The sequence below is a fragment of the Pelodiscus sinensis genome, chromosome Z (genome assembly GCF_052426305.1).
Source record: "Pelodiscus sinensis isolate ZL-2025 chromosome Z, ASM5242630v1, whole genome shotgun sequence".
NCBI classification, from domain to species: Eukaryota; Metazoa; Chordata; order Testudines; family Trionychidae; genus Pelodiscus; species Pelodiscus sinensis.
In genome coordinates this window covers 8875043-9142061 of record NC_143085.1, presented here as the reverse complement: position 1 = coordinate 9142061, position 267019 = coordinate 8875043, and the positions used below count along the sequence as shown (strand labels likewise).

The following is a 267019-nucleotide window of genomic DNA, read 5'->3' as shown; positions in this document are numbered from 1 at the left end:
TCAGACTTTGATCCCCGAGCGAGAGAAATGGTGACGCAGTCCACTCTGCTCAGAGCTATTGCTTAAGGGGACAGGATGGCATTCGCTTGCACACCAGATGTGTTTTCACACTTAACTTTACTCTTCTCATCTGTAGAACTTTTTTTTTTCTTTAAGTGAAATCTCAGATTCTGAAGCATAAGACAACAGTGACAACGTACCAATTTACCACAAACTGACCTATTTCAACCCCAGGCTGGAAAATTCAGAGTGGAAAAGGCTTGCAGCCTTCTTTATGCTACTGATCCCTTTGCATCACTTTGTCACCATAAAGGGACCATTACAGCATTAGGCATTCTCCATGTAAATGTCTTTTGTGGGAAGATTACGTGTAAAGACATGAGACATGGCCAGTGTCTGGATGCTGTTCTATTGTACTCCTTACCCTCTGTGATCTCAAGGCCTCGGTATATGCACTTTAAAGCCACAGAATTTAGTGGGAAGAACCATGAGCTAAGGGCGGATTAAGCCATGTAAGCCACCTGTCCCAGTGGTTGCTATCCTCCTCTAAGACTTCATTCTATTGATTGGTTGGACTTTTGCCTAAGCGTACTCTGTTAGATTGTGATTCATTCAATGAGAGCCTTAAGCTCTGTGCCACTCGGATATATGAGAAATGTTTATCAACAATATCTAATCACATAAACCATGCAGGACTTAAATCAGCAATGAAAACTAATACTGCCACTAACTTTAGTGCCACAAAACCAGTAGTGTTCCCTATAAGCTGGTGACCACCCAGGAGAGATTCAAATGCCACCCTGCTGATTAGCAGAGTGACCGCAGCTGGCACTTTGTGTTTCTACTGGTGGTGCACATCCACACCTTCATTGGTGCACATAACAAGATTTATTCTACACATGGATGGAAAAAAAAAGAGAGAGGGAACACTGAGTAGGAGCACCATTATAACCTAACATTGATAAATTTCCCTTCACACATTCTAAAGTTTTCCAAGTCCTCCAGAGTATATTTTTTAAATCCCGAGTCACTTGGAGTACTCCTAGACAGCAGTGCTATTTCAGGATACTTCAGTATCCCTAAATAGCATTTTTCATGTCTTGACAGCGCATCCATTATTTCAAAATATCTTTCAAAATAATGGGCACACTATTCCAATGTCCCTGTAAACCTGGTTGCACAAGGATTAAGGAATGTTTCGGAATAGCGCTCTATTTTGAAATTAACTCAAAATAAGCTACACACTTGGCATAGCTCATATTGTGCAGCTTATTTTGAGCCACGGGTGCAGTGTAGACGCTCCCTTGAGGATTATACTGCAGCTTAACCTCCTTCCCATAACCCACAGGGAGATTTGGCTCCACTACAAACAAACGGCAAGAAATGGGAATGGGGGAGGCTGCCCAGTTTGACTCAATGCAAAAGGCATCTGTGGAAGAACTATTTATGTGGATAAAAGGACAGTGATGTGGCACCCAGATACCAGGAAAACCAGCAAATGAGCTGTGTTTCATGAGAAAAGGGGCCTGGAGTGGGACCCAGAAATGACTCAGTACAAATTCCAGCAGTAACATCAAATGCCAACTCTGCCCTGGTTTAAATCACCATTCTGTTGGATTAAATCCATACTGGTGTCAATGGTGTTATAGAGCCTTTGATTTAGTTCTATGGTGTCTCACTGCAGCAGTAAAATCAAAACACTGCTGTTTGATTTCACTTATGTCAGTACCTGACCGGGGGAGAGATGCCTTATTCCTCAAGGCATTTCCTTCAGTGTCTCATTAATGCACCCAGACAGTTAAAAAGTTCTCCCCTATCACACACCCGGTCATGCTGTTGCTTCTTTCTGTCCAGAAAATAAATCCAGTGCCAGATCATGGCTGCACCAGCAATGTCACCATTGCATGGCACTAGCCCAATGGCTCATCAAAAAATACACACAGTTAGCTGCCTTATGAATAATAGGGTTTTCGTAAAACACCTCAAGCGCCGGTGGCTTTTATTACAAAGACCTTAAGACAACACACATCTTTTCATTCTGCATTCTTTCCGCACCTACTTTACTTACAATAATAATGTCAGCTTGAGGTGTATTTTTGAGTGAGGCTGTTTTGCCTGTGATGCTGGGCAGATCAGGTGCGAAGGCCACCTCTGTGTCCACTGAACAGTGACAGACATGCAGCTTAGCTCTGTGTCATAAAGAAACACTTTCAGAAGGATAAGAATGTGATTAGACTCTGCAGGATGCTTGTGAACATCAGCCAGCATTAGTCTCCTCTATAACAACTGTACCCCATAATCTAAGGCAATAGTTGCGTGTTTGCTGAACTCGGATTTTGGCGCTGTCTACACAGCAGGAAGTCGAACTTCCCTTACTCCTGTGAAATGAGGGTTTCAGGAGTTGGAGTAATAAATCCTTCATCTTGACATTATTCCGAAATAAAGGCTTGCTGTGTAGACCTGTGAGTGGATTTGAACCTGGGACTCTGGAGCTTAGTTTAGAAGCCTCTGCCCTTTGAGCTAAAAGCCAGCTGGCTCTCAGCCCATGCTGTAGAAGTCTCTTGGTCTTATCTGTTGCTGTGGTCTAGGTGCCACTGCATGGGACAGTGAACCACACGAGGTGTGTGGGTTAGAACATAAGAACGGCTGTACTGGGTCAGACCAAAGGTCCATCTAGCCCAGTATCCTGTCTGCTTATAGTGGCCAGCACCAGGTGCCCCAGAGAGGGTGGACCGAAGACAATGATCAAGCCATTTGTCTCCTGCCATCCCTCTCCAGCCTCTGACAAACAAAGGCCAAGGACACAATTTTATCCCCTGGCTAATAGCCTTTTATGGACCTAACCTCCATGAAATTATCTAGCTTCTCTTTAAACTCTATTATAGTCCTAGCCTTCACAGCCTCCTCTGGCAAGGAGTTCTACAGATTACAGACAGGCACTTTGTTATTTTGAAATGATGTCAGTTATTCTGAAATAACGCTGCAGTGTAGATGTACCCTGACAGTGCTAAGTCTCAGCAGAAGGCATTAAATCTTGGATGCTGAAGAAGGCCCATCCACACTGGACAGACTAGAGGGAATAATGCAGAGACCAATACATGTTGTAGCTTATTTTTCAGCCCCTCCCCCATGAAGAAGAACCTTAGAAGTGAATTCCTCCTGTCAACAGAGTTTGCAGCTCAACAAGGGCGGGGGAAAGGAGGAGGGAATAAAAATCCTCAACAAAGAGGAACTGTCTCTTCATGCTGCTTGTACCCTGAGGGTACATCTAGACTACAGGCTTTTGTCAACAGAGGCTTTGTTTTGTTGTCAAAGAGCATCTAGACTACAGCCAGTTCTGTTGACAAAGCAAGCTGCTTTGTCAACATGAGAGTGTAGATGCAAAGGGCAGTGTAGATGCAATAATGCCTTCTGTTGACAGAACTCTGTCTACAAAAGGCATTATTCCTCGTAGAATGAAGTTCTTTCGACGTTATATCAACAGAACTCGGTGGTAGTGTAGACGCAGGTATAGTTTTGTTGACAAAAGTGGACTTTTGTCAACAAAACCCTGTAGTCTAGACCAGTGGTCCCCAATGTGGTGCCCGTGGGCACCATGGTGCCCACCGGGGCATTTATGTGCACCCGCCAAAACATGTGGGCTGACCCTGTCCCCGGTGCATGGCACATGCATGGTGCTGGCCCCGGGCATGTGGTGCATGTGCGGCTCCTTCCCCAGGCGCGTGGGTGGCCCCACCCCTGGAAGCGCGGTGTGTGAGCAGCCCCGCCTCCGGGTGCCCAGCAGCCATGAAAGGTTGGGGACCACTGGTCTAGACACACTCTGAGGGACAGGGCATACTAGGCTCCATAACCAAAGACCTGGGGATTACAGTGGATGAGAAGCTGTATGAGAGTCAGCAGTGTGCCCTGGTAGCCAAGAAAGTTGACAGCATATTTGGATGTATTAGTAGGAGCATTGCCAACAGATCTAGAGAAGTGATTATTCCTCTTTATTCAGCATTGGTGAGGCCGCAGTCAAGGTAGCTCTGTTCACAAGTTGACGGATTATCCATACCAATCTTGACAGGTCTATAGGGCTCAAAGGGTCATGTACTATCCTTTATATCAAAGGGAAAACACTTTCTATTTTCTTTAAAATACAGATGTTTCCCACTTTCTCCATGAAGGCCAACAACCCATCCTTCCTTTCACAGCCCTACTACACAGATTGGCTAGACACTTCTCAATCCTCTCTGGGTCAGTTTATGGCCTAAACATGAGATTTGATTTCTGAATCTTTACCTGCGCACCACCCCATTATTGATTTTATTGCAAAATTATCCACGTCCTTTTGAAACCAGAAACAAAATACAGGACTATGTAGCTCTTTAAAGTGCTTCATAGTCCTGTATTTTGTTTCAGCTACACCAGACTAACACAGCTACATTTCTATCACTTTTGAAACCCGGGTTGCTTATGATAGCAAGGAACCGTAAAGCAAACACCAGAAAGGTTAAATTAAGGGAGATAGGCATATATTAAAATCCCTCTCCAAAGGAATTTCCATTGCTGAAGTTTAACATCTTGACATTTTTCTGTGAAAAAAATATGTCGAAGAATCAGCATTTAGGGGTTGCTTGTCTGCTGGTGTTTAGAGACCACAGCAGTGTAAAACTATGCTGCTGTCTCACTTGATTAGCATGAGTAAGCAGATTCCACATCCTTTTTCAACTCTTTCAGGCAACCACGGACTTCAAGCTAAACTGTGTTTCTTCTCTTTGGTTGCTCTCTTATCTTATCTCTTTAACATGCTTGCTGCTCGTTGCCTTATGCCTTATCCTCAGCTGTACTTCCTAGCCAGCAGCTGTAAGTGTAAAAATTAGCTGAAGTTGAGCAGGAATCGTATCCTGTCTGCTGTTTCCTTAGTAAACAAAGAGTAAATAATAAGACATATTTGTAGTACAGTGGGACAGAGAAGCCAAGACCTTGAAATAAGCACTCTACAGATCTAGCAAGATTCTGAGCTTGTCAGGGAACTGAGTGATGAAAAGATGAACTGCATTTCCCTAGATGAGGAGCACAGTTTCCCAAAACAGATCCAGGTCCCTCCCAGAGTTACTGCAGCCAGAATTCTCAGGAGAAGTAGGAGTGTCATGTGCTTGATGGGGAATAACAAAGGGTATGTCTACACTACCCTCCTAGTTCAAACTAGCGGGGTAATGTAGGCATACCGCACTTGCAAATGAAGCCCGGGATTTGAATTTCCCGGGCTTCATTTGCATAAGCGGGGAGCCGCCATTTTTAAAACCCCGCTGGTTCGAACCCCGTGCAGCGCGGCTACACGGGGCTCGAACTAGGTAGTTCGGACTAGGCTTCCTATTCCGAACTACCGGTACACCTCATGGAACGAGGTAGGGTGGGAGTCGAATGGACATGAGCAACACATCTCGAAGAACAGTTACAGATAAGTAACCGTCCTTTTCTTCTTCAAGTGGTTGCTTATGTCCATTCGAAGTAGGTGACTACCAAGCTAACCCCACGTAGGAGGAGTTGGAGCAGTCATGCCACCAGAGTCATGAAGGAAGGTGAACAATAAACGGATTTATTTGAACAATCCAACGCTGATAAGGCACATATTAAGAACAAAGACAACCGGATGTATATATATTTACATATTCACATCACAGATTCGAGGACTGCAGAGCCCACCCTTGCATCCTCCCTGGCCTGCTGAGGTAGCGCATAGTGTGTTGCAAACGTGTGAAGGGAAGACCATGTGGCTGCCCTGCAAATTTCTGTGATTGGTACCTGGGCACCAAAGGCCACCGAGGACGCCTGCGCCCTGGTAGTGTGCACCTTCACCCTGGGTGGGGTTTTACCAGCCAGTTGATAACATTCTATGATGCATTGCACCACCCATCTTGATAGCCTTTGTGTCGAAATAGGCGACCCTTTCACCCTGTCCCCAAATGCAATAAACAATTGTGATTTATGGAACGGCTTGGTCCTATCAATGTAGAACGCCAGCGCCCGCTTGGCGTCCAGTGAGTGAAGCACCCGCTCCTTAGAGGAGGCGTGAGGTTTTGGGAAAAAAACGGGAGATAAATCTCCTGGGACAGGTGGAATGGTGATATCACCTTCAGGAGGAAGGCTGGATGAGGCCATAGCCTTACATTGTTATGAGAAAAAACAAGGTAGGGCGGGTCTACAGTTAGCGCCCTTAGTTCCGACACCCTTCGAGCCGATGTAATGGCCATGATGAAAGCAACCTTCAATGAAAGGTGCTGCAGGGAACACGTGGCCAGCGGTTCAAAGGGAGGTAGCATAAGCCTGTGGAGGACCACGTTAAGGTCCCAGGTGGGAAGCGGGGCCCTCACCGAGGGGTACAGCTTTTCCAGGCCAGTAAGAAACCTTTCAACCACTGGGTTAGAAAAAAGGGAGACTCCTGCCATACCAATGTGGAAGGCAGAGAGAGATGCCACATGAACTTTGATAGAAGAAAAAGATAGGCCACTAGACCGAAGCTGGAAAAGGTAGTCAAGAATAGTTGGAATAGGAGCCGAGGACGGGTGTACTCCTCTCCGGGACGCCCAAGACGAGAAGCGCCGCCACTTGGCAGCGTACGACCGTCTAGTAGAGGTTTCCTGCTACTGAGGAGAACCATCTGAACCTCTTGGGAACATTCCCTTTCTGGTTGGTTCAACCACGGATAAACCATGCCGTTAGGTGGAGAGACCAGAGATCCAGGTGAACCATGATCCCCTTTCCCCAGGGTTGAGTTAGCATATCCCGGACTAGAGGGAGTGCTATTGGGTCCTGGATAAGCATGTCCACCAGGATGGGGAACCAGAACTGTCTGGGCCACCTGGGGGCTATGAGGATGATCGAGGACCGAAAGGTCCTCGTCCTGGTCAATACCCTGGAAATTAGGGGAAACGGGGGAAAAGCATAGAGAATGCCCTCTGGCCACACGGTCGTCAGGGCATCCCTCAGGGAATATTTCTCCAGCCCCAGCAGGGAACAGTAGTTCCTGCACTTGGCATTGCGTGCCGAGGCGAACAGGTCTAGGCAGGGATAACCCCACCTGCGGAAAACCTGGTGGAGAGCAGAGTTCTTGAGGGTCCACTCGTGCGCTTCAAAGGATCTGCTCAGCGTGTCTGCTAGCAGGTTTTTGCACCCCGGGAGGTACTCCGCTTGAGGTGTGATACCGTGCGTGATGCACAAATGCCAAAGTTGCAGGGCCTCTTTGCAGAGGGAAGGTGATCGTGCCCCACCCTGCTTGTTGAGATAAAAGACCACCGCTGTGTTGTCCATACGAACCAGGATCGAGCGGTGGGCGAGCCTTGGCAGGAAGGCTTCGCAGGCTCGCCTCACCGCCCGCAATTCCCGGACGTTTATGTGTAGGGCTCGCTCACAGGGGGACCAGAGGCCTTGAGTCCTGTGCTGCTCCAGGTGTGCTCCCTAGCCCAGGTCGAATGCATTGGTGACCAGCGTCAGGGAGGGGGGAGGGGCATTGAAAGGAACCCCACTGTGTACCACGGATTCCTGGGTCCACCATAGGAGGGAGTCCAGAATTTCTTTGGGCACCGTAATTATCGAGTCCCAAAGACCCCTGGACTGGCTGAAGGCCTTCGCCAACCACGTCTGCATGGGTCTCATCCGCAATCTGGCATGGCGGACCGTGTACGTACACGCCGCCATATGGCCCAGGAGCCTGGAGCAGACCCGAGGGGTCGTGATAGGGACCGAGTTAACCCCGAGATCAGCTCCACTATGGAGAGGAACCTGCTCTTGGGCAGGAACGCCCTTGCCACCCTCGAATCGAGGAGGGCCCCCACAAATTCTATCTGTTGGGAGGGAGTCAGGGATGACTTCTCAACATTTATCATGAGTCCCAACCTTAGGAAAAAGGCTCTTGTGAGTGCCACGTGAGCTTCTACCTGCTCGTACGCGCGACCTCAGATCAGCCAGTCATCGAGGTACGGAAACACGTGCACCCCTTGTTTGCAGAGATATGCAGCAACCACCGCCATGCATTTTGTGAATACCCTTGGTGCCATACATAATCCAAAAGGGAGCACCTTAAACTGAAAATGGTATTGGCCCACCATAAACCTGAGGAACCTCCTGTGGCTTGGTCTGATCGCCACGTGAAAGTACGCGTCCTTGAGGTCGAGAGTCGTGTACCAGTCTCCTAATTGTAGCACTGGGATGACCGAGGAACAAAGTCACCATTCAGAACCTGTGTTTTATGACCGCCTTGTTTAAATCTCGGAGGTCCAAGATGGGGTGGACCCCTCCCTTCAGCCTGGGGACAACAAAATAACGGGAGTAAAAACCCCTTCATCGCAGATGCGGAGGAACCTTCTCTATTGCTCCTTTTTCGAGGAGCGCAGACACCTCCTGACACAGGATGTGTTCGTGAGGGGTGTCCCTTACTAAGGACGGAGAAGAGGGTTTTGAGGGCAGTGGGCCTAGGAATGGGATAGTATAGCCTCCATTTACTATGTTCAGAACCCAGGCATCTGATGTTATTATGGCCCATGCATGGGCAAAAAGGGCATGGGCAAAAATGGGGGGCCAGGGCGGGAGATTGGTACGGGACTCTCAAACAGGGCGTCAAAATTGGGGCTTGCCCTGATGTCCCCGCTGGTATCGGTCCTGGGGCGACGACGTTGACCCCTAGCCCCCTGAGGGTGTGCAGCCGCCCCAGAACCTCCACTGAAATTCAAATCCCGGGCTTCATTAGCAAGTTCGGTATGCATACATTACCCCGCTATTTCGAACTCGCGGGGTAGTGTAGACATACCCAAATATACTAGATCAGATTTTTGGTCAAATAGCTAATCTGACCATTCAAAGTCCATCCCCTCTCTCTTCCATTCTGACACAACAGAAACAATTCTTAGAGTTGAGTGCAGATAAGATTTCAGCAGGAATGGGAAACAGAATTAGAGCAAGTAGCAGCTGGGATTTGTAGAAAATACTGCAATTCTGCATGTTCTGATTGGGCCTCAGTGTCATGACAAAGGAACAATACACATAAATACCTCTCCTGCAGTGCTGGAAGCGAAGACAAAAAATATCACACCGTATGGAAGACGCATGTCATGCGCAGGTCTGCAGTGTTAGAGCACTTGGCTTTAAAGGAAAATCCATACAGCTAACAGTGCCTTCTGGCACTGTGGGACCCAGTTGTGCTGGAAGATGGCAAGTGATATGTAGATCAATTGATAAATTCATCTCACAGGCTCTACAGAGAACCCTATTCAAATCATGACAATGATGGACTCTCAAGAATCAGAGAACCCTCTATCTTCTCCCCACTTCCCTGCTTCCCTGCATTAACATGCAAAAGTCACTGTTCTTACGTCTGTCCATCTCCCAGACAAATCTGGAATAAAAGCTCCTTTTTTGGATGCTATGCACTGTCCAGATCCCCGTCCTGAATGCAGCACTGTCTGTTCAGCATTAACACATACACCTACAAGGTTGCTAGGAAGAGAGGTCGATGAGTTGTTTGTAAAGCCAGTGTAATCAATGCCAGGGTGTATAGGGATACGTCTACACTTCCCTCTCATGTGTAAGAAAATATGCAAATGAGGCAAAGCAGTGCATATCACCGTACCTCATTTGTATACTTAATGAGCCACCATTTTTGCATAAGGGGCTTTTGCGCAAGAGCCGTTCTGCTTTTTTTCAGGAAGAATGGCTCTTGCGCGAAAGGGGGTTTTTGCGTAAAAAGGAGCCATGTAGACTGCTCCTTTTTGAGCAAAAATTGCAGCTCATTAAGTATGCAAATGAGGCATGGCGATATTCATCACTGTCTCATTTGCATATTTTCTAGTGCAAGAGAAGGCAGTGTAGATGTAGCCTTGGGGTATAGTGTACGTGGCAGAGAAGGTAATTCCACCAACTGGTTCAAAGCAGAAAAAAGTTACAAAGCACCATAGGTATAGTTCTGTGAGATCCCATCAAGATGTAACCCACCTCGTACTATTGCTGTCACATTGTTGTTAAAGAAGGAAAATCATACTTTCTGGTGCACTTCTTGGAGTCTTCTGGCTCTTCTTCCTTCCCTGGTGTAGCAACTAATTCTAAAGATATGCCACTGACAGACCTTCACCCTTCTGGTTACCATGGGAAAGCACTCTCAAAATGAACAGTATTATAATGTGCCTAATGGAATCAAATTCTGGATCAATCTGACTGGTTTCAATTACAAGTTTGACACCTGTAATCAAGGTTTGAACAAAGTCCTGACCTGGATGGGCCACTGCATTCCACACCCTAATGACATAAAAAGCCAAGCACGGGGTACTTAGAGCCCACCTATTAGCCTCATTTAGCACATACACTGTAATTGACAATATTTTTAACCTATTTCCTCCCTTCTCTTTCCCTCCTCATCCCCTCCCTCTGCTATTTGTGTGTGCCCTGCACCCTTCACTCCAGTCATGTGAAGAAGCGGGTTGCGCCCACGAAAGCTCATGATACCATCTACATGTTTGTTAGTCTAAAACGTGCTGCAGAACTATTTTTTTTAAAGTTTTTTCCCCTTAGGAAGTTTGTCCCATAGTCAGAAGAGCAGATGGTCCCAGACTAAGACATGATTGCTGTTATCATCTGGGAGTTGCCCACACCATCTTAGAGGTGATACATTAGTAAAAAGTAGGATTTGTACTGGTGCAAGTTACCTTGCTTTCAAACACTTTATCCAAGCACAAAGTGTCTACATTGGACATTTGAATCCGTGAAAGCTGTATCAACACAAAACTTCATCACACAGATAAGCCTTAAGAGCTGGAAGAGGAAACTAGAGCACAAGAGGAAAGCATCCCCATGGCAGCTATTCATATCATAAGGCTAGGTGCCTCATTCTGGATGACTGGAAAATTACTGCCACTACTAAGTGAATTGCAGTAATGCAGTTCCAAAGTGACAAATGAAAATCAGTCTAACTCTGTTGGCAAGCAGTGAAATGAAGAAAAAAAAGGCATCAAGGCTACAGCTCCTCTGCCCTGAGATTATTTTCCCAACAAGTTTAATTGACATTTGTGAAGCAAATAATCCGTCTGCTTATCGATAGGCAAAGGCAGCAATAAGAAAAGTGGGTTCCCAGTGTGTGAATCATGAGTGGGGCTGAAGAATGAAATCACCTTAATTCTTGAAGCCAGCCTGTCTGGATGAGTAGCTGCCAGCATAGCCTTGATGGCCAAATTATAATGTAGGTAAGCCCTGCAATAGAACCCACCAGAGAGAGAGAAAGAGAGAGAAAATCGACTATCCAAAAAGGGTCAAAAGTCACATCTGCCATTAACCGATGACTCCTGGGTCATACAGTGCCCTGGGCAAGTGGGACTGAACAGGCTCCAAGTACTAAAACATATAAAAAGAGGAGTTCAAAACTATAGGGTTGTGTCTTTCAATTCTAGTCATCTTCCAGGAACATCAGTGTGCATCGACTCAACCCTACTCCTCACGTCTAGACCAGCTGGCCTGTGGACTAGCATGAGAGACTGAGACAATCCCATCTGTAGAATTGTGTGCATGAGTGTGTACATGTATGGTGGATAACTTTAGTAGCTAGGGAACAGTAAATGAATTCTAGATTCACAATAAACACGGCATATTGCCTTACCCTTCAACAAAATTCTGCTAGTTCTATTTCTTTAAGTGTAATCCTTGCATTTAATGCAAATGATTTTTAAAGATGAATTTTAGCACAGGTTAGCACTTTAAGGGCTACGTCAGAAAAGTATGCTTGCCAAATCAAAAGGGCAAATAGATCAAACTGGAGAAAATGAGTAAGGATGGCCTTAGACTTTTGGAGAGCCAGAAGCAATGAAGTCCAAAGCATGGCTTTCCCCTTCCTGCCTTTAGTGCTGGTCCAGAGGAGATCACCAGGCTTTTCATACAATTGTAGCAGGTTGGGTGGGGGAGAGAACTCAAAACACATCCACACAAAATTGTTGAGGATTCAACAGGGAATCTGGAAGCAAGAGATCCCTGTGTGGGTACTAGATTTTCTGGTACTTAAGATCATCCATGGATACTAGTAAGGTACTGTTTATTTAAGGACTAAGGGAAGGCTACGCAACATGGATCCCATGACCCGTTTGTTTGCGGCCCACAGTATGGTTTGGGTTTACGCGGGGCTCACCATGAAGCCTGCGGATAGGATCCTTTGAACATGGCCTCCACTGGGAACATGCTCCACAACAGAGAGTCAATATAATGGTCTTCTATTGACATGCGTTTTAGTAGCTAAATTCCTGGACTGTCAATGCTCATTAAAAGTGCTGTCATGTGGGTGGAAATTGGGTCAATATTGCATTGTATTAATATCAGCAGAACTGAGTTAAATGGGCCTGCATGTTGCGTAGTCTTGCTTTAATCTTTGTATTAGTGTCAGTGTGAAAAGTTATTTGCATATATTTGCATGTATATGCAACTACACTTAAGCTGCAGCCCTCAGCATGTGCTATAAGTATCTCTGTGGCCCCCAGCACTTCGAAAGTTGAGTAGCCCTGGACTAAGGCATGTGCTTTAGGTAACATTAAAATAGAACTCCTGTCCGCCTTCTAGAAATACCCATTTCCTAATGAGATGTATAAAAAAAATGTAGAAAGCATTCATGTGGATTCTTCTGATTTCCAAAAGACCCCTGGGCAACTCTTATCAAGGGCATTCTTTATTCATAATAAAGTTCCTAACAACCCTTTGCTATTTGTTTTAAAATCCCACAAGTCTCTTAAGTTCATAATATAAGTATTCTGCTTTAGAATAACAACAAATAGCTATATTTTTAAATCAATAATTATTTTATTGAGATACTCTAAGTCAAAAGGGCCAATACATGTGGGGGGCAAAGGTATCTACACACTGAATAAAAAATTTTTTAGGAGAAAATACAAATTGGAAAAAAAACAGAGCACCTAGAGAACAACCTAAGTTATTAGGTATTGAACACTCTCTATCCCTTCTATGAGAGATATGTAATGTTGACAAGAATCAAGGCAATTACAGGCAAGTCTCAACATCCCCCATATCCACTTGCCATCAATCTCATGTACATGCAGTAAAAGTTACATAGCAATTTGAGTACTGGCATCCAGAACCAGGTGTCCAGGGCCCGGTCACAGCAGATAATCCATATACAAGAGTAAACCAGAGAACTCAGCACCAAGTGTTTTATAGTTTCTCAAGAAGAAATTGGAAAAAAAGACAAAAACACTTTATTTTCATACAGAGTTGGGTCTCTAAGTATCTTAGGAGTAAAGCGTAGAACCTTGTACAGTAGACTTTACACTTACCCAAAGTGTAATAGAAAAGGATGGAAACAGATGATCAGTTCCACCCTCTGCCTGGAACTCAGAGCCTCCATGACTTGAGCAGTCACATATTAAAGACAATGAATCTGATAATTGGACAGAATACCAATGGATTACCAAATATGCCAATGACCGAATCAGGTTTATCACTCACCGCCTGAAGATTATAATAAACTATGAACCTAATATACATTGCTTCCTATCCTTCTCTCTCATCATCTTCTCATTCCTTTCTGCTCCCCACATTTTATTGGATTATCTTCCATTGCCAAAAATCTTGGGAGGTGACTTTAATGCAATTAACACCTCACTGGTTCCTATTATCCTTCTGAAATATGGACAAGCACCTCCTTCTTATATCAACAAAATGGAGGATAAAAAGGAATAAGATAGTATTAGCTGAAACAGGAAGTGCTTTTATTTTTTAAAAAAAGGTAGAATATATATTTATCACAGAGAGCAGGAATTTGGTACTAGATTAGACAGGTACAGATACAAATTTTAGTTAGAAGAAAGGAGATGGAGCAAAGTTAGATGACAAAGAACCATGCCATCCAATTTCTCTGGAAGATGCACTTTATGTCCAGAAGCAAGCTATTTACAGGCATGAGAAAGAACCAGATTAGATATTATTTTGTCGGTATATACTGTTCGCTGAAGCTACTAAAAAAGAATGACTCAAAAGTTCCAGAACCAATGTCCTCCTGAAACCAAGAGTGCAGCCTAGAAAAAAAGAAGGTTTTTTTCATGCCAATGAAGGTTTGGGGCAGCTGATGCATGCATCCAAAGTAAACTGGAGTTATTCTTGCACAAGATCCTTTAAAAGTCAGATTAACTCCTTCATGCCCAATAAATGATATACCTAACAGGGCCTTGAAGAGTTTCTCTCACAAAACAAACCCGGAATAATTTTAATTTTGATAGGCTACTAAAATATTTGTTCCTCCTGCATCAACATCAGTATGTTAAAAGTGGATTTGTGAGTATTGTGCTCATTTGAGAAAGTTTTGATAATTTTGGAAGATCAATCTAAACACTTCTGAGGTGTGTATGTAAGCAGTGTTAATAAAACCAAGAAGCAACATTCATTTACTTCCACAATGAGATCTGACAGTAAGAAGTGCACACGTAATATTGCGATGGATACTATATGTCGAGTTTGAAGTGATAACTCACACATTTGGCTTCTGATGTAATTTACTCAGGATAAAATTATCTAAGAGAAGTGATTTGTCAAGTTAAGCAAGTCTGACCTTATATACATCTGTAATCCTGTCAACAGTCTTTTCCCCAAGGCCCTGGTCTTTAATTTTCCTGAAACATCATCTACTAATGATATACTTTGGGTGAAATACAGTTCTACTCTAAGAAGTCACTGTAAAAATGGCACTTGCCTTATCAGATCTGTTCCCCGTGTGTATACATAATCGGATCTGACCTCTTCAGTGATTAAAATAAGCTCACACTATTTTTTTACTACAGTTAGCTGTGCAGAATCATTGAAGATAAGAATGAGCAATTCATTCTTGGGCAACAGAATTGTTTACCAACTTCTAATCATTTACATTTCTTCAACCCTATGGAAAGGAGTGGGACTGCATGGGTGTCACTAAGGATGCAATTTCCTCCACAGAGCCTTTTTTACTGATGATATCTAAGTACCCAAACTTGACCTAGATCCCAAACTGGGTATCTAGGTCTGGCAAATCATAAACTTAATCTTACTCCTAAACTTGGTCCATATGACAGTGTAACCCATATACCTTCCGGGTGTAGTTCACTGTCCCATGTACTTAGACCACAGAGAGAAAGAGAAAGAGAAAGAAAGAGAGAAAGAGAAAGAGAAAGAGAGAGAGAGAGAGAGAGAGAGAGAGAAAATGAGTTTGCTCTACCCCCTTAGCTGACAGCCAGCTGGCTTTTAGTTCATGCACTAAGCTCCAGAGGTTCTAGGTTTAGTTCTGTCTCTCTACATTACAAAAAGAAAACTGAACATAAATATAGTCACACCGCTATTGTTACAAAATCATATGACAGAGCAGAACCACAATGTGGGCTAACCTTTCCTATATAAATGGTATTTCCTTTCTAACGTCCACATAAATCTTTCTGCTATTTTTAGTTCATATACATATTATTAGATCCTTGCACAGGTACAAAATTTGTATCCACATCTATAGCCACAAAAATGAGTTGCAGATATCTGCATCCACATCCACAGATGTGGATTCCTGTGGATATAAAGCGAATTTGCAAGGCTCTACCTATGACTTGCAAATAACTAACTGTGCATAACATTCTGCAGACCATGTGCCCACTGTATAGACAAGATCAACTTAGTCTATAATATAAACAGAAACTAACAGTGGAACAATTGTTTGAAAAGTAGCTATGCATAATTATATGTATATCCAACAGTTCACTGCAATGGCTCCATCTCACAAACTGATACAGTAAGTGTGACATGGGAGTAGGTCAAAGATTTGTGAAAAAGGTCAAGTTGCTATGATTTATCAGGTCCAAAATCCACTCTCTAAAAAAATATATAAGTGCCCAAATGAAAATTTACACCATAGGCTGTAGGGTCCATATAGTGTTACTGAATAAACAGCATATATTTAAAATGTATGTGTGTATATATATCTATATATCTATATATATAGATATATATATAGATATATTTACAGTTATAACTTGAGGTTTAATTTTGCTTTATTGTTACCTTTAAAAACAAAGGAAATCCAGGTCACATTGAAACATGATGCTGAAATAATCTCCTGTCTGACCAGAGCTTGTGTAGGAGTTTAATTACACATGTACCATTGATATTAAATAGCAGAATAATTTGCATCTATAAAGCACCTTTCAGCTGAAGATTTCAAAGCACTTTCCAAATACTCTCAAAACATTCTTGGGAGGTACAACAAGAAAACATCAGACCACACCCATTCTTCAGACAGCAAACCGAGGCAGAATGAAGTGACTTGTTCAAAGTCACACAGCAGGTAGTGGCAGAGCTGGGAACTTTGAAATACTCATTCCGATCATCTGTCTTTTTCTATAATATTTTACTTCCCTTGCAGAAGTCAGAATTTGGACAAATAGTTACTCCTTTTTCCCCTTCAAGAGACATTTTTCTTTTGATTAAAAGAAAGAAGGCATGAAAATATAAGAAAATAAGGTCTCCATCCACTGTTTGCCAAATACTGGTGGCTACCAGTTTTTATGGCACAACTGCAATCTGACTTCTGTCCGATAATTACATCTCGCATTTCAGCAGTTTGGTTATTCTTCTAGCAAACCAGAAATTTTAAGTTTCAACCAGAAAAGAGGAGACATGTAGAAAGTAAGAATGTTAAAGGTAAGGCTTATTGGATCTGGTTAACCGATGGGAGATGGGGCAGCTCTCAGCCTGTCGTAAGCAGAGAGCCTGTTGCAGGTGGGAGGGCACGCCAGAATGGCCAGAGTAGCCCCTGTCTGCAACGGGCCCTAACTTTAATTGGTTAACCAATTAAACAGGATATTACTTCCCTTGTAGAAAGATACATATATGACCATATCCCATATCATGAAGGAGATATAATAAAGAAAAAAAGTACATGTAGGAATCAGGGTCCCAACAAGATGTTTATTGGGAAGAGAAAATTGCCAGGATTTTATTTTCTATAAAGTGACTCAACTGTGAGTTTGTAACAGTTGAAAGTGTTACGTGTATGAGGGCCATTCAAATTACTGCGGAACTTGCCACCATATGGGGCCTCATGATTGTTGTTTGAGAAAATTTCAATGCCATTGTCAAGGCTGACAAGTGATTTCAGCATTGAAATGCTAGCAACACTGATTGTTTTCAGGGCAACGGGAAAATCAGAATCGAGGAAATAAACAATTGTGGGACTTCAGAAAGACCTTAAAACTACAACATACATACACAGGCTATATATATAAAAATATTGTACGTATGATCAACCTCCTTATCCATCACATGGGATTATTCCAGACTCTAGCTAGAGTCATAACATGCTCACATCCTAAATATGAAAAAAAATCCATAAACACAATGCAAGGGAACAATACACTTCATACTGTGATTGTCACTTCAAGATAATTAATGCCTTGTCTAGAATACTGATGCATCCCAAATTAATTGACTAGTGTAGGCAGATAGTAACTAAGTGGTTATTGAACCACTTGTGTATCTCACAAGTTACAAAGTGCAATGCAATTCCTGGTATCAGACTGAAGATCATTGTGAAAATTGGCTTCCATGATTCTGTCCACACAGAGGATACAGCAACAGCTCTGACAGACTTTTCTTCTGCCCTTATGACCAAGTTACACTCATTCTTTGACGGTACTGTAGATCTTTTGGACTGTGGCACAAGTAAATTCCAAATCCTCAGGAAACCTAATAGCTAATTCTGTATTTGCCAGGTAGTGTGTGCCTGTAAACTCTGAAAAGTAGCGGCCTATATCAGGGTGGGGGATTTCATGAGGCTCCAAGTTATATTCCAGGTTCTCTGCATGAAGAAGAAAAAACAGTTATCAGCACACTAATGCCCAGCAATGGAGAAACTATTTGTCTCTGCCCTCATCCAGTCAGTTTTCTGTTTCGGAGTTTCATCTGCTCTGCTTTCTGACTGGCTGTTATTGTGAAATCATTAATGAGTATCAGTTCACTGTGCTGAAGAGAAGGAATGGTTCATACTGAACAGAGAACAAACACATAGGGAGTTAAGTCCCAATCCTGCAGGCACTCTGTCTATGCAGAAGCTAAACAATTAGGCTTCAGCTCCCACAGTCAGGAAGCCAATTCCCAGAAGAGGTTCTTACAAACTGTCGAATTATTTGAAATGTGTAAAGGAAAAGCCAATTGTATAGAAAATGCATGAAGGAAGAATTGTGACTACCACCTTGAATGCTCCTAAGGATCGATTGGGATTTGAACTGTGCTTAGAACACAGAGATTACTATTTAAATTCCAAATTTTCTGGAGTTGTAATCCTATAAGAAATGAATGCTTATTCCTTACTACCACAGTATATTCATGTGCTTTCCCATTTTAAAAAAAATTAATCATTGCAAACGCAGATTAAAGTAAAATCAGAAGTAATGTGCTATAGTAAAAAAATGAATCAAATGACATACCACTCATTTGTTCTGTCAGAGGAAAAGCTCTCATTTGTGTAAAGCAGCATTGTTGTGCTATGTCTAATTAGTGACTTAAAAGCGTATCATCTCTCTGGAAGTCTTGAATAATGTAATGTACATTTAGCAGTAAATAGAACGAGTGGACAGAATTTATGCATGCCCCTGTTTGGCTCATCTGTAGCGGTTGGGATGGATGCAGAGACCACCATTTAAGAAAAATCCATCCATGCCTAGTTCTTAAATTAGCGAGAGTTAAACTGATCGTTCACAAGCAATATGGTGAAAACCACTTAGAAATACTGATAATGTGTTTAATCAAGTTAGTTGTGACCAAACCATATAATAAACTGCAACCATTAAATTTTAAAAACCAAAACATGTATTTTAAATTCTCTCCTTCAAGATCCCACACTCCCTTCCCAAAGCACAAAATCAAAACTTATGTAAAAAGCAAAAAGTGACTTGCACACAGTGTGGAAGGGACAGGAAGTGCGAATGGTCAAGGGTGATAGGTGATGGCAAGTAAGGACAAAGCAACTAAAGCATACAAGATGGTGCTCCAGAACAATTTCAATGTATTTTACAACTACAGATGTATTTGATCTTAATTTTTTTAACTCACTCTCATATATTTTACTGCAAACTATGTTAGACAGCACCCTCTAGTGAAATCTGAATCACAGTCAATTAAAATATTCATAAACAAAGAGTTTCAAAAATGTTTAATCAATCTTTACAACAACTAGTGATGAAGTATTGTTTCCATTTCATAGATGAGAGGAAGACAAGTGAAGAATTCTGCCCAAAATCAAAGGGGAAGTGAATGTTACAGGAAGGATTAGAATACAGAAGTTCCTAGTATCTAATATTCCTGTGTTCTGACAACCACAATTTCCTTTCTGATATAGCATAGTGCATTAAAAATGGCCCAAACGACTTCTATAAAAGGCACAGTGATCATAAAAATGAAACCTTCCATTACATGATTATTTTATTTTTGACTTTTGTCTAAATCTCCTTAGAAACCTGACAAAAACAATAAAGAAACCCCCCCCCCCCAAAGCCAAGAAATTCTTTCCTTGTTCTGAGGCTTCTTACAGAATTACATCAACTAAAACACCACCAAGTAATTTTCAGATGTAAGTGAAAGTTGAAACTATTCTCCCAAACACAGCAAAGCTTTCAGCTGTGTTTTCTTGTCATGTAAACTATTAAATGTCTTTTAAAATAAAATTAAAGGGTAGCAAAACTGAAGTAAACTTTTGAGTTCGTTCCTAGTAGTACTGATCTCATTGAGAAATTATGGGAGCGTTCAGAAGCAAGATAGGTCAAATTAAGATTTAAACCATCAGTTTCCTTCTTGCTTGCATCTGCATATTAATTTGTTTAAATAATAAGCACAAGTTTTAGTAGCCATAAAACTTTAGTATAAATATTAAGTGTTCACACAGTAACTATAACAGATCTGATATACCACACATACATAACAATGAAATGTGCACACATCACAATGACAGGCTGATTTATTTGCTCACCTTGAGCAGCATATATGCAGGATCCATCCTCCACCAGTACATTGTAAAAAGGTTGATCTGGGCCATGAGGTAGGCTGTGTACATTCATATTTCTAATCCATTCTTGTCCCATCATGCAGGTGGGATCCCAGCCATAGATGACACAGTTATAGCCATATCTAAATAAAAATATTTTAAAAAATCAAAAACTTTGAAAGGTGCACAGCTAGATACTCTTCTTGAGACAGCAGGATAGTCGCCAAAGGATATGGGAGCTTTGTGCTCACACTCATGAGCTCCTTGGAAAGATTCTGTATAAAGAACACTGCTGACTGAAACAGATTAAGAAATCTATTGTTCCACCTCCAAGCTGAAGACCAAGTCAATTCAGAGTAATTTTGAAAACCAAAAATTAATAAAGTTCTCATGGTGACAATCCTACACCAATCCACCTGAGGATTGGACTGCAAGTTGAAGACTTGTTCAAAGAAATCCTTCTATAATATACCCTCATATGGGAGGGAATTGGAATAGCCATTTGTACTTTAACTCTGTGTCAATAGAGCAATAATAAAGCTTCTCACATTTAACTGAACACAGAACAGCCATTTCCCCCCCATCTCTGCTGATAAATCAATAATCATCACTACGGTTCCTGCCTCACACCAATACCCATGTAAACCATTTTGAAGTTGCTGACACCTCTTTTCCTTTTCCTCAGTGGCTGATTAGTCCTAAACTAAACTCCACTGTAGTATTTGAATACCAAGAGCAGGACAGCACCTACTAACTCACAGCCCATACACCATAAACCTTACTTTGCAGCAAATGGTCACAGGAGATCAGACCACAACTTGTGAGCACAAGAACAAATTCCAATAGAAGTTTTTTATGAATAATTAGGCTGCAAGAATTTCTAAAAGATAAAATACAAGCTTGCTAGGGTACACCACTCCCAATGAACACCACTCCCAATCTCATCTTCTTTGGTAACAAATCCCAACAGGGGTAAGAAACAGACAGATGGGCCCTGAGGCAGCGGGTGGAACCCAAGTGGACTGCAGGCTGCTGCAGTCCACTGGGGTGAAGAAGGGCGACAAATGCAGCCCACCCAGTATTTGTGGTTGTCCATGCTTGATTTATGTACTTATGTAACAGCAAGGGAGTTGTTCTAACAGATTTTGGGAGAGAAAAATTGATTATTTAGTTGCTAATACACTGGTCAAATACTCACTAAAACCGCAGTCAAACCTATTACAATGCAAACTGACTTACATTTATCATTTACTTTAGAAGTCACTGTATTGGGAGGGACAGTTATTGTCCAATCCTGAGGAAAATTTCCAGAAACATAAAACCTATTTTTAGAGCATTATACGTGATTGTGTGGTATTCTTTCACAATTCAAAATGACTGCCCCCACCCTTAAATCTGCTTCTCATGATCTTATCAGGAACAGGAGGGGCCAGAAGGGCAGCTGAAGAAGCACATCACAAAAAAAGTAAAATCAGAAAAATGAAGTCTTCAGTGGATGAGGGAAGAGGAAAATATGTGAGAAAGAAGAAGTATAAGATTTTGCTGTTCCTTTGCACTGTCCTTTCAAGGAGGATAGAATAGCAAGAACAGAGAAAGCAATGACATACATTCATTGCTATTGTACTATTTCAAGAGCTTAGCCATAGAATCCCTATACTAACAACTAGGATTTATATGGCTCATATTCATGGTCCTCTGACTAAGCAAAGAACAATTTAGAATCCATGAAAGGACAGTGAAGTATACAGAAGTCAGGCTTCATATCTTTAAAAGGATGCATATATAACTACATATAGAGGCAGACACTTCTCTAACTCTTTCTTAATAAAAATGTAATGGTATTGATGTTCAATCTCAGTAAGAAGGAAACAGCTGAAGACATAATTCCATATATAATCAAGAGCACAGTGCTAGCATTTGGATACTGAAAGACTCAGAATTGATTACCTCTTGTGTTTCATGATCATCCCAATAGAAAAGCAGATATCTTTGTGCTTCTCATCAGTACGGTGCTTCACCTCGGGTCCCACTTCCTCCTTACGGCGTTCAATATGCTCTAGGGTATGCTGAACTAAATATCCTACTGCCCCATGCTGGGATGGATCCAACTCTTGAACATGCTGCAGGATATCCAGAACCTTCAGTGGTGAGAGAAAGACAACTAGGTTTATAAACAGGTTTCTTCAGTAGCTTAACCCTCCCCCCCAAATATCTACTTTTCCATAGTGCTTAAGTGCTCAACTCTAGAGATCCACTCTGCTTCAGATCAGGATTCCCAAAACCCTTTTTCTTAGGGTAAACCACATTTTGGTACAGATTTGAACCAGTTGGACCTATCCACCAGTGCACAGACCACCTTTCCTCTCATTCTTCATCTTGTAACATGCACGTGGCAACTACCACTATTACTTACCTGAAAAGTAGTATTAAGGAATATTTAACATAACAGCTGCCTTTTATTGCAGTCTAGCAAGTGAACATGAGGAACCAGCACCAAACAGCTAGTCAGTCCTTTCAAAATCAGTTTCTGCTCTAGACTGCAGCACCAAAGAACCCTTCAGAGGCATATATACCCTAAATGTCCAGTATTACAGTCATTAGCATTTCCAGGAGGACTGGAGATAGTGCCTTCAAACCCAACTAATGTTACTCCTAATTTCTCAGAAAGGTCAGTGTTGCAAAACATGAGGTTCTGGCCTGAAACAAGTACACAAACTATGACTCATAAGCCATGAAACTGTTGACAGCTAAAAGAAGGGTACAGATTTCAAACAAAGTTTCCGAGATGGTGAGAGCTTGTTGCTAGACTAACAGACCATCCTTGTGAGACTATTCTAGACACAGACATGTTATAAAAATGGGCTACTAAATGGGAACAGAATCTTCTTAAGTACTCTGATTTGTCTTAAAGGGTCAGTAGAAGGGGAAATGCATCCCATTCCTGTATCAAAACTTTCATCTGCCTCATATTTGCTAAAAAACAAAACTAAAGTACACACCCCAACAGCTGCTAAATGCCCCAATTATTCCCTGCCCAGCATCCTCATGATAGTTTCTGCAAGATGGTTATGAATTTTCATTACAAACACTTGCAGCACACACTGAACACTGAAAATCTGAGATAGGTGAAGTTAATATCAGAATAAACATTGTCCTGTTTGATGTATACTGGGACAGACAATGAACAAGGGTATAAAAATATTTAGACAAGTAACAAGCAAAGGGCTTAGAAGGTAGAACTGCATAGTTCAAGACCCTCTGTCATCTAGGTTGAGTCTAGACTGGCAAGATTTTGTGCAAATACTTTTAACAGAAAAGTTTTTCCGTTAAAAGTATTTGCGCAAGAGAGTGTCTACACTGGCACGGATGCTTTTACGCAAAAGCATCCTTGCCAGTGTAGACAGACGCCCTCTTGCGCAAGAAAACTCGAATGGCCATTTTAGCTATCGGGCTTTCTTGCGCAAGAAATTAACTTTGCTGTCTACACTCGCCCTCTTGTGCAAGAATGCTTGCGCAAGAGGGCTTATCTCTGAGAGGGAGTGTTGGAGTATTTGCGCAAGAACCACTGATTATGTACAGTACAAAGTCAGTGATCTTGCGCAAATACTCGTGGCCAGTGTAGACAGGCAGCAAGATTTTGCGCAAAAGCAGTTGCTTTTGCGCAAAATCTTGCCAGTCTAGACGTAGCTCTAATGTCAATTAAATGTGCTGCATGGGAAATAAGACCTATGCAGCACATTTAATTGACATTAGAGCTACGTCTAGACTGGCAAGATTTTGCGTAAAGCAATTGCTTTTGCGCAAAATCTTGCTGCCTGTCTACACTGGCCGCGAGTATTTGCGCAAGATCACTGACTTTGTACTGTACAAAATCAGTGGTTCTTGCGCAAATACTCCGACACTCCCATTCAGAGATAAGCCCTCTTGCGCAAGCATTCTTGCACAAGAGGGCGAGTGTAGACAGCAAAGTTAATTTCTTGCGCAAGAAAGCCCGATAGCTAAAATGGCCATTAGAGTTTTCTTGCGCAAGAGGGCATCTGTCTTCACTGGCAAGGATGCTTTTGCGCAAAAGCATCCGTGCCAGTGTAGACACTCTCTTGCGCAAATACTTTTAACGGAAAAACTTTTCTGTTAAAAGCATTTGCACAAAATCTTGCCAGTCTAGACGTAGCCCTAATGTCAATTAAATGTGCTGCATAGGCCATGAGGTCTTATTTCCCATTTAATGTCTCAAGAAGGAACATCAAATGCAAGAAATCTCTGGAAAAGCAAAGTCCTGGTACAGTGATCAAATCTCTCAGATATTTTGCTGTTTAAAAACAATCTGCTGAATTTTTGTTTTTAAACTATTTATTTTGGAAGGGGAAATACACAAAAATGAAGAAGTTAGTTAAACTGAAATTAAATGGTGCAATGCTAAAAGTGAATCCTTGTAAGCTGTGTGGAAACTTTTTAAAGACACCATAATACTGGCTAAAATTAAATGCATACCCTCCAAATAGGAAAAAAAAACCATATTAAGAGAACCAAAAGAATGTTATTGTGGCTAAACAAAAAAGTAAAAGAAGGAATGAGAGGCAAAAAGGAAACCTTTAAAAAGTGGAAGTTAAATCCTATTGAGGAAAATAGTAAAGAATACAAACTCTGACAAGTGAAGTATAAAAATATAATTAAGACGGCCAAAAAAGAATTTGAAGAATAGCCTCCCAAAGACTCAAAAAGCAATAGCAAAAAAAATTTAAGTAGACTGGAAGCAGGTATACTAAACCAGTGGGGCTACAGGAAGACTGAGATGCTAAAAGAGTATTCAAGCTCTCACTGTGGAGAAACTAAATGAATTCTTTGCATCGGTTGTCACTGTAGAGAAGGTGACGGAGATTCCTAACCTGAGCCATTCTTTCTAGGTGACAAATCTGAGGAAATGTCTCAGATTAAAAGTGTGAATGGTGCATTAATTTTGAAACGGTTGGCTTTTTAGTACCACTGACTATTTGGAAAAGCTAATCCACTCTCTGTTTAAAGATCTGTCCAAAGTATCTGCACTCAGTCTTCTTTTATTCCATATACATTCTAACAGTTTTCTCTGTATTCCTGCTAGCCTGGGATGATCATAGAATCATAGAATACTAGAACTGGAAGGGACCTTGAGAGATCAAGTCCAGTCCCCTGCCCTCATGGCAGGACCAAGAACAGTCTATATCATCCCTGATAGATGTTTACCTAATCTGCTCTTAAATATCTCCAATGAAGGAGATTCGACAACCTCCCTAGGCAATTTATTCCAGTGGTTAACCACCTTGACCATTAGGAAGTTTTTCCTAATGTCCAACCTAAACCTCCCTGGCTGCAGTTTAAGCCCATTGCTTCCTGTGCTATCCTCAGAGGCCAAGAACAACAATTTTTCTCCCTTTTCCCTATGATACCTTTTTAGATACCTGAAACCCACTATCATGTCCCCTCTCAGTCGTCTCCTTTCCAAACTAAACAAGCCCAATTCCTTCAGCCTTACCGCATAGCTCATGTTTTCTAGACCTTTAATCATTTTTGTTGCTCTTCTCTGGACCTCCTCTAATTTCTCCACGTCTTTCTTGAAATGTGGTGCCCCGATCTAGACACAATTGAGGCCTAATCAGTGCAGAGTAGAGCAGAAGAATGACTTCTCACTTCTTGCTCACAACACTCCTATTAATGCATCCCAGAATTATGTTTACTTTTTTTGCAATAGTGTCACACACTGTTGACTCATATTTAGCTTGTGATCCATTATGACCCCTAGATCCCTTTCTGCAGTACTCCTTCCTAGATTGTCACTTCCCTTTCTGTATGTGTGAACTGGATTGTTCCTTCCTAAGTGGAATACTTTGCATTTGTCCTTCTTAAACTTCATCTTATTACAGAAATATTTTAAAACAAGGCTACCCTTGGCAAAACATTCACTTTCAGTATGGCTATGCTTCTCAATCATGAATTGCTGATTTCCCTCAGCACCTGAATTCTTGCCTTCTCTCACCCTCTGACTGAAGTTCAAGTTTCACATTCAACTCTTACGACTCCTCTAGAATATTTGTGCCCAGGACTTAGATTAGTGTGAAACATTATATATTTAATCAAAAGCCTTCTATGCATCCAGTGATACTAAAAGAAAGGGATCTTTTCTTCACTTGACATTATGGACGAGTATAAGTGCCCTCTACATATTGTCTAATATTTATATATCCAAAATGAATCCAGTTTAGTGATCTAAATCATTTATACAAGGAACACAGTTAAGCAATAATAAAACATGAAATATGGTTAATTGCTTAATCAGGGCTATTAAGCTCTTAAAATTTCATGTTTATTTCTACAAATGTGATGTTCTCCATTGCTGTTGGTTGACTTTTTCCTCTATGCTGAATGGACATGCTTTAAAAATAAAAATTACACATTACAGAGACTAGTTAAAGTGCATTCTTAGCTGAAAAAAAAAAAACCCACTGAGCTCTCTGTCAGCTGTTCACACGTGCCTGTTACTGATCCCTGGTCCAGAAGGGTACAATATAGAGTGAGAAGGCTGAGGAAATACCGAATATTAAATTAGTGATATGGAGAATACAACTCAGATCATCATCTGTACTGAAGATCAACAAATTGCAAGATAGTAAAGAGGAAAAGGAAAATAAATCAACCATAAACCTTCAAAATTACTGGTCAGAGAAAGTAAATTGATGATCTAGGTAATTTGCCATAGATATCTCTCCGAATCATAAAACTTAACTGTCCAATGTTACAGTACATCTGTCATATCCACTTGAAGATTTCCAAGGAGAATCTTCATTAGCTTGTACCATTTTATTTGTGGGTGAATCTCTTAAATCTGATACTTAGTCCAGACAATAGAATCCTGGTGAATAATTTATTATATGAAAGCTAGACAATTATTCTAGCTACGCCACTCAAGCTTACTGAAACATGCCTTCAGAACTCTGGTCTACATTAGGGAGTTATTCTGAAATAAATATCCTTGTTTCGAAATAACTCATGCTTTCCATAAGTAATAATGCTTATTTTAAAACTGTTATTTCAAAACAGCAGTAATGTGAATGCTCCACTGCTATTTAGAAATAACTACTCCCAGAGCAATTCAAAGTAATTACTCCCCAGTGCTTCCTGGGGCTCTCAGTTGAGATAGCATGTCCATACTAAGGAAACCTGCCATAGACTAATTTCGAGGCTTCGCTGTAGTGTGAGCCTGCTATTCAAAATAATTATTTTGGGAGTTAGTTCAAAATAAGTTATTTTGAAATAATTTCCTAGTGTAGTGCCCCAAAAGAGGAATTTAGTTAAAAGGGCCTTAAATCAATTATTTTAATTCTTTGTACTTCTTTCATACATGTTTCTTAATCTGAACACACAGCTATTGGATTTTGATTTTTAAAGGATATTGCAAATAAAGGCATGCAATAGAGTTTTGGGTATCTGGTTTTGTTGTATTCCCTTTTACTTCTGGCAATGAATACCACATATGTAAGGATCTTCTGAATTTAGCCACTAACTTTCATCATGTTACCTTGACAATCACTGTGTTGGGTAAAATTATTGTGTTATGCAGAAGTTATTGACAATTTCTATGGAATATGCAGCCATGCATTAGTATCCATAATCAGCCAGGATTGGGGCCCACTATTCTAAGCATTGCAACTGTTCTTCCTGCCCCCAAAAACTAATAATATGGATTAGCAGAGCCCTAAACAGCAAATGGGTTTATCTCCAGTGGGGATGTGGGTAAAGTTAGAATGTTGAGTCACTGATGAGTAGAGATTTACATTGATGTTTATTTAAAAGGTAACCTCTTTCACTGATATGAATTAAATTTTGCTGTTATATGCAGCTGCAATGAGCAACACTCTTAATGTAATTAAATGGTTGCTCTAATTATTTGCTTTATTCTCAGACTGATAGAAGGCTTGAGTGACCCAGTCGATTTACATGTCCATGTCCTTTCTCCATCAGGTTATCTGGTCTCCTGCCAGATTTGGTCTCCAGCCTAGCATGACTGAAGCATCAGCCCCATTAACTGTAGGTCTAGGATTCCTTTTGCAGGTGGCAATGGCTCGAGCACCAAGACACAGTTTTAGTTCAGTTTGTAACAGGTAATCCCAAAGATTAAGGAAAAATATTGTTTGATAAAGTTAATCTAGTCAGAGCTCTTATATCCATGACCTATGCAGAAAACACATAAATACCTGTGCATCTAAAGCAGCTTAAATCTATCGAGAAACATTAGTTTCAAACATTAGAAGTACATTAGTAGATATATCAAGAGTATCTGGAATCCCAAGTTAAAAAGAAAACACAACTATGGGCAGGAAATCCTAACTTCTTAATCAGGTCAGAGGCTATCCCAAGGAATATAAAAAGGAAAATCTCTTCTATTTTTGGGAAATAGATTTGTGACGTGATAATTCTTTACATTGTTTATACATTGTTTTTGGCTGATTACTCACAAGTTACTATAGCCCAGAATCATTTTACTAGTTTATAGAGAACCCCTATGATAAAAGAGATGACCAAGTGTAAAGGTACCTTTTCTGGCCAGATTCCCAGATGAAAGTATAACCTAGCCTGGAGCATTAGATGCTGCACATTATCCGGATACATAGCCAGGTACAGATCCAAGGAGTCTCTCAAGAGCTGGTAGGACTGATCAGTGGTTTCCCTACCAGCAAAGAAGAAATTAAATTTTAAGGTTAAGTCTTCATTTCTTTTTCCTATTACTTCAGTGTCCTGGAGACACTGATCAATAAAAACATTAGAAAAGTACTGGTACCCTCATCCAGTTGGAGCAACTCCTGAAGCTTACTGTTGCTAAAAGCAGCCACTACTCTGCTAAAAGGGAATACACTAAAATTGCCCTTCCAAACTCTACTCCTTCCTTGTGGGAAAAAAAGTCACGATTTCAATATCTCCTTTCAGAGAATTTACTCTCCAAGTTGGCTAGCTTGTTTTCTCTCAAATTGCGATATGGTTCTCCTTGCTCATTCGTGCTAAGCTAGTCTTTTATGTTTGTGCTTTTTGGTCTTCTATAACCAACAGTGAAGACCTCTTAACAACAGAAAGAAAGGTGTTCACAAACAAACAAAATTACACGTCAATTATGACAGCCTTAGTGTAACCACACTAAGTTCATCATGTGTGATAAATTCACCAGATTATAATGAAAGATCCTTTTTCTCTACAGAATGTGAAAACTCTAATAGGTCCCAAAGGAAAATCAAATCACTTGATTTGCTTGTATAACTAAGTACCTTCTCTGATACAAGAATATTCCTGTGGAGTGAGTAAAGAGATGGGTACAACTACCAACTGAATAACTGTCAGGGCTTATATCTCAAAAAACCACTCACAACTGCCATAAAGAATATTACTAATCAAAGCAGCATTTTTCAGGTCCACATTTCCATAAAGATTTAAATCCTTCATGAGGTTTAAGTAAACCTTACCGTTTTCCAAGATTTAAGAGGTTTCCCACCATACGCTGCAAGACCTCCTTTGAAGTAACCACTCCATAAAATTCCTCCGTAACATGGTGGCCAATCAGGTATTCGCATTCTTTCACTGTTAGTTGCTTTCCCTTTCCAAAGGCATCTATATACATATAGTCAAAGATGTCTGTGCTTCTAAGAATACACCAAGAAAATAAATCTCAGTCTTAGGAATCTCATTTAAATGTGAATATTTATCTGTCCTGTCCTGATGTGTTTCACTTTTGTGTTTAAGTATAAGTAACTCAGCTCCTTTAGTGATGGGGTTTAGTTAGTTTCCTCCTAAACCTACTTACAAACACATGAAAAACCAACAGAAGAAAAATGCATTTTAACAACTGTGTTTCTTCTCCCCAGAGAAGCCTGCAAACTATTTCCAAGTTTGCTTTACCTGATGTAATGATATATTAGAAAGCCATGTTTGGCTAAAGAGAGATGGTGGCAGAACATAGCTCATGGCAATGTATGGTGTCTGGATGAGAGTCAAATACTCATCCGGGTATATGTAATCAAGTTCACTATACTGAATAAGAATACTAACATTACTCTTGAAATATGTACTTCTGGGAGTTTCACCACTGCCAATAGCCAATCATTAGGTCACTGGAAGAATCGCCAACTCTGATTTAGAGAAATGAGTACATGACACAGTAGTGGCAGTTTCCACCAGTTGTGCTGCAAAAAAGGATTAAATGAAATTCCTTTTTAAAAAAAAGCTATACAATTATCAAAAGCAGAAGTGCTACCCTAGAGTACTGTCACATTTATTCAGGAAGTCTGTTGCCATTTAGAACCCTCTGAGTGAATACACAGCAGGGTATTCATTCATTGGCTGTTGTACAGATTTAGCATAGATCTACACTGGACAAAATGATCCTGCATTTACAGGTTACCTTGGAAAACAACACTTCTTGTTTCAGCATTAAATTATCTGTTCAATGTCCACCAGAGAAAAAAATGCAATGCCTTCATCATGTGAAAAAATAATTAACTAGGAACTTTCAATTTGACCTATTTTAACATCTTGTCAAACATGACTGCTTTAATTGACCTCTCTGCCAATGGAGTTTCAGGCTAGGAAAATTGTCTCGTGGAGGTAAAATGGTTTACTGGTCTTCCCAAAAGCCAAATGGACTTTAACAGAAATCTTACCCTTCTATCCCTTGACACCATCGCAGCAGGAAGTGACTAGGAAAGTTGACTGGCTCGAGTCTGACTCCCAACTGCCTGGCAATTGTTAAATAGAGAACAGACAAGCTGATAGGAATTCCTGTCCTGCGGATTAAAACCTGAAAAATGAGACTAAATCAGAGGGAAGCTTAGCGATCATAGATCACGTAACACAGGAGGTTAAAAAATTCAATTTACAGAGTACTATGGTTCTCAGCTGCGATGCAATTTTACTCAAATTGCCTCAAAATCCACTGACTAGCAGCAAATGCACAGAGAGTTAACATACTGCACAATTTACAGCAAGCCACTCCTTTGTAACATACATGTGTACTGGTTTATTTTACTTACTCATCCATGCAAAAGTATAAGCAGAATTGTCTCTCAAACTTGTACCAGTAGTGGCTTTCTAGACTGGTTCAGTAAATACACACTTGCCTGATGAATGTATGAATTCAAAGAGTTGTAGTAATCCATCTCATTTCCTTTGTATTTTAATTGTTCATACAGGACACAATTCATAGCATCCAGTACCTGCCTTTGAAACTCCAACTCAGGAACCCTCAAGATCCCGCCTAAAATGAATACAGAGTAACAAGACTGAGAGAAAAAATATTATTTAAGTAATGATACACAGACAAGCTGCTCATTCCTTGAAAGAGAGCAGACTTCACAGAAAACTTCATAAGGTTCATGGGAGAGGCTTCTCTCTTTCAGATCGCAGAAGACATTATGATTCAATTGCTGCTCACTTTGTAATAGCTCCAAGGAGAAGAATACTTCAAAAGCCCCAGCTCTCCCTAGATCCATATTAGGGATATTTAAAAATTATGGAATAAGTTACACAAAATAAGCACTGTTTACACAACATCAATACTAGCATCACCACCTGGAAAGACCAATTAGACATTTCTCTACAGTACCTGCCTTTGGAGCCAAGCTTGGATGCCTAGGATTTTTGGTCCGCAGGACTTTGCGAACTTTGTCCGTGATATCATCAACCTGAGCCCGGACACTTGTTAGATAGATGTCTGATAGCGGGTTACAGTACTGGTCAATTAAAACAGCACCTGGAAAAAATAAGCTATTTAAAAAACAGGATATTGGACTTTCCTTCACTTTGTTTTATGTGCCTACTTTCCAGCTCTTCATTTAAAAGCACTTATTTTAGAAAAACATGGAGTCATTTTTAAAAAAAAATGTCATTGGTTCTGATAAAGTCAAACCCAAATGCATAATACATGGATACACTGACACAAATGTTGTGTATCTTGTGACTTAGACAATAATTTATGTCTTGCAACCACTTCTCAGACAGACCTTCTAATTCTGAATCTCAACTTTCACGTCTATCATATTTTTAGAATACATGACAAGACCCCAAATCTTGGGATAACACTGCATTTTCAAAGTCTAAACATAATCTCTTCATAGTTCTCTAGTTCATGCTTACATGCTCATGAGAATGAATGTAAGGAAAACAGGTGTCCGACAATACAACAAAGTTTTTTTCAAGAGCACTTCCATGCCCATTAGAACTTTACAAGAAGTTTTTTTTAGGATTTTATTTTAAATAAACTACATCTCATTTTTAAGAAACCTAGTGTAGTTTGAATGCCTTACATTATGCTGCTAACATGGCACTGAAGTAGGCTCTTTGAGACTATATAAAAAACTTCAGAGGGGTAGCTCAGTTAGTCTGTAACAGGAAAAACTAAAAAACAACAAATAGACTAGTAGCATCTTAAAGACTAACAAAACATATAGCTGGTATCATGAGCTTTCGTGGGCAAAGTGCACTTCACTTCTTCAGATGTATGGAGTATTAGAAGTCCGGATCCAACAATAAATAAGGGAAGGGGAGGTGGGAGAAGAGGGAAAAAAAAGAAAAGAGACAAAAGGGGGAAGGAAGGAGAGAGAGAAAAAAAAAAGTAGACAGACAGAGGGTTAAATAGTTATAAGAGGCTGATAAGAACAATTAGCACCTCCACTGTTTGTTTGGTAAATCAATAGGATGTGGAAGGCAGCCTATGAGACGATGTCCTTCTTCATACCATCTGCATAAGAATTAAACTTGTAAATGAAATTAAGTTCCAATCCTTCTCTGTGTTATTTGGCTTGTGGAACTGGCCTGAAACAAAATGGTGACTTGGAGTTCCATTAATGAGTGTCCAGGCAGATTAAAATGTTCTGCAACAGGTTTTTGTGTATTGCCTTATTACATATTATATGAGATTATATAAATACTGTCCACTGGGTCAATTACATAAGTGCATCTCTTAAATCTACACCACTGAGAAAACATTTTAAAGAAAATAAGATTACTTGCTAATTTAAAGAAAGGAGAGTAAATGCCTTTTGCAAAGTTACCCTGAGGAACAAAACTCAAACAATTAATAAATGAACAATTCCTGTATATAGGAAGAGGCTACAGAATAGGGTACAAAAATAAACCTTTCATAGTGTTTACACATTAATCCTCATTCTGTTGGGGTGCCCAAACTTTCAGCTGCTAAGGCCTAGGGATGTAAAATCCCATTTAAAAGATTAATCGGTTAAACAGCATATTTAACTGGTTAACCTAGATCCCGTGGTGAGGGGCTGCTCTAGGCATGCTGCTGTTTAACCAGTTACTGGGAAACTGGTTAACTCTAAGGCCACAGTCTTGCTCTTATGGTGCGCTGCAGTAAGTGAATGATAGAAAATATATATATTTTGTACATAATACTAAAGGTGTAAAAGACTATTCCTACTCTGAAGATCTTACATTTTATATAGACAAGACAGCAAAGAGCAAGAGAATGTTGGTAACTATGGGTAGTCCATTTATCTTAGCAGTGTGCATGGGGAGATAGATAGGAGCTCATGAAAAGCAAGAGGAGAGGAAAAGGTAGCGGTGTGGCAGGAAAATAGGGGGAAGGAGCAATGAAGCAGAAAGATGAAGTGAAGAAGAGTGTTCCCTGTAAGCTGAGTGATTTGGTGGCCACCTAGCTGAGGTGAGATGAGGAGAAGCATAGACCAGGGGATGAAGAGTCCTTCTTACAAGTTGTGTTTTGTCTTTGCTGCATCACGTCCTGGAGTGTGCTTATATATAGACATGTGTACATACTTGTTTTGATTAAGTTCCTTGCGAGAACTCATGTTCTACCACTGCAATTCCACAGAACAGTGAAAACTGTTTGCACCAGGAGCAATGTATCTTGAAAGGCAAGTGATTCACCACATCTAGCCAATGGGCTCTAGAAGGGCCACTCAACACTTGGCCCATTTGTTTGCAACCCATGGTGCAGTTTGGGTTTATGCAGGGCTCAACATGTGCCTGCAGGTGGGAGCCAAAACAAAAAAAGTAGTCAATATAATGGTCTTCTGCTGATATGTGTTTCAGTAGTTAAATTCCTGGACTGTCATTGCTCATTAAAAGTGCTATCACATGTGTGGAAATTGGGTAAATACTGCATTTTATTAATATCAGCAGAACTGTCTTAAATGGAGCCTGCATGTTGTGTAGTCTTGCCTTAATTTCTGTATTCATGCCCATCAGTGTGAAAGAAGCTATTTGCATTTATTTGCATGTACAACAGCACTTAAATTGCTGCCTTCGGCATGTGCTGTGAGTATCATTGTGGTCCCCGGGGCTTCCAAAGTTGAATAGCCTTGCTCTACAGGAAACAGTAGCAAGCATGTTATTGCAACCTGCATTGCTTTCCACAGCTCCCATTGGCCAGGAATGGTGAACAATGGGCTGCACATAATTATACTACCACTGGATTTAGCAGGCTGATCAAAATGTGTTGGTGGGAGAGAGATGACCCACTGGCTGTAGTCCAGGGACCTCTGTGCTAGCCAAATATGCATGGAATGAAAATTTTTATTCTAACCACAGTGGAGGACAAAGTGAAAACATCAGAAATAATTTTCTAGATAAAGTATCATTAAACATATAGGGTGTTTCTAGACTACAGGGTTTTGTCGACAAAAGTTCACTTTTGTCAACAAAACTATACCTGCATCTACATTACCGCCGAGTTCTGTCAACATAACGTCGACAGAACTCGACAGTTTTGTCAACAGCGGTAAACCTCATTCTACGAGGAATAACGCCTTTGTTGACAGAGTTCTGTCGACAGAAGGCGTTATTGCATCTACACTGTCATGTCGACAAAGCGGCTTGCTTTGTTGACAGAACTGGATGCAGTCTAGATGCTCTTTGTTGACAGAAATTTTGTCGACAGTATCTGTCAACAAAGCTTCTGTCGACAAAAGCCTGGAGTCTAGACGTACCCCTCAAGAAGCAAAACTAGTTGTAACTCATTAAAGCACATTTACTTTGGCCAACTGCAACAATACAGTTACCTCAGTTCCAATTATAAGAGCCCTTTTTACAGAAAAACGTTTAATTTAAGCATTTGTGTAAGTGCTCTTCAGAATAGACAGACAGATGAATTTTTAGGCCAAAGTGACTAATAAGAAAATTAACATCTCTATAGTCTAACAAATAGCCACGCTGGTGTAGAACTAAACACTCGGGTTGTTTACACTACAAGTTTTTGCAGCAGAGAGTATGCTAAAGATGGACTCATTAGCATGAGTCGTGATGTCATTAGCATATTTTCTGCTGATGCTTTTTGCGCAAGGGGTTTTTGTGCAAAAAGCAGTGTAGCCACAATATCCTTATGCCTATTTAAGAGCAGGTTAGAAAGAAACCTATCAGGGATGATCTAGACTGTTACTGGTCCTGCCATGGGGGCAGGCAACTGGACTCAAAGATCTCTCGAGGTCCCTTCCAGGTCTATGTTTTTTATTTTAAGTGCAGTCTTGACCACTTACCAAAATCTTGTATTGAAAATTATTGCCCATCTTGCACCAAGGCAATAAGGAGAGCATAGCACGGGGCAGTGCAAATCAGAGAGGCTTTGAAAGAAAATGTTATGAATGGCTAGTTTTCAGAGTCATGAACATTGCTTTCAATGAGGTGGCCCTGCATTCAGTGTGCTTGCCAGTAATCCCCCACCCTATTCCTGCAATACAAGCAATAAACAGATTGTTTAGAAATCATACATTTTTATTTAGAGACAACAGCAGGGACAGAAAGAGAGCCCATAGTGGGACCCAAAGGGGATGGGGAAATCAGAAATGCAAGGACAGCCTTTTGCCTTGAGACACCCTGGAAATTGAGTATGAGGCTGTCCATCGGTTCCCCCTCCCTGTCATCTGGCCCCTTGGGTTGTAGGCTACAGAACTAGGTGAGGAGGGAAAGTTGTTCTGCAAGAGGTTGGGGGGGGGGATCTTCTCCAGGCACACCATGTGCTCCATCACAGCCGACAGGGACAAAGACATTTTCCTGCTGCTTCACTTGAAGTTCCCTGCACACTCTCCTCTCCTGCTATCCTCGGTCCTCTCATCTAGTAGCATATTCCTCCATTCCATTTGCTTCTTAAACGTGCCTTTCCTTGTCCGTTTCTGCCTGAGGCTTTGTGCGAGTCCAACAGCTGCTGGAGCTGGGGGAGCATGCAGCAAGCTTCCTGCTGTTTCCACTGTAATGAAAAGTTACGAGGACACCTATTACAGGAGATACATTGTGGAGGCTAAAACCTAATCTGTTACCATGCAGCGAAGGTCTCTCTAAAGACAATAGAGACATGTTCTGTGCTAGGCCAAAGTTATGCTTTAAAACGGCCACTGTTCAGCGAGTACACAATGGAGTTCTCAAGGGCACAATCCTGCAGGTGGGAGAGGGGACAGGGTTCAGGGAATGGTTATGCCAGTGGGACAGTGCAGAGGTTCACGTAGCTTCCCTCCTTAGTGTCCACCACTCCCTGCTTCTCGGGAGAGTGCTTTGGGTGGCTGGATGGGTGGAAGGAAGGGGGTACCAGAGGCTGAAGACATGCTAGCAGCAAAAGCAGCAGATAATAGCTTCCCCTCCTTTATCCAGGTTGTCATGAGAGATATCACTCTCCTCCAAATCACACAGTGATAGGGAGCTGATGCTGACTGAATGTGGCCAGAAACCTGGGCCTTATGCTGCAATTATGCCAGACCACTTAGGGCTGACTTGGAGTGAAAAGATGTCCTATTGTGGAGGCTGAAATAAGGCTGGCATCCCCAGAAACCTTGTGAGAAGGATAAAGGAGTTCCTATCTGAGAATTTCAGAGGAGATCTATAGGGAAGATTCCTGCTCCATCTCCAGACACATTAACAAACTGTTCTAGCCTCGCCGTGTAGGCAGAGTGTGCCACGCATCACACCCAACTGTTTTAATCCTCTTGCAGCAAGAAAAGAAATGTGAACTCACCAGGAGTGCTTTCCCCAGGATCAGTGCCCAACTGTGAGGCATTCTGGAAAAGTTCTTGGGTGTCATGGCTCACTTACTGGCCATTCTCCTCATCCTCCTTGTCCTCCCCCTCCACCACCATGCTGTTCGCCATGCTGCTGCCCGAGTGCCTAACGAGGATTCCATGGTCTGGCTTGGCTAGTCAGGTGTCCCCCTGGGATGGCATGCAACTGGTCTTAGATGTGGTATATTAGCGGCAATGCACTAGACCACCCGTTTACTTCCTTTGCCTTGTGATAGGACGGCCTCAACTCCTTTATTTTAACATGGCACTGCTGGACATCCCTGGCGTATCCTTTCTCCACCACATACTTTGCAATCTTCACATAGATATCGGCATTTCTTTTGCTGGTTCAGAGCTCAGAGAATGGATTCCTCTCCCCATGACTCGAAGTCCAAGATCTTCATACTCCATGCTAGTGCCCTTCTGAGCTCCAGTTCCCAGGAGCACAGAACTCATGGAACTTATGGCCACGTGCGCTGCTCAGATGTGCTCTCTGCTCCAGATTGTACTCACAATGCTGGCCGCACAGGAAAAGAAATTAAAACTTTTCCGGGGCTTTTCCTGTTCACATGGAAAGCAGTAGAGTCAAGTTCTTGCCAAAGTGGTCACAGAGGGGTACTCAGTGATCTCTCTCAGTGGCCAAAAACATCAAGTTTCACTACCCTGGGTCTACTCTATCATAAGTTCGACCCGGTAAGGTTGAAATTTGTGTTACTTCTCATGAAAAGCAGAAATACCTAAATCCTTTTCAGCAGCCCTTAAAATCAACAGAACAGGCTTGGTAATGTGGACTCATGGTTTAGAAAATCAACTTTATGTAGCTACATTTGTCTTAAACTCCCAGTGTAGACTAGGCCTTCGGCATATGATGTTCCTATATCAACAGAAAAAACCCTGCTGTCTCTATGTTGCATCTACATTACAGTTATGCCTCAACAATTCCTGTAGCATAGATAAGGCCTGAGTATAAAGGGAATGGAAAAGTAGTCTGTTGGCTGGAGAGCACAATAATGAATTAACTGAACAGAACTTATGCTTGGGAATGGAGGATCCAGAAGAGAAAATGGAAATCCCAATGGCCTGGAAAAGTAACACTCAGGCAGCCAAAAGGGGAAGACTTCCTCTGACAGGAATGGATTAATACAGGGGCATTAGGGGCTGCAACTCAAGGTCTTAGGCTAAGGGGAAGCCCAGCAAAATTAAATGTCCCCAATGGTCATCAACCCGTTGATCACGATCAGCTGGTCAAACCTGGAGCCCATGCTAGTCAATTGTGATTTCTGGGCTCCTAGAAGTCCAGCGGCGCAGCAGGACTCATGCTGCCTGCACGCCATGTCCAACTGCTGGCAAGTCTCTGCGCATTACTGGAGAAAGAGGGACAATGTGTCTCTGTGTGCTGCCCTGACCCACAAAGGCACTGTGGGGATGGTGCTGGGGGGGAAGGGTCAAGTGATGGAGCCGCTTCTGCCCCCATCCTACCTCTTCCCACCCTCTCCCTCTTGTCTCCACTGTGCACCTTCCTCAAAGCCCCCACCTCTGTGAGCCAAGGGATTAGGTAGGTGGACTGGGCTGGCAGCAGGGGTTAGTCCCCCTGCACGCACTCCCTGTGATGGTGAGAGCAGGAAGTGGAGCGACGCAGCAGCCTATGCTGCTTCACAGCCACTTCCCAGCGAGGCTGTTCCACTTCACAACGTGAGTTTTGCGGGGGGAGGGAACGATTCCTGCCATCAGCCCCAGACCTCCTAGGTTATCCCCGGGGACATCTTTGTATGGGGGCCTGTGAACCATCCCATTCATAGGACTGTTGAGGCAGTCACTGCAAAGTCTATGGATGGCACAGCTCTGCCTGCACTCCAAAGCTCTGTCCTAGGCTGGATCTCCTTCCTGCACCCAAACTCTCTCCCAGAAAGGAAACTAATATAGCACCTGTTCAAGGTAAGAAGTAGGCTATTTTGAAATAGCATAACTATATACTATATGTTTTCAGACTTAAACGTAACCACAGAAAGGCTTATAGTTAATAGCCTTGATGCCATTATTGTGAATTTGGGAATCTCTACCTGACCCTGGGCTCCACACAGCACTTCCACTTTGAAACGCCCTGGGCTCTATGCAGTTTCAAAGAGGCAGTGCCATGTGGAGCCCAGGGTTTGGCCCCAGACTCCATGCAGCACTTCCACTTTAAAGCACCTCCTCATCTTCCCTCTCCCCATTGCCTCTTTCTGATAGAAGCAGCATTTGCTTATTGGATAGCTAGTCATTCAACTAGTCATTCTCATCCCTAGTGCTAATGAGGCTAAACGAGTGAGCTGGAAGTGTCTCATATTTAGCTTTTGATGTCAATGGGATGTTGAATGTAAAGCAAACTGGTTTTATAATAGGCCATCTAGTACAAGTCTTTGAAGCTAAGTATGGGACACTTCTACTCACTCAATTAGCCTCATTAGCACCAGTACAACTGACAGGTATTTCCCCCCTCCCCCCCGTCTCGCTTCTTTTTCAGTTATATATTCTGAGGGCCTCCCCTTTTTTTCTTCATTCAAGCTTATCTGAGGAAGTGAGTTTTGACCACAAAAAGCTCATGATACTACATTATAGTTAGTCTTTAAGGTGCTACAAAACTATTTGTTCTGAAAAGGCTCCCTGGTTTCACTGCAAATACTTACTCGGAGCACTGTGCCCTAAAGAGTTGGAAACGAATCTTCCCCAAGAGTCTAGCCTGTCTAGACTCACTGCAGGGAGCCACAGAAAGCCAGGCATTGCTGGTGCCTGAAAGCCAGATTCTGAGTTGCTGAGGCCACAGCTCTGCCCCATGGATCGGTGTGGATTCTTGGAGTTTTCCACACTGCGATAACACTCCCAGGAGACCAGTTGCAGGGTAAGGCATGGCCCAGACATAGTGAACCTGTCACGATAATGCACAAGATTTCTTTTGGGCCTATACTCACCTTCTAAAAATGACTGTTGGTCCTCAGGTCGTTCAAGATACGCCTTCAGATTGTTTAAAATATTCTGTTGTCGTAGAAAGTAAAGAATTTTCTTTGCATAGTACTTCCAGGTTAGACACTTCCTGTAGAATTAAACATAAAAACATAAATGCCCTATAGCCTACTAAATTAACAAGCAATGGCAGAAACTCTGCAAGCCTGTTGTTTCAAAGACCTAATAGCCATCAGGGGACAGTTAAAAGGTGATCTTGAATACAGCCAAGGTCTACATGGTTAGAGGCTTTAAATGCCAACAGTTCCAATTTATACTAATAAATCAGGCTGATCAGGGTCACCACTGGTCTTTGCCAATTTACTATTAAATGCCTCCTCCGACTCTTCTGTTCCAGAAAGTTAACAACTGGACAGATCCCAGATTCAGAATGGTAATGCAGAATTCAATTTATTTTCACCATAGTTTTATTTCACACAATATTACTGCTATGTATTTAAAAGAGACAATGTGGGTGGGGTAATATCTTTTATTGGACCAACTTCTGTTGCTGGAAGGTACAAGCTTTCAAGCCGCACAGTGTGTCTAACTAATAAGTTGGGACAGACTGTTAAGTAAATGGGATCCCACACGCTGCAGGGAACTCATAAAAACGAAATGGACAGTTGAGGGATAGCAGGTAGTGGAGTGTGTTAAAAATTGTGGTAATGAGCCATAAATCAGTATCTCTATTGAATCCTCCAAGGTTTTTAGTGTTTTGCAGAATTATGAATGCACACACAAGTTTGCCTTTTGAAGTTGTTCTGCTTTCAGGAGAACCCTGCAAATCCCAAAATCACTGGGAATCTCCTGATTCAGCTTGCAGGGGGAGGCGGGGTAGACACTCCCTGCATATCCTGGCCCTCACAGCAAGTTCCCTGTGGCTTGTAGCCCCTGTGGTATGTTCAGGAGCCACAGGGAGCTCACCATGAGGGCTGGGAGTAGCAGCACCCAGTATTTGGGAATGGTGAGGGTTTCCTGTATTTCCTTTGAGGACAAAGACTGAGAAGTCACATATGGAGCAACTGCTTTGTAAAAGTGTTCAGCCACAGGCAAGATGTCGCTTTTGTCTTTTATCATTTTTTTCTAAGAGTTCATTTCAGAACAGCAGTTATCTGGTTTTACCTACACAATTGTTGGGCTCTTTGATACACTAGTTGATGTGCACCAGTTATGTGGGAGCCATGAATCTTGAAAGGTGTGTTATGGGGTGTACCGATCATTGCTGTACTGGTGGTACATCTGCAGGTTTTGCATCTGTTATTTTAGCAGGGTCTGGTGCCACTTTGTGTTAGTGTGTCCTGAGTGGCAGACAGCTTGCTTCTGTTGATAAGCCTGGAGAGGCTGAGGAGTCCATCCATCAAGTATAGATTGTAACTATTTGAGACTACCCAAGGCAGGGTGGTAGGTGACAATTAAGGGTGTATAATCAGTGGGGTTTTTTTTCCTGTATTGAAGCAAGTTCTCCCAGGGCTTTTGGGTGGACCTTTCCACAACAGTATCTACTTCTGAAGGCAGTTTTAAGTGCATTTAGGTGTGTATCCCCAACGTTTCCTTTAGAGAAAATTCTATTCCATCTGAGTAACTGTCTGTACATACATTTCTTGTTGCAATCCATTGTGATTGCTGGCTCTATCAACACAAGTCTAGTGATCTGCAGGTTTCTTGTATATAGCTGTTTATAGGGTTCCATTGTTGAAGCTAACAATGGTGTCCAGGAAGTTGATGGGAGTGAACTAAGGAGCGTTTTGTGGATGGATGATGGTGGCTGAAGTTATGATGGAAAGCTATGACAGAGTCTAAGGGATGATGGCATATAGCAGGTAGAGATGTAAAATTATGTTTAATTGGCTAACTAGTCAAACTGCTGCTGGGGTCTCAAACTCCCAGCCTGCAGGCCAAACACAAACAGAGCAAATGCACAATCTGGGCTGGGGCTCCTGGTGGGTCTGTTTGTTACTGGCACCCAAACTCTGCCCGTTCCCACCATCACTCATCCTTTCCCCACGTAATGCCAGCTGTGAGGACATGGCAGCAGTTGGGCCCCCCCATACTTCCTGCAGTGGCAGGTGCAGGGGGAGAGCAGAGTGCTCTCGCCTAGTGAGCTCCACTTCCCAACACAGCTCTTGCTATTGCCACCATGTGACACCAGGCCTCCCCAGTAATCCCTGAAACCGCATCCTTGGGGGTAGGGTGTCATGGGGAGGAGAGAAGGCGGGGCTTGGGGACCGGTAATGGACAGGCCCCTCCCCCCCCCCCCCAGCTCTGTGGGACAGGCGTTTGAGATCCCGGTATATGGAGATGACATCTATGGTGCACAGGGTGGTGGTCTCATGTTGCAGGATTTCTGGAGAAGAAAACTGTACACAGAGGTAGTTACTATGATTCCTTATAATCCTTCAGTAAAAGCATCATGGCTATTTAGAAGGGGACTGCCGAGATTCCCTTGTTTGTGTACCCTGGGAAGCAAGTAGAAAGATGAGTTTGTGTGGGACAAGATTGAAAAGTTTTTCTTGGGAGTTATTTGGGGAAGAGTCGATGTTATTATTAAACTCCTGCATACACAGTGGTGTGGGGTCATTTCTGAATTATTTACACTAGGTGGTATCAGAGTTATCTATTTTCCTCTTTGATTATACACATCATAATTAAGGACTATCATGACATCAGTTTTTTCTGTGGGTTTGATCAGTCTCTGGTGGCTGGGATTTCAGGGATTGTACAGCAATCCTATCAATGATAGAGATTATGGTAGATACCATGTTTGCTGAGGATTTCAGAATCACATGTTTTTCCTTAAAGCAACTGGTGTAATGATCCATTGTGTGGTTTCATCAGTTGGGATGTATCCAACCAGATTTTTTCTTATGGGTCATCAGTGGGGATGTGGTAGTTATGGGTAGTTTTGTCATGGAATCAGCAGAAGAATTCTTCTAGTTCTCCAACTGCTAGCACTGTATCAAGTTCTGTGTTGAGGCAGAGGTTCAGTTTCTTGGAGAATACAGATATTACAGTTCCAGTTAGGAGTAGTCTTGACAGATTGATGATGTTGTATTGTCATTCAATGTCCAAGGGCTTGGTCATAGTATCTTTGTTTTCTCTCAGAGGTAATGTTTTGTGCATTATGGAATTGTGGTATTTGGTTCCATTTTTTGTTTTTATGTTAAACATCTGTCAGAGTGTGGGGGTTTTTTAAAGTTGGTTTGTATTTCCTGTATGATCAATAGGTTGGGCCTTCTAGTTTATATTTATTCCAACGTGAGGAAACATATGATTTCTTGTTTGAGATGGTGTCTTCTGGAGTATGTAAGGTACACAAGTGATTTCTCAATTTTCTAAGGTCTTTCTACAGAGTGCCTCAGCATATATGGAGTTGTATGTAGTAGTCAATGGGTTATATATGTTGAGTCCTCTGGGATGTACTGTTTCCAGCATTTGCTCAGAAAATAAATGTTACTATTTAATTTGGTTTCTTTCTTCATGTTGTGGAGTTTTCACTGAAACAGATTTGAAATATTTTCTTTGAAAAGAATTCCCTTCCCCTGCCCTTCATCCTCCTCCCTCACAACAATAGACCAAGCAACTGCTCTCCATCCATGCCAACTGAAAGAATCAAATCTCATAATACTTTATCCTCCACTAATTAATCAGGATACTCCACAGGGACAGACGCTTTATGGAACATTTTCCAGGGAAATGATTTAGCCTAATGATATTGAATGGCAAGAACTATGGCTCAATCAGGGTGCAATTAGCATGAATGCTGCTTTATGGGAATGCATTTGGCAAGTGCAAAGGCTCAAATTGTGTTTAACCAGTTGTCAAATATGAAATGAAAGCCACAATTTCAACACAGAAGTTACAAAATAAATGTGAGCAGACAATTAAATGAATAGTTTCATTCTAGTTTATATTTTTTCAAACAGTCCCTTTAATCAAGACAACAGGCTACCAAGCCACACTGAGAGCAATCTACTGTCATTTCAATCACAACAGAAGCACCATTCTACTGCTTGTATGCCACTGACAGACAGCACTGTAATGGAGCCTCTTTTAAATGATAATGTTCACCTCTTCATTGCTCCAGAGACTAACAATGGCAACAATAATATTTACACAGGCAAGAACTAGAGGTGTATAAATTTGTTTCTACCTTTATTTTAAATTATTAATATAACAGGGTTGCATTTATGCAATGTAACCAAGTAGTGCCTTTTGTAGTGGCTCAAACAAACTGATTTCAGGACAAAAAAAAGTTAAACTGCATTTCCCTACCAAATACCAAAAAAGCAACCAAAAGGACTATGAGCACACTGTGCCAAAAGTCATGCTCATTGTTTTCCTTCTGGATTTCTATTAAGTATTCTCTGAAGTTTAACATGAAGAGACAGCTACTACCTAAGGGAAAGAAAGGTGAATATCAAGATAAATTTCATAATACTGAGTTTTATAAAGCTGTGACATTTATCTGTTTACTTGCACATTTACTGGGCATTACTCAGGTCATTAAAGAGCTCAGATGGGGAGAGTGGAGGCATGCAGGAGTCAGGTTTGGGGGTGAGGAAGAGCTCAGGGCAAGGGAGGCACAGGGGGCTGGTGGGTGTAGGAGGCTGGTCGATCACCAAGGCTGACCAGGGCACTGAGGGCTGTGCTGTTCAGGTGCCAGATTCCCAGGGCTGACCTGTACAAAAGTGGCCATGCTGCCTAGTGGTTGCTCACCAGCCTGGGAACCTTACCTTTATATGGTGACTGGCAACATCCAGCGTCTCGTCCCTAGCCAGCCACTCTCTTACCAGTGTGCCCATCACCTATGGTCATTCTGCATTATTAACTGTGCCTGCCAGCAGACTCCTCCCTTTGTATTATATCAGAAACAACCAACCCTTGGCCTTGTTTTAAGCTATGATCAGAGGAAGCTGTTTACCAAATTTGGTCATCCTAGTGCTTACCATTTAGGATGAGTTCTTGAACTAACAGACTTACAGACACACTCTCAAATATATAGCAAATTTTAAAACAAAGGAGGATGAAATCAGACTTAATTTGACTGGAGTGCACTGAGCAATGTAGGATTTCCCCTTCACTAAAACAAACATGAAAGTAATCTCTTACACTTCCATTTCCAACTCCTTTGATTTTCTCTCACCTTCCTTCCATGTTAAGGATAGTCACCAGCTCGTCCTCAAAAAAATGACTTGGGCACCCAAGGATCTCAATGTCACTGTAGCCATCACATGGGACCTGGTAAACAGAATAGTGTGTTATACACTACAGAAGAGTGTACTTTCTCAAGCAGAAATAGGTAATTTCGAAGAGGTTTCAAGAGCCCCATTTAGTACTTTGTGTATACAAGTGAAAATGAACTAAAAACAGATTCTCCAGGCTTGGCAAATAAGAGTTCTAATGGAGTATGTGTTTATTTCCAGTATTTGGTGCCCAATAATTGAAGTCACCTGAAGATTTGCTGTCACCCAGCTATGATGAAAGATGCATCTGAGTAAACATCAATGATCAACCATAGGTCTCAGTAAACAGATAACAGGACAGTAATTCTTTATGTGGATGACACAATTGTCCTGTTAACTTTTACTTTCAGTGTAAAAATCTTACAGATGCTACAGAAATTAACATGGAACATATTTAAGTTATTTTTATTTAACTGTAAAACACAGTGCTCTGTATATCCATGGCTTATATCCATATTATTCCTTACAAAAGGATTTTCTAGACCAGTGGTCCCCAACGCGGCGCCCGCGGGCGCCATGGCGCCCGCCGGGGCATTTGTATGCGCCCGCCGACAACCCGGGCTGGCCCCGCCCCCCGGCGCAGCGCACTGGAGGCGCCGGCCCCAGGTGCGCGACACTCACCGGCACCTGGTGCGCGGCGCTCGGGCGGCCCCAGCCCCGGGGCACATGCGGGCGCCGGTGCCGGCCCCAGGCGCGCAGCTCGGGCGGCCCGAGCCCTGGCGTGCCTCAGGATGCGCGGCCCCGCCCCCGGGCGCCCGGCGCGTGAGTGGCCCCGCCCCCGGGCGCCCGGGAGCCCATAAAGGTTGGGAACCACTGTTCTAGACCCAGTACCCTCCGCTCATGAGAAGGGCACACTGTCATATAATCTACAAAAATGGCACAGCCTACTAATCTGAAAAGAATGAGACTTCCTCTATCCTGCATTGACTGACTGTTTGCTCATACTAACCCCCCTCAAAGTCCCTTTACATCAGCTTCAGTCCATACCTGCACCTCCTTTATAGCCCTTGTTCCCTTTCCCTTTAGCTGTTCTACTCCTAAGTTCACCATCCCCCAAATGGGGGGAAAAAAATCATTGGCTGTGTCTAGACTTCATCCCTTTTTCCTAAAAGGGATAATTAGACCTATCGCAATTGCAAATGAAGCGGGGATTTAAATCTCCCTCGCTTCGTTAGCATAAAAATGGCTGCCGTTTTTTTCCGGCTCGGAGCTTTGCTGGAAAAAAGCACCAGTCTAGACGCGGATCTTTCAGAAAATAAAGCCTTTTCCGAAAGATCCCTTATCCCTTATTTTAAGAGATAAGGGATCTGTAGAGATACGAGATAAGGGATCTTTCGGAAAAGGCTTTATTTTCCGAAAGATCCGCATCTAGACTGGTGCTTTTTTCCGGCAAAGCTCCGAGCTGGAAAAAAACGGCAGCCATTTTTATGCTAACAAAGCGGGGGAGATTTAAATCCCCGCTTCATTTGCAATTGCGATAGGTCTAATTTGCATCCCTTTTACGAAAAAGGGATGCAGTCTAGACAAAGCCATTGAATGTACGTGACATCTACCACAACCATATTTTCACTCTTCTTGTGTGTTATACCCCTTTCCCTATCCTACATCCATCTTGTCTATTTGACCGCTAAGATTTCATTGTTTCCTTGTACTTTCCCTTGAAATCATCTTCTTTTGTCTTTTACATTGGAAACACTTTGGGACAGGGGTAGTCTTTTTGTTCTTTGTTTATACAGCACTTAGCACATGAGGTGCTAGTTCATGATCGGGGCTCCTAGATCCTACTGCAATACAAATAATAGAAATAAGGTCTAACAGAATATAAGAATTTACTCTCAGAAAGTGAAGAAAAAAATGAAATAAGAGATATTTGTGCACAAATTCAAGTGTATGATACATTAGAAACCTTACATGTTCCGAGAAGAATCTTTTGGAGAATGATGCTACAATTCTTCGAGCTTCTAAGCCAGCACTTTGCCGTGCTTTATATTCCTTTAGCCAATTAACACTTTCTGTCTGGCTATAGTATTTCAGTAGTGATGGCCACCTATATAACACACACAGGAACAGGTTCAGTGGTTAATGCTACAACCTCAACAAGACAGTTTAATATTGTAAAATGTTATGTATTGCTAGGCTGTTAACCATCTGTGACTTGAGTACCTGAAACTGGCTCAAGACATGTTCAATTAATCCACATCCTGAAGTAAAAGAAGCAGAGTACAATCCTATTCCTCTCCAGTCTGATTATTTCTGATAATGAGAAGTTACAGTAAACACAAAATAAACATTAAGGGGAAAATGTCAAAGAGGAATAGACACCAGAGACTTCAGTGGGACTTACATTCCTAAATACCTTAGGTATTTTTGTGAATCTTTTCCTAAAGCTTTACAAAATTATTTTAAGTCCTTGGCTCAATAAAAAAATAACCTTACAGTGTTAATTTACATATATATATCTATATATTTTAGAGTGCATTTGTCTGCATGTGTGCGAGACCATTTGTTCAAGAAGTCCTAAATAGTAACAGCTAGGGCCAGCAAATTTGGCATGCAGCTTCTTCTTCTCCCAATTTAAAACAAGGTCAGGGTTTGGTTGTGCCAGAAGTGGAAGTTCCAGGAAAAGGACTGTTTTCAATAACATGCAAAGGGAGGGCTGTGATATGAGAGTGGCCACTGGGGGCAACAAGCCTGCAGGGGAGAACTATCCTGCAGAGCAAGGCTACTCAACATGCGGCCCATGCCCGTTTGTTTGCAGCCTGCTGTGCAGTTTAGGTTCACATGGGGCTCAACATGTGGCCTGCGGGTGGGATCTTTTGAACATGGCCTCCACTGGAAACACGCTCCACAACAGCGAGGCATCTATCAAGTGCAGTGAGCACTGAAAGACAAAAGCAGACGGGCTGGCTGGAACAGATGGGTCCAGGGTGTCAGCGTTTCTAGTCCCCAGGGAGAAAGTGCAGGGAGCACTGGGGCATTGTGGGAAGTGCTGGATGCTTATCCTTGTGGGCAGAGCCTGAGAGGTGCTGATTAAGGAGAAAAGGGTCCCTAGCGGCCAGGAGGAAGGGGAGGGAGCAAGAGGAGAGAAAAGGTCTATGCCGGATGGGACCTCCAGCTCAGAGCCTCTCTTTAACCCCCCGCTCTCACACTTGCATCCCCATGCCCCAGTTTTTTGCACTACACTTTTTCCACCACACTGCCAGCTCTTTGCTGTGAAGGACCCAGGCAATGCCAGGTAAGTCTGCTAGTTTTCTAATATTAAAGACAAAGCATTTAAAGATGAGATTGTTCTCACCTACCAAGATTTGCTCTCATTGCCCTATGCTTTTCCTGCTACAGCTGAGATCTTTAACAACTAAAAAGCGCATTCAGAATGTAGCACTCTACACTGAGTTAGGTGTAAACAATGACATCAGTTACTGCAGGAAAACTACAGGAAAACCACAGAATGCTGAAATCAGATCTTACTAAAGATTTCTACAACTACTTTTAAAATAAAAAAAACACATACACAAACATCAAGATGTACCTATTCTGATCAGCGTTTCAGTCTGAAGCCCTTCTCACCATCTCTAAGCCAAAAAATATATCTGCAATGAAAATTCAACTGCAAGTGATATTTTTGACGATAGTATTGACAAAAGCACTATTCACAATAAAGTGGCAAAATTTGAGACACCTACTGAATGGCAACCTTGGTGTAAGAGAACAAGAAACAGCTATGACTGCTCAAAAGACAAAAATATCAGTTGCTTAATGAAGATGTTTAAAAGATGAAGCAGACATGCACTCGGTACAGTTGGAAATATTGTGTGCAGCTTCTTAAGATAAGAGGTCACTTGTAATTTGCCGTAATTTTTTACATTTATTTTCAAGATTCCCATGAACCCTTGTTTCCTTTCACAAACCTGAAATGTAAAAACCCAGTTTTTCTTCAATAAATGACAAGACCTCCTTTAAATAAATTATGTTCAGATTCTTAAAATAATGAATACTTTATTTCTATTTAATAGATAAAATTAATGTGCAGCTACACTGACTGAACTAAAACTATGAGGTGTGTCTAGACTACAAGTCTCTTTCAAAAGAGGCTTTTTTGAAAGAGATCATTTAGACAGCCACAAGACTTTTGAAAAAGCAATCCACTTTTTCAAAAGAGAGCACCCAGGCAACAAATGCCTTTTTTCAAAACAGCTCTTTTGAAAAAAGGCGTTCTTCCTCGTAAAATGAGGTATACTGCTCTTGAAAAAAACCGCCGCATTCTTTCGATTTAATTTCGAAAGAATGCAATGGCAGTCTAGATGGAGATAAAGGTTTTTTGGGGGAAAAAAAAGGCAATTAAAAAAAAAAACCAACTCCGTAGTGTAGACACACCGATGGTGAATATTTTAGTACTAGCAGTTTTACACAGTGTTGTGTTGGCCCTTAACTTTTTTTTATTATTAAAGAAAGGAAAATGTACATGCTTTATTGAAATGATTGCATTTTTTAAAATAGTGTTATTTTTATGAAGTTCATTTTAGTAAATGTTTTAAATGGAAATTCCATCAAGTGTATTTTTTCATCTTTATGAACCCTTATTTGCTATGTTTTAAAAGAAAAAAGGTTATAGTCAATTTGGCTTCTAATAACACTGTTTTCTATTTTTCAAATCTTAAGCATTGATTTAGCTTTGCTAAAACAGTGCTACTTCAAATTTCTCCATTTTATTTCTTTTCTGTAAAATTTATTTTTGAAGCAATCCCATTCCAGGTTCATACTACTTTTCTGGATCATCTTGGTTCAGTTTCTTTCAACATTCATGGACTATACTTGATTTGGTGCTTCTTTCTCTTTTCTGTTTGGATTTATGACACAATATCCCATTCTAGGCACATCCTGTTTTCCTGGCACAACCAAACCTATACATTGCCGTAAGCTGAGATGGGGAATCTTTTTCGGGTTGGGAGCTGCTGATCCACAGAAAAATCATTTGGGGAACTCAAGGTCCAGGTAAGCCGGGAGCCACATCTGGCCCCCAGGCCTCAGGTTACCCATCCCTGTTTTAAATAATTACTTTGATTTAGTGATAGAGATGTAGCCGTGTTAGTCTGGGGTAGCTGAAGCAAAATGCAGGACAATGTAGCACTTTAAAGACTAATAAACCATCTGGTTAGATGATGAGCTTTCGTGGGCCAGACCCACTTCCTCAGATCAAATAGTGGAAGAAAGTAGTCACAACCATATATACCAAAGGATACAATTTAAAAAAATGAACAAATATGAAAAGGACGGTGGTGCTAACTTGGGATGTAAAATCCTGTTTAATCAGTTAATTGATTAAACAACATTAAGGATGGGCAGGGGGGACTGATCCAGTCTGGGGCTGCCACTACCCCCTCTCCCTGCCTGGGCCTGCTAACTGACCCCACCTGGGCTTCCTAGCTCCGTGTGGGTCTGTTGGCTACAGCCCCAGCTCATGGCACTAGGAATGTCTATGAATAGTCGACTATACAATTAACCGATAAACCTAGGCTTATCAGTTAATCTTCTCAACTACACACATGCCCCCCACTTTTTGATCAGAGGCAGCAAGAAGGGGGCAAGAGCCGGTGCTGGAGGGAGCTGGCATAAAGGCCAGTCCCCGCCTTCCCAGCTCTGTGGTGTTGCCTACTCCCTCTCCCTCCACACGCTGCTGCCTCTATCTGACTGTGGTGGGCCTACGCACCTCACAGACAGAGGCTGCTCCACATCCCACACACTGGCTCCCCCTGCCACCCTACCTCTGGTACAGCACAGTCCTGGAGTGGGACTGGAATGCCCTGGCTGCGGGCCCTGCCTCCAGGGACTATCAAATAGTCATGTAACCACAAAGGTTTAATGCAGTTACACTGCTATTCAATTACCAATATTTAACATCCCTATGCAGCACCATGGCACGGTGGAGCTGGAGCATCCTTCTGCCCTTGGCATGCTGTGGACAGGGGGGGCTGCTCCTGGGCACCGGTTAACCCGTTACCTGTTCAAATCTCTGATCCTAACTCTTACCTTTAGGAGATCTTGATCAAACAGACAAACTCTCTCAAATATATAACCCTACCATTATCTTGCTGACACAGAAACTCAGATGTTAGCCAAATAAATTTGTATTTCTATAGTAGTTTTTATTTTAATGAATCCCTAATTATTCACCCATGACTAAAATGTAGTCACATTGCACCAATACCAATAACTGTGCATTTTATGATTGTAAGTAAAGAATAATTTGTGCACCTGTGAAATTTTAGAGAGATAAAATGTAATTATTCAAAACGGAATCTGGACAGGATTACAAGGTCAGTGTCTAAATCCTTGCCATGCTACTGGGACATGAGCATTTACTAATCAAGCACCATAATCAATTTCAAGAATGGCTCAGAACCATTCTAAAAGTTCAGGCTTGCTTCTGAAATTATAACTACTGAATTGATGAACATATCTGGCTAGCAACCCAATGTCATAGCTGAATTGATAAACTAGCTACTGTTCGGCAACCGCTTTCACAGGTGGAGAAAGAAAAATATTTCACTGGAATTAACCTAAGTTTTAGAAACCAACTGGCAGGTAGCAAAAGCAACAATTTATATTCTTGAGCCAAGACATGAACAAAACCAGGTAGCAGATGAACTTATTCTTTTCTTGAATGCCCAGTGGCACACATCTATCTAGTACTTTCACAGACACTGAAACTAAAGTAGCATTAAAACTAAGAATACCAACAGTCATGCTATAGCTCCAGCTCTCATGTTTTGAGTCAATTTATTTTGTCTACAACAGACTCCAGTGGTATAGTACATGTAATACAATGCCTATTACAATGAAAATTACTTTCTTATGCATCACATATTTTTATGTACTGTGGTATTTTTTCTATTTATTTTAATTATCACAGATTATAAAGTAATCCTTGTCTTTGAAACAGTATGTTGTATATTCAAACAGAAATGTTATAAGTGTTCAATTTTATATGTTAAAATTAATTAGAATTTTTTTATCTGTTGAGTTTATGATTTCTGAAAATGTGAATTGAGTGGATGTAATCTCTCGTACCACCCAATTTGACAGCTCTACAATAGCTTATATTGTACAATATCCGCTACCACCTGCTAAAGCAGCAAGACTCTGCATCAACACCATCTTCAACAGAAGCAAGCAATTCTGCCATGTTCCTGGCTCCTGGAAGACATCCATGATAGACCTCATGCATAAGAAAGACCAACAAGGCAGCTGTAATAACTATTAGACCTGTCTTCCTCTGCTCCACCATTTACAAGAAGATAGTAGCCTCACAGTGAGGATCACAGACTAGGCGGTGTGTGGGGGTGCCATGAGCTTGACACAGAAGGGCTTCATGTCAAGGGGTACTATGAGCACCTCTTCACCCTTCAGATTGCCATCCAGACAGCCAGGAGGTCTCAGAGGCAATGTATTGTAGCCTGGCTTGACCTGGACAATGCCTCCATCACATCTCTGACACCTTTGGAGAGTTTGGAATGCCAGAAACTTTCATCCAGGTGCTACGGAACCTCTACCAGGACTGCACCATAACCATCCTCTTCAAGGATTGAGAAATGGATGCTATCCCCATCTCCTGCAGTGTGAAACAGAGCTGCCCTCTCAGCCCCATCATCTTTAACATGGCTATGAAGCCACTCTTCCAAGCCATCTACAGTGGCCAGGCCAGGTTTGACCTGCATAGCAAGAGAATCAACATCCTAGCCTATGCAGATGACCTAGTCACCAACAGCTTGGAGAACCTCCAGTAAATGTTTGATGTTGCCAGCCCAGCTGCTGAGGATATGGGTCTCCGCTTCAATGCCTGCGCCTCCTTCCACGTCGACAGCTGCGTCAGGGACCTGAACCGGGCTAGGGATGTGAATGGTTAACCAGTTATGGTTAACTGGTGGTGGCTAGAGCAGCCTTTGTCTGCAGTGGGCCTGGCCTGGGCATGCAACGGGCAGGGGCGCTCCATGCTAGCCTTAGCAGCCCCCATCCACAGTTGACCTGGCTGGGATTCAATACGAGCAAGAGCGCTTCAGTCTAGCCAGAGGAAACCCTGTCCATGGTGGGAGGAGGCACTCCAGCCTATCGGCATCAGCTCACTCCAGCCTGCACCCATTTAACAGGTTAACTGGTTAAACAAAGTTTAACTGGTTAATGAATTAAACAGGATTTTACATCCCTAATCCAGGCCATGTGGTTCCTGATCCAGTGTGGGCTCATAGCCTTCTTCAAAGAGGGAAGGTATATCAGCATTTAGGCACCCCCACAGGTATCCATGTGTGACAGACCCCTGAAGACACCATTGCAGAGATCCTGGAGGATTGTGGCTTGTATCAATCAACTTCTCCCTGCTTGCCCCCGGTACACCCTGAACATCTTCTTGGATCCCTCACTTGTCCTTCATCCTCAGGTGATCAGCTGTAGCCAAGGTACCTCTGAACAAGGTAGATGATGCCATAGGGCAGCTGGTGAGGAAGTGGCTCTGCCTTCCCTAGAGGGCTAGCGCAGCATTATCTATATCTCCCACGGGGGCAGTGCCAACCAGCTTAGGTAGCAGTGTTCACTCACACCATCTGCCTGCTGTCCTGTCTGGACCCCATGGTAAGCAGCATCACCAAAAGCGTTGTGTGGGATAACGTCAGCAAGGATAATGTCAGGACCTCCTCTGAGCAGGATGTCACCACGTACCTCAGCAGCTTCCTGGAGGCCTAGTTCAGAAAACAGGGGAAACACTTGCTCTCACTCTGGTCCTGTGCCTTGTATCACCTGGGAAAGAGGATCAGCTGCTGCTGGATGTGATGTGAAATGCGTTGGGAGTTCTGGTGCCATGCGTCAAGACTTTGGACAATACCATCATCACCCCACCCACTAGAACGATGCTGGAAAGAACCCCAAAAGACACTACTGTACTCACTATTACAATGCAGAGTACCTCACGTGGAAGCTAGACCAAGGCAAGGTGTTTGAGGTAACCAGTAAGTAGCACACCAGCAAACACTTCCTCCCTGCAGACAGCTTCGTCCACTTCACCATCTGGTGGTTTGTCTGCCAGGCCTGCCTATAAGAAGCAGCAGCATGGAGGTGGAGCAGAGTAGGCTGCCATGAAGCAGCAAACCCTGTCCATGGGGGGCTCCGACCTCTAATGGAACAGGACAAGCACTGCAGGAGGTGCAGCTTTGCCAATGAGATGCTGCTCCACGTCTTGTGTGGCTGCCAGACCCACCCCAGGGCCTGGCAAATCTGCCACAATGCCATCCAGGACCAGCTGGTCAAAGCAGGGATGTTAGATAGTGTATAACTGAATAGTTGTGTAACCGCATGAAACAGTTACACAACTATTTGATAGTCCCAGGGGATAGAGAGGCAGCAGCACGGGGTGGCAGACAGGAGCCAGTCTGCAAAGGGAGCCAATTTAAAATGTTAAAATTTAGATTAATATTCAATTAGTCGATAAGGACACCTTCACCTTTCAAGTGTAGCAACAGCCCCAGGGCTATGGCTACTCTTCAAAGGCGAAAGCGCTGCGAGAGCATGGGGCCAGCAGGGGATTCAAGAAGTACCCCACTGATTCCATGCTCCCTGCAGCATTTCAAAGTGGCAGCGCCGCATGCAGCATTTCACAGCAGCATACCCACACAGCACTGCCGCTTTGAAACACTCCTTCTTCTACCCCCTCCTCCATTGCTGCCTCTTTCTGATAGAGGCAGCAAGGCAGGGGAAAGCAACTAGTTGACTAGTGTATCGGAATTGACTAGTCATTCACACCTCTAGCACAGATTGGCTCCTGCCTGCTACCCTGCCTGCCTCCCTTACTGCCTCCTACAGAAGTGGGGGGAGGCGGGAACTCATGCTGCTTCCCCCCATGCTGCTACCTCTATCAGAGGCAGCAGCACGGAGGGTGGAGCAGGGAAGGCTGCCAGGAAGCAGCAACCCCTGTCCATGGGGAGCTTGGGCCTATCATGGACAGGAGCTGCTTTGTGGAATGGGGGCAGCAGCATGGGGAGGGGGCAAGAGGCATCACGGAGCTGGTGCTGGGGCAATTGGCTCCTGCCTACTCCTCCAGTATCTATAGGAGGCAGGAGAGTGGCAGTGAGTCCACAGAGCTGGCACGCCTCTCGCTCTGCACTGCTGCCTTTGTATCAGAGGCAGCTGTGCAGGGGAGGAGAAGGCAGGTGGTTCCGATGTTTATGGGGAGCAAGCTTAAAGCCAGCTCCCCACTGGCACCAGCTCTGCCTCCCTCTCTGCTGTCTCTGATACAGTGGCAGCAAGGGGGGGAATGCGTGTATTCGACAGGATTAACCAATAAGCCCAGATGTATTGGTTAATCATGTAGTCATTTACATGTTGACATACCTAGGTAAAAAGGTATCCTGCTGATGCTGGGATGCTTTGCCGTTGTCTCTATTGTCCCTGGAATGGACAGGCTGCTGCAATCCTCACTTGTCATGACCAGTGAGGACTAGGAGAAGGTCATCATGGTGGACGTCACAGTATCCTTCAAGAACAGGACCCTGGCCGTCCAAAGAGTCCAAGCTCCAAAAATCATGAAGTATACCCTGCTGGTGGACACCTAGAGACACTGGGGCTACGAGGCCCAGACCCACATCTTGATTGTGGGAGCCTTGGGCACATGGGACCCATCCCACAAAGAGCTGGTGCTGCGAAAGTGTGGCATTGTATGGTGCTATGCCCAAATCATGAAGCAGCTGACGGTGTCCAATGCCATCCAGTGGTCCAGACATCTACACAAAGCACAGCACGTCATGGGCCACCATCAGTATGGAACAAATGACCAAGACCGCTGCCGAGAGACACATTCAGGGTCCTTCCCTGACAGACTACATATCTTTTCAGAGAAGATCCACGAGCCACAGATGGACCAAGGGTTGCACTTCTGCCGCGTGCCTCTGTGCTTTACCTCCAGAGATGGTTAGTCTGTACCCTCTTTGGGAGGCATCCCCAAGAACACTTATTCGCCAACTCTCCAAACATTCGCCGATTTTAATCTGGCACGATGAGAGGATGGGTTACCTAGGGAGATGGTAGAATCTCTATCCCTAGAAGTTTAGTTGGGGTTGGTCCTGCTATGGCAAGGGGCTGAACTGGATGACTCCTGAGGTCTCTGCCAGCCCTAGGATTCTAGGATGGTGACGCATCTCGCTCACTGTGTAAAGTGAGGCCGATTTCATCACCAAACACACAGCCCCTCTCCCGGCTCAGCCCCAGTGCCCCTCCTGCTGGGCCAGAACCTTCCCCTCTCCCACTTGGCCGGAACCGAACCCCCCTCCCCCCGCTCGGCCCCAGCCGGGCCGGAACCGAACCCCCCTCCCCCCGCTCGGCCCCAGCCGGGCCGGAACCGAACCCCCCTCCCCCCGCTCGGCCCCAGCCGGGCCGGAACCGAACCCCCCTCCCCCCGCTCGGCCCCAGCCGGGCCGGAACCGAACCCCCCTCCCCCCGCTCGGCCCCAGCCGGGCCGGAACCGAACCCCCCTCCCCCCGCTCGGCCCCAGCCGGGCCGGAACCGAACCCCCCTCCCCCCGCTCGGCCCCAGCCGGGCCGGAACCGAACCCCCCTCCCCCCGCTCGGCCCCAGCCGGGCCGGAACCGAACCCCCCTCCCCCCGCTCGGCCCCAGCCGGGCCGGAACCGAACCCCCCTCCCCCCGCTCGGCCCCAGCCGGGCCGGAACCGAACCCCCCTCCCCCCGCTCGGCCCCAGCCGGGCCGGAACCGAACCCCCCTCCCCCCACTCGGCCCCAGCCGGGCCGGAACCGAACTCCCCTCCCCCCGCTCGGCCCCAGCCGGGCCGGAACCGAACCCCCCCCCCCTGCTCGGCCCCGGACCGGAACCGAACCCCCCTCCCCCCGCTCGGCCCCAGCCGGGCCGGAACCGAACCCCCCTCCCCCCGCTCGGCCCCGAACCGAACCCCCCTCCCCCCGCTCGGCCCCGGACCGGAACCGAACCCCCCTGCTCCGCTCGGCCCCAGCCGGGCCGGAACCGAACCCCCCCCCCCCCACTCGGCCCCAGCCGGGCCCCCCCCCCCCCCCCCCCCCCCCCCCCCCCCCCCGAACTCCCCTCCCCCCGCTCGGCCCCAGCCGGGCCGGAACCGAACCCCCCTCCCCCCACTCGGCCCCAGCCGGGCCGGAACCGAACTCCCCTCCCCCCGCTCGGCCCCAGCCGGGCCGGAACCGAACCCCCCTCCCCCTGCTCGGCCCCGGACCGGAACCGAACCCCCCTCCCCCCGCTCGGCCCCAGCCGGGCCGGAACCGAACCCCCCTCCCCCCGCTCGGCCCCGAACCGAACCCCCCTCCCCCCGCTCGGCCCCGGACCGGAACCGAACCCCCCTGCTCCGCTCGGCCCCAGCCGGGCCGGAACCGAACCCCCCTCCCCCCGCTCGGCCCCAGCCGGGCCGGAACCGAACCTCCCTCCCCCCGCTCGGCCCCGAACCGAGCCGAACCCCCCTCCCCCCGCTCGGCCCCGCCCGGCGCTCACCGGAGGCGGAAGCGCTCCCGCCAGACCTTGCCGCGGGCCTGGCAGGCCTCCCGCAGGCGGCGGCAGGTGCAGGAGACGCGGCCGATGTCGGCGGCGCTCAGGGCCCGGCAGCAGAGGATCAGCTCCAGCAGCTCCCCGGGCAGGTCGACCAGGCCCGTCCCGCCGCTCTCCGCCGCCGCCATCTTGTCCGTTGCCCTGAGTGAGGGGCCCCGCGCGCGGCCCCGCCCCGCCGGCCGGACGGCAACGCCGCTGGGGTCGGGGAGCGTCGGCAAAGTGCGGATTCCGAGCGAGGCGCAGAGCAAAGGCGCGTGCGGGGAGGAGACTGTCGGGCCGCGAGGCGCCCGCCTGCCCAGCCACGGCCGCCAGGGGACTGAGGAGTTAGGGAGCGTCTGCTAAGTCCGTGTACGCCGTGAACCGCAAAGCAGGGAGCCGGCCTGCCCGACAGGCACGAGTCCCAGGCCTGGGGCTGCACGAGGCGTCCCTGTCGCCCATGGGTCTGCCTAGGCTCCCAGTCCGAATTCAAGCTCTTGAGCTGCTCCCGGCACTCGATCTGAATTCGCACGCTCCATCGGAAATCAGGTGGCCAGATGGTTTCAACAAAAATACCAGACACCCTTGACATGACAGCACAATCTACACGACATCTTATTTAGCAACTACCGGACATGTGTATATGCTCGCTTATAGTCTCTCCATTTGTTTCCGCAACAGAAAGCACAAATGCTGGACTGTCCGGTTCAAAACCCGACACCTGGCAACCCTAAGGCTGTGTCTACACTGGGCCACTTATTCCGGAAAATCAGCCGCTTTTCCGGAATAAGCTGCGAGCTGTCTACACTGGCCCTTGAATTTCCCGAAAAGCAACGACGCTCTACTGTACAAAATCAGCCGCTATTCCGGAAAAGCTACACTGCTCCTGCTCGGGCATAAGTCCTTATTCCGGAACACTGTTCCGGAAAAGGGCCAGTGTAGACAGCACAGTAGTCTTTTCCTGAAAAAAGCCCCAATCGCGAAAATGACGATCGGGGCTCTTTTCCGGAAAAGCGCGTCTACATTGGCCACAGATGCTTTTCCGGAAAAGGGGCTTTTCCGGAAAAGCAGCCTGCCAATGTAGACGCTCTTTTTCCGGAAATACTTATAACGAAAACTATTCTGTTTTAAGCATTTCAGGAAATTCATGCCAGTGTAGACACAGCCCCCATGTGCATTCTTAAATTGAGCCTGGGTGCAAATTCAAGGTCTCGCTCAGAGCCTGCTGTTCCCACTGCTACAAAAGTCAGCCATCTGTACAACCCTCCTCACCTCAAAAGCTGGGTGGGAGTGCACCCTGACTACAGGCATTGAGAGTTGGGAACACAGGCCATCGGGATCCCTCTGAAGCCGGTGATTATCAGCTCACTCCCATTAACCTGCCCCTCTGGCGGGAGCATAGCCTGGCTGGTAATGTCGCCACATTGCAGTATATACCCGTGTGATGGCGCGTTGGGGTTTTCCCGTCTCCTGCACCCCCGTAGTGGCACGAACAGACTCCACCAGCCAGTAGAATAGAGGGAGTTTATTGCTTCTCCAGGATACAGCACAGCACAGATGGAATCTGGTTACAGGAACGGGGGCTAGGAGGCCTCAGTGCCCCCCCTTGAGATGGAGGTGGCTGAGCCCTACAATCCCAGCCCCCTCCCTAGCTCCTTCTTCCTTGCTTCCCAGACAGAAACTAAAGACCGTCCCTTGAAGCCCTGCCCCCCCAGCCAGGGCGACATTCCATCTTCCTTTGTTCCTCTCCCTGGGGGGTAACTGGTGGAACAGGTTACCTCCCTGTCCCATCAGCTACTCAGCTGGGCCATGGTACAGACAGTAACCAGTGTGGGTTACTCACAGCCCAAGCCTAGCAACCAGCAAGGTACCCACACTACGTCACAACCTGCATCTAACCCATCTCATTGTGTGCTGGCAGTCCATATAGGTTCCCATCAGTGTTTTAGATAAGAACCAGTCCTCGGTGGGCTACTCTGGTTTCCCCACTACAGTTCTCCCTGTTCCTTTCAGGAGAAAACACCAGAGGCCTCCTTCTGCAGCTGAAAGGTGGGGTGTCACAAAGGTACTGAATGCTTCTGGAAGCCCATGGTGGATGCTGGACAGCCTCATCCAGCTGCTCCTGTCATAAACACATCATTGCTGTTTATTCTTTCAGATCAGTCTCTAATCACATCCAAAAGAGGTCACTGTCAAATCCAGTTCTTTAGCCCCTTTGAGTCCTTCCTCTGTAATACCTGAGCTCAGGGAACATGCACTGGTACTGGGTGGTCAGCCCACGGCTCTCGAACCGCATGCGACTCTTTCCTCAAAGAAATGTGGCTCTTGATAGTTTGGAGCCGCATGCCCAGAACTGCTCATGGCCGCTCTGCATATGCATCCCTGTGCCTGCGGGGAGAAGCGTGTAGCGGTGGCAGTGGCTTCTAAGCTTGCCAGATGCTTTCACCAAAAATCCCGAACATGGCAAAAGAAAAAAGAAAAAAGAAAAAACCTGGGAGACCAAACTTGTTGAGCAAAAAAAATGGGAGACCAAACAGGAGAAGATTGTCCCCACCAGCCCTTCCGTACGAGAGAAACACATTTTTCCTGGATGGGGCCAGAAAAAATGGACTGTCCGGGTGAAAACCGGACACCTGGCAATCTTAGTGGCTCCAGTGAGACCCAGGGTCAGAATAGAGGGGCTCGCCTGGTTCTGGGGGCGGAGGAGGGCATTGGGTTAGAGCGTGGCATGGGGGTGCCTGGCTCTGGGGGATGGATGGATGCATTGAGTTAGAGCAGGGGGGCTGAAGCACCTTAAACTCAAAGTCTTCATGGATGCAGAATAAGGCAGCCAACGCAGATGTCATATTTAAATTTCAGGGCAAAAATGAATCAGCATGTACCTGGTTTACACTGTGTTTCTTTAAAGAAAATTCAAAGGCTATTGTTTGCCAAGCTGAAGGAATTATTCAGAGATATGAGTTTCTACCTTATTGTTTTTTAACCTGTCATATTTGCAGTCTGGCACAGACCTGAATTTTTAGAACTATAAAAAAAACCATAATCTTTATAAGTAAAAAAAAGGAGGAAACTATACCAGAGATCAATAAGCTGGAGTGAAACAGATACTTCAAATTATGCTAATTTACTTCTCAGTTCAGTTTAATTTTAAGAAACTCACAGGACATAACAGGGCAATAATGTTATGTTTAAAATACATAGTGGGGATGCTTATTTTTAGTGTGAGAATATTACTGCATTTTCAAAGGGTTTTTTTAAATTTCATGTTTATGCCTTGTCAAGTTCTCTGAAAATCTATGGACTGGTCATGAATTTTTTAAGTGACTAGAGACTGGAGACTCTATCTAGCTCTTTTTTGAACCTTGTTAAAGTTCTAGTCTTCACTGCATCCTCTGGCAAGGAGTTCCACAGGTTGATTGTGTGCCGAGTAAAAAAAAACTTCCTTTTGTTTGTTTTAAACCTGCTTCCTATTAATTTCATTTGGTGACCCCTAATTCTCATATTGTGGGAATAAATAAATAACTTTTCCTTAGTCACTTTTTCCATACCAGTCATGATTTTATAGAACTCTATCATATCCCTCTTTTCTAAGATGCAAAGTCCAAGTCTTTTTAATCTCTCTTCATATAGGACCTGTTCCAACCCCTAATCATTGTTGTTGCCCTTTTCTGAACCTTTTCCAATGCCAATATATCTTTTTGAGATGAAGCGACCAGACCTGTGCACAGTATTCAAGATGTGGGCATACTGTAGTTTTATATAGAGGCAATAAGATATTTTCGGTCTTATTCTCTATCCCTTTTTTAATGACTCCTGACATTCTATTTGCTTTTTTGACAGCCACTGCACACTGAGTGAATGCACAGTAACCCCAAGATCTCTCTCTTGAGTAGTTGTAGCCAAATTAGTCCCTACCATATTATATATATAGTCAGGACTATTTTTTCCAATGTGCATTACTTTACATTTATCAGCCTCTTGGATGGATGCACCCATGAAGAGCTGTTCTGGGAACTGTCCGTTCTGTACTTCCTTCCCATGGTGTCATACACTATGGCTACGGCTACATTGGCATGATCTTGTGCAAAAACTCTTCCAGAAGAGAGCATCTACACTGGCGTGCTTTTGTGCAAGAGCATCCGTGCCAGTGTAGATGCTCTCTTGCGCAAGAAAGCTCTGATGGCCATTTTAGCCATAGGGATTTCTTGCGCAAGAAATTCATGTTGCCTGTCTACACTGGCCTCTTGCGCAAGAACAGTTGCGCAAGAGGGCTTCTTCCTGAGCTGGAGCATCATAGTTCTTACACAAGAAGCACTGATTTCATACATTAGAATGTCAGTGTACTTGTGCAAGAACTCGTGGCCAGTGTAGACAGGCAGCAAGTTTTTGCGCAGAAGCAGCCGTTTTTGTGCAAGATCGCGCCAATATAGACACAGCCCTGTACCCATCTGACCCTAAAATTGGAGGTCCTAATCCTGGCCCTCTTTCTGTGCCGAACTCACTCATCCAACTTGGGCTTCCAGGAGCATTCAGTACCTTTGTGACATCCCATCTTTTAGCAGCAGAAGCATTTTTCTCCAATTTTGTTTCTGTCAGAATCATAGAATACTAGGACTGGAAGGGACCGCGAGAGGTCGCCAAGTCCAGTCCCCTACCCCCATGGCAGGACCAAATACTGTCTAGACCATCCCTGATAGACATTTTCTAACCTACTGGGCAATTTATTCCAGTGTTTGACTACCCTGACAGTTAGGAACTTTTTCCTAATGTCCAAGCTAAACCTCCCTTGCTGCAGTGTAAGCCCATTGCTTCTTGTTCTATCCTCAGAGGCCAAGATGAACAAGTTTTCTCCCTCCTCTTTATGACACCCTTTTAGATACCTGAAAACAGCTATCATGTCCCCCCTCAGTCTTCTCTTTTCTAAACTAAACAAACCCAATTCTTTCAGCCTTCCCTCATCCACCACGTTCTCTAGAACTTTCATCATTCTTGTTGCTCTTCTCTGGACCCTCTTCAATTTCTCCACATCTTTCTTGAAATGCGGTGCCCAGAACTGGACACAATACTCCAACTGAGGCCTAACCAGTGCAGAGTAGAGCATAAAGGAGGTGTTTTCCCCTGAAAGGAGCAGGGAGAGATGAAAGGCCTACAATTCCCTCCCCACTGCTTTGGATTAGCCATAGTTTCTCTCCTTCCCAGGACCCCCTCTCTGCCCTTCTTTGTTCAAAGGAGCCATTTGAGACCAGGGCTGCAGGCAGCTGCACCCATTCCTTTAGCTCTGTCCCTCCTTAAGTTTATAACTTGTTCCTTAGCACCATTCTGCTCTTGCCCGATAATTCTCTGGGGGAGTTGGAGCTGCTGCTGCACTCATGACTCCTGCTCTGACAGCGCTACTTCTCTCTCGGCCTACTCCTGCCACTAATGCTCTTCTTCAACCATCTTCTCCTCTCTGGAGCTTGAACAGTCTCTGCTTCTGTGGTCCAGCTCTGAGGGCTACCTGTGGCAGGATTCCTGGTCCTTGGCCCCACGTTGCTAGTGATTCACTAACCCTTTGAGCCCCTCTTTGTAAATTGTGAGAGAAAACTCACTTCAAAGCCTTTCCAAGCAAGTTGTATTTGATTAAATGGGAGTGAATGAGCTTCTCTTCTCCTCAGTGCTCCAGGAATTCAAGTGTCATGACTACCTCTGGAACAGGAGGGAGCCACCAGTGCCGGAGCCCCTGGGATGGCAAAGAATTGATGAAGCAGGATAGGCACAGATTATGGTAATAGGTCCATGCTTCAGAGGAAGGTGAAAGTACCCCAGGGCCCCTGCCAAGCTGCCTTAGTGGAAAATTCCTTCCCAACCCCAAACCTTGTGATCAGTGTGACCATGAACATGGACCACACCTCGGGGAATAGAGCATTTCTTATACTGCCTCAGAGCACTGATCCTTCCAAGCAGTGCTCTGCCTGGCTCAAACCTGATGATTCAGAAGAAGGTGAAACAAGCAGCTGATCAGCTATGCATCTGGAAGGCACAATTTCTTCCTGTTTCCTGGCTGGAACCCTGAAGCATGGGACTGAGTATACAAATTATTTTGGCATTCAGGGCTGCAAGTGAACTCACTACCATTAAAGCAAGACAAGGGTGGCCTCCTTGCTCCTAATCTGGGAGGAGAACAGACTCTGCCCTGCCCTGCTGGGATCCTAAGGGCTTTGTGAATGGGCTCCTGTTTCATTCACACTCATGCTTTCTCTCTTACACTCGTGTAGGCTGAAGCTTTTCATGCACTGTGAAGCTTGTGATTTTTCACTATTATGACACAACTATTTCACTGCTCTAGGTCACTATCCGCATGTCCCCTCAGCCTGCTTCCAGTGAAGGGTGTGAGAGGAAAACCAATGGAAAGAGGAAGCCATGCTCTTGTGACATCCAGTGATGTCATCACCAGCGTGATACCACTTTACAACTGCCTTAACCAGTGAGGCTGCTGTGTTTCACCCACTCTTCCCACCTAAGAGCCACTACTTTGGACTAGTCACCAACCCAGTGCCCATCAGAACTGAATCCTTCTCATTTGCTTCAAGGCCAAATATTTTAAAACAGGGTGCTTAAAGTTGACCAAGTCCATATATGGGTTCATGAATAATGGTTTGGTTCCAAGAGTTGCTGAGCACTGGGAGGTTTCATTGACTTAATCAGAACTGTGTGTACCCAGCCACTCTGCAGTCAGACTAAAGTTACTTAAGTGCCTGAATGTGAGTGTTGTTATAGGGCCATTTGTCCAGTCCAAGTACAAAGAGCAAGCTAAGATTACACAGCTTTTTTACTTCTTACCATTTGGCCCCATTGGCCTTTTCCTTGTTTCAGTTTTTTATGTTAATGCCCTTAATTACACCCCCACAGATTTTAATTTCTTTCCTGATGTCCCATTTCAAACAAGAGAGACTAACCTTTTCTGAAACCAAAATCTCAGATTCTCAAGCCCATGGAAATTAGCAGAAGTTTTAAATCTACACCTGAAGCGGAAGTTATTCACCATCTTCCAGCTTAACAATAAATTGAAAGTCCAAAAGCCAAACGCACCTTGTCGTTCTTCAGGTGGTTCAATTCCAAATCAGAAATTTGCTGGATGGCCCCATCACATGCACTATGAGGCCTCTGAGTATTGACTCATCGGCTGTGTCTGGACTGGCCAGTTTTTCCAGAAAAATCAGCTGCTTTTCTGGAAAAACTTGCCAGCTGTCTATACTGGCCGCTTGAATTTCCGCAAAAGGGCTAGTGTAGACAACTCAGATTTGTTTTCCGCAAAAAAGCCCCGATTGCGAAAATAGCGGAAAAGCACGTCTAGATTGGCATGGACGCTTTTCCACAAAAAGTGCTTTTGTGGAAAAGCTTCCCGTGCCAATCTAGACGCTTTGTTCCGAAAATGCTTCTAACGGAAAACTTTTCCGTTAAAAGCATTTCCGGAAAATCATGCCAATCTAGACGCAGCCCCCATGTATGCGACAGACAGGGGAGCCTAGGAAGTCTCTCTTGCTCTCTGTTTCATCTACATATGCCTAAGATTTCTGGAGAATGGATTCCACTGTCTGCTGTTCCCTTCTCAACACCTTCACAAGACACCCTGACAACGCTCCCTCTAAATTTTTCCATCCATGTGTGGAATAAATCTCATTAAGTGCACCAAGGCACGTGTATATGTGCACCACCAGTAGAAACACATGCTGCTGGCTGTGGACTCTTTGCTAATCAGCTGGATGGCATTTGGATTTCTCCTGGGTGGCTGCCCATGCATTCAGTTTACAGGGAACACTGTGTCCCCCTGTACATACCCTTATGAGAGGTGATGTGCTTTGCTGCTAGGCCCTGTCCACTGTGGTATTGGGTCCATTAGAGATGGACCTGAAAACAAACCCCATATCCTAACATCCCAGTCTTTGGGGAAAGGGTAGAAGTCCAGCCTGAAATCAGAGTTTTGTGTCCCCGGTTCATCTCCAATAGTAACAGGTCCCACTGACGGGGGAAAGCCCTGGCAGAGTTGGGGAAGCGGTGTCTCTTGTGGGATAGAAATGCTCACTGGCCCTTTTGTTAATGGTCAAACTGTCTCTGCTCCTGCCTACCTAGGACTCAGAAGCAGGGACTGGTCCAAACAGACCATGCAGGAGAGATGCAACCATTGGCATTGACACCCCATGAATGAGTGCTGCCCTCTTGCAACTGTTGGCCATTGATATCTCTGCATCCAAGTCCACAACCATTGTCAATCTGCCTTGGGACTAGTTCTGATCGTGTTATCCTGGTTCTTCAGGTTTCTTTGACGTTTCCTCAAGTTTAGTAGTCAGCCCCCCCGCCATGAGGGAATGGGCCATTGGATTTGGATTTTGTCCGCTTGAAAGGCTCCATAGGAAACTTATTTGTTTTGGAGATTGAGATGCAAAATTTGGCTTTGGAATCTGATCTTACAGAATGCACCCAAAGTACAGGTGTGGCAAGAACTAGGCTTTAATCTTGGGCCTTATTCTGCTCTTATTCCTTCACCCCAGCCTGTGTGTGAGTGTGTTAAAAAGCAGTTGTATTTAAGTAAAGGCAAATTTATATCAGGAGGCAGTAGGTCAGGGCAGCATTACAGCTACACAGGCATCTCTCCTGTCCTCTGCTGCTATTCTTCATGCCAGACAAGTGCTCCAGTCCTCCCTGGCATTTTCACCATCAGGAACCAAGAAGAAGAAAGACAACAGTCCACTGGATCTAGTCCACTTTTTTTATTTTGACTGTAATGCAAACAGGCATAGGTATTTTATTCCATAAAATCCAAAGATTGGAACTATACAGAGAGGTGCATGCTTTAGAACAGTGTGGATACCTTGCAAACAGGGCAGGAATCAGTCCATGAGAGAGGTGCTGGAGTACATTGTATGAAGGGCAGAGATTTTAGCAGCATTGAGAGCTCAGAGGTAGGGGAAACCATGTTTCTGACTGCTTAAAGCACTGCTATGATCAAATACAACACCCGCACACCCTCACCCTCTTCCTCAAAAAAACCCTACATTTGAATCACATTTGATACTACAAAACAAAACAGTCTGCCCATGCACCTCAGGAAACACAAAGAGAGAGTCAAGCTGACGCTCCAGTCTTACACCATGGCATTGTTTACAAAATAAACTGAAGGCACAATGATACAAGGAGATGGTGGAAGGGTCACTAGGCTGAGAATTTGGGAAAGATGGAGTTCCATCTAGCAGGGGAAAACCCAGGAGAGTCAGAGGATTCAGGAAACCTCTAGAATGTAGAGGTTTCACCAAACCTTGTCACATTTCACAAACGTCCCCATTTCACTTTTGTGCCACTGATCTTCATGAGGTGAGTCATTTAAAAACCTGAGATTTTCAAAGCTGCTTAAGGGAATCGGATACCCAGTTCCCTTTAAAATTAATTGGAGCCAAGCACCCAAAATCCTTTAGAAGCTAGGAGAATTTCAGTCTGTATTCCTAACTAGATGGGAGCCATGCCTCTTAACCAGTCCTCCTTGAAATTAACTCTTGCCCTGCTCCCCTCACATGCAGTCCAGAACTCAAACTTTGCCAAGATGAAGGTGGAGTTCCCCTTCATCATTCTTCAGTTCCTTTCAAAATAGAGAAAACAGGATTTCTGAGAGGCTTCTCAAATGGGCCAAGCTATTTCTTCTAGATCAGTAATTGATCTAAACTTGGTAGTTCCTGGCATCTGGTCCACTCTGACCAGAATTGATGTTTGCACTTCATTTTCTTGGCTTTCAAAGCTGCACATCAGCAAACCTCATTGAAGGAAGGGTCTGAAATGCATTCCTACATCAGAGGCATCACAGTGCGTTTTGTTAATAATATACCATATCCCACAGAGACATGAATGCCTGCTTTGGAGTCATGCAGGTTTATTAGTTAAAGGTGGATTTCATTTCAGTTTTAAAAAAAAAGTTGTTTTATTTCCCCTAAAACTGGCAGATGTTTTTTCTAAAACATTTCAATTATTTTTTTGACAAAATGTTGAATTTTAACTCCTCCCACACACTGCTTTTGAAGACATTTTCACAATTTCCTCTGGCTTTTGACCAGCTAAATAACTAGTCAAAACTTTGCCTAATTTTGATATTTCAACAAATATTTTCCCATTGTTTTGATTTTGCATTGTTCAGTCAGCTGCAGGTATTTCTGAAAAGTTTCTGCGATGAGCTCCACACTCTTTAGCTGAGCCAGACACAGCCTTGCATGGTGCACTGGAGAAATTCATATACCTGCAGACCTTCTGAAGCCTCATTAATAAAGCCAAAGTTACTTATTGGTTGGCACTTGTGGAATCACAAACTTTTACATCTTTTGAACATATAACTTAAAAAAACCCAGTGGTTTCAAACTCAGAGTGAACGCCAGAGCAGATATAGCAGGAGCTGTTGCATTTAGTGGCTGTTTTGCTGCATTCCCAAGTAGGGCTGATTGAAACTTTTCTGTCAGAGGTTTGTTGTTGTTAAAATGAGGTTTTGACTAAACTTTTCTCAAAGTTTCATGGACATTTTTTATTTTTCATTTAAAACAAACAAACAAAACAAAACAAAAAACCATGCCCCAACCCAAAAGACTTCCATTTTCAAAGTTTTCAGCACTTGAATTTCTGCCAACCCCCATCTCCAACAAAACCCATATTTTCCATGGAAACCATCCCACAAACCATTTTTCAACTATTTAGTAGTGATTCAGAGAAAGTTCCTGCAAAGACCTAACCTGTGCTGTGATATTCTTTAAATCTGCAGGGGACCCATACAGAGCTGGTTTTACTGCCTGTGAGTCATGACTGCATAGTCCAGCCCACTATTAGAGCGCATATACACAGTAGGGCAAAAGTTGAATTAAGCAACACAACTTGAGCTATGTCAATTGTTTAGCTGAAGTCGAAATAACTTAATTTGGCTTTTGGTGCTGTCTGCATAGCAGGAAGTCAAAGGAAGAACGCTCTTCCTTTGACTTCCCTTACTCCTCATAAAATGAGAGTTACAGGAGTCGGAGTAAGAAGTCCTCCAGCTTGACATTATTTCGAAATAATGACTTGCAGCGTAAACATACTCTTTTTTATTTTGGAATAACTAACGTTATTCCGAAATAGCAATGCTGTGTAGACATATGAATGAATGAAGTGATATGAATGAAATAAGAAGGGTGCCCCCATTTATGATCAACACATCACTGCGAGTAACTCTCACTAGTAGAGTCTACAAAAGGCAATGTTTGAAATGAGCTTTGCCGCTGCTTGTCATTGGGCTTTATTAGCAACACTGCTAGCATGGAGCATTTTAGGGTACGTCTAAACTACATGGCTCCGTCGATGGAGCCATGTAGATTTGTTGTTTTGGCAAAGTCAAATGAAGCCGCGATTTAAATGATCGCGGCCTCATTTAAATTTACATGGCTGCTGCGCTGAGCTGACAAACAGCTGATCAGCTGTTTGTCCGCTCGGCGCGCTAGTCTGGACGCTCCCCTGCCGACATCAAAGCCCTTTGTTGGCAGCCCCGGTAAACCTTGTCCCACGAGGAATAACGGGGCTGCCGACAAAGGGCTTTGATGTCGGCAGGGGAGTGTCCAGACTAGCGCGCTGAGCGGTGAAACAGCTGATCAGCTGTTTGTCGGCTCAGCGCAGCAGCCATGTAAATTTAAATGAAACCGCGATCATTTAAATCGCGGCTTCATTTGACTTTGCCTATGTGTCTAATCTACATGCCTCTGACGACAGAGGCATGTAGTCTAGACACAGCCTTAGAGTCCAGGCTGATTCCATCCTGGTTTAACGCTGACTCAGCAGGGAAAAGATAGGTACATGCTGTGGTGTTTAAATAGTTCAAATCCCATGCTCATATCTTTAGCAAACCCCAGAAAACACTGACTCCGCTAGAGCCCATTGCAGTCCTGGAATTAAGTGATTTATACCTGCTCTCTCATTAGCTGTTTCCATCACCCTGGAAGTTTTAGTAAATAAAAGGTAATTTTATGGGAGAAGCAAGAGCCAGGGAGAGATTTTGACCAGGGTTACTAGGGAATAATGCATTGTGGTGACTGCGAGTTGTTGCATGCAAAGCAATGATCGCTGCTGTCCACAGACCGGATATTGCAAGGGAGCCAATGAAAGTTGGGGGAGTCCTCAGTACCTAACATGAGTCTGCAGTCTCAGTGCAGGTGATAAGCAATGCTGCTTTGAGGTGCAATTTGAGAAGCACTCAGCATGACCTTATTGCTGCTCCCACTGATGACAGCACTAGATAAATTCATGGAGGATGGGTCCATCAGTGGCTATTAGCAGGGATGGTGTCCCTAGCCTATGTTTGTCAGTAGCTGGGAAGGGGTAACAGGGGATGGATCACTTAATGATTATCTGATCTGTTCATTCCCTGTGGGCCACCTGGCATTGGCCTCTGTGCCCCAAGTGCATTTTAAGGAGATCATGCCCAGTTTGTACAAAGGGCTACTTCTAAAAAGCTGGACTCGCAGCCGTTTCCTCCTCACACAGTGCACCAGGTACATGATTGCAGAACAAGGCTCACAATGTAGTCTAATTTCTGTGGGAACTAGTCAAAGGCGCTGAGAGCTGAATTTGGCTCTTTAAGGTGAAGTTCCTTGCTCCCTGCATCCCCCGGGGTATGTCTACAGTACAGAGTTTTGTCAGAAAAACGGATGTTTTTCCGACAAAACTTGAGGAATGTCCACACTGCAATTGTGTTCTTCCAAAAGAAAATTGAAAGAACAGAGGCATTTTTCCGGCATTGGTAATCCTCTTTTGCAAAAAGGCATGAGTGGACGGGGAAAAGGGAGTTCTTTCAGAAGAAGAGGAAAGAGGAAAAAGCACAGGTGCCCTGGTGGCCATTCTGTCGATAGTAATCACAGCTGAAATGCAAGACTGCGTCCATTCAGTCTGGACGCTTTCTTTTGAAAAAGCAGATGGCTTTTCAATGCACTTTTGCAATGTGGATGCTCTCTTTCATAAACATTTTTTTCGGAAGATCTCTTCTGAAAAAAGCTTCTTCCGAAAGAAGCCTGCGATCTAGACCTAGCCTCAGTCTCTCCACATGATGAGATCAGCAAGCCAGCTGGTAGGGGAACAAGTCCCCAGAGCATTAGCATCATTCTGCCTTTAGGTACCTCATCCTCCACTGCCATCACCAGAACCTTTCCTGAAGTGCAACTGCTCTTTTGCCTGGTGAGCAAGGGCTGGTTGCAGAGAAGGTGGGAGGTGCAGGAAGGAAAATCAGTAACAGGTTAACAGTGGGAATTGATGGGAGTGTGTGTGTGTGTGTGTGGGGGGGGGGAATAGACCATTAATAGAGGTCAATAACTAATCAATAATGAGTACAGATTAGGGGTAAACTACAGTACAGCCATGGAGAAGCTTATTGTGCTACAGCCTGTTCTCAATTCCTGCTTCTGCATTTTGGCACCTTAGCTTCTAAATTTGCTGCAGCAGAAAGCAGGCTTGTTATTTGCCCTCTTCCCCAGAGGACTCTTATCTAAAGAATGGCCTGTACCGTATCCTCCTGTTTAAACTTCTAAGCAACTGCAGTGCAGAGGCAAGGACTAAGGGATGGTCACCGAGGCTTAGTACAGTGGGTTAGTAGCTTGTCAGTCTAAGGTAAAGGGCAGAGTTGGAAGTGTGGACCAACTTGGGAAAGGAGCTGCCTGGCTGTTAACGCTTTGGAGTAGGATTTGAGCTGAGCAACTACAAAGCATGTGGATGGTAGCGACGGCAGTCTTTGCCATTCATGGGATTTGCCAGACTGGATCAGCCCACTGACCCATCCTGACCACCCGCCAATTGCTGCAGAAGCTGTTTGAAGCTGCTCACAAGATTGGCATGTTGGAACTCACTGGGAGGGTTCGGATTAATGGACAGAGGGTAGGCAAAAGCCATCAATTGCACAAGATACAGGCAGTCCATCCCCTGGCTATCTCTATTCTCCACCACCCATGTGCTATGTATTTATTACACATAGCTGAACTGCATCCAGATGGTTGGTAAAAGGTGTGTATTTATGGAATGGCACCAAAAATTAGCAGGATCATTTGCTGGGGGAAGAAGTTAAGCACACGAATCCTTGCAGGGAAGGAGAGCAGACTGGCTATGAAGAAATGGAACTTGCTGAGTTAAAACGAAAGCCAGCCAGGCATGTCCAAAGCACACTATCCCAGTGAAGCAGATGGCGACTTCTGAAGCCATTGAATTCAACTCATCTCACCATGGCAGGGTTTTCCTGTCATTCACTTGTCCCTTTCCCCATCTCTTTCCTTTATCTTGGATGCACTAGGTGAGCAGGCTGGAATTAACACAGCTTTGTGCTCTCTTAGGCTGGGATTTTCAAAGAGAACTAAGGGAGATGGGTGCTTGACTCAGTTAACAACAGATGTTGGGCACCTAAGTCCGTTAGGCTCCTGGGGAAATTCCAGCTTTAAGCAACAGGAGGGACTGAATCTGAATGCCATGCCTCCTCCATTGCTGCACTTATGTATTAGACAGGAGGAGAGACAACCTATCCTGCCAAAGCCAGCTTCTCTTGCCTGGTAGAGACAGGGAGCTAACTGCAGAGTGGGGCCATTACAGGAGCTCAGGACCGAATGGGAAAATGACCATCAGCGACGAATGCAAAGGACACAGGTAAAAAAGTCATTTCTTTGGGTATCCCTTTGCTTCTAGGCAGCGCTGATAGGCGCATCTTTCCTGGAACTAGTGCAAAGTTTGAATCCCAATTCAAACTCTTCCCACAGTTTGCACGGGGTGGGATGGAAGGAAACACAGGGGTCTTACAGGAAGGGTCAGCTAGGGAGTTTTGGGCTGGATCTGGACCCAAATTTCTCCCGAGTATGGGATGGGGCAGAACGCACCAGGGCAAAAGCTGTCAGGCAGCAGGGCAGGTGAGGACGTACATATTGCTTGTGAGCAATGACAAAATCACTGCTGGAATCTTTAGTTATCCTCATGGAGCAACCATTGGGCCGCCCTCACAGAAGAGCATGCATGCAAATGTCCATCAGGTGGCAGCATTTGCACACATCCCTATTTAAATTCTTGCTGGTTGGAACACCTTTGGAAGAGGGGTTGGAGCAGCAAAAATTCTGGAGCCCTGGGCTCTAGGTCAGATCCATCTGAAGTATTTGGGGAGGGGAGCGACCAGGGAGGCTGCTATGTCGCACATACGAGCAGCACGCATGAGCACCTAGAAACCTTGGCAGGTGGAGGCAGCAACACCTAAGCAGTTATGTGGCCACAGCAATGTGAGGCCAGTGAACACTAGCTGAAAGTTGAGCCACCCAGCTGCCAAGGGGCCTGTAGGAGGCTCCAGACCTTGCTGGACTCACTTTGTTAGAAGTTTAGCTCTGGGGAGTCAGGGGGAGATCCTGTTCTCAGAAAACAAGCTGTGGGAACCCTCTTCCTTTGCCATGGCCAGTGACGTGTTACCCATTGGACACAGACGAACTCCTCAAACAAAATAAAACTCCAGACTTCCCATTAACAGCAACAAAGCTCACTGACATGGAAGGGGCAGCCTTCCTCTCCATCCAATGACCACATGGGCCGGGCCTGGAGAGTCCAAAGGAAAGCAAGGAAGATGCAGCAATTCAGCCAAGTTCCACGTTGAGGTGGGAAAAGGGGTCTCAGGCAACACAGTTTCTCTCTAGTCCTCACTGCCTGATCAGGAACAGCCAGCTCTCCTGCCCCCCAGCCCCTCCCCAAACACCAAAGAATGCAGATGACCACTAAGATGGTGATTTCATGCAGCCGCAAAATGCCCTCGTCAGACCGAGAGAAGAAGAAACTTAGTTTTGTAAGAGCCACTGTGGATTATAAAGCCATTGCACTTCAGCAGGGAACTCCGAGAGAAACAAGGAGTGAAAAGAAACCACCACAGGACGACAGAGAGAGAAAGGAAAGGGAAATCATCAGGACACGACGACAGGACAAGAGACAGAGCATTTTCCGTGGGCAGGCCCCGCAGAAAAAGAGCCGCCGTGTCCGTGTAAATACAAAACCCAACGCCCTCTGGCTGGAGGGGGCGGCTGCCGCTGCAACTGGTTTGGCATCCCGTCTGGGGTTCGGGTTATGAGCAGAAAACCCTGCAAGGAAAAAGGGAGAATGATTTGCTACCAAAGTTTCTTTCCACACATGGCCCAGCAGTGCCCCTTTCTGGCATGGGACAGTGAGGGTACATCTACACAGCAACATTATTTCAAAATCACTAGTGTTATTTCAAAATAACTTAGTCTGCGTCTACACAGCCGGCAGTTATTTCAAAATAATGTCGAAATACTGTCAAGCTGGAGTACTTCTTACTCCGACTCCTGTAACCTTCCTTGTAAGAAGAGTAAGAGAAGTTGGAATAAGAGAGCTCTATTTCGAAATAAGTGCTGTGTAAACGCTCCCAATTTCGAAAATAAGCTACGCATTTGATGTAGCTCAGGGGTCCTCAAACTTTGTGATACCATGACCCCCTAAAAGGCTACATAAATTTGTGTGAGCCCCCCGCCCCCCCCACTGTCCTGAGTCACTTCCTCCCCCCTTCTCAGACTCCTTGCCATCCTGTGGTTCCTTCAAGGCAGTGGTCCCCAACACGGTGCCCACGGGGGCATTTGTGTGCGCTCGCCAAGTGTTTGGGGCTGGCCTGGTCCTGGGCACGTGGCACATGTATGGTTCCGCAGCTGGCCCCGGCACACTGGGATTGGCCGCCCGCGCTCTGGGCGTGCGGCACTTGGAGGGGGTGCTGGCCCCGGGCACGCGGCCCTTGCGGGGGAGCTCCGGCCCTGGTCACACGGCGCTTAAAGGGGGCGCTGGCCCCAGACGTGCAGCACTTGGCAGGGGAGGACGCCGGCCCCAAGCGCGCGACGCTTGGTGGGGGAGCGCCGACCCCGAGTGCGCAGTGCTGGGAGAGGGTGCCAGCCCCGGGCGCGTGGCCCTTTGAGGAGGCCCCGCCCCCAGGCGCGTGGGGGGGCCCCACCCCCAGGCGTGCGGCGCATGGCGGGGGGCCTGCCCCCGTCCCCGGGCACGCAAGTGTCCCCGCCCTCTGGCGCCCGGTGGGCGAATGGCCATGCCCCCTGGCGCCCGGCAACCTCCAGTGGTTGGGGACCACTGCTTCAAGGTGTTTGCCGTCCTCAACGCCCTTCTTCCCTGCAGGATCCTTCCCCCCCATCTCTTTCTCCTCTGTGCCTCTTTTCTGCTCCACGACCATTAGGTTTTTTGTTTGTTTGTTTGTTTGTTTCCTCTCCTCTGCCTCCTCTTCTGACCCCACATACCCTTATTTACCTCCGGGTCCTCTGCCCTGACCCAATCCCCCCGACCTCCCCCAGCTGGGGAAGCATTCGGTCGCCCGGCAACCGTGCCCCAGCTGGCCGCTTGCGTATCCGCTCCTGCACCAGTGCCGGCCTCACTCTCCTGCTGCCTTGCCTCCTCCTTCAGCTGAGCCACACTCCTGGAATCCCGTGGCCCCAGCCACACTGCGCTGCTTGCTGGTGGCTGCTTTCCGCCGCCCTGCCACTCTTTGCGGCCCAGGTGAGAGGGGTCGTAAGTGAAAAACCAAATCCAGCTGCGACCCCCTTGTAAGTTGTTTGTGACCCCCCTGAGGGTCGCGACCCCCAGTTTGATGTAGCTCAATTTGCGTAGCTTATTTCAAGTTAAGCCCTGCTGTGTAGATGCACCCCTAGTGTTTAAACTAGGGGTGGGGCCACTGACCCACAGAAAAATCAGTTGGAGGCCACACACAAGTGAGAAGCAAAAAACAAAACAAACAAAAAAACAAAAAACCCCAACAAACCCTCAGAGAGGGGGTCCCCGACTGAGGAAGAGACACTCCCCCCAATCTCCTCACACACCAGAGCCTACAGGGGGGCTCAGCCTAGTAGATTTTGTGTGTTCCAGCCCCACAGGGAGACAGTGGGAGGGGGCTGGAGCATCAGCACAGGATCTCTGATGCTGGGGGCGAGCCTCAGGGGCCAGATCTAGGGAAGCCGGGGGCCACATCTGGCACCTGAGCCTTAAGTTGCCCATCGCCTGGTTTAAATGCAATGAGCAGATCTGGCCATTAGCCTGCCTGGGGCATGGGCTGATGCCAAGTGCTGACTCTGAGTCATTCAAGTTAATCAGGGTCACTGCTGAACCAGTACAGTTAGCTGGGAGTCAACATGAGGCCAGGAAAGACACCTTGGATTCTAATGTGTATTCTGCCATTTGATTTTAGTGTGAGCAGGGTCAGGTCTTCAGTTAGCTCCTCTGGCTGCCTAGCTCCCTGGGTAGCCAGCAAGTTTGCCCCTACCACGACCAGGTGTGCTCTGCAGAGCCATAGGTCTCAGGGAGTCTGACAAGTGGCCAGCTTGGTTTCCACTGACAACATTGACACACTGTGACAGAACGAGTCAATTCTATCAAATTGGCATGTTCCCACTGAATTTCACTCCACTGGGAAACTTTCAGCCAGCTCCAAGTTATGACTGCCCACTCATGCTTCATTGCGCCTGTTGTCCCAGGGGCTTGTGGTATGGAAAAGGCTGGGGTAGTGGATGAAATGGGTCAGCTCCATCTTGGCGCAATTCCTTTGGGAAGCAATAGTTATGCCAGGAAGGGATTTGACCCATTAAGATGATCATTCTCTCAAAGAAACCAGAGTGCAGCTTTATACGTTTCTGCCTTTCCAATCAGACACACGTTCCTGTCACTGTTATTACAAGCTCCATCCATGCAAATAAATAAAAGGATCCTTCTGAGTTTTATTCCACAACCCACCTGCATTTAAGAAACAATTGTTCAGGTTAAAATAAGCACATCAACTCACTCATCCGCGTCTTTTTTGCTTTCCTCAATGAATGCAATTGACTCAGATCTAAGGCGGTTAGTCACTTCATATGTACGCAAGGTGACGCCAAAAATATCCTCATGGTAGCGGTTGTCATCCTGAAACCAATGACAGAAGAGGCATGGCACCAGGAGAAAGGCATAGTCACAATTCTGTAGCATAGGCCTAGGCAAAATATGGCCCGAGGGCTGGATCTGGCCTGTCAAACTATTGGATCCATCCCACGGGCACCATGGGGAGCTCCAGGCAGACTTCCCAACTTGCCCTGCAGACCACTCATAAAAGTGACTGCAAGGCCGTTTCTCTTTAAAAACTGTGAGCCAAGAGGGGTGGGGGGAAGGCTTCAGGCATAACTCCTGCCCCCAGTACAATCCCATTGGCCGGTTTCTGGCCAGAAACTGGCCAATGAGAGCTGCCTGTTTGAATAACAAGCAGCACATGGAGCACCACGCTCCCCACCCCCGTCCCTCCAGCTCAGTTATTCACACAAGCACATGGCCGTGCAGCCTCTGTGTGTGTGGGAGGCAGCCAGGCTGGATGGCTGAGAAACATTTTAAGCTCTGCAGGCAGGCAGGCTGATTGGGCTGCTGGCTGGTAAGACTCCTGGCCAGAGCCTGCCTCTAGCACCCCAGTCCCTCCCGTCCACAACCCTTTGCCCCCAACTCCTGCCCTGTTACTCCACACGTACCCATACCCTCTCCCAGATCTAGCACTCCAATCTCCTGCACCCAGTCTCCTCCCCTAGGTCACAAACCGAACCCCTAAACCCATCCCTTGCCCTTGGTCATAACCCCTTCCTGCCCTAGGTAACATTCCAAAATCCTGCACCCCAGATCCCTACCCTAGGTCAAAATTGCCTCCTTCACCCAAAACTCCCTCCTAGACCCCGCTCTTCCTCCTACACTCCAAATCCCTCCCCCCTCCAAGATCCCTGCTGCACCCAACCTCCATACCTCTTCCATTAATATCATGAAAGAGTGCAGCCCTCAACCACTCCAAAATCTTGGAGTGGCCCTCATAAAAGATTATTGCCCTTCCATGTTGTAGCACCTATAGATGCTGGTGCTCTAGGCAACTAAGCACTAGTCCCCCCCGGGGGTGCTGAAGATGTGGGGGAAAAGGGTTACCAACTCTCCTGGACCAGTCAAATCGGTCTGGCCCATCCTGTAGGGGAGAATTGGCAACCTGGCGCAGGGCCAGGAGGGAGCACAGCAAGAGGAACAACAGGCAGCCACAAAGTCAGCAGAAGAGAAGAGCACTTTTAAGGGGAAAGTGTCGCTTCTCTCTAACTGCTCGCTGTGCAGCTACCCCTGCTTGGTCCTCCAGCCTGTGAGGGCCACTTGCCTCTGCTTGGTGAGCAAAGGCTGAATGCTGAGTTGGGGGTGGGTGACTGAGGTATGTGGTTGGGGGGCAGCTGGACTGGCACTGAGGCAGGGAAAGGGGCTGCTTGATGACTGGAACACATAGCTGCATAGGGCACTATGAAATGTGGGGCAATTTGGTGCCCCAAATTTTGTGCTGCCCTACATGGCTGCATGTTTTGCCTATCGGTAGGGATGTCCCAGGTAGCTGAGATGGGATCCTATTTTGCTGGGTACTATGCAAACATAGTGTAAGACAGTACCTACCCTATACCAAATCAGCAAGAAAGAAAAAGCCTACATGGGGAAACTGAGGCACAGAGCTGGGAAGTGACTTCCCCAAGATCATCCAGTAAGTCAGGGGGCAGAGCCATGAACAGAGTCTGGGTCTCTTGACACTCTGTCCAGTGTTCACTGCATAGCTTCTTCAGCTACATAGTTCATACCTTAAGGTTCAAAAAAATAGAGAAAGGAAGCCCAGGGGAACTGGGGGTTGTACTGCAGCCTGGAAGGAACACTGCCATCGTGAACAGACTAGACTGCAAGTCAACCAGTGCCCTTCACTGAATGGAATTGAAACTGCCTATCTGTATGTCATAGGCTTATATTGCTAATAACTTCCTTGGTAGCTCAAATGCTAAAGGTCTGTGTCTGTGCAGCAGTAGGATCTGCATGGCCATTGCATGAGGAAGTGACATCCATGAAGGTGCCAGGTGGACATAGATTTGTCATATTTGTTTATTACAGTGAGGATGCAATAGCCAGTTTTTGGATAGTTAAGCAATGTGCATGGTGGGTACAGGCTAGTAGCTGGCTGGGCATTGCTAATGTCCCAGAGGCATATCCTGGATAAAGTCAGCATTGCAAAAAGACCTGGAATAGGAGCTTGGGATGGCATGTCACTGGCATTGGAGCTGCACCAGTAGTAGGCCAGCAATGTATGATGTGCAAATGTGGACAAGGCTAACAGGTTAAGCTGCTGAAATGGCGCTCCCTGAGAAGCTGCCCTCAAGAATTCCTCCAGGAACTCGTCCTTCACACAGACTTGCTCCCCCAGATACACTGCCGGCTGGCTTCAGCAAGAACCGTTCTGCCGACTTACAAAATTGAAGACAGGGAGCTAGATGGCACAGCCTGAGCAGGGCCGGCCTGAGCCATTCTTGCACCCTGGGCAGCGGCCTGCCCCGGGTGCACAGCACCTGATTGATGTGTATGGGGTGCCGCACCCCCAGGCACGTGGCGCAAGTGCGGCCCCGCCCCCAGGAACACAGCACATGTGGCCCGTGCCCAGACAGCAACCTATCGGGGGGTGCCTGATCCAGCACCCATTACCACTTCAATCAGGCGCCCCCCCCATAGGTTGGCACCCCGGGCAGCTGCCCAGCTAGCCCTCTCCTTAATCCGGCCCTGAGCCTGAGGTCACATGAGAAAGGGAATTTGGCAGCCTCAGCCTAGTTCTCTACTAGCTCACCCACCACCCAGCTCCTTTGGCAAGTGAGGAGCCTGGGAGGGAAGACCAGAAGTCAGGTCAGGAGGCCAGCGGGGATGGTGCCTGTGACACTCCCAGAGGTCATGGACACAATGCTCCAATCTGCAGCGATTGTGTAGGAGAGCCCAAAGCCCTTGCCTTGGCACAAGCTTTCACTGATCCCTGCAGCATGCTGGGGAGCTGCTACTCACCCTCAGCTTGCTGATGAAAGCACCAGCCTGCTCCACAGACAGCTGCCCCTGTTGCTTGACGATGCGCTGAATGGCTTTGAAGACATCTCCTGCCATGGTGACGTCGCCACAAACATAGATGTGGCCTCCCTGCTCCTTCAGCGCCTTGTACACTGACTGCGCCAGCTGCTCCTGCAGCACGTCCTGCACATATTTCTGGGTGGGAGGGGAAAAGAACGGACATTGCACAGTGCCTGTCACCCACAGCTCCCCAAAGGCACAGCCCAGCTGTGTACACAGGATTCACTTCACCCAGTCATCCAGTGGGGTGGGACACGGCAGCCATTTAACCCCAACGCAGCAATGCTGCACGACGGTTTTGGATGGGGACTGAGGACAGCCAGAGCATGCATGTTTGCAGGAGCTACGCTCCAGACATTCTAAGCGAAGTCAGTGGAATTCCACAGCTGGAAATCAGGCTGGTAGCATGACAGAACCTGCGGGGGGAAGTCAAAGACCCAATGGGACGCCTCCAAGGCCCTGGGGTCAATACTTGGCTAGCACCAGCGTATTTTTTTTCACAGCCAGAAGTGACTTGTGGATCCTTCAATGGAGGATTCGTTGGCCCGTGTAGCTGTTAAAAATTTGAGCCAAGAACACATTCTCAAATGAGTGCTGGCAAATCCCCCCAGGTGACCACATCAGAGGCCTGACACTTTCCCTATGGGGCTGCTGGGGGAATCCACACCTCATAGGGGTGCTGGAGCTCTGCTCGCCATCTGCTTTAGATTGGTCACGGCGTCTCCATGCCCACAGGTGACAGAGCAGGGCGCTGGCCTGGAGTTACCTTTGGTTTGTCTGGTTCCCGGGAATAGGCTGTGTACAGCTCTTTGAAGATGCCTTTGTTTTTGGCTAGGAGAGTCTCCTCTTTGTAAATGTGGTCAATCTTGGACTGTCGGCACCCAAAGACCAGAATCATCGGGCAGGGCTTGAGTGCTGCAGCAGACACAGGTGGGAGAGCAGTGAGTCATAGTCATCATGTGCACCCCGTTTCCCAAGCCCAATTTCACACACACCCTCCTGCACAGAATGGACACATGCTCTGCTTAGATTTCCTCTTTGCCTGCTAGCAGCCATTCTATGCACTCTGAGGGAGGCTATTTTAGCTACATCGTTCTGTTCCTTGGGACAGCAGATGGCAGAGGAGGAAAGATAGAGAGTGAGAGAGGAGATACTTGGGGAGATTGTGTAACCACTCAGAGTTGTACACAGAGATCCAGGGTCCCAAATAATAGTGCGGTATAAAACAAGGTAGTTATTTTTGTGGGAGATTTTTTTTTAAATCATTTGTTTGTTTTTGCAATAAAAATCATCTTTAAACCAAAATGTTTTGATTCTCCATTGAAAAACGTAGGACAAAAAGGCATGAAGTATTATCTAAAGGAAAAAAATAATGAAATACGTCTCGGAAAAAGGCCAGTGGAAAAAAACATTGAACCTGCTCTCTGTGAGTTCACCTCATAGTCAGCAAAACACAGCCATGGCTATACATATGCACGCACTTCAGCAGTCATCTTGTGACTCAGCCTGACCCCTCTAGCACTGAACATACAAGTGCCAATCATTGGAGCTAAGTTGATTAATGGCAAGTTTTAGGCTCCAGCCCTCACCAGCTCCAGCCACCAGAGAGCAATGTGATCACATGTACTCAGTCAGTGCATTACACTTGAGTTCGCTGAGGTGTCACTCACTCGCCCTGTTACTTACCCAAGGCTCAAGACCTCAGACCCACCTTTGTGCTCTATTTCAAAGAACCGTTGCTGCCAGAAGCTCCGGAAGGGGGCGATTCCTGTACCTGGGCCAATCAGGATGCAGGGAACCTGGGGATCTTGTGGCATGTGGAACCCAGGTGCTCTGGGTAAACAAGTTACAAAGTTAGTGATGCCTTGTGACAGGGTGTACCAGCCCCACAGCGAAGCTAAGGGAATTGCCGTGGCCTAACCAGCTGAGAAAGCCCCACCCCCACAGCCCTACTGGGCATGGTCCCACTGGAGATAGACTACAAAACCCTCTGGAGAAGCTTAGTCAGGGCGGACCGCTGAAGGGGAAGGAGGTGCTGCAAGAGCTCCAGTGATGGAAGAAGCAGCAGCGAAGCTGGGCCACACAGCAGCAGCCAGACCAATAGGAACTACCAGAGGAGCCCCAGAACCAGAAAGACTACGGAGACAGCAGTTGCCAGGGAACAGTAGGAAGTAGCCCAGGGTGGGGAACTGTTCTCCGGGTGCTCAGGGTGCGGAGCGGGAAATGGCCTGTGCCACTGTCAATAGAGCCGGAACCTAGTGGAGACGGAGGACCTGGGTCCCCCTACTTCCTCCTTAGCTAGCCCATGTGGGTGAAGTTTTTCTACAGGCCTCTGGGCAGCATTACTCCTATTAGAGGAGTCTTGTGGTTGGACTCTAGCTGCTAGGTAGTATTACCCCTAGTAAAGGGGACTCGTGTATGGACTCTGGCTGCTAGGCCATATTACCCCTAGTAAAGGGGATTCATGTATGGACTGTGGCCCCTAGGCCCTATTACCCCTAAGAAAGGGAACTTGCATACGAACTTGACTGTTGGGCTGTATTACCCCTAGTAACAGGACTTGTGGGTAGACTCCAGCCATTAGGCCATGATACCCCTAGTGAAGGGGATTTGACTCAAGGAGCCTCCAAGAATAGGTCGCCCCTCGACACGACTGTAATGGGACAAGGCTAAAGCTGGGTCAATGCAATCCTCGTGGGAGTAGAAATGTAGCTCAGACATGCAGGAGCAGAAGTTTGAGTGCAGAAGGCAGTGGGGAAAAGTGGCACTTTTGCACAGAACTTCTAAGCAGAGCACATTGTAATGGTCCCATCTGCAGCCCACACTCCACTCTCTTCTGTGCTCCTGGCTGTACAGGGGCATTGGGCACCACACCCTGCTCTTGCAGACTGCTCTGCAGGTCATTAGTTCTCCCCCTGGTCAGGGTGATGAGGCAGCTCATTCATAGACATCCCACTTGTGCAGTGGGTGCACATGATGGGCTAGAGACAGAGATTTGGGTGCTCTCTGCTGTTGATCAGTCTTGGAGTGGGCTTTTGGGGTCAAAGTGTGTCCCCTCCCTTCCAAACTCTTCCTGGCTCTCCAGGACTCCACATGCAGTGAACATGACACTCACCCTCTTACAAAACAGGGCACAATTTCATCTGTCTGTATCCGGTTAAACCAAGAGGAACAGACCCCGTGGTGTATCGGTCCTTCCCCATCTAGGAGAGGAAAGGAAGAGGGGGTTTGTACCCTGCCCCAGCTCTGCTGAATGGATCAGTGCAGAACACCCTGTTTATCTCTCTGTGCCCAACGGATCACTCTGCCAAACCTCCCCCCATCCTTGCCGCGACATCGTCATCAGCAGCAGCCAACTTGGGATTCAGAGTCAGAACAGCCAGCACAGAGTGGTCCCTGGGGCCAATTCTGCTCAGCAGGATGCTCTCATTCTGGGCAGGCTGGGTCACTGCAGCACTCATAGAGGGCTGGCTTCTCCCAGGCTAACATCAGGGAGATGCCATTGGCTGCAGAAGGGGAGTTTGTGATTATGTTGTGGCCCTAGACACTCCCCTTGCCCAGTGCTGAATGGGACTGTCCAGAACTGTCTCCAGCTGGGGGAGAGTTTTCCAAGAAACCTTGGCCATGGGCTCCTTTGGGGGTGGGGGGGAGTTATAAATTAGGCACCTTCTCCCCCTCCCTCCTCCCATGTGCCTTGAGAAGATGACTGCACAGGCCAGATCAGTGCTAGGCAGTGCCACGTGGAAGAAGAATATTCAGCATTTCTTTGCGTTTCCCAGGAGTGGGAGGCAGGAGAGACACATGGCTGCCATCTTCGGGGGAGGCAGAGCTGGAATCTCATCTCCCCAACACCCACTGGTGTGAGGCAGCCGAAACAAGCACGTTCTGCCTTTGTGCTGCATCATGCACAGGGTTGTCAAGCCTCCAGGACGGGCCTGGAGTTTCCCAGAACTGGCGTCAATCTCCCAGGGACTATTGAGCGCAATCCTGGAGATTTGAAATGGAACTCTGAAGAAAATGACATTACGTCATATTGGGGAGAGAGGGAAAAATCTCCCAGAACAGCTTCTGTCAGTAGTGGCAACTCTAATAGTGCAGAGTGTCCTGGAAAAGCATGAGAGCCCCCAGCTTCAGCTGCTGAATCTGGATGCTGCTCCCTCCATCCCACCCTGGAGGAGATCCCACATGAATAGGTGAGTCCCCATCCCCAAACAGACACACAACCCCATAGGTTCATGGCCACTACCCACAATGCACGTGGAGACAAGGGCCCCATCTCAGTACTGCCCAGGGCCAGTTGCTGAAGCGCAAACCAGGAGCTAGCACGGTACCTCGAGTGCGGTAGGAGAGCACAGCCACGGTGAGGTGCACCTCGTCCAGGGACATGTCGGGAGAGGAGCTGATGGAGTAATAGCGAGGCTGCAGCAGAGGCAGCTGGGTGAGCAGCAGGGTGGAAGGCATCTGCACGGATGGGAACTCCTCCAGCACCTCCACTATGGTGGGGTTTTTGGACCATTTCCATTCCTCATACTCCTGCAAGCCCTGAAGCGAGGGAGGGAAAGGACGAGTGAGCTCTTGTTCTAGGCCAGAAGCACTGCACCACGAGAGTCCCATGGCAGGATGCAGCAGACAAAGGAGAGCTCTAGCAGGAGATCCCAGGGCTTAAGGGCACCCAGGTCTGCTCTGGTCCTGATTGCCACTCATTCTAGAGACTGCTCCTCAGGCCTCAAACCTTCCTGACAAAGCCTCCAGTGGATTCCGAACTTCTCCCATTATTAGACACAATCACAAGGGAGCCCCAGGCTGAGAGATTCTCCTACACAGACACAGCAGGAGAGGTGCAAGACACCCTACATTGATTGCAGGGTTGAGAGATCAGGGGACAGGAAATCAAGAGCCGTACATTCAGTCTCCAGCTCCGCCACAGACTCCCTGCATGATCCTGGGCAAGTCACTTTACTCCAGAGCCCTCCTTTGTGGAGCCATCCGGTTAAATTCACTGAACATAAAGCATGCTAAGGTGAGCTACATCAGTGGAAAGACACTGGCCCATTTAAGTGTGTCAGTAGCCCTCGGTAAGGAGCCACCGGGGGAGACCTCTCTGGTCAGGATGGAATAATGTGTCTTGGTGACATGTAATTTCCACAGGCCGCATTTCTATTGGAATCCGGTTCCAGGATTTGAGAAGGCAAGTCACTGACAGCTGTTTACATAGACAAGCTGCTTTCCTCAGCCAGATTCATCCTAAGACATCCAGGAGGTAGATACAGAGGTGGAGAGTTCATCAAGAGGGAAACTTACCAACCACTAAGGTTAAGCAGGAGTGTGGGGCATGCAAGCCTCCTACACTAGAAAGAGGCTGCCAACTGGACCTACAGATTTACCTTGCTGAGGACCTGCAGACGTTTCTTCTCCTTGTCACTGGTGGCCAGTAAGGCAAACTGCTGTAGCAGCAGAGGGGTGGGAGGCGTGGTGATGTCCAGGTAGCACTTAAATGCCTGGAAGATGGTGCAGGGTGGTATGCGGTTCTCATCCGTCCAGTTACTGATGACACCTGATGGGAGAGAATCCATTGCTGGCTGAGTTTGCCAGCGCACTTTGGACAATGGAGGCTTGGACTCCAGCGTGAGACAATGAACGAGGAAGGGCTAGAAAGAAGAATCTGGCACAATCTGGTGCTCCCAATGACCTTATGTTGTACGATCAGCCACATTCATGATACCACGGCTGGTTCTTCCACTCTTGTATCGCTCCGGGGGGGTGGAGTGAGAAGAGCATTTGCCACCCGTTTAGTGTTGGACAATGCAGTGTCAGGCCCATAGACTGTCCAGTACTCAAGAGCTCAACGCTCTGCATCAAACACCATTTAACTCGACTTTCCATGGACCTGAAGAGGTTTCAGCTTGCCAGAAGGAGCAGAAAACGCTCCCCTACAGCCCTGTTGTTCTGTGACACATTGCTTTGAGCACTCCACAGTCCCAAAATGCTGCGCAGCTGGGTACCCTCTCTCATGACAGGGAAGCTAAAACCAGAGCTCCAAACCCTACAGTCCTTATGGGAACGCACCAGGGAATGGGTCCAAACCTCTCCCCACCAGGATCCATGGAGCACCCAGAGACTCTGTGGGGAGGGGTGGGGGTAACGGGGTCCAGCTGGCCCCAGTGAGGGTGTCTGCGCTGGCCCTCCTTACCTAAAGCTGTGCTCCTTTCCTCCAAGAGCTCCACCTTCACCAGCTGGTTGGTTGGAGGTGCATCCTCGAGTCTTTCGATCAGAGCATTGACCAAGTCCTCGTGGTTGCCTGGGAACACTCCCAGGTGGTCTCCAGGCAGGTAGCGCAGCTCCTGTTGCCCATTGGTGTGAAGTCGCAGGAAAATCGTTGACCGACTGCAGGGAGGAGGGTGAAAAACAAAACAATCCTGACCCCATGAGGAGCCCACTGGACACCTGTAAGCCCCCAGCTAGTGGGTCCCAGTTCCGGTAGTTGTCTCTTTGAGTGGGTTTTTCTAAGGCGCAGGAGCAGCCCAGTGTGTCTGCCCAGATGATCTCATGTTTGAACCAACAAAAGGGAAACAAGAACGAGAGCTTAGGGAAGAAGCTGTCCTCTGTTCACACCTAGTCACCCGCCCCACTCTGACATGGTGGTGTTCTTCATCGCTAGCCATCCTTCTGCATACAGCTTGGAAAGCCAAACTCGCTGGCCCAGTGTTGCCTACATGGAACTATCATATCACTGCCCTGCCATGAATGCAGCACAGACACTGTCCCTTTCTCTGCACTAGCATTCAACATTTTTATCAATGACCTGAATGAGGGGATGGGTTACACCCTCAGCAAGTTTGCCGATGACGCTAAGCTAGGGGGAGAGGTAGACACGTTGGAAGGCAGGGATAGGGTCCAGAGTGACCTAGATAAATTGGAGGATTTGGGCCAAAAGAAATCTGATGAGGTTGAACAAGGACAAGTGCAGAGTCCTGCACTTGGGATGGAAGAATCCCAAGCACTACTACAGGCTAGGGACTGACTGGGTAAACAGCAGTTTGGCAGAAAAAGACCTGGGGGTTACAGTGGATGAGAAGCTGGATATGAGTCTACAGTGTGCCCTTGTAGCCAAGAAGGCTAATGGCATATTGGGGTGCATTAGGAGGAGCATTGCCAGCAGATCTAGAGAAGGGATTATTCCCCTTTATTCGGCTTTGGTGAGGTCACATCTGGAGTATTGCGTCCAATTCTGTGCCCCCCATTTCAGAAAGGATGTGGTCGCATAGGAAAAAGTCCAATGGAGGGCAACCAAAATGATTAGGGAGCTGGAGCACATGACTTATGAGCAGAGGCTGAGGGATTTCTGCTTATTTAGTCTGCAAAAAAGAGAAGAGTGAGGGGGGATTTGATAGCAGCCTTTAACTTCCTGAAGGGGGGTTCCAAAGAGGATGGAGAGAGGCTGTTCTCAGTGGTAACAGATGGCAGAACAAGGAGTAATGGTCTGAAGTTGCAGTGGGGCAGGTCTAGGTTGGATATTAGGAAAAACTATTTCCCTAGGAGGGTGGTGAAGCACTGGGATGGGTTACCTAGGGAGGTGGTGGAATCTCCATCCATAGAGGTTTTTAAGTCCCGGCTTGACAAAGCCCTGGCTGGGTTGATTTAGTTGGGATTGGTCCTGCCTTGGGCAGAGGGCTGGACTCGATGGCTCCTGAGATCTCTTCCAGCCCTGGGATTCTATGATTGCTGAGGTCATCAGGAACAGCTCACGGAACCCAGTTAGTTCGTGAGCTACTGCAGCCCTAGCAGCAGAATCCTGTGTACTGTTTTGGTCCAGCACATCAGAACAATGGGTCACAGGTGTAAATCAGGAGAAACTCCACTGAAACTCCACCTGGCCCTACTGTCTTAAAGCATGTGTGTAAGTGCGGCCAGGTCTCCATTACACGTTTCAGTATAACCACATTGCTCTGGGGGTGGGGCACACACAGTTGTACCGGTCGAACTGCTGGTGTAGATAGCACTCTGTCAGCGGGAGGACTCCTCCAAGCAACATAGCAAAGGTGAAGCATAATCAGACTCCTTACTGCTGGGGATACTGTGGGGAGTTCTTCACAGACAGGAGCCTGCCTGAGATACCCGTAGAGGATTCACTGCATTAGATGCTAGCTAGGAAACATTCAGCACTAAGTTAGAACAACTGTTTATAACACGGCACACTTGAGGCCTAGGCTGGCTGATTGGTATCAGCATTGGTTGGAATTAAAACATTTAAAGTGTTGGGTGTGTGTGTGCCATGTGAATGCACAAGTGCAGATTGTGAGTGCATGTCATGTGAATGTACAAGTGCAGACTGTGAGTGTGCATGTCATGTGAATGCACAAGTGCAGACTGTGTGTGTGTGTGACATGTGAATGCACAAGTGCAGACTGTGTGTGTGTGTGACACGTGAATGCACAAGTGCAGTGAGCATGAGTGTCATGCGTATAAGGGCGAGATGTATGGCTGCCACCACTCCTACCTGGATTTTGGGCTCTGCAGATTCTGGCGCATGAGCAGCCGGGCAGCATACACTCGCTTTTTGTGAATGCTGTACAGACCTGTGGATGAGACGATTCAATCAAAGGAATGTGTCCGAGAATGGCCAGGACAGGCTGCCCACAACCCCGCCCCTTGGGTGTGGCTGGGCATCACCAACTTTGGCACTTCAGCACATGGTCTGGCCTGCATCAGCTGAGTGAGTCCAGGGTGTGCTGGCTTGGGCCCTCCTGATCCACACCTTCAGGGCCATGTGAGAGGAACGAATGATTGCAGCAGCTCCCTGCTGTCAGCAGGCCAGTAACTGAGGGACTGAGAAACACCCACCACCACCAGCTGCATGCCTACTATACCACCACCTATCTCATCTCGCTGGCAGCTGGCATCACAACTCAGGAGACAGGGCTACATCCACCAGCTGCAGGAGCTGTGTTTCAGTGCATTCACCCTGGGCTATGCCAGAGGAGGGAAGGTTTTACATAGGTAGCTTAGAATGCTCCTGGACATTCAGTGCTGCCCCAGCTTTCCACTGCCCTGGCACAGACACTGGCCCTACACCTTCCTCCAGCAGCGCATTGGCTTCCTATCCTGAGTGGGACTTGGTGGGGGGAGGAAGGACTGCAAAGAGGCAAAACTGGACAAAGCTTCAACGGAATTCTCCTCTCGGATCACCGTGTGCTAGACTGGGCCCCTGGAAGTGGAATGAGGGGTGGGGACAAGGGGGAGTTTTCTCTCTAGCGGTAGGTTAGCCATGGGGTGAAGGGTATGGGAGGAGCAGTGAGCAGAAGGGAACCAGAGGGAGGGAGGTGAGGGGGAAGGAGGGAGAGAACAGAGGGAGCAGGGAAAGCAGAGAAACAGGACAAGGTTGAGGGAGGGTGAGAAACGGACAAGAGAGAGTCGAATACCCGCAGAGAGGAATGAGAGGGTCTCAGCAGGTCTCTGCCCAGGGAGACCTGTTCCCTCGCTACAGGTAAGCCCCAAAGATTGTCATCTTCCCCAGGGTCTGCCCAGTTGCAGCGACAAGCGTCCGTACCTTGGGTGAGCTCAGGGGCCTCAGCCACATAGGTCAGGCGGAACTTGCTCCTTTTCCAGCTCCGGTCGTTGCTGATGAGGGAGTTGTTGGCCTTCTCAATGTTCACGTCGTCTCCCACGCAGAACACGTCGCACGCTGCCTGCAGCACACACCTGGTTGTCAGGGAACCCTCCAGCTCGCCCAGGCCTCCAGCCCAGCCTGGCTCCTTGGAGGGGCCACCACCAGCCCCCTGACTACTACATGCTTATGGAAGGGAAGGCGGAGGGGACAGTGTCAAGCATAACACAGGAGGCTGGGCAAGCTGCCCCGGGACATCTCAGAGGTATATTCTGCCTGTGGTGCATGGGCAATCTCCCGTCAATGTCTGTGTCTGTCACACACACACGCACACACACACACACACACACACACAGGAATATTCCCTAGAACTCCCCCCCCCCCACACACACATTCCACCAACTTGGCTGCAGATGGGCTCAAACCAGAAGCCCAGTTTTTATCTCCCCCCACCCTTGAGTTTGGGGTGTTTGGAATCTGAAATGGCTCCTTCTTTTGTACTGCGCCAGACCACAGCCTTGCTTCCCCCCACCTTCTGTGATTGAAGGGGTCCAGATTCCACGCCCCCCCCACTCTTGCCGGCTCTCATGATCTGACTGCAAATCTCATGAGATCTGAAGTTTCTCTTTAATGCCCCAGGTCCTGGAGTCAGAATATTATTTGAAAATAACAACTTTAATACAAAAATAAGAGGTGTAAATTCCTGGTCCTCCTGGCATGGAAGAAAGCTTAAAATTGTGACCACTAATGGCTCAAGAACCAGCAGGCCAATAAATTGAACTCAGCTCTGACTACAGATTGAACCTCTCTACTCAGGGAGCCTCGGGACCTGTCCGGTGCCGAATCAAAGAATTTGCTGAACCACAAACGGTCAATATTGCCTAGCAGCATTACCAACACTTCCACTGCTTACTGGGCTCTGAGAAGACATTGAATGGTAAATTAGAGCTAAATAACAGCACAGAATATGGAGAGCCAGGGCTGGTGGCTGTAAATAAACTACAGTAAAACTTCAGTAGTCCGGCATCCAATAGTCCGGCACTCCTGATAGTCCGGCATCAAAATGGCAAGAACCTAGTGAGTGAGCTTCGGCAAACAATGAGTTACAAGGTAACAGCGGCAGCAGCTGAACTGCGCAAAAAGGGTAAAAAAGGCTTAAAAAACCGAAAACATTACAGTATACTGTATACAGTATGTACAATACAAAGGGTTAAGAACACTTTATATATCCCTATATAATGTATACAGTATATATATAACCAGTTTATAGTACCTCCTGATAGTCCGGCATATCTGATAATCCGGCACCACCTAGGTCCCATAGGTTCCGAATTATCAGAAGTCTACTGTATTTGAAAACATAGGAAACTTGGCCACACCCAAAATAAGTGGACATCTAGCTAACTAAAATCATGCCGGACCATGGATGTTGCCAGACCAGAGGGCACCAGACTAGAGAGGTTCAACCTGCACTGTTAAAGTGTCTCCAATTTGTTTTTTGCCTGACATGATTTTTGAACCGGCAGGGCTGATAATACTGGATTCACACCCCTCTATAGCAAAGGACCCCACCTCTCTTTATATGTGGCTGAACTAAAACCCAGAATACTGGGCTGGTCACTGTTCAGCAAGAGCCAACTTCTAGAAGCCACATAAGTGCCACATCCAAACCATGAAAGCAACCTAGCCTGGTGAGAAGGCTCCAGGTTACCCTAAGCTCTGCTCTAGGTCTCTCGCAGGGTTCCTAGACACATTCAGTGCTGCCTGAACCAGGCCAGCTGGGCCACCGTGACCTGCCTGGTTCCCTGAGAGCAGGGGTGCACACAGGCAGACGCCCTGAGGAGCCAGGTCTAAGTCTCTGCTTTGTTTGCTCTGAATCTTTGCCCCTCACAAAGAGCAAGGCTGCTAAAGACATGAACTCCGAAAGACTTGCATTGTGCCAGGGTCCAATTTTAACTAAGAGAGGATTTGCCCACTGGCAGCTTCCTGGGCTCTTTCTCCTCTCCTCTCCCCTCCCAATCCCCAGCCCCCTTTCTAAAGACATGGGAAGCAGACTACCTTGAAGACCTTTTTGGCCCAGGTCCTGAAAGACTCTTCCTGGCCACAGAGCTCATCCCCCTCCCCCATGCGGAGGATGCGCTCCCCTCCCAGCTCCTCCAGGAGGGTGTCGACAGCACGAGCGAAGGCGCAGAAGTGGGGGTAGGCTCGCGATCCCAGGCCGAACACCGAGAACCTGCAAGCAGACCAGAGAGCTGCAGCTGCCTGACGTCGCCGGTGGAGACCGAGCAAGGAGCGTCCACCTGCGGAGGCAGCGCTTCCACCCACATGCCCTTGTTCAGCCTGTAGGCCTAGCAGGAAAAGAGAGAAACAAACCCACCTGCACCCCTCCTGGCTCCCCAAAACCAGAGCATCAGGGCTCAGCCTCCCCCAGTCTGAAGCCAAAGAAGGAAACCTTACAGAGGTAACTGCACCTCTCCAATTCTGTTAGGAAATGGCCATGACTACCTCTCCCTGGCACTGCAGTGGGAGCATGGCGGGCTGTGTCTTGCTGGGGGTGGTGGGATCCGGCCAGCAAGAGGCTAGGGTGGGAGAGGCTGTCAATCACTGAGCCAAGGCTGACACTCCTACAGATGTGGATGTGCCAACACAGCAAGTCACAGCTCAATAGTCCTAGCAGGACTGGGGCGATGCCTGGTAACTAGTCTCCTATGGCCCCAGGAAGTCAGTCAGGAGAAGGGGGGAATATAATAGGGACATCAAGTTAGGCTAGCTCGGGGAGCTGGTGGTGATTGGCCTGTTGCACAGCTGCTTAGAGGAGATCTTTGCTTCAGGGAGCCGTGGTGCTGGCAGGTCCCCTTGCTGCTACTAAACACTGACAAAGCTGGAGCCAGTCTGGCTCACCTGTGCAGCAGGTTTGCGAAAGCAGCTGATAGAATTGTAAGAATGCCCTCGGTATTTAGGTGATAGGTGGTTGTGAGTTGCTGTCTGCATTAATCTCACTTGTAACCCTCTGTTGCCCATATTCCAAGGTCACATTCGGGAGTTTTGCATCGTGAGCCTCTGCAACTGCGTATGCCACCAGACAGGAGGGAGACACCAACCAGGGTAGCACGCTGATTTCCAGCAGAAGGTGTTACATCCTGGCCAACAGGAGAGGCCCTGCGGCTACTTGACTACTGTGGAACCCTTAAGAAGATGAAAAACTTTGCTGATTGCTTTTCTCCCTCCTCAGGAAGGGGAATCATAGCAGTGAATTCCTACTCCTCCCATCAGCTAGGTGTGCAGCTCAAGCACGAGGGAGGAAGGGGATAAAAATCCCCAACAAGGAAGAACTGAACTATTATTCATCCTTAAATTTGACACTTTACGAATGGGCCTTAATAGAGATGCTAACAACCTTACCCATTACAAAGATAGCATCCCCAAATATCACCCCCTAATATCATTATCTCATAGACACTAAACTCCCCCCCCACACATTCCCCCTCTCTTCTAAAATCTGATTTGTCAATTTTATGTGTGTTCATTTTTTAAAATTGTATCCTTTGGTATATATGGTTGTGCCAATTTTCTTCCACTATTTGATCTGAGGAAGTGGGTCTGGCCCACGAAAGCTCATCACCTAATAAACCATCTTGTTAGTCTTTACAATGTTGCATAGTCCTGTCTTTTGTTTATGCTGCTTGGGCACTAGGAGGCAGGGCTTAGTAGGCATAACCAAAAGATCCCCAGTGCTTAAGGGTGGGTTAGCCCAAGAGGACATACAGAGCTTGCTTTTTGCAGAAGCTTCTCTTACTGTTTGAAATTTAAGCTTGGAACTTATTGGTGTGTAAGTCGACCTGCTTTAGCCTTGTAAATAACTCCTGTTTCCCTTTCCTATTTCATAAACTGTGGACAGTTTATTAGAGGATTGGCTTCATGCGCTGTCTTTGATGTGAGATCTAAGGTGTAACTGACCTGGGGGAAGTGGCAGGTCCTTTGGGACTGGGCATAACCTGAATAGCGCAGTGATGGTTGGTTGTAGGGGACCATCTATCATGGCTTGCCTGAGTGGCACAGCAGATCAGAGTGCCCCAGAGAACCACCTGTGACTCCATGGTTAGGGTGTTACAGCACCAGAGGAGTTCACACAGAACTCAGTACAGGAATCAGCCAGTTTGGGGCTTGGGCCTTGGTTCTCAACAGTCTGCCTGGCAGCGGGGGGTCATGCTTTTGAGGCACTGTGGATGGGCCTCTCTTGTTGGCCACGGCATAATACTTTCTGCTGGAAATCAGCATACGACTCTAGTTCGTGTCTCTCTCCTGTCTGGAGCCCTTTGCATCAGCTGCAGCATCCCTTCTCTTCTCTCTCCTTCCCCGAGGCCCTTATGGGCTGATGGAGACAGGCGGAGCCCTTGAGAAGCAACCCCTCCCTCCCTCTCCATGCTGCTCACCTGACATTAGCCAGAGGCCCTGTGCTCTCAAAGTTGTCCCTGGCCTCGGGCCCATCACTTGAAGACTTCCGTGCATCCGAGTAAGAGGAGACACTGTTAAAACGGACCTTGTAGCTCCTGCAAACAGCAATGACAGCAAGTGTTATGGCAGCTGCAGCTCTTGCTCCTGGGTCACAGTGCCAGAGATGGGACAGGCCATCGAGTGCTGGGAAAAGGGGCACAGTTTGGGTAGTGCTCCCCAGGCAGAGCCTGAGTTCAGGGCTCTGCTCTTTGCCTGTCCCACGGGAGGCTATTAATAGTGCACAGAGCAGGGAGCTGAGCTCTCTTCCCTACAGTGGGTGCAACCCATCGACCGTGTATGTTACATGCCTCCGGAGGCAGAGTCTGTTGCAAGCCCTCAACAGAATCTTAGAACACTAGGACTGGAAGGGACCTCGAGAGGTCATTGAGTCCAGTCCCCTGCCCTCACAGCAGGACCCAGCACCCTCTACATCAAGGGTTCCCAACCTTTTTCGGTTCCCGTTACCCCCTTGGCTTTTAGTAAACCTTCCCTTACCCCCCTATTCAATATGAAAGGAAATACATTCTAGACTCTAGAATCCACAACTTTTTTCACTAACACTACTACTTTTGGAATAATTCAGTTAGGATAATCTAGTTATTTACCAAATATTCCCCGTACCGCCTTGACAAGCTTCTCATACCCCCTGGGGGTATGCGTACCCCAGGTTGGGAACCCCTGGCCTAGAGCATCTCTGATAGACATTTATCTAACCTGCTCTTAATTATCTCCACAGATGGAGACTCCACAACCTCCCTGGGCAATTTATTCCAGTGATTCATCACCCTGACAGGCAGGAAGTTTTTTCTAATGCCCAACCTAAATCTCCCTTGTTGCAGCACCCTGTGCTCCCCAGGCAAATGCTGTATCCCCTAAGCCACACCAGTATCCATTCCACCTTCCCTACCTTCAGAGGGTCCCTGCCTTTCTAATGTGGGAGCCATATTCATCTGTGGATCCCAGGGGTTGAGCTGCTGGAGCCACATAGGGGACGGGACCGGATGGGGGCAATGGCCAGATGGGGGCCAGGCTGGGCGAGGCACCTCAGCCAGGCTGCTGGGGCACCAGGGCCTGCTGCAGGATCGGGACTGAGACCAGGACACCATGAACAGATGGGGGTCAGGCCTGGGTGGGGGCCACCATGACTGAATGAAGGTTGGGGCTGGAGCAGCTGCGGCTGAATGACGCTGAATTTGGGCCCAGGCTATTGCAGCTGGATCAAGGCTGGGGCAGCCCCACCCCCTCAGCAGGATTGGGACCAGGTAGCCATGGCAAGAGCCAGGTTGCAGCTGTATGGCCTGTGACAGTTTCCTGGCTGGAGCCTAGAGGCCTTGGCGGGTTCGAGGGCAGGCTAGTTCATTGAGCACTACAGCGGCACAGCTTACAGGGATCTTAGGTACAGAACCTTGCGAAGGGTTGGGCTCTACATTAAGCTATCGGGCTAGAATTTCCAGTGGTTTCTCAGGGATTAGGATTCCATTGCCATTCATGGAGGATTCCAGTGCCATTCATTGAGGATTCCATTGCCATTCATTAAGGATTCCATTGCCATTCATGGAGGATTCCAGTGCCATTAGATTCTCGAGTTCAGAAATGCTGATCTTAGCACATAGAAAAGTGTTCTTCACCTCCAGGTCTGAAGGCCACTGCCCCTGGTTTCTGATGGCTTCCCCCAGAGAGAGGGTCACTAGTCAGCCATTAGTATTGACATGAGTCATGCTCACAGCAAGACCAGCTCTGGAGCTTACTGTGGGAAGGAGGGGACAGAGACAGCCCATCATATATCTAGGTTCCAGGCTGTGCAGGCCCTTAAAGATAGTAGAATCTCAGATTAGGGTTTGGAAGAAACCTCAGGAGGTCATCCAGTCCAACTACAGTTAAATCATCCCAGCCAGGGCTTTGTCAAGCCTGGCCTTAAAAACCTCTAGAGATGGAGATTCCACCCCCTCCCTAGGGAATCCATCCCAGTGCTTCCCACCCTCCTAGTGAACTAGTGTTTCCTAATATGCAACCTAGACACCCCCTTCCCCACAACTTAAGACCATCACTCCTTGTTCTGCCATTCATCACTACTGAGAACAGCCTCTCTCCATCCTCTCTGGAACCTCCCTTCAGGAAGTTGAAGGCTGCTATCAAATCCCCCCTCACTCTTCTGTAAACTAAATAAGCTCTAAATAAGCCGGCTGGACCCTCTCCAATGTGTCCACATCCTTTCTGTGATGGGGGGCCCAGAACTGGACACAGTACTCCAGACGTATCTCACTAATGCTGAATAAAGGGGAATAAACCCTTCTGTAGATCTGCTGGCAATGCTCCTCCTAATGCACCATAATATGCCATTAGTCTTCTTGGCTACAAGGGCACACTGTTGGCTCATATCCAGCTTCTGGATCCCCAGGTTCTTTTCTGCTGAACTGCTACTTAGCTAGTCAGTTCCTAGCCTGTAACAATGCTTGGGATTCTTCCATCCCATTCTTGTTGACTCTCATCAGATTTCTTTTGGCCCAATCCTCCAATTTGTGTAGAGGACTCTGGACCCTATCTCTACCCTCCAGTGTATCTACCTCTCCCCCTAGCTTAGTGTCAACACCTCAAATTGTACTTGTAAGCGACAGTAGCAGCCAGCGTTGGCTCAGATACTTAGCTCAACCCAGGTACTTGAGTTATGCATTGTTGCCCACCTCATACTCAGCTACAATCTCCTTCCAGGATACCCTGTAATGTAGGGTATTGCAAGAGTCCAGCATAGAAGCCACAATAAACCAGATAGAGAGCTATGTGAATAGCACTATGAAATGCTTTGCAGGGAGGCACCCTTTGGGATGGCCTATTGTCCTGCTCCATTAGCTGTCCCCATTAGGGAAAGAGGCCATTAAAAACCATAAGGATTTGCAGATTGGGAGCTCTATAGGGATTTGTCACAGTATATGTACGCACAGCAGGCAGGCCACTGTGGGGCTGTAACACAACAATCAGTGTGCAAGTAATTAATTGACATTATTGTTCTGAGCAAGAATGTTATTCCCTGTACTTTAGCATCATTTCTTAACTTCCAAAGGAACAGATTAGAGCCAAGACTTTTCTCCTCATTAACACCTGATTAAACCCCACTTATCACCAGCCAGATGCTAATTCTGTCCTGACTAAGCAGCAGGCATTACTATTCACTATCATCATTAGGTTTACACAAGAGACTTCACAGGGAGCTGATGTCCCAAGTAAGTGGAATATGCTGTACTAATAACAACACTGCTAGTTTGCAGCAACCTGGATATCAAAGCTCTTTGCAAAAAAATAGTAACTAACTGTGGTAGATGTTAAGTGGCTTGCCCAAGTCTCATCCTGCTTATGTAGCAGAACCGGTATCAGATGATAGAAAACTGACTTTGCTCTATCCCCAAGCTAAAACGAAGGACATGACCTTAGCTCGACGATAGTACTTACAGGTGTTTTTAGATAATACTATGGTAAACTGAGGATAGGCTCCTCTAATGTTGCCTTTCAGCCCACCTAAAGTGATTTTATGGTGAATTTCATGATATTTAGGCTCTTCCCTTAAAGCCCCAACATCTGGAGTCATGGGAGAAGCTCAGCATTTTAAAGAAAGTGACCAGTTCAGAAATGTGATCCTTCAAGCCTAAAAGGCAGATAAAAAGAAACCAACATTTATTATTTTTACATCATCTCATTGTTAAGGGTTGGCAATACAGACTGAGAGCTGCCTGGAAAAAGCAAAAGCTGTAAAACATTGCCACCTAGTGGTAAACTGGTTTAACTACAGGCTGGACCTCTGGTCTGGCGCACTTAGGATCTGACTGGTTCCCAACAAGGGAGTCTGCAGGATCAGGGGAGATCAGTTTCACTTCCGCTGCTGACAGACATTGGGTTCTCCTGGTGTCCATCAGCAGACCTAGCAAGACTTCCCTCCCAGCCTCAGAGCTCTCCTGTCTCCCACCATAGGGCTCCTGGGCCAGCCACAGGGCTGCCAGGGACGCCTGTATGGCTGCAAAGAAGAGTTCAGAAATGTGACCCTTCTAGGCTTAAAACTGGGTTGGGGGAAAGGGCCTCTGTGGGCCAGATCCAGCCCACCAAGTGAGTTGATCTGGTCCGTGGAGGCCTTGCCTCTCCGCCCACCCTCCAGACAGGGGCGGCCCGTGTCTATAGGCAAACTAGGCAGCCGCCTAGGGCATCAAATTTCATGGGGCACCGAATTCCAAACCCTGCCCCTTCCATTTCCCATTGCCTTTCTGGTGCCTTACCTGGAGCACAGCTTCCCTGAGGCCAGGATGGGGTAAGTCCCAGGGGAGGAGGAACGCGGGGGGGGGTTTCCCCTGTGCCGCGGAGGGGAGGGGCGTCGGCCCCAGGGGAGGAGGAACATTGGGGGGGTTCCCCTGTGCCACAGGAGGGGCGTGTCAGCTCCGGAGGAGGAGGAACGCAGGGGGGTTTCCCCTGTGCCACGGGGGAGGGTCGGCTCCGGGGGAGGAGGAATGTGGGGGGGTTTCCCCTGTGTTAGTAGGAACTAGGCTTCCTAGTTCGAACTACCTAGTTCGAGCCCCGTGTAGCCGCGCTGCACGGGGTTCGAACGAGCGGGGTTTTAAAAATGGCGGCGCCCCGCTTATGCCTTAAAGGCAAATAAAAAACCCTCCAATATTTATTATTTTTAAATAGTCTCAATGTTAAGGGTAGGCTTCCAGGGTTTCACTCCCCAGGGCCAGCCTAGGCCACTAGATTCCCTGCCACTAGATTCCTAGAGCTGTCTGGTCCAGCAACATCTGCGGTCCATCTGCTGGACCATGGATGTTGCTAGACCACAGTGTCCCAGACAGTGGTGAAAGTAACTTAAAATTTGTTACAGGTACTGTCCTATTGCAACCTCAGTCCCTGCCAGCTCTTTGAATAGCTCCTTGCTGGGTTTTGCCACAGCTCAGCCAGCTCCTGCTGGAGCTGTACAACAGTGTGCACTTGCTTACTTTCACCTCTGGCCTCAGACCAGAGAAGTTTAAACTGTACTATGTTCAAAACATAGCTGCACACTTGTGGTTGGCTCGTAGATCACCCATAGTTCATGGGGAACTTGCTGATGGTCCACAGCATTGCAAGAAGAGGTCCTGTGCCAGGGACACAAGGCACTTTGAGCTATGGCTTGAGTAGCCTGAGTGTTTAGTCCCAAGGCTAGGGACCTGTAATAGAAGGTAGGGAGGGTACTCCCAAGTGCCAACCCACAAGTGGCTGCAACCGCCTGCTGTTAAGGAGAAGGGACTGATAGAAGCCCAAGTGGGCTGGAGGCTGAGCCCAGGAAAGGGCTAAAGACTCCTGAAGAGGACAAAAGAGCCCTTAGAAGTCAGGCTATGCCCCAACTCTGGCTTAACCCAAGGGACCACATGGCCTCAGGGCTGCAGTATATGGAAGCTCCTGCATACAAGCACTGAAGCAGCCTATGAAGCTGCAGATAAATGCTCTGAGAGAGGAAACTGAGGCAGCAGACAAACCAGACTCCGGGCCAGGTCTCTCCCTGATAGAGATGTTATTAGAGAGAGGTACAACTGTGAAGTCTGGATCCAGATTCAGAAAACGTGAGAGGAGCTGCATCCTGGTATCGGGCCCATCTTTAGCTCGTGTTCTCTGGGCTCTGAGCTCAGTCTTGTGGATACAGGAGTCTGTCTTGTGTCCTCACTGACACTGGATCTCAGCACCCGTATGGTTCTTAATGTCTGTCTCTTTCCCCTTCCCAGGTTTCAGAGCCCAGCGTCAAGCCTGAATGTCTATTTTGAGCTCTGAGACTTGCTGCTGCTTTCAGTTTTGTTTGCCGTATAGACGTACACTAAGCCACTTGCTCAAGGTCACACCAGATGTCTGTGGGAGACCAAGGAACTGAACATGTGTCTTTGAAGCCCCAGGCTAGTGCCCCACCCTCATTGGATCATCCTTCTTCTTGCTTCAGCATGCTTGGTTCTCCCTACACCTGCTCTCCTGCCCAGGCCAGCGACTGGCATGTCTGCAGGTGTGACTGGCTTTGCTCCAATTGGATTTAATTGCTAGGGAAGGCATAGTCTCGTTCCCTTAGAGCAGTGTTTCCCAATGTTATTTGGCCATGGAACCCCTAGAGTTGCCTTAAAAAAAAAGGCCCCTGCCGCGTTTCATTGAGCAAAAAAAAAAAAAGGCTCTGTCTCTTTAACAGAGGGCGGGGGAGTGCTGGCTCTTCACGGAACCCTTGCTTTCGCTTTGCGGATCCCCAGGGTTCCCCGGAGCACCAATTGGGAAACACTGCCTTAGAGCCAGGCCTCCATGGGAACCCCCACAGCCTGCCGAACACTGGAATCAACTTTACCTACCAGCAACTGCCCAGAATCCTGTTCTTCCAGTCGGGGTACAGGACAGCTCCTGAACTGGTTCTCCCCCTGATCTACCAAAGGCCCAATTCCACATTGCCTCATAATCCTACCTCAGCAGGGCCCACCTGGTTTCTTGCTGGGGTCCCTACAGGTCCTGAGGATAGCCTTGGACAGACAGACATCCACCAGGCATGGAGGAGTGTGCAGCTACCAAGGTTAGTTTCACTTGCGAGCTGCAACGTCAGCCAGGTCCAGAGGGGAAAGGACAACGCTACCTAGAGCATTGGACCAGCTTCCTGATACCATGTGAGTTCCTCCTCAGGCCATTAACTTGCAGCCTCAGTTGGGACTTTAAATCAGCATAGGTTCCCAAACTGGTGGGCGCGCCCCCCTGGGGGGTGTGAAGAAATTCCAGGGGGGGCACAAGGCAACCCCCCCCCCCCCCCCCGAATCTTTCCCCTCCAAGAAAGAGCCCAGTCCCTGTCCGGTTAAAAAAAATAAATCAGAAAACACCATGTGAAATGTTCGGTATTTTCTGTGTTTCCTGGCTTGGGAGTCTGCTGGAACACATGCAACTCAGGCTGGCTGGGGTGGGGGAGGGGGGAGGCAGAGGATGGAGCATCCCGGGCAGACTTAAAAATGGCCTCCTTAAAAGGGCAATGCCTGCTTTGCTCTTAAAAGGGCAACCTTTTTTGTTTGGTTGGTTGATTTTGGTCAACAACTTTTCCCCTGGGCTATGTCTAGACTGCAAGCCTCTTTCGAAAGAGAGCGTCTAGACTGCACGTTGAACTTTCGAAAAAGCGGCTTGCTTTTTCGAAAGAAAGCATCCAGTGAGACTGGATGCTCTCTTTCGAAGAAGCCCTATTTACATTCAAGAACGCCTTCTTTCGAAAGAGGAACTTTCGAAAGAAGGCGTTCTTCCTCGTAAATTGAGGTTTACCGCCATCGAAAGAAAAGCCGCGTTCTTTCGATTTAATTTCGAAAGAACGCGGCTTGAGTCTGGACGCAGGTGAAGTTTTTTCGAAAAAAGGCTACTTTTTTCGAAAAAACCCCTGAGTCTGGACACAGCCCTGGAGTACCGACACCTTTTTTTTTTTTACACTGGTCCCAGAAATTAAAGGGACCACAACTGTTTTTCAGCCCCCATCAGTTCCTTTTTTTTGTTTTCTCTTTTTGCACAACAAGTTTTGCTGCTATTTTGGGGGGAGGGGTGAGAGTTTCTCAAAAATCAAAAAGGGGGCATGATGCTGAAAAGTTTGGGAACCACTGAGCTAACCCAAGGGAAGGAGGTGGTGTGGTCCCTGGTTCCCCAGGGATGGGCCAGCTCTGCTGGGACGGGTGATGTGGGGCTCACGTCTGAGTCTCTTACTTCCTCTCTTCCAGGTGAGAGTTGGGATTCCTCATTTCCATCATGGCACAGCCGAATTTCTGGAGAGAGAGAGAGACAAAGCAGTGTTGTCAGTTCTACAGGCCAGATGTAAGGGTGAGTTTGTGCGGCTACTCCATCCTGGTCCAGAGACCCCACCTGCTTTCACCAATGGCCTTTGGCCATCTTCACTGTGCACTGGCACTAAAATCATCTATTAGTCTGTAAGCCCATAGGGGCCAGGATCAGGGCCTTGAGGGTTCGTACAGTACCAAGCACCTCTGCTGACCTAAGCAAATTTCCTGTATATCATGCCTTATATCAGCCGGTCTCTAAGGGCCTGATCCAACTTGCTGAAATTTATGGCAATCCTTCCACTGACTGTAATAAGATCTAGAGCCGGCTTTTAATTAATTGATCTCGCAGCCTTCCCAGGAGCTAGGTAGATGTTCTCCCATTCCCTATATGGGGAAACTGAGGCGAACTTCAGTTCTCACAGCATGTGGAAGGCAGGTTTGGGTCTCATGATGCCCATCCACATACTTTGCCCACTGCACCATCCTCCCCCTCTGTCATGAACGGACTTATATGGGGGTGTTGCTACCACTCTCCCCCATTACTGCCACGTGCAATAATGGGACAGTTCTTACGTCTTTCCTACCTCCCCATTCTCCGGTGGGTCTCCATTGCCGAAAGTGCTGGTGACCACCAAGACGAGGGTTTCATGCTCCAGATGGACTATGTCATACTCGTCCATGGACATTACCTGAGACAGACAGACAGATGCTGTTAGCAGCCCCTTGCATGGGGACATGTGCGTCCATTCAGTAGGCTAGGCTTTAGAGCGAGGGGCCAAAGTCACTCTGCTGACATCAGTGCAGTTCTGCTGGCAGGGAGCGTGGCCTGAGGATCTGGCAGAGAGCTTGGCACTGAGATCCAATCGATAATGCTAACAGGAAGGGGCCCAGAGACTTAAGGGAGAGACAATTTCTGCTCTCCTGGGCCCTCTCCAAATCCCATGGACTTCCATGGGGTTAAATGTGTAACAGAGGGAAGAACTGGGTCAAAAGACCTCCCCAATGCATTAAAATTGAAGGCAGCTTCATTTGCAGCTCTCTCCTAGGCAGTCCCAGGCCCAATCCTGCAAGATGCTGAGGGCCTGCTATTCCTGGGAAAGTCTCTGGGAATTCAGGGTGCCTAGCAGATCATTGCCTTAGGCCTGGTGTGTGTAAGCTACACAGTTCCACGCTCTGTTCTCCGTGGCAGAGAGCCGGTACGCTACCTTGGCATCAAAAGCGTGCTTGAAGATTTCACATAAGGTTTTTGCATAGACTTGGGACTTCCCCGTTTCCGTGGCATAGAGGATGGTCGCTTTGACCCTCTTGGCCATTGCCTGCCCCATCAGCTTGGCAGAGAACTTCACGGCTCTGGGAAGCAAATAGAAGCCTCAGTAGGACACTTGGACGTGAGAAGCCCAGGCTGCAATTCCCACACACACACCCTCTCTCTCTCTCCTGGATTTCAAGTATGACTGGGTCATCACAGGGGAGTTATTAGTTTACAGCAATAGGGTGAGGGTTTTAGAGCCTGGAAAAAGTAACATAAAGTGTTTAAAATAGGTGGCTGGAGACCTATGCTTGGCTGGTGAGGCAGCCTTCCATGCTCTGCATAACTTTAAATGATTGCACAGAGCTCAAAGCAGTGGAAACCAGCCCCCTGGTGCCTATGGAAACACCAGCATACTGCTGGCTTTCTGGAATGCCTGCCAGCTGGTGCTCTCATGTTCTTGGGTTTGAGCCCTCCAGAGGATGCACTCACCCACGCTTAGACAGCATCTGGGAAGCGGCAGGTTTCCTTCTTTCCAATAACACGGAAGCCAACCAGCCTTCTGAGTTTGTGTTAATAAGAAAAATCAAACATTTCCTTCTCTGTGCACAGAGCTCAGGAATCACACCTGGGACGGGTTGCTCTGAGACTAGTGTGGATTATTAACTAATGCAAACCTGTACCTCTCCCCAGTCCGCCAGAGCGTTTGTTCATGTAAAACCCTTCATTTTGCTCACACTCATGTCCCAGTGGGGAAAGGTCCTTCTAGGGGCATATCTTGAGTTGTGGGAGCAGTCCCATGGGCATCTTGACCAGGAGCCAGCTCGCTTACCTTTGCATGGTTGCAGGGCATTGGCTCTAACCACCTGCTTTTTGTAGCCCCCAGCTGGAATCTATTTCCCTGAGAAGACGCACCCATTAGGCTTGTCTATATAAAAACTCTTTTTTTGCCCCAGAATTTTACACCGTTCCAACTGTTGGTTCATCTCTGGCAGCCTTAGCATTAGTGTAGCCAGACGATCACTCAGTTTCAAGCCCAATATCTTCTAAAACTGCTCCAAGCAGGTCTACAGGCATGTCTTCACTGGAGTGTCATTTCCGGCTGGAGGAGACATACCAGTACTAGCTCTGTTCAAGATAGAACACTAAAGAAAAGCAGTGTAGCTACAGGATGCAAGAAGCAGGAGGGGCGAGGCACCTAGAATACAATCTCCTCTGGGACCCTAAGCATGTATTTGGAGGTAACTAGTTTCTTCTGCTGCATGTATTGCTAGGCTATCAGTAGTGACACAAATCCAATGCTGTATTCTCCTGTTTGTTATCTGAAGTGGGTTGTGCCCACCAAAGCTCACGATACCATCTATATGTTTTGTTAGTCTTTAAGGTGTTGCAAAACTATTTGTTGTTTTTAAATTTTTCCTGTTACAGACTAGGCTACCCCTCTGATATTATTGTTGTATCACACATAATAGCTGGGTTGCAGGGAATGCAGTTCTGCTTAAAAAACATTCATTACTTCCTCTTTTATTTAATTAATTAATTAATTTTTGTAAATGGATCAATCAGAATATCTGGCTGGAGCGTGGGCCCCGATCCAGCCAGTGACTCTTGCAGCACTCACTGCAGAAGCAGCCAAAGCATCTTGCTGCGGAAATGTCTTGGGAATCGGGGCAGCCTGATATAGCACTTTGGCAGTTGGGGGGGGGGGACTGGGAAAGTCATGTTTCTCCAATCGGTAACCTGGCGTAAAGTCTGATATACGTCAGCCCTGCTCCAGCAGGCCTGTGCAATTCTACCGCCCCCATCAGAACAGACATGCATCCATGGGGGTGACAATTGCAGCTGCACTGGGAGCGCCAAGCAGAGGCCTGTTAATGAGAATCCATTAGGGAAGCCCAGCCCCCGGCTTTCCTCCCCCATGATTACAGGTGAAGAGTGTCAACTAGCAAAAATAAGGGATGGGAAAGACAAAAAGCCTGAATTGGATTTCTTCCCCCCAACATGGTCTCAAGGTATTTGCCTCCAGGCAGTTCCTATCCTGCTCTCAATCCAGTTCATTATGGTAATTATCTGCTGCTGCAACACACCTCCTGCATTCACCCTTCCATGTCAATTTCACCCACTCATTTCAGATGACACTGGCCTCCCCTGGCCCTGGAACTATTCAGATCTTAGCAAATGCACAGATGGGTCCAGGAGGAAGCTGAGAGATGAACTATTTGGCTTCTTCACAACCAGTTTCTAAATCACCTTGTAATGAAACTCCACCTGGTCAGAACTGTTCTGCTCACTCAACTGTTCTCTTGTGTGCAGCAGCAGGCAAAAAGCAGATTAGCTTGGAGCCAGGCGGAATTAACAGTAAATTAAATAAAAAATTTAAGCCACCTACACACCAAGAACAATGGAGGGGATATTATTTAAAAATCCTACCTGCCAAGTTCACATATTTATAATGCTGTTTATCAATTATGTACTCACAGATGGAGCAGCTATAATTAACAGCCATTGTGGCCTCTTATAACTCAATAGCTCGGTTAATCTTTTTGAGTCCTCTACCTCCCCCAGACTCCCATTGAAACCCATGCACCAGCCACAAGCCCCCAAGAATGTATTCATGGTGCAGTGGTTTCATGGATGCACCATGGAAACTAACTTCATGAAAGGGACTAGAGACATCAGATGGTAATAGAGTCATGACACTAGGGACACAGACGTAGCACTGCCTAGAGCACTGTTTCCAAATTTTATTTGGCCATGGAACCCTTAAAAAAAACCAAACTGCCGGGCAAAACTGGTTGACCAAAAAAAAAAAAAAAAAAAAAAAAGAGGGAGGAAAAATGTCAAGAAAAAAAAACCCAACAGCTACTAGCTTAATCCTCCAGGACTGCCCATCCCTAAGACCAGATCTGGGGGGGGGAAGGCGGAGTGATCGGGTTCTCATGGAACCCTTACTTTTACTTAGTGGAACCCGAGGGTTCCATGGGCACTATTTGGGAAACACTGGCCTGGACAGTCCATGACTTAATATGTATCTTTCTGGCTAACAATAATGGCACCTAGCTCATATATAGTACTTTTTCATTAGTAGAGCTCAAAAGCTTTGTTCAAAGGAGGTCAGTGCCATAATCCCCATTTTACAGATGGGGAAACCAAGGCACAGAGGCACAATGTGGCTTACCCAAAAGGTCACCCAGCAAACCAGTGGCAGATTCAGAAATAGAACACGGGTCTCCTGAGTCCCAGCCCACTGTTTTCTCCACATGCCATTATACCTCCCATGCTGTGGGACACCTTCCCACATCCCACCCCCCTGATGGGCAGCTTTTAGACCAGGAATAAAATACTCAGATTGTTCAAAGCTGCTTGATTCAATTGAGCTGATCCCAGCTCAGCATTCTGGGGTGCTCAGCTTTAGCCATGATCTGTCCATGGAAGAGATCATAATATACTAGAACTGGAAGGGACCTCAAAAAGTCACCAATCCAAGTAAATATAGTAGCAGCGGCCCACCACGAGCTAACCCTGGTGAACCACTGCTGTTTTATTGCCTACCCCTGATCTACACCATTTCTTCTGACAGAATCTGTCTCACCTGCTCTTAAATATCTGCAATGATGGAGATAAAGGTCAGCCCTGCGCGTTTCTACTGCCCTCATCACAATAGACACCCCCCCCCAGCAATTTATTCCAGTGTTTAACCACCCTGGCAGTGAGGAAGTTTTTCTGAATGTTCAATCTAATATACGGAGATACACCTATTTCATACAGCTAGAAGAGACCTTGTAAGGTCATTGAGTCCAGTCCCCTGCCCCCATTGCAGGACCAAGTACCATCCCTGACAGATTTGCCCCAGATCCCTAAATGGCCCCCTTAAGGATTGAACTCACAACCCTGGATTTAGCACGCCAATGCTAAACCTCCCTTGCTGCAATTTAACCATTGCATCTTGTCCTAAGATCAGAGACCAAGGAGAACAATTTTTCTCCCTCTTTCTTGTAACACCCTTTGAGATACTTGAAAACTGCTATCATGTCCCCTCTCAGTCTTCTCTCTTCCAAACTAAACAAACTCAGTTCTTTCAGTCTTCCACCATAGCTCATGTTCTCTAGGCCTTTCATCACTTTTCTTATTCTTCTCTGGACCCTCTTCAGTTTCTCCACATCGGTCTTGAAATGTGGGGCCCAGAACTGGATGGGGACAGGTTGTGGAATGTGGTCCCAGGTTTTGATTCCAAAATGTCCAGAACCAGGATCCTGGTGTAAGCCCATCTCTTATATCCAGCTGTAGCAACCCTTCTGCTGCCATTCCCCTCTCACACTTACAAAGAGTTGGGCTCCCTTGGTCCCCACTAGCAGCAGGGGAGCAATCTGCTGAACTATCATAAAGAGCAAAGAGGAGGGCTGTAGGGGGCATGAGTTTCCTTTCACTTATACCATCCTCGTCCTGAGGGGCAGAAGGAAGGAGAATCAGGCCTGATAACCCCAGAGAGAGGAAGCAAGAGGAGTTGCATGGAGTCTCTCCCCAAGGCTGGAACAACCAGACACGTTGCTGGAAAATGAACTGAGATCCAATGAGGGGTTTTAGCCATTTTCTACCTCACCCTCCCATTGGCTGCACCAGTGGCAGACTCCAAATGCTGCCCACTTCCCTAGGCAGCTCTCTCTTGTGCCACTCAAGCTGACCTGTCAAAGGAGAGGCCTTCAGAGGACAACGGAGGGCAAGGAGCTGCGGATACAGCAGCAATTCAAGTAGCACATGGCAGCATCACTGCACAGAATGGCAAGCCAAACAGAAAAGACCAGTGTGCCGCATCTCAGGGCTTTGGCTCCTGGTGCGTGGGGGCATCTCCTTCTCAGGTACTTACTTGGCTAGCTTTTTGAAACCGATGGCTCTCTTTTTGGTAGGCGTCCCATTGACTCCTTTCCAGATATGTGTGTTCCAAGGGTCAGGCTAGGAGGAAAAAGATTGTTGTCAATTGAGGGGCAGAGTTTTGTTGTTCAACAAAGGCAGGGTCTGTGGAGCCCAGCAATGGAACAACAGTTTGTTTAGATCCGTGGTGACCAACACACTAGCCACATGTAGCTATTTGGAAGTTTGAGCGTGCCTAGCTGCTTGAACAATGTGGCTAAATCACTATAGTGTATAGCCCCTCTGCCATGTATATTGGCCAAACTGGACAGTCTCTACGGGAAAGAATTAATGGACACAAATCAGATATCCAAAAAGGCAACACACAGACACCTGTTTAATCTGTCCGGGGAACTCATTAATAGATCTTCAAGTCACCATGTTGTTTCAAGCCAATTCCACAAGCCAAATACACAGAGAAGCATTGGGACTTAACTTCATTTACAAGTTTGGGACTTATCACAAAGGTATGAATAAGGACATCACCTGGCTAGCACGATATATTCCACATCCTAATGACTTAACCAACCAAACAATGGGTACTTAAGAACAATTTGTACCTTCTCTATCAGCTTCATGTAACAGGAACACTCTAATTCACTATTTTTTCCTCTTCTTTTTCCCCTCTGTCCCTTATTTATTTTGGAACTGGACTTTAAATACTCGATTCATCTGGAGAAGTGAGCTGTATCCACGAAAGCTCATGATCCCATCTACATGTTTTGTTAGTCTATAAAGTGCGGCTAGACTATTTGTTGTTTTTTTAAGTTTTGCCCTGTAGTGGTTACTACTTCAGAACTGGTTGGACACCATCTGTTTAGATACATTCACAACATCCCTTTTCTAGGGAACCAGCTGGTCTCAGAGCCTCTGCATGGGTCTTTATTTTCAGGGTCATTGTGTGGCCATATCCCCCCCCCCCAACCCAGCTACTTAAGTTTTGAGTGGAAGCTCTTTCCGCGGATGCCCCATATGCATATCCATGGAAACTGGGTGCACCAGGGTTTCAACTTGCTGACAGTGAGAGCCCTGCCGGCTTGGAATAATATGGTTGAGGACCATGCCCTTTTTGCCTCCCAGAAGTGAAACCATCCCAGTGAGCCCTGATAGCTAATGAGCAGGGAGATCCAGGAATGTACCCCTCCATTTTTCCTTCGGGCCCCGAGAAGGGATGGAGGCTATGAAAGAGGATTCACAGTCGAGCTGGGAGTAGATGGATAACCTCGCCGAAAAGAGGGTCCCTTCTGTAGATTATTTCTTAGGACGCTAGCTAAAGGGCACACTGAATGGAAGCCGCAGGAGCACAGACATTTGGTGGTTGAGGTTATGCTGGCTGAAGGACTCATGCTCTGAACTGCCATCCAGAGAGCGGAGTCAGGTTTTCCATCCCCATTCTGGCAGGAGCAGCTTGCTCCAGTTCACAAGAGGTGGCCAGTCTGGAGTGAGTGCATTCTCCCCCATGGCATGTGGGCTAAAGGAAGGGCTTGGGATGAAGGGTTCAGGATGGGCCTGAGACAATTCTCTGGGCTCTGGCAGAAATGCAAAGAGCCATCCTCCCTGGGGAAAGGGGAGCAACTCACACAGAGGGTTTGCAAGCCTGACTCGGATTATACCTTCATGCCTTGTAACAGTCAGGCTTGTTAACCAGCACCACCCGCCTTGCAGAGTCAGCTGTTTGATACAGAACTCATCCCTAGGTGGTGGAGGCCCAGTTCCTGCTGCACCTGCCCATCATGGTACCCTCACATGCGAGGGGCAGGGTATGACGCACTGGCAGAAGCCTGGCTACAGATGGTACCTGGTACTCGAAGGAGGGAGTGAGCCGGTAATTGAGCATTTCCTGGTGGAAGACGGGGGTGATGCTGCCGGACATCGGGGGGATGATCCACACCCAGTCGGCAGGGCAGCCTCCACGACAGCGGTACTCGTTCTCCATGTGCTTGATGAAGGACTCTGTGGCCGAGTGGTGGTCCACAATGGTCACCTTGTCGCTCTGTTGGAAGGAGGGAGAAGAGCCAGGAGTAGCTGCAGGTTAATGCACCTTGGAGGATAGGGGTTGGCAGCTATTGTTAGGACCCAGGACTGGGAGCAAAATGAGCATTCCCATGAAAAGCTGCAGTGGATATGAGGACAATAAATGGCTTCTGCAGGGGAGAAGTCAAAGGCTGAGAGAGGTCCAATGGAAGGCACCCTTCAGTGGCAATGGGGCAGGTAGGGTTGCCAGATGGTTTAACAAAAAATACTGACCACCCCCCCCAAAAAAAACACTAGGAAAAAATTCTGTTTAAAAAATAAAAAGGGAGATCAAAGTTGCTAAGCAAAAGTTACACCACTCCCTCCTGTTTGGGGCCACACATTAACTGTGAATGCACCCATCCCTACCCCCGAGCCAGGCCCCCCAGTCCTCCCCATCCCAATGCACTCATACCTCCCTCTGATCCAGGTCCCCCTAGTGTCCCCTCAACCCAATGCACTCACTCCTACCTCTGAACCAGGCATCCCCAGCACCGGGAGTGCCCTGCCTCAATCAAATGCCTCTCCCCCCTCCACAAAGCCAGTCACCGGAGGAACGGGACAGCCGGGTAAGTTAATCTTACTTTTAAAGTCGCCGTTCCTGCCGCCCAGCCCAGCTGCCTCGGCTCACATTGTGTAGAGGGAGGCATCATGTCCCGGGTCTCTGCTGGTCACGTGGGCCACAGCACCATGTGCTCCGCTCCCACCCCACCCCGGCGCCCCCCTAGTGTGGCACCTGGCAAGTGCCCTCTTCTGCCCCCCCTTCACTATGCCTCTGCTGTGCTCCTCACTCCCCCACCCCCACCAGATGCTGCAGGGGGAAATTGTCCTTGCCGGGCTTCCGTCTGAGCGAAACAGGAAAAACCGGACATTTCACATGTCCGGTATTTCCTGGTTTTTTTTTTTTACTGGACAGAGCCTGCAATTACCAGACTGTCTGGATGAATACTGGACACCTGGCAACCCTATCTGGAGGGGCCCTGTGGGAGGTGGGGGGAGCGGGAGAGGTGTGTCTAATTGAGAAAGCAGCCCTCACATTGGAACATCGAGTAGCCTGAGCTGGACACATAGGAAGGACCCCCAAACTCCGCTGTGGGCTGGCCAAAAGAGACTGTTACTTTTGGAGCCCAGCTCTGGGACCAGCAGCTGTTCCTTTCCTCCAGGGCTGTCCTCCCAGCTCACTCACGTAACACGCCCAGGAAAACAGCTCTTGGAAGAGGCTGCTCTGCTAAGATATTGCCCGTGTGCACACGCCGCCCTCCCAGAACTGACACACTAAGCTGGGGTAGGCTCCTCTCCATGTTCTCCTGGTGCCAATCACTAGCTTTGTCTTGGACAAGTCAAATTCTCCAGTCCCGTTAATCACAAATATGGACGCCCAGGGCCAGATCCTTGACCCCGCTGCAGCCTGTTTGTGCCACTCCTGCAGTGTAAAGGGGATGGAAATTCCCCCACAGCAAGGCTTGCACAGGGTTTGTGCAGGCAGCCTCCATCACCCAGCTGTGCCGGGCTCCGTGGCCAGTGTGTTAAATGCCACAGGGGCCACTCCTCTGCCTGGAACATCCCCAAACGTGGCACCAGTCCTGCTGAGCAGCACAGCACAGACTTTGGTCAGTGTTGCCTCCGGGTCAGGACAGTGCTGCATGAAAGCATCTTAAACCACTAGCCGCCATGGCCTGGGGAAGATCTCCCTATGGCTCCTTCCCAGCCAGGACCTAAGGTGTCACCAGAGACCAGGCTTGTTCCGAATCCCACACCCTGGGGATGGCTGTGCTGACGCTCCAGCAGTTGCAAGGCCTGCCCCTGGGTACCTGGTAGCTGTACAGAACAGCGATGTTAATCTCCACCAATGCCTGGTCCTTCCACAGCGAGGAGGTTTTCCGCATGTCCAGATTCATCTTTTTGGCTACTTCCTACAAAGACACAGTAATGGGTGAGTGTAGACTGAATACTGGCTGCAAAGCTGGAGAGTGAGCTAAGGGAGGGTCAGCCCCTGACTGAGAACCTCTGTAAATGGAGGCAAGTCTGCTGGGTACAAGTCTGAGGAAATGGTCTGCCTGTTTCATTGCAGCTCATTGCAGAGGCCTGGCTACCTCCTGTACTATCAGGGCTTGGCTGTGCCCAGCCTTGCACAGGGGCCATGGGCATTCCTCATGGGGAGGGAAGGTGTGATGCCGGCAGGCCAGGTGCCAGCTCATGCCCACGTCCTCATGCCTCACTTGGATACTGACAAACAGAGTGGGCTCACCTATGCGCTAGTAGTGTTAAAACAGGCATTCATTACAAAACTGGGCCTAGTGTTTAGGTTATTATGGCATAACTGTGAGTTGCTGCCTGCAATACGCTCACTTGCAATATTAGTATTTCATAGTACAAAGCTGTGGAGTCCAACATGCTAGCCACTAGCCACATGTGGCCACTTGGTTCGTTGAGTGTGCCTAGTTGGTTTGAATAATGTGGCTAGTTTGCTATAGCATTTTCAGAATAATGTGGCTAGTCCACTGTACTGCTTCAGAACTGGTTGGATACTAGGGGTATATAAAGCAACATTTGAGCCTTTTGTATTGCAAGCTTCCGTGACTGAAAATCACCAAGTCAGGAGAGAGACACTAACAAACGTACAGTGCTGATCTCCAACAGAGGCATTATGTCCCACCCCACAAGCAAAGCTCATTGACACCAGAGGAACTATTGTGGGACACTGAAGAGGACAAAAGACTTTGCTAATTGCTCTTACCCCACCCTGAAGAGGAGGCATGCTAGAGAATTCCTTTTGTTGGTTGAGTTTTGCAGCTCAAAGAGCAGGGGAGGCAGGAGAATAAGGGGAAAAAAGGCTCTAACAACAAAGAATTGGATCTTTACGCAGCTGGGACTCTGAAGGACACGGATTGCTAAGCATATGCAAAAGATCCCTGTGATGGGGTAAGATCCCCACACACACACTAGGCCAGAAGGGGTTAACGCCACTCTGAGGGCCAGGGAGGCCACATCTCCGGTAGCCTGCTGGGCATGCTCCCACTGCTCGGGTATTAAAGAGGGCTGCTCAGGGTAGATGGGGCTGACCACTGGAGGAGAAGGAGCTCAGGTAGGAGCTCCTGAGCCACCCCTGCAACCAGAGCACCAGGAGCAGCAGCAACAACGCCGGGCAAAGGGGTCGCCAGATTGCGAGTGACCACCGGAGCTGCACGCGGAGGACAGCGTGATGCACCGGTGGGGTAGGAAGTGACCCAGGGCAGAAGATTGTCCTCTGGGAGCTCGGCTATTCCAGCAGGAATCCCCTCCGAGCTGGCAGCGAGAGCATTTGCTTCCAACAAGGCCCTGGGCCAGGACTTGGACTCGGAGGGCCTGGGTCCCCTACCTCTCCACTCCACCATAACCCAGCTACCTACATTTAGAGGAAGCTTACCTGGGAAATAAGCTGGAAGCCTGTTTACACCCTGAGGGAGTGAGGCTGTGTTTGTGACTAGGCCTGGGGGGCTGTAATTATCCTAATAGGGGTGACTAGACTTGTGACTAGGCCCGAGGGGCTGTAAGTAGCCTAACAGGGGCTGTACTGTGTGGGAAGCAACGAGGGGTGCCCCGGGCATTAGGGCACCCCGTGACAATCCCCCATGCTTAGCATGAGACAGCCCTGAAGGCCCCACAGAGCTTGCATTTATAGAAGCTTCTGGGTGGCTGCCCAAGTGCTCAGCTAATGGGGAGCACTGGTGTGTTTAGTACTGAAGTTTCTCCCTGTTTCCCTACCCCTGAGTAAATTCATGCAGGCAGGGCCAGACTAAAGGGTGGGCTAGCCGGGCAGCTGTCCATGGCGCCAACCCATGGGGGGCACTCAGCTCCCGGCGGGTTGCAGCGGCCACCCGGGGTGAGGGCCGTGTTAACCCCTGCAGCACCAGCCAGCACAGAGCTCTTCCCCCCGCGGCTGCAGGGCCTTGCATGGCCAGGCGCAGCTCGCCCCAGGCTGCGCGCCATCGGCGGTGGCCAGGCCGACTGGGCAGCGCATGCGCCGTGCGTCTGCCCATACACCCCGGGGGCGGGCCCACGCATGCATCATGCGCCCGGAGGCAAGGCCAAAATGGCTCGGGTTGGCCCTGAATGCAGGTAATTTACCAGGGCATGCTCAGCTCCAGGCTCCCCTGAGCATATTGCCCTGATGTGGCACAGGTGGCTGAAATTCACTTTTGTCCTCACAGCTTATTTAGGGCAGCACTTCAATTTCATTGGCTGCCCCCCACAAAGCACTGAGGGGCTCAGCTTGGCGCTTTGCTCCCCAGTAACATCCATATACCTCAAGGCATCCCAGCAAGCCCCACAGCAAGATTGTGAGAGGGCAAGGTTACCTCTAGCATGTTGTAGCGAGAGTTATCACAGTAATCTCGGACGCCAATCTCAGTGCCCATGTACCAGCCGCTGAAAGGGCAGGCAGTAAACTCCAGGCCTCCGATCTCTAGCAGCATGCTGGACACCGCTGGCAAACCGTACCACTTCAGCCCCAGGTCCTTAAACCAGGCAAACCTGCCGAGCACACGGTGAGGTCAGCCAGCTAGCTGGATCCTGATGGGGTGGGGAACTTCCCCTAACAGTTGTTCCATGGGACGCCTGAAGGCAGCTTTGTCTTACCATGGTTTTCACCAACCATCAGAACTGCTCCTGGGAACAGGAGCAGAGCCCTGTGGGGATCCCTCCCCCAGGATCTGACAACAGCAGCTGCTTTACTAGCAGCACAAGGGCATGGGGATGGGCACACCAAGGAGGTTGTGGGGAGGGGCAGGGTGTCAGGTGAATGGCAGGAGGCTCAGGGTGCAGCTGAGGTGACGTGAAACCAGCCCTGCCATCCATCCATGAGAGAGGGAAGAGGGTGGCTGGTTTTCAAGCCTGTGCCAGCTTTCCATGCAGAGTGGAAGGAAGCATGAAAGGGTGCCCCACTAGAACAAATTGGTGGGACTCTAGGTCTGAATGTGGCCCCTCCATGGAGCATCCCAACAAGGCCATGAAGAAGGTGCATTGTGAGAAGGCATAGATGGTTCTAAGGAGCAAAGTTCTGCAGAACCTCCCCCTCAGCGGCACTCAAACATGCTCTAGCTTACTTGGGATGCCTGATGGGTACTTCCAGCACCAGCTCCGGTGGGATCTCAAAGAGCTCCGGGTCATTGCCGTTGGCCTGGAGGAGGAGTGGCAGGACATCAAATCGCCCCTTGGGTGCCTTCCATCCCTGCTGGATGCAGATCTGCAGCCAAACAGAATTCATGTGAATATTCTCGCCACACTGGCTGCCCTGCAGTGTTACTGTCTCAGGCCTCTGGGCAAGGTGTGGGAGTTGCGAAGGGCCAGGCTGTTACGTACAACAGACTTCTCTTGGACTTTGTTTTTTAATAAGTGATGCCCCCACTCAGTCTGAGCCATATGTGAGCTGGTAGAGCTTCAGGCTGGGTCCCTGGAGAGCCTTCTGCAATCAACCAGTAGGTGAGAAGCAGATTCTCAGGATAGTGCACCGAGACTGGCTATTGGCTCAAATCCACAGCCCCTTAGGTCTTCACATTGGTCACTGCACTGTGCGTCATGAGCCACCAGCAACTTAAAGTGACAGTGACTTTAGAACCTCAGCCTCCTGCTCTAGACCACTGTCTGAGCTAATAATATCGGGGTGGTAGTCCATAGCAGTACGGAGGCTACAAAATGCAAGTTCTGGTTGCTCCCTGCAGAGGGCAGAGCTGCATGCACGTGCAAGCACAAACACAAGTTCACGTGGCAATACTAAGGGATCCTATTGGTACCACAGAGCTTCTCACGACCGGTCTCAGGAAAAGCAAAGCAAATCAGAGAGAATCTCCTAGATGGACTAGTACACTGAAGTATAATAGGCAGACGTCCGCATCCTGAGTTCCTGGGGAAGTCAGCCATGAGGAACTCCCCTACGGGACACTGACCACCGGGAAGGATGGATTTTTTTTCCTGTCTGCTGCTTACCTCCGTGAGCTCCACGTTGGCTGGGTCTCCCAGAATGGTACCATCTGGCTGCTTATAACCAGCATAGCGGATGAGCTGGGCATTCCAGACTCGGAAGTCATGCTTGCCATCTGTCCTCTGGGGAAATATGGTGATAGCAGACCTGAAAGGAACGGATGGGAGGGCACCGGCATTAGTCATGTGAAAAGGGGACAGCTGAGAGGGTGTGTGCATCTTGTTGAGACAGAGTGGGGCTGCATGGGTTGATAGACAGCCCTTGCCAGTGTTTACAGCACCTCACCCAATATGGCTTCTACCATGTGATTTTTGCTTTCAAACATACTTGGGAACAGATTAACCACCAGGAAGAGAAGTACCCCCATTGCGGCGGGCAACCTATGGCCTGTGGGCTGCTCAGAACTCACCAGGGTAAGCCCCTGGCAGGCCGTCAGACAGCGTGTTTACCTTGCATCCCCAGGTACAGCTCCCTATGGCTCCCCATTGGCCACGGTTCACCATTCCCTGCCAATGGGAGCTGTGGGAATCAATGACCAGAGGGTCCCTGTCGCCTGCACTAGGGATGTAAGCAGCTAGTCGACTAGTCCTTCGACTAGTCACTTCCCCCTCCCACCCCTATTGCTGCATCTGTCAGAGGCAGCAAGTGGTGAGCAGGAGCCAGTGCTGAGGGGAGCCAACTTAAAAGCTGGTTCCCCCAGCACCATCTCCGCAGGGGGCAGGGAGGGTAGCAGGGACTGGGCACGAGCTGGTCATCAGCTGATTCCCAGTTTGCACACAGTCCCAGATGCCATGCCTCTGCTTTTTAAATGTATGAAGAGCCTCCTGGCAGGGGGGGACCTGGCATGAGTTTGGGACAGCTGATTCCTGCCTCATGCCAGGTCCTCCTGCTGCACTCCAGCCTTTTTACATTTAAGGTTGGTGCAAAGTGGAGGAATCCAGTGCAAGCTAGGAATCAGCTGTCCCAGCTTGTAGGTTCCTAATACATTTAAAAAGCTGAAGCACAGTCGGGGGAACTCAGCATGAGCTGAGAATCAGCTGTCTCAGCTCGTGCCAGGTCCCCCATGCTGTGCTTCAGCCTTTTAAACATATTGAGAGCTTCACACAGCGTGTAGCCAACCTGTGGAACTCCTTGCCAGAGGAGGCTGTGAAGGCTAGGACTATAACAGAGTTTAAAAGAAACTAGATAATTTCCTGGAGGTTAGGTCCTTAAAAGGCTATTAGCCAGGGGATAAAATGGTGTCCTTGGCCTCTGTTTGTCAGAGGCTGGAGAGGGATGGCAGGAGACAAATCACTTGATCATTGTCTTCGGTCCACCCTCTCTGGGGCACCTGGTGCTGGCCACTGTTGGCAGACAGGCTACTGGGCTAGATGGACCTTTGGTCTGACCCAGTACGGCTGTTCTTATGTTATGTAAAAGGCAGAGCTGCAGTGAGGTTAGCTCCTGGAACTGGGAGCTAACCCCACTGTACAACTAATCCAATAAATCCATCGACTAGTCGATTAGATGATAAAACTAAATTTAACATCCTTAGCCTGCACCACAGCTCTCATTGGCGGCTATACTTGGGGATGCAAGGTAAGCAAACTGTCTGACAGCCTGCCATGGGCTTTCCCTGCCATGCTGTGTGCCCGCAGACTGCCCATCACTGCCTGATGGTGTTTAGAGATGAACAGTCCAGTCTGCAGACTGGCAACAGGCAATGTGGATGGAAGGAGAGTTCTGTTTCTTTGGCAAATTAATCTCCCGCTCAGATGTAGCCCTTTGTTCAGTGACCTCTTGACCTGTAGATCAAACATGCCACCATAAATAGGGGGAGGGCGAGGTCAGTCCAGTGGGCGAGAAAAGGGAGAGGAGCAAAAGAAAGGAGGAGAAATACATAATATATTTCCCTACAGCCTTGCAACTAAAGACAGAATGGCCCAATGGGTAAAGCACAGGACCAAGAGATCTGGGTTCTGCTCCCTTGTCTACCATTGATTTACCCATAACTTTGGGCAGAGTTACCCGGTTTCTGTCCTCTTGGGTTCTCTCATGGGGGAAATGGGGCTACTTCTACTTTCCCACCTGTGTAAATCACAGGCACTAAGTATCATGATTGCTAGGATAAAGATTGCTTGGACACTGGGACCAATGCACTCTTGAGCACAGAGTCAGGTCTGATGCAGCATTGTGCACTTGCAGCTCAGTTGGTACCTGTGGCTGAGTTTTACTCCCTGCCTTAGGTAGAGTAGGTAGAAGGGCAATAGAGAGGTTTAATGTATTGCTCCTCTCCAGCTGGAAGAGAGAGTGGCCCAAGGGGGAGACAGTGAGATGGACACTCCTTCCTTTCCATCAGCAGCTACACAGACCCAGACTAAGACATGCTGAGGTCCTAAGGTATGTCACTTTTAAGAGGCCCCATAGCATTAACAAAACAAAAACAAAAGTGTATTGTTCTAACAGAAAGGACAATGAAACTAGAAATAATAAAATTGTATATTTGCGTATATGCCAGTACATAAGTGAGGATGCAACTAAACACGAGTAAGTTTTTTGTGCTTAGAGACTCCCCATAACCGGAGGCCCTAAACTCCAGCTTATGTAGCTTGTGCATAAATCCCGCCCTGACGATACCCAGACACTCCACCCTGGAACCTGGGACTCTCCAGTGATTTAGTCAAGGCACGTGGTAGCGTTCTGCTGGGGGGAGGTGAAGGAAGAGCCTTCCTACTGCATTCGAAGCGGTTCACAGGAAGGCTCTTCACTCTGGCCTGGCATGGCAGTGCTCCCAAGTGGGCAGGGTAGGGACACAGCCTGTCTTCATGCTCAGGAGGGTGGCTTACCCCACTTCCATCCCATGACAGAGAGGGGAGTCAATGGTCTCAAGCAGTATGCCATTGCACAACCGCTACCAAAAGTCAGTGCAGAGCTTATGGAAGATGCAACTAGAACTGCAACAGAAATGCACATGGAGCCAGCACAAAGGAGCCTGTAGCCCTGAGTCCCCATCTAAGGGCAGCTCAGGGGTTCTCGGGCTAGCTGAGTGGGAGAGAGCAAACTCCAAGCCAAACACATAAAAGTTCACAGACCCTGGGACTGGGACCCAGGGCTCCCTCCCGGGGCCCAGAGGACTCACCTGAGGTTGCCTTTGTTGGTGGCATATTTGATGTGGTTGCAGATGTAATTGAACATCCCATGGGCTGTGGTGCAGTCTCGGGCATCAAACACCTGAAAGAGTCGACAGGGATTGTCTGCAGAACTCTCTCAAACAAGTGCATGTCTCCTCCAGAGCAGGCCCCGCACGCTGGAAAGCCCTTGGTGCTGATGCCATATTAGAGGCGAGGCTCTAGCTCACTGGATGCAGAGTCTAACACCTGCATCTTCCCTCTCACTGAAGTATCTCAGTGCCTAGTACCAGAACCCTGTCCATTTTGGGGAGCTAGATTCAGGACTGACACTAGTTCAAAGCTCTCAGCCTACTGCAGTCCCCAGAGTGATATAGCAACAGACATGTCCAGCAAACCAAAACCCACATCACCTCTGGTTCTGACAGTCGCCTGCAGTGTGAGCCAGAGCAGGAAGAGCAGGGATTGAAGCCAGGATGGAGGGGCCGTAGCGTGGTAGAAAGGAAGGTAAGCTAGGACTGACCTCCCTTGGCAGAGTTGTGCAGCCACTCTTGGGAATAGCTTCCTGCACTAGGCTTGGCAATAGCTAGTCCTTTCCTTTTCATGGCCAAGTGCTCCTCCCGATGAAAAGAAAAGAAACAGGAGGCTTCCCATTGTGTGAGAGCACCTTGGCCACCTAGATCCCTGCCGATACCCTGTTTGAAGCTGCTCCATGAATAGTTCATCAGTTTTGGCTTGACTGACTGACGTGTGTGAGTTGGCATATGGACCATATGTAACCCTGGTATAGCTCCTTTGACTTCACCAGAGATTTCTGTGTGGCTTCCATCCACAGCAGGGTTACAGTTTCTAAAGTAGCAGGTGGCAAGTAGGAGCCTAGGACATTTTGGAAGATGACAGTGTGACCTCCTAAGTCGTCTTTGCAGTTTCAAATGCTGACATATCCTCACCATCTATGCAACCCCCCCCCACCCCACCCCCTGAACACCTTCTCTTCCAATGCTCTTTCCTCCTCAGAGCCCCCAAACAAGCCCCAAAGGATGGGATGTTCCTTACATTTACTGACCAGTCACACGTGTGAGTCACTGTAGCCTTAGCATCCAGGGAAACAATTTTGTCTCCCTTGCTTCACAGTCCATGCTCACTAACCCTTTTAAGAGCAATTTGCTTCTTACCTGTAGCTTGGACCACTGAATCCTGCCTACGCAGCGAGATGCATTGCGCCAGGCATGCTTTGCGCCATAGATCAGCTCTGTGTCCCGGAGCTGGTAGCTGTCTGTGGCTTCAATTTCCTTGGTCACCTCTTCCAGCCGCTCCACGTGGGCCTTGGAGCCAAACCTATGAGGGTGGAGAAAGGAGAAGTGACCGACTCCGGATGGGAGTGTGAGGCACTGTGTGTGCTCAAGTTACCTGCCTGGTCCCGGTATATGTACACACATGCACATGCCAGCTGGAGGTAATGCTGGACCAGGCATGATAATTGTGGAGCCCCGGGTAAAATTCTGGAGGTGCTATATTGCAGGATAGAATTCCGTGCAGGGGATTCTCTGTGGCTGCCCGTGTGCATGAGAGTCTCCAGGCAGAGCACATGCTTGTGTGCATGTACACCTGTTTGTGTTCCTAGCCAGATTCTCACACACTGAGCACTCATGCAGACCACAGCCAGCACAAGGCTGTCCGACACACAGTAGCACATTTATGAACCCATAAATGCACATCTGCCATCCTATATTCTTTTGAGGGGAGCACAGATTTTAAACAACATGGCCCCTGGGTCCATGTTCATCTAGTCCATACAGAGCTAGCCATGACTATTGGCTAACCTTGAGCTCTGCAGTTTACTCAAACCATATAAAAACATAAGAACGGCTGTACTGGGTCAGACCAAAGGTCCATCTAGCCAAGGATCCTGTCTGCCAACAGCGGCCAATGCCAGGTGCCCCAGAGGAAATGAATAGAACAGGGAATCATCAAGTGATCTATCTTCTGTTGCCCATTCCCAGCTTCAGACAAACAGAGGCTAGTTCCTGATCATCCTGGCTAATAGTCACTGATGGACCTAATCTCCATGAATTTATTTAATTCTTTTTTGAACCTTGTGATAGTCCTGCCCTGTACAACATCCTCTAGCAAGGAGTTCCACGGGTTGACTGTGCACTATGTGAAGAAAAACTTCCCTTTTGTTTGTTTTAAACCTCCGATCTATTAATTTCATTTCATGATGCCTAGTGCTTGTGTTATGGAAACAAGTAAATAACTTTTCCTATTTACATTCTCCAAACCAGTCATGTTTTTATAGACCTCTACTATGTCCCCCCCTTAGTTGCATCTTTTCTAAGCTGAAAAGTCCCAGTCTTTTTAATCCCTCTTCATATGGAATCTGTTCCAAATCCCTAATCATTTTTTGCCCTTTTCTGAACCTGTTCTAATGCCAATATATCTTTTTTTTAGAAGAGGCAACCACATCTGTATGTAGTATTCAAGCTGTGGGTGAACCGTGGTTTTATATTGAGACTGTAAGATGTTCTCTGTCTTAGTCTCTATCCCCTTTTTAATGATTCCTAACATGCTATTTGCTTTTTTGACTGCCTCTGCACACTGAGTGGATGTTTTCAGAGAACTATCCACAATGACTCCAAGATCTCTCTCGAGTGACTATAACTAAATTAGTCCACATCATTTTGTATGCGTAGTTGAGATTATTTTTTCCAATATGCATTACTTTGCATTTATCAACATTAAAAGTCATTTGCCATTTGCTTGCCCAGCCACTTAGTTTTGTGGGATTCTCTTCACAGCCTGCTTTGAATGTAACTGTCTCGAGCCATTTTGTATCCTCTGCAAACTTTCCCACTTCATTTTTCACCCCTTTCTGCAGAGCGTTTATGAGTATGTTGAATAGGATTGGTCTCGGTATGGACCCCTGTAGGACACCACTAGTTACCTTTCTCTATTTTGAAGACTGACCATTTATTTTGACCCTTTGTTTCCTGTCTTTTGACCACTTAACTTACGAGAGGACTTTCCTTCTTATCTATGACAGCTTAAGAAACCACCATATCTGAATTGGCATCCAGCGTTGATGGTAACAAGTCAAAGGTATTTTATTGCATCATGTAACTCATGTTAACAGCCCCCTAGCAGCACCACCTGTGAGTGCCAGATGACTTGCCTCTTTATGGAAGAGTAGTATTGATCAAAGAAGTCCTTAGCCAGGGAGAGCAGCTGCTCTTTTGTCCGGGTGTCTTCTGGCTTCCGGATATGCTGGGTGGGCGTCATTATGGAGCCCATGCAGATCTGCTCTGTACACGCACTGGCCTGCAAGGATGGAAGGGCCACATATGACCTTAGATTACTGGGTGCACCACTGCGTATGCTGGCGTGGCCAATGAGGTAGGCTGCACAAATGCTGATGAAATGGGTCTGCCATAAGTACTGGCATTCCCAGTGTGTTTGCTTTCGTGTGTGCATTTTTGGGGAGGTGGGGGTGTGAAGGCACTGAGCTCAGGCATGTAACTCAGGGAGGTCCCTCACCGTGCCTGGCCTACCACTGTGGTTCAGACAAGTGAGATTCATGAATCCAACCTCAATCTTTGTTCTAGTGCTATGTTTGCCTGCTCTCCCCCAAGTTGGTCTCCATGCCATTCACGGAGGGAACAAGCTCTTATCCCCAGCATCTGTGTCCTCCTTTTTGCCAGCAGTAGGCAAACACCTTCGTTCCAATGCCCACCTCCATGTCTTACGTCCCTTAAACCAGTGTTTCTCAACCAGTGGTACAAGTACCCTTAGGGATACTCGAGAGAAGTCTGGAGGGTACGTCAACACAACTGAAATTTGGAGAAAACTGAATTTTGGTTTTAAGTTTTAGAGCGCTTTATTATTTTTGTACTTTTTACACCCAAACATTTCATTGCCAACCCAACTACGGTTAAGTTGTTTAAACAATTATGTTGCAATGGTAGAAAAATGTTTGTGTGTCTGAAAACTGTAGGTACTGGGGGGTCCTTATAATTTTTTTTTTTGAAAAAGGGGTAATTTATTAGAAAAAAGGTTGAGAAACACTGCCTTAAACTTTACCTTCCCCAGCTCTAGGGATAAGCACCTCTGCAACATTTCCCTGCAGAATCTACAACACATCAGCCAAGAAGTCTACCTAACAAGCCATCTTGTTTACTGCTATTGCCAAGGACAGAGAACTCTGAGATAACCTGCCCTTATGCTGCACTAGCAGGTGACATTTCAAAAGAGCTCAATTGCCTCTCTTTGATTCATTCATCCAAGACGGAGCAGCTCACTGAAGACACCTTGGCAGCATACACGATGGGGCTCAGTGTATCCAAACAACTTTAATTCTCCCAGTTCAATCAGGCTCAGAGACACTGATCTGCACTCAGACCCACTCACCATGGCTGTCTGGAGATGTAAGGTATCGTGAAGCACTGAACCAGTCTCCCAGTTCTTGACCTTGGCAAACCGTGGGCACTTAGAAGGGCTTCCATTCACCAAGCTCTTAGTTGGGGACTGTCGACCAGATGATGGTGGCTGGAGGAGAGAAAAATGGTGTTGTGTTAGACTATTGCCCGCTGATCAGTTAGAGGAGAAGTGTAGGGGGCAACAGCTGGTGACTCTTGGATTATATCTTCCCTTATGGAGGCCTGCGCCTAAGAATTAGATGGCCTTGACATAGGCCCTAGTGAATATTTGCCCACAATCAATAAGTTACTCTGTCTCTAGCTGCAAAGTTAACCCTGTTCAGAAACAGCCTGACCTTGAAAGAGCAAAAAGTCATAGAAATTAAAGATGGAAATTACTGTTTAGATCATTTTGTCCATTCCTGTCATTGCAGGATTTTCTTCCTACATTACATTCTCTAGTGCACTGTCTCCCATAGTTGTAAGTGCACCAAAGCCATTGCCAGTGGCTTGACTACTCCAAGAAAGGGTGCATTAACGTCTGACAATTACTTGAAGGAAATTAACAGAAAGCAGTGCCCCCTTTTTGCTGTAGAAATGTGGGACTAATGAGAAGCATAAGGAGAAAGTGAAAGGACTTCTGAATTATGTGTAGGTGGACCACTCTCATCTCACCCCCAATCCCAGCACACTCTGACGTTATATGTAGGTGTATACCAAGCCAGGATCTTGGAGAGAAGAGCCTCATTGTTCAAGTACTGACATCTCAATGAATTCACATGGCCTACAGAGATCCTGTAGTGACACTGGGGAAAAAATAGTTTTAGTGTATTTCAGAGGATGTCGGTTTCAGGAGACAAACTCCAAAAAGATGCAATAAGCTCTGCACCAGATTGCTGCTGGAGAGGGTGAGATCCCATCTTGGAATAGAATGAAGTGTCATTCCTCAGCATTACTAAGACCTGGTTGGGTGTTTTATGGAGAAGTGATCTGGTCCCAAACTGGGGCATCCTATCCAAAGCCACTCTAGTTTTGGGGAAGTTTGGAGCCAGAACAAAGCTTGGTGTCTCAAGCCCATCTCTGTCAAATAGCTCTGAACTGCCTAAAGTTTGGAGAAACGTGGATCTGAGTCCAGACAAGGGACCTGTGGTTCAGAAACAACTAGTGGTCCTGGAACATCATAGAAACTAACAAAAATATATAGTATCATGAGCATTTGTGGGCAAAGAAAGAAAAGAGTTTTGCCCACAACAGTTCATGATACTATATGTTTTGGTTAGTCACTAAGGTACCACAGGACAGCTCACTGTTTTTAAAGTTACAGACTAACATGGCAACCCCTCTGAGACCTTGTGGTTCAGGTCCACCTCTGAGGCTACGTCTACGCTTCAGAATTGCATCAATCCAAGATTGGACAACACACAATCGCTGCAGTCATTAGATTGCTGTGGTGTTTTAGATGCTGCTAGTAATTATTAGAATTGGGAGCACTGGCTGTTGGGAGTCTGGAAGCACAGGAAACAGGAAGGAGGGGGGAGGAGACGGGCCAGGCCTGAGTGAGAGCTACAGAGGGGAGCAGCAGCAGCTTTGTAAAGAGGTTTCACCTTTGTTAAATAAAGGCCTGTGGAAGTGTGTTACTACCTTGCTTGTATGATACAACAACTGCTTGTGCGTGTCCCTGCTATGCTCCTTGTGTCTCCTGTGCAGGTCCTCATCAGAAGTGTTTGTATTGATTTAACTGTCAGCATGGGGCATGGAGAGGCCAATTTACTGGCCATGGAAGATCCAGCAGCTTTCAGACATAAGCAATGTAATGTTAATGTAAGCAACACAATGTTTGACACTGCGTCGAACTCACGACATCAGTCCAAGTGGAGGTACAATTATTAAGTCAGCATATTGGGTGAGTTATGCTGATGGGAATGACATTTCAGTGTACAATACTTACAGAGTTAGGTTGACATAGGATGCCTTGGCACCCTTTTGCTGTAGTGTAGACCAGGGCTAATTTATACCAAGATTTAAAAAAACAAACCAATAACAGCTCTGTGTTTGTCTATGTTCTTTTTACCATCAATGCAGATAATTGATGCTCCTCTAGGATCCTGTAGGAACATTGTAATCCTGGGCTCAAGACACCACTACACACCACGAAATGGCGGTGATGGCACAGGTTTGGCACTGTGACCTCATTGAAGGGCTGAATGGGTGGGGGAAAGGAGGGAATGACGTGCTGAAGGAAGCCCATGTTTCAACACAACTAGCTTTGCTGATGAGCACAGTCAGGCTATGTCTACACTCGTGGCTTCTTGCGCAAGTATGGCCGTTCTTGCGCAAGAATCCGCAGAGCGTTTACACTGCCCGCCCGCTCTTGCGCAAGTAAATGTACAGTACGGCATGGTAAGAGAGGGCTTCTTGCACAAGAGCTACGCTCTTTTTTAACAGGTGTAAGCCCTCTTGTGCAGGAGCTCTTGTGCAAGAGGGCAGTGTTGACGCTCGGCAGGGATTTCTTGTGCAAGAAAGCCCTATGACTAAAATGGCCGTTGGAGCTTTCTTACGCAAGAGAGTGTCCACACTGCCATGGGAGCTCTTGCGCAAAAGCACAGTGGCACATGGCAGTATGTACATTTTCTTGCGCAAGACTTCTTGCACAAGAACCCTTGCGCAAGATGTTCTTGCACAAGAAGCTGCGAGTGTAGACATAGCCTCAGGAAGGAAAATGATGGAACCCACAGGAAGAACATGTAGACTGAATATTTTAATCTGATGTTATTAGAAAACCTTTTCAAGTTTCTCATCAGTTCAGGCTCACATGTTTCTCCTAGATCTAATTTTTCCTCCCTTCCACATTAAGACGCAGACAAGGAAACTGCCTTTGTTTTTCAGAGGCAGTCACTTGCTGGACACATTTGACAGCCTGATAGCTGTGGAGATAACTGGTGAAGGACCCCAGCCATCAATGTAACACCGTAAGAAAAGGGCTTATGTCCTTAAACTCACCAGGGAAGACACAGAATCAGATATTCCAGCACATCCACTCTTAAAGCTGCAGCAGGAATTAGAACGAGAGCTCCCGTTGTCCACCAGCCCCCCAGCACACTTTGCATTTCATTGCATTATGCAGAATTCTGCTCTCAGTCACCTGGATGAAAATCCAAAGCCAACCTCACTGTTCTCAATGGAACAACTCCAGCTTCACGCTATCACAAATGAGGGAAGCATCTGCCCCGAATGTCCCACTAGGCCACTTTGCTCCAGGTGAACAGGAATCTGCTCTCAAGAGGAACATCAGCATTTAACAGAGAACAGTGCCGTAAATTTTGTGCCTGTGGCAAGAATATAAAATTGCGCCCCCTCCAGTGTATATATTCATAGTAGTTGTTTTATAGAAAAGGGAAAATACATAATAATACTAATAATTAATAATTAAATATTAATATTAATAATAATAATACAAGGTTTATTTATTCTAGTTACGAGAGCTGCATAAACAATCAATAATACACATACACATATAATTATAAAATATCAACATGTCAGGTACAATTAGGTATTTGTTTATAATTGTAATTTGCACACTTTTAATGAGGCAAACTCATCAATAATTGTGTTGAAATTAATATTATTTGCTACCTCTTGTCCTATTGATAAGTTGGACATATTCGATCATCTCTTCTGACCCATGGATGCTTGAAGATAGTTCTTAATTCGTTTTAGTTTCCTAAAACTTCTTTCGCAAGAAGCCACACTAACTGCCTTGTCCCCTTGGTTTGCGTAGCATTCAAAGCACTTGGCACAGATGGCTCAGCAGCATGGGCTCCAGTTTTTGGAGGGGAAACCATGACTCCAACAGGCTAAGGGCCTGGACCCCGACCCATAGAACCCAGAGATCGTAGCTCCCAACCTCCCAGCTCTAATCACATACCCCTAAGACCTAGAGCCACTCTCCTGGCAGACGTGAGACAAGACCCAGGAATCCTGGCTTCTAGCCTGACATCCTCCCTCACCCCCTGCACCTCTGCCCCGTGCAGGGCAATCTGAGCCCCTTCTCCCCTGGGCCCACACCTGGTAACTGCGGTAGGGCACCTTAAGGTGGTGCTCGGTGCAGCTGAGCCAGTGCCTGGCCTCCTGCACCTCTCGGAAGCAGCTGACATACTGGGCAGCTGCCAGGGCTGGTGACTGTTGGATCACGGAGTGGCAACATGCAGCATGACATGTAAACTGCAGGCCGGCCGATGCTAACGGGCGGGGGAAGGAATCGGCACTGTCCTAAAATAATTAGTTTTCAATATTATTTTTCTGCGCCCCCTCAGCTGTGCGCCTGAGGCAAGTGCCTCACTCGCCTCACCCTTGTTACGGCCCTGCCAGAGAACAGCAGAGCTAAAGCTGCCCACACATCTTGTTTAGGAATGCTCAGAAAGCACTTTGCAGCATCTGCAAGAGTGGCCATGCATGGCCAGGGTTCCTTTGGCAGGCTAGGTAGCAGCAACCCCATGACTATGCTGTACTAGTGAAAAAAGCTGCCGGGCAGTGGTGGTTTCACAAAAATCTTTGACAAGTGTTTTTTCCCCTAGAAAATGAGGATTTTGTCACTCATTTCAGTGACAACAGGATCAGGCACAGCCTCCAGTGCTTTCCTCCACGCACATGTGTAAGGGTAGGGAAGGATGCTCCAGAGTTTTTCACTACCCCTGCTCGTACGCTGCTGGGCTGTGTGTGTACGCCTCAGCTCCTGGAGCTATGTGATTAATGAGGCTCTGTGCAGTCATTGTTTTAAAGTATGTCTCTAGCCCTCCTGGTTGCAGAAAACCATTTGAAAAGTTGAACCCTAGAGGCTCAAAACTTTGGGGCAGATCAAAAGAGCCCCAATATTTATCATTTTTGAAATCTTGACATTTTTAAGCCCACCGCATGGCTTTAGAAGGCCTGATTTTTGAATGCCCGGGGATCAAACCTCCCAAAATTAACTTTCCACTCCCACCAGACATAACAAATTGCAGCAAAGATCTTATGCATTGCTGTGAAATTCATGCTTTGTGGATAGTAGCTCTTTAACCTAGAGCCATGGAGCTAAAGACCCCACATGCTCAGGAAGCATTATGAAGCCAGTTATAGAAATGTTCCTATCTTTAGAAAGGGCTAAATGAGAAACCTGCTGCCAAACACTTCATGAACTTTTAGTTATTTGAAATTTGTATCCAGATGTTCAAGCCTGAAATACTCTGTTGTGTTTGGTGTTTTCCCTTGGGTCATACTGTGAGGTTAGCAAAGTACTTGGAGGAGAGAAAGCGTGAGAGTGTGAATATGAGCATTTTAGATGCAGTGGGAAAGCATATGTGAAAAGTCCAGAGGTGAAAGTAAGTGGGTGCGCTTTGGTAAACAGCTCCGGCAAGAGCTGGCTGAGCTGTGGCAAAAGCTAGCAGGGGCTATTTAAAAGAGCTGGTAGGAACCTAGGTGGCATTAGGACAGTACCTGTAAGAAATGTTGTTACTTTCCCTGCTGGAAAAGACAGAGGCAGAGATTCATTATGCCATGCTGAACAGGGCAGGATGTGTCCTTTAATGGCTTTGGGAGATAGCACCCAAGAGAGGCTATATTGCTTGGATCGGCACTTGTGTGCAGTGCGACAATAACAAAACTGATGACCAGCAGAAGTATGCAAAGTGCATGTTTCCTCTCTACTCAGCCTCTCTAATGCATGCCTGAAACCGAACATTATCTAGGATTGTGTCAGGGAGGTTATATTAGAACCTTTTATGTTCTGATTAGGTAGCAGTGATATCAACAACTCAGGAGAGGGACAAATGGAGAGATAAATGTAGCCGTCAGGAGCACACATGCATTATGCAAGAGCCTTTTTACCACAGAGCATCTTACCATAAGTATGAAGGGTGCAGATGAGTGCTCTTTCTGCAGTTATTACACCTGTTTGTGAGAATGCAATCCAGCCCCGAGGAGTGGGTTTGCTTGGGTGTGTGGAAAAAACAGAGGAGATTATCGGGGTGAACAAAAGGGCTGTAGTGCAGGCATGTCAGAGAACGCCCGGCATGTCTGCAACCTTTCCCTTCTCCACTGTAGAGAGGATTAGGGACAGATTATAAAGGTTTTTTTTAGGGGCTACAGCTCAAGGTGCTGGGCTAAAGCCTTTGCATGCTCTGCCTTGGGCTAGCTCTGCTCAGGCTCTCTGCACCTCCAACCTCAGCACACGCCCCAGCAACTGCCTCCTGCACACTGAACCAAACTGCTCCAGAGCCTCGGAGGGTCCCCACAAAATCTACTAGTCCTGGGTCCCCAGAAGAGTTAATCTGGCCCTGCAGAAGCCCTCGTGCAAAAGGCATTTCAGGGTGGACTGAGAAGGGGTGGTTCTAGGGCACAGCCAGGCCTAAGGAGAGAGAGGGTCTGGCTGGACTGTTCTTATTCCCTGGCTACCCAGGGCACTGAGATTGTGACATGACTTCAGGTAGCTAGGAGCCGAGTCAGCAGCTGAAGTGCCCCCAGCAGCTCCAGAATCCTCCTGTTTCTGCACAGATCCTAGGCACCTGCCACCATTGGCGTCAGCAAATGCAGAATTGAGACTTGGTAGCATCTTCTAACCTCTTTGCACTAACCTGATGAGGGTGTCAATGACTGGGCATGATTGTAGTTCATCAGGCCCACTATTTTGTCTCTGCAATAGGCTGGCTAGAACTGAATGTTGCCTCCAAGTACAACCAGGTTAAAGATCAGTTCATTCTTCCAGAGACTCGTACGCTGAATACGTATTTATTTTACACTATTCTTGGGCTCTGCAGCCCTGGAAGCTCGAATCCAACTTTTGTTCTTCATCCAGCATTGACTCAAGAGAATTGCAACAAAGAACCCGGCCCTGTGAAGTCAGTGGGGCATCTTTGGTGGGCCTTGGACTGGGCTCTGATGCCTTTTGTCTAGGAATGATGCCGAGAAGGAATTGCATGTCTGCACAAATGTCAGATATTGGAGCCACACTCCACTCCACTTCGAGATTCAAATGCCTGTATGGGGCAATGAGCATTCACGGGCTTGACGAGCTAGTCAATCCAATCAAGCTTTAAAAAAAGAATGGTGCAAACATCCCAGCCTTTCTGTGGGGCAGACTGGGGTCCCCGTGTGGCCAGAGCAATAGAGCATGGTGCCAATTCACAGCACTTCCTGCTGAGCTTAGAGGAATTTCTCATGATAGCAAGGGCTATGCTCAGTGGCATTCGCAGCCCTGGTCCCCAAGACACCCTACAGTCCAAGCACTGCACCGTGTCTTGCCTGTGCCCCACACTGACCATCCAAATGAAAGCTGGGATCTTGGCAGGCCCCAAAGAAGCATCTGTTTCTGATTGGAAAGCAATATGGCTGCGAGGAAGATTTTGAGCACAGGCTGCGGGCAGGGTAAAAGTCAGGGAAGTGCATAACATGCAGGTGTGTGGTTGTGTCATGGAGTGGTCCTTTATGAGTCTGTCACCTTTTGGAAACAGACCATTCTCAGTTCAGGTTATATTCACCACCACCGTGCTTCCTTGTAGCGTTCTGGAAGCCTGTAGTATGGATATACAGGTCCCAGTCAGCTCGCCCTCTGATCTGGGAGGAGAAAGGGGTAATACAAGTAGCAGCCAGTTTTGCTCTCAATCCCTCTTTCCAGAGCTTCCTTCCTCTCCGTTTATCTTCTTCCATGGGTTGGGGTTGCTTCCCCCTCTAAACAGCCATTCAGCTGCAGCTCCACTAGTTAATTGATCCTCTTTTAGTTCCCAATTACCCCATATTGGTGAGGATTTGAGTGGCAGGGAGCCAAGTGTAAGGTGCACAGGACACATGCAGATGCGACCTCTCCTGGCCCGAACCCACAAAGAACAGCCTTGCTTGGCAAAGCGGAAGTTCTATGGCTGACTGCAGCAGAGGGGGAGAGGAGATATGGAAGCAGTAAGACCAAAACTGCAGTGGAGTTATACATCCTGTGGAGGAGGATGTATAATGATAGGGATGAGAAGGATAAAAGGGAAGCCTGCACATCTAGTGGGAAAAAAAATGAGTTTAATAGCAGCTTAAGACTGGGGATTTTAGCAACACTAACATGGAGAGAAATTAAGCTCTCAACACAGAAGGTTATAAAGTGCTTATAGTCACAGACCCATGCAAAGAGCTTAGCAAAGAAAACAGAAAGACTGTGCTTACAGGCACCAGCAAAAAGGACCAATGCATTAACCTAAACTTGGCTGAGAGCGGAGTCACAACATCTACCGATCCTATTAACTAAGCCAAAAGATTCAGGTTTCAATAGGGACGTAACCGGCAGCTAAGTGAGGTGTGTCATGCTTCTTGGACTCACTTCCTTGTGCCTAAATATGACAGCACATATGGCAAGATCAGCGACACGGTGATGAGAACCAGATCATCTGCAATATGGGGCTGCATTTGGGTGAAGATAAGACAGATTTCCACACTTTACTCTGAACTGTCTGGCTTTCCTCGGTCAAAACCAGCCCCTGAATCTGAGTTAAGAGCTGGGTTTCCTGTGTGCATGCCCCCATGGATTGTGTGCTGGGATGGTTTATTTTTTTTTAATGCTGTTGTTGAAACAAACATTTGAAGGCCCTTACAGTCTATTTTTAAAAATCTTTATTGAGGAACTCTGAGTGGATCTTGCCCTTAGAAAGATCATAGCAGATGTGACAGAATAAGAACCCAACCCATTATCATGCAGTGCTGGCAGGCACTCCCAGAAGCTGAAACTCCAGGAATAGGTTGAGATGTTTATAAAGGTTGCCTGGGGCCCCTCGTTTCCTGGAGGCACAAGGAAATACCACATTTCTAAATCATTGTCCACCATGATGCCTGCTTGCACCACAACACTTCACTACACTAAGGGCTCAGTGGAGAGTTAACCGAGTACCCCTGCCTCCTCGTCACTTTGATTGGGAGTGAAGGGCACTTGTCACTTGGTGAAAGATGTGCAGCACTTTCAGGGTTAGGTTCTCAGCGAGCGGGGAGTGCACCAGCCAATGGAGAACTGGTGTAGTATGAACAGAGCAGCACAGAAGGCTAATCTAGGAAGAATTCCCTAGTAAAGGCACTGGAGGGCTAGGAGTGATGTTCCTAACTTTGCCACGTACCCCTATGTGACTGTAGCAAGTCATTTCACCTCCCAGTGCCGATAATGAAGATCACAGCTAGTTTACATCTTTTCTAATCGGTACTACTGGAATGTAAACAATGGACTTAAAATATGAATAAGACCTGGGCTGGCAAGCATGGTCTGATGCCAGCCCAGAATACAGGAGCTCATAGAATCATAGGGCTGGAGATGATCAATATAGGTATGAAAGAAAAATACTTTATATGTACTGCATCAAAAAGTGCCTGCCTGCTAATAGTTCCTGGCCCAGAACAGGGTAGGAAGTCAGACTCACACTGTGCAGCCCTTAATTTTGGGAAGTTACTCAACTGAGTGGCAGCGACAGTGAATTTCCCAGACTTCTTCATTTGCATAGTGACCCGTTTTTCGCTTTGGAAAGTGTCCCTTTCTCGCCGCTTTAAAGGAAGTCCTACTCCCAAGGCTGTCTTTAGCTGCCTGGTCCGGCTCCCTTCCCGCGCTGGGCAGCCATTACAAGTGGATTACAGCCAATCTTATGCTTCTACACTCCTTCCCTTCCCCCCAAATCTCCACCCAGGAGAGCAGCCACCACCACTGGGACACAGGTACCTACCTGCTCTTTTTCCGAGTAGGGGTTGTTCAGGACGATGGGCGTGTCGCTCTTCCCTCCCAGGTCATTAAAAACTCTATCATTTTCCATCCCGGCTTGAACGGGTTTCTGGGACTTACTGTCCACTTCCCTGAAACTGAGAATGGGTGAATATTAGTCAGTTCACTTCCAGGATGCTTGTTCTTTGGATCTTTCAATGGCTCTGCCATAAAAAAAACCTCACATGGAATATGTGTGTGTTGTGTGCTCCCAGCATGCAATTGTTGCTAACCCCTGCCAATCGCTTAGATACAGGACTGTCCCTGGACAGCTTCCCACAGGAGAGAAAACTTGCAAGAGTTTTGTATGAGGAGGGATGACTCCTTCCCCACACTGCAATCAGCTTATGCTAACTCCACAGCAAACCATGAGTATCATTATAAAGTCCTCGCTAGGCCAAGGTAGTGAAGAGAGAATCATCCAGGTTACACCTTTGCAGAAGGTTGTGTTCCTAACCCTCCCCCCCCGAATTCAATATGCAGAGTGCTAGCCCCCCACAACACCAACCACCTTTGAGCCAATACAGAGCAGAGAACCTTTAGCCACACTTTAGTTATACCCATGTCCGCTACCCGATGCTGTCCAGCAGCATAAGAACAAAGAGCATAACTGAAGTGTTCCTTAAAATACAAATGCATCAAAGCAAATTAAGGGGCCCTAGTTTACTAACAGAATTGGAAGGAATGGGGACAGAATCTAGCATTGACGATGGTTATTTTACAACAGCTCTATTTGGGTTACGGGGGGGAGCGATGGCGGGGGAGGGGATCTTTGTTGCTTTTGATAAGTGGGATGCAACAAACTGACAAGATTCTCCAGGGAAGTGAATGTGATGCTTTGAGAGCTGGATTACACACACTTGTGTACATAAGAGACTTTACACAATGAATTCCACTAAAGTAGACTACTCACACATGTAAAATTACTCATGTTTCTAGGGTTGGCGGGTTAATGTGCTAAGAAAGAAGTACTATAAGAAAGAACATTGCAATTGTCACTTGTACTGGATCAAATTTAGCTGAAGAGCAACACTGAGCAATACTGTTTTTTGTTTAAAAAACAAAACAAAACAAAAAACCCACCACAATGCAGAATCGACCTGTGGAACTTACCGCCACAAGACATCATTTGACGTAATTATTTAGTAGGCTCCAATAAGATGCCTAAAGGCTACTGCAATATGAATACTAAAGCAAAGAAATAAGGAATTAGATATTTATAGGAGTTATAAAAATACAATCCAGTCAAACAAGCTAGGAGGAAAAAAATCATGAATTATATCAGCACTCATGTTTTAGGACAGGGGTGGTGAACCTTTTTTGAGTCGAGGCTGCTGACCCACAGGAAAATCAGTCAGGAGCTGCATACAAGTGAGAAGCAAAACAAACGAACAAACAAATAAATCCTCAAAACAAAAAACAAAACAAAACAAAAACAGAAACCCTCACTGACATGGCCCTAGACTGAGAAGCACAGCAGAGCCATAGGCCCAGACTAGTAGATTTTGTGGGGACAAGCCTCCAAGCAGAACTTTACTGTACCAGCTAAGGGAAGGGCAGTGGCAGGGCATGGAGCCTCTTCTTCCACCACGAGGCAGAGCCCCTGGATCAGATCCAACTCTGGCTTTCCTGACTCCCGCCTGCGAGGCTTGGGATTCCTCCCAGCACAGGTGCTACAGCCCCGTGGGAGGAAGGGAGCATGGAGCTAGAACGCCAGCGCCAGTCTCCAATGCTGGGAGAGCAGAGGCCAAAGCCTCCAGCCTTAGGTTCCCCGATCTGATTTAGGACATAAACCAACAGTTTATTGCCCAGGGTTGAGAAGACACTTCTTCCATAAGAATGCCATTATTTAGTTGCCTGTGTTACAGCTTTATAATTGACTAGACTAAATGGACTATTGTTCTAATCCACACTGTCAATTCTTTTCTTTCTACGTAGGTGGAATCTTTATTCCCAGACAACATCAAGCACTGAAAAACAACTCCTGTTGCAACTCTACCTCATGCAACTGCTCTATGTAACAGCCAAACCTTTGACTTAAGTGGGCTTTCGATCAGGCTCCTAATCAGGATCAGGGCACTCAAAACATCAATGTGAATAGGTGCCCTGATCACAAAGACACTTGTAGTGTAAAAAGTAGAGAAATGCCCATAGCAATTTAACTTTCATGAGGTCTTTCCCAGGCATGTGGCTTTCAGTATAAAGAAGATACAACAGCTTTCAGCTTATTTCTCCCCCTTCCCCCCCAACCAGTCCAGAACTTTCCAGTTCATTTATGGAATAAAGTATGAGCCCTCTGGCAGCCAAGATGTTACACCATTTCCCAGGGCCTTTTTCTAAACACTAGGTAGCCTTTAGGTGAAAGCTTCCACTTCATATTTCCAACAGGACTCAGACCCGATAGAGGTTGGATTTTTAATTGAAATTCCCATCTGTCATCTCTACAAAGAAGAAACTGTTCTTTTCCTAACCCTGCTTTTATGAGCATGTGAAAGGGCTTTGATTAAATAAAATACATAACCTTACCCAACCTTAATCTGTTCCATTCAAAGTCAGAGAGAGCTGTAAAATAATGTCTAGGTGCAACATGAAAAATAAGCATGCATCAAACTCGTTGTGAATGTTCTGCATTGTGTGGTCCCCACACCTGCCTGCCAGGCTGAGGCCCCACTTCTGAGCCTCAAATTACCCATTGTGCCACACCATACACCTCTCAGGGGCGGGGCAAAAGAACTAAACCCACAGTGACATCACAGGAACAGAATGCAACAGCTCTTCAGAGATGGGACAGTGCTTTGACTGTGCACGGTGCTGGGACAGTGTAACATATGGCTCCCTAATACTGTAATATCCCAACACTCTCTCAACCTCCCCCATGAGATAGAACAAGGCTATTATCCCCATTGTACAGATGGACAACTGAGGCACAAAAAGCTAAGTGATTCATTCCAGGAGTCAAGGGCTAAGTCAAGAATCAAGCCCAGCTCATCTGAGTCCCAGACTGGACCATCCTTCCTTTTATTCTCTGTTGGCATAATTGAGCCTTATTCTTTTTGATGCCTTTGAGGCTGCAGTTATTACTTACTTGTATGCCTGTTGCACCAAGACCACACGAAGGTTATTGCTGAGGGAAGGAGCAGGACAAAATCCAAAATGGAGAGCTCCCTGCTAACAAAATATTACCATGGAAATGAAGGGTTTTAAAAAGAACACTGTCCACGGAAATCAAGAAATCTAGGGCGCAAAACCAATTAGCGCAGAGGTCTGGGGGAAAGGGGGAGCACTGGGGAGTAAGCACATTCTGTATTCACCCCACAGGGGCTCCACCTATCCTTGCAGGGCTGGGCATCACTGCAACCCGGCACACAGGTTCGCAGCACAACTCAGGTTTGGCCAGGCTATCCTCCCATCAAATTCAGAGAGTGGATCCTTTCAAATAGGGGTCCTAGGACAAACTACTCCTTTTGTTCTCCTCCATCGCTCACTGGGCAGCCCTGATTAGCACCAATGAGGTACCAACCGAGACTGAGCCCCCATTGTACTAGGCCAGGGTGGGCAATAAGCAACCAGTGGGCCAGATGCAGTTCTTCAGAGTTAGCCCCTGGTAGGTTGCTGGCACTTTATTTACCTGCACATCCACAGGTTCGACCATTTACAGCTCCCATTGGCCGCAGATTGCTGCTCCTGGCCAATGGGAGCTGTAGGAAACAGCATCCCTTTCTGTGCCACTTCCCTCAGCACCCATTGGCCAGGAATAGCCATCTCCAGCCAATAGATGCTGCAAGCAGCTGTGCCATAGATGGGCAGGTAAATAAAGCACCAATGGCCTGGCCCACCAGGGGCTAACCCTGGTGAATTGCATGCGGCTTACAGCTCATCCCTGTACCAGGCACTGTATAGACATTTATGCGAGGTCTATGTTACATCCTTACTTCATTAGAACTAAGTCATTCAGGATGCAGGAGGGGAAACAGAGGTACAGGAAAGTCAAGGTACTTGCCTAAGAACACGCAGCAAGTCAGTGGCAGAGCTGAGGATACAGCCCAGGACCGAAAAGCTACCCCAACAAAGTCAAGGGAAGTTTTGCCATTGATTTCACTACACTTAGTTCTTTTGAGTCCCAGTTCCTTAACCTATTTCAGTCTGCTGAGTTTGCTTGGCAGTAGAGAGTCTCAAATTTACTTGGAATAGACAGGAGAGATAGCTGCTCTAGTTCCTGGCAGCCTACTTGGATGAACCAGTAAGAGCTCGGAAGTCTGTTTTTGCACTGATGTTGTGAGCAACGTCTAGAGCAGTAACCAGAAGGTGAGAATGCTGCTAGGAATGAGCGGAATTCAGCAAAACCCCTCTGTGCGTGCACTTGTCCCAGAGGGTGAAAAGCACATTTTGGGTATAGGCATCTGTGCCAGCACAAGCCAAGAAAGGAGCTATGGATGCAGGAGAAGGAGCAAGAAAATGTGTGGAGGCACTGTTCTGGGCTAGAGACAAGAAACAGGCTTATTTTCCCCTCTCACCTAGCCTTTTGGCATTGCCTTAAGCTTTCCTCTGGATCACCCATCACCACCAATGGAGATGGGTCAAAATGTAGTTTGTAAGTGACTCTCCTTCATTCTTGCTCTGGGTTTTCCCCATTGTCAGGTGGCAGTTCCTGCTGCAGGGAACATTTCAGGCTCAGAAGGAGCTGGCACACTCCACTGCACACAGCACAATGCACCCAAGCCTTTTTCCACCATTACCTAGGGGCTAACCAATGTCAGACGTTAGAGAATAACAATGTGCATTACCCAAAGGACTCCAAAGTGCTTTACTCACCAACAGAAAGAGGCAAACCCATGCTTCCCAGAGCAATGAAACCTTTGGTAAGGGTATACTGAATAGGTTCTGAACATGCACTTCACTACAGAGGGTGTTAAAGGAATACCAGACATGAAGCCAAACTGTAAAGCCTTTACAGAACACCCAAGCTCATCGGTCAGGGTGTGATTAGGCTCAGAAAGTGCATAATAGAATCTTCTTCCCAGCTGGCTTTCCAGACACAAAGAGTAGCCACAAGATACGATCAGTATGAATGTCTTATTATAGATTAAGCAAGCCAGCAAACAAGAAAGGACTAAAGTAAGGTCTCCAGAGAGAGAGAGAGACCCTTCTTTAAAGAGAAGGCTCCTTGCAGAAATAAAGAGGCAGAACCTACACTACAAAAGTCACATCACGGCTACACCGCATCAGTAAAGAAACTCTCCTTGAGAATCAGTCAAGCTCTTTATTCTTGTGGGGACAGCCAATAAATATATGCTTCATCCTGCTGGAACACGAATTTCTGGGTGCTGTGATCTTGCGGCCTCCTGTCAGCATCTCCACCTACCTTAAAATTTGGGTTGGTATTACTACATGAAGTTCTATTTACGTTCATGAGATGCTATGTTTCGTTTCATTACTGGTGCCTTATGACTTGCTGGCTGTACATTTTCCTGGCAGCAGCCCAGTCATCCGACTGCAAGCAAAACAAATGCAGGTTGCCTGAACAGTAGCAGCTGGCTGCCCACGTCTGCTCTTCTCTTTACAGGCAATGGTTCAACTTACCCAAGAAAGTTTCCGCTTTTGGTTATCCTCTTCGCTTCCCATAGGGTCCTAGGAGATCTGAATGCTCATGTGAAGTATTCCAATGTTGTTTCCAGGGAAACCAAGACCTTGCATATTCTCAAGTGTCCATGAATCACCAGGAGCTGTACCAGCCCCAGGGCTAAAGCTGGGTTTCACTTTAGTAAATAAAAGCTTTGCCATGGACCTCAGTAGGAGCAGCCATAGGTTCCCGAGATATAATTCAAGCCCCTAGTTAAGCCATATCACACTAAATTAGCGTGTGCTCCAGTTTTTCCCTCTCTCTGGCAAATCAAGGATGCTGCTACGATGTATTTTTATAGAGTTTTATGATTCAAAGAACTCTATAAACAGGGAAATGGGGAAATGGAGGCACCAAGAAGTCAAGTCATTTGTTCAAAGCCACTTGGTGAACCAATAGCAGAGTCTGGAATAGAATCCAGGTCGCCAAGCAGTTCACCCATATTACTACAGGACATGGCTTGCAGGCTTGCAGGAGGCTGCACGCAGTACCTTGAACACATCAGACAGCACATGAAAGTCATTGACACAGAACAGCATTTTACATCTGGATAGAGCCCAGCATGTAGTGCTCCCTTCTTAGATACAGCAGCCTATCTGGAATGCTGTCTGCTGGCAAAACATCTGTGCTGAAAGGGGACAACCTATACAATAAAATGTACCTGATTATATGAACCCACTGTGATGACGTCTTGGGGTTCCTCCGAGCCTGCAGCCTCGCAGCAGCAAGAACAGACTCCACCAGCCAGTAGAACAGAGAGGGTTTATTGCTTCTCTTGGATACAACACAGCATAGATGTGATGCGTCTACAGGAGTCTGGGCCAGGATGCCTCAGATCCCTCGAGATGGGGTCCGTGGGCCCTACTTTCCAGCCCCCTCCATAGACAGGTTCCTTCATGATTCCAGCCCCAGACTGCCCCTTCCCCCAATACTCACTTCCTAGTTCCCTCGCTGCCCTCAACCGGTCAGACCGGTTGGGGCTTAGGCAGCCCACCTACTGGGAAGTGCTCCGGACACCGGCCAGTCGGGGGCACCCATAGCCCAAGCATAGCGACCAGCAAGGTGCTGACACTATATCACACCCACACAGAAAATGTTGACTGTCCCTGCTGTAGTGGGTTCTCAACTACAAGCAGGTCAGTCATCTGAGAAATAGGACATCAAGGCCCAAAAACAAATGTAACCACCCAGAGACAAGAATTACAACATCCTTTAAGACTATTTCTAAGCAGTTCATTGAGTGAAACTGCAACAGAACCATATTCTGTCCGAATGCATGGTTCCATCAAAATCAAAACACATTTGACTAACATGGAGAATTTATACAGTATTGGAATTTTGTTTTACAGGAAAACCAGAAAAGACATTCTGACAACTTCAAAATACCCTGTTTCAGCACTTCCAGAAAGAAGTGTTTCAGGTTTTTTCTTTTACTTTTTTTTAAAGTTATGTTTATATCATGTTATTTAAAATTTTAAAAAGTTAAAATCTTAATATTTTAATTGCCTCAAAATTATTTTTTTCAGTATGTTCCTTCATGGAGAATTTTAAAAATGTTAGGTTTCATTTGGGTGCAGAATGACGCCAGATTTCTAAATCTTTTGTGAAACAACTTCCATCTTCTACATCACTTATCCCTCTTACTTATCACTTTTCTTTAGGCTATTACTGCCTAAAACTGTCATGCTTCCATCTAGCTAAGGAACGGGCCTTAGAGGGAAAATTTTAAAAAACAAAACAAAACCCAAGGGGTTAAAGCACATGAAAGGCTGGCAACATGAAAAGGAAATGGGATTTGACAATTCTCTTCCAGCTGAGGGTCAAAAATATCACAAGGTTAGCTGGCAATGAATGAATTGTGCGGTATAGCTACCTGGTAGCCTGCCAAGACCCTGTAAGATGAGGTTGCTTCTCATCAGACCTTGCTCCCCAATTTCAGGGAGCATTTATATTAACTCTATTTTCTCCAGCAGTGCACACTCAGCTGCAGTTATAGCTCACCCTGAGGACATACAGAGAATACATAGGGTGAGCATGTATCCAGAAAACAGCAGTGAATGGACGACATCTAATATCTGAGGCATCTTCCCTAGCATAGAGTCTATAGACCCAGGAAGCTTTGGGAATTGACCACCTCCGGCTAGCAGCAGTCTTAGTGATGTCTTGCATCCCTAACATATGACATTATGGTAGTGGGTCTGTCATGATTATGAGGGTTAGCCAGCAGCCTGGGGATTAAAGGGTTAACTACACCTAGCCAGGTGGAGTGACCAGTAGGAATGTAGGTGGGACTTTCAAACTGGGACAAAGGAATTTGGTTTTTTTTCCTTTCTCCCTTTTGTCTCTCTGGGTGAGTTCTCTGCAGCTACAGAGAGGGACAAGCATGTCTCTCTCTCTCTCCAGGACACCATTCTTCATTTTCTGTAAGTAGGGTAAAGTTTAGGTAGTTTCGTTAGGTTTTATTGTTTTAAGGGTTGGGTATGGGATCTGAGATCTGGCACTGCTTAAAAGATGTTTTGGCTTTTCTTTGTAACTAAGTTCTAGGCCCATGGAGTTTCTCCATGAGTATATTTTGTTACCTCCCTATCTAGTCATTATGTTTGCAACAGGAATATTGTTGTAATAATAAAAGTTCTTTCTTTTCTTTTTATCAACCTGGCAGTGGTTAATTGTGTGCCTTGATTTTTATCTTAGGGGTGAGATTTCCCAAATGATCTTCCCCCTGATTTCTTTATCAACATTTGGGTGGTGGTAGCGGAAGTTTTATTCCCAAGATCTAGGTTTTTAAGATTTTGGGGCAAGTTTTATACCAAAGCCTGGTAGATAAGGCTTTGGGGTACACTTGCTGGCCCCCACTTCTGCATTTATCATGCCAGAGTGGGGAAGGAGCCATCCCATGTCTGTCACTGCAGAATCCATAGTTATCCTGCTGGCCAGTCTCTCTGGATTTTTTGTCTCAGTGTCTTTCTTCCTATAAGCAACCCCTCTTCCCCCACTCAATGCACCAGCTCCATTTTTGACTGAGCAGACAGCATGAGAAATGAGATGCCCATCTTCAGCCCAATGCAATGGTGGGTTGGAATGGGGCTGGAGGGGCTGACCCTCATCTCTCTTGAGGGGGAAAGCACAGAGCCACTCTCTGGTGGTTTCCCCCACAGCGTTTCTGCTATTCACTGTCTGTCTAATACCACAAGCAGCATTGAACTCCCACCATGTGATCAGGGCTGGCCAGGCTGAGAGCATCTGAACAAGCCAGAGTTGCTTTGTTGCGGCACATGGCTAATTCCTTCCAAGCTAGAGCAAGAGGCCAGGAATGAAACGCCAAGTGAAATGTGGCCAGGGTCAGAGAAGGTGGGAAAATCTGGTGGAATTTAAAGATAGGGGTGAAATTCTGGCTCCCATTGAAATCACAGGGAGCTCTGCCTTTGATGTCAGTGAAGCCAGGATTTCACCCGCAATGCAGTGACTTGCAGCCCTGCAAGAATGGAAAGGCAGTGGCGTATGCTCCCTTGCAGCTTTATACTAGCCTCTGAGAGAAGCTTGCACCAAGGTTTCTCACCAGAGGCCGCTCTAAAACCTCCTCAAGGATGAGTGGGTTCTCTGAGGTGTAATTCATCAGTAACGTCTTCAGGGGACCCTCATTCTTGATGGTTCGTGGGATCGCTGCTTAAGACAGATTCTACTAACGTGGTCAGACAGGAGAAGCATCAGCCCACACTTTGCTGAGAGCTCCCGGTACGTCGTGGTAGGTGGAGGTCAGCATTTCACAGGATTAGAACCCTCGGGAATAAAGCATGAGACAGCCTTGCCTGCCTTTGGTCTCTCATCATAGGTCACAGAGGTGAAGTCGTTCATCTTTCCTCCTCTCTGATGCTGCAGGAAACTGACTTACTCAGAATTATTTTAAAAATGCATATTTTATTGTGAAGTTTATTAGAGTTGCCTGGTTTTGTATTTGGGGCGGAGAGAGACAGAAGATTTCTGGTACTCCAGCCAGTGAACCCAGCCCAGAGAGGAGAGGAAAGGCATGAGACATCCAAACTTGTAACTCTAAGGAGGTACCATGGTGGAATTTCAGTGTGTGTGTGTGTGTGTGTGTGTGTGTTCAGGTTATTATGTCATGTCAAAAAATTGTCATTTAACACAAAAAGTTGATATTTTTCTCAAAAAGTTTCAAAGCCACTGTTTTCCTTAAACAATCTGATTTAGCTATTACTACATGTCCAGGGTTCCTTTCAGCTATTAAAGGCTTCCCAGTACCCTTTTTCTCATTCCTCTGCACTGTCCTGCTCCCAGCCCATGCAAGCTTTCAAACTGGCATGTCTACACTGCAACACTATTTCAAAATAACCAGTGCTATTCCAAAATAACACAGTCTGTGTCTATATAGCAGGTAGTTATTTTGAAATTGTGTCTGAATACTGTCAAGCTGGAGGCCTTCTTACTTTGACTACTGTATCCCTCATTGTACGAGAGGCAAAGGAAGTTGGAGGAAGAGTGCTCTATTTCGAAATAAGTGCTGTGTAGACACTCTCTATTTCAAAATACAATACACAATTGACGTAACTCAATTTGCATGGCTTATTTCGAGTTAAGACGTGCAGTGTAGATGTACCCTAATTCACCAGCCATCTCCTATATAAGCCCTGGGTTCACCCTGGCTTATCTGGTTTATTCTCAGGAACGGCTTCCTACAATCAGCCTTCTCCTCTTCAACAATATCACAATGAGGCTCTGTGACATCACAGTAAATTCCACAGAAGTTGCTGCAATGCCACCCATACTGTCTGGTGACCTCACTGTAGGGACTAGGGAATTCAGGAGAGCAGTACAGAAAGACTGATGTCTAGCAGTAAAAGAAGGCTTATAGATATAGAGGTCAAGATTCCTGCATCCCACTGCTGATTCTGCCACCAACTCGCTCTGTGATGCTGGTAACTCCTGTAGGTCAACAGTTTTCCAAAAGTGGCCACTGGTTTTGCATCTTTTTATTTTTAAGCACCCAATGTCAGACAACTACAACTTCAGTTTTGGAGATGCGGAACCTTCACGGAACCCGCAAACTATAGCTGGTATCTAGCATGAGGCCCTCTGAAAATCAGGCCTGCCGGCCTTTCAAGCCATGTACCCAAACATTAAGGTTACCAAAATCGGTGACCATTTCTGAAAACCTTGGCCTCCACTGCTCTGGCCTCAGCTTCCCTAGTTGTAAATTAAGAACCACCCCCTCTCAAGCAGGCTGGCAGACATAAGAGTATGCCCACACTGCAAAAACCTCCCCATGGCAGTAAGACTCAGCGCTTAGGTCAATTGACTCAGGCTTGTGCTACCAGGTATAAAATAGCAGTGTAGCTATTTGGGCTCTGGCTGGATCCTGAGCTCTGACAACCTCTCTCCTCACTCAGTTTCCCAAGCAGGAATGTCACTTCATAGCTATTTTTAGCCCCAGAGCCCAGATCTCTCAAAATCAGAGTCAGTTGATCTGTGCTCTGACACTCACTGCTTTGGGACTGTTTACACTATGTAGAAGTACCCTAAATGTTTGTGAAATACTTTGAGGTTCTTGGAGAAAGGGACGAGAAAAGGACAATGCATCATTGCTAATAAATGGCCAGGAGGAGAGATCTAATCAGGAAGGAGCCTGCTCTTGCCAACACACAAACACTATAACAATTAACAACAATTAAAAACACAGTGGGGGGGAGGGAGGAGGAATTATGCATCTCATGAATTATATTCTAGCGAAATGTAGTTTTTCAAGCCCTCAGGGGCACTTTAAAGATTCTTGGCTTACAGCATGTCTCCTATGTGTATAAAAATACAGAGGTAGCCGAGTTAGTCTGTAACAGGAAAAATTTTAAAAACAACAAATAGTCTTTAAGGTGTGACTAGACTAACAAAACATGTAGATGGGATCATGAGCTTTCATGGGCAAAACCCATTTCCTGTACCCACGAAAGCTCATGATACCATCTACATTTTTTTTAGTCTTTAAAGTGCGACTAGACTATTGGTTGTTTTTTAACTTTTTCCTGTATAAAATTAGAGAAGCAGAAATGCACCTCTAGGATCCAGACTTGTTCTCACTGAAATCTGTGAATGAACTCCCTCTGCTTTCTGTAGGAGCAGGGCTGAACTCTTAACAGCTGGGTGTGGGTGGCAAAACAGGCATAGAGCATTTGGAAATACACTGGCCGTTAGAAGCATCATTTTCAGCAAGTTTCTCTTCTGGAAGGTTGGGTTGTAATAATAAAAGATTCAGCTCTTATACAGCATGTTTTAGGAGCAAAACTCAAAGCACTGTACTAGGAGGGCCGATATTATGGGGAAACTGAAGCACCAAACTCTACCTAAGATCATGCAGCAAGTCAGTAGCAGAATCAGGAATGAAAGTCAGGTGTCCCGAATAAATACCTGGTCCAGTGCCCAGTCTGGTATATCACATTGCTAACTGTAGCGTCCATGAGATTTTATTTCCTCTTCCCTTTGTCCTTTTCCAGGCTCCTGTTCCTTCCCTTTTTGTTTCCGCATGCTTTCTGTCTACGTCTCATTTTCTCCCCCGCTCTTCTGCCCTTCTTTTACCTCCATTTCCTTCTCCCCCGTGCATTCTTTCTTTTCCTTTTCTTTTTCTAGCTGGCATCCTTTTTCTCTCCTCCTCTCTCCTGACCATCATTCCTTGGTGACCCATGGGTCTATGTCCTGGAGAAGGCTTTAAACCAGGGGTGGGGAACCTTTCTGGGGTCAGGGGCCGCTGATCCACAGAGAAATCAGACAGGGACCACATAAGTGAGAAACCACAAGAACCCAAACAAACAAAAGCAAACTAACAAACAAACAAAAAACCCCTCACTAATGTGACCTGCCACTGAGAAGAAGAAAGGCACTCCCCACATTCCCTCAGACACCAGAGGCTAGCAGTCCAGGCTAGTACATTTTGTGTGCTCCAGTCCCATGTTGGGGCAGTGGGAGGCTGAAGCACAAGAGTGGTCTCCCAAGTGCTGGGAGGGAGATCTGAGCCTCGGGGGCTAGATTCAGGCAAGTCGGGGGCCACATCCAGTCCCCCAAAACCATTTGACTTGCATCACTTCAACCTGTACATTGCACCAAATATAAAACATGCACATAGGTACTTACCAGTCCACCTGGACTTCAACATCTCTTGTCTCCACCTTGGTTGGCACGTCACCATTGAGTTCCGTACTGCCGCTCTTCAGGAGTTTCAGGACTGGCTCTATTTCTTTTAGTAGCTCATTGTTTTCGACCCCACCATTCAGGCAAGGATTGATGCTGGCATTGTCCCTTCCTTTCACAGAGTCCTCGCCTTTGGTGCTGGCAACCACACCATTGATGTGCACAAGGGACTCTGCTTCCTGCCCGTTCCCTCTGGCCCATGTCGAGCTAGCGGAGCTCATGAGATGGTCTGCACCCTGCTGCAGGTCTCTGCTGTGGATGCTTGGATGGGTCAAGTCGACTGCTTTTGCAGCTGGGCATAAAGGTCTGGTTACTCTAACAGTCTTTGGCATCCCATCACCAGCAAAGGTGGTCTCCAAGTGTGTGGTGAAGCCCTCAGGACCTCTCAGGATCAGAACCACATAGGTCTCCGAGGCGATGCTCCTCAGGATTTCCAGGGCACTCTCATAGCTCACGTCCACCAGTGGCCGGCCATTGACAGCCAAAATAATGTCCCCTGCTTGGATGAGGCCACTCTGCTCAGCTGCCCCTCCTCGGATCAGGTCGGAGATGATTACTGGGGGCTTGTTGACACGTTCCTTCACCAGGAACCCGAGACCCCCAACCTTGCGCTTAAAGAGTCTCACTGAAATGACATTGGGCTGTATCTGCTGCACGCTGAACACATTCTCTTCCATTGTAGCCCTTGGTCTTCTAGCCTACTACCCAAAACCTCTAAATGCTCTGAGCACAGACTGGTTTGCTGCTGAGCCGAGCAATTAGCTGCTAAGAAGAGAGCCCAGCTTCTCTCTGCTTGCAAGGAGGGACCTATTGGCTCTGGAATGACTTGCCTGGTTGCAAATTGTGCAAAGCATCAGTTGTTGTACATCACTTCCAGCTCTGTCTTCGGCAGCATAATCTCATTCATTCATCACTCCCTCCTCCTTCGCTTTTGTAAGGGAATGACTCCAGCAGCCCAGGTAACCTTCACTGGGACAGCGCAAGCGTGTCACCAACAGAAGGCTGGGCCGAAGGGAGCAGGCACAGAACTAAGCATCTCTCTGATGAAGTGGGGTGCAGGGACAAAACATTAGAGAGAAGATATGGCAGCCTCGAACCATCCCTTGATCCTGTGCTTGGGAGCTGGCTCACTTCACAGACATCTCCGCAGATTAGTTTTTAGGTTCTGAATATATGTGGTGCTTCCCTGTCTGTAAAGGGGGATTTAAAAAGAGAGAGAGAGAGAGAGAGAGAGAGAGAGAGAGACATGTGAGCTTGGTCAGAGCTAAGCATGGGCCCGGAGAGAGATATAAACGCCTCAGACACCCAGATACAAAACATTCAGGATGAGCATCCTCTCCAGAGCTGTGTTTCAAAGCCTGGCTGTATCCTGAAATCACCCCAAACTGCATTTTCTCTGTCCCTCTGCAAATGCTCCCATTACCTGGTTCTTCTAGCTTAAGAAGAACAGACGTGGAATAAAGACCTTGTAAGGAAAATAGGGGGACAATTATTTGACTGGTGTAAAGCAGCATAATTCCATTGATTTCAATGGAATGATATCTATGTGCACCAACAAAGCCTCTGGCTCCTGTTCTTTAAAGTATCTTCATGAGCCAAATTCTGCTTGGCAGAGATGACTCAGGGAAGGGCTACCCATACAATGCCACAGCTTCTCCTGTCTGCATCATTCACCTATCTCTGCAAGAGGCAGTGGCTATGTTAGTGGAAGAAGCCCTCCTGCTCATAGCATGTTGTCTACAACTGGGGCTTAAGTCAGTAGAACTGCATCACTCAGGCATTTAGATTTATCCCATAGTTGGACTTAAGTGTTTAGGGTAGGTCTAGCCCAAGGAGCATCCTACACTTGGTTTTTTATTTAAACAAAACAGCAAAAGTAAGGGAAACATCAACCTTCAGTTAAAGGCAATATTAACAAAATGTCAGTTTCTTGTCTGGGTTTTTATAAACTTGTTTGCACCTTATTAAGTACTAAAAATATAGTTATAACAATATTATCAGTAAAAATGTTTTTAAAATTATGTTAAGAGTTAGCCAAACAATTTCAACAGGTTTCCACTTTTGTCTCCCAAACATAACCAAATATCATTAAAGTTTAACATCCTCAAAATATTTGCATAAACTTGTATTTAAAATTAATGTTGGCTTAATTTTTATTCTCTTTCTCTTTTAAGTTAAGTTAAAGGAAAATAGTGGATGTTTATATTTGTGCCTCTAACCAGTGAAACTGGTATCACAAGCAAACTAACTTAAAAAAAAAAAGATTGGGTAAAAATTCTAACATTAACTCTTTTGCTAATACAAAAAGCTCTTCAGGGAAAGCAGTGCAACTCATAAATCTATTTAAGCAGTTAAACATTATATTTGGGATAAAAGATTAGTAATGCACCTCAAATAAAAAATGAATATATACATGCAAAAATAGCAAAAATAAACTGTGCTTTATAAAGAACTCAGCCTGTTATACCGTAAACACAGTAAGCGAGCAAGTGTATTAAATTTGGGCTGCTAAAGATAAGAAAAATATAAAAACAAACACAAAGCTTTAGTACATTAATTAACTTAAGCTGTTGAAGTGGCTTTGCACATACCAACATCCCGCCTCCCAAATATCATATCCCCAGGCATCAAAAGATATAAATACACAGTAAAGAAAAATAAAGGGCTTATAAATTAAAAACTGGTCAACCACATGTCCATCGAGCACATATGAACAATTAAGTTGGCAATCAACTAAAAAACCATTAACTGAACCAGGCTAACCTGTTATCTAATTTAAAATATAGCTAATATGTAAAAGCAGCAGTATTATTATGGTATTATTGCTGTATTGTTGTATTCTTGCTGTAGATCAGTGTTTCTCAAAGTGGGCTGCAGGCTTGCCTTTGGGAAAGCCGTTAATGAGCCTGTGCTGTTTTGTTTACCTAAAGGGTTTGTAGCCACGGAGCCTTACAGCTCCCATTTGTTCCGGTTCATCATTCCAACCAAGGGGAACTGCGAGGCTGTGGGTCTGGATGCTGTTGGCAAAGAAACTGAAGCGGCATGCTAGTGGCTTTCCCAAAGTGGGCCCCACACTGAGAAACGCTGCTGTAGAACATTTACTATGTGCGTAACTTGCTTAACTGTCTAATCAACACAAAGTAAAATAAAATCAACAAATAAATAATAGCAAACAGGAAGGCCACACACACACACACACACACACACACACACACACACACACACACACACACACACAAGTAAAAAAAAAATTAAGTTACACTTTAACTACAGATTGGGTAAAACATTTTCCTGGTAATACCAGTTATACGTTGGGGTCAGTCACACGTCATCCTAAGTAAGGCACATGTTATTCAAAACAATCCTGTTTGGTGTCTGGATACCAATGCTAAATCCTGGCATAGCAATATTTAATAGACTGGTTACAGTCCTTCCATTCAGTAGGTTATCTGAAAAAACAGCATACTTAAAAAAACAACTGAATCTACATCACTTACAGTGTATCAAAGTAATGGGACCAATGCAACAGGGAAGCTAGCTTTGCCTGTTTCCTGCTCAGTTAAGTTTATCAAAGGGCAACAACCAGCAACAAGGATAGTCTATAAAATAAATGGGAAGTACTGATTAGTTAACTAGTTACAAAACATTTATATGTAAAGGCTGCATTTGTATCATCACTTCTCAACATTTTTTTTAATCTCTCTAATAGGAGTGAATTGCTATCTGCAGCACTGTAAGGGCCAAACCACAGCACCAGACTGAAAAAGAATTGTTATGCTTGAATATGAGGTGGTGTTATTAGTACATATACATACTACACATGTATCATTTTACACACATATACATACTACATATGTAAGTCTCAGAGGGGAAGCCAGGTTAATCTTTATCTGCAAAAACTACAGAGAGTCCTGTGGCACCCCAGAGACTAAAGGACGAATTGGAGTGGAGTTTGCAGAGGTATGGTATATGCACCATATTCAGATTACTCAGCTATTTTAATTATCTAAAAGTTCCTCTAAGACTCAATCACAAAACTACATACTTCAGTCAAAGACCCAGGCCTAACATGCCCAGGACCACCAAAAGAAACGACATATAACTGAAAAATAAAATCTGTCCAGCTGTACTACAAAAATGTGCAAACCGAGAAACAGACATGGCATGAATGTGTCAATGGTAATATAAGGTGGCCACAACACAGTGTTTAACTCACTGGGTTCATCTTCATTCCATGTGTATGCTTTTCCAGGACAATACATCCTCCCCACAAAAAGACAAGAAGTGGGGGGCTGTAGTAGGAAGAAAGCCTGATGCACAAGCCCTATTACTAAAGGTCTCGGATGAGGCCTGAGCTAAAGCAGTGGTCAAAACTTTGATGATATAAAGCAAAACTAGCAGGCCCGTGCTCACAAAAATCTGACAAGAACATTCCTAAAGTCACATTTTCATTACACAGAAGATCGATGCTTCTGCAGTCAATCTTCTGGAGTTTGATTTAATGGATCTAGTAAAGACCCACTACAGTATATCGAACTCAGAGGGCATCCCTGTTGATGCCAGTACTGTTGCTCATCACAAGGAAAAATGAAGCAGATGGGAGTGTTTGCTTCTGTTTACCTCCCTCTTTGAGACTGCATGGAAACTCAAATTAAGGTACATCAACTCCAACTACATAATTAACACAGCTGAAGTTGTGAATCTTACTTCGACCTTCTCCTGTACTATAAACTTGGCCTAAGAGGTGCTAAGCACAGAGCGCTCATGTAAGTGCATTCCAGAGGACTGGTACCAGAAAACCTCAATACTAACACATTCCCTAAAGATAATAGGATACGCTGACCCATTCTAAAGAGAAGATCAGGATGACAGTGTAATAAATAGAAACCTATGAGCAGATGGGTCTTAACTGTCCACATTCAAGTAGCAGTACATGTTTGTATTAATGTATAAAAATAAAGTCTCCAAAAAAATGTCTTCTCTGGCTGAGAGAACAATGGACAATCCTGCAACTAACTGAGCTTGTCCATTGTCACAAGCATGCAGGTTAGTGTACCTGTAACCACCAAGCTGGGGCATTAGCACTGTGCTTCATTGCCAATAAACCTAACCGCCTTCCTTCACTAAAAACTAAGCCTGTAGATTAACTGGGCAGTTCAATCAGCGTGTGTCTAGACTACAGTTTTGTTTTTTTTTAAGTGGCCTTTTTTAAAAAAAAATCCCTGCATCTAGACTGCCGCGTTCTTTTGAAAGTAAATTGAAAGAACGAGGCAGTTTTTTTGACCGTGGAAAACCACATTTTATGAGGAAGAATGCCTTTTTTCCAAAGTGCTCTTTTGAAAAAAGTCACTATGTAATGCAAACTGTGCTTTTTCGAAAGAGAGCATCCAGACTGCCTGGGTGCTCTCTTTCGAAAAAACGACTTGCTTTTTCGAAAGTACTGGCTGTAGTCTAGACGCTCTTTTTCGAAAGAGGCTTGCAGACTGGACGTAGCCTCAGAGGCTGCAGTGCAGGCCATCTGGCCAAAGTCAGTACAGCACACCGAGAGAACACACATTTAAACACACCTCCTTTCCATGTGAACACTGAGCCTGCACCGAAGGGTAAGAAGAGTGAAAATGACAAACAACCAACACAACTTTATTTGGTTACCCTCAGGTCTTCCAAAGGGTACATAATCTTATTTACATATTTGCCTAGTTTTACAACCGGCCACAGAAAATTAATTTTTTAAGACTGGTTTATACTGCTTTGATGGGGTGAGGAAACCCCGCACTAGCAGGGAGACCGCCGAGAGGATGGACATGGGAGAAGGCTGGGCTCTCACCAGCACGGCGGGAGAAAAAGTGGCAGCTAGTGGCTGGTGCACGTGCGTCCATGGGGGCTGATGCCGGGACACAAGGGACCGTTCCCAGAAGTACGGGGCAGCTCAGCTGGGTAGGGAACAGCAGGGATTGGACGGAGGGAGACAGGCGGACCTGTAAGAAGGGCGCAGCGGGCCCAGAGGAGGGGCGGGCATCCAGAGGCGGGGAGGTGGGGCCACTCAGACCCAGTGAGCAACCTAGGGATGAGCCTGTACCCGGGTGAGGTCTTAGAGGGGGGTGAGGAAAACCCAGGGTAGGCAAATGGAGCCTGAGGGCTGATGAGTTGTGGCGGACAACCCCGTCAGTCAGGTTGGGGAAGAAACTCCCCATCTTAAGGCCCTGGGTTGGGATGTGGAGAGAGGGTGGGCCCAGGTCCCCCTCACTCCCCTCAGCAGAGCTGGTGTGTGTGGAACACGGCTTACGGGGCCAGAAAGTGAGGTTGAACCCCGTACGGGGGGAGGGAACTGAATCCCTAAATGGGGGAGCTCATCTCCTTACAACTGCTCTATATATTAGAAGCTGAAATGTAAGTACAATATATATATTCCAATTATTTTATAATTTTATGGTAAAAATGAGAAGGTCAGCCATTTGTCACTAATAGCGTGTGGTGACAATTTTTGTGTGTGTTTATGTCTGGTTGTGTAAACAAGTGGTTTTCAGGTAAGGTGAAACGTGGGCATACATAAGACAAGTCAGACTCCTGAAAGGGCGACAGTAGTTTGGAAAGGTTGAGAGATGCTGAATTAGGTGACAGCTTCCCACCTTAATTTATGCAACTTACTCCTTGACCCACCCGCTGCAGGCAACTCGACTACCGGTGGAGCCAGGTGTTACTTAGCTGGAGCAAGGGTATATCATCTAGTCCCAATTCATCTCCTCCTTCACTTTATTGCAAATCAAAAGTGTTCCTGCATTAGATGCCACTTTAAGGAGGAGACAGTCCAAGAATCCGCTCTCACTGCCTATTCCCTGAAATTCAATTTTCAGGGAATGGATTTCAAAACAAACTAGTTAAGAACATGAGAACAGCCATACTGGGTCAGCCAAAGGTCCATCTAGCCCAGTGTCCTGTCTGCCAACAGTGGCCGATGCCAGATGCCCCAGAGGGAGTGAACAGAACAGGGAATCATTAAGGGATCCCTCTCCTGCCATCCATTTCCAGCCTCTGACAGACAGAGACTTGGGAAACCATTCCTACCCATCCTGGATAATAAGCAGGGCTCGACAAATCTGCTTATCTAGTCGCCCGGGGCGAGTAGATTTCAGCCCCGCCCCGTTCACTGGCAGTGCGTGCGTGCACAGTGCAGGTCTGGCGCGTGCGCAGTGCAGGCGAGTGGGTTTTCGCTGCGGTTGTCGAGCCCCGATAATACGTATTGATGGACCTCACCTCCATTAATTCGTTCCCCTAATAGAAATCACCCACAGCACACCCAAGTGCAGTGAGTTTATCAGTCTCAGCTCCTGCCCAACCCAAGGGAAGTGGTGTGTTCTGGGCTATTGCTTTCTGCAGCTCCGATTGTCTGGGAATGATGAACCATGGCCAATGAGAGCTGCAAGTGGCTGTACCTGCGGACGCGCAGGTCAATGGAGCTGCCAGCAACCTACCAAGGACTAGTCCTGGAGAACTGTATCTGGCCCACGGGCCACTTATTGCCCACCCTTGCCATAAGTGAGCTGTTCCCACGAAGGCTCATGATCCCATCTACATGTTTTGTTAGTCTAGAAAATGACACCAGACCTTTTGTATTTTTTTTCTGTACAGACTAACTTGGCTGCCCCCTGAAGCTACATAACTGGTGGTGTAATTCCCCGCTCTGGTAGCATCCAGGGGTGGATCTATACCAACACATTCCCTGAAGATAACAAGCTCCAGCAAGCCCACTGAAACTAGCAGGATGGTGATTGCAGGATGGACAGTGGCTCAGGATAGCTCCCCAAGCACAGCCCCACCTGAGATCCCAAAGCAGAGCCAGTGAGTGTTAGTCTGCTCATGCTGGGGACTACATCCACTCTCCCCCAGCTGTAGTGTAGACAACCCCTCTGCGAGAGTTGGGGCTTGTCACACAGTGCAGCAATGAGCACAGCAGGGGTGTGAATGTTAAAGTGCACCAACATGTTGCACATCAACTGGCCCTTCTAGGCCCTGCTGGCATGCACTAAAAGTTCCTTATAGCATATTAAAATAGTACTGTTGAAGCAACACTAGTGTCTGTTTGTGTCCTTTATTGTGCAAGATGTTGGTGAGCTGCAGAATTCACTCATCTTGTGTACATTGCTGTATCGTGTAGACTAGCCCTCAGCTTCTAATGGCCTACACTAGATTTAAAAATAGGACAGAGGCTCCTGAGTCAGCTAAATGCTTTAACAATTTCCCCCTCCACTCCCAAGTCCTGACAGTTTCATTTTAGTTGCAACTGGAACTGGAATATTAAAGAGCTGCTTTAAGGCAGGATTGGCTGCTTCACATGTGGGCTGCTGTTTGCGCTTCGCGAGCTCCATGGAATGGAAGGATTTGTATGTCAACGCAAATGGTCTTAGGTCCCCATTCTGGGCATCTGTAATTCCTGAAAGCCAGCTCATACTCAGCTTCTCTTCTCCCAAGTGCACAAAGATAAGAGCCAGCAGCCTGCCAAACAGCAACCTGTTGGCGGGACTCAAGTAATTGTCATGCTTTGCAGAGAAACAACCATAGGGACAGTTGGAATGACCTTCACTGTGTAGACAGGGGAAGTAACACAGCCCTCCAGATGGCCATGAGGACCTTGCAGCAATGGTGAAAGCAGGCAGGATCTCCAGGGCCACATCCTGGCTTAGGGGAAACCTACCAGCATGGAAGCAGCATCCCAGGAAGGCATCCAGGGAGGAGCCAAGTCCCAGCTGGCACCCAAGGAGCAGAGTCCTGGCTTGCATATGTAGCCGCAGCTCAGCATTAGCTCCTTCTCTCCTACCTAGATGCACAATGAGCTCTCTGGAAGGCAAAGTGATTTGCAATTCAGCCCAAACAAATCAAAAGGGCAAAAGAATAAAGGCTAATCCAGTCTAGTCTCAAGGGTTCACTGGCTGGAGCCCATCCAATGCCAAGAGATTTAACCCCTTGGCTCCGCTGTCCAGCCCCTTCCCACTCTGCAGCCACGGGGGAAAAAGGGTAAACTTTGCTAGTGCTCCATTGCCAACTGATGGGCAGGCCTGGGACCATTTCTCTGGTGGAGTCATTCCAATCCTGGGGACAGCTAGGCCCTCCCTGCTCAGGGCAGCTTACTCAGCGCGCAGCAAAACATTTGCGCAGAAACATGATTTTGTATTTGAAAAGGGTGAGAGGGCAGGTGTGTGTCTGTGTGTGTGTGTGTGTGTGTGTGTAAAGTAATTCACATGGGACGGGGCCTCCCACGACATCCCCCTTCCCACCTCCATTTCCAACATAGCACTGCTCTTTACTCTCAGGCTGAGCTTTTCAAAGCTGCCTAAGGGAGTTAGGGACCCTTATGCCATTGATATTCAATAGGAGTTGGGCACCTAATTCTCTAGTCTCTTTTCAGACCCTTCGCCTCTGCTTTCCCAGGATATGATTCAAGGACAAAGTGCAAACATTCCCAGCCAAGCATCTATAGTAGTAGAAGTCTGCTTGGCCAATGGTGTTGCTTCCCTCCTTGGCTTTGAAGGGGGAAGTTCTCCCCTCTTTTCTGCAGCATCACCCGCCACCCCAGACCACTGCGTTTACACCAGGGCGGGATGGGCACACAACTGAAAGGGGGGAATATATCCGAGAGGAGGCCTCTGTTCTAATATCAGCAGCACACCTCCCCCCGCTCCTCCTCCCCTGCAGCGTGATGCAGGCAAAGCACCCTGCACTCTGTCTCATGCAAAGAACTGCAAAGCAGTTAAAACCAGCAGGGAGATCAAGCAGAGCAGCTCTAGGACATGGGCTGGATATGTTGCTGGAGTGTGGGTTGTCCAAGGCAAAATCATTTTCATCTCACGACTGCCTTTGCTGCCATTCCTGAGCAAGGCGTGGCCCATCAGGGGCAGATATTTCCCCTTTCCCGTCAGAGACCAGCCTCTGAGCCAAGCAGCCGGAGGGTGTTGAGTGAGCTCAGCTCTTCCTCGGAACCAAACGAGGCCATAAGTGCAATGAGTTGGCCTAAGGGAAGGTCTGAGGACACGTCTTTGAAAAACTCCTTGTCTTTGGTGGCAGGGAGAGCAGTTGGGGACAAGCCATTCAGACTCAGCATCGACTACCACGGTTGGGGTGGGGTTAAGTCATTCTTCAGCTCACTGGAGTAGGTCTACATTGCAGCTAAACACCGGCAGCTGGCCCAGGTCAGCTTACTAGGGCTCCTGGGATTCAAGCTGCAGGGCTATAAAACAGTCATGTAGACATCTGGGATGGGGCTAAAGCTAGCCTCTGCGACCCCCCCCCTTGTGCTCCCACTTTATTCTAACCATTTTAGGGTGTGTCTAAACTACATGGCTCTGTCGATGGAGCCATGTAGATTAGGCTGATCGGCAGAGGGAAATGAAGCCACGATTTAAATAATCGCAGTTTCATTTAAATTTAAATGGCTGCTGCGCTGAGCCAACAAACAGCTGATCAGCTGTTTGTCGGCTCAGCGTGCTAGTCTGGAAGCTCCTGCGCCGACCTGAAAGCCCTTTATCGACCTCCCCGTTATGCCTCGTAGGATGAGGTTTACTGGGGAGGTCGATAAAGGGCTTTCATGTCGGCAGGGGAGCGTCCAGACTGCCCCGATCTGCCGACAAACAGCTGATCGGCAGAGTGGGGCAGCCATTTAAATGTAAATGAAGCCGCGATTATTTAAATCGCGGCTTCATTTCCCTTTGCCGAACAAATAAATCTACATGGCTCCGTCGACGGAGCCATGTATTCTAGACGTACCCTTAGTGTCTGTACCTGGCATTAGTCCTGTGCTTTAGGACCAGGTGATGTGGACCTGGCCTTGACAGCTGTGGAGTCCAATGCTCCTTTTGGACCATAGGGTTATATTCCTTTAATACCCCCCTTGGTTCTCTCTGCAACTTCACCAGCACCAGGGAAACTAGACAGATTAACACCACCTTCCTCTCCCTTCCACAGTGTCCATTACACACAACTAGCCCAAGGGATACTACCAGAGCTGGCCACCGGAGCAGCGATACAGCCGGGTTTGTGGCTGCTGTGGTCCGGTACTGAGGTTATATTTTACCTTCTTCTCCCACCTCGTTGGCCCATCAGTCTCTCTCCTCCCCCTTTCCCAGTTCAGAGCCTGGTTTCATTCAACTATTGTATAAGACCTGACTTGCCAATGTACGAGATCAGAAACAGGAGGTGCCCTCTGTGTGCCTCTTCCATTCCCAGGATCCAATTAATCCCTATGCTCCTCTGTAAACAACGTTCAATACATTCCTATGCACCAAGACTTTGAGGCAGGAGGCGAATGAGCCAGGGTTCATAGAATCATAGAACCATAGAGCTGGAAGAGACCTCAGAAGGTCATCAAGTCCAGCCCCCTGCTCTAGGCAGGACCAATCCAAACTAAATCAACCCGGCCAGGGCTTTGTCAAGCCAAGACTTAAACACCTCTAGGGATGGAGACTCCACTACTTCCCTAGGTAACCCATTCCAGCGCTTCACTACCCTCCTAGTGAAATAGTTTTTCCTAATATCCAACCTGGACCTCTCCCACCACAACTTGAGCCCATTGCTCCTTGTTCTGCCATCTGTCACTACTGAGAACAGCCTCTCTCCATCCTCTTTGGAACCTCCCTTCAAGAAGTTGAAGGCTGCTATCAAATCCCCCCTCACTCTTCGTTTCTGCAGACTAAACAGACCCAAGTCCCTCAGCCTCTCCTCATAAGTCATGCGCTCCAGCCTCCTCATCATTTTGGTTGCCCTCTGCTGGCCACGTCTTTTTTGTAGTGGGGGGCCCAGAACTGGACACAATACTCCAGATGTGGCCTCACCAGTGCCGAATAAAGGGGAATGATGACATCTCTGGATCTGCTGGCAATGCTCCTCTTAATGCAACCTAATATGCCATTAGCCTTCTTGGCTACAAGGGCACACTGTTGACTCATATCCAGCTTCTCATCCACTGTAACCCCCAAGTCCTTTTCTGCAGAACTACTACTTAACTGATTGGTCCCCTGCTTGTAACAATGCTTGGGATTCTTCCGTCTCAAGTACAGGACTCTGCACTTGTCCTTGTTGAACCTCATCAGATTTCTTGTGATCCAATCCTCCAATGTGTCTAAGTCACTCTAGACCCTATTTCTGCCCTCAAGCATATGTACCTCTCTCCCTAGCTTAGTATCATCCGCAAACTTGCTGACGGTGCAATCCATCCCCTCATCCAGATCATTAATAAAGGTATTGAACAAAACCGGTCCTAGAACCGAACCTTGGGGCACTCTGCTAGAAACTGACCGCCATCCTGACATTGAGCCGTTGATCATTACCCGCTGGGCCCGGCCTTCTAGCCATCTTTCTATCCATCTTACCGTCCATTTATCCAATCCATATTCCCTTAACTTGCTAGCAAGTATATTGTGGGAGACTGTATCAAAAGCCTTGCTAAAGTCAAGGTATATCACATCCACTGACTTTCCCACGTACACAGAGCCTGTTACCTCATCATAGAAACTAATCAGATTGATCAGGCATGACTTGCCCTTTGTGAATCCATGCTGACTATTCCTAATCACTTTCCTCTCTTCCAAGTGCCTCAAAATGGCTTCCTTAAGGATCCCTTCCATGATTTTTCCAGGAACCGAGGTAAGACTGACCGGCCTATCATTCCCTGAATCGTCCTTCTTCCCTTTTTTGAAGATGAGAACTACATTTGCCTTTTTCCAATCATCTGGGATTTCTCCCGACCTCCACGACTTTTCAAAGATAATGGCCAAAGGCTCCTCAATGACATTTGCCAGCTCCCTCAGTACCCTCGGATGCATTAAGTCCGGACCCATGGATTTGTGTACGTTTAGCTTTTCTAAATAGTTCCTAACCTGTTCTTTAGGCACCAAGAGCTGTCCATCTTCATCCCATCTTGTGTCACTTAGCGCATTAGTCCGGGAGCCCACCTTGTCCGTGAATACAGAGGCAAAGGAAGCATTGAGTACTTCAGCTTTCCCCACAACATCTGTCACTAGGTTACCTCCTTCATCCAGGAAAGGCCGCACACCCTTTTTCATCACCTTCTTCTTGTTAACATGCCTGTAGAAACCTCTCTTGTTATCCTTCACATCCTTAGCCAGTCGCAATTCCATTTGCGCTTTCGCCTTCCTGATAACCCCCCGGCATTCTTGAGCTATACATTTAAACCCCTCCCTGGTCATTTGTCCAAGTTTCCACTCTTTGTAAGCTTCCTTTTTGTGCTTAAGTTCACCAAGGATTTCCCTTGTAAGCCAATCCGGTCTCCTACCATGTTTGCCTCTCTTGCTACGTGTCGGGATGGTTTCTTTCTGTGCCTTCAATAAGGCTTCTTTAAAATACTGCCAGCTGTCCTGGACTCCTTTCCCCTTCATGTTAGCATGAAGGGTTCAGAGAGTCTCTTAGCTTCTGCACTCCACAGCCATATAAGCAGAGGGGGGGAAGAAAGACTTTTGCTTTCTAGCCTCTGACATGCTGGCTAGGTCCAGAGGGCGACAAAAAGCAGGCCGAGAAGGGTCCCATAATCATCTCTGCCTCTTCTCAGCATCTCATTCTTCTCATCCTTCCACAGGAAGGAGGCCATTATTGCTAGCAACAGGGAGTGGCAGTCATCCACAGAGTTGCTGCCAATGGGGCAGGGAGAATGTCGCACCATCACATGCAGGGTTTACACAGTTTGGTTCAATTGCTCTCAGCACCCCACTCTTTGCATTATTCCAATATCACTGCAGTGGGGGCTGGTTTGCAAGGGTCTGTCTCATGGTGAGAGGGAGAGAGGGGGGAGACACACACCCCTTCTGGGTAGCCAAACATGGGCACTTCCCTGGTTTCATCTGCCCCCAGTTGGGGTGACTCGAATCAGGGAGGAGATTGTGCCTGCTGCATTTCAACAGGGACACTGAAGCCATAGCAGGATCCAAGGTTGGTGGCAGCAAGTGGAGGAATTTCCCTCAGACTGTTTCTAAGCTCACACTGTCCGGAAGCCTCTTGTCTGAGGGTCCCTTAATGGTGATTCTGCTCTAATGCAGCTGCTTCTGCTTAAAGCAACCAGCCCTGCTATGGAGTCATCTCTCTGAAGGTCTGTCCATTGGCTATGCCTTAGGTTATCTCCACCTGGGCTCTCTTGTGGGGCTGCACACAGTCCTTACACTCCCTCCCCCACCCAAGAACATGGGGTGGGGGGAATGCGTAGGAGACACGCTAGCTTAGTAATAGGAGTGTATACAAGACTAATCAGTGTGCATGCCAAGTGAACAATGCAATTGTGGAGGCAGATAACCCCATTATTAGCGCTAGTTTACACAGCAACAGTACTTAGCTTGTCAGCGCCTCGGGGTGCAATTGTCTCTTTGCACAGTGCCTAGAACAAGGGAGTCCTGGTCTGAAACTGGAGTCCCTAGGCATGACTGGGACAGAATCACTGATATAGAGAAACAGAGAGCTATTCCCAGACATGGACTGATCTAACCCTTGCATGAGAGACAGGTAGTTATGTTCATTATCCCCATTTAGCGGCAGGGGGTGAGGGGAAGGAGGAGAAGAGCAGACACAGAAGAGACCAGATCCTGATCTCACACTGATCAATAATTCCCATTGAAGTCATGGGGGGCCATAGCAATTCACAGCGTGAGTGCCGGGCCTGGTGAATTTCACGTTGGAGATCCACAGTCTGTGTCAGCCAAAGCGACTTGGCCAAGATAAGGAAACAGGAGCTTCTGACTCCCCAGATACCTGTCCAAGCCACTATATTGCATCTCTGAAGCCTTAAGAACCACTTCCAAAGATCTTTTGAGACCATGCAAGGCCAAATTTTAAGAAAATCCCCGCATCTATCTAGGCACCTTTATGCAGTGGCCATTACCACCATGTATGGTAAATGTATCCATCTGCGGCCACCCACTTTCAAGTGTCAGGCACCAGCAGGCACCCCTGGGGCACAGACCCATGTATAACTCCATCCTGATCAGCATTTTTTCAGATTGCACCAAAAAGCCAGACTTTCTAACCAGGCCAGCACCTGTATTTTGCTTATCCTTCAAAGGCTCTGAGGGTTATCACACAGCCCTTTCTATGCAAGCAAGCACACTTATTCTTAAGGTCAATGCATTATAGGGAGAACGTTAAAAACAATAAATGAAGATCCACACACTCAAAAAAAAAAACCAACTTACCATAGATCACCCCTTCTCCCAGCGCCAGCAAGTGCTCTAGTAGGAATTAGTCCTTTAAACCCCAGTGTGATTGAATATACCCTTTGTGTCTGCACTCAGCTATTGCAATAATGTTTGTAAAAGGTATGCCTGGCTATATATCATTTAAAAACTTGGTTTGCTGATCATTTGAAAACTCAATTCATTATTATCATGGCATAATGTACCGAGCAGTGTTATCGGTAGAGTTTCACACACAAGCTGAAATTGTGACTAAAAATGTTTTCCAGGGAAGTGTGGGGATCAGCCAAACCAGTTTCCCAGAGACAAAGAGCATGCTGACACCTCAGCCACATTCCCAGTAGAGTTTCACTCCCACAGCGCAATGACAGCTGCTGGATGAGAAGCACTTCTGGTAGGAAATGAAGCCCCTACGTTCAGGTGTCTACAATGAGCCATTAGATACTGAGTTCTAGCAAAAAAATCAGACCCATAGTCCTCATTATCTCCAGTCAAAATTGTTTGCTTTGGCCATGGAGGTGTCAATGTTGCAATATGTTCCTTTCTCTGTCCATCATGGAAAGCTGTGTAAGAAACGTATTTTGAGACCACACTCAAAACAATCTTTGAACACTGCAACAATAGTTTAGAGGCTTTCACATCTCCCAACCTACTAATTTTTAGGTGTTTCCTATAGAATTATAAAGTGCAGCAAGAAATTAAACAGATCTTCCAATCACCTGCCAGAAATTCGTGCAAAACCTAGACAGGTCTGTTGTTGGCTTGGCATCCTGCGGCTCTGACAGGTCATCAAGCAGTCAGAATGAATTACGTGTATGTCATAAATCCAGTATATCAGACTTCTCCTTGCTTTTCCCCTTATGCAACTTTCCCAATCTCTGTACAGGCACCCTAGGCTGGATTCTAATCTCACTCATACTGGTTTTACACTCATGGTCATCTACACTGTCCTGTTTTGTCACCAAAAACTGCCTTTTGGTGACAAAACAGCGAGAGCGTACACACTGCAATGTGACTTTTGTCAGGAAAAACACCTAGTATTGGCAACAAAAGTCTTCCAGTCCTGAAAGTTTTTTTGTCGTTTCCTCTCCCTTTATTGTCAACAATGAGCCAGCATGGACTCTGCTGTTTGTTTTGTCCAGAGAACTGGCTTCTGCCCGTACCCCACAGTGCCTGTTCTGATGGCTCTGCTCAGAGTTTTGCCTCTGATGCCCTGCAGGCATGTGCCCCTCCCCTTTCAAAGCTCAAGGAAGTATCTGACAGCTGAGTGAGCTGCTCCGCTAGGGGAACAAACAAAAAGAGCAAATCACTGGAATACTGCCGTTCTGCCCTGCACTAGGGACACAGCGGCAGGCAGACTGCTGGTGCTGCAGGGGGGAGGTTGGAGAGGGCTGTGTTGCTTTGACATTCCTCAGCATGGAGAGCTCACAGAGCTGCTCATGATACTGCTTCCAGCATTGGAGAATGCTGTGGGAAAATGCTGAGAGAAACAAGAAGTGCAGGGATCAGCTCTGCCTTCCTACAACACTGCACTGTGGCTTACTTACCCACTATGCTTTGTTCTCTTTGTCAACAGGGGAGCTCCAATGGCTAGGTCTACACTGAGTTTTCTTGGCAAAAATATGCTAATGAGGGACTCATTTGCATGAGTCATGATCTCATTTGCATATTTTCTGCTGGTTTTTTTTGCTGGGTTTTTTGTGCAAAAACAAGCAGTGTGGACGTTTTCTTTTTGCACAAAAGCCCCTTTTTCTGCAAGATCCTTATGCCCCCCAAAAAGGAGGCATGCCGATCTTGTGGAAAAAGGGGGTTTTGTGCAAAAAGAAAATGCCCACACTGCGGCTGTGTCTACACTGGGCCACTTATTCTGGAAAAGCAGCCGCTTTTCCGGAATAAGCTGCGAGCTGTCTACACTGGCCGCTTGCTTTTCTGGAAAAGCAATGATGATTTAATGTAAAATCGTCATTGTTTTTCCGGAAAACTATGCTGCTCCCATTCAGGCAAAAGTCCTTTTCTGGAAAAACTGTTCCAGAAAAGGGCCAGTGTAGACAGAACAGTAGTCTTTTCCGCAAAAAAGCCCTGATCGCAAAAATGACGACCAGGGCTTTTTTGCAGAAAAGCGCATCTACTTTGGCACGGACGCTTTTCCGGAAAAAGTGCTTTTCCGGAAAAGCATCCTGCCAATGTAGATGCGCTTTTCCAGAAATACTTATAACGGAAAAACTGTTCCGTTTTAAGTATTTCCGGAAAAGGGTGCCAGTGTAGACGTAGCCTGTTTGTTTATGTGCAAAAACCCCAGTGCAAAAATGGATCAGCAGAAAATATGCAAATGAGATCATGACTCATGCAAATGAGTCTCACATTAGCATATTTTTTTGCCAAGAAAACTCATAGTGTAGGAATAAGGGATCTTCCAGAAAAGGGCTTGTTTTCCGCAAGATCCCATCTAGACTGGCGCTTTTCTCCGGCAAAACCGTGAGCCGGAAAAAAGCGGCACCCATGTTCATGCAAATGCTGCGGGGGATATTTAAATCCCCCGCGGCATTTGCAATTCCGACTGGTCTCATTAGCATCCCTTTTCCGGAAAGGGGTGCCAATGTAGACACAGCCATACTGTTTACAACCAGGAGACACTCCACTGAAGGGAATGCTTGAGGTTTCAGGGGTCATCTTCTCAATCTGCTTGTTAACACATGCCCATTATAAATGCTTTCTTAGAACACAGAAGATCTCATTAGAGGCCATTCCACGTCAAGGAGCAAAGACATTTTTTCAAGGAAAAATCAGAGGTAGCAATAAAAAACACCAATTCCAGGCACTTGGTCCAAGAGGGAAGTCTAAGGAACAGAGTAGAAGGCTCTAAGCAGCACAGATTGGTTCACGCATTAGCTACACTCATGCACACAGCTCACAATAACCTTCAGATTCTACATGTGGTGGAACTCAGATAACTTCCTCCTGAGCAAAGCATCAGAGTCCAATCCTTTGTTTGTAACAAACAATAATCCCGCCTAGCTTCTACAGAGCTTTTCACCCATAGATCTTAGAGCACTTTACAAAGGAGGTCAACATCCTTTGTGAAATTAATTTGTGGAAGGTGCCAGATTGTCAGGCCTGGGGACTTATCCATGGCGCTGAGACAGCATGGACTCAGCACAGCACCTGTTCAGTGTTGGCCCAATAACATACCCCTGACCTCCCCAGCAGGCCCACAGCTAAAGATCAGAACAGTTTAGTTTTTTGTGAGCCACTCAGTCCTCGGTGCCCCTGCACCTTACAGTTTCAGCAGTGAAGCCTCAAGGGAGCTGATCTGCAGCCACATTTTCATTTCATAGTGACTCATGAGTATGCATCAGATGGCAATGGCTGTCAGACACAGAAAAGAGGCAAGGGAATTGCATGGGTATGACAAAGCAGAATCCTGGCCAATGTTATTTTACACACCCCACTTGGTATATTGGCCCAAACACCCAAAATTTTTTAAAAATGGAACATTTAAATATTTTTCTAACATGCTAATCCTCCATCCCTCAAACTGAAAGAAGTTTTGCTGGGACATATCTCTTCCAGAACTCTGAGGAAATAGATAGAAATAAGGAGTAGGAACACCTTCCAACCTTCTTGGGCAAAGATGAGAGGACAAGTGTCTTTTAGTGCTGACCAGATCAGATACTGACTGTGTGTGTGTGGCCTTGGATTTATGGGACTACTCTGTGCCTCAGTTTCCATCTCACTACTATACAGATAAGTTGACCTACATAGCAGAATCACAGTAGATTTCATAAATGTTTACAAAATGCTTGGGGGTTATAATGATGCCATGTGAGTACAAAGTGTACAATGGAGGCATGAAATGGTGCAATGGGACAGAAAAGCTATGTCTACACTACAAAGAAAGATCGAAGCTGCCGCTGTCATTCTTCCAGGGTTCGAATTAGTGGATCTAGTGAAGACAGTTGTGGGGGGGGGAGGGGCTCCAGTTGATGCTGATAACCCTGCTTCCATTAGGAGTAAGGGAAGTCGCAGGGAGAGTGTGTTCCCTTCAACTTCCTCCGTGTAGACAGTGCCAAAAGTAGAGTTAAACTACTTCAACTTCAGCTATGCAATTAATGTAGCTGAAGTTACGTAGCTTAATTTGACATTGTCCCGTAGTGTAGACATGCCCAAAAGGGGCTTCAGGCAGAGGGGATGGCAGGGAAATGAGATACCAATATTCTATGTGAAGTGCATTCTCAGTAGACTGAGTTGTCTTCCTATGTAGGTTGGCTCCTTGCACATGCAGGGCCTATGACCTTTCACAGCTTCTGCAGGTCTCTGTAGCCAGACAGGAACCCCCCTCCCCTCCGTAACATCCATTTTTGCATGCCACAGAGCAGTAAAATCAGGAGGCCCAGATATGCCAGCTCACCCAGTGACCCTGGACAACTGTAAGCAGAAGTAAGAGGGTGGTCGAACTAATCGCTGACCAAGAGGCTGCTGAGGAGTGCCCTTGACTGAAACCCATATTGATACGAACACACACTTGTCCGGGGGGAGGAATGTCCAGTACTCACAATTTAGTTCTCTCTCTTGCAAGTGTAAATTAAGTTGAAACTCCCTTGTAAGAACTGGCATCACAAAGTACAATTTGGACCAGTACAATTTGGCATCTTAGATAAGAAAGAGGATACGGGCCCCTATGGGTATAAAGATGGGTCCAGCAGCACCCTTACTTTGAGTGTCAATCTATCATCTATCTGCTGGTCGGGTTAGGTGATTGGCCTCCCGAGGTTCCACGGTGACACCCACCTTGTATTCATCTTTCCTAGGAATTGAGGGACCGGCCCTGGCCTGATACGCTGGAGCTGAGAGGCACAGAATTGTACCTGGATGTGTCCTTTGTCTTAAGGGTACACATAGACTTAGAGCTCCTTAAAGATTAAGCTGTCACTTGGTACCATTATTTCTATTTTCAATCTTTATTTTCTTTGTAACCATTTTTAAGATCTATATTTGCTAGCAGTTAAGAAATAGAGCAATAGCCATTGTAACCATATGATTTATAAGCTTCTTTAATAAGCCTATAACTGTTTAAGCTTTAACCTGACTCCTTCAGTTGCTGTAATAGAACCAAGCACAATTTAAAAGAACTCCAGCCGGTCATAAGGGACAGATACAAGCAGAGCTGGGTGTTTGGATCATGTCACTTCCAGAGGACAGATCCGTAGGGGCATCTCTCAGTCTTCCCTAGGCTGCCCGCTGCGAAGGGATCATGTATCCTAGCAGTCAAAGTCTGAGGTGTAATAAGCTCTCCCTGTATATTCTGGGGCGTCTGTCAGCCTGTTGGCTGCCCGCCGCGAAGGGATCCTGATCCTAGCGGTCAAAGATATGGACGTTAAACTTCTCGGGGCACCTGTCGGTCTTCCCTAAGGCTGCCTGCTGCGATGGGACTTTGTGTCCCAGCAGTTGAAGACTCGGGTGTATAATACACACATACACACACACACACACACACACCTCTGACCATCAGTTGACAGTCTCCTTTTGTGAACTGAGAGGACAAGTTTTGAACTGCAGCTGAAGTGTTCCACTCATGGAAAACAAAGGAGAGCAGCAATTCAGTCCTAACAGGATGGCAAAACTGTGCTAGCTCTCAGACTTATTAGTACAGCAAAAACACATCATCCATGAACAGTCAAGAGTATTGGTTCAGATAACCATTTAACATAGCATTAAATCTATTAGGGGTCAAATGTTGCTTACTTTCACTGGTGTTAGTGTTACTTGTGTGAATATGGTAAGCAGGATTTGCCTTTGAATGCAGTAAACATATGCTGCTTTGATGGATGATCATCCTCTCACTTTCATATAAAAGAGAACAAGTTTAAATGATACACTAGCCTGTGATTTGTGAGAGCCAGGCTTTATTCCTTGCTTTGCCCCAGGCTGCCTATGTAATCTTGGGTAAATCACTTATCTTGCTGGGCCTCAGTTCCCCATCTGTGAAATAGGGATAATAGCTCTGTCTTGCCTTTCGGTCCTCAGTGGGATAGCCGAGTTAAGTTTTTCCAGTTATAGGCTAACAACAAATAGTCTAGCAGCACCTTACAGAATAAAAAAAGAGAGATGGTATCATGAGCTTTAGTGGGAACAGCCCACTTCTTGTATCCATGAAAGCTCATGATCTCATCTACATGCTTTGTTAGTCTTTAAGGTATTACTAGGCTATTTGTTGTTTTTTAAGTTTTGCCTTCCAGAATGATTTGATAAAAAATTGGAGACAGAGAGCTGCTTTGATATAATAGTAATCAGGGTCACAGAAATACCAGCACACCTCCACTTAAATGGCAACACTCACACACTGTAGCCTCCTCATAAAGAATTGTTGCTATTGATAACAACGGCTGTGATATATTTTAGGATGCAGTATTGGCAACAGGCACACACTATTGTGGTCTAATGAGACCCAGAAGCAATACTCTGACACTACACTGATGTCCAAGCCTGCAGGTAACGAAGGAGGTCAGATCAAGGAGGGATTGTGAACCAGCACTCTTGTATTCTCGTGCCAGGTGGCTTTCATGACCATGAACAACTCAGTTGAAATCTTGGCTACAGTTTCCTTCCCCGTGTGCAAAATGAGGAAAACAGTATTGACCCACTTCACAAAGGCATGGCAAGGTTTAGGCTTGCGACATGCTTCCAGCACCTTGCTGAAAGGTATTAACTCAGGGGCAAATTCTGATCTGCTCACTCCAACCAAATTGTACATTACCCCTTGCCCAGTCCCTTTGGTTTCAATGGAATTATTCAGAGAATAAAGACCTAGTCAGCATGGCTGAGGGTGGCAGAATTGGGCCCTGGGAAAGAGCTAATGGTTAGCGAGGCATAAAAATCAAAACAGCCTGGCGGTCCTTGGTTTTAGAAACCCCAAATCCCACAAAAAACTGATAAGAAAAGCTTTTAGAGTCGCCAGACACATTTTCAAGTAATAAAATCCAGCACATATGGTATTTGGCTGATTTTATTTAAAAGCAAGACAGAAGACAAATAATCTTATGTGGTTTATTATACAGTCCCCTAACTACTCCAGCCATCAGTTCCTGGCTACTAGAATTGGACACACATTAGACACCTGCCCTCAGGATTGGCACTCACTTTCCCCAGCTCTTTACAAAATCAATTGAGTCCGCTCCCTCATATATCTTGGCCATGTTAATGACTTAACATTTTTATGTGCCAGCTTTACATACACAATATTGTGTTGTTTAAACCAGTTTTCAGGGGATTTATATCGTTAGACAAAGCCCCGGAGCGGATAGATCTATGCGGGTTTAATTTTTACAACCCATAGAGCTTCAGTGATTCTGATGAAGAGCAACGGGATGCAACATATGCACAGCTATTGTAAACCTGCATTTGTGGACCTGAAAATGGAGCACTGAAATGATTCACTGACAGTCGTCTGTACTCTTGCCAACTGCTTTGCATTTGTTTGAAATGGAATCGTGTTCAGTGCAATGGTACATATACATAGTATCTATGCCTCTTTGTGACAATCCCAGGGATTCGTCTACCCATCTGGCAAAAATCCACTTTGAAAAAGGTAATATTTCTTTGACAGACCAGTAAACCATTATGAATTTAGTAATTAGTCAATATAGTAAAGGGCAGGAAAGTAAATTGTGTGTCTGGGCAGATACGTTTTCCTGACTGTTTCGCAAGGCTGACTTACACTTACAGATAAACTGAAATTATTTTATTTGCCATTGTCAGCACTCTATGCTTACTGATATTACACCAGTTGTGGCCACCCCAGTATTTGGGGGGACCACTAGAATTTACCTAGCCAGTCCATGCAGGCTGTAGCAGTGCATTTTAACTCTTTCCCCGCTGTGCCTCCACCACACCCAGAATGCTACTGTTACCATCTACCATCCCCAAGCAATCACTGGATGCTTCCGGCCAAGTCCTTCAGTGGAAGCTATGCCTAAATAAGATGCTAGGATTTAATCCTAGGGGTCAACTCTTGCCTATTCCTCCATACGTTTGAGAGCGTCCCGATGTCTACCCAACAAAGTTATTCTGGGATACCAGAGGTATCCCAAAATAGCTACCCCACGGCTTTTGAACACGTCCGCTATTTCGAAATATAGTTAATGTGCTATTTTGCCATCCCTGTAAACATCATTCTACAAGGAGTAAGGGATGGCTCAAAATAGCACTGTATTTTGAAATTTGGTGTTGTGTAGACTGGGCCAAATGACAAAATAAGCTATTTCAAAATAGACTCAAAATAAGCTACATGATCTGCGTAGTGCAAATTGCTTAAATTATTTTGAGTTTCAGGTGCAGTGTAGACACAGCCTGGTAGTGTGACCAGCATGGATCTCCTGCATAGAGTAGAGGGGAAAGAGCTGCAGTGGGTACCTTATGCTTAGATCAGAGGGGAGGCATGGAATGTCTACTGCTATATACCACATTTGGTTCTTTGCTCCTACGGAGGGAGATATAGGGCTAGGACCATGGCAGACAGTGGGTGCAATAACTTAGTTGTGTTGCCATTCTGCATCCTGTTTGTGGGATGGGACATATTCTTCTTTTCTTCATCCAAAAGGAAAAGTCAAGGGCTCAGTCCAGGTGCTAAGCCCGATACATTTAGCAGTACAGTCAGGGTGTATTCATTATATACATATTCTGGACAAGGTCCAGAGATGAGCAACAAAAATGATTAAGGTTCTAGAAAACACAAGCTATGAGGGAAGGCAAAATTGGGCTTGTTTAGTTTGGAAAGGAGAAAATTGCAAGGGGACATGATAGTAGCTTTCAAGTACCGAAAAAAGTGTTACAAGGAGGAGGGAGAAAACTGTTCTCCTTGGCCTCTGCTGATAGGACAAGAAGAAATGGACTTAAATTGCAGAAACGGAAGTTTAGGTTGGACATTAGGAACAACTTCCTTACTGTCAGGGTGGTTAAACGATGGAATAAATTGCCTAGGGAGGTTGTGGAATCTCCATCATTGGAGATATTTAAGAGCAGATTAGATAAACATCTATCAGGGATGATCTAGATGGTGCTTGGTCCTGCCATCAGGGCAGGGGACTGGACTTGATGACTTCTCAGGGTACCTCCCAGTTCTAGTATTCTATGATTCAATGATTATGAATGTATACATTAAGGTCACCAGCAGGAAAGCAGTTAATAAAATTGTTACCCACTTTCTGATATAAATACATCTGTGTTCATTTCCTAAAAGAATACATTACTCTCTAATCAGGGCTTTGTTTTCATTAAATTAAAGTAGTACATGTTTACTCATCCCAATATAGCTGAACTGAATCCAAGCACTACAGTATTTCTTCAGTGTGAACCAATGTACATTGTTTCATATTCATCTGAATCATCATTGCTTGGTGCACTCCATGACAGAATAATGCCAAGTCTAAGAAACCAACAGGTCTGGTAACACCAGCCAATTGTATTTCATCTGTAAAGTACTCCTACACATTCACCCTGAAATCAGTGGTTACTGTCCATCGCATTAGGATCTGACCTTCAGCAGGAGCAAGACTGGATTCTATATATAAAGCGTCATTGGAGTTTGTTTGAAATATAATGAAATAACCTGCAGCTGTCTAAGCAGATTGAGGGAAATAAATTTTAATGTTGCCAAGACAACTATGTTGATGATGGAAACAGCTTTTTTAGAGTTCCAGGGCTAAACATATTTCAATAACATGATTGCCACTTCAATTTCATCAGTGGGTTCGGGGGGAGGAGGGGAATACATCTGAAATGTGATATTGGATCAATTTGGATAAAATAGTCAATTCTACCCCACCCAAAAGCAACAGTAAAGTTCTTATTAGATTTGGGCCCATCTGTAGAACATAAATGTCATTGATATCAATTTCCCAAGTGGAATGGAATTTTATTGAAGGCTCCAATTTGACAAATGGATCTATGCGGATATGACAACAGTTTGTCCACAACTCTTACCAAAAGTACAAGAGATGGATGGGAAATAAATGAAAAAATGTAACTTGATATATGGCTTTGAAATCCAATCAAGGAACAAGAAAGAAAACATGTTTCGATTTTAAAAGATGTTTAAAGTTATAGCTGGTTGACTCAAACTTTAATAGCTCTAATGCAGCCAGCCAGAAGCAATAAAGTTAATGGCAGAAATCGCAACTTAAGATGTTCCATGGATAAAGCTTTGGACTAATTTCACAAAAGCCCAGATTCTCTTACATTTGTGCTACTGCTGACTCCCCAGAAATCTTCCTAATATAACAAGCCTGAGAGAGAAGCAGCCCAATTAAGACAGAAAATGATAATAAACTTCATTGTCACAGACTTTCAGAAAGAATGACTCATATCACTATTTAAAATCCTCATGAAAGCGACAAGCTTCTCCTGGCATGAGTTATGGTTTCTTGGTTTGAAGCAAAGCCACTTATCAAAACAGAGTGGCATTCAAGGCTTGCTGCCAGTTCCTGATGGAAGCATTCCATGAAGAGACAATTCCTCCAAATTTTCATGTTCTCTTGTGCCCACCCAACATTGCTACTTCTGTCTCTAGGGACACTGACATAAAAGTGGGGGCCCAAAGTCACTATCGCCTTTCACTGAGAGTCATTGTTTACAATGGGTGTGCAGTGCTACCATTCAAACCTTTTGCTCTCATTTTCCACTGGTGCAAATGACTGTGCAAAGCATAGAGCTGCAATAACTTAGGTCCAGAACCTCAGTTTCTTTGATCATAAGAGTTTATACCTTGCTCATCCTTGTAATGCCTGAATGTCTTCTGTGCAAAATCAACAGCAATAGCTAAGTCCCTAATGAACTTCACGGAATTTCTAGCAATTCCCAAAGTTCTGCTGGAGGAAGTGGGTGTGTTTGTTGGCTTTTGGGAGAGGGTGTTTAGAGTCCCCCCTTTCTTTGTTAGTAAAGGTTTAAAAATAAAGGGGGCTGTCACTTTTTTTAAGAAAGCGCTTGATGAGTTTACCAAAGAAGACAATACAATGGTGTTGTCTGTAATAGCTGGGGACTTGATTCTCTACATAACCCAGGAGATCCCTTGAATGCTTGGATTATGAGTTCTGAACTCTGTGACTCAGGAGGTCCCTTCCAGTACTCTGATTCTCAGGAGGAGGGGGAGGTTGTTTGTAGAAAAGCATTTTGAAAAAGAGTTTGGACACCTCGCTCATGCTGAGTAGTGTCTTACTTGGCAAGCAGTCCCAATGGTTTCAATGACAGTAGTCCACTATGACCTGATTCCACACCCACTGTGGTCCATGAAAACATTTGCATTGAGTGCTGGATGCAGAGCACAGAATCAAGCACTATGAAAAGAGAGGGGTGAAATAAGAGCAGGAGCAGATGAACTCTTAAATCTGGGCTATATTGTGCCCCATGGATCTACTCATGAAGCTGATTTTATATGAACGCTGAGAGAGGCTGAAGGACTATAGTCCCCAGAACTCCAGTCTCACTTCTTCATAAATCTGGACAAGTCCACATTTTCAAGTGTCCACTAATTTTTGGTTGCCTTAATTGGTGGGGGAGGGTGTCCAGTTGGAGAAAAGGCTTGGTGCAGTAACAGACCCTGAAAATGTAGGCCAAGTTGTCTGTGCAATGGAGAGAATACGCAGAATTGGGAAGCCCAACTAATTATTTATAACAAAATACAGGACTATGTAGCACTTTAAAGACTAACAAGATGGTTTATTAGATGATGAGCTTTCGTGGGCCAGACCCACTTCTGGCCCACGAAAGCTCATCATCTAATAAACCATCTTGTTAGTCTTTAAAGTGCTACATAGTCCTGTATTTTGTTTCAGCTACACCAGACTAACACGGCTACATCTCTAATTATTTATAGAGTGCTTTGAGATCTTCAGACAAAAGGTGCTATCAAAAGGCAAGGTACTGCAGCTATAAACATTTTGCATGCACAACAACAGGTGCATCCAAATCTATATCTATGCTACATTTAGTCACACATAAATTTTGAACATTTGTACATTATCACATTGGTACTTAGCACTGCTTCCTTTACAGCTGCAGTATATGGTGACATTCAACCAGATGATATTAACATAAGACTACATTGGTTCAGGTACTGTACACATTGTACTATGAAATTCATTTGGAAAAGGCTGATGTGAGCAAATGCACACTCCCTTAGTTTCAGCAAAGACACTGGCTTATAGCTCTCTCTATTTTTAGGTCAGAACATGTTTATTTATGGGCATACATAAATGACCAGATTATCCACATCTTTTTTATTTGATGCCACAGTTATTGTATACATGCATGAGCAGAACAACATGGTCATGGTTTCTGTACCTTTCTGGTTCCTAGTGGATTTATTGTGGAGATATTGAATAGTGTTCTCCTTACTCAGGAAAGGTAAATGTTAATGTATGCAAGCAGAGTGCACATGACTTATCAGTTACTATACATAGTATTCAGTCACTGATTTAAACATTTTGGCAGATTTCCTGAGCCTTTATCCAGATCCACTACTGACCTGAAATGCAAATATAGACTACATTAGAACAACATTTCATAGCACCAGCTCCTAAGCTAGATTACCACTAGAATGTTATATTTAGACCTAGATTGTAAATTCTTTGGGGGCAGGGACTCAGGAGGAGAATTGTCAAGGCACAAATGGCATACACAGTCATTGAAAGTCAGTGGGATTTTGGCAGGTCAGTGTCTTTGTGCTTGTCAAAGTTTCCCCTTTACCTCCCACACATCTGTACAGCACTGTTCATGCCTAAGGGTTGATTCTGCTCCCCTTTTAATTAATGAGCATCTATCTTTCCATTGACTTAGTGGAAGGTGGATCAGACCTTCAGGGATTTAGTACATGAATTATCAAGTGGCCTGATAGGATTTTCCTCCGAAAAATCTTAACTTGAAAGCATAGGAAGAAAATGAAGGCAGCTAGCTATAGATGCAAAGGCATCCAGTTAAGCAAACATCTTCTCATGGCATAAATCCGCATCTTTCCATTGATTTGAATGGAGCGATGATGATTTACACCAGTACAATCTGAGCCTTTGGATACACAGTAAGTAATGGAAAAGCACCTCTCCGTGTTTATTATTTGTTAACAGTGCATGAGATCCCTGCCTCCCCTTTTGCTTTAGCTGGAGGCAGTTGATGGTTAGGCACTACACAAGACCCTGCTCTGAGTCACACACCATGCACAGCAAGCGGTGCGCCTCTCCTTTGAGTTTGGCTGCAACAAACTACATTTTTAAAGATAAAAATTACTTTCCCATCTCCTTGAAACAAAAAAATTAATTTCCCGATCACCTTGACTAGGCACATTCGCTACCCCTCCTTCTCTAGGCTTCAACTTGAAGCAGAATCCAGTATGCATCTAGTTGGAGCAAAATCCTTGGTTATTTCTCCTCCATCTCATCTCTGTTCACCCCAGGATATGGGGGGAGGGAGTTTCAAAATCTGAATGGAGATCCGATTTGAAGTTTGTCTCCCCTAAACGGTAGCCCCCAACCTCCCTCTGTTTGGCTCCCGCTCCTCATTTCTGAGAGGTTCGAAGAAGTCTGACTCCGAATTTCGGTCTAGGGTGGAAGACAGCTCCCAGACGGGGGTGGAGGAATGGGGGGGGGGGGCAGCCTGAGGATGGAAGGAATTATCAGTGGGAAGGAAAAGGCATAGGCGCTGAAACCTGGGACCAAGGGGGTGCTGCTGCCACCCCCTTAAAGAGGTTTCCATTATATGCAGGGTTTCCACTCTGATGCAACACCTCTCAGCACCTCCACTTTACAAATTGTCTCAGCACCTGTGTGCAAAGGGATCTGGAATTGCACCGGACTGGACAAAGAGGTCGGGGAAATCTCCACCCGCTTCGGCCCAGAACAAGCGCGGTCCCAAGGGCAGACACCAGGCGGCCAAGAGGGATCCGACTGAAGTCGGGCTCACAGAAGGGAGCCCGCAGCCTGCTAAACGTATTGACTCGTCTCTGCTGGGGCCACGCCTGAGGCGGGTAGATGGAGGGCGACAGAACAGGGGAGACCGGCTAGGTGCTTAATCCTGGCCCAGAGGAACCCAGAGAAGGGGCGTAGGGCTGCGGCGTGGAACGAGCCAGCCGCCGCCTTCGCTCCAGAGGGCCCACAGAACAGCTCCAGGGGAGAAGTTCCCATGAGCTGATGTGTTTGGGGGCCGCCTGCCCGCCCAGAGCCGCTGCCATTTCACCTTCCGCGCTCCGGACTCAGCTGGTAGCGGCTCTTCCTCAGGCCTGGACCACGCTGGACCGGCGAACGCAGCGAACAGGGGCCCCTCAAGCCGGCTGGGCGCCCTGTCTGAGCGCTCCAGGCCAAGCGCCCCGCGGCTCGGACAGGCCTTAGCCCAACTTCAGCACCACGGACAGAGCCAGGGGCGGCCGCTCAGAGCCCGGGCGCTCCGCAGCCAGAAACCTAGCCGGGCCGGCGTGCTGCCCCCACAGAGCAAGCGGAGCGTATAAAGGACGCTCCCTTCGCATGGGCCTGCGTGGCCCTTCAAAAGTTGCCGCTAGGGAAGGACTCTCCTTGTGCAGCTGGAGGAGGAGAAGTTTCCGCGGGAGGCAGCCCGGGCCGCGACAAAGGCGAGGCCCAGAGGGGAGATGCTAGCGGGGCGACCCATGGGCAGCCCACCCGTGGCTGCTCCGAGCCGCCGGTCACTGACTCCCGCTGGCCGAAGGTGCGTTAGAGAAAGGGCGCAGCCGGGCGGGGAAGGGGCGCAGCTCGGTGCACTCACAGCGCCTGAAAAGCGAAACATCCGGCGACTGGTTCGGGAAAGCGCCGGCGGGTAGCGGCCCTGGGTAGCGCGGGTGCGTTTTGGTCACGCCGGGCGCTGTCCACCCATCCCTGGGCGGCCAGGTGCTCACGGGGCAGCGCCGGGCCCGGCGGCAGGCAGGCTGCGAGCAGTGAGGCTGAGCGCACCGCTCGGGCGTCTCTACACCCCGCTCACCTTAGGTCAGCGCCCGGCTCCCCCCCTCCCCGGGATACGCCCAGGGCGTCTATTTCTTCTGCGCTTTCCCGGCGCCGAAGCCGGGGCCCCGCGCGCCCCGGGCCACAGCAAGGGTGTTAATTCTCCCAGAGCAGAACCCGCCGCCCCCTGCCCCTCACCCGGCCCTTTCTCGCGCTCGGCTGCGGCACACGCTTGCTAGTTTCTCGCGCCCCGGGGCTGCAGCCGCCGGCCGCTTCTCGCCACGGGCCGGCAGGGGAGCCGAGCCGCTGTAGGGCGATGCACATCGTAATGAGGCTCTGGCATCCCGCCACCCCTCGACCCCCGCCGTAGCTGGCCGGTCTAATCTCCGCACCGGTGCTAACAGAGCAGCGGCGGCGCAAGATCACAGCTTCCACTCGCAGCCCAGTGCTCTCCCAGGGACAGAGCTCGCAAAGCTCCTCCACAGCGCTCGGGCGAGCTTGCCCGGCCCAGCGCACGGGGCCCGGGCCTCGGGTGAGCGCTCAGTACGCGCTAGCTCTCCAGTCTTCGAGGAGCGCCTTCGGCCCGCGCGGGGAACAGGCTCCGAGATCTCTCCCGTCCCCACCGCCCGAGACTCTGCAGCCAGAGCAGCAGCTCGGGGCTGGCACGGATCGGACCTGACTCGGACCCTACGTGCCCGCCGGGGCTAAGGCGGCGGGACACCCGGCCGCTTTGCCGGGGCGGCCAAGATCGCAGCAAGCGGGCGAGATTTGCTGAGGGGCGCGGGCGCGCTAGTCTGTGCGCTACAGCCCTGCCAGAAACGCAGTCTCAGTCCCTGCGCCCGGACCGACCAGGAGGTGCGGGTCAGGATCCCCTACCCCCCCCCCCTCCACCGGCCAAAAGGTGCGGCGTGCCGGCTGGCATGGCACTGCTCGCCTCCAAGTTTCCGCGGGAAGCCAAGCTGAGAAGGGCAGCCCCGCAGCTGTCCCCCATCGCCCCCTTGTCTCCCGCGGGGCCAGCTCTTCGCTACTCCCAACAAGGGCACCAAGGCAGCCCAGTTGCACACCCTGCTCTCTAGCCCGCTTTTCTCGCTCCGAAATGCCCTTGCCTTCCGAAGTGTGAACGGGAAGGGTGGGGGGAGGAGGAGGAGGAATTCGGGGGGCAATTGACTAACACGAGAGCCGGCTGGCTCGTTCCAAAACTTCTTTGACCCGAGACAAAAAACAAAGAAAAACAAAAAACAAAAAAAGGAAAGCCACCTCCTTTCCCTACAAGCTGTTCTCTCCCGGGTCTTTAGCTCGCACCAAGTTCCCAAAGTGGAAATCGCCCCGGGGCCGTGCGGGCAGATCGAAGTTCGGTGGGAAATATTACAGTCTGGCCTTGGATCCACCCGCCTTTCATACAGCCGTGCGCGCACAAGCAAATATCCCACCCCCGAAGGACACCCATTATACGGATTCTTAAAGTGCGGGGATTCTGTCTACCTGCCGAGCCAGCGCACGTTCGCTGGTGTCGACCAGTTGGCATTGCGGCTTTGTGTAGGAGAGGGACACAGCACACACTCCTGAACAACCCGAAAAGTAATTGAAAAGTTTGCTCAAGAAACGCCAACCCAACCCAGCGACCAGCCAGCCTGGCTGCCTCATCCCGCACTTCTGCGACAAGCAGGGGTGGATTTTCCCTACAAGGGGACAACTTTGTGCCTGGAAAGCCGTGCCCAGAGGGGGAGAGGTCCTGGCACGCCGAGAGGACAGGCCAGGGCTTACCTTCTGTGCCACCCCCCAGTCCTGGTTAAAAACACAAAAGCCGTTTCGAGGGCGCCAGCCGGCGGGTCTAGCCGCATTCCCCCGCAGCAGGTGCGGAGCGCAGAGGCTCCGCGCAATCGCCTTACCTTGCTACACGAGGAGCCGCCTTCGGCTGTCCGAGCTAGGCTCCCCCTTCCCCCAAGCAGTGGACTTGGCTGCTCCGCTCTCCCGTGCCGCGTGAGGAATAAGTAGCCGTCCTAGCCCTCCCTCTCCTCTCTCTCCTCCCCTGAAAGCACGGAGCGTCTCTTGGCGAGGAGATGAAAAGGCAGCATAAATATGTAGGGACGGAGCCCCAGTGATGAGCTCAACGCGGGTCGTGAGGAGGAATTTAGTCCTTAATGTGCCTCCTTTAGCCTATCATCGCGGGCACCCGCTCACTTTGCCGTCCAACCAGGGGCTGGAGGGGTGTGGAGTGAAAGGGGGCAGCCCTCATTAGAGGTCCAGGATCTGCCTTCCCAGCCTCACTTCTTTTATAGAACCTCCTGGCTCAGTGTGGAGGGGGGGTTTCCACTCTAGCAAGGGCCAAATAGCCACCCCAGGGAAATGGGTTTTTCCAGTTAGAGGTAGTAAGAGCTTCCCCCTCCCTCCCCAGTTGACAGGCACTTTGCAGCCTGTCCCATCCCTTATGCCAAAGCCGGCTCCAGCCAAGGGGATTCCAGCCAAAACTGTTCTGAAAAGGACAGGAGCCCTCAGCTAGGGAATGGTTCCTCTACAGTCCCTGAAAGAGTCTGTCCAGAGCCACAGCCACTTAACTCCAGCCCTAGCCACAGTGCAGCCTGGAGCAGTGTTTGCCTTCCTGCACACCCTGTCCCATCCAAGAAAGTCCCCCTTCTCCCCACATAGATTTGTATAGGATGGAACACAGAGCTGGACCCAGAGCAAGCAGAGAGGGCAGAATCACTTGGGGAGCATTACCCTACCATTGATCTAAAGCTGTTTGTCTGGCCCTGGGTACGCAGACTGTACATCCAGCAGGATCTCTCCCTGCACCTGCCTCTTCCCAAAAGGAAGGGAGGGGGAACTGCACAGCTAGGCTGTGTTTAGGTGGTGTAAAAGACACACAATGGATTTGGAGCTGTGCCTCGTTCTGCCACCGCCCCCACCTGTGTTATGTTGAGGAAGGGAGCCCACTCTGAAAAGCAAGGCAAAACCTGCCACTAGAACACCTAGGCAGGAGGAGGGGGGGGAAGATGGGGAAGAGAAGGGCTTGGATTGCAGCGAGTGGAATAGTATGCATTTTTTCCCTTCCATGGAGTATATTTCTGTTTTTAATACCTGAGCCACAGTGCTCTCTGCCAGGAGTGACCTGGGACTGCCTTTCTTTAGCTCTCTTCCTGCTCCTGAGACTGCACAGTGTGGACACAGGTCTGACATCAGCCTTTGGTTTGTGCAATGGCTCCCCATTTCAATAACAATACAACCACACAAACCAGATTTAAAAAAAAAATCTGTTCTTCATGAGGGTTCACTTCCTAACAACAAGGCTATGTCTACACTACAGACTTTTTTTCAGAAAAATGTTCATTTTTCGGAAAAAACTTCACTTACATCCACACTGCAATCACATTCTTTTTGAGAAAAAAAAAAATCGAAAGAACAGAGGGGTTTTTCTGACATTGGTAAACTTTTTTCTATGAGGAAGAAGCCTTTTTCCAAAAGAGCTCTTTCAGAAAAAAGTGTGTGTGGATGGGAAAGAGGGAGTTCTTTCAGAAGAAGAGGAAAAAGCACAGGTGCCCTGTTGACCACTCTGTCTATACTAATCACAGCTTACATGTGAAAGAGCACCCATTCAGTGTGGACATTATGGGTACATCTAAACTACATGCCTCTGTCGGCAGAGGCATGTAGATTTGTTTGTTCAAAGGCAAATGAAGCCGTGATTTAAATGATCGCGGCTTCATTTACATTTACATGGCTGCCACGCTGAGCCGACAAACAGCTGATTGGCTATTTGTCGGCTCGCGCGCTAGTCTGGACGTTCCCCCTGTAGACATCAAAGCCCTTTGTCGGCAGCCCCGGTAAACCTCATTCCACGAGGAATAACGGGGCTGCCGACAAAGGGCTTTGATGTTGACAGGGGGAACGTCTAGACTAGTGCGCGAGCCGACAAACAGCTGATCAGCTATTGGTTGGCTCAGCGCGGCAGCCATGTAAATGTAAATGAAGCCACGATCATTTAAATCACGGCTTCATTTGCCTTTGCCTATCTGTCTAATCTACATGCCTCTGCAGACAGAGGCATGTAGTCTAGACACAGCCTATCTTTTGAAAAAGCAGATCGCTTTTTCAGTGCACTTTGGCAGTGTGGACACTCTCTTTCAGAAAAAGTTTTTTTTTTTGGAAGATCTCTTCTGGAAAAGCTTCTTCTGAAAGAAGCCTGCAGTCTAGACATAGCAAGAAAACTAGATCTGAAGGCCTGCTCTGGTGCTTTACATGGGCTAGTCTCTCGAGAGGGAAACTTGAACACTTGGTCTCTGTATGTAAAAAGGCCTCCAAGCTGGCCAGGGAAGGAGCTAGTGCCCCACAATAGATTGCCTTTCTGCCCTAACGTGCACAGATCAGGCTAAATAAAAGCAGCCCAGGCCATTCAAGCAGAAAACTTTCCACAGTTGATAGGAAAAAAATCAGCCACCACACACAAATAAACCTGTGAGATGTCAGAGCATTTAGCCGATGAAGAAAGAGGGAGAAAAATAATAATAGGCTAATTAAGTGCACCTAGTACGGAAAAGCTGAAAAGTCTAGCTGCTGTGCCCGTCAGTTAAAGGAAATAAAGTCCAGTTCCACCTCCTCTTTTTTCCAGGCATGCCTGTTACATCAAGATGTAATAAATCAACCTGGCTAATGAAAACATAATTATCTGTATTTGGATGCAGGAAGGTCTAATTTAATAGTAAGCTATCCAAAGGCATCTGCTCAAATGCACTCAGCAGGGAAACTTGCCTGGAACACACAATTTAAGGAGTGGGGGTGGGAGGACTAGCAGATCAACACAAGTATTGAAACATCCAGTTGGTCCTGCTCATCCCCCATGATTCCCGTTGAATGGCATCCAGGCAGAGACTTGGCTTTGTGGACAGCTGGACAGTGGTAGCCAGAGGTTGCCAATTTCAGCATAGGGCTCATATACATCTGTCCAGTGAATGACCCTCCAGGGAGGTGTTTCGTAGCCTGTCCTCAATGCTGCACAGCTTTCTCATGTAGAGAGGAACAGAGCAGTGTATGTGGGAGGATAGGGGAGGGTGAGATTATTCAGGAACATGGCTGACCCCTTTGAAGGGATCTTACACATCTCACTGGCCCATGCTTTAACTATACCAAGTCTCTGCCTTTCTTCTCAGGAGCCTCAGCCTGCTCCCATTCCTGTCAGCAGCAGTGTAGGAGCAAGCCCCAGTGCATGGCTGCGAATTCACAGAGCAGCTACTTGCAGAGCACTGGTGGTCAAACTCTGTTCTCAGTTGCACCAGGCAAATCTACAGCATTCACACCAAAGTTAACAGGCCAGATCCTGAACTGGTACAAACCAGCTCAGTCCTGATGGTGCTAACTGCATTGAAGTCAGTAGGGTTATGTTGTTAGATGCCAGCTAATGCTGAATCTCTCTCAGTGTGTATATCCAGGCTAACAGAGAGCAGAATATGACCTGTGTTTTCGAAAAGCATTCCATTTCCCAGTCTCTCTGCACCCAGTTAAGCTCCTCAAGCTACAGGAGGGTAGAACTCCATTGTCCCTTCCAATAAGTAGCTGGGAGCCTGCCTGGAGAAAGGTTTGGGGGTTAATACAAAATTTACCTAATGAATGGAGTAGAAGGCAAACTGGAATAAAAAAGGAGACTTGTGTCAACAGAGAAGGCGAAGGATAAAAAACCTCCTGGTCCCATCAGTGTTCAGTGAATACATTCCAATCCAGGTTAAGGTTTGATGGGGGACACAGTTGCAGCCCTCTGGAAAATACTGTTCTTCCGGTACTAGGCATTAGCATGCTGAATTTCTCCATAGTAGACACACAGATTATGTCTACACTGCAGAGTTATTTTCAGAAAAATGGCCATTTCTCCGACAAAACCTGAGTTACGACCACACTGCTGGGGTGGCAGGTTTGTATAATTTTTGTGGTGACCCATTAGCCACACCTTCTGACCCGTTAACCACGCCCCAACCCCCATTAGCCACACCTTCTGTCCCCCATTAACCACACCCCCTGACCGCCGTTAACCAGGCCTCTGGAGGTAACACGCTCGGGGCAAGATGGACACATGACCAAAAGTAAAAGGTGTCATGTCACCCCTCTCGAAGGACTTTTCCCAACATTCTCCTACCAACAGGGATTAGTTTGGCCCCCCCACCAAACCCCCTCACGCAACTATCCTGCAATTGCATTAACCCAATGTGTGTGACATTAACTTGGGGGCAGAGAGGCTGGGGGAAGTGTTCCCTCTAAGTCTACGTCTACACTCGCGGCTTCTTGCGCAAGTAGCCATTCTTGTGCAAGAACCCACAGAGTATCCACACTGCCCGCCTGCCTGCCTGCTCTTGCGCAAGGAAATTTACAATATGGTGCGGTAAGAGAGGGTGTCTTGCACAAGAGCTATGCTCTTTTCTAACAGATATAATCTCTCTTGCACAAGAGGGTAGTGCGGATGCTCGGCAGAGATTTCTTGTGCAAGAAACCCCTATGGCTAAAATGGCCATCGGAGCTTTCTTGCGCAAGAGAGCGTCCACACTGCCATGGATGCTCCCGCGCAAAAGCACAGCTCGCATGTGGCAGTGTGGACGTGTTCTTGTGCAAGACTTCTTGTACAAGAAACTGCAAGTGTAGACATAGCCTAAGAGTTTCCTCCCATGAGCAGAATGAATTTTGTGTTGTGCACCAGTACTGAGTTCATGTGGCTTGTTTGGATGTTCCACTGTGGCACCCAAGTTATTAATAAATATTGTATAAAACTTTACCTTTTCTCTCTGCTGCCATGTCTCCTCCCCTTGTTCCGTCAGCTCCCCTGGTGCCTGCTGCCCCCCAATTCCTCACCCTCCCCTGCTGTCCTGATTCCTGCCCTTCTCACTGCCCTCAGCCCTCCTGTGACCTGCCCCCTTCCACCAGCCCTTCTCTGCCCCCTTTGCCCACTCCTCCAGTAGCCCCACTCTGATCAGGTGAGCTACCCCCCTCATCCCCTCTCCTAACACCTCCCTCTACACACCTGCCCTGCCTCTCTCCTCTGGTGCTGGTCCCTCCCCTGCAGGTGTCTGCCCTTCTGCTTCACCCCTGGAATCTCCTGGCACCTGCACCTTCCCTTAGCACTGCACCCTCCTGGTGCCTCCCCCATTCCTTACTGCCCCTGCCCCCTTTTTCCCTGATGCCCACCCCCTCACCACTCTCTGCCCCCATTCTCCTCATGCCCCTCTGTGCCCTCACACATGCCTTGTTCCATCCCCACCTTTCTCATGCCCACCCCTTCTTTCAAGCCTTTTCTCAGAACTTCCCCCTCCAGCTCCCAATGCCCTTACCCTCTCCTCTCCCCGCATCACCCTGTCCCCCCTCCCACTGACACCTCCCCTCCTGCCCTTTTCCTCATTGTCTTCACTTGGCCCCCTGGCATTTGTCCTCCTCCATCCTGTCTCTTGGTGCCTTCCCCTTTATTCCCTCTCCCGCTCCTCCTCTGCACAAGCCCTTTCCTCTCTCACACTTTCCTCTATTTCCCCCCCTCCACACAAGCCCCTTCCTCTCTCACACCTTCCCCCTAGTTTTCCCCCTCCCCTACCTTCTGCCTTCCACTTTGTGGGGCCAGAGTCTGTGCTCAGGCCCCAGAAGTCCCCGGACTCTGAAACCAGAGCTAGACTGCGTGGCGCAATGCCATGCCGAGCAGTTTTAAAGTCCTGGGCAGTGATGTCACATCACACCCGGGCATCTCCCCACTCACTTGGAAACGCCGTGCATGGCAGCAGCAGCTGGCAGCACGCGCCGGCAAGGGGGAGCCAAACTGAAAGCTGTGCATGGCAGGGATGGGCCGGGGCCGGGAACAGGGGGGAAGGGGGCAGAATGCTCTGGGGCCGGGGTGGGAGGACGTGCAGGGGGGCCGGCAGGTGGGGGCTGGGGCCTGCTCCAGGCAGGGCCAGGGGAGAGACCCAGCTCCAAATATTGCTGGAGCAGGGCTCCCGGCTCTAAATATTGCTGGAGCATGGGCACCATGAGCCCATGTAACTTGCTTCCCATGCACACTGCAATCATGTTCTTCCAAAAGTCAATTGAAAGAACAGAGGAGTTTTTCCAACATTGATAAACCTCTTTTTATGAGGAAGAAGCCTTTTTCTGAAAGAGCTCCTTCGGAAAAAGGCATGTGTGGGTGTAGAAGAGGGAGCTCTTTTGAAAGAGAAGGAAAGAGGAAAAAGTAGAGGTGCCCTGGTGGCCACTCTGTCCATAGTAAGTAGAGATTAAATTCAAGATCGCATCCATACTGAATGAACGTTATCTTTCAAAGAAGCAGATCACGTTTTCAATGCACTTTGGCAGTGTGGACGCTCTCTTTCGGAAGAAGTTTTTTCGGAAGTTCTCTTCTGAGAAAAGGTCCTTCTGAAAGAAGCCTGCAGTCTAGACGTAGCCTCAGGTTCTGTGCTCCCCTCCTCTGGGGAAAGGGAGGTGGTTACTAGTGTGCTAACACGCATCCTTCTCTCCCAAAGCATCATTCGTGGGGAAATCGGAGGGGCTGCCCGACACACAGGCCAGACCCAAGCAAAGCAAGCATGCAATGCCCACCTCAGCACAAAGATGGGCTGGAGGGGACTCTCAGGAGCCATAAGAGGGTTGAGCATCTGGAAGGGCATCATCCCAGTTCTGGATACTGCCAGACCCTGCCTGTCTGTGATGTCTTGTCCCCAGGTCATAGAACAGGAGCGTGAAAAATATGGCCCACAGGCTGGATTTGGCCTGACATAATCCTCTGGGCCACCAGTGTCCCATAGCCCATTGGGACCCTTGGGCAGGCTCCCTGCCTGCTGTGGCCCCACATGCTGCTCAAAGTGGCTGGCTGCCGGGGCCAACATGTGTCTCTCTGCATGGTGCATGCCCACTGGGAGGAAAGAGGGTTTCCATGCACTGCTCCTACTCCCAGCACAGTCCTTGAAGCTGTCATGGGTCAGAAACCAGCCAATAGGTGCTGCCTGAGCCACGCTTGCAGGAGCAGTCAGCTTGCACAGCCTCCCCGCCCCCATCCCTCAAGGGGTGTGCCACGCAAAGAAGTTCATGCTGGCCCCAACAGCCAGCCGCTTTGAGCGGTATGTGGGGGCATAACAGGGCAAGGAACCTGCCTTAGGGTCCTGCTGGGCTGCTGGCTGGGAGTCACCGTATGTTAAGTGCCTCTCAACCAGAGCCTGCACCGGGCACTTCTCTCCCTCGTGCATCCCAACTCCCAACCCCAGGCCCCAACAAACACTCTGCACTTTCCCCAGTGCCACAGGTCACAACTCAAATCCTTTGCCCCCTCTCCTACATCTCTGCCCCAGGTCAGAATCCTTCCCAGACTCCCACTCACTGGGCGTGCTTAGTCTGGCAAGATTTTGCGCAAAAGCAGCAAAAAACTTGCCAGCTGTCTACACTGGCCACTTGAATTTGCGCAAAAGCACTGACTTTGTAATGTAAGAATTCAGTGCTTCTTGCGCAAATACTTTGATGCTCCTGCTCAGGGATAAGCCCTGTTGTGCAAGAATACTTGCGCAAGAGGGCCAGTGTAGACAGGCACCTTAATGTTTTGCACAAGAAAGCCCGATGGCTAAAATGGCCATTTCGGAGCTTTCTTGAGAAAAAGTGCGTCTATACTGGGCATGGATGCTTTTGCACAAAAGCACTTTTTACGCAAAAGCATCCATGCCAATCTAGACGCTCATTTGCGGAAATACTTTTAATGGAAAAACTTTTCCATTAAAAGTATTTTCGCAAAATCATGCCAGTCTAGACGCAGCCACTCTGTACTCCAATCTCCTATCCTGAGCTCCTTTCTGCACCTAACCTCTGTCCCAGACTGCACTCTGGCCCCATTATTATGGTAGAAAAGTGCAGCTTTTGACCCTTACCAAATTCTTGGAGTGCCCCGCCCCATCAAAATTATTGCCCATCTCTGTCATACTTGGGAATTGCAAATTATCTGCTTTTGGGATGCACCACAGTAGCAATTAAAAAAAAAAAAGACTCAGAAGAGAAAACAACTCTTCCTTCCTCCCAAAACTGCCTCATTCTTCACCCTTTCCATTCAGACAACACCATGTGAATGCTGTTCTAAGCCCCTATAACCACACCTAAAATATACAGGTAGCCAAGTATAAATATTCCCAGTTATACACTCACTAAGAAGTTTTCTTCTCCTGTGGTGCTGTCCTCTCTTCTCCTCGTCAGCAACACATCCTCTCCCACCCCTCTGAGGGCAAACTGATTATCCAAGGCAAAGCGGGTGTGGAGGTGGGGAATTGATATGCAAGCTTCTTATGAAGGCAGTGACAGCCCATACCTAGGTTAGGTCAGTTTTAGGGGCAGCCTTAGACAAGCTCCCTTGCAAATGGATCCAACTGTGAATCAGTCTGTCCAGAACAGGTTGCTCTCAGTTCTTTAAGATACTTAGAATAAATGTAGCCCCAGCATGGATCATGTCTGCAGTAACCTAGGCAGCAACCCAGTGTATAGTGATGGCTCGGGTCAGACTTGGATGCTTGATACAGGCAGTCCCTGGGTTACGTACAAGATAGGGACTGTAGGTTTGTTCTTAAGTTGAATTTGTATGTAAGTCGGAACTGGTACATATTGTAGGGGAAACTCTAGCCAAACATTTCTCCAGAGCTCAGTTTTATTCTCCCACACCGCACTTCCCTCAGTCCTTTATTCTCAAGCTGAGGTGTCTGCTGAGAAAAGCCGCTCCGCGTCTCCCTGGTCTGCTGGGGGGGTGCTAGCTTCGCGTCTCCCTGGTCTGCTGGGGGGGGGTGCTAGCTTCGCGTCTCCCTGGTCTGCTGCGGGTAAGCAGCTAGTGTGGAGTTGCCTCACCCTGTTTGTAAGTAGGGATCTGATGTAAGTCGGATCCATGTAACCCGGGGACTGCCTGTATTTGTAATTCTGAGTGTTGTAGAGGGATTATTGCACTGGGAATAAAGAAACAGCTAACCATATTTATACCATAGCCTAAACAGTCGCATACATACATATAGCAGCAGACAGTAGGTGGCCTGGCACAGAGATTGCAATGATTTGGGACAAATCCCAAGATTATTTTCTCTCTCCTCCCATCTGCAGAGAGTGCCTATACTAATGCTCGCCTAGAGGTGGCAGTGGACCTTCACTGTTGCACCCATATCCAACCGTACACCACTCTGGAAGGGCTGGGAAGTGCCCTGAAGGTTTGTGCTTTCTGTCCAGCTGCTCATACACTATGTTACTGGGAGTGTGCATGCCTGCTGACACACAGATGGCATAAAAACAAACTCAGGCTCGCCACCTTTATGGCCAGGAGAGTCCTTTTATGGTCATCTCAGCTAACCTCCTGCACATTGCTGGCCACAGAACCCCTCCACCCATTCCTGTAACAACCCCAGAACCTCTGGCAGACCTCACAGCGAAGAGTCCCAAGGTCTGAGCTCTTTTCTGCTTACCCCTCAACCACGCTTCTGACTCTCTCTCTCTCTCTCTCTCTCTCTCTCACATATACACATTCCTGTAAATTATGATAATTTTTCAGCAGACTGAAGTCAGACTTCAATTTGCATGCGAAAGTCACTGGTAGTAACTGATCTGATCATCATATGATTTTATATTAGCTGGGTCACTGGAAGTTTAACTTCCCTTCTAAGAATCACCCATCCTATGGAGCGAGCACAACTTGGGGCATAAAGTCATATAAAGGAAGAATTCTTTTTCAATCGCCCTCCCCCTGCTCTTTTCCCCCTGCATTCTGCCATCCTGAAAGGAAAACTTTCCTTATCACCTGTCCTTTAGCTAGGAGACAAGCCACATATATGTGGTAGTGTAGCATCTAGGCTCACATCACCCACTGGACTGCAGCTTTTCACTTTGGCCTCACTCCAGAAAAGCATTCAGCACATGTTTAAACTTTAGGTGCTTGCTGAGCTGGGGCCTTTAGTCCTAACCATGCTAATGTACACATCTATTTGTTATTCTTTTCTAACACCCTTGAAGAGTAAATGTAGATACTAATGCTAATCATGAACAATACTAATAAAAAGGCAATTCAATAGCAGGAAATGGCACAAGCGGTAGGTGCCTGGATTGAACCTACTTTGAGTCTCAAAAAGACATCCAAGAGAAAAACATGCAATCTGGTCCACATAATAAATTCCAGAGGGATGCATTACTCCTTAATTGTTATACCAGTGCCATAGAGGGGGCTATCTATCTTCCCTTATTTCTCCCTCTTTTACGTCAAATGTCCAGTCTTTTCCAAATCACATTCACGATTGCAATGTCCTAGAGAATCTTTTTATTAATATACTTTTAAGGGAAGCTCCCCAAGGAAAATACTTAAAACCCAGGGAACATAGAGGAGTTTGAGAGTGTCTTGTTAAATCATGCTCTTATTCAAAGGGTAGAAACCCTGTTTGTGTCTTGTATTCTTAACATGGTACAATCTTCTCTCAAGTTGCTCATTTGCCATGGCTCTGTTTTTAAAAAGGTCCTCTGAGCATTGTTTAATATATTTTAGCAAGTGAAAGAAAAGCTTTGCGTCTGCACCCAGAGCCTCAGCTGGTGCGAATTCCATCAAAGTTGACTGAGCTAGAAAGATTTTCACCAGCTGAAAAACTATTCCTTTACATTTATACCAAATTAGGGGCAACATGAAGTCCTTTCCAATGGAACCAGAGGACCCATTGACTTCCATATGAATGATGCAGAACCACAGCTTAAGTATTAACCCTTTCCTCCCCTCAAAATAAAAAACAAAACAAAACCAAATCAAAAAATGAAAAAAAGGGCTTTTTAAAAGTTAATGTGAATAAGTGGAAAAAAATAATTACCTTAAATAAATAAATAAATATATTCCTGGCCCTCTTCAAAAGACAACAAAACCTCATAAGCAATTATTAATAAAATACTAGAGAATATCAATAGTATATTTAAATATAGCCTTAAAATTGAAAAACACTGCCAAAAAAAGCAAAGAAAAACACCACTGCAAAAACACCCTTAAACTAGAAATTATTCTATACTTGAATCAGAGTTCCTGCCCCTCCCCCAAGATTTTTAGAGTGTAGATAGTTAATGGGAGTGAGAAAAGAAGATAATGTAGATGCTCTTAAATAAATAAAAATCCAGTACTCATAACTATTCAGAAAACAAACAAAAAAAACTAAAATAAAGTGCTTACAGTTTTAATTTAAAAAAGTTAAAAAACCCACACCTCCACCATACGTAGCTAGATAATAAACAGTCACCTAAATGCATATGCATTGTCAGAGCTGCATATTTATGAGTGAAAGAAGTCACCCAACCCCGTCCATCTAAGTGGTGAATCAATGGGAATATCTGAACTTAGCAAGAGGAGTACCTTATCATTCTGATAAAACGCCATGGGGAGCAGGCAGTGGATGCTAAACTGCACTTGCATCAATCACCCACTTCTGAATCAGCATCATCTGTAAACAACCATTAGCAATGATCTCTCTCACACACACAATAAATCAACAATCAAATAATCACAGCCCAATAGCTCCCACCTGCCCCTCCTCTCCAACACCCCATACTGTCTCTGCTATCTATGAAAGGATGTTTCTGCCCAGCCTTAGCATTGATTGGCAAGAAGTTCACAGAAGCTTTGCCAGGAATTAGATTTATTTCTGGAATGATTTTAATGGGATACTGAAATGCGGTAGTAATTTGAAGGTATTAACAGCGTCTCCCTTTTCAACCAGGATGAAGTTAAAGCACATTTCCTGGAGAAGAGATGGAAACTGACTTTGGTGATAGAATGACATTGTGACATTTCATTCACATTGAAGATGATTCATTTTTATTAATTTGCCTGTCACCAAATTGGTCTTTAAAGACAGGGGTTTACAAAAGACCTTGCCATTTTAAGTGAATAATGGCCCCATCCCACAAACATTTATGCAAATGGCTAAACATAAAATTCATGAATAGTAATTTCTTAAATGGCTCTGCATGCAGTGTAAAAATCCTCCAGCCAGTTACTGAATTTCATAGGAATTGGCTGAATTCACCTACCTTTGCCCATTTACAAAATCTCATTTAAATCCCATTCCTGCAAGGAACTCCGCTCGAACAGAACCACAGACACAAAGCTGCACTGAATTCAGAGCTCAAGGTCTTTGTTATCTGCAATATGCTAAGCAGAATTAACCTACTAATTTTGGAGGTAATCAAACTTGAGATTTCACTTTCCTAGAAAATGGTGCACCTTCTCAGCAGGGGTGTTCCTGTAAGAGTTCGCAATGTTTGTTAGAGGTTCTCTGCAAAAAAGAAAGTAACTACTGTAACAAACAGGTTAAATAAATTAGGTTTTAGTTTTAGATCTTGTTTTGTTTTATTATTTTGGGTTTGTTTTTAATAAGCCTGAGTACTTCTATTTGTGTTTCTTCCTCCATGGCAGAGGGAGAACCTCATGTGACTAAATTAGGAAAGGTGTGATCCCTAAACTGGTATGACAATTACCCTGGTTGTTGTTTTCCTAAAATGACACATGTATGTCATTTTGGAATAAAGTCAGTTGGTCCTCCATGCCAATTCATGCATAAAATGTCTCTCATTCCAAGGCAAGGTGTTAGCAACCTTGAGTCTTAGCAACACCCTAGCACCTAAGAACAGGGTCCCCAGTAAATGGCGCGAATGTGCGGCCACTCAGCAGAGATTCCAGTGCTGCCCTGCTGATTAGCAGAGTGCCCCCAGCTAATTTGTGTTTCATGGGTGGTGCACATTTGCACATGCCTTGGTGCACATAAAAATTATTCTGCACATAGATAGAAAAGATTCGAAGAAACATTGCCTGAGAGCCCCAGTCTTGCACTAGCACCACATTATGCTTGATGTTGTTCAAACAGAACAAAAAGATGGCTCTTGCCTCAAAGAACGTATAGCCTAAGACGACAGATGGACACGTCTAAATGGATCTTTACTTTAAAAAAAAAGCCTCTGAACCTTCGAGCTGCCACAGAGATTCCTCCTGTTCTGAGCTTTGTATCAAAATGCACAGCTCCAATAGTGCCAATAACCCTAGATGTCAGGCATTTGCATAGAAATCAGATTTCCTTTCTCCTTCATTCTTAAGGCCACTCTATGGTTAACATGCTGTCTGGGGACGCGTGCGTTTGTCCAGTACTGCAGTGAGCGTGCTGCACCGCTGGCAGGAGAGCATCTCTCGTTGGTGTCGTGAATCTACCTATGTGAGAGGCAGTAGCTAGGGAAAGCTGCCTATCAACAGCGCACTGTCTGCACCAGAAGGAGGTCAGTATTACTGTATCCTGAGTGGCACAGCTACATCGCTGTATGTTTACAATATAAAGCCAGCCTTAGTTACTGATGGGCCAAAGAAGGCTGACTGACATCCAGTATGTGTTATGGCTGTGCACAAACAGCTGCTTCAGAGGCTAACACACTTTTCCTGGCTTCCCCTTCACTATAAGGATTCCGTGGGCAGGGCCGGACAGAGACATGGGCGAGCCGGGCAGCTGCCCAGGGTACTAACTGAACGGGGGCGCCTGATGGCTGCTGTAAGTGGCGTGCGGTGTCCCTTACAGCTGCCATCAGGCGCCGTGCACCCGGCTCCCACAGCACTGGCCCACCTGCATCCCCGTGGCACCGGCCAGCAATGCCCTTCCCCCCACGGCCGCGGGGCCCTACACAGCCCGACGCACACGCCAGCAGCAACAGCTGGGCCGGACTGGGCTGCGCTTGTGCCGTGTACCCTAGAGGCGGGCCCCAGGCTGCGTGCCAGCGGCTTTAGCCGGGCTGCACATGCACCGTGCACCCCAGAGGCAGGCCTGTGCACTCTGGGGGGGCGGGCCCGCTTGCCATGGGCAGGCCCGTGCATGTGCTGTGCTCCCAGGGGTGGTGCTGCACACCCGGGGTGCCAGAATACCTCGGGCCAGCCCTGTCTGTACGGTAAAATGTTGGTGCACAGATACATTTCTGGTCTATATGAAACAATAACCCCCCTAACCAGATTCAGGATTCCTTATGTCCAACACACACAGAATGCTAATGTGACCCTTGAAAAGTGCAAGGCAAGAGGGCAGGTAGCCATGGTAGGTTAGTAGCCTGATCCAAATCCCCTCTGAAATCAGTTAGCCCTTTTCTTGCTGGCTCTTGGTTTAGGACCTTGGAGGCATGGATTCAAATCCCGACTTAGCTCAGAAAGGACAAAGTGTTGGTGATCCAATCCCCGTACAGGTTACAAAAATCACCACTTAATTAGGGATGTGCTGCCAATCATCTAGTCAAAATGTCCTCTTAACCCTAGCCTGCAAAACACCGTATTGTCCCCAGGGTAGGTGCCCTTGGAGACAGGATGTGAGCAGAAGGATTTGTTTAAACAGTAACAGTTTGCTGTAACCATAATCATAGGTGGGGTGGGAGGAAGGCAACACTGTTCAGCAAACAACCAAGGTCTGTTAAGGGAACCAGGTGGCAATATACACACTTTGTGCCTGTACATTGGTAACACTCAGAGCAGAGAACATGACCAAATGCTCTGCTTGTATTGCTTGAGAAGGAGGAGGGCTGAAGCCTGGCTGGAGGCCGTTTAAAGGTTGCAGTACCACAAGGCAGGTGTAAGTGTGTGAGAGCAGAGGGTCTGGGAGCCCACACCAGATGTAGCACCCTACGGTACGGACCCGAGGGACAATGGGCAGAGAAAGGTGGTGTCTGGGCTGCAGGGGAACAGTGGGGCTTGCATTACACAAACAGAACTCAGAAAGCTACCACAGCACCTGCTGCACTCAGCGTGACTGCCTGGTGTCCTTTAGTCCCTCACTCATTTCACAGGCACAGAATTTTTTTGTGGGAGGGAAAATACTGCTGGTGGGGAGGAGGAAACCCCCCCAAAAACCTTTTTTTGTTCCCTATTTACCTTCCAAAGTCTGCCTGGCACTTTAGGAGCAGAAGGGAGGACAAAACTCAGCTGCCTTTCTGGAAGACTGAACAGCTCAGCACTCACTCTGATTCACAGGAGGGAGAGGTTTGAACAACCAGGTGCAGATCTGGATTGGAACCTGGACTGGCCCAGCTTTCAAGGAAGCTGCTGCTGCTCTGATTTGCAAATACTGAGCTTTAGATCTCCCCCGCCCCATTATGGGAATTTTTGTTGGGGGAGGGAGGGGAACCATCTCTATTTTTGAACCAACCATGACATCCCAAAAGAGGAGGTGTCTTTAGCAAGCCAGAAACAGAGTCAGATCCCTCAATGGCTGCTTCACTAGCAAAAGCTACTCTGTGCTTTGGCGGCCACTGCTGATTTCAAATGCATTCCCTTAGTGCTGGTATTGACAGAGGGGGTTGGGTTGCTGTCCATTTCTAGAATGCCAGGCACTTGGGTCCTGTAAAGATCCAGCTGGTAGAGTCCTGTGAAACTTTGAGCATGTCTCTCTCACATGGAACCTTAAAACAAGACCCTGCATTATGCCTTAGCTCCTTGCATGACGGCAAGGATGCCCTCCAGCGTTCATGTATCCTCCTCCCTAAATCATGTTGCCTTGCGCTCCAGGATGGGATCACTATTCCTGAACTTGTTTCATCCTGTGGGAGGCAAGGATGAGAGTGGCATCCTATGAAGCGTTAGGCCATGATCTCAGTCCCATTCCAAGGGGACAACCCTTCTCCTTATAAAAACCAGCAGGACCGTCCACCTAGCCTGTCTCCCTAGTTGGCAGTTTTAGCCGAGAAGTCGAAGGCTGAGCTGTCCTCTCACGCCCAGAAGGCACAGTTGTTGGAATGATGGATGCTCAGAGGCCTGCAGCAACCCCTGGTTTCAAGTGGTTTCCATGATATCTAGGATTTACAGCATGGTTCAATGGCTGATCTAGGCTGGATATGAGGAAAAGCTATTTCGCTAGGAGGGTGGGGAAGCACTGGGATGGGTTACCTAGGGAGGGGGTGGAATCTCCATCCCTAGAGGTTTTTAAGTTCTGGCTTTACAATGCCCTGGCTGGGATGATTGAGTTGGGGTGGATCCTGCTTTGCGCATGGGGCTGGACTCAATGACGTCCTGAGGGCTCTTTCAGCCCCGGGATTCTATGACTCTCAGCAGCTCTGCTGTACAAGTTGTTCCAGCCCCCAAGCTAGAAGGGGTTCCTGCAGGTCTGGCAGTTGGCTAGGTACATGCATTATCACATAACATGCTGTACCTTATTTCCTGGATAAACAGAGAACTTCAATTTCCAGGGCTGTCAGTCTGGTGCATTTAATCTGTTCTGTATTTTTTTCCCCTATGTCAGTGAGCGTTCATAGGAAACAGAGCCCTGTGTACTTTGCCAGGCAGCTGGAGCAGCAGAGCAGCTGAGTCTGACTAACAGAGGTGCTGTGTTCTCCGGTACCTTTCCTTCCCTGCTATATTCCAGTGCTTCCTGATGAGTTTAGCATTGAGTGGTGCTAGCCGACTGGGAGGAAAGCCACTTGGGTAATGCCAGGAGAGCTGACATTCAACAGACATTGGGATTCTTATCTTTTTTTGATAGAAATCAGCAGAACTATTTTCACCCCTTCATTTGATCTTCCTGGAGCTCAAGCAGATACGCACACTGTGAAGGGAGAACAGACAGGATAGGCTTGAGCATACCCTAAAAGAGGAGCACCGAGGTAGAAATTAGTTGGAGGATACTCAGGGAAAGGTATGCCCTTCATCATGTAATGAAATCCTTACCTTATACGACCATAACACCTTTTCTCTGGCATTTGTCACAAGTAGCTCACAAAGCACTCAGAGGAGGCCGCTGTGACCATTTCCATTTTACAGATGGGAAAACTGAAGCCCAGAGCAGGGCTGTGACTTGCCAGAAGTCATCCAGCAGCAAAAGCTGTAACTAGAACCCAGGGCTCTTTGTTTAGAGTCCTGTGCATGAGCCAGGAGGCCACCAAAGACTGTTTTCTTTTGCTGTTGAATTCAGACTATTTGTAGGGTTTACAATCTAGCTTTATACCTGGTTTGTGCCCAGCCTATTATGAATGCTAGTGAGGATGATGTGGTGATATAACTGGGGGAAAGGAGGGCTGTGTGGGAAGGGCTGGCAGAGATACCACATGTGTGAATCCCAATCCTCAGGCCCTATCTATTCTAACATGAGCCATCAACCTACATTTCACTAATGTAGCTGAAGTCAATGTACTTAGGTCTGCTTACTGTGGTATCTTCATAGCAGTAAACTGGCAGCAGATGCACTCCTGTCAACTCTGCTCACGCCTCTCGTTTTGGTGGCGTACCAGAGAGACAACAGAGCACTTGGCCATTGATTTATCATGTCCATATTAGTCACAATAAATCAGCCGCCTATTGGACCAATTGCTGCCTATCAATACAGCCCATAGTGAAGTTTATCTGTCCCAAACCCAAGATATTCCAATAGCAATCTGTTTTTCCCAGCATACACTGGTGCATTAGGTCCGGAGCCGCAATATAAGAGACATGTGCCTGGCAGAGAGCAACCTGCTAATATGCCAAAGTAGTGTTTGCAGAGAGGGAGGCCCATCTCAACAGGGCCTTAGCTCTCCACCTCCCCCCCCAAACCACACACTCGCCGTCACTGATTTTTGATGTAAAGGATGATGCGCATTTCATAAGGTTTATTCCTTCGCCGCGGAGAAGATTTGTCTTTTAAATATTTTCACAAGCGAGAAAATATTCTGCAACTGAGTTACTGAGCGGCCTTGGTCAAGTCATGGAGAAGCCTTCCCCGCCACCTTTGTGAAATGGTAAGATCACTTAGCTCATAAGTGCTCCTGAGACACGGCGTGCTGTTCTAACCCTTCCAGGGCCTTCTACCTAAGGGGAGGCTGCAGGTTTAGTCTCCATGGAATAGGTGCAGACTTCACATTTAACAAAGGATTTTAAAATTGTTGTTTTGTTTTGCTTACCTGCCAAGACCAGAACACTGTGTTTCCACTGCAATAGTTAACTTAAATCATTAATCTTTACAGCAGCACAGGGAGTGCTGGAAAATGCTCTCAAGGGTGTCAGTAGCTGCAAGAAAAACACATTGCCCAGGACTCTGCAGGTCAAAAGCTTTTCCATTCACCTTGAAGGTAGAATATTAAGAGTAAAACAGACACTCATTCAAGGGAAATTAAAGGAGAGGAGGGTACAAATAAAACAAGTGAAAGAAGAGAAGAAAAAACAGCCCCAATCTAATAGGGGAAGCTATTCGGCAGTGGCCAACAAAACAGTTACTTGTCTAGAAGAGGCGGTTGTTTTAGCAAAAGCTCAAACAAAAAGGGATAGTAAACTTCAGAAATACTTTAAAGGAGGCTCACTTGCCTGGTGGAGGGGGTAATTAGTGCAGGTTTTACTCACATGTGGTTTGTTAAATCATGGCCAGAAACCAGCTTCTAAATGCAGGAATTTATAGAGAGAAGAGGAGCCTCAGCAAAATATGGGACAAGCTTGAATGACCTCTCTGAAAACCATTTATTAACATCAATTACTGCTTTACCTCTTGGATATGTGTACATCGAGTTCATATAAGGACTCCTCTCCCTCACACACATTCTAAAGCATGGACTGTCTGCCATGGACATTCCATCTTGTTCCTATGGGCAAGTCTAGGTGATGCAGAGCCAGGATTAACAAGCACCGTGGGACCCAGGACTGGACCAGCAGTGGGGAGACTGGTGGGGAGGGAGGCTGCAGGTGAGAACGGCATCCCAAAGGGAGAGCTAGGATAGCTGCAGGTCTCCAAAGAAGAAGCACATGCATGGCTTTTGCAAGTTCTCTGGGCACCACTTATCTTAGCCCATTGTTCAACTAAAAATCACAAGAGCTTCCAGAAGACACAGACCGAGCATCTGAGCTTGGTTTTTCTAGGGTGAAGCCTTAAATAGACAGCACCAATCCTGAATTCAATTACACAGGTGTATCTGCAGTAATTCCATGGACTTTAATGGACTTACCCTGGTACAACTGAAAGATCAGAATCAGCTCCAAACTATTGTTGTTATTAATTTAGATTGTGGTAGCACCAAAAATATGCAAGGCACTTTTCAATATTTCACGCAAGGCTATCCCTGCCACCAATCCACTCCTCTGAGATTCATATCCTTCCACAGAGAAAGCATCGTCTGCTCCAATTAGGCTACACAGCCTAGAAGTCAACCTACTTAAAGGAGGAGAGGAAGGAAATCCAACAGCCTGTGGACCACCTTCTGGAGGAGTTAGATGCACTATTTTAACCAGAAACATGTTGCTTTAATGATTCCACTGCTTCCTTCTCATAGGTGGTGGAATTACATTTAAAAGGTATCACAGCTTGCATTGGGCTCCTGTCCTCTACGGCCTCGGAGGTATTGGCATCACAGCGTTTTCAGGAGCAGCATTTGCGGTCTCTCTCTGAGAGGAAAGGCTCATTAAACACAGCAGGGGCAGATGGTCCCAGGACAGCAGGAGAAAGCATTTAAGTTAATGACAGTCCCCGTAGTGGGTTTCCACTTCATTGGAGACTGATCAGAGCAAATAAATACTCAGCATCTTTACCCCTTAGCAGCTGCATGCACAACCCAGCTACCGCTGACCCCTTCCAGGCAAGAGTAAGGAATGGTGTTCTGAGTTCTGCCTCAGCAGCAACAGGTTACTCATATGCTACAGTGGAGTTTCCATGCCCTTGTGTTCCTTTGTAAGGTCAATTAGAAGACAAAGTCTTTGGTGTCACATAACACCTTCACGGAGTTGTGAGCAGCCTGGGCCAAATTCATTTCTGGTTTAAGTCTTCTTAAGTTCAGGGAATTACATTCTCATTCTTGAAGTCTCACCCCATGAGTCTCTTGCAGAGGGGCAATATACAGTATTCCATAAACATTTTCCAGCTCTCTTAGGTAGGGAAAACACACTTTATCTTCATTTGTACTCCATGAAAGCCGTTCATTTCCCTGGGGAAAGGGACAGACATGGTGGTAGTGCCCCTGAGAGCATCAGAAGTAAATGTGATTCAGATTTCTCTTGGCACTGTATAAACGTTGCCATTAGAGATGTCAGTAAGTGAAATTCCATTTTGAGCTCAGTGTAGAACTAGATCTCCAATTTCCTACTTCACGCAGAGAATCTCGACCCACTGTTTAGCAAAGGACCCTATCCTCCTGCCCTATGCAGACCCTTTGTTTCTCTGAAGGCATCTCCCACCCGTATATGGGACATGAGCACAGTTTTGGATGTGTTTCCTTGTCCACAGGGTCCCAGCAAGTCCCCGGAGATGAATGTGAAGTTAGCTATTAGAAAGCTTATCAGTGCACGTAACAAAAGTGTATGAGTGAGCTGTGATGGGCACAGACATCCAAGAGCTCTTCAAATCTTTGATGTGATCAAGATTGACAGGGTTTGAGAGACAGATTGTTTTTTTGTTAATCCCCAGTGGCCAAGAACATTTAGTCTGGCCGGGAAAAGGAAATCACATTACAGAATTATGGTTCATTTACCAAGTCCCACTGGAAGTCTTGCAATATCCACTGGCTTCCTAACAGTATTAGCCAGCATCTGAACCTTATGATTTCACTGCAGCCATCTCCACTGCCCACACCAGACTCACGAACCAAAAAGGAGCCAACAGCAGAATTCTGAAGTGCAGGTGGGTGGGATAGACACAGAGACTACGTCTAGACTGTAAGCCTCTTTCGAAAAAGAGCTTCTAGACTAAAACTGGTACTTGGAAAAAAAAGCATTGTTCCTCGTAAAACAAGGTTTTCCATGGTCGAAAAAACTGCTACGTTCTTTTGATTTACTTACGAAAGAACGCAGCAGCACTCTAGATGCAGGAGAAGTTTTTTCAAAAAAGGCCACTTTTTAAAAAAAAAAAAAAACCTGTAGTCTAGACACACCCAGAAGGCTTAATGCAGAGACTCCCCAGGTATGTATCCCCAGCTGGATTCTGCAGCCTTTAGAGACTGGTATTCATGGATCCTTACTTCCACTTAAGCTCCCTTTGCTACACCATAAGCAAAACTCCCCTTCAATTATCCATTCTGTTCTAGGCCAGCTTTCCAGTCCCCATTTGGTTGTGCTCTATCCCACAATGGATCATGGGCTGTGAGATGTGCAAGCAAGACCAAAGGTTGGAGCATTCCAAACACCATTTCAGCTTAGAATGAACACAAATGAATAGGCAAAAGCACACAGGTACTCTTTGCGACAACTAGCAGAAGTGTCCGTAAAAGGTCAGGAAGCACTGGGCCTTCAACTTGAGTGTATCGGGGCTACTCCTTATACCAGCCTGGAGACAAAGAAGTTTGGCTGATCTTAGTTGAGTTCCCAAACTGCCTCCTATTTCAAGGCCGCACAATTTATCAGGATTGGGATGCTACTGATGAAGGGAATCCTGAGTGTAGAAAATCAAGCACATGAGCAGATTAAGTGGGGGACAAAGCTGTTAGGACAGAGTTGGGTATTTGCTTGGTTTTGGCTAGCGTTGAAATCACCTGATTTCTCCCTTTCCATCTCCAAACAATATAATCACAGAATACTAGAACCGGAAGGGACCTCGAGAGGCCATCAGGTCCTATCCCTTGTCCTCATGGCAAGACCAAGCATCAACTATATCAGGGGTGGGCAATAATTTTTTACTGGGGGCCACTTCAGAAATTTTTGAAGTGGCCCTGGGCCAAGTGGAAGGGGTGGGGGAGCAGCAGGGCCTCCAGAGGCCAGATCAACCCGCTTGGCATGCTGGGATCTGGCCCTTATAGGCCCTTTTGCCCACTCCTGAGATAGACCATCCCTGACAGATGTCTATCCAACCTGCTCTTAAATATCTCCAGAGATGGAGATTCCACAACCGCCCTAGGCAATTTATTCCAGTGTTTAATCACCCTGACAGGAAGTTTTTCCGAATGTCCAACCTAAACCTCCCTTGCTGCTATTTAAGCCCATTGCTTCTTGTCTTATCAGAGGCCCAGGAGAACAATTTTTCTTCCTTTCCCTTGTAACACCCTTTTAGATACTTGAAAGCTACTTTCACATCCCCTCTCAGTCTTCTCTTTTCCAAACTAAACAAACACAGTTCTTTCAGTCTTCCCTCACAGCTCATGTTTTCTAGAACTTTCATCATTTTTCTTACTCTTCTGTGGACCTTCTCCAATCAGTGCAGAGTGGATGAATAACTTCTCATATTTTGCTCACAGCACTCCTGTTAATGCATTCCAGAATCATGTTTGCCTTTTTTGCAAGTGTCACACTATTGACTCGTATTTAGCTTGTGGTTTATTATGACCCCTAGATCCCTTTCTGCAGTATTCTTCCCAAGACAGTCGCTTCCCATTCTGTATGTATGAAATGGATTGTTTCTTCCTAAGTAGAGTAGTTTGCATTTGTCCTTATTAAACTTCCTTCAGTTCATCTCAGACTATTTCTCTATGGGTATGTCTACACTACCCTGCTAGTTCGAACTAGCGGGGGTAATGTAGTCATCCGCAGTTGCAAATGAAGCCCGGGATTTGAATTTCCCAGGCTTCATTTGCATGAAGCCGGCCAGCGCCATTTTTAAATGCCGGCTAGTTCGTACCCCGTGCCGCGTGGCTACACGCGCCCCGGACTAGCTAGTTCGGATTAGGCTTCTAATCCGAACTAGCTGTATGCCTCCGATAGAAGCCTAATCCGAACTAGCTAGTCCGGGGCGCGTGTAGCCCCACGGCACGGGGTCCGAACTAGCCGGCATTTAAAAATGGAGCCGGCCGGCTTCATGCAAATGAAGCCCGGGAAATTCAAATGCCGGGCTTCATTTGCAACTGCGGATGACTACATTACCCCCGCTAGTTCGAACCAGCGGGGTAGTGTAGACATACTCTATTTGTCCAGATAATTTTGAATTATGACCCTAACCTCCAAAACAGTTGCAACCCCTCCCAGCTTGGCATCATCTGCAGACTTAATAAGCATACTCTCTATGCCATCATCTCAATCATTGATGAAAATATTGAATAGAAGCGGTCCCAAAACAGACCCCTGTGGAACCCCACTTGTTAAGCCCTTCCAGCATGATTGTGAACTGTTAATAACTATTCTCTGAGAATGGTTATCTAGCCAGTTAGGCACAACCACCCCCTTATAGTAGCCCCATCTAGGTTATATTTCTCTAGTTTATTGATAAGAAGGTCATGCGAGACCGTGTCAAATGCCTTACTAAAGTCTAGTATATCATAACTAACACTTATCCATAAGTCTCGTTATCCTATCAAAGAAAGCTACCAGATTGGTTTGACATGATTTCTTCTTTACAATGCTGGCTATTACCTATTAGCTTATTGTCTTCCAGGTGTTTGCAGATGAATTCCTTAATTATTTGCTCCATTATCTACGCTGGCACAGAAGTTAAACTGACTGGTCTGTAGTTTCCTGTGTTGTTCTTATTTCCCTTTTTATAGATGGGCACTATATTTGACCTTTTCCAGTCTTCTGAAATCTCTCCCATCTTCCATGATTTTTCAGAGATGATAGTTAAAGGCTGCGATACCTCCTCTATCAGCTCCTTAAGTATTCTAGGATTCATTTCATCAGGTCCTGATGACTTGAAGACATCTATCTTTTCTAAGTAATTTTTAACTCATTCTTTTTTTATTCTAACTTCTAAACTTACCCCATTTCCACTAGCATTCTTTGTGTTAGGCAACCTGTCACCATCAAACTTCTTGGTGAAGACCAAAACAAAGAAGTCATTAAGCACTTCTGCCATTTCCAAGTATCCTGTTCCTGTTTTTCCCTCTTCACTGAGCAAAGCAGCAAGAATACATTAAGTAGAGCAGAAGAGATGAAATCGACTGTGCAGTTTCACAGGGACAGACTAACTATCTCTCCGTGCCAAAACATCACCAGAAACTATCTTCAAAAGTCTCATTACTGCAAACAAAACAGACAATGGTTGAGCCAGTCAGAGCTGGCAGGATCTGTACTTCAAAGACAGGTTTTCTAACATCCAGGAACAAACCCTCTGATGGGTGTGACAGCCATATCATATCCAAGGTAGAAAGGCAGTTGAGGAAAGAATTAGGAGATAAGTCTATACAAAAAAATAATTAAGATACCACTGAGACTTTGTATTATCTCTTTGGAGGTTTTGTCTGCTGGCTGAAAGATAACATGGCTTTACCTAGCATGGACAGAGCAGCAGACAGGCAGGCCCACCATGCATTCTGGTCCTAAGGTCTCTTGCATTGCAAAGAATCAGCAGGGCACCAGCCAGTTAATTGCAGGTCAGCAACGCAGCAGGGTTGCATGTGTGTGTGCTTAAAAGGCCAATAGACTTCCACAGCAAGGGCTTTGTGGGGAAGGGGTAGGGGTTGTCCACCATACAGGCTATCAAAAGAGGAGAGACCACATTCTGCTCCCGGTTACAATGATGAACTCTGAACCCCTCTGCAAATAATGGAGTTATTCTGGATTTACATGGGGATAAACGACAAAGGAATCAGGATGAGATTTTCAGCTGTGCTATTCCCATTCTGTGTTTCTTCAAGGGAAATCAATTTTTTCTGTGCCTTTCCTATTTGTAACATGCGGAGAAGGAGGACACTTTACGATCTTTATACAGCACTTATGTATCCTCTGATAAAAAGCACTATGGAGGAGCTGAGTGTTACCACTTGTACAAGAAAAGCTCATTTTCATTCACCATGCCGCTTGCTTTATGGGTCACGTACTGTTCTTGGTCTACACGCAGGTCTGCTATTGAGATCAATGGTGAGTTTCCTTGACAGTTCTAGGACACTGCATGGCCTTTCCAAGCCAAGGAATGTTCCCGGGACTTCGAAGAAGTTATTTCAGAGCAGCTCTCTTCCCCATGATAGTGGAACCAACCATCAAGGAAGTGCCAGGTGGGGTTTCTGGTGCAGCACGGACGGGATGAGGAGAGAGTGGATCCAAGGCCATTCACCTGGGCCAGTGGAAGGGAAGATGGAAAGCCCCCTCCCCAGCTGGCCACTCTCTAAGCCCTGGTCTACACTAGGGAGTTATTTCAAAATGACTCCACTTAATAAATAGCAAGCGGCATGTCCGTATTACCAAGCCCGTTATTTCAGAATAAGGGGCTAGTTATTTTGAAATCATAACTCCTGGTCTGCACAAGGAATAACACTAATTTCAAAAACACAAAAAAATAACACTAATTTCAAAATAATGGTAGTGTGGACTCCGGCGCTGTTATTTCGAAATAACTTCTCCCCAGAGTCATTCAGATTAATTACTCCCCAGTGCTTCCTTGGGCTCTAAGTCAAGGTAGTGCATCCACATGAAGGGAGCCTGCCTCGGACTAATTTTGTGACTTCCTTGTAGTGTGGACATGTTATTTTGAAATGATTTCTTAGTGCAGACAGGAAATCTTGGTGGTGTGACTGCCCCCCAGTGGTCACGGTGCAGGATAGCTTTCCCTGCACTCGTTGCCCCCCAGTGGTGATTGTGAATATAGCATCCCTCCGCTCAGCCCCCTCCCTTTCCACATAATGAAAAACAATCTAATTCCAGGCACATCCCACTTTCCTGGCATAACCAACCCCCTGCTCCAAACCTCTCCCCCGGCCCTCAGAACCAGCTCCTCACTGGAAGCCCTGCCTGTCCCACTGCTGTGCTTCCCTCTCCTCCCCACCCCCCAACCGCAGGAGCATGGTCAGGGCTGGGCAGTGCAGCCGCAGTCCCTGCCAAAGGAGCAACAGCCTGAGTATCCATTCCCTTACCCCACTGGGCCCCCTCCACCTCTAGAGAATGCTGCATGCTCCCTCTCTCCTGCCGGTCCCAGATGGAACCCAGGTACCACTAAGTAAGACTTACAATAACCTTATAAAGGTGCAGGAAGGAATCATTCCACTGATTCCCTAAATTTATCAACACTGAATTTAATCTACCACTACACTACCCCAGAGATGAGTAGGGTTCTCTGAAGGCCCTAGTGATTTTCTCTGGATTTGACTGATCTGTGTGTCATCTGCAGATTGTGTCACCTCACTGCTCAGCCCCCTTTCCATATCATTCATAAATGACACAGGACTTAGCACAGGCCCTTGTTATCACTTTTAGCTGCTGTGCAAACTGATCATTTAATTCAACTCTGTTACCTGTGTTAGCCAGGTTTTGGTATGTGACAATACTGTCCCTCTCAGCTCTTGACTATGTGGCCTCTTTAATAACCACCAGTGTGGTGCCTTGTCAAAGTCTAAATAAGTGATGACACCAGTACTCTGTCACTACTACAAAGAATCCTAATGGATTACATGAGACACAATTTTCCTTTGCAGTAAGTGCTCTTCTATTTTTAATTCTCCTTTCAACCAATTTACAGAGGTAGGGCTCTGCATGTGGTCTACTTCCTATGCCCACCTCCATAGCCATTCAAGGATCTACAAACAGCAGAGGGGGTCAGCTGGATGAGGCCTCCTGTGGGACAATTTTCTTACTCACACATCCAGCTCAGGAGACCCTGGAAAGTTTTTCTGAGTGTGTCTTGTCTCCCCCGTTTGACATATTGCTGCTGTCCACTTTGCTTCCCAAGGAAATCGGATTTGTTCCAAACTTTATAGTTTCAGTGACCTAATCCCTTTGAGTCCATTCCTGTTTCTCTGTAATTTACTGCCACAGTATGTATTAATTGATGTATTGCAGAGGTCTTGAGGTTGGCTGATGGTTTCAAAACAGTGAAATGTGAGGCCCATTAGTGGGCTGCGGTATTCAGATGCGGGAAAAGCAGACCTCCATAAACCAGTGATAAATAGCTGAAGTGCCCAGATAGGTTGACAAAGCCAGGAACCATTCAGGAACATGGTTCAAGACAGCGTCCTAACATGCCCTCGTTCTGAATGCAACCATGAAACATTCCCTGGGGAAGGATCCTCCCTCGGGTAAAACAAGTAGCAGTTTCTGAGGCTGGAATAAGCAGCCCAGAGGGAACTGGTTATTTTCCTTCTCTGATGGAGCCCTTCACAGGGATATCGGCATCTCAGTTGGTTGCACCAAGCCTCATTGAAATGCAACCTCTACCGATGGCAGCAGTGCAAGTTTTGCAGCCTATTCAGTCACTAGTCTCTCTGACACCCCCAGCAAGCAGCCCAGATTCAGGCCCACCAAGACAGCGGCATGGTTCAGTGAAATTCAAATTGCACCATCAAAACTAGCTCACTTAGAAACCACTGGGAGCATGTCACCAGCATCAGGTGGGAAGAGGAGAGAGACCAGGCATTAGGTCAGTCCGCTCCACGGCAGCCCTGCACAAATTCCACTCTCTGCTGCTGCTTTTGGGTTTTGTGCGAAGGGGATGGGGAGAGCAATCAGTCATCTCTCTGGGACTCCGCATTTACCAAAGTGACCCCTCTGGTGAAAATCAGCAGGAATGTTCTGATCTAGCAAAATCCACCAGTCACTCGAGGTGCTGGAAGAGGGAGGGAGAAAGATGCAAGAAACTCATCAGGCAAAAGACAAGATTTTCCTTCAAAGACTGGGAAGTGGAGCTCTGTGGTGCTGGTGAGTTTTGTTTAGAAATGAGAGATATGAATGGAGTGGAAAGGGGAGCAGTGTGGCTGAATCAAAGGCTTGTATCTCCGTTTCTGCGCACTTCACACTAATGTATTTATCTCCTACATCACTGGGGTGTTCTAAATGGGACAGCAGCACTGCTCCCAGGTGGGGAGGTGAAGCACAGAGACAAAGTAACATACCCGAGACCACATAGGAACTCTGGTGTTCAATTCCTGCATGTACCACAATCTCCCATAGCCTAACTGAGCACCGTAACTACTGGACTTATGGCAGGAGATCCTCACAACAGAGGTTTAATGCTTCTCAGGCCTCCTCTCCTCCATTTAGGGCTCTGAGGGGTGGAGTACAGACTTACATCCTCAGTAGATTCCTCCCACCCCAGTTAACCCTCAGGCCGGCTTTAAAAGTTTTCATAGAAGAAGGTTAAGAGGGCTGAGGACCAGGCTTAGCAGATGTGAAGAAACTCTGGGCACCACGTCACTATCTGTCAGGAAAAGATCCCATGATGGGGACACACTGGGAGAAGAAAGAGCTGCACTTCAGCTAGAGGAAAGCAAAGTGAGCCAAGCAATAGCCACTTGGGGAAGAGGGGGGAAGCACGCTGGGAACAAAGTCAAAGCAGGGAACACAGAGCATGGGTGCAGAAGCCACGAGGCCATGTGACTATAATGTAGAGATGGAGATACTGAAGAGTTAGGCTAGTAACCATTAAGACCCAACAGTGGAAGAGAACAGAGGAAAAAAGATATGGGAAAAGCAGGGGATGCCAGAGACCATTCAAAACCAAAACTGTGAGCACTGCTGTGGGTGACTACACAGAGCCTAGATGAGATACACAGGTCTGGACTAAAAGACCACGGAGTAAACAGTAAATTCTATGTATTTAATCTGTGCACACGCATCTCTTCTCTCTCTCAGGCTCAGTTTGTCATCTGAGCAATTCCACCAGGGGACTTTATGAGTCAAAATAGTTTAACTTGTAAAATCAACACTCCCACGCTGCTTTCAGATGACATTAAACCCCAGCCGTTGCAATAGATTGCAGTGAAAACTAAAATACTTCTCTCTCTCATATGATACATGTCATCTGTAGAGCTCAAAGACCTTCTCGGAGGAGGGGAAGTGCTACCATCCCTACCTTTACCGAGGTATGTAGACATGCTCAAGGTCACATAGCAAGTCTGATAGATACCAGGAAATAAACCTATGCCTCCAAACTTCCAGGTCTGTGTTTGATCACACCACTTCCCTTGTTAAGTCTCCTGATTGGCTGTTAATCTGGAACCACTGTTCAGAATAAACTGCACTGATTTTTTTAAACAGACACTGATTTAGGATTTGATATATTGGGAGCACAGGAGTTTGCTGATTAAACTATTAACACTAATTACACTTCCAAATTCAATCTAAACTGCAATCCTCTTTTTGGAACAAAGGCAGACAGTTCAATTAAAAGAAGACGTTGTCAGAAGCATAGCTGCAAATTGGTACATTCCCATAGACAGGAATAATCTTAAAGTACAGGCAGTCCCCGACTTACGCGGATCCGACTTACGTCGGAGCCGCACTTACGAACGGCGCTCTCTCGCCCCGGAGGTCGAGGTGGTGGATTGCTACCTGCGAGCTCCGGGGCGAGAAAGCCCCGTTGGTAAGCTGCTCCGGTGCCCCTGGTCTGCTGGAGACCGTCTCCAGCAGACATGGGGCACCGGGCGGGTTCCCGCGCTTCTGAGGCTTTGCCAGAGCAAAGCCTCAGAAGCGCGGGAACCCGCCGCGGCTGCGGCTTCAGTCCCGGTGCCTGTGGTCTGCTGGGGACGGTCCCCAGCAGACCACAGGCACCGGGACTGAAGCTGCAGCCATGGCGGGGTCCCGCGCCTCTGAGACTTTGCCAGAGCAAAGCCTCAGAGGCGCGGCACCCCGCTGCCGCTGCGGCTCTGCTCCCCGTGTCCCTGGTCTGCTGGGGGGGGGGGGGCGCAGCTAGTGTGCTCCCCCACCCCCCCAGCAGACCAGGCTTTTGTTTTGGACCCTGGGGCAGAGCAGCTGGGGCGCTGCGGATTGGTCCTGCAGCGCCGCTCTGGGCACTACTGGACCAACCCGGCAGCACCCCAGCTGCTCTGCCCCAGGTCCTGATTCAGCCGCTGCTGGTCAGTTTCAGCAGCGGCTGAATCAGGACGCCTGGGGCAGAGCAGATGGGGTGCTGCTGGGTTGGTCCAGTAGCACCGAGGAGCGGCGCTACTGGAGCAACCCAGCAGCACCCCAGCTGCTCTGCCCCAGGCGTCCCCAAGTCAGCTTCTGCTGAAACTGACCAGCGCTGACTACAGGAAGCCCGAGGCAGAGTTGCTCTGCCCCGGGCTTCCTGGAATCAGCTGCTGATCAGTTTCAGCAGCAGCTGACTTGGGGACACCTGGGGTTCTTAAGTTGATTCTGTATGTAAGTCAGACCTGGCGGTCAGTTTCAGCAGCGGCTGAATCTGGACGCCAGTTCCGACTTACATACAGATTCAACTTAAGAACAAACCTACAGTCCCTATCTTGTATGTAACCCGGGGACTGCCTGTAGTCTAACAAATTTATTAAGTCTGAGGAAAACAAAAGAGGGGTAAATAGCTCTCTCTTTGTTTAATCGAAATAACCATCATATAAATAATAGCCCAGTGTCTGTGAGTCTGTAACGCCAAAATGCTGGCTGTTCCCTCTGGGCGGCGCTGTTGCCTGATATGCTGGCTGTTCCCTCTGGATGGCCCACGCTGCATGGGGAGTGTGGGTCCCAAACGGCCGCTTGCTCCCCCGCGGCGGCCTGGCTGAGCAGTGCAGATGTCAGTTGAGCACCACGGTGGAGGGGAAGACGACACGGGGTAGTGATGTACCTGGCCAGGGGGCGGGGCCTGGCCGTGAACGTCACCACTCTGCTCCCCTTCGCCTCCTGCCATGGCATTCGGCTGACTTCTGCACCGCTCAGCTGGGCCGCCACGGGGGAGCAAGTGGCACAAGCGGCCATTTGGGCTCTACACTCCCCATGCAGCATGGGGAGTGTGGAGCCCAAATGGCCATTTGGGCTCCACGGTCCCCCAAGTGAGAGGCAGGAGGGGGAGGAGAAGTGAAAGAGAGACAGAGAGACAAGCAGGAGGCAGAGGAGAGCTGAGAGAGAGAGGGGGGGAGGCAGGAGGAGGAGGAGGAGGAGGAGAGATGGAGTGAGAGACGGGAGGCTCAGAAGAGAAAACCAACGTGGAGGAGAGACCTGAAAATCCCGTCTTATGACGGGCTAATTGGCTAGTTGATAAAGAGTTGCTGCTTTTTAGAAACATGAATCTTATTTAGAGTGCCACAAACCTATTAAGGAATCTTGGTTTCATCCATGACAACCAGGACAGAAACTGTCATATTTTTGCTAAGATTAAAAAATAGATATTGTTGTTTCCTAAATTAAACAGCCAGTCAGGCCTGTTAAAAAACTGTAAGATCTGATTGTCTCTGAAGAGTTATTTTAAAACTAACATGGAATTATTTCCACCTCAGAATACAAATTATTTTGGGGTAGGTTAGCTATCCTGGCTGTAGAGCCTAAGTCAAAGTTAAGTCTGGCCTTAGAATTAGCAAACTATTTTGCCATCCTTAGATAACTTAGCATAAGGTGGTAAATCTGGGACATGGCTCAGAGGAAGGACTCTGTGTTATGTACGTGTCACATTCAGGGCCGGATAAAGAGGGGCGCTAGCCGGGCAGCTGCCTGGGGTGCCAACTTATAGGGGGTGCCTGATTGAAACGGTAAGGGGTGCCGCATCAGGCGCCCCCCATAGGTTGCCACCCGGGGGCGGGGCCGTGCATGTGCCGTGCACCTGGGGGCGCGGCACCCTGTACACGTCAATCAGGTGCCACGTTCCCGGGGTGGGGCCGCGCACGCATTGCGCACCTGCTGCCCGGGGTGCAAGAATGGCTTGGACCAGCCCTGGTCACATGCATGTTGCAGGAAGCATTCTGCTCTACCCATCTCTTGGAAAATATCCTGCCCAGTGCTCAGTGCTGCCCTGGTTGGGAGGTAGGGGAAATGTGTATAATTTTGGATAGCTCCCAATTCCATTCCCCAGTGGGTGTCTAAGGTGTGTCACTGTCAGTGAAGGGCTGGGAGCACAAGGGAGGGAGGAGAGAAAAATGCATTGGATGGAGCCTGGTTCAAGGAAAAGGGGTAGCAGGCTCTCAAAGGTCTTGCCTTGGCTAGCCATGTCCGTGCTCTTGTGGTGGAAAGGATGGCAAAACCGATTTAAGAGTAAAGATTAAAATCACTGGTCCCGCAGCTTGGCTAAGCCAGAGCTAAGTGGCAAGATGCGGGGAGGAAGGGACAAGCGTCTGAGGGGCACAGATAGAAGGAGGGAAAGGAATTATGCTGTTCAAGAGGAAAGAACAAATCATGGGATATAAATCATCAAAATGTGTTTCAGGAGGAGGATTGGCATGAACCCTACCAGGAAGGTCTCCCAAGCACATTGCGAGAGATGCCCTTTATCATTTGTCTGTGTTACAGCAGCACACACAGACCTCAGCAGACAGTAGGAACACTGTGTTAGACTGTACATACACAGGGAAAGAGACAGCCCTTTACCACCAAAGCTGGCAAAGGGTGGGAGCGGACACAGACGCGATTACCAGGAAAAGTTCACACAGCAAGTCAGTGAAAGTGGTCACCTAGAGCCCTACCCCGCCTCCTAGCCAGCAGGCTGTGCTGCTTCCCTGCACTGTGGTGTGGGCCTGCTGAAACAAGGCTGAGATTGATACACAAACGTGGGTGTACACCAAAACAAGCCACCAGACCAACTAGTCTGGCCCACTGAACATCGCAGGCTACCAGCACGACCCACCAACTAAACCCAGCAACCAAAATTAGGCCAGAGTGTTACAGCCCTCAGTAGACTAAGCTATCCCATACCAGAAGTAGCCAATAAGGAACAGCACTGGGGAATTTTAAAGAGACCCATCTAGCCTGGGAGGAATTAAGGTTTCTGGATATCAAGAGGCACCCACCAGCATGAAACAAGAGATACGACCTAGGACCCGGGACTCAAACCACCTGGATTCCTGTAGTGGTGCCGGGGGCAAGTCACTTGCCCTGTATTTGCCTCTGCTTAGCCTCCTGCCCTTTGTCTGCAACCTCTTGGAGGCAAAGACGGGCTCTCTGGCCAGGGCTACATGGCACACCAAGGTGGCAATGAGCAAGTCCCATACACATAGCTACATGTTGCAGACTGTGTCCACACTGTACAAGTAGCTGCTTGGGTCCATAACAGGCTGCAGCCAGGGAGGCAGCAGGGAAAGGTAGCTGCCTTCCTGTCAGAGCTTTTCCCCAAAGCCTGATTCTTTCCCTGCAGCAAGGGGAAGGGCCCTGCCCTGGCCCTTCCATCTCCCCTCCACCCAGTAGGGACTGCAGAACATTGTGCAGCTGCAAACAGCAGGGTTCATGAAAGGCATGGCCAAGCAGAGAGCATGTATGTAGGGCCTGTGGTCACATAGGTACGTCTATACTTGCTCCCTAGTTTGAACTAGGGATGCAAATGTAGGCGACCGAAATTGCTAATGAAGCGGAGATTTAAATATCCCACGCTTCATTAGCATGATCTCGCCAGCGCGTTACTCTGCTCAACAGCTGTTCCGAAAGTGAAAGTGTGCGCCGGGACACGTTAGTTTGAACCAAACCCCTTGGTTCGAACTAACATTACTTCTCAAAAAATGAGGAATAACGTTAGTTCGAACCAAGGGGTTTGATTCGAACGAACGCGTCCTGGCGCACACTTCCTGGTTCGAATCAGCTGTTGAGAGGAATAACGTGCTGGCGAGATCATGCTAATGAAGCGTGGGATATTTAAATCCCCGCTTCATTAGCAATTTTTCGGTCGCCTACATTTGCATCCCTAGTTCGAACTAGGGAGCAAATGTAGACGTACCCATACAGACTCATACCCCTGAGCTGTGCCTTTGTAATGCCAACAGGCAGAACCAATCCTGGGACCTCTGGAGCTTAGTGCTTGAGCTGTGACAACTTGAGCTATAAAGCCAGCTGGCTTTCAGCTAAGGCAGTAAAGCAAACTCAGTCTCAGTCTCCATCTCTCTCTCTGAGCAGGTTTAAGTGCCACTACATGGGAGAATAGTAATAGAGAGGTAGCCGTGTTAATCTGGTCTTGCTAAAACAAAAGGAAAAACTATGTAGCCCTTGGGAGGAGGCGGCACACCCAGTCTGTGTCTTGGTTACACCTTCTCTCTGCTGCTCTACAATGTGCATTCCTGACTATCGTGCTCTTTATACCCAAGCTAAAGGCTCACCTACATGGGTACTCTACACACTACCAAAAGGAGAGCTTGGCACATCCAACATCACGGGCCCACCAGTTCTTTTGGGGTGATTAACCTTGGACATCTGGCAACGCTTTAACAAAGAAAGAACCCAGCTGCGGAAAGTGACGGATTAGGGATGCGATAGTGCAGATGATTAACCGGTTAACCGATAAGCAAAATGTATAGGTTAATGCTATAGACAACACGTATTTCTCTCCCCAAATCCTTGCCAGTAAATTTTTTAGCAGGCTGGCTAGCAGCCTGGCTCAGTTCTGGCTTATGCCAAGTCTAGAACCTACCCCTGCTGCAGCTCTGCATTTAAAGTGTATTAGGAACCAGGTGAGCAGGCAGCCCAGCTCAGTTCCAGCTCACGCCAGGTCCAGGAGCTCAGACCCTCCCCCTTAAACAGGGGCTGCTGCCACCCTGCACTTTTGCCCCTTTATCAGAGGCAGCAGCACTGGGAGACTGGCAGCTAGTCCATGAGAGGAGCTGGTTTTTAAACTGGCTCTCCTCATGGACCAGCTCCCACCTGACACCCTGCACTGCTGCCTCTGATACAGCGGCTGCCAGTCCTGTTCCTGGGGTCTATAGCATAGTCGACTAACAGATAAAAATTCATGAGGTTACTCAACTATTCAATTAACTGGTATTTAACATCCTTGTGATGGATAAGAGCTAAAACGATGCTTGGCTTTAGCAAACCTCAGCCAAAAATTGTGTCTCAGGACATTTACCTGCTAAAAACCCTCCACCCACTGGGCCCACAATCTCCGTTCAGAGGGGTGGGTACCTGTGGAGTATAGAGCTGGAAGGGGAATGGGGAAAAAAGGGGCCATGAGAAATTTCCAAAGAATGTTTAGAACTTATGACTATTTCCCAGATTTTTTGTTGAAGTCAAAATGAAATAGTTGAGTTTGGGAGGGGTTTCCCCATTCAAACCCAAATTTTCATGGAGATTTTTTTCCTTTTCAAGATTTGCTTTGAGAAGAAAGGCCATTTTTCATGAAATATTTTTGAATGGAAAATTTTAAACCAGCTATACAGAGAAAAATCAACAGCATGTGAGGTCAGATCCTGAACTGATCAAAGTCGGTAGAATTATATTTATTTGCACCAGCTGGGGATTTGGCCTATGGTTTTTAAGTACTACACTTGATAGCTATTGCTTCTAAAACCTGCCATAACTGCAGAATTCATTGGCAAAACAGATTCTATAACATGGTGGCAAAAAGTATTTTTAATATATATATATATATATATATATATATATATATATATATAATAAAATTGCCCCCTCTAGCCTGGGTAGTCCTGTACGATCCATGTGCTACTTGCTGCCATATCATCAATGATAGGGAATGTGCCATGGGTCTCATACGAAACTGCATAAAATTGAAAAATCGAGGAGTTTAACCAAGAATTGAAAACTGACAAAAGAGAAGGAACAACCAGCTCCATTCTGGAGAGTGGTTACTAAGGAGAGTGGTGGGTTAGTTACTAAGAATAACGGTGCCTGTCCAATCAAGTGCCATAAGTCATAGGGATTTGAGATAGCGCCTGGCTGATGCCATCTGCTTTAACTCCTGGCACATCGTGCCCAGGCAGGAGACAAAAAGCATTTGGCTGCACAGAGATGAACCTTTTCCATGCCAGAGACATTCCAATATACCCCAATCACACCCAGAACTGGGCTAGGGCTCCATAACATCTTCAGGAGACCTCTGAGGCATGATCCTCCCTTTCCTCCTGTAGCAGCTTTGCTGACCTCAGCTTGCTTGTTACCAAAGTCATTGCTCCATTAGGCATCCTAGAGAGCAGAAAAGACATTTCAACCAAACTGCTAAGTGAAAAGACAGCAAGGGAGAGAGACACACCCCAGCACCAGCTTCTTTTGTCCCTTTCGTGTGGATGGTACTGCTGGTGAAAGAGCCTTCTCTACATGTCTGGAGTGGCTTCCTTGTGTTATGCTAGCCCAGCAGTGCTCAAACTATGAGCTGGGGTCCCAAAATGGCTGCTGAGCCTGTTTGAATGGGGTCACCAGGGCTGGCCTTAGACTTCCTGGAGCCCACGGCCGAAGCCTGAGCTCCACTGCCTCAGGTTTTGGAGTCAGGGCTCAGGCGACAGGCTGAAGCCCCTGGCGTGCTTCCGCTTTCCTCCACCACGTGGCTGGGTTGCTATGCAACTCTGAAGAGTCCTGGGTCAAAGCCTGTGTGATGAGACGGCTCAGAAATAGCACACAGGGGTACCGCCTGGGACCTGCTAGTCTTTAAGGTGCCACGGAACTCTATGTTGTTTTTGCAGATAGACGCTGACATGGCTACTAGCCCTCTGAGACTTGTCCAGCTGGAGTTTGTCCCATTTTGGTAAAAATGTCAGCTGATAACCCTGCCCCCTCTCTCCTGTTCTTGGCCACTTCCACTTCTCATTCCCTTTCCCACTGCAGGGACCAGTGAATTGAAAGCCCATGGGAATGGCTGTTCCAGGCCGTCATTGTTCTCTCTCTAGAGTCCTGCGCCAAGAAGTGACCAGCCAGACCCCAGGTGTGTGAGTGGGGGGGAGGGAGGAGAAGACAAAAAGGAGGCCTGGTCAGATCTGTTCTCTCACTCCTGCATCATCCCCACTTTCCACCACGGCTGAGTGGAATCACATGGACTCCATGGACTCCGCACAGAGCCGCACCTGGAAGAATTCGGCCTTCTCAATTCAACAGCCATTCTCTAAGTCAGCGGTTCTCAAACTTTTTGGCCTCCGGAGCCCTTTACTCCTCATGGAATGAGGAGTAACAATTAATTCGAATTAAGGACTTAGTTCGAATTACCGTTTCACTGCCGTGTGTAGCCGCGCGGCAGTGAGTTCGGGCTAGTGAAATTTCAAAATGGCGACCGGACGGGAACATGCAAATAAAGCCCGGGATATTTAAATCCTGGGCTTCATTTGCAACTCTGGTTGCCTCATTTGCCTACCTAGCTCGAATTAATGAGCTAGTGTAGACATATCCTTGGAGAAACACTGCTCTAAGTCTTCTGTTCATGTGAATATTTTCCTCGTTCTCCTTTCAAAACACAAGCATACAAAGATGAAAATATTCTGTTAAGGTGTGAGCATGAAGGTTAAATGCTCCCACCCCACCCCCAAATTCCACTGTTTTCATCTTCAGAGGGTTTTTTTGGGGAAGGGGGGAGGTTTTCCTTCCTCTTTTCTGACCAGCTTTAGTGGAAATATCTAACCCCCTTCCAAGCGCAACCCAACCAGCGTGGCAGCTTGGCTCTGCTAAAGCGGAGGGAGGTCCAAAGTGATTGGTTACTGTCATCTTGATCACCTGGGCTGCCGTGATTTGAGGCATTTCCCAGCAGCTTACCCAGAAAAAGGAAAGCTCTGCTAACGTGGCAGCTGCCAGGCACTGGCTTTGACGTGACAAGGCATCTGGTCCTGCCCACTCACCCCTCCGAGGCTCATGGAAGGGGTCTGTTTTTCTAAGCCACAAAAATACAAAAGAAAGACCTAGTATCCAACAGACACACAAGGCAAAATAAAGACACTGCTCTCTCTGGAGACTCAGGGAGGTTCCTGGGTGGATGCCTAGGGACCGAGAAGATGATAGAATTTGCTGAGTGTGAAACAATAACTTGTTGCACCACAGGTCTGCATGCACTTCAGCTCTGATACTTTCACACACAGTCTGAAGAAGCGAGTGAGTGTATGCAAGCGAGAATTAGTTTGATTTGTGTCCCTACCTTCCCCTTCCCAACTTTTCCTCTCCTTTCATTACATCTCAATGAACTCCACATATTCTGAAGACTATCTTAGCGAGAGGGTAGATTTTCTTTTTAAAAATCCACAGGTGAGATGGTCAGCTGGTAGATCTCCTTGGGTATAGTTCCACTGACGTGAATGGAGGTATGCTGATTTTTTATTTACACCACTGAGCTGGCCCTGTTCTTTAAAAGTAAAACAAAATCAAAGTTTTCTGAGCTAGATTTCTAATTCATCCACAGAATATCAAAACCAGAAGGAAGTTTTATAATATAATTTATTGTTCCCTCTTTTTTTTTTTCTTTTGGATCTCATTTAGCTTGGACAAGGAAAATAGATTAGTCAGTCACCTCTATTTTCTAGTTAGACATCTCAGTCTTATGCACTATTTAAGGTTTGGATTGCAAAAGTTTTAAATCCAAAACTAAAAATATTGACTTTCCATTTCAACTAAAGAAGGGAATGCTAAGGAAAACATTTCTGTTATGATTAAGTTTTGCAAAACTTCATTAATGAATCCAGAATTCTGGGCTTAAACCTGAGAAAGCCCTTTTAAAGGATTGAGGACACCAAAACCAGATGTAATTATCAATACTAATTGACATTATAATTGGCATAATAATATATGCCATCATATATATAGTAGCCCATTGTCTGTGCATCTGTAATGCTGACGTACACGGCCACACCCCGGCCATGTACATCAGCACCCCGCCCCCTTCCCCTCCCTCTGTGGCATGTTGCACCGCTCCGCTGGGCCCTGGCAGGGGAGCTTGACGCCATTTGCTCCCCCACCAGGGCCCAGCTGAGAGCACCACAGAGGGAGGGGAAGGAGGGCGGGGCGGGCCAGAAGGGGGGTTGGAAGCATAGCTGGAGGGGAATCGGAGGCTGTGTGGATGGAGGGGAGGATGGGGGTTCCCGGAGGAAGGGGGTAGGAAGCAGCACTGGCGGGGTGTATCTGTCCGGGGGCTGTGGGGCTGGACAGGAGGAGGGGGGGGACAGAAGAAGGGGGGTGGGAAACAGACCTGGCGGCGGGGGGGGTGCAGCCACTGGCCGCAGCTGGAGTCCTTCCGGCTGCACCCTTGGCAGGCGCTCCCTTTTCTTGCCTGCAGAAGCCTGGCGGGGGCAGGGCTGGGAGCCACTCCCCCCGCCCAGCTTCTGCTCGCAACCAGAGACTCCCAGCTGGGAGACGGGCCATGACTGGCGCTGGGAGCCTCTGGTCCCTTGCAAAAGCTGGGCGGTGGGTGGGGGGGGGGGGAGGGCTGGGTGTCCCAGCCCCTGGCCCACCCGGCTTTTGCGCATGACCACAGGACTCTCAAAGCCTATCCGGCTCCACCTCCCAGTCACTCCCCCGCCCCCGCCAGGCTTGCCTCCGGTGCCCAGCCGGAAATTCACAAAATACCGGACTTTGCAAATGTCTGGTATTTTCTGAATTTTTATACCGGACAGACGGTGCAAATACCAGACTGTCCGGTAGAAAACTGGACACCTGGCAACCCTAACCCCAGCACTGTGCCGCTCAGCTGAACCCCTGCCGGGGCCCAGCTGAACAGCACAGCGCGCCACCGAGGGAGCGGAAGGAGAACGGGAAGAGGGGCGGGGCGCTGATGTACTCAGCCAGGGGGCGGGACCGTGTACATCACCACCTCCCCTTCCTCCTCCCGCCGTGGCGTCAAGTGGTGCGCCCTTCAGCCGGGCCACTGCAGGAGAGGGGAAGGGGGGACTGTGACAGACAGCCCCACCCCCTGGCCATGTACGTCACCGCCCCGCCCTGCTCCTCCTCCCCTGCGGTGACCCGGCTGAGCGTGCAACACTCAGTCGAGCCGCCACAGAGGGAGGGGAAGGGGGTGGGTCAGTGATGTCACCGATCCCCTTCCGCTCCCGCTGTGGCACTCAGCTGAGTGTTGCGCCCCTCAGCTGGGCCTCCGGGGGAGCCAGCAGCAAAAGGGGCTGTTTGGGCTCCCCTGCAGGGGGAGGGAAAGGGAAGGGGAAGGGGGGCAGGGAGAGACGGAGGGGAGAGAGAGGCACGAGGAGGAGGAGGAGGAGGAGAGAAAGAAAGATGGAGAGAGAGGCAGGAGGCGGAGGAGAACTGAGAGAGGGGGGTAGGCAGTAGGAGGAGAGAGAGAGACAGAGAGAGAGAGAGAGAGAGAGACACAGACAGACAGACACATGGAGTGACAGCACTCAGGAGAGAAGACCTGAAAATCCCATCTTATGACGGGCTAATTGACTAGTTAAAAAGAAAAGAAAACTAAGGCCCAAGTCTGCAGACATCCATGCACATTAGTAACTTTACTGACATAAAGTTAATAAAGGTAGTTAAGTGCAGAAGTGTTTGCAGCATTAGCCCTTCATGTGGCATGGCATAAATACATCATAGTGGCATGCATTCCACATATAGCATACACAATGGGAACTGAGTTCTAGCAAGGTTTTATGCGTGTTTTTTTTAAAAATGACTCCCACTGCCAAGTGGCTTGCCAGTTTCCAAGCACTTTACAAACACTAATTCATTCATAATACTTTAACATGGTTAACCCACATTGTATTCTCCAGGGCAGCGGGGGTTTTTTTAGAACAACTTGTCAGACACAAAGAATTAACAGTCTCAAAAGAATAGAAAGATTGATGTGAAAGGGTTTAGAATACTGAAGTCTCTCACGGTACAACCTGGGCTTTCCTGTGCGCAAATACCTACAGTCATCATAATCATATAACCTGACTAGCTGACCACAGAAATAAGTGAGTCAAATCTTGCCAGCACTTGCCTCTGATTTCCTTTCTTTTCACCCCAGAGAAGCAAAACAAAAAGTGGGGAAAGAAGTTGGGGAACTGAGAAAAAGTGAAGGTTTCTTCATGTTCTGACACTGATCTTGATTCTGATAGAAATACAAGTCCAATCATACATTTTACTTACTAATATTTTCACCTTCCAATTAAAATTAAGGCAAATAATGACTCAAAATTAAGGTAATTACAAGGATTCCACTATTTGGTGTCTCCACTAACACATTACAAGTCTGGATCATACGAACATGGTAGCTGGGCAGTCAGCATGTTTGGTCTGTGTTATCTGAGCAGTGGAGATTTAGAAAAGATGTCAGCGTGGACAATTCCTGGAGCAATGAGTATGAGAAACTGGTAAGAGAATGTATTGGCTCTCTCAGAGACCCAGACGACTGACTTTAACAATTTTGGTTGTTTTTTTTTTAAGGTTCTTATGCTGCAGGCACAATTGTGATGTCAGTGTCAAGGCTACTCACTCTTCAGCAGTTATTTCAAGGATTTCCCATGAGAACTGGGATATATAGAAGGCCAAGAATTAAAAAACCAGTGATCTTGTTTTATTGAAACTACAGTTTACCTCCATAGAAACAGAATCTTATCTAACAAGAAGTCGTGTACCTGGATGCATGAACTTTGCAATCTCTGTTTCAGTTGCCAGCTGGAATACAAAACAAATCACTTAAAAACAGTGTGTAGCCCTGCAGCACCGTAGAGACTCACACAAAATATAGATGGTGTCATGAGCAGGGACAGGTGGTATGGCAGTATGGGCAAGTCTGAGACAAGTCACATTGCCTGCTCTCTCAGGCTCTGGCTACACTGGTGCTTTCTTGATTTTTGTTTTATGTGTTTGGTTGGAAGAGGCTTTGCCAACATTTGGCCAGTCTAGACTGAGCCAAATGTCAGAAAAAAACCCTCTTTCAGAAACCCCCTTATTCCTCATGGAATGAAGAATACAGGGTGTTTTCAGAAGAGCACATTTGCTTTTCCAGAAAAAAAAAAAAAAAAAAAAAAAAAAAAAAAGCAGAAGAGCAAAGGCGTCTCTGGACGTAGAAGAGTTTTTCTAGGATACCTCTGGGTTTCCCGGATAAACTCTTGGGCTACGTCTACACTGGCCCCTTTTCTGGAAGGGGCATGTTAATTTCAGCTATCGTAATAGGGAAATCCGCGGGGAATTTAAATATCCCCCGCGGCATTTAAATAAAAATGTCCGCCGCTTTTTTCTAGAAAAGCCGGAAAAGAGCGTCTACACTGGCCCCGATCCTCCGGAAAAAGCGCCCTTTTCCGGAGGATCTTATTCCCTATTACGATAGCTGAAATTAACATGCCCCTTCCGGAAAAGGGGCCAGTGTAGACGTAGCCTTGTAGTCTAACTCTACCCTCACAGAGATTCTGTTGGTGCCACTGGCACTCAAATGATGGCAAATTATCTGTTCTTTGAAGCATGGTAGTGGAAGGTAGGGTTGCTCCAATTAACTGCTCTCCCCTTGTGGCAGCACCCACACATCAGGGTGGGTTAACTCCGTGTCCCTGGAGCTTTGGGAGGCAGCCCCGAAAGCCCCAGAGTGCTGCATTCCTGACTGGCGGGAGGAGGAGAGAGGAGGCGGCTCTGTGCAATGCTGTTCCTCTGCCCTGGGCTGGAGCAGCATTGCTGAGAACAGGGAAGCTCTGTCCCTGTGCCTGCCTATAGGCTATCCTCCCACCATTCCTGTCACAGTGGGGGGCAGTGCCTGCGAGCACAGAATGGTGTAGAACTGCCTCTCTCTCTCTCACCCCCCCCCCCAATGGGTGCTGTGCCAGGTAAGTGCTCCTGTCCGCTGCCCCCCACCCAGACCCTCACATCTTCCCCCCTCACCCTATCTCCTGCCCCAGACCCTGCCAGATCCCTCCTGCACTCTACCTGCTCCCCCAAGGCCTTGCACCCTCACCCCCAGCCTACTCCCACCCTCTATCTCTTGCCCTGACCCTGCTCCCTACCCCTAGCCAACTCCACAGCTGCCCCTTCCCGCACACTGACTGAACCCCTCATTTTTGGCTCCCACCCAGAGCCTAGGCCCCCCCCCCACCACAATCTATTAGTCCGAGGACCCCAAAAGAGTTAACCCAGCCCTGTCCCACAGCCCCTGGGGCCGTTCAGTAGAGAGGGGTAGCGAGTAGAGTGAGTTAGCCACTTTTCTGTGGTCATCAGGACAGGAGCAGCATTGCAGTGTGTACATTTTGCCTTTGCACGGGAGTGTTTCCAGTTGAGTTGTTCTGGGTTCTCCTATTTAAAGTCTGGTAGGCAAGAAGCTACCAGTGATGCCAGTGGCTTATTAGCCATTCTAATGCAGGTGCTGAGAGGCCGAGAGCACTTTAGTGCTTCTGGAGCCTTAGGTGGGCCCAATGTTTCCCGGGGATTGGTTTCCACAGTTTTCAGTTGTTTGTCCACCCTCACTGAGACTCGGGTTCTTCCAGGTATACCTTTTATCTCCACAGAGCTGAGGCTGTCAGTCGGTCCATATAAATCTGGCCCAGTTCTGATAGCTCTGTTCTGTAGGTGCTTGATGAAATGGGCAGCTAGTGTCATAAGCACATTCATCACAATTTTAATCAAATTGAGGCCTAGATTTGTAAAGGCATTTTGGCTTTGCCCCACTCAGCTGAACGGATTTAGGAGCAATGATATAAGCAGCATGACTATTCACTAGGCAAGTACAGTGCTTTGAATAGGCATTGTTATGGGAAAACTATTTATCAGCATGGCAAAACTCAGAGCCAGGAGAGATTTGCAGGGTTTTAGGTTTCATTTCGCATCCTCAAGCCTGGGCCATTTCGGCAAACCCAGGCCAGATTCCAAGCAGGTCTCGAGCTGCCCAGATCCTGTTTCCAATGGAATTTACACAAAGCTGGGAGAGAGGGGGAAGTTTCCATATGGTATCATGTCAATCCCAAAGTGCGTCACTGTCTGATCTTGGCTTTGACATTGGAAGTCACCACTTTCTGGCATCATAAATTAGAGCAGAGAGGGAGAGGTTTCTCAGAGGAAAAAAAGGAAAAAGTGTCCCATTCTCACTTTGCTAAGGGCCACCTGAAACACTTAGCAAACAGGCTGTCTGCATCTCTCTCCCAGCCCTTCAAGAGTCAACACCACAACTGCAGAGGACAAAGGAGATCCAAGTATTGTGATCTGCTATAGTACCTTATGGACTGTAAGCCTCACAACTCCCCCTATTTACTTAAACTCCTTACGGGGAAACTGAGGTACAGGGAGATTAAGTGACTTGTCCAAGAGCACAGAAATTCCATGACAGAGCCAGGAATATAACCCAGTACTCAGTCCTGTGCTTAACCCACAGAACTTCCTCCTTCCCAGTCATGACTGCAGGCCTGGATGAAAACTCTATGGGACTCTTACAGACTTTAAGACCAGATAAAACTATTAAGATCCTCTAGTTGGACCTCTTGAAAGACACATAACCTACCCCACTCACTCTGGTACTGGCCTCTGCCAGAGTTACTCAAATCCTCAAGACAGAGGATAAAAGACTTTGTGTTCCAGATAATCCCTTATTTACACTAGTTTTACCCGGTAAGTAACCCATGCTGCAGAGGAAAGCAAAAATTCCCCAGGGTCTCAGCCAGTCTGATGCAGGAGACAATTTCTCCCTAGTCTTAGTTTTGGTAATCAGTTACACCCTGAGCATGTGGGCTAAACCCACCAGCCAGACCCCTGGGAAAGAATTCCCTGTAGTAACTCAGAGTCCTCTTCATCTGGGTTTTGGACCAGGCTTAAAGTTCTTACCTTCCCCCAGTTTGCTGGCCTGGGTGAAACGAGTTTGGTGGGTCTCAATGGAAGATATCCAGATCAGAAAAGCCTCTGCCACACTTGGTACTAATTGGCCCTCATCAGCACTTTCAGCAGAAAAAAAACAAGGGTTGAATGGACAGAGATCGAAATGCCTTCTCAGCTCTTCTAGGTCCAGGCTGAAGCATTATAGCTCCATGTGTCATCATACTTGCACAATAATACACACTAGGCTACGTCTAGACTGGCATGATTTTCTGCAAATGCTTTTGACGGAAAAGTTTTTCCATTAAAAGCATTTGCGGAAAAGAGCGTCTAGATTGGCACGGACGCTTTTCCGCAAAAGCACTTTTTGCAGAAAAGCATCCATGCCAATCTAGACACGGTTTTGCCATCGGGGCTTTTTTGCGCAAAACAATACCACGTTGTCTACACTGGCCCTCTTGCGCAAAAGCATTTACGCAAGAGGGCTTTTGCCCGAATGGGAGCAGCATAGTATTTCTGTAAGAACACTGACAATCTTACATGAGATAGTCAGTGTTCCTGCAGAAATTCAAGCAGCCAGTGTAGGCAGCTGGCAAGTTTTTCCATAAAAGCAGCTGCTTTTGTGGAAAACCTTGCCAGTCTAGACGCAGCCACTACTGAATAGCTCCAGCGGCATCCCATTACTGCAGCGCAGCATGGGATAGCGTGACATAATTCACAGCATGCCTCGGGTCCCATAAGCATAGTAAGAACACACATGCCCTCCCTTGTGTCCCCCTGGCTTACTTGTGTCTAGCTCTCTCCTGTGGCTCCTGGTTCCGACAAAGCCTCGCTGGCCATTTCAAGAGATCAGGATCTCCTTATGAGGCTGGGAAAAGCAGAGGAAAGGGGATGGGCTAAGAGCCTCCCATCCATCTTGGTGCTTCTCACACAGCAGGGTGGCAGAAAGCTCCCCTCTCACCCAGACAAGTATCCCCAGTGCTGAGCGCAGTAGAGAGCACAGAGCTTGTGTGAACACGCACAGATGTTGCTCTCTGGGCTGCCACCTGCTTTCCCTCAGGCCCTCCCCATCTGATAAATACTAGCTGGTGCCGACTCACATACATCTAGTTTCCCAGCTCCCCCACCCACCTTCTCCCCTAGAACGCAGAAAAACCAGGACCCAAATCTAAGACGCAGACACTTCCTAGCTGAAGCACATGAAGGAAACTGCTGTTTCCTACAGGAAGCCTGGTCTAACCCAGCTCTCCTGTTGGCTTTTGGCTTCCAGGCCTCACTGGGAACATTAAACAAACACCCTTACTGTGTACACACCCCTCTGTCTCTTTTGTGCAAAGTGTTTAAAACCACATGTGGGAATTTAAGGAGCCATGCTGCAGATTGTTTAAAGGCACGTAGGACTGGATTCTGGACCCCTGGCCCAGCCATGAGGGATCCTGGGGTGGCCCAACATCATGGCTGTACAGCTCTAAAGACTGAAGACCAGACCAACTCCCTCCTTAGCTTGAGAATCCAAAGGCTGACTCAGAGTCAACTCGGCTCTTCCTAGAGATGTGCCAGGTACAGCTCAGAATCTGGGTCTTTGTAAAGAGTCCATCTCTGTTTCCAAACTCCCTGGGCTGTGTCCCTGATTGTGGTCTTCCTTGTGCCTCAAACCTTTCCCCACACCATTCTTACACACACTCCCTTATCAATGCTCTCCTTTCACCACTTTCTCTGTTTCACACCAGCCTTGGGGCTGCCCAGCTCTGGGTTTTTTTTCTTAAGCCTCTTTCTTCCCGTAGAGAGATGCTAGGAAGGTCTCTTATTGCCAAGAGGCCTTAAAGTGTGAAGGATAGCTCCAAATTCCCCAAATAGCAGTACCACAACCCTTTCGATGGCTGAACTAGCATCTTTGTCCACTATAACGCCTATGGAGGGCACTTCTGGCTAACTCCGTGATCCACAGTGGCAGATCTTCTGTCAGAATCTAGCCGGGTCAGCAGGGGATGAAAACGGACTTTTCCACCAAGGCTTGACACAAATGAAGTGGCAGAAAAACAAACTCCAGACCATCGACAGGTGGTGCTTGTTTCACAAGGGTGCTAGGTTAAGAGGTAACTTCTACCATCTCTGCTGCTAAGGAATGTGGTTGTATTTCCTGGACAGTCCATTAAGGCTGCATAGGATCCTCTGACCATCAAACTCTTTGGAAAGGAGTACAATGCCTTTTTTTATTTTAGACCTTGCTCTGTAAACAGTATGGGAGAGGTTTCACCCGAGTCCTGGCTGCCAGCATTCCTAACGGTCTGAGCCCTAGCCAAATCCCTTTACCCTGCACAGATCTGCTTGCCAACCTTGGACCTTACCCACACGATTGTCATGCTAGTCTACTTCTAGGCCTTCCATGAGCCTGTGTTTATAGTAAAAATCCACTGCTCTTCCCTGGCATGCAGCCTGCACTGTTCTAGACCAGTGTTCTTCAACCTTTTTTTTTTTTTAATAGAGTATCCCTTTAAAAAAAAAAATTAAGTACACCCTTTTAAAAAAAAAAAAAAAAAAAAAAAAGAGTACCCTCAGTACCTACAGTTTTCAGACAATTTTTTTTTCTACCATTGCAACACATTTGTTTAAACAACTTAACCGTAGCCAGGCAGGCAATAACATTTTTGAGTGTAAAAAGTACAAAAATAATAAAGTGCTGTAAAACTTAAAACAAAAATTCAGTTTTTTCCCCACATTTCAGTTATGTTGACATACCCGCCCCAGACATCTCTTAAGTACCCCTAAGGGTACTCGTACCACAGGCTGGATTCTATAACAAGGACTCTGAAAACATAGGCGGTAGAACCTTGACCTCGTTAAGTCCAACACAAAGCAATCTATTATTAACTTCTATTAACTTCGGTAACCTCCTGAGGATTCCTCTTGCACAGAGGCATCAGCTGTGGCCTGCAGTGATCCCATTCAGTTTCTTTTCCTGACCTCTCACAATCCACAACATGTGCAAAGCCTAAGCAGCAGAAGAATGACCACAGATCTCTTGAGACACAGCACAGCCAGGCCAAGGAGATCTGCCTAAGTTGTCACTACATGTATACGTCTACACGGGTACGTCTACACTACAGGACAAAGTCGAATTAAGATACACAACATTAATTGCGTAGCTGAAGTCAAAGTTGCTTAACTTGGCTTTTGGCACTGTCCACACTGCAGGAAGGTAAAGGGAGAACGCTCTTCCTTCGACTTCCCTTACTCCTCGTGGAAGCAAGACGACTGGCATCCACAAGAGCACCCCTTTCAGTTTGAATTAGCAGTCTTAACTATACCCGCTAATTTGAACCCTGGAAAAAAATTCAACAGTAGCAGCTTCGATCTTCCTCTGTAGTGTAGACGTACCCTCAGGGATGGACCAGAAACCTGAAGATTAAAGAGCCAGAGAAGTGGTTTACAGCTACCTTTGAGCTCGCCCACTGTCAAGATGTGAGACAGTCCCAAACATCAGCATGGCCTGTATCTGTCTCCTAGGCATTAATGGAGTAAAGGGGGTCACCCCACGGAATGCCACAGCCGCTATCCACCGTCAGTTACAGGGCTCTCCAGTTTCTTAACAGAGTGAGTCACATTTGAAAAGAGATTGTTTGTGTTACGTATAGCTTCCCCCGCCTTTTCTGACTTTGCAGAGGCTGTGCCTTCTTTACAAGGGTATGACATTGGTCTGGCAGCACTAGCCCTGGATTACATGGAAAAAGGAACATTAGGGAAGATTCTGATGCTCTCATAGGCTTCTGTGCTGCTGGATTGCATTTACAGGCTGTGATTCCAGCAAAACTTGCTTGCCAGCACTGTGATCCAATGTTTCTGGGCTTGTTGCACAAATGGTGAAGTGACCCATAGTACATGGGCTTGATTTCTGGATCCTGCCAAAGTAAATTACGGAAGGTCCTGGGAGAATGGAGCGATCCCATGGTGGCCTCCTTTTCTGGAGATTGCCCTCTTTCCACGGGCCTTTTTGTTAGAACCATGGATTTTTATGGCCCTTAAGTGACTACTTGCTCTGACCTCCTGCTTGACAGAGGCCAGAGAAATGTATCCATTCGTTCCTGCATTGTGCCTAATAACTTGTTTGTGAGTCTCTTTTAGAAACACCCAGTCTTGATTTAAATACTTGAAGCAATGAAGAATCTGCCATACCTCTAGGTAGCAAGGCACTTGGCAATTAAATACAGCTGCCTTTAGGGAATTAGGTTCCATTAGGACCTTCACTGATGTTTCTGCTGGGTTCTAGCTGCCCCCAGAGAACTCTCCTGTCCTACTGTTTCCTTTGATATTCCTTCCTTTCACGGGGGAGCCAGGAGAAGGTACTTCATAAGTGTGAGGATCCCCAAAGGATCTGCATTACCTGTTGTCCACAGATGGATGATTTGAGTTTGGGTTGAAATCAGGAAAAGCTCCTGGTAGTATAGAAACTCATGGGAACATTTTGGCTCTGCAAAACCAGTCTGGAAATCACATGAGAACTGACTCACTCATTAGAGGTCTGGCTCTCTCTGCTTCCAAGAAAGGCTAGAAATAATACCTGGGGACCATCAGCGTGCTTTTGAAAGGGAGGGGTTCGTATAGAACATAGCTTCTTGGGAACAGTATGGCTATCATCCTCGTGAAACCACATGTTTGTGGTATTTCAGCTCTTCCTGCTCCTACGAGAGCCCAGAAATATTTTTTTTTAAATTGAATTGGCACTTTGATTTCCAGAAGATCTTAAGTGTGACATGAGCAAGGATCTCTCTGATGATCTGAGCTACACCCAATCCTAACCCAGCCTGAGTTTCACTAACTTGCCCTCCTTTCTACCGCATGTTCCCACAAGCCTGGAGGTTTGACTGGGAAAGGAAAGTTGTGAAATACTGTGAGAAAGTTTGTGATTAATGTACTGTGCAGTCCTTTCTAGCTACCTGTACCAGTTTTTGTCAAGGTGACTTTCCATTGTCCTGGTCCTGTGTAGCAGAAAAAAAATCCAATTTATCACCACAGTGGGAGCTGGAGGAGCTGAGCCCTGATGCATCCGAGGACCACAGCATTAGGGGGACATTCAGATAACCTGAGAGACGTAGATTTTGAATGTGCCCAGGGGTTTGCTTTCGCGTTGAAGTGGGAGTGTCGCTCCCCATCTGCATTGCCAGACAGCATCCAGGAAAACCATCTTTTTATAATGTGGCACTGAGAGGAGCTGGCAGAAGATGGAGGAGCTGTGGATCCCAAGGACTTGACAGGAATAAATATGGCACCAGTCTTCCTAAGCAACTCAAACCGAGGTATGAATGGTCACACATGCTGCTTGCTTTGTACATTGTACAAGTAACTCTTCCTAAATTCCTTCAATATAAACTCTTCCACCCAAGGGTGCAGGTATTTCGGAATCATAAATCAATAGAAAAGGGCCATCAACTGCTGTTCATAGTCTCATGCTAAGATGCAGAATTGGCAATTTTAGCCCATAATATATTAAAAGCTATACTTAAAGTATTAATGTCAGGCACCAAGGCCTTCCAAGCCATCTCTAGACTGAATTATAGACAGCATAAAAGGGAAATCTGATGGGACTTTCTGAAGGTTAGAGAAGGAGACTCTGCTGAAGTTTTGTAATGTGGAGATGTACCCTTAAAGTAGGAGTTATCTACACTGCATGCTTATTTTGGAATAAGCTCATCCTGAAGTGTAATAGAGATATAGCCGTGTTCGTCTGGTCTTGCTGAAACAGAAGAGAGGACTGTGCAGCACTTTAAAGACTAACAAGATAGTTTATTAGGTGATGAGCTTTTGTGGGCCAGAGGAAGTGGGTCTGCCTCACTTGCAGCTGGTCCAGCTTAGAAGAAGAGAAGGGCAGTCATCCCAGCAGACAGGGTGCCTGAAGCTTCCCCCTCGTCTGAGCTGACACCGCAAGGTCTTGGGTCCCATGAAGGCAACATGCTTGGAGCAAGGCCATCGGCGGCCTAGCCAGTGGGCCCCTTCTTGAAGGGGTGCAGATGTTCTCGGGGGAGCCTCACTACTTCCACATCATGGGGACAAGCAGGCATGGGAAGGTGCCGGCCAGGCCAGGAGCTTGCAGGAAGGAGTTGGAGGACGGGGCTCATAGACTTCAAGGTCAGAAGGGACCATTATGATCATCTAGTCGGACCCCCTGCACAGTGCAGGCCACAGAATCTCACCCACCCCTCCTAGAATAATCCTCTCACCTATATCTCAGATATTGAAGCCTTCAAATACTTTGAAGACCCCAAGATGCAGAGAATCCTCCAGCTGTGATCTGTACCCCATGCTACAGAGGAAGGCAGCTTGGCTTCCTTCTGTGCCATGCACTCATTGGGACTGGCAGTCGCAGCATCCCACAGGGAGAGGACTTGCATCCCTGGCTGCTGGAGGAAGATGGGAGAGGGTGTTGCAGGAGGTGTTTGAGTGGCAGATGCCACTTGCCAGGGAGGGTGCTACTGGGGTCCCCTCTATTTTCTCCCCCACCCAGCAGACTCCCCTAGCAGGGCACAGTGTCCTCAGCCTCTCCATGCTTGCCCAGGAGTGCATGCTGCCCTGAGAGTGCAGGCCTGGCCACATGCCATGTGCGGCACTGCTGTGTGTGTGTGTGTGTGTGTGTGTGTGTGTGTGTGTGTGTGTGTGTGTGTGTTTGTTTCCAGGACCCTAGCCCCCTTAGCAGTGGCTTTTGGTGGGAGGGTGTCCCACATCGGGTTCAGGGCTGAGTCAGGGCTGTGCAGGAGCCCTGTGAGCAAGAGCACAAGGGTCCTTGCTGGCAGCCTCATTGTGACTGTTTGCTCCAGACCTGCACTCCATGGGCACGATGCCCAGGTCGAGAAGGCTGAGCGAGGAGCATGAGGCCCCTCACCACCCACTGCCTCCCTTTGTGTAGGGACAGTCATGTAGCTCACCTGATGGGCCTTCTCCGGCTTCATCCGATCCCCAGGCGACATCTTGGGAGGGTGGTAATGGCTCCAAGGATGGGATAAGATTCTAGCCGGTAGGTATCATGGATCCCAATTCCTCTGTTCCTCCTCAGTCCCGGCCTGCCCTCTGGGAAGGTGACAATGGGCGTCTCCCAGCCACAGTCCACAACTTGGGGGAGGGAAAGAGACAGACCCCTCCTCCCAGAATGTGGGGTTGTAGTACTGGCATCTCTGGAATGCCACCAGTGAGCGGGAGCTGCGCTCCCTGGCCTTCGCATAGGCCTGCTTCAGTTCCTTCACCTTCATCCGCACCTGCTCCTGGGTGCAGATGTGCCTCTCTGCCCCAGGCTATTGGCCAGCTGGCCATAAATGCCAACATTCCTGCATCTGGTGCAGAGATCCTGGAGGTTTGCCTCCTCTTCCCAGATCTCAATGAGAGCCAGGATCTCTGAACCAGAGTAGGGTGGCGCGCCCCTCTTCCGCCCCCGGGCAGGGGCTTGGAAATTGCCTGCAGCTGTGCTGGCAGCCATGGGAGGTTCAGTTGCAGTGCTCTGGTCTGCCATAGCAGCAGGGAAGACAGGGCTGGCTGCTGTTGTGTGGCACGGTGTGAGCTGGGCCTACCTTGTGCTATACTGTTTCCCCTGTGGCTGCACCTTTAAAGCTTGCAGGGGAAGAGGAATTAGATAGTCCTGATGGGTGTGGCCAGAGTGGCCAGCAGGGCTCATAGACTTTAAGGTCAGAAGGGACCATTATGATCATCTAGTCCGACCCCCTGCACAGTGCAGGCCACAGAATCTCACCCACCGCCTCCTAGAATAATCCTCTCACCTATATCTCAGATATTGAAGCCTTCAGATACTTTGAAGACCCTAAGATGCAGAGAATCCTCTAGCTGTGATCTGTACCCCATGCTACAGAGGAAGGCGAAAAACCTCCAGGGCCTCTGCCAATCTACCCTGGAGGAAAATTCCTTCCCGACCCCAGATATGGCGATTAGCTAAACCCTGAGCATGTGGGCAAGACTCACCAGCCAGACACCTGTGGGAAGCCCTGAAGGCCCCTTATTTCAAAATAACCATAACTGCGCCATCTACACACACTATTTTGAAATAACTATTTCAGAATAGGTGTTGTTCCTTGTGAAATGAGGGTTACGGATTTCAGAATAAGTCGCCTGTTAATTTTGAAATGATTTCGAAAAAACGGGCTTGCTGTGTAGACACTCGCCTTGTTACTTTGAAATAATGCTGCGGTATAGACGTGCCATGGCCATCAGAATCACCAAGTCTGATCTCCAGTTAACATAGCATCCTGGAGACAGATAGAGCTGTTGTTTTTCTCTGTGTTGACCTGGCAGTCAACAGCACAACACACTACACATCCACACCCCTAGTTCCCAAAGCAGTCCTTGGCTGCACTATTGGGTGGAGACGGAACAGCTCACTTGACAATCCCCTGTAGGCAGTACTGAATTGAGTCACATAAGCACGTACTCGCCCTGTATGGAAAAGCCTTGGCAAGCTGAATTCATTTTGGCCTTGTGGGCTTTGATAAATATTTTAATATGTGTCTTCTCTTAATCTGTCTTTTTAGCCTGACCCTTAGCAGTCTCACTCAGGAAGCTGGATAAAACTCCCCCTGACCATTACAGAGAAATAAAGGATGATTACAAATACAACAGAAAAACCATTTCCTCTAACAGTACCATTTTCCATGTGCTTGATGTGCTGACTCAGAGCTATCACACTCCGGAGAGAGAGATCTTTCCAGTCTCTTAGGACTTCCTGGGAGAATTTACCTTTCTCCTCTCCTAAGAGATGTGGAGTTCCAATATTCTAGCCTCTTTCAAGGCTGGGTGACAATATTCCGCTTGCCTACAATCTCTGTGCGGTGCAAGCCGACTATAGCATTCTTCAAGTGCCAAGCCTACGCTGTTGAATAGTGTTGGGTGTATACTGCTGCACAGCCATTGCCTCCTATACCAATGCAAGCTTCATTTAAGAGGCAGGTGAAAAGATTCTCATGTCTTTCATGCCCATTTTGCTCTCCCATACACTACGAGAACACCTATTACTTTTGTCCATCTAAGGGTGAATTGGGAAGATACTGAAGTGTTTGGCACTTGTTGGGATGAACAACAATTGTCCATAAACATTTAAAATCTACATGCAATTAGTGATCCCTAATGTAAGCTTTGAAATCAGAGAGAAAAAGATTAGTGCTGAAATGTGGGGTTCTTATATAGGATATTGGTTCATCAGCCCAGGAGTCCAAAGCCCTCTACATACCCCAAAAGAGCAAGCAAGAATGGGCAGCAAATTAATTGCAAATTGCAGACAGCCAAACAAAAATTGAGTGTCCCTGCTTTTGGCTAATTAGAGGGGTATCAAACAGTGCAGCACAGGTGATTCAGCCCTTCGGTACATTTAACAGCTGGCCAGCCAGCAACAGCTCTATTTCACCATTTTCCCCCTGTTGGTATCTCCTCTGGGCATTTGCACTTCCAGGTAACCTTTCCTCTATGGTTTTCCATTATACTTTGGTGAAAATAAGTTTTTTTTAAAAAAAGCCATCCACAGCCTATAGAAGAAGCAAGGCTGACATCTCACTGTTCTTGACACAGTTGATAGCCCCAGTCATGGATATATCATGCAGTTTTGATGTTCGACTCCTACCTCTGTCTATCTTAGCATCCAAATTAAGGAATGTGTTAATGAAAGTCTCCACTCAGAGTTATCAAGGAGCCTTAGTTATAAAGAAGTGGGTGACTTGTATATATATAAAAAGCCCCATCTTACTAAGATCACAGAAGACATTTACTTGTCCTTCATGTGGTGAAGGAATTTCATTTGGGCTTTATCTCCTGGGCTCAATCCAGAGATAACAATCTCTTCTGTGCATGTCAAAGTGGTTTATATCGATTTTCCTTGCCCACAAAGGAAGAGACAGGAGAGAGGTGCCTGCAGATTCCACGGTGGCAGCTTTTGCAAAGTCAAACAGCGCAGGGAATTAGCATGCATCCTAGAGTCACCATATCAATTAAACTTTACGTTGGTTAACGGAATCAGTGTCGGAGACCTCAGCCTTCTCCTGATCCTGTCTCTCAATTGGCCACCCACAAGATAAGTGAGCACTGCAATTACCTTCACAGCGGGCAGCAAGAGCGTTGGGGTTGAAACTACTGCAGGCTCCCTGACCCATGTCACACAAGCAGCCAACAGCATCTAGCATGGTGACTGATGGGGCCCTTCCCCATATGGAAGGTGGGTTACCGTGCAATGCTCCTTTGGAAATGGTCACTTCATCCGCCAGAACGGCTGGCCTTGCACCAAGTCTGCTCCAACATTCCTGGCTTATCTTGGGCAAGTCACTAGGATCACACTCATCCCTTCATTTTGCAGGGCCACTTGGACCCACTGTGCACTGGTCTCTGACATGAGTGTAGCAGCAGCCTGGTAATAAGGGACTATACAAGGTGCAAGGCAATGGAAAATCTGAGACACAAGCTCCCTGGGCCTCAGCTTCCTATACCCACCTGGCATCATTGTGCTCTTCTCCCACACTGCCTCATTGGATATAAGAGACGTCCTGAAGGTAGGGTGGTGGGGTGGGTTTTGTCTCCGTTTTGTCTACTGACACCGCAGGGTCCCAGGGACTGTCTTTCATGATGGTTCTAAGTGCGACCACATCTAGCCAGCACACTTAAAAACAAAAACCACTCATTGCCTGTCTAGAGTTGGCGCAAAGTCTTGTTTAAAACCACAGCAGTCGGCCAAACTGTTCTGCAAACACAGCCTGTTCTCCCACTCCAGACGTGGCCCAAGCAGACTATGGTACTGGGTCCCATGAGCAGCATAACCTTGTTCCTCTGGAATAAAGGTTAGAAACCTGAAGTCTGTGCCAGGCTGGTTCTGAGTCCTGTTCTCACTAGGCGTGAGTCCCTGGTGTGCTAGATTTCTGCACATGTAAACACGCTGAATTCCACACACTCCAGTCTTATTTTCTAAAAGCAGGAAGCATAATGCGGCTCCTACATACTTACTCATGACACGTTTGCCTATTAGGGGACGCCAGCTGAAAGCTCGTCAGCCTTTTTTGTCCATGTGGTTCTACCGTGAAAGAAACAAGATTCCTCTTTGCAGCATGTTTGACACGGCGCATTTGGCTCTTTCAGACACAGAAATTCTTCAACAATGCCAGCCTCCTTTGTATCAGGAGCCCTCTGAACCCTATGTGTCAGAGAACCACAGAACATCAAAGGGACTAATTATCATTAATACGGGGCGCACACACACACACACACACACCCACACAACAAAACAACCAAAAAAAAAAAAAGCCTGTTAAACAGATGTGTGGGATTCTGACACCTTCGTTTTTAAACTCCTGGTCCTTCTTTTCCTTGAGATGCCCAGCCAAGAGCTAACAGGAAGGGATGATTGAGTCTGTTAATATCATCCATAACGAAGCCACTTTATGGGGGGGGGGAACAACGCAGAGAGATGGGAAAAGTAGAGCGAAATGGGTTTACAGCAGGTAATTTTCATAATTGAATGTAGGCATTCTAGGGAGCACTTGGCATCTTCCCTATTGAGCGACAGGTGAAAAGTTCTGACATCACCACTCTCGCCCCCACTGCACATCAAATGGGCAGCAGCATAATTACCCCCTCCTCTAACCTGTGAGAGACAATGTTTAAAAAAAAAAAAAAAAAAAAAAAAAAGGAAAGTTCATGAATAATGGAAGGAGGGTTCCAAGGTGCAGGCTGGAAAGGAACTGAGCCGTACAGTCTAGCAGACAGGCAGGGCTTCTGCTTCAAGTTCTTACTGACCTGTGTCATTTTGAGCAAGTCCCCTGACATTGTTCCATGCCTCAGTTTCACCAGCTGTAGAATGGGGAGCACTGCACCCTGATCTAAAGTCCTTAGAGGCTTATGGATTGAAGACATCCAATAAAAACGAGGTGGGACAGAAACAGTCACAGTGGAGTCTTTGAAAGAAAAAAAAAAAAAAAAAGCAAGTTCTGAGTCCTGAGAAACAAACAAAAATAGATACGCAAAAAGTATTGTGGACCTACCACTGGGTTGGCCTCCTCACCCTAACCCTAAAACTTGTCCCCAGATCTCCCTATCCATTCCATTGTTGTTGAATGTGTGCTTGCTATTTGTGTGCAAACATTTGCTAAATAAATGTGTCATTCTCTCTTCCTGCATGTTATATTCCTCTCCCCTACCTTCGTCTGGTCTACTTACATGATAAGTTCTTTGGGCTAGGGACTATTATTGGCTGTACAGAACCAAGCACAATGAAGCCCTGTTCTTGGCTGGTCCCTAGGTGTGACCCCAGGAGAAGAAGATAGGCCTAGAAGTCCTCAAAAGACACTCCAGGGCCATTGAACTATAAGCTCCGTTAGCTGAAGCCAAACTTTCCTTCTGACCAGAAATCCAAGCTTCATAATATAAGAACATACAGAACAGGAGATGAAGCCAGCTTACCTGGCCCACTTGAGAAAGAGCAAGACTGTGCTGGGTATACTCAGGGACATACCAGCCAGAGTGAGGTCTGTGCTAAAACTCGAGTGCAGGGGAATCTCTGTCACTTACAGAGCCCCCGGTCATCGGGAGCTAGAGCACCCCTGCCTGAAGCAATGGGAAACCCAGCTTGCAAGAGACTACGTCAGAGGGGGTATGTCTACACTACAGCGCTATTTCGAACTAACTTAGTTCGAATTAGTTAATTCGGACTAAGCTAATTCGAACTAACGGATCCAGACTAAAAAACTAGTTCGAATTAGCGTTTTGCTAATTCGAACTAGCATGTCCACACTGAGTGGACCCTGAACAGAAGTTAAGGATGGCCGGAAGCAGTGCCGGCAGGGCATCAGATTAGGACTTAGAGTGTGGAGCTGCTGCCTCAGGCTAGCCGAGGGCTGTGCTTAAAGGGACCCGACCCCCACCGCGGACAGAAAGTTCTCAGGGGTGCCCCACTTGCAAAGCAGTCCTGGCTTGGAGTGCCCTGAGTGCCCACACTGGGCACATCACAGCACTCGGCCATCAGTCCAGCTGCACTTGCCGCAGGCTGCCATCTGTGGAGAGGGGGCAATTGGGGGGCTGCAGGAGAGCTTCCATCCCCAGAAGCCCGCAGAGCCAGCCCAGTCCTCCCCATTGGGGGCTCGTACCCCATTCCTCCCTCACCTCCTTCCACTTACCCTTCCCTAGCCCCTCTTCTTGATGTATAAAATAAAGAAAACGTGTCTTCCAAAATGGAATCTGTCTTTATTGAACAAAACTGGGGGAGACTGGGAAAAGGAGGTGGGAGAGGGGAAGAGAGAGGCTGGGAGAGGGGAGGGCAACTAAAATGATCAGGGGTTGGGAACAGGTCCCATATGAAGAGAGGCTAAAGAGACTGGGACTTTTCAGCTTAGAAAAGAGGAGACGGAGGGGGGACAAGGATAGAGGTTTCTAAAAGCAGGAGTTGGGTGCAGAGGGTACATACAGAAAAGTTCTTCATTAGTTCCCATAAAGAAGGACTAGAGGACACCAAAGGAAAGGAATGGGTAGCAGGCTTCAAACTAGTAACAGAAAGTTCTTTTTCCACAAAGCAAAGAGTCAACCTGTGGAACTCCTTGCTGCAGGAGGCTGTGAAGGCTACAACTAGAACGGAGTTTAAAGAGAAGTGAGATCAAGTCATGGAGGTTGGGTCCATAGAGTGGTATTAGCCAGGGGGTAAGAGTGGTGTCCCTGCCCAAGGTTTGTGGAAGGCTGAAGAGGGATGTCACGAGTCAAATGGCTTGGTCACTGTCTTCAGTCCATCCTCTCCAGGGTCCCTAGGGTTGGCCTCTGTCGGCAGACAGGCTACTGGGCTAGATGGACCTTTGGTCTGACCCAGGACGGCCATTGTAAGCTCAGGGCTCAGGGTCGGGGGTCTTAGTGGGCCCCCTTGATTTTCATGCACTCCTGCTCCTGGGTGGCCAGGCTGGCAGCTCTCCTGCCCTAGCCAGCCACTTTCCTGTGTCTAGTGTGGAGATTGTGGACGAGGTCCACGATATCTGCACTAGCCCAGGCGGGTGCCCGCCTCTTGCGGTCCCAGGAAAGCTCCTGGGAGCCACCAGCCTGGTCCTGGGAAGAGGGGGAGGGCTGGGGGGCATTGGGTGGGTGGCTCGAGCCGTGCCAGGTACAGGGTCTGCTAGCTGGGTGCTGGCAGGCTTGCACCTGGCATGGGCACCGTAGCCAGCCCGTGCCCCTTTAAGGGGTCCGGGGCCGGGAGGGGGGCAGACGAGTTTCCCTGGTGTTGGCCAGAGTGGCCACCAGGGAAAGCTGGGGAGGGCTAGCCTCCCACTAGTTCGAATTAAGGGGCTACACACCCCTTAATTCGAACTAGCTAGTTCGAACTAGGCTTAATCCTTGTAAAAGGAGGTTTTCCTAGTTCGAACTAAGCACTCCGTTAGTTCGAATTAAATTCGAATTAATGGAGCGCTAGTGTAGCGCCTATTAAAGTTAGTTCGAACTAACATCCGTTAGTTCAAACTAACTTTGTAGTGTAGACATACCCTAGCTGGTGTGTCCAGGCTTTTCCTGTTCATTCCCCTACAGAGCTGGTTTCCTCACCCAGACTGTGGGTGATCATTCAGAAACGAGGCTGGATACACAAGGGTTCCTGCCAGGGGATAGAGCGGCTTCTCTGTCCCTATCGAGGGGGCAGTTCCTGTGGCCAGTTACATGAAGTTCCAGGTAATAACCTGCGACATTAGAACAGGGATCTGCTAAGCCTTTCATTTAGATTTTCTGCTGAAATTTCTCTTTCCTCCACCTCCTCTCGCCCCAGGCCTGCCACGGTACAAAGCCATAGCACGCCAATCCTTCACACACAAAATGCATCCGCTGCAAGATGAGGCGTGAATGCCAGGTACTATGGGAGACCCAGCTTCAAGTCTGAGTGGGAGTCTCTCTCACCAGGCCAGGGAAGAAAAGTCAGGTGTTAATCAGAGCTCTGTCTGGTAGCAACGCAGGCTGCTTATCACTAGCTGCATCCACAGAAAGGGCTCCCATGCCCCAGGCCCATCCGTAAAGTGCAGAGGAGACTCAAATTTAAGAGTCAGCGGGACTCCCCACAGCCTGGCGGTCAGGGTCTTCCCCCCCCCCCCCAAAAGTGGCAGACTGGGAAGGGTGGGGTAGGTGTGAAACACAGAGCTTGCAAAGCACGGAGCGGCTCAGATGCCTTGGAGGTTGCTGCTGGCCCAAGTTCAGCAAGAACCAGCGACAGAGAGAGCTTCCCACGCACCCAGCCTCTCTTTCATTGTGTTTCTTGCTTTAAGTGGGTGTAATGCCAGGTGTGTCTTTCCCTTTGGGAGCACTGCCCCCACCATCAGTCTCACTGAGACCTACTCAGCCATGCTCCTTAAAGCCAAGGAGACCCCTGGAGCCTTCCCAAATAGTCCCTAGTCTCTTATCTGGCCAGAATTATTGTTGTAGGTTGTGGAAAACCAGGAACAGAACAATCTATTTATACAGAGACTAGAAGGATAGATGCTACAGGCCAGGACAGCCAGCTCTGGACTCAGGGCAGGCTCCCCGCTGAAGTCAGAGGACCCTGCCTGAAAAAAGAGTCTGTTTGAAGCAATTGAACTGGTTTCCTTTTATGACTGCGGGTGAAGGCAGAGAACTGGGTGCACAGAGCCACATTTACAATGAGACTGGTCCATCTCCCCGCTCCCAACCAAGAAGGGCAATGTACAGTGCACAAGCAGCAGAGCCTGTCTATGCCTACTCTGGCCTCGAGGCAGCGTCTCCCAACAGAATTGGAACAGATGGGATCTCAGTTGGAGGTCCCCACCAGACACACCACAGGACATAAGACAGAGCGGGCCCAGCAGTTCAAAGGCAAGGCCACTCTTTTTCCCTTGGTTCCCGACTTCATCACAGAGACGCAGAGCATCACATAGGCTCTGAACACCCAGCCAGCACCATGCACTAAACAGCTGTGTTCATGCATGTTTCCAGGCTAGGTGCTGCTAGATAAACACCAGAGAAATCATAGAATCCTAGAACTGGAAGAGACCACAAGAGATTGAGTCCAGTCCCCTGCCCTCATGGCAGAATCAAATACTGTCTAGACCATCCCTGACAGGTGTCTGTCTAACCTGCTCTTAAATATCTCCAGAGATGGAGATTCCACAACCTCCCTAGGCAACTTATTCCACTGTTTGACCACCCTGACAGTTAGGACAAGAAACAAATTGGCTTAAATTGCAGGAAAGGGGGCTTAGGTTGGACATTAGGAAAAAATTCCTAATGCCCAGCCTAAACCTCCCTTGCTGCAATTTAAGCCCATTGCTTCTCGTCCTATTCTCAGAGGCCAAGGAGAATAATTCCTCCCCCTTATAACACCCTTTTACATACTTGGTATGTAACTTGAAAACTGCCATCATGTCCTTTCTCAGTCTTCTCTTTTCCAAATTAAACAAGCCCAGTTCTTTCAGTCTTCCCTCATAACTCATGGTTTCTAGACCTTTAATCATTTTTGTTGCCCCTTCTCTGGACCTTTTCCAGTTTCTCCATGTCTTTCTTGAAATGTGGTGCCCAGAACTGGACACAGTACTCCAACTGAGGCCCAATTGGGCTGCGTCTAGACTGGCATGATTTTGTGCAAATACTTTTAATGGAAAAGTTTTTCCGTTAAAAGTATTTGCGCAAGAGAGCGTCTATACTGGCATGTGCCTTTGCGCAAAAGATTTGCTTTTGCACAAAAGCATCCATGCCAGTGTAGACACTCTCTTGCGCAAGAAAGCGCCGATGGCCATTATAGACATCGGGCTTTCTTGTGCAAGAAATTAACTTGGCTGTCTACTCTGGCCCCCTTGTGCAAGAATACTTGCGCAAGAGGGCTTATCCCTGAGCAGGAGTGTCTGAGTATTTGCACAAGAACCATTGATTTTGTACAGTACAAAGTCAGTGTTCTTGCACAAATACTCGCAGCCAGTGTAGACAGGCAGCAAAATTTTGCACAAAAGCAGCCTCTTTTGCACAAAATCTTGCCAGTCTAGACGCAGTCTTGGAGTATGGCTGGCACAGGTGTGCCTATCTACCATCACACCTTCTCTTGCACTGCAGAGGTGCCCAAAACCCTCTGCTTCTTCATGTACCTGTCAGGCTAGGCTACTCTCAGGAGCCAGATACCAAGTTGTGGCGAGCTGATTCAAACAACTGGTCCAATATGCCTCCGGATTCAAAGCAAGACTTCTCCTGTTCAGCATTCTGGGAGTGTGAGAAGAAGCCAAAGTCAAGCTCAGAGTTTTGAAGCACTAAATACAATTGCTCACAGGAAGAGAGCTCTACTGAAGGCCACAGCCCTAGGATTTACAACCCTGAAAATAGCGATAGTAATTGAAACATGAGACACTGCTAACAGCTTGTTCCCCTTAGGCATCAAGATGGCACCACTGCAATTTGGTGCTTATGCATGTTTTAACCGTCATCGGTATCCTACATAAATACACGCTCATACACCTGCTGAGGGAACATGAAGGGGCCGATTTTCAGAGGGTTTGTGGGAGGAGTATCCATGTGTCACTCCACAGAATTGAGGGAGTTAATGAACACATGGGTTATTGAGCTCCATTACTTCCTGCACTGGGCATTAAGAGGGAGGAATCCATTAACAGACAATGCTAAGAGGGGGAAGGGATGATGAAAACAGTGGTTCTAATCTCATCTAGGCCACTCACTATGTGACCCAATCCCATTGTGCCTCAGTTTCCCCATGTGTACAATAGAGAAAGCACACCACCTACTCAAAAGGATGTCGTGAGACTCAATGTCTGTAAAGTGCTTTGAGATCGTAATGTAAAAGGATGCCACGGAAATACTGGTTAGTGAAGGCAGGTTAGTTGCAACTATCTGTCCATGTGTCACAGGCCCTTGGAGAGGTTGGCCTGCAGGGTCCAGGTATCACAGTTATCTAGCAGAAGTGAGGCCAGCCTCTATGCAGGAGAATAGTGTCATACTGACTGTTGTGCCACATTGCCCGGCCATGCTAGCATCGCGTCCATCCATACCGCCCCCTCCCATCATCTCATAGCCTGGAGTTACTTCCCTGCTGTTACGGAACACTCCCTCATTGGCCATGCCTGCTGACAGAACACCTGGCCCTGGGAAAGGCTGGAGGCTGCAGGAGGTTCTCTCCCCATCTCAAACACTGGCTTTTCCCCAATTCATGTCTGGACTGGTCTCTGAGTTTCATTTCCCATGGCACTGACTGGGATGGTGGCACAGACCAAAACTGAAGTTTGCGCAGCGAAAACAAGATGGGAGGGGGTTAAGGGAAGGGAGGGAGGTTCAGCACTAAATGAAGCTCAAACACCAAAGCAGACAAACAGAAAACTCAGTACTTCTTTTTTTCTTTAACTGTTTGAACTAGAGATGGGGGAACTGTTAGTCTGATTCCAAACCCATCCCAACTTTAGCAACTGGAAAGGCTGGCTTGAACTCTGATAGGATCCTGGCTGGGAGAATGAGAAGAAAGATTTCCAGGGGAAAAATAAAAAGGTGAAGTCTACATAGCATCCACTTGCTTCAGCCCACCTTTACAGAGGGTTCTCCTTATCCTGAGAGGGATGAAACCAATAGCGTTCACCAGCACAGAAATCACTACAGAAATCTGCAGTTTTCCCATACACAGCAATCTCCTTTCTGCAGGCATTGACAGCCACCCTACAGAATGCGGTCACAGGAATATTATATATATTGACATAGCATCTCGAAGCCCCATACCCCCATGGTGCTAGGTGTTGTACAAACATAACACAAAAGCCTGTTCCCTGCCTGCAGAGCGCTCAGAAATCTGAATGACTGCCTATGTACCACAGAACTTTCCCCTTCAGATAGTAACACGGTTCCCCCTTTCGAAGGGTTCCAAAGAACTCTGACCAGCGGTGTGAAACCCAGACACAGCAAAAGGTGCCCTCATGACACGGACATTCTATTACTCAGAGCCTCAAGCAGATAGCGGAGAGAGAGTAACTTGGGGTGACATCGCCGGCCATTTCACCTAACTTCTGGCACTGCTGGTGCCACCATTCAGGAGCCAAGGATCAATCTGGAGAATGGCAACTGAAAGACACTCCCCCCAGGCCTAACATAACCCATTTATACAGCACCTCGCACACTCCAGTTCTGGCGGCTCCTAGACACTACTGAAATACAAGCAAAAATATAAATAAATAATATGACCTTTAGACGCCAACTGGGAAGCAGGGTAGTTGCTATGGAGAGCAATCCCCCCTTCCCCTCCGCCCCTCCCGATCACATAGAATTTATGACACAGACGACAGCAAAGGCTGCGATTGCTGGCAAGCAGGCTGCTTGGGTGCCAGAGACCCTTGGCAGAGCCACCTGGGCTATATTTGGAAATGAAACAGGCAGACAGTTTCCTGTCTGCCCGGAGAGAACAAACACCCCAGCATACAACCCTGGGTGCTACCACAGCCCAAACCTTCAAGGGAAAGAGCTTAGTGCAGGTCACAGGCTTTGCCCCCCCGCCTCGTGGCTCTCCTGTCCTCTTGCCCAGGAGCACAGAGGGCAATGCCCTTGCCAACGTAACAGCTCCTAAAACAGCATCATCGCCATCGCTCAGCACAGTCCAAGAGAGACCCCAGGGAGTGGATTCTCTTCCTTCCCCCGCAGCTCTTTAAGGAAGGTTGGGGAAATACCGGAACATCACCAAACCAGCGCACTGGCTACACAGTCAGGGGACCACCACAGAGCCACAGCAGATGCCACGCCCGAGCCAGGGACACGCTCCTAGGAATGGAATGAAGCCTTTCACTGGAGCCGACAGGCCTGCCATGGGCTATCTCCCCTGTGCTGAGTCGGGGAAGCCCACGCAGCTCCAGGTACAGGGACCGTAAAGGGACTGGCAGAGAGCGTACTCACTCGGCTTGCCCTTCTGAAGCGGCGCTCCAGTCCAGCCATCTCCTCTCCCCTTCACTTTCAGACTAACCCCGGCTCTAGCGCTGCCTTTCCCATCTGGAGGCTAAGTGGTAATTAATCAGCAGGAGCCCTCACCAGCCTCGGCTGCCTGTGTTACTCTGAATGAAGCAGGATTAATTGACACCACCTGGGAACAGCAACCTGTGCCTTCCCCTTGCTAGCAAGCTTTGCCGCAACGCTGGCTCAGGAGGCCGCCTGGGGACTGGTATGCCACCCACCCCCAGCCCTGTGTGTTCCTTTTTGGGCCGTGCTTGTATTACGCACTGGCAGGAGCCCCACTGGGTTTCTGAAAGGCTCTGGGTTGCTCTCGCTTCATGGAGATCTTTCCACCATTACCGTGAGTTTTGGAGGGCTTCCCGATCCCATCTTGGCACCTTTTACAGAGACGCATCTCTTCTCTCCCCTGGCCCTGCTACAGCCTGAATGTCTCATGTGGTCCCAGAAAGGCTTCCCCTTTGAAAGCAGATTCCCACAAGTGATTCTCCAATGCACAGTGACGGGCTAAAGGAAACAGCAGCTCAGTTCAATGCACCAGGAGATAGCCATACCCATGCCACCCAGGGGGCCTGACTCCCAGGGAATCCAAGGGTACGTCCATATTGTGCATGAAGCCCTGGCTCTGAACTGGTTTGAGCCCACGCCACCCTTCCATCCACACACTGATCCATCTGACTCAGGTCTCAGGCATTCAGGACCTTGGTCCTAAGGCCCTGCTTGGTGGGTGGGTCACAGGCCAGGTCCCATGGTGCTGTTCCAAGCCCTGGCATTTTGCAGTGTGGACACAGCTCAAGTCACAGAGCTGAGTCCAAAGGGCTCCAGGGTGCTGTATGGCTATCTTACCACAGCTGTGAGTAACCCAGCATTACAGAGTAGTGCAGATGCTCAATAGTGAGTGTAGAAACCCAGGTGCAAGAGCCTGCATCCCATTGAGCTGGGTGTTGTGTGCTGCGTATGGTAACCGCTACACTGCAGCGCTATTTCAGCATACCTTTTGAGTGTGCCCGTTATTTCAAAATATAATGGGCTCGCTATTCCCATGTCCCTGTAAATCTTATTCCATGAGGAATAAGGGATGTTTTGGAATAGCGATTTATTTCTAAATAAGCGCTGTGTAGTCAGCACCAAATTTCAAAATAAGCTATTTCAAAATAACAATGAAATAAGATACCCAATTTGTGCAGCTCAAACTGCGTAGCCTATATTGACTTACAGTGCAGTGTAGACACACCCTGGATGTGCTCTATCAGTCCCCTATGCTGCTGTTTGAGAACACCCCACAGGCATCTAAAGAGTGAGGACAGAGATTGCATCACCCCTGTTCCTTAGCTCCCATCGTGGGAAGAGGTAATTCCATGACTAAAGTGCTCTGCATGCCAACTATTCCCTGCTTCCCACAGGGGCCCTGGGGAAGGGGGAAGAAGCTACAGCGGCCCAAAAACCACCCCAAACTATGGCTTGCAGAAAGGTGGCTCTAAATAGACCCCCCCCGGGCTGAGAATCCAGGCCCCAGGCTGGCGTTTGTGCCTATTTGGGTCCTAAAGAAAAACACTGCTCTTTACAAAGGATTCTTCCCAAAGCTCTTTCTGACCACAAGTCACCATTAAACAGGCTAGTGCCTGCCAGGGCACACACAGGAACCATATGTCCTATAAATCGCGTCTCTGCTGCCTGGAAATAATGGAGAATCTGCAACAGGAGAAATTTCTCTGACGGATCTTGGCTAACTCAACTGCCGGGGCCTGCCAACATTAGCATGGGGGTATGTTGTCACATCCTACCTCAGCAATGCTGGTGGAGACTCCCATTATGTTTATCCATCAGCAGCCATTCCTGCATGACTCTGGACGTGGTGGAGAGTGAATGAGACAGGTAGTTCTGCCAAGCAGGAGACAAAAGTTTCAGAGGGGTAGCCGAGTCAGTCTGTAACGAGAAAAACTTAAAAAACAACAAATAGTCTTGTAGAAGTGGGCTGTGCCCTCAGAACCTCACGATACCATCCACATGTTTTGTTAGTCTCTAAGTTGCTGCAGGACTACTTGTTGTTTTTTAAGTTATTCCAAGCAGGAGACAAGGCAGTCACATTGCAGCTGACAGGCTCCTTAGGCGAGAGATCCCTGCAATGGAATAAAATGTCACATGACAGAGGTCGCCTGCTGTGAGGTAAGTGTGAGGCAAGTCACCACACTCCTTTTCTGAGATGAATTCCAGCGTGGTCTTTATTTAGTTGCTCTTAATGAGGACTACTATGTGCTGGGGAGGCCGTTTCCTCCGTGCACACTGCAGCATAACAAGATGAGAGCTACTGATTGTTTGGACATTTTGGTCAGAAAGGAGAAAGGCCAAATTTTCAGCAATCTCCCACAACTGAGTTCCCTGCTTCTGGGGCCAGATGAGAGAAATGCGGTGGATGTGTGTGTGTGTGGCAGGGGTGGGGGGGGGGGGGGAGCTGGGAGGAGGGAGAGATTCAATCCCTGGGTTTATATTACAGCATCCTTGGAGATTCTCTAACAACTAGACCAGTGTTTCCCAATTGGTGCTCCAGGGAACTCTGGGGTTCTGCGAAGCAAAGCTATGGGTTCTGCGAGGAGCCGGTGGTCCCCCGCCCCCTCTGAAAGAGAGAGAGCCAGCCAGCCAGCAGAGGCATGGGCAGCGAGTTGTATGGGCTCGTGGTGCCCATGCTCCACCAATATTTGGAACTGGAGCGAGCCCCGGCTCCCCCATGCGTCCTCCCACCCTGGTCCCCGGGAGTCTCTCCCCCGTCCCCGTCCCCACCGTGCGCAACCTTCACTGAGCTCCCCCTTCCTGGCTGCTGCTGCCCTGCACGGCGTGCTCAAACTGGTAGGCAGGGAGATGCGCAGGCGTGACGTAACATCACAGCCCGGGATTTTAAAACTGCTGAGCACTGCGTTGTGCCGTATGGCTGAGTTGCGGGTTCGGAGTCCAGGGACGGAGTGCAGACTCCAGCCTCACAAAGTGGAAGGCAGAAGGTAGGGGAAGGAGAAGGGCTGGGAGACGAAGGGGCTTGTGCGGAGGGGGAGGAGAGAGGGGGAAGAGAGGGGAAGGCACCAAAGGGACAGAGTAGAGGAGAGACAAATGCCAGGGGGCCAAGTGCAGACAATGAGGAAAAAAGCAGGAGGGGAGGTGTCAGTGGAAGGGGGACAGGGTGATGCGAGGAGGGAAGAGGGTAAGGGCACTGGGGGCTAGAGGAGAGACAGGGAGGTGCTGGGAGACAGCTTGAAAGAAGGGGTGGGCATGAGGAAGGCGGGGATGGAACAAGTCATGTGTGAGGGCACGGGCATGAGGGGAACAGGGGCAGAGGGTGGTGAGGGGGTGGGCATCAGGGAAAAGAGGGCAAAGGAGGTAGGAGCAGTGAGGGAAGGGGGAGGCACCAAGAGGGTGCAGGGCTAAGGGAAGTTGCAGGTACCAGGGGATTCTGGTGGTGAAGCAGAAGGGCAGACACCTGCAGGGGAGGGACCAGCACCAGAGGAGAGACTCAGGGCAGGTGTGTAGAATGAGGTGTTAGAAGAGGGGATGAGAAGGGGTAGCTCACATGATCAGAGTGGGGCTACTGGAGGAGTGGGCACAGGGAGGAAAGAAGGGCTGGAGGAGGGGGGGCAGGTTGCAGGAGAGCTGAGGGCAGTGAGAAGAAAAGGAGGACAGCGGAGGAGGGTGAGGAGTTGGGAGACAGCAGGCACCAGGGGAGCTGATGGAACAAGGGGAGGAGACATGGCAGCAGAGAGAAAAGGTTTACAAATATTTATTAATAACTTGGGTGCCACAGTGGCACATCCAAACAAGCCACATGAACTCAATACTGGTGCACAACACAAAATTAATTTTGCTCATGTGAGGAAACACTTAGGCTATGTCTACACTGGCAGTTTCTTGTGCAAGAACACATCCACACTGCCATGTGTGAGCTGGGCTTTTGCACAAGAGCATCTATGGCAGTGTGGACGCTCTGTTGCCCAAGAAAGTGCCGAAGGCCATTTTAGCCATAGGGCTTTCTTGCGCAAGAAATTCATGTTGCCTGTCTACACTGGCCTCTTGCACAAGAACAGTTTCACAAAAGGGCTTATTCCTGAGCAGGAGCATCATAGTTCTTGCACAAGAACCAGGAGCCCTGAAATGACCTCCCCTGGTCCAAATTCCCTCATCTGGGACCAGTCAGGTCCAGAGGGTGCCAGTCCAGAGAGGTCCAACTCCTACCCAAGTCCCCTCCTTGCACCCTCCCTCATAGCCAGACACCCTACCCCCCAGTCTGCTCCTGCTCCCTCCCCCTGGCCAGACACCCTACATCCAGCCTGCTTCTGCACCCTACCTACCATCCAGACCTTGCTCCCTTCCACCCCCCACCTCCCTCCCAGATCCTGAACCCCATCCCTATCCTGTTCCTTGGCAGCCCTGCCATCCACCCTAGCACCTAGCACCTAGCACCACCCTGTCCCTGGCCCCAGCACCCTGCCTCACACCACAGGACTCAGTACCGCCCTGGCCCTGGCCCCGGCCCCAGCACCCTGCCATCCATGCTAGCACCCAGAAGCACCCTGTTCCTTGTCCCAGCACCCTGCCAGTCATCCTAGTGCCCAGCAGGACCATGTCCCTGACCCCAGCACCCCATCACCGCCTGCCCCAGCTCCTTGCCCCAGCACCCTGCCACCTGAGCCAGCATCCTTCCACCCAGCAGCACCCTCTCCCCAGCCCCAGCACCCACTAGCACTCTGTCCCCTACCCCCACCAGCATATTTGGGACCACATTAGTGAGGCTTGGGGGTCTTTGGAGGGTTGTTAAGTTTTTCTTGCATCTCACTTGTGTGGCCCCAACAGACTTTTCTGTGGGTCAGTGACCCTTGATTCAAAACAGGTTCCTCACCCCTCTCATAAATAGAGAGAAGGCTAAAACTTTTTGAGTTCGACATAATATTTTATTTAAAAATGAAGTCAGGCCAACAAGCCCCCAATTGGGGCCAAACCCCCATTTCACTGCAGCATCATAACACTCCTGCACCACCTGACCCCAAATCTGAGCCTATCATACACTGGAACCCCCTGTCCTGAGCCTCTTACATCCCCAAACTCCTGCATCCCCACATCCTCAGTCTTCTGCCACAACACTCCTGCACCATCCACACATGGCAAATCTGGGCCTGAGCCCATCATACTCACAACCTTCTTGCCCTGAGTCCCTCACATATCGAGCCCAAACTCCTGCACTCTCATATCCACAAGCCCATGGCTTGCTCAGCACAACAACCTTCCACCTGAGCCCAACACTCCCTAGCCTGGAGCTCCCTCCCTGAGCCAACATCCCCTTCTCCTGCATCCAAAGGGTTCCTCGGCCAAATAAAATTGGGAAACACTGAACTAGACAATTAGCCCGTCATAAGATGGGATTTTCAGGTCTCTCCTCCACGTTGGTCTTCTCTCCTGAGCCTCCGGTCTCTCACTCTCTCTCTCTCTCCTCCTACTGCCTCCCCACCTCTCAGCTCTCCTCTGCCTCCTGCCTCTTTCACCTTCTGCCTCTCTCTCCATCTCTTTCTTTCTCTTCTCCCCCTCCTGCCTCTCACTCTCCCTTTCTCTTCTCCTCCTCCTCCTCCTGTCTCTCTCTCCCCTCCATCTTTCCCCGCCTCTCTTCCCCTTCCCTCCCACCTTGGCTCTTGGCTGAGTGCTGCCTGCTCAGCTGGGCTGCCGCAAGGGAGGGAGGCGGGGTGGTGATGTACACGGTCAGGGGGCGGGGCCGTGTACATCACTGCCCCACCCCTGCTTCCCCACGGCACTCCGGCTGAGGGGTGCAGCACTCAGCAGAGCCACCACGGAGGGAGGGGAAGAGGGCGGGGCGCTGATGTACACGGCCGGGGGGTGAGGCTGTGTTCATCCGCGTTACAGACTCACAGACATTGGGCTACTATATTTCTCTAACAATATTTTTCATACTCTGCCCCCCCCAACACTTCATACACACACACCCCACCAGCCTTCCTAATGTGACACTGTGAGAAAGGAAGTCAGAAGTCACTACCATCCAGCCTCACATTTCTTTGCAACCCTCAGTTTGACCCACACACCATATCTTAAGCCACGTTGCCTACAGCCTCAAGGAGCAATGCCAGCAGCTGGGAACACTTAGACCAGGGGTGAGGAACCTTTTTTGGGTTGGGGGCTGCTGACCCACAGAAAAATCAGTCAGGGGCCACACACAAGAGAGAAGCAAAGTGAGAAGTCTCTGGCTGGGAAGGAGAAAGATACTCCCCACATTCCTCTGGCATTCCAGAGCCTAGTGGGGGCCCAGGCTAGTAGATTTTATGTACTCCAGCCCTGTGGGTGGGTGGCAGCAGCGCCAGCATGGGCTCCCCAACGCTGAGCCTTGGGGACCAGATCCAGGGTGCTCCTGGCCCCTGGACCTGAGGTTCCTCAACCCTGAGTTAAGACATCTTCTGGGGAATTGGTTCCTATGTGCAGCAGGGCAGCTTAGAATGGTAGTAACGGAAGAGACAGTCAGGCCCTACTATATCACCCTACAGATCGGTGAACCCTGAAAAATAATTGTCTATTTAAAAAATTCCAGTAATGATTACACATTTCCTTCATCCCCGGTGTGCTCCCCTCGTCCATTCTAAGAATCTAGTTAACCGGATGGAATGCTTAGGGAAATTATACATTCACTTCAAATATTTTTTTAATTCTTAATCCTGATTGCTCACCGTGGACATCAGGGTGATGCTAAGCCAACCAGAGAAAAGAAACTTGCTAGGTGCCTGATTTGCTGAAACAGAACAGCTCAAAAGTCAGGATTACATACATGGAAATGACTGAAAAAATTTTCAGACAAAGAATAAAAACCAGACCAGGACCCAAAATGGCAGATTTCATCAAACAAATGACAGTTGAGGACTTCTTAGCCCGGGTCTGCTGCCCATATAACAGCAGCCATGTGGTCAGTCTAGGAGTTCAAAATTTTGTAAATGAACCCCCCTCAATATGGTATCCAACATCACTGGTTTATAGCCTGAAACTCCAGTGTTTTAATGTAAATAAGTTCTGCATGAATGTGGAGCTAACCAGCTGTCTACAAAAGCCTGGCCTACCCTGGGTATGCATTGCAGTGGGCCTGACATGGCCATATTTAATTATGTCACTCCAGAATGTACAGCCTCTGAGGCTATATCTATACTGCAGGCTTCTTGCACAAGAAAGCTGATTGCCAGTCACAGAATGGCCATCAGGGCATCTGTGCTTTTTCAGGCTGTCTACACTGCAGAGTTTTTGGCGACAAAATCCTGTTTCCCATCCACACACACCTTTTTGTGCAAGAACGCTTGAGCAAAAAGGAGTTATTCCTCGTAGACAGAGGAATACCTACACCACAAACCCCCCTCTGTTTTGTCAATTCACTGTATATTTTCCTGCACAAAAACATGCTTGAGGTGTGGATGCTCTGCGAGTTTTTACGCAAAAAGCAGCTGGTTTTATGCAAAAACTCTGCAGTGTAGACATAGCCTGAATGTGCCAGTTCTGAGGGTAGTCCCATAATTAGCCAATGAGCATTCCAGAGTTTTCAGGATGGTGTTTCCTTGGATGAGTTCATTGAGCACAAGCACCAGGCAGCACTTCAGACTGGAAGCAAAGTAGCCTGAATGTAGCAAAAACTCTCCACGTTTAGTATTTCCCCCTCCACCTTCCATGGGATAATGTACTCAGGCCTAGAACCTGATAGCAGCAGTCATGTGACTTCTGGACATCCCGTGGGTCGGGGAAGTGGGTTGGCTCAGCTGACATGCTCGAATGTCTCTTGAGACAGGAGAGGACAAGACAGCTGGTAGCAGAGCCTATCGTGTGACATCCTCCAAGGTCCCAACCAATAACATACAAACTGATCCCAAGTGAGTCAGTGCTGCAGAGAATTGCTGATCCCAGGGAGCAGAGACATGGGGAACATAAGTAGAGGGGCAAGGAAGCAAGAGTGAACAGTACACATAGGGATATAACCTACTCCAAACAGGCTGGGATTTCATCTGCCTCAACCAGCTCCGAAGAAGCCATGGAGAGAGGTAGCTTGGTAGTGGGATGCAACTCTAATGCAATGCTCAGGTGTCTGGCTGTGCCAGTTAGTCACTTGATCTTGTCTTCTGTAGACACTGCAAGAGCTTCAGGGCAGGAAGTGGCTGGTAGTTTGGGGCCTAGCTCTGCAAGGCACGGAACACCTTCATCTCCTGTTCATTTCAGTGGAAACTGAGAGCAGGCAGGTGCCCAGGCCCTTGAGGGACGGTGTTCCTTGGTCCAGCTCCTGTTGAAAACCAAGGAAGATCTGTTGGACTGTGATGGGAACTCAGCACCTTTGAAAAAGAAACCAAGCCTCGGGTCTGTAAAGTACTGTGTCCATTGCAGCCTTGTGGGATCGACCTTTTCATGGCACATGTGCTAGTTATTCGCTCGTTCAGCGCTCAAGGGGCAATGGCCAAAGCAGCTGGTTTCAAACATCTAGCCACCCTGCCACAAATCCAAACACCAGCTGGATTAACTGAGCCCTTTGTCCCACAAAGGCTGATGCACTGTGCTCCAAGCCGTTATGGAGGAAGGAGTCTTTCCAGAGAAGACGTTAAGGCTGTGTCTAGACTACATGCCTCTGTCGTCAGAGGCATGTAGATTAGACACATAGGCAAAGGCAAATGAAGCGGCGATTTAAATAATCACGGCTTCATTTACATTTACATGGCTGCCGCGCTGAGCCGACAAACAGCTGATCAGCTGTTTGTCCGCTCAGCGCGCTAGTCTGGACGCTCCCCTGCCGACATCAAAGCCCTTTGTCGGCAGCCCCGGTAAACCTCATCCCACGAGGAATAACGGGGCTGCCGACAAAGGGCTTTGATGTCGGCAGGGGAGCGTCCAGACTAGCGCGCTGAACGGACAAACAGCTGATCAGCTGTTTGTCGGCTCAGCGCGGCAGCCATGTAAATGTAAATGAAGCTGCGATTATTTAAATCGCGGCTTCATTTGACTTTGCCAAAACAACAAATCTACATGGCTCCATCGACGGAGCCATGTAGTTTAGACGTACCCTACGAGACAAAGCCTTGTTTTTCCTTTTCATGGGGCAACACCTCCGGGGAACTTTGGACAAGAGCAAGGGAGGTACAATATTTGGCAGTATTATTTGTATGGCAGCAGTGCCCAGCAGTCCCATGCAGGACAGGGGCTCCCTTGTGCTAGGAGCTGTACACAGAACAGAAGAGACCCTTTGCCCTGAACAGGAAGAGAAAAATAAGTCACTGTTGGAAAGCTGAACAATTTTTCCTTTCTTCCCATATGCTGTTTTGGGTGGCTATTGTTCATGTTCACCCACTGGAGGCTGGATCTTAGAGTTCTTAGCTAAACTGCTGGCGAAGCCTTTGGCATGAGAAAGATCCACATGAAAGGTGAAATATTTTCCCTTTGGTCATTTTTGGGATCTATCTGTGAAGGGGGAGAAGGAAAGAGTCCTGTGCAGCCATTGCTCTATTCTATTGCAAGGGTGTGTGATGTTTTATGCTTGCTCTTATGTGTATTTTATTTGATTGCTTGGAGTGTGGAACAGGTCTCTGGGGGCCGGCCAGAAAGCAAGGAAGCTATTTTAACTTACAGCATGGGCTGCAATTCCAAAAGCTAAAACGTTGTGATTATACAACCCTTTCTGAGAACAAGCGGCAAAAGGTCTGGCTCCAATTACTGGAGTCCACAGGAGTGGAAAATGGTTACACGAGAGCAATGCAAAAATAGATGTGGGAGAAACTGAATCTGCTGAGCAATGGGCGGTCATTTAATAGGAGATGCCTGTGACTGTGTGTAATACCCCTGGAAAACACTCCAGTTCCAGCTCAGCTCAGCTCACCTCCATAGCTCTAGTAATACTGATGTAATTAGCAATGCCATATTCCGTTCACACAGCTCAAGGGAAGCTCACATGGGGAGAACCATTCTGTTTGGTCCTTGCATATAGATGCATACACACTGGATTTGAAAATAAAGTTATTAATTAAAAATCTACACTCACAAGCTTCCTGCAGGGGAGTGACAGGCACAAGACTAGAGCCAAGGGGTACTGCTTGTCAATCATGCTACTTACTGCATGAGATAGTTTGTTTGCACCAAACCCTGGATCTGAACTTCCCAGCATTTGGATTCTGAATCCAGGTCTGACTTGCATAGCAAGCCCTGTCTAATTGTATACATCCTGACATTTATACTGGCCTCCTCAGGGCAGAACCAAGTCTCCAAGCAACCCTGTGCTTTGCAGAAAGAAAGAAAGAAAGAAAGAAAGAAAGAAAGAAAGAAAGAAAGAAAGAAAGAAAGAAAGAAAGAAAGAAAGAAAGAAAGAAAGAAAGAAAGAAAGAAAGAAAAAGTGTGAGCGAGCTGTGGTTGGTTCATCTAGTTAGAGGGAAAAAATCAAGCTGTGAAAGGCAGAGTTGGCAGGTTCATCCAATGGGGGCTTCCCAATGGCCCCAAAGCTGAGAGCCTGGGGCAGTCCTGTATTTCTGTTCCTTTAAAAGGGCAACAGAGTTAAAATCAAAGCTAAACACAGAGACATTACAACTCAGAGCCAGTCTTGTACCTACCAATGCACTGAGCAAATCATCTGTCCTGAACACTTCTCTTTGCAGGTCCAATACCCTCATTTCTCTTTCTGCCTCAGTCTCCCAGATTGTTTTCCCTTCCCCTGTACCAGGAGAGCCTCCTCCTGCAGCAGATACTGTGGGAATAGCCTGTGGTTATCTGGGCAGACAGTGACTTCTGGCAAATGGCTCTCCTCCTCTCAAAGCCATGTATCACGTGTTGAGGATATTAGATATGAAAGGAGCCAGTAGACACCAAGGATAAATGTTATTTCTAACTTTATTATACACAGAATAGTAAATAAAAGCAATGCAAAGTTACATACATTTATTCCAATCAATGGGATAAGTAGCACAGGCAATGTAATCACACCTACACCTAAGACAATAAACAAGATATTTAACTTAAGGGATATGAACATACATATACTTATTTCTATAAATTACACCCAATTCCACCAACAGCAAACTTACAATTGTCGGACAGAAGATTTGTGGCCTTTTTCTTTTCCCACATCAATTTTAAAATTGATTACGTGTTGTGTAAGGCACCTATTATGCCCAAATTCGGGGTACATCTGGCTACTCAGGGGCTATGTCTACACTACCAGCTTTTATACAAGAACAGCCATTCTTGCACAAAAACTTACAGAGCGTCTACATTGCATGTGCATTCTTGCTCAAGTAAATTTACAGTAAAGCGTCGGAACAGAGGGTTTCTTGCACAAGAGTTATTCCTCTCCCCACAAGGAATAAGCCCTCTCATGCAAGAGCTCTTGAGCAAAAAGGCAGTGTGGATGGGCAACAGGGGTTTCTTGCGAAATAAACCACTATGGCTAAAATGGCCATCAGAGCTTTCTTACGCAAGAGAGGGTACACGCAGCCATGGATGCTCTTGCACAAAAGCACATGGCAGTGTGGACATGCTCTTGCGCAAAACCTTTTGCATAAGAACTCTTGCACAATATAATTCTTGCTCAAGAAGCCTGCAGTGTCGACATAGCCAGGAGGTTGCCAAACTATGTGCTCGGCTAACAGTTTTATGTCTGTATCTGGAATTTTTGGCTAATCAAAGATAGTATGTACCACAGCCAGATTGCTCCTGACCTTTGTGGTGTGCCCCTTAAAACTCCCCATGCACCAGACTTGAGACAGGCCTGGGTTTTGGTTTGTTAGAGATTCATACTTTGGTCAAGGCAGGGCTGTCCAGGCGCCCTTACACACTGGCACCCTATCTAGACTGAACTTGGCCCCCCACCAACATGGGGCACCCATAGGGGTAACCCCAGGCCAAAGAGCACTCAGACTCATGGGCTATGTGCTTGAGAAATTTGCAAATGAGGCTAAGCGTGGAATATTGCCGAGCCTCATTTGCATACCTAATGAGCCACCATTTTTCAGAAGAGGCTCTTGCGCCAGAAGGAGCTGTCTACACTGCTCTTCTTGCACAAGAAAAACCCTCTTGCGCAATGCTGCTACGCCGATTATTTTCAGGAATAATGGCATTGCGCAAAAGGATTTTCTTGGGTAGTGTAGACAGCTTCTTCTTGCATAAGAGCCTCTTCTGCAAAAATGGTGGATCATTAAGTATGCAAATGAGGCTCAGCGATATTCCACGCTTAGCCTCATTTGCATAATTCTCACTCAAGAAATCGCAAGTGTAGACATAGCCTTGAGAAGCAGCAGTGGTGCAGATGGGAATGGGGAAGAGGAGAAAGGCACCTCTATGACCAACTGCTAGTCACCCTCTCACCACTGCTGGTGTATTGCAATATGAAATGGCCATTCATCGTTGGCAAAGGGGTGCGGACCTGCTGCCTTTGCCTACTCTGTCTGGCTCTCTGCACTTGGGTCTGGCGTCAGGCCCTGATGCCTGGGAGCTTGCCCAGCCGGAGTTTCCCCTGGTCTGCCTTCTTTCCTTCCTTCTTTCCTTCCTGAGCACTGTGCTACTCCCAGGAACCAGGCAGCCAGGTCCCACCTGCTCTCCAACCAGAGAAAAAGCCTGCTCTTGTCTTCCAGAATCCCTTCTTTATATATTCCCCACCTGGGCCCTAATTAGCAATAGTCGTCTCAGCTGGGGCTTCACTCGCAGCCCTCACTCAGGGCTGGGTTTTGCCCTTATAGGGCCAGTGCAGGGAAGACGCCCTGTCACATGGGCCAAGAACTGGACACGATACTCCAACTGAGGGCTAATCAATGCAGGGTAGAATAGATGAATGATGTCTCGCGTCTTGCTCACAACACTCCTGTTCATGAATCCCAGAATCATGTTGGCTTTTTTTGCAACAGCATCACACTGCTGACTCATGTTTTGTGGTCCACTCTGACCTCTAGATCTCTTTCTGCCATACTCCTTCCTAGACAGGCGCTTCCCATTCTGTATGTGTGAAACGGATTATTCTTTCCTAAATGGAGTAAATCCCAGCCCACTGGAGACAACACAATCAAGAGTGCTGGCCCTAGAGAGAAGACAACAGCCTCTCACTGTAGAATCCAGCCCCTCAGTATAAGACCTGTCCATTGTGCAAGGGCTACATGCAGCTTTAGGTGAGGCAGGATGGACTAATGGCTACAGCACCAAGCTCTGGTCCCAAGCCCAGCTGGGAGCCTGACACACTGCCTGGCAGAGGTAAGAGCAGCTCTTTTGTGAAGTCCTTGGAGATAGGTGGATGGGAAAAGTAGTAAATAAACACAAATAAAAGGTGTTCTCATAGCCAGGGCACATGCTGGAAACACCTTGCAGAGTCCAAGGCCAGCAAACCAAAGCTGGAGTGGGAAGCTGGATTTAGCCAAGACGTGACTCCACCTGCAGACTATATAAAGGATCAATATGAGAGAAGCCAGAGTGGAAAGTAGCAAGTGGTGTAAGAGCATCAGGCTGCATTATTCCCAGAGAAACCATGAAGTTACCCCAGGGACTAGTTTGGCCCCAGGAGTGGAGGAGGGAAAGACAGCAAGAGTAGGCGATGCAGTACAAGGCTGGAACCCCACTAAGTGCTCCTAAGGACATTTCAATCCAGTTCACATGAGCAGGGAGCTGGCGGCGGGGTGGGGCGGAAGGGGGTGGTTCAGGTGACTATGGTGTTTCCTTCAGCACTCCAGGCATGAGAGCTGCTTCCCAACCCCAGCGAAAGCTGGAGATTTGGGAAAGGAAACAAGTGACGGTCGCAAAACAATGTCACCATTGTCAAATACTGCCGTAATCACAGCGCACGCTAGGGCAGCAACACTGCAATTATAGTATCAAGGAAGACCGGCACTAACAGGATCCTCCCCAGCGAAGTCAAGGCTAGAAAACACAATGCAAGCCCAGGTTCCCATACGAACAACATCCCTGCATTGTTTCAGGAAGCCTGAGGGCCCAGAGGGTTTGGAGGATGTTATGTCTCGCTGCGCAGAATTGAACCCTTTATCCAGGGCAGCTGCTTTTCTTCTCCAAGCCTTTCATGCATTTAGAGCCTTGGGAGACAGGTACATTTTTACCACCTGTCATCTATAGAGCAGGAAAACAGGGCAGGAGAAATGTGAGGCCTTGCCCACAGCCACAGCGGGGCTTAGTGACAGAGGTGAGACTAGGGCTAGGGATGTGAAAAAAAGAATAAAAATATTAACCATGTGACGGAAAGAATTTTTACAGGTGGCACAGCCAACTGCTCTCAGGGCTGCTGGGGTTGTCAATTCTCCCGGCTCCATAGGGCTCCCGGCTTGGCAAGGCTGCCAGGACTCCCAGCCATGAAGGCTACGTCTAGACTGGCATGATTTTTCGCAAATGCTTTTAACGGAAAAGTTTTCCGTTAAAAGCATTTGCAGAAAAGAGCGTCTAGATTGGCACGGACGCTTTTCCGCAAAAGCACTTTTTGCAGAAAAGTATCTGTGCCAATCTAGACGCACTTTTCTGCAAAAAAGCCCCGATCACCATTTTCGCCATCGGGGCTTTTTTGCACAAAACAAATCTGAGCTGTCTACACTGGCCCTTTTGCACAAAAGCTTTGCGCAAATTTTGCCCGAACGGGAACAGCATAGTATTTCAGCAAGAAGCACTGATTTCTTACAGTAGGAAGTCAGTGCTTTTGCAGAAATTCAAGTGGCCAGTGTAGACAGCTGGCAAGTTTTTCCGCAAAAGCAGAAAACAGCCGAAGAGTTTAACTGGTGGAGTTAACTAATAAGTGTCAGCTTATTGATTGACTCATTAACCTCTTACATCCCGAGTTAGGACTCCTGCCTCTGAGTACTCTTTTTATCCCATTGTTGAACTGATTCTCCACCCAGAAGCCCCCAGTTCCCAGGAACAGCTTCTTAAGAGGGTGCTTGTATTTCCTCTTCAGTCTAGCTGCAGTGGGGCTCTGGACCTAGGCGAGGTTCGGTTGCAGCAATGAAAGAGCGAACGCCCAGTGACCTGCCCGGTAGACCTGAACCCTGTCACGCCAGCCCCTGAGCTGGGATTCAGAGTGCAGATTTACACTGTGCATCAATTACCCTGCTGCACGGCTCAGGCTGAGCATTCCCAAGGGAGCGGCAAAGTGAGAACCCTTTTGGCTCATTGCATGAAACAGGCTGCTGACTGTAACGTCAGGGGCTGGCATTAACACAACGGCATCCAGCCCTGTGGTCACGTGTGCTGACTCAGGTTTTGATTTTAAGTCCAGGTCAGCAAAGCCCTGCTGCCTGCATCTCTTAGTTAAGTGTAGTCAACCTGTGGAACTCCTTGCCAGAGGAGGCTGTGAAGGCTAGGACTATAATAGAGTTTAAAGAGAAGCTGGATAAATTCATGGAGGTTAGGTCCATAAAAGGCTATTAGCCAGGGGATAAAATGGTGTCCTTGGCCTCTGTTTGTCAGAGTCTGGAGAGGGATGGCAGGAGACAAATCACTTGATCATTGTCTTCGGTCCATCCTCTCTGGGGCACCTGGTGCTGGCCACTGTCGGCAGACAGGATACTGGGCTAGATGGACCTTTGGTCTGACCCAGTACGGCCGTTCTTATGTTCTTATGTAAGTGCTCTGGGGCCAATCTGCCCCAAACATTCAGTTGTGTCCGAGCAAGAAGGAAGGACAGTAGAAGCCAAGTGAATGCTGCTTGCCGGGTCTGTGCAGATAGCAACCCAAGATAAGCACTCAGCCTTGAACTGTGTGGAGAGGTAACAGGAGGAGGAAAGGAGTCCCTGGTAGCTGTTGGGGGCTTTGTGTCCTGGGAGCAGCACAAAGCTTATGGGGAAAAAAGCTAGAAAAAATGCTTGGTTGCTCAAGTGTGCACCCGTTTCTTGGGTTATACACAAGTCTTCACCCACGCCCAGCAACCTCTCAGTTTGCCCTCTCCACTTCCATTATCAGCCCACACTCCTCCTCCTGGTGCCCTCTGAAACATCCCCACTTCTCTCAGCTCCTTCCTGCCCTGTTCTACGTGTTTGCTCATCCAGCCTGAGCTGCGGCATGCGGGGCTGGGAGAGACGTGGGAAGGAGAGGGTTTGATCTGGGGAATTTTGATGGGAGGACAAGGGCCATGCAGGCAGCTGGGGGAAATGGGGCCCAGTGGTCACCATCCGCGGGAGGGAGTGCAGGGGAAGGAAGATGCAGGGGTAGTGTGGGATTGGGGCAGAGGTTGCACTGAAAGGGGATGGGGTGATGCAGGAGATCAGGCTGGCAGGATCATGGAGCTGAGGGAAGCGAAGTTGGAGCAGAGGGAAGATGTGAGGGGGGGATACAATTTTACTTTGCACTTTCCTTTACTCCCACTCCAGATAGCTATTTGGCTACATTCTCACCCTCTCATCTTTTTTGCATTACTCCCCCAACCCCTCCTCCCTGCCCCCAAACTCCCTCTTGTACTCACACCCCACACCATCTCCTGCCAAACTCCCTTCCAGACCCTGCCCTCCTCACCCCTTCCTGCACCCCATCTCTACTCAGATCCTGCATCCCCATCCCACTCACTGGCAGCCCTGTCCCGCACACTGAACCCCTCATTTTTCTTCCCACCCTAAGCCTAAAGGGGACCACAAAATCCATTAACTCCAGAACCCCAGGAAAGTAAATCTGGGCTATGGGAAGCCCTGAGCCTCAGGCTGCCCTGTCTCTTCCCCTCATCCCGTGGAGCTGGAGCACCACAGCAGTGAGGTGTCTCAGTTGGGGGCCACATCAGTGAGGTCTGGGGTTTGGGGAGAAGTTTTTCTGTGTCTCAGTTGTGTGGTCCCCGACTGATTTTTCTGTGGGTCAGTGGCCCCCAACCCAAAATAGGTACCCCACCTCTGCGAGAAATAAGGAAAACTTTTGTGTTGGATATAATGTTTTACTTTATTTAAAATTAAGTTTGATAAACGAACACGAGAAAGTTAACACGCTTCCTCTGTTTAATCATTTCAATTAAACTGTTCTCCCCAGATGCAGCCCTAGCAAAACGGCTTGGGTGTAATTATGTAGGTAACAGTGAGTTTCCATTAGCAACGGGTAGTCCGTGGAAAGGTTCAGAGAGGGCGGGACCTCAAGGAAGGGGTGGGGTTTGGGGGAAGGGATGGGGTAGATCCTGGCTTGCCCAGACATTTAAAAAGTGATCTTGGGTGGAAAAGGGGACCAGTGGTGGGGGAGGCTGCACCACACCTAGCCCCGATTCCGGGCTGTCCAGGTGCATCCACCATAAGGACAAGAGCAGCTGGATCTAGCCTCCCCTCCCTGCATCTATGGCTGCTCCGAGCTACCTCCCAGCCTGGCCCTGGTCTCCCGGATTGGAGACCACCAAGGCCTTTGTGACTAGTAACCTCCCCCAGGAGCCAAGGCAGTAGTGCCATGCTCAGCCCTTGGCTGAACCCATGCCTCAGCATATACACTCGGCTACCCTGGGCTGCCACCTTGTGTACAGCGGCCACAACCTAGAGCCCCTTTGCAACCCCAGCTCCTCATACCCCATTCTCTGCCACTGAGCTAGCTGCAGAGTCCCTGGATCCCTGCAGTGCTGCCTCCTCAGGGTCCTACACCTGCCTGCCTCCTCCCCGTTCTCTCTCACCCCTGAAGCGAGGGATGTTTCCTCGGCAGCTGGTTAGGCAGGGAGGCTGCGCTGGGAAATAGCTCTGTTGGGTGTAACTCAGTGAGGTTACACCAGACAAGGGGTGTAACTGTGAGAGAGTGACAGGTGTTAACTCATCACCCGTTGGGGCTGGGTGTAGTGCAGCATCCCCCACCGCTGGTCCCTCCAGTCCCACGGCAGCTAGCTCCTCTCATAAGGGGCCAGGTCACATTTTTGTCCAATGCCTTTGGGGTCACAAAGACAAATCTTTGTCCCGTGTAAAATGGGTTTGGCTCTCAGCTCTGAGCCCATGGTCTGTACACCCTTCTCTCAGGGCTAGGGATGCAATAGTGCAGTCAATTAACTGATGAACCACTACGCAAAAGATTATAGATTACTGCTATAGACTACATGCATTTCCCCCTCCGCCACACCTCCCACTAGTAAATTTTTAGCAGGCTCATTCCTGGCTCATGCTGTGTCTGGGTCTGGGACCTACTCCTGCTGCGGCTTTGCATTTAAAGAATATTAGGAGCCAGCAGGCAGACAGCCTGGCTCAGTTCTGGCTCACGATGTGTCCAGGAGCTCAGATCCCCCCAGACAAGGGCTGCTGCCACCCCAAGCTGCTGCCTCTTAATCAGAGGTGTCGCAGTGCATGTGCGAATGTACACACATATAAATATAGGTCTATGTACCTTGGAGAATGCAAGGAGGCGAATGGCTTATCTCAAGGAACCCAATGGAATCTGAGAAATATAGGGCGGAATTTCATGTGAAAAGGAAAAACAAAATGAAAAGATGGAGCCCAATGGCATGAGAGCTCCATTGTGCCCTGTAAGTGTCAACCCAAGAAGAGCACTCATGGGCATCATAGCCTGTACTTACTTAGAGGTGTCAGCATGTGTCACCCTTTGTGGACAGCCTGGCTACATCTAGACTGGCATGATTTTCTGGAAATGCTTTTAACAGAAAAGTTTTCCGTTAGAAGCATTTTCAGAACAGAGCGTCTAGATTGGCACAGACGCTTTTCCGCAAAAGCACTGTTTGTGTAAAAGCGTCCGTGCCAATCTAGACGCGCTTTTCTGCAAAAAATCACCATTTTTTGGTGGATCACCATTTTTGCGATCGGGGCTTTTTTGCGGAAAACAAATCTGTGCTGTCTACACTGGTCCTTTTGCGCAAAAGTTTTGCGCAAAAGGACTTTTGCCCGAATGGGAGCAGCATAATATTTCCATAAGAACACTAACAATCTTACATGAGATCGTCAGTGCTTTTGCGGAAATTCAAATGGCCAGTGTAGACAGCTGGCAACTTTTCCGGAAAAGCGGCTGATTTTCCGCAAAAACTGGCCAGTCTAGACACAGCCTCTGAGTCCTGGGAATCAAGAGGTGGGATTGTGCCAGGCCCCTGTGAACGATGCAAGAGGGAAGAGCCCAACGTGGTCCCACGGCTTACACCCCGTCTGGCCCACAATGTAAGCAGAAGCTGCTCCAGCCATTCCAGTGGTGTTGGAACTCACAAGAGCAGATACCTGATGCTAAAATTCCCAGCAGGCTCCACTCCCAGTGTGGCTGCTCATTTTGCTGCTCATGTCAGTGATGCTCAGGGTGAAAACCTGTCACAGTGTTGAGCTCTGTAGAAATCCGCCCCCAGGTGTGGGGGCTGCACATCTGACCAATCTGAGCCCCCCCGTCTAAATCCTGCACCTCAGCCAGCTGCCCAACCTGAGCCCATATGAGTATCAGAACGAAGGGCCTGAGGCCCAACCCTGAAACTTGGGAACACAGACCATCATTGGCAGACAGGAGCAGCTAAAGTTTAGTATCTAAACCCTGAAAAATTGGCCTGCCTTTCCTCTCTCCTCAGAGATGGCCCAGGCACCATCATGGCAGAGCTGCTGGGGAGCCAAAGATAAACAGCTACTAGAGTCTTCCCCACCCATGCCTTGTGGAAGGGGTTCCTGCAGTTATGGCCTCTTCCCTCCTGTTGCTTGGATGACTGTACCTTGGGGGCTGGTTGTGGCCCTGTGGTTGGGAATAGGGACGTTAAACATCAGTTAATTGAATAGTCGAGTCATCTCGTAAATTCTTATCAGTTTGTCGACTATTCTATAGGCCCCGGGGCCAGAGCTGGCAGCCAGTGTGCTCCAGCCCCGCTCCCGAGGAGTCCCCTGCCACTTCGCACAGGGTGCCAGGCGGGGGATGGTCCACAAGGAGAGCCAGTTTTGAAACCAGCTCCCCTCATGGACTGGCTGCCTGTCACTCTGTGCTGCTGGCTCTGATAAAGGGGCATGTAATCTATTAACCGATAAGCGTTTGTTTATCGGATAATCGGTTAATCGACTACACAATTACATGCCTCATTGGGAATACCAGATCAGTCCTTCCAAGATAGCAGGGAGCTGCTGAACTGTGTAGAACCCCTGTGGACTGCTCAGTTATCTTGGGCACAGGCTGCTTTCTTCCACCTTCAGTGTCCCTCTCCTGCACAGAGGCCACCTGCATGTCAATCTCTTCTTTGCCACTGACTTGCTGGGTGACCCCGGGTTACTCACTCCATCCCTGTGTCTCACTTTCCCAGCCCTCAAGTGGAACTAAACACTTTGTCAAGTGTGCATGACTCTCCAAGGCTTTGATGTTGAGAAGGGGGCAGCAAGTGCCGAGGGATCATAGGTTCTGAGCAGCGAGAGGTGAATGTGTTACCTTTTCCTGGGGTTTCAGTGATGAGCACAGAAAGGGCTGCGATGCTTACCACCAGTTTAATGACCCGGATCACTGTCTCAGGTTCCAGGCAAATGCAGCAGCTGAAGCCAGCCCTGCTTTTTCAATGGGCTATTTTGCAGTAATGTTGCCCATGCAATAACACGGCACAAGGGAAGCAAACACATGAGGCAGAAACTGCTTGGGAAACTCATTTCTCCTACAATGGTACCAATCCATGATGAGCTACACCACAGAAGGTGCTGCATTTCAGAGGGAAACATTCTCCATCAGAGCTGGTGGCATTTTTCCCCCCTCACACCATCCCCACTTGGTTTTTTCCCGCTACTCTCATCTTTCCCCTGTTCATCCTCTCTCTGCCTAGGTAGCAATGGTGCACCAGGGCTCAGCTGGGATGCATTCTGTAGCTGAGTAACACCCATTCACCCACACATATGGGCATCCCAGCCGAATGTTATAATTATGAACAATAGAATTTGTCTGCATAATTGGCCCATAATTTTTATGACTCTGACATCTTTGACTGTGGTCTCTCCTGCTGCTGCTCCTGTCCAAGTGCTCACAACAAATTATTGTCACCATCATCTAGCACCAAACAGCTGATTCTGTGGAGTCTTGAGACATGGTTAAGCATGCTATTCCTTCCTTTACACCACATGTCTTGAAAGGCTGAACGGGGAGAGCGTTTTCTGACATTCACACAGCCCTTGGGTTCAGGATTCCCAGAAACCCACCGCTAAGAGGGGACAACTGCTGATGGATGATCCCTAATTCAACACAAAACTGAGGCTATGTCTAGACTGCAGGCTTCTTTCAGAAGAAGCTGTTCCAGAAGAGATCATCTGAAAAACTTCTTCCAAAAGAAAGCGTCCACACTGCCAAAGTGCATCAAAAAAGCCATCTGCTTTTTTGAAAGAGAGCGTCCACACTCATTGGACACTCTCTCGCATTTAAGCTGTGATTTTTATGGATGGAGTGGCCACCAGGGCACCTGTGCTTCTTCCTCTTTTCTCTTTTTCCAAAAGAACTCCCTCTTCCTCATCCACACGTCTTTTTCCAAAAGAGCTCTTTTGGAAAAAGGCTACATGAGAACATAAGAACGGCCGTACTGGGTCAGATCAAAGGTCCATCTAGCCCAGTATCCTGTCTACCGACAGTGGCCAGCACCAGGTGCCGTAGAGGGGGTGGACTGAAGACAATGATCAAGAGATTTGTCTCCTGCCATCCTTCTCCAGCCTCTGACAAACAGAGGCCAGGGACACCATTTCTATCCACTGGCTAATAGCCTTTTATGGACCTAACCTCCATTAAATTATCTAGCTTCTCTTTAAACTCTGTTATAGTCCTAGCCTTAACAGCCTCATCTGGCAAGGAGTTCCACTGGTTGACCACTCGCTGTGTGAAGAAGAACTTTCTTTTATTAGTTTTAAACCTGCTACTTATTAACTTAATTTGGTGTCCTCTAGTTCTTCTATTATGGGAACTAATGAATAACTTTTCTTTATGCACCCTCTCCACACCACTCATGATTTTATAGACCTCTATCATATCCCCCCTCAGTCTCCTCTTTTCTAAACTGAAAAGTCCCAGTTGCTTTAACCTCTCCTCATATGGGACCCGTTCCAAACCCCTAATCATTTTAGTTGCCCTTTTCTGAATCCTTTCTAAGGCCAAAATATCTTTTTTGAGGTGAGGAGACTACATCTGTACACAGCACCCAAGGTTTGATCAGTTTGATCACAGGGTTTGATTCTTCTGTCCCTATCATGAGACTGAGTGTTTGGAACTGGGGTTTCAATTCAGGGTCATCTCCACATACAGGTAAGGGCATCAAGTGCTTGGCTTCTCATCCCTCAGCGCAACCCTGCATGCATGTTTTCAAGGGAGGGCTGTTTCCCATGGTGATCAATGGAGGTGGAATCTGGATGGACCAGGAGGTCAGCATCGATGTGTCCAAAACACCACCAGATTTATGCTGATTTTAGTAACTGATTTGACAGCCAACGGGTTGGGGTTAGGCCCCTAGATTGCCTGCTCTCAAGGGTACCAGTTATGGTGGTGAGGGAAGGGAAGGGGGCAGGGTGCACATGTGACAGAGGCGTGTTGTGTGTTTACTATCAGAGAGACCTGTGAACCCCGCTTTCCTCGCCCCACTGTCTGTCGGATGGGGTACTGGTCCCTGAGGTGCAGCAGCCCTTGGGCAGAGGACAGGCTCCCATGGCAGCCAATTAACCAATTAGTGGCAGGGCTAATAGGGCAACTGGCTTGGTAAGTGAGAGGACCAGGAAGAAGGAGGTGGGGGCAGAGTTGCGCAGGGGCCTGCAGAGAGACGGCTGCCTGGAAGTCACCCTGGCCGCCAACCTGCAATGGGCTGTGTTATAGGAAGTAATTGAAGAGCACCCCAGCGGAGGAAAGGGTGACAGATGGGTGTGTGTTGGTGGGGAAGAGACTGGGGAGCAGCAGGCAGCGAGGCGGCACTCCGCCACTGGTAGCAAAGAGCCAACAGAAGGGGACAGTCTTGGGGTGCCAGCAGCCTAGCTACATTTGAGCCAATATCAGCAGGGCCAGTGCTGGTGGCCTCTGCAGCCCAAGCACCAGCACACACATACACACACACACAATCCTGTGAACGCACACACATGGGCTTAACAGGGACATTGCGAGGTGTGGGGGGTGGCGAAAGGCTGGAGCGAGGAGCAGCGGTTGTGGTGAACACCTGATGAGCAGTGTCTGGGTGCAGCCTGTGGATGGGCCAACCAGTGGATAGGGCTGGCTGCGGCAGATGGCATTAATATGCTGCCTGCAGCCACCTAGAACAGTGTTTCCTGATTTTATTTGGCCACAGAACCATTTTAAAAAAAACTGCCATGGAAAACTTGTTAACCAAAAAAAAAAAAAAAAAATAGGTAGAAAAACTGTCAAGCAACAACAGCAACAACAACAAAAAAAACCTCACACCAGACCGCCCCCAAGACCGCAGTGGTGCCCCTAAGACCGCGGCAGCCAGCAGCACCTTGAGAATGGTGGGCCTGGGCGACCGCCCAGCTCTCCAGCCCTCGGCTCTGGGTGCAAGGGGGGGAGTGATCAGGTTCTCACAGAATCCTTACTTGCACTTCGCAGAACCCGAGGTTCCGTGGAACACGATTTCGGAGACACTGGCCCTAGAGCATGCAGCTGGGTATTTTGCATATCAGTAGGGATGGCTCTGATTATCATCAGCCCCCCTGAGATAATCCTCACTCGCCTCAGTGCTGCTTTCTACATAAGGGAACTAACTTCCAGCAAAGCTTCACCCATGTATCCAAATAGCTCAGCAAAGCAGAGGCATCTCCTATCTAGGTCTGCAAAACACTGTGCACATTTAGGCTGGGATTTCCAAAGTGTGTATAGGATTTAGTCACCCAATCCTATCGAATTTCCAGGGACTGTAGGAACATGAACACCCAGAAGTCCCTTTCCAAAGCTCCCTCCTTAGTGTGCTACATAATTAAAAACACAATGAGCAGAACAAGAGGTACAATCTTGACGTTCTTGCTCAGTTCTCACTCAGTCCCACTTAGCACTGCCAGGCAAGGATCTTCAGAGCAAAGGCTTCAGGATGTTGCCCAACACTGACATGGTAACACCAGGAGAATCCCTGAGGGAGCCTGCGCTAAGTGAATTGGATTATTGCTCATCACTTTGTCTGGTTGCCTCAGCATTGATTAATTGCACTATTACCGCCAGGCGTGTGTGCTGCTGCACAAGATGGGTAATGAAGATTTACCTGCGAAGGAGAAGTGTTCTCCTGGCTACATTAAAGTTCTTAATGCAGCAGGCATTTGTGGAGCAGTCTGTGCGGTTACCTTGAGTTTGCAGGGTGCCTGGGACTATGGCCACTCTGCAAAAACTGGGGTGTGTGAAATACATCGGGAGGGTTCCCGCTTGTTAGTGAAATGGCTGTCACTTACTGGTGAAGACACAGCACTGTCAGTTTTTGTTCTTTCATTGACATAGCTAGTTGAGGTAGATACCGTGTGTGTGTGGGGAGGGGGATGTGGTGACCTCCACAATGAGGTAAAACAGCATATTTTATTGTGATCTTGCTACCTCCGGTTAGCAGTGAAAATCTAGCCTACAGCTATGTCTACACTGCAGAGTTTTTTCAGAAAAATGGCCACTTTTCCCAAAAAAACCTTCACTTATGAACCTACTGCAATTGCATTCTTTCAGGAAACAATTGAAAGAACTGAGGGGTTTTTCCAACGTTGGTAAACCTCTTACTATGAGGAAGAAGCCTTTTTGCGAAAGAGCTCTTTCGGAAAAAGGTGTGTGTGGACAGGGAAGACGGAGTTCTTTTGAAAGAAGGGGAAAGAGGAAAAAGCACAGATGCCCTGGTGTCCACTCTGTCCATAGTAATCACAGCTTAAATGCGAGAGAGCTTCCATTCAGTGTGGACGCTCTCTTTTGAAAAAGCAGATGGCTTTTTCGATACGCTTTGGCAGTGTGAAAGCGACGAGGAGTCCTGTGGCACCTTATAGACTAACTGAAGTGTAGGAGCATAAGCTTTCGTGGGCAAAGACCCACTTTGTCAGATGCATGCCCACGAAAGCTTATGCTCCTACACTTCAGTTAGTCTATAAGGTGCCACAGGACTCCTCGTCGCTTTTGCAGATTCAGACTAACACGGCTACCCCTCTGATATTTGGCAGTGTGGACTCTCTCTTTTGGAAGAAGTTTTTCGGATGATCTCTTTCGGAAAAACTTCTTCCAAAAGAAGCCTGCAGTCTAGACATAGCCTCTGATTGCTAGGGTTGAGGGGCGGGAGGA

The 267019-nt window shown here is 47.5% G+C and overlaps 2 protein-coding genes across 8 annotated transcripts; both read right to left on the bottom strand.

The window, feature by feature from the left end:
* Window positions 1–12780: 12780 nt before the first annotated feature.
* On the bottom strand, window positions 12781–58074 carry FBXO21 (F-box protein 21). Of its 2 annotated transcripts, XM_075898170.2 has the most exons (14): window positions 57772–57888; window positions 55638–56026; window positions 53853–53992; window positions 47175–47310; window positions 45164–45258; window positions 39987–40108; window positions 31626–31772; window positions 31141–31277; window positions 30685–30821; window positions 29491–29667; window positions 28574–28706; window positions 21956–22146; window positions 19994–20151; window positions 12781–17827 (listed from the first exon to the last, which is right to left on the bottom strand). In XM_075898170.2, exons 3-14 carry the CDS (start codon window positions 53894–53896, stop codon window positions 17649–17651), a joined length of 1656 nt encoding a protein of 551 aa, XP_075754285.1. In that variant the 5' UTR covers window positions 53897–53992; window positions 55638–56026; window positions 57772–57888; the 3' UTR covers window positions 12781–17648. The 2 variants fall into 2 exon arrangements, with proteins under 2 accessions (XP_075754285.1, XP_075754288.1); XM_075898173.2 differs by lacking the exons at window positions 53853–53992; window positions 55638–56026 and having other exon boundaries at window positions 57772–58074.
* Window positions 58075–69454: 11380 nt separating this feature from the next.
* Window positions 69455–243931, bottom strand: NOS1 (nitric oxide synthase 1). 6 transcript variants are annotated; one of them, XM_075898163.2, is made up of 29 exons: window positions 243688–243931; window positions 145758–147004; window positions 132969–133101; window positions 123251–123388; window positions 122019–122164; window positions 120022–120184; window positions 118858–118949; window positions 115745–115886; window positions 114865–115004; window positions 114118–114292; window positions 111592–111693; window positions 109566–109760; window positions 107724–107809; window positions 102816–102960; window positions 102195–102299; window positions 101537–101595; window positions 93775–93891; window positions 91400–91574; window positions 89285–89423; window positions 88235–88313; window positions 85928–86121; window positions 85122–85291; window positions 84069–84279; window positions 82853–82940; window positions 81449–81570; window positions 80504–80652; window positions 79678–79872; window positions 76616–76734; window positions 69455–73910 (listed from the first exon to the last, which is right to left on the bottom strand). In XM_075898163.2, the coding sequence occupies exons 2-29, from the start codon at window positions 146489–146491 to the stop codon at window positions 73895–73897; spliced, it is 4329 nt and encodes a 1442-aa protein (XP_075754278.1). In that variant the 5' UTR covers window positions 146492–147004; window positions 243688–243931; the 3' UTR covers window positions 69455–73894. The 6 variants fall into 6 exon arrangements, with proteins under 6 accessions (XP_075754278.1, XP_075754275.1, XP_075754273.1 ...); XM_075898160.2 differs by lacking the exon at window positions 243688–243931 and adding an exon at window positions 241853–242548; XM_075898158.2 differs by lacking the exon at window positions 243688–243931 and adding an exon at window positions 222779–223101.
* Window positions 243932–267019: the final 23088 nt, after the last annotated feature.

Excerpts from the sequence above, each read along its gene's own strand:
- FBXO21 (XM_075898173.2), bottom strand. The coding sequence starts at position 57,953 with ATGGCGGCGGCGGAGAGCGGCGGGACGGGCCTGGTCGACCTGCCCGGG. Across the intron at positions 30,822-31,140 it reads TGAATTCATACATTCATCAG|GTTTTAATCCGCAGGACAGG; the intron begins GCAAGTGTGTAT and ends CTCATTTTTCAG. Across the intron at positions 17,828-19,993 it reads CTGCATATATGCTGCTCAAG|AGAACCTGGAATATAACTTG; the intron begins GTGAGCAAATAA and ends TTCTTCATGCAG.
- NOS1 (XM_075898163.2), bottom strand. The coding sequence starts at position 146,491 with ATGGAAGAGAATGTGTTCAGCGTGCAGCAGATACAGCCCAATGTCATT. Across the intron at positions 115,887-118,857 it reads ACCAACAAAGGCAACCTCAG|GTCTGCTATCACCATATTTC; the intron begins GTGAGTCCTCTG and ends CGTTCCTTTCAG. Across the intron at positions 114,293-114,864 it reads GTACCCATCAGGCATCCCAA|GTTTGCCTGGTTTAAGGACC; the intron begins GTAAGCTAGAGC and ends TGTGCTCGGCAG.